This window comes from Platalea leucorodia (assembly GCF_965183815.1).
Source record: "Platalea leucorodia genome assembly, chromosome: 3".
In the NCBI taxonomy this organism is placed as follows: domain Eukaryota; kingdom Metazoa; phylum Chordata; class Aves; order Pelecaniformes; family Threskiornithidae; genus Platalea; species Platalea leucorodia.
Genome location: NC_138825.1, coordinates 33,892,554 through 34,171,740, shown reverse-complemented (window position 1 = coordinate 34,171,740; position 279,187 = coordinate 33,892,554). Strand labels below are relative to the sequence as shown.

At 41.9% G+C, this 279,187-nt stretch overlaps 2 protein-coding genes across 8 annotated transcripts; one reads left to right on the top strand and one right to left on the bottom strand.

Annotated features, from left to right (window-relative positions):
* Positions 1 to 35,643: 35,643 nt before the first annotated feature.
* On the top strand, positions 35,644 to 156,092 carry DAAM2 (dishevelled associated activator of morphogenesis 2; the record flags this gene model as incomplete). 3 transcript variants are annotated; one of them, XM_082307852.1, is made up of 25 exons in its annotated part: positions 35,644 to 35,841; positions 58,622 to 58,711; positions 78,651 to 78,725; positions 85,779 to 85,873; positions 92,583 to 92,916; positions 101,867 to 101,977; positions 102,984 to 103,087; positions 105,240 to 105,306; positions 106,236 to 106,353; positions 107,895 to 108,033; positions 109,488 to 109,546; positions 109,957 to 110,141; positions 111,090 to 111,407; positions 118,323 to 118,430; positions 121,252 to 121,284; positions 124,840 to 124,946; positions 133,803 to 133,887; positions 135,456 to 135,562; positions 136,283 to 136,371; positions 137,091 to 137,259; positions 139,033 to 139,140; positions 140,613 to 140,673; positions 145,296 to 145,427; positions 153,637 to 153,807; positions 155,798 to 156,092. In XM_082307852.1, the coding sequence occupies 25 exons, from the start codon at positions 35,668 to 35,670 to the stop codon at positions 156,011 to 156,013; spliced, it is 3,255 nt and encodes a 1,084-aa protein (XP_082163978.1). In that variant the 3' UTR covers positions 156,014 to 156,092. The 3 variants fall into 3 exon arrangements, with proteins under 3 accessions (XP_082163978.1, XP_082163976.1, XP_082163977.1); XM_082307850.1 differs by lacking the exon at positions 121,252 to 121,284 and having other exon boundaries at positions 35,668 to 35,841; XM_082307851.1 differs by lacking the exon at positions 121,252 to 121,284 and having other exon boundaries at positions 35,674 to 35,841; positions 145,299 to 145,427.
* Positions 156,093 to 175,116: 19,024 nt separating this feature from the next.
* MOCS1 (molybdenum cofactor synthesis 1) lies at positions 175,117 to 207,078 on the bottom strand. 5 transcript variants are annotated; one of them, XM_082307853.1, is made up of 11 exons: positions 206,953 to 207,078; positions 198,668 to 198,800; positions 197,833 to 198,000; positions 192,793 to 192,957; positions 187,742 to 187,803; positions 186,335 to 186,446; positions 185,910 to 186,022; positions 185,118 to 185,228; positions 184,172 to 184,292; positions 182,657 to 182,704; positions 175,119 to 178,532 (listed from the first exon to the last, which is right to left on the bottom strand). In XM_082307853.1, exons 1-11 carry the CDS (start codon positions 207,073 to 207,075, stop codon positions 177,661 to 177,663), a joined length of 2,028 nt encoding a protein of 675 aa, XP_082163979.1. In that variant the 5' UTR covers positions 207,076 to 207,078; the 3' UTR covers positions 175,119 to 177,660. The 5 variants fall into 5 exon arrangements, with proteins under 5 accessions (XP_082163981.1, XP_082163979.1, XP_082163982.1 ...); XM_082307856.1 differs by lacking the exon at positions 206,953 to 207,078 and adding an exon at positions 202,416 to 202,745; XM_082307857.1 differs by having other exon boundaries at positions 178,405 to 178,532; positions 182,642 to 182,704.
* Between the last annotated feature and the right edge of the window lie 72,109 nt (positions 207,079 to 279,187).

Genomic DNA, 279,187 nt, shown 5'->3' with positions numbered 1-279,187 from the left:
ACATGGAATGGAAGAGCAGCAAGAAAAATGGCTTTTGCAGCTTGGGTGGTATTTTGTACATGAGAAACATCACTCTTTTCTGACTGCCAAGTTATTGCACTCAGGCTCTAAATCTGTGTTTTGTATACAGAGAAGAGGTAAGAATAGCATGTGTGCGAACTTGTGTTTCTGCCTTCATCCTGCCTGATCAACATGTGTACGCCTGAGTATGCGAATAGACATGCAATCACAGGCTTTTGTCCTCGGCTACATGAACACATGCTCATGCTCTTCATCACGGATCCGCAAGCTTCCTAGCATGATGCTGGGCATGCACGTCATTGTACAAACCCACAACCACATCCAACTCTCTCTTCTTCTAAACAGTGGGAACAGACACTTTATTTTGAGCAGAAATCATGTATCTGGGACCTTAAACATACTTTGATGTTTTTGCTGTTTTTAAAAATCCTTACTCAGCTGCTGTGTTGTGAAATGTGGCTGTGTGAGAATCTCCTGACTCTGAAATATGAGGAATTTTTTTTTTTTTTTTTTTTTTTTTTTTTGCTGGTCAGCAGTGGGATTTTGTGACCTCCAGTTGATATCTGTACAGTACATCTTGTATGTGTGCGTTAGTGAGACAGCACAGTGCCTCCAGGAAATGCATTCTTTTGCAGTGGGCCATATGGGTAGCTTTGCATTTTTATGATGAAGATGGGAAGATAAGGTTTGTTGCTTGGTCTTTTTCCTTTCTTAAAACTCTTTTATTGCATTTTGCCCCTGCACGTAGTTGAGGCATCCTAAAAGCATGTCTGAGATAAAGCAGAGCTTAGTCCCTTAAGCGGCATTTGCAACAGACTGATAGATTTTTTTTTTTTTTGAGGTGGCTCCCCTGTTTAGAAAGACTATTTTTTCAGTCTTGGCTATTGTTAAAAAAATTAATAGCAAACATAGCAGCCTAACCTCAACAGGTAGGGAGTTGGAGACTGAAGTAGTTTTCAACCGTATCAAGACGAGGCTAAAGCAGATATAAAAAGAACTCCAAGTAGTCTTCAATCCAAGTGCATGCAGGCACTTGTCCTGTGTTTCTGGCATGCAGAGATCTTAGGATATCAACATGAAAATCATAGGCTTTCTATTGTTTTTAGATAAAGAAATAACTTGGCTAGTTAGTTCTTCCTACTCAAACGGATCCAGGTGCTGGAGGGAGAGAAATGTTCATTTGCTAAGCCATTATGTTTCAATAGGAAATGGGGAGCTTATGTGGCAACTTGGACAGTCTTCCTCAAACTTGGGGAAGTAATTAGTACTGTAATAGTGCAGAAGGCTGTTTCTGGCCTGCGTCTTACAGATATTACCAACTGTTGCTTAAAGATAGGCAAAAGCACTACTCCAGAGCAGATGATATAGAGAAGATCGTGTTATACCAGCTTTGAGAGGAAAAAATCTGAGATCTTTTACCGCTTCTTCTAAAGTCTTCTTGCCTGACAACCAGCCACACACCTTAAGCATGCACCTGTGTAATTTGGGGACCATTTTGTTCTTTGATTATTATGTCAGCCCCACTTCATCCTCCTTTCTTCAAATACATTCTCCATGGAGGAACTGCTGTCCCCAAACTAACAGTCGGGCTCTCAGTCTCCCACTTAAAGTTGACTGTGAATAAGAACTAAGTAAAAACCTTCTTTATTTCTGTATCCTTGTTCTCCCATCCATGTCCCAAATGGTATTTTGCTGTCTTTCTCCTTACAGGAGCAGTGCTTAAATCTGGAAAAACGAGCTTTCTATGGCTGCTTTTTTTTTTCCCCCCCAATTTTGTAAAGGGAATCTTTTCAAACTGTGCATGAAGTGAACACAGAAAACCAGAACTCCTAGTTCTCTAGGACATCCCTGTTTTCCTCATTGAGAGATTTTATTACAGTTGATAATCCAGGATATTTCTCGAGTATTCACAAGTTACTTGTACAGCCAAGTACAATGTTCTTCTCTGTGTTTTCTTTAACCCCTCCCTGGTTCCATTGTACCTTCTTTTCCTTCTGACTGTGGTGGGGCCCCATATTTTGGGACCTTGAATTGGCAGCAACTTCAACAGAAATCAATATTAAATTGGTACAGAAACAGCAAGATTAGAAAGTCCTGTTACAGTAGCAAAATGTAGCAGTTAAAGAACTGTTGTGCCAAGTGGGACCGAATAATCATTTCAGCTGGAGTCTCATCTCTGATGGAAGCCAATGCATACTCCCCTGCATTCCTTGCACAAATAACTTGCCAGTTACAAGGGTAACTGTCCCTGCTCTCAACTTCTGATCAACTTACATCTTGAAGAATAATGACTTTGGCAAGGAAAATAGAAAAGCATTATGCTGAGGAAAGGATGAGCTAAACTTCACGGTGTTACATCCTATTCATCCTCTACAAAAAACAGTTTAAGATTCCCATATTTCATACTTATTGGTAGAGATAGTGTTTCTTGTCGTGTGTCCTGGAGCCATTCAACATAGTTCCAGTCTAGGGAAAATATCTCCCTGTTTCCTTTTTTTTTTTTTCAAGTTAAGAAAGGTGGTGGACAGGACATATTCTTCCTGACTCCTGTGAGAGGTTAGCTTACATCGTGAAGGTTACAAATACAGTTTTTCATAGGCTTTTATGCTAGCTACAGTGTCTATCTCGAGTCTCTAGATATTCTTCTTTTCCACTGTATGCCCATAGTGCATACAGGATTTCTTTGGCTCTGGAAATACTTGTCTGTGGTGGAGATCACAAACAGTTTGTACCAGGTGCAGTGGAGGACCCTACTTGCTCTTTCTGAGAGAAGAAACTACATCATTACTAAGTGAAACTTAATGGGATTCAGAAGACTGGTACCAGAGAACTTAGGTTTGTTCAAAAGCAACGTAGAGGAAGAGACTGTATCTTTCTCAGAATATTGAATTTTGGCCTGGAAAATGAGAATTGCCTGAACAGGTCAAAAGGAAAGCCACTGGGTTGAAGTGGTGTTGATGGGAACAAAATAAAAATTAGTGGGAATTGTACCTGGTAGTTGGGTCTTAATGACTGTAGGCAATTTTGAGTCAAGTTCTTGGCTCATTTACACCTACCATCCCATTGGAGGCCAAGGGCACCTTTGAAATACTAAGAAAATCCTGCTGAAGGCAGACATGTTTGTTCTTCTGAGCAAAGAATTTGGCCGGAGGCATCAAACTTGTAGCTATTTCTTAGTTTTGTGGTAGTGTAGATGTTTTCCAGTTGCCTCAGTCACAAATACTGACTAGACTGGGAGGAAAATTATATTTGAGCAGGATTCCTAAATGTTTTCCCTGCAACATTTGAGAGTCACAGCTATCTAGACCTGATAAACTGCAATTTGGTAACCTACCAGTGAACTGGATCTACCAGTGGATGTTTGCTAAGCTGCAGAAAGAGGTCTTGTGGTGAAGCCTGTATCCTGCAGATTCAAGGTTGTGTTACATTTACACAAAGGCAGGAGACATTTTAGAAGCACTCAAGTACAATGAAATTTCTAGTGGTCTGGTGGGGTTTTTGTTTGTTTGTTTGTTTGGTGATTTTTTTTCTTTTTTCTTTTTTTTTTTTTTTTTCTTTTCAACTCACTGCTTCACCCCAATCCTCTGCCTCTGAAAGAAAAAAAAACCAAACAACTCTGACTTGACTGCTTGGATCTTGTTTCTCCTTTCACATTTAGAAGCTGTAGTGTCCCATGCTGAAGGACGTGCTACTTTCTCTATAACTGCGGAGACCTACCACACCATTATATATGCTACTGGGTGAAATTCTATAACCTGTTTCAGTGATGGACAAATTCTGGGTTTTGGGGAAGGACATGAGAAGGCACTTGCGGGGGCAAACTTTCATTGCTGCTGTTCAGTATAGTGGAGGTCACAGGATGTGATTATTATTGTCCCTTCTGGACCCTCCTATGCTGCATTACCTGGTTAATTTAAAGCAAACTGCTGTTCCAAAATGGGGCTGATCTTGAAAGTAGGAGACTTAGGTTCTGTTTGTAGCTCTACAAATCCTGCTTTGTATAGTTGTAGTTTTCTGATTTCTAATTCTGTTTCTTTATCTGTGAAATAGGGAAAAGAGAACCCCTTTCAGCCATGATCTGAGACTAAATTCACTGATGCTAGTAAAGCATTTACCAATCCGTGGGTAAGGAGGGTCAAGTGGAAAGCTTGATCCAGAATTCAAATGGTTATCAAACATGATTTGATGAAGTGTTTTTGGCTGTTAAGAGACATCTGCCAGCCTTTTGTAGATGGGAGTCAGAAAAAAAAAAAACAACTTATACCACGCAGTGACAGCTCTGTTTCCACTTCTATGAGAGATAGTGGATGAGAAGTTAAGTGAGATTCTGCAGTTTATGCTCTGCAAGAAGTTGGGTTTGATGATCATAATGGTCCATTCTGACCTTTGTTTTACAGGAATATCTTTCCATCGGATGCTGGGGAATGTGGGCTGTGCATTTATCCATAAAGCATGAAGCTTAGAGTTGAGTTAGTGTATGAAACAAATCATGTTCTGAACATTAGTCAGAACAACACTTGCAGGAGGCCTTTACACTACACTTGAGGAGGGAAAATGGGCTTTTGCAAGGGGGTCTAATCCAGAAGGAGGAAGGACAGCCATTTTCCTGTGCCTGGCTTTTCTCTGCCACCTGTGTTACAGTGTTTAGATTCTTGGAATGAGGACCTCATGGCATAAACCCTTGTGTGTGCAGATATTGTAACCAATAAGTAGCAGTGCTAGTCTGGTTTGGTGAACTCGGTGCCTAGTACTTCGTATGAGTTGAATTTGTTCATTCCATTACCCACTTGTTCACTGTGATACGATTCTGAGTGGTCCAGTATTAGCAGTGTTTTGGGAAGGCGTTGCTATGACTATATGATCATAATCAATGGGTTCAAAGGCAAACTCTTCCCTCTGAGGTGAACGATGGCTGTAACTGAGAACTCAGAACAAGCACGGGAGAATATATTTAAGGTCAGAGAATTTCTGACGCTTTCTCTGGGCTTGATGCCTGGCCATAGAAGATGTTGCCAATGTAGATTTGACTATTATTCTTTGTAGCTAAGCTCCAATGAGGAGCAAAAGGAGAAGCTGCCACTGCTCCAAGGAACTTTCAGTATAAACAAGCTGAGGATCTGATACAGGAGAATTTGTGGGAACAGTACTAGTTTAAGAAGCAAAAGCAAGACTGGGGTTGTCTTTTATGCAAGAGATGTTAACACTTTTACTGCTTGGAGGGGGAAAGGGCTAGCATTTCATGAGCCTTGTCCAAGTGGGATTTCAGGCTGGACAAGGCATGATTGTGAGTTCCCCAAACACTTTCTATCTAAGAAGACTGTCCTGGTGCATAACTGTTCCAACACACTGCTTTGGTGGAACAGAGGGTTTAGCTCCAACGTAAACATTTGCTGGCTTCCAGTTTCCTGGGGAAAATGTTTTTCATTCAGTACTGAATTCCAATTTACCCCTAAGTTCGGTAGGAAGGTGGAAGTGAACATTGTGCCAGTTTCATTTCCCAGGGCTGAAGGCAGACATGCCACAAATGAATCCCTACCCTGTCTCCTCAAACATACAGCCCTCTGACTGTAGAAGCCAGGGACAAATAAAGCCTGAGAAGTCTCACTCTGGAATGTGCAACAGCACAATGGCATGTAAACATAAGCATAGCTTCATCCAGGGATAGACTCAAGATATAATGTTGCCTCTACTCTCTCCTCATGCTCTTTGGAAAGACTAGTGTCCTCTCATCAGGCAAAGATGGTGGTCAGGTATGACAGAATACAGGAAAGCAGTGAGGCTTTCTGCTTGTCTTTGAAGCTGTACCTGTTCTTCTGCTGGTGACATTATGTATTTGCTCTGTGCTTGTCTGATAGTTTTAGGATGTCTGCAGCAACGAGCTTTTGAATTGTCTCAGTACCTGTCAGTGGTGGTCAATCCAGAATTTTGGTGGTTAGCATGAAGGCATATGATACCGAAAGGCAATGAACTGCTGTAATACTTCAACCTGCACTCCTGTAGAAGAATCCACCAGAGGAGTCTGTGTGGCATGCCTTATGTAGGGTGGCTAGAAAGTAATTAAATAAGGAATATTTCCATTTGAAAACAGAGAAAAACAAGTAAGGGAGCCAGATGTTTTTTCTGCTAACAGTTGCTGAACAACAGTGAATCCAACTGCAGTTTTCTTAACACCATTTGCCATTGCATTTTCAGAAATGAAAGGGTCTTGGGCTACTATAGTTGTTCCAGCACATATAATCTAACTGAGAGGAAAAAATGTTCTGGTTTACTCAGTGATTGCATGGACCTCTGGTGTACCTATCTTTGCCTGTGTCTCTACTCATGTACCATCATTTAGTGCTGGTTTTGGACAGCTTATTCTATTTGCTTTTCTCCTCTGCAAAATCTCAGTTCATAAAACAAGCTGAAGAATTTTAACAAGGGATGCTTCTCTGACAGCTATGTGATATGCTGCTATCTTGCATGTGAGGAATATGCATGGAGTTCTCCAAAGTTTGTGTAGACACAATCCATGTGCCCTGTGAAGACACAGGGGAATTATGTTATAAGCCTCACTTTCCAGGAAAAGTAGGATTTGAGTCCAGGCTTAACTTCTGCCTTGCTGTCTTTATGTTCCTCTTGTGGCTTTCATCCTCATAATAACTAAAGGATGATCTTAACTGGAAGATTTGGTCTGTCATTATTAAGCAATTCCAGGGTAGAGCTAACGGAGCTGTGGCTTGAGAAGAGAGGGAGGAAAACAGTATCCAGCAAGTATGGCAAAACACATTTTGGTTGTAACACAATGTGTTTATTTTGTAATTGGACCAGAATACCAATAGATGTGTTCTTGGATGTCCTCTGTTTAGACCCAGACAAACATGGCACTAATCAGAAAACACTGATAGGTGTCCTGTGTGCTACAGAAAAATGCTTTTGAGTCACTCTTCTATTTACTTTGCATGAATCTAGGAATCACAAAATCTTTCCCTGCAATCTTACAGAAAGCTGGAGTTGGATAGTCCAGGATTAGTTGTTTAGGGAGCTGGAGAGAAGTGCACGTGGCTTTGGCACATGCATGTAAGATGTATCTTACAATGCTGCTGGCCACAGGGGAATTTCTGTGGGTAAATAAGATTTCTGTCTCAAGGGCTGTCCATATGGCCCCTTTCACCAGCACTAATTCCACTTAGATTAACTGCACAGCATGAATATGGGTCAAAGCCTGGATTGTTGGGAGAATGAGTTCCTGCTTGCAAACTGCTTCCCACAGAAGTACTTGTTGGCAGTTGAGATCATAGTGCTCACACTCCTCACAATAACCCACTTTGAAATGTATTTAAAGAGGGGTCTTGGCAGTCTGCTTGCTGCTTTTTCATACAAAGTGCAGGCCCTGGTTTGTAATCCCACTCAGCACGTCAAGGCATTTGCTGCTGGGCCATCATCTTCTCTGACTTTATGTAGCACAAGGCAAGGCATCTGCGTTTGGACCAGCAATACTAACCACTTTGGGTAGCATTTTTCCCCTCACTCTTTAGCAAGAGAAGAGGAACTACTCTTTGAAGTACTGCATTATTTATTATAGAAAAAGTGCTGGGTTGTTTCTGTGAACACTAAGCCCTGACTGCAAGTGGTGAAAGGAGACAGAGAGATGGAAGGGGAAGAAGGGAAGGAACAGATCTCATGGTGTCCCTGGCTCGCATATGTCCATGGTTCCAGTGAAAATTGCTTCTTGCTTTTCTTTCTCCTTTGCCTACTCTACTGGTGGAAAAGGCCCTGCATTGCAGTCAGTCATTCCTGAATCAGCTAGTTTGGTTGTCTCCCGTTATGTCACTATTCCTTATGGGGGAAATATGAAACTTAGCCATAAATGGCCTGCTTCATAAAGTGGATCAAAGATACCGGGTGAGTAAACTGTTTTGGTGGGGGTTTTTTTGTTGTTTGTTTTTTGTTTAAGTCTGAAATGATCTTTGGATCACTTCCCAGTTTCCTCTGATACATTCTTAAGTTTTTCCCCAATTCACTCATACTATTCACAAAGAGAAGCGCCTTTGACCCAGACCTGGAGGTGCTTTAAGCTCAGGCTACCCTAAGCACTTAGAAGTACAGGTTAGAGGCTAGAACCTGCCCACACTGCAGTGAGTACAGAGGTAAGATTGTTCAGTGCCACTAGCCCTCCTATGTTTGTCACCAGTCTCTTTCCTTCCCCTCTGGATAGACAAATTTTTGACAATTGACTGGAAAATGAGTGTAAGTCATCACCACACAGAAAACTGCATCCCTTTAGATGCTGGTGGTGGACTAGGAGGACACAGTAACATAGGCATAGTTTTGATGTGAAGATCCTTGCAGCTTGGTTAGCGTAGGAGGTTTACATGCCTGTTTCTGGGGCTAATACTACAGTACAGAAATAGGGGAGATAGTGAAACATTCCACTGGAGCTAAGGGCCTTGTGGACAAAGAACACAAGGCAGGTGTTTGCTCCTTGCTTCTGCTACCGACTTGAGTTTGGACAACTCTCCCAATCACATTCTGCTTGCATGTACAGTGCCTCCCTTCTCCACCTTTGTAGATTAAAAACATTGAGTGTTTTTCAAGCAGCTTAAAATCAAGTGGACAGAGCGAAGGTGGATGCAGTTTTGAGTAGATGGTGAATCCCTCACCTTTTTCCTGGCCTTGTGGTCTTGTGACAGTGTGAAGCCTCCTCCCATCCTCTGCCCCCTTCCATTCAGTGACACAAGGCAGGGTGTCCACCGTGGAAGTGCACAGTCTCCAATGTGCTTTGGCATCCTACCTTCTAAGCAGTGCAGACACTGCAGTCAACATACCTGAGGAAGTTTTGTTTACTTATTTTAGTACATGCAGAAATAATGATAGTTGCTTGTGCTGCACGCCGTCACGCTTGCAAAGGAATTCCTGGCAGTTGTGAGAAACTGGGTATAGAGAGTTGTAAAAATCTGAATGGCCTGCATGGCCTAGAAGATAAGCGGTCTTATAAAATAATGTATTTCCTATGCATGGTTGTAAAACACTTTGGGATCGTTAAAGGACAAATATTTTGGGGCTAGTTTTGTTTTGCTTTCTTTTTGAGAGCACACTTTTTTTGAAGCCTTCTGCTGCTGTTTTGAGACCACCATACTAGGAACTTTCTTCGGTATTTTCCCATCTCTTTCTCCTCATGAACGCAGGAAGCACAAAATATTCTTCTGGCATTTGAGCTGCAGTTATTTTGAGTGGCTCCAAACAGAGGGAAATGTGTTTCTGCGGTAGTTGCTGCAGAGAAAGAATTCTGCTGAAATGTCTCTCCCCCACTGCCCTTTGGTGGCTGCAGAAAAGAAGCCAGTGTTTGAGGCCCCAGCTCTGTGCATCTGCTGGATCAGTTTAGGCCAATTTCCCCCCCTCCCCTTCCCCTCTTTCCATTAGCAAACTAGATATAAAACAGAAGCCATTGGATAAATAGGAAAAATGTGTAGCAGAGGAAGCCCTTGTGATTAGGGAGCTGTTAACCAGTTATTTCATGTCCGGCTTTCAGTGTATTTATAAAAATGATGCTATTCAGTGACACGTCGAATTACTATAAATGGCGTTGGCTCAGTTGCTTTCTCGTGGAAGCCAAATTGCACTTTATTTTTAATTTGGGCCCACTGATTATTTTTAAAGTTAGTGTGCTATTTGTTAAAGTGGCTAAAGTGGCAGGCAAAGTGTGGGCAATATACACCAAATTTGCTCACACCCTGTCTTGCCAGTGCATGCCAGAGTCCTATGGAAGCACATTGGGAGAGAGCGGCTTGGTCAGTGTCTGTCCATTCTCTGCTTCGCTGTTCTGGGAAGACGGCTGATTGATGTGATTAGTGGCAGCTGCAGTATTTGGTTCTGTGATGTGGAAGCTTGTCCATTAGGAGCTGGCCCAAGACCCAGTAAACTCCTCCTCCCCTTTTTTTTTTCCATTGATCGCCAGCAGCCATCACATCGTTACACGCATTTATAATGTCCTTGTTGAGACTTCACTGTGTGCACATGGTTTAAATCAACAACTTCCCAAATAGGGAGAGCAAAAGTGCTAGTACTCCCTACCTGCCTCCAACAATGTGCTTGTAAACTTCAGGGACAGGGAGAAAGAAAAATACAGCTCATGGAAAAGCGCCAGGGGGTTCAGAGTCTACAGTTCACGCTATGCTTTGGACAAAGAGGCGAGTCTTGCGTCATGGTCTAAATGTGGTGAGGCTTAGGCTTCCATACATTTCTCCTGGAACAAATTTCACAGAACAGAAAATGTTCTGCGTGGCATTGTGGCACCTGAGGCAGATTCTCAAAGCTGGCCTTGTCACATCGAGGCATCTGGCAAGTCTAGTCCACTTGATGAACGGTGGCTAATAACTGACACCTAGAAGTGAGCAAGGAGACCATTGCAAGCCTGGGGCACAGGTCTTATCTCCCTTGCTTTATTTAGGGGGTAGATCTCAGGTCTCAACACACTTGCTGGAGTTTGTAGATAGTCTTCAGGGCTATCACTCTTAGTAAATGAAATACCTGTGGGACTAAAGCATTGTACAGAACTGTCTTAAAGACAGCTCTAGCCTGGGTTGCAACTTGGAGCTGAGAATCTTTTGCAAGTGCTGAGGAGCCATTTCCATGCCAATTCAATCCCAAACAGCAAGCATTCATTCCAATGGCACAGTCTTCTGGTTTCCAGTTATATTCCCTCAAGGATCAATACCTGTACAGTAGCTCTACTGTGCATAAAATGGCAACACTTGAAATCTAGATTGAACTGACCACTCAACAAAATATTGTCCAGCACAGTGATTTTGCAGTGGGACAAATAGAGTATACAAGCTTGGTATATCTTTCCCTTCTTTGTTTTCTCTGATTCTGAGAGATCCAGTGCGTCATAGAAAATGTTGCTTTCAGAGCATTCAGCCTGTCCTTGGTAGCCATCCAGTTTGTGTGTCTTGAGAGATCCTTCTTCATAATATTTACATTTACTATTATGATGGGAATGGAGAAGACAGCATTTGTTCATACATTGCTGGGGTGAGAAGTAGAGAGTTTCTAATCGTACTACAGGACAGCCTATTTGCTAACAGGCTGTTTTCCAGTCTTGAAATTTTATAACCTACTTAAATAAAAAGAAGTTTCTCTTGGCTGAGATTTAATAGCAGATGCATTTGTGATGTCTCCTCTGATTACTCAAGTATTGCTGTTTAAGTAGGTGAAATATAATTAAGAATAATTGAAATTAATTAATTTTCACCTGTCTTTACTTTTACTGCTACTGTAGTTGACAGCAGAATTTAGTCCTTACAGCCGTCTAACTAGGAAATGGCTTTGCCTTGTCCATGTGTCAATTTCATCATCTGCTGGATGGAGGGATGATTATGTTGCTTTGAAATTCTGTTTACTAAAGGAATAAAAAGCTTTTTGTGATCCAGTACCCCTTCCTTGCTTGTGATTATGTGCTTACTTGCTAATTCCCTTGATTTAGTAACTTCGCGATTGTAATGACCCTTCCAGTGTGTTCACTACTTGCATGGACTGACTCACTAGAAGGCGCCCTCTGGGATTTTGGTTAGGTAACGGAAGTATAAGGAAGAAGAAAGAAGATAAAATAAAAAGTCAGACCATACTTGGTTCAGCATCCTGCGCGCAGCCCAGCATGGTTGTGCTGGAATCCTGCTGATGGAATGTCCTGACATTTTGGTGTTTATTTCCACCACAGCCCTGAAATGTAAACAGGACATCGTTGGAGGCTAATCCAAGGGACAGGAAATGACTGAGAATCCTGGACTCTTGGGCTATTGGTAGGACACAAGGAAGTGAATTTTACAGGAGAATTGGCATATGGTACCAGCAGTGCACTGGACCATGCGTCAGAGGGGGTGTTTTCAGGAAGGGTATTTGATGTATGTTTACAAGGAGGAACAAAACCTAGCACTACTGTCAAAAGAAGTGCATCAATATATGCAGCAACTTGCAGGACATTTGGCATGTTAGGATGCTCTGAGCATCCCATCCTAACAGGATGAAAGATATATAGAGAGTTTGCCTTGAGCTTGAAACGTATACAGAATAAATGGCAGTTTATCACTGTGGTATTTATTTTCCCCTGTGCCTTGTAACGCAAGAGTGAATTCAGCTGAGGAAGATGAAAGTAGCAGAGAGGGGGCCATGCAGCATCTCTTGCTCCAGCCCTAAAGCCCAGAGGGCATGGGTGGGAGGTATCAGTCTGAGCACAGTCAGGGAAGTGTTGGTTTAAGTGGTTTGATGGGCTAGAAAGCCAGCTGTGCTTCTGTTAGGCAGGCCTAAATAAATTAATGGCATGAGGACAGTATTGAACTTCCAGACACAGCTCCCTCTCCCCTGAAATGGAAAGGGGCACGTGCAGCTTGCATAGGGTGGTGCCTGCTGTCCTGTGTTTGAGGAAGAGGGTGATGAGCCACGACAAAGCTATCGCCATGTGCTGCGGGGCACTTGAGACTCCTGTTGCTGGAAAGAGGCTTGCACCCCACTTTTAACCTACTAGAAGACCTTGACTCTTCCAAGGAGCAGCTGCTAATGCCTCCTCTGTAGTACCCCTTGTCGTAGCAAAGACAGAACTGTGTTGTAATGAATATAAAGGGGGTCCTTTATTGAAGTTGCTAAATGCATACAGACCCTGTAATTCACGCTGGCTCTCTAGCTTCCAGACTGGCTGACTGCTGCCTGATGTTGCCACACATGGTCTTCCTAAGTCTTGGTCTGGCGTCTGTAGCAAGAAAAGGACTGGCTAAAGAGAAAATGAATCAAATTTTCTGTGCTGTGAGTGCTGTGCACTGTTTTTTGTAGTAACTCTCCACACACTCTGCTGGATGCATTTTGCAGCAAGGCATAATTTTATGGTAGGCATCTTCTGACTGTTTTTGCAAGCATCTTGCTGGCACGGTTGCCAGTGTTGATACCTTTTGAACAAAGTGCTCTGAATTGTGTCTCTGCTATGCTGCTTGGGCTGGGTTTCCATCCGGATCTGAAATTGGAAATTTATTACTTGGAACTGGTTTTTAAAGGTGAAACTGACACCGGTTTCTTATTACTTACCAAGTCCTGAGGGCAGACTTACATTCCTGACGCTGCTGTAGGTGTTAATGATTTCATCAACTTGAGAAGCACAGAGCCCTGAACTCTGCTCTTGGCAGCTAGTAAAGAAGGGAAACTGACTTTCAAATATTTTGTTTTTAGAGTTGTTGGGTTTTTTTATGGTGTTTACATTAGCAAACTGGAATTTGTGGGACAGACTTACAATTGGAACTAAGAGAATTTGTTGACTACTTAGTTCTTAGAAATCAAATCGATAGTAAAGCCTCAGCAGGCAGCTGAAACTGGTCTTGCCAAGCACCTCTGAAGTTGCAAAAGAACAAGAATCTGTGAGTGGGCCTGCTGTGGGTGCAGGCCTAAAAGTTTCATTTGCTTGGTATGTTTTCCATGCCTCAAAATAATCAGGAAGGATACTATTATGCAGATCCCAAGATTTTTTCTATATTGCTTTCAGTTGCATGCAAATAGCTCAAAAACCTTGCTCTAAATCTGGAGAGATTCCAGGATGTGGTTTTTTGTTTTGTTTTTAGAATAGCTTCTGTCTTGTGTCGTGCAGGAAGATGGCATTGTGAACAAGGACCAGGATTTAAAATCAGAATTAACTGGCATTACTCTGGGCTCTGCCGCTTACTTGCCATATGATCTTAAGCAGACCATCATTCTCTTCATACCTGTATTGTGATATCCTTGTGTCTTGCCAGGTTGCCATGAGACATAACTTCTGTTTTAAACTTGAGTAACTCTTTTGATCCAGGAGCTAGCTGTTTTTTCAAGTGACCATTGTACATGTGACAGACTGCTGCAGAGGTAGTAAATGGAAGGTTACAGAATTTAACATTGATTAATCCCAGGTATTGATGGATGAGACTCAAAAGCTTATCCTGTAATTATTTATAGAGGTGCTTAAAAGGTGACTTGTTGATCACCATTTATAATCCACTATACAGAGAACACTTGGCGATAGTGTTCTTCAATCTAGGAAAAGTAAGTCAGGGCTCAGGCTCTGGGAACTTGAACTTGGCAGATGAAGCACAAATTTCTCAAGTGAGAGACAGTTTACTGAGGGTTGTGGTAGATTTTCTACTGCTGGAAATCTTTAAATCAAATGAGATGCCTATTGAAAGTTATATTCTACTTCAGGCAGGAATTAATTTATGGCAATCCTGTGGCCTGTGCTATGCATGAGGTCAGACTAGCTGATTGGTACAACCCTTTCAGCTTTATAGTTCATGAGATTGTCTATCAGATTTGTGACTGTAAGTCTCACTGAGGCCAGTGGAAGCCAAATAAACCTGAGGCCAGAGTTTTATACTGCCTTCTTTCACATCCTTCATGCTTCCCGCCTGTATTCACTTGTTGCCCAGATAACACGTGGAAATATCCTCCTGCATTGCTTTTATCTTCTTATCAGTGCATGGTGCCATTTAGCTTGCTGTGTTCCAATCTGCAGTACCTTCCACGTGAGCTTTAAAACTGTGGGATGTTTCTTTTTTGTTTTGCTTGTTTTTTTGAAATGGGAATTGAAAAGTGAGAAGGTTTGAGCAGATCTAAAAGGGAACATAGCAGGTTGTGGACACAGCTGGACATTCCTGCTCTGCTGTCCCTTTGGCAATGATTGATATAGGGCATTCATATGTATTTGTATTTATGATTTTTATTTTTTTTTTCCCAAGCATTGTACCATTCAAAATTGCTAAGCAAAAGAAGGAATCCTTGACTGCTGAGTTGCTAACCATGCTTCGCACGCTTCTCCAGCAAGTCAGATGGAGATCCGCTGTCACTTTTCCCCCTGTGTGTTATGGCACAAGGCAACTAGCCCAGTGGGTTGTGTTTATTCTGTCTCCTACTGTGGTGCTATACTACCTGTTCAGGGTGCATGAGGCAGCTCAGGGGTAAAGTAGAACTCTATATTCCTAACCAAACTAGCAGTAAAATGATTGCTGTTGCTGAAGGACTGCAGCTGGTAATAGCCTACAGGTGTTGAAGTTGGAGAGGATAATCACTTGGCTGCTTGAGTGAATATTCTGAGAAGACAGACTAGATCTTGGTAAGCATTCATCTCCTTTACTGACACTGGTGGTTAGACTTTCGAAAGAGCTCAGTATGTCTCATGCAAATTTTTCCATTAAGATTTTCCCATGAAAAGTCTGTTCTCAGAATTGCCAAATTTTGAAGAAAACATAGCGTTTCCCAAATGTTTCCACATTCTTATGAGAGCTGGATATTTCAAAATTTGTGATAAATCACACCAGAAACATGTATTTATTTGTAACTATTTCTTTCATCCTTTCATTTTTATGCTGCTGAATGCTATGCAATCAATGGTGATAGATTTTTTAAAAAATTCTTTTATTTATTCATTTCTTTTGGGTTCAGTACAAGGGGAAAAGATATTGGTGAAAGGGGAAATGTCTTTGTTTTTTCTTTTCCTTTTTAAAAAAAAAAAAATCTCAAAAGGCATCTATAGGATTCCCAACACTAAAACAGCTTCCTGCTTTTCCAAATGATTTTTTTTCTTTTTCAAGATAGCTCTTTCTCCTTTTGACCAGCTCTGTTCAATAAGCTGCACTCTTTTTGGTAATTTGCCTCCTGTTTTGTACTGAAATGGAAGCTGGATAGCTTTGTGAAAATCTGCTCTTGATGGCAAGGGTCAAACTCTCTTTAAAATTTAATTCTAATTATTGAAATGGAAGTGTGTCTTGTATGCGCATGGCAAGTGAAGTTTGCAGATTATATGTATAATCCTCTTCTTGTAAGCAGCAGTGGTGAAGGCCAGGCTGCAGAGCAGACTGGTAAGATCAATGCATTTAGGGAAAGGATTTCTTGCATTTCCTCTAAATAGTAAAATGTTCCTTTTATGGCATGCAATTGAACAGAAAAAGCATCAACTAATTGAGATGTTCTCTTTAATTAATCCCTATTTTGAATGAATGTCCTGAAGGGCCACAGACAACTTGGAGAGGCCAGGCTAGCTGTCTTTTCAGGCATAGTTTCAGGTAAGCCCTTAGAACTGTGTTGTACCAAATCCTCCTTAATCTTCAGGGACTAATTCCATGAGGCTACAACTTGGATATGGTTGGATAAGCTCAGCTACTGTGTGTGGTAGGCCTGGCCCCAAGGGATGTTGGGCAATTTTGCTGGAGGGAATCTTACAGCATCTCCTGGGTGTAGTCTAGCAGGTGAGTGTCCTGAAGAGACCAAGCAGCTGCATGGAAAAGGATTGCCTGAAGAGAGAGAACACTCGGCTTGTAGTCCTTGGGGCTACATTGTTTTTTCTGGCATAGGGGTGCACGCAGCCCTTTTTTAGGATAACCTGAAATGTGAGGGTTGCTCTTGTTTTTTCCCTGTCTTTTATGTCTTTAGAGATAAAAATCAAGCTGTCTTGAGAGGAAGCCTTTCTGATTTTGAAGTGATTATGAAAAAGTCATCACCCGAGGGCTCTATCGGAGGCTTATCTGATAGATAATGTATGCAGCGTGGGAGGCTGGCAAGTCAGGGCCAAGTGTACACTCACTTGGCACATGGTGTTTTGGTGAACAGGAGAGTGTGTTCGATTTCAGGATCCCATGGGGAGCGGCTTTATCTGCAGTACTGGTGCATTGGTGTGGGAGTTAATACCCTTTCCCTCAGACCTGGCAGGGAGGAGGTGTGCTTTGGGAGAGCCACAGGCAAGAGAATAAAGTTAGAAAGTAGTACGGGATGGAGAGTGTGAGGGACTGACGATGAGCTGCTTGCTACTGGAAAGCTGTCCTTTTCAGCATCGTGGTCTCTCTAGCCAGGTTTCTGTGGAGACAGTCCCTCGTACATAAACTGTCAGATGTTTGGGGAGCTACACGCTGCTGAGCAGGAAATCATTCAAATTCCTTATCTTCCACACAACAGGCTCAGGAGAAGCCCTGCCAGAAAGCTTGCACCCAGGCCTCAGGGAACAGGGCTTGACCTCTGGGAAAGGGTTTTTCTGGGGTTTTGCTTACAAAAACTGAATTCAACTACTTTCTAAGCATTTGCCCTGAAAAGCTTCTGAAGGGCAAATGCTAGATGGTAGTGGTTAGCAGTCCTGCTGTGGCTAAAATCCCATCCTGTTCCCACAGAAATCAGTGGTCAAACATACACTGACTTCAGTGCAAGCAGCTGAGGCACACAAAGGGAACAATTCTGCAAAGCCCTAAACTTCTGGAGAATTCAAATCCAAACCCAAGAGTTTTTTTTAGTTTGGATCATCTCCAGTTACAAAGACTTATTCCCAAGCAGTGAAGTAATGAGACGGTAGACTAGCATGTCTAGGGAATGTCTTGGAGCAAGCCAGTGCAAAAGCAATGGTCTTACCTTACCTGGTATGGGAACCAGTAGACGTACAAGTCCATTGTGTTTGTCACTGTCACTGCCTCTGTTAATGCAGGGACGGTGTCTATGCTGTGGATGGTACTAGAACTGGGAAACAGTTGTTTGATAAGCATTACCAGTCAAGAGCTTTTCTTTAAGGCTGCTTCTATTGGTATTAAATTGTTTGGGAAATCACAGCTTTTAATGTTTATGACAAAATTGTGTTGTCATTAACATTTGTTTTTGAGAAAGGATGGAGCAGATGCCTAATGCAGTGGAGTAACAATCTGTGAAGACTCACCTTTTACAAATATGAGGAGTCTTTTTGGCTGACTGACACCCTGTCTGTGAATTTTTGTGGTGTGAGAATCTATAATGAGTTTGATTTATGGGAAAATGTATTGGTGTTTTTACTTCTAACATACCTCTTCAATGCATGGATCATTGTTGTGCAGCTTGTTCTTGTCTGTCATTAGCAGATGTTGGCTCAAGAGAGAATCTCTGCAGTATTCTCTCATCATGCAACCAATCTGTATCTCTACACAGAAGTCAGTCCCCTAAATGCTTATATAGAGCAGGGCCTTTGCTGAGAAGAGGACTTTTGAGAAATTTCACTCTTTGCTTAACAAAGGTGCACTCTTTCCAGTGGTGCCCAGTGCCAGGACAAGAGGCAATGAGCATAAATTGAAGCACAGGGAATTCCATCTGAACACAAGAAATATTTTCACTGCGAGGGTGGCTGAACGCTGGCACAGGTTGCCCAGAGAAGTTGTGACTCCACCCTTGGAAATACTCAAAATCCAAATGAACATGGTCCTGGGCAGCCTGCTCTAGCTGACCCTGCTTGATCAGGGGGGTTGGACTAGGCAGCCTCGAGAGGCCCCTTCCAACTCAACTGCTGTGATCAATATTGCAGCATTTTCTTAAGAGCCAGCTACTTGCCTGGCCCAGCCTTATCTCAAAAGCAGCAGCAGGAGTCATAAGGATTTATTGTCACATCCAGCCTGTGAACCACTTCCTAGTGACTTCCCTTTCCTCAGGTCCACAAGGTGTGTAGTTTGTGTCTTTTGGCTCTTGACCATGTGAAAGTTTTCAGCATGTGGCTTCTGGGGCCAGGAAGTTGGGCCTTCCCTGGAAAAGATTATTGGTAGTACACATTGCTTCTAAATGTCCTCTTTAATCTCCCTTGCAGACCAAAACTATACCTTTTTCTTAAAGGGGATATTTTGACTCATCATTTCGCACTTTCCTTTTCTTTCTCTCTTTTTCTCTCCCTCTACCAGCTGCTCAGAACTCGTTTATCAACTTCTGAATGAAAGGTGTGTCATGGCTCACCCCACCACTACCTGCTCCAAGAACTGTTTGGTCTGCCTCTTAAAAAAAACCTGTCAGATCTTTCTGTTTATCTGGGCACTGTTTGTTTTTAGTTCTATACTGCAGTGTTTGCAAAGAAAGAAAACTCTGTAAGTGCATGGAAGAAGCATCGTTCCTTGAGAAAGACATATAAATTTTCCTCAGTGAGGGTGAAAGCAATGTTTTAATTTTTTGTCGTCCCTTCAACCATTTTTTTTTGTTTCCTTTTCTTCTGTATATTTCATATAGATTAGCCTCTACTGCCTGGTAAAATAATGTGGACTTGTAACTTTTTCTGCCTTTCAGAGATGGACAGAATAAAACGTGTGGTTTGGGATTCAAATGTCCTCTTAATGGAAAAATATGGATTGAAGCATAAAATGGGGTATCGGAGCCTTGTGAGATGGGGCTCTTTGTGTGTAAAGCCATTGTGGGATCTAATACTTGAGGGAACCCTGACCTTTGGGTCATCTCACTTGGGCTTTGAGGGGACCAAGATGCTCCAGCTATTCTGCGGAACTTGTTTCAAAATGCTCAAGTTGCGCCCCATCAACTTTTGGATCTGATGAGCCAAAATGGTTAGTCGCCTTTGCAGCTTTGTACAGATCCCCTCCCACACAGTGCTTGGGAAACTGCATTGGTGATGGAAGGTGTGGCATAGCACGGCCAAGCTAGGAGAGGACTCAGTACAGAGGGATGTACATACACATCATTATTCTTTTCTGCACTGGATAAATTCCATTTGCTTTCAGGAGTGGTGGGATGCAGGTTGTATGGAGAGAGAAAAAGAGGCCTGGACCTTCGAGTGGGACTTGTTTAAGGAAAATTTTAGCACTGTGACCCTGGTGGGGCTGTGCATCCAAAATGCTGGAGGAGAGCCATAAAACAAACCGGCATAAAATAAACTTGCTGTACATGTTTTCGTACTTACGTCCCCAGCTACTTTTGGCATATTTATCAAAACGTTGTGGGCTTTTGGGTCTGTCTGGTGGTGGGAATGAGGACAAGGAAATGAGATAGTGTCGTGGTTTAACCCCAGCCAGCAACTAAGCACCACACAGCCGCTCGCTCACTCCCCCCCGGTGGGATGGGGGAGAGAATCGGAAGAGTAAAAGTGAGAAAACTCATGGGTTGAGATAAAGACAGTTTAATAGGTAAAGCAAAAGCCACACGCACAAGCAAAGCAAAGCAAGGAATTCATTCACTACTTCCCATCGGCAGGCAGGTGTTCAGCCATCTCCAGGAAAGCAGGGCTCCATCACGCGTAACGGTTACTTGGGAAGACAAACGCCATCACACCCAATGTCCCCCCCTTCCTTCTTCTTCCCCCAGCTTATATACTGAGCATGATGTCATATGGTATGGAATAGCCCTTTGGCCAGTCTGGGTCAGCTGTCCTAGCTATGCTCCCTCCCAGCTTCTTATGCACCTGGCAGAGCACAAGAAGCTAAAAAGTCCTTGACTAGTGTAAACTCTACTCAGCAAGAACCAAAACATCAGTGTCTTATCAACATTATTCTCATCCTAAATCCAAACACAGCACTCTACCAGCTACTAAGAAGAAAATTAACTCTATCCCAGCTGAAACCAGGACAGATAGATATATATATGTGGACCATAGTAAAGCTTTGGTTTAGGCTCTCTATCTTTAAATCTCCTTACTGAAGTACTTCCTTGGCTGGAAGAAGATAGGAAGAGGTGTTGCAAAAACCTGTGCTCTCAACAATCTGATAAAGCCGGTGGAAAGGAATTCCTTCTAGCAGATTATTTCTGAGATGGGTTGCAAATCCTTTTACTTTTGCTTTACCTAGAGGGGACAGAGAGCTTGAACTAAAGTGGAGTATTTGCTACAGTGGCAGCCAGTGGAGTTTGAAAGAGGGGGCAGAAGTCTGGACTGAGGCTGTTTCATTATTTTCAGATAGGGAAGGAAGGAAGACGTGTGTGAAAGTTGTCTGTTTTTCTCTTTTAGAACTGCATTGGGGCGGGGGGGGTGGGGTGGTGGTGTTTGGTTTTGTGAGCCTGGAAACATTTACTGTGTAGAAACACCTTGCACTGAAAACCAGGGATACATGACCAAAGTAGTGAAAGAAGCTTAGAATTTTGACTCATATTTCAATAGTTGAGCTTAAAGTATATGCTCTACCAGCCAAACCTGTTATCCATTTTTAACATATTTATTCACAAGTTACTTGTGGGAGCTTAACTGACCAGCAGAACAGGAAGACATTGTTTTACTATTCACCAATTGTCTGACAGTGCCTTGGTTTGTGAATGCACATATTTTATTTGTGGATGGCTGATGCTGAACAGCTTATGTGGTTGTTGAGCAGCTCCTGAATGTCAGTGTACTGGCATTACCTTATTTCCATGGGTTTGTCTCAGAAGCAGTAGGCAGGTGAGAAGCATTTTGTTTGATGGGCTCCAAGGCTACAGCTGGTGAAGAGAATCTGCAAATGGAAGTAAGAAAAGAACATAAAATGTTTCTTTGAAACCAGCTAAGAGACATGCAGAATACTAGCATATCCCAACAAGTTCTTCAATCAGTGGGTGAAAAAGTCTGCATCTAAAGTCACTTTCCCCTGTATGTCTTGTGTTAGTTATCCTCTCCAGAGTGAGTGCTGCTTATCTACCGCTGCTCTGTGATGCATTGGAAGTCTATGGGTGAGGAGGAACAGTGAGCAAACTACATCTAGGTCTTTGCTGGTGGTGGTGATGGGGGTGCAGGATGGAGAGAGCTGAAGGTTATTGCAGTGAAGTCCATGATGCACAGCTCTGCACTCTGGCACTGGTAGGTAAAGGTGCAGAGGCTCTGCTCAGGGCCCAGAGAGAAAGGGAAGCTTTGACTTTCTGCGCAGCTTGAGAGCAGCCTCTGCTTAGTGGTGTCAGAAGCAATGACGCCTCTGCCCTCACTTTCTTTCTAATTTGAGGCAAGCTGATTGAGCTGTTATAAGCAGCATGGAAGAGTATTCCTGGGCAAGAAAGGTTTAAGGGGAAGCGTGGAAGTGTAGCTGAAGCATAAAACTACTACTGAAATACGGCATATGTTGCTTTTCTGTAGTCAGACACTTTCACAGCCTTAGTACTAAGGTTGAAAACTAAACCTTTTTTGAGTACGTCCAGGCTGGCAAGAGGTCTGTGCAACACTGACCAAGTACATGTATGCTTTCTTGTTCCAGTGTGAGGTATTACCTCCAATTTAGATTTAGCTTTCTGCCTCACTGCGTTGCCCGCTTCTTGGAGTGAAGAAAAGAATTTTGCAGCCCAAATGAAAAGGTGTTTTATCTTCAATCTAACCATTAGTTTTAAATCTCAATTATTAAAAGAAGAAAGCTTTTCTATCAACTCTGCTTCTAGCACCAGAGGGCTTTCTTTCTCTTTTTTAGTGATTGATAGAAATTGCAGGACTGAATGAAGTTAAAAAGATGCATTCATACTGGCCCCTACTGAAGTTTTTATATGACTTGGAATACATTCCTCAGGAGTCAGGAAATGATGATTTGGATGTTCTACTTCGACTTTGCTAAAATCAGCTCAAAAGGGCTTTGGAGAAAATGAAATATTTTGAGGACTGAAAAAAAATCTCAGGTGCCCACCTGGCACGATTCCAGTGAAGGACATTCACTAGAAATGAATTGAGTCTGAGTTCTGTTTGGAAGAGTTGATCTCTTGTTCTACGAGGTTACGTGTTTCCATTGGAATTAATAGGAGTCTGTTATACCCATGGAGAGGAAACTATATAGGGAATGTATGTTCTTCGCTCATCTGAGGAATGAAGGGCTCTTGTAAAGTCTCTATAACCTAATTCCAATAGTATGTTCACTCTGAAATTACTGCCTTCATAAGATGAACAGAATTTTGAGTATACCTTCCAATCTCTTTCTGAAGAGAAGGATAAAATGCTTCTCTTCTTTTCTTCTTTTTTTTTTTTATTCTTTTTCTGCTGACTTTGCCTATATAAATATGATTTTTAGGGGATTCCCTGGCAAAGGCCTGAAATAATTCAGTTTGCAGAATATAAGACCCTTAGTATCTGATAAGAAAGAGATTTCCTCTGGAGTGACCTCAGCCTAAATATTGGAAGAACTGAATACAAAGGTGTAAATTTATTTTCTTGACTGAACTATTGGCTGGTTGACCCATTGGCATTACCTCCACACCAAGGTCATTCCACAGCACGAGACTTGCTATAGTACTCCCACAGAGCACAGCATCCTTCCAGCTAGAAAACTGATCTTTCCTCTTGCCCTTTGCTACATTTCCATTGATAAGTGGTTTCCCTCTATTCAGTTATTTAGTAACCCAAGCTCAAATTTTGGTCCTTAGAGACACTCCTTCCTACTTAGAGAAATGCTTTCTTTGGTCCGGAGTGGTCGGTTAGAAGGGGCAGAGAGATCTCATTTCCAAGATATTGTCAGCGTTGGTTTCCCTCTATTAAACGAACGAGACAAAACTGCTTCTCAAGGTGGATCCACTCCCAGTGCTAAAGTTGTTTTGTTTGGGTTTTTTTCCCTTATTTGCGCAATGTTATGTTTCATCCTCTTTTGCACAGAGGTTTCTGGGGTGCTGTGAAAATCACTTCCCTGGAGGGCACTTCTACTATGAGCAGCTGTCTGGGAAACGGGTGACTTGGTGGTCATCATGCTGGGATTTGATGATTGAGAACAGTTTGCCATGTAGTCATACTATTTCAATTTAAATGGAGAGAAATTCTTACTGTAGGAGTGTTCCAGTAGATGCTGGAAATGTGTCCTGCAATATTAATATGGATATGAAATGTGCTCTGGGAATTAAGGAGAGTTAGTGCTATTAGTAGGCCCTGTAGGAGATGAATTGTTTCCTTATCATGTATGACCTCTTAAAAATGTAGAAAATTTTTGCCTGTGTTTGAAATCTCAGCATGAAGAGGATATTCTAAGACCTTGTGGACTTGCTTCTGTCTAAGGAACTGGTTTTTTTCTTGGAAAAAAAATAACGTTCCTTAAAACTACTTCCCACACCGACTCCCCTCTCTAGACTTGTGTTGCTTAATTTGCTTAATTCTGGGGTTATCCCAGTGGAGCTTTCTGTGATTAATAGCTGATAACACTGTAAACCCAGCACTAAGAACATTCCCTGGGCAGTAGCCATGCTTCTTACAGGCTGCGTTTGACTGATGTTAGGGTATGGACAGAACAAGCACTCGGGAAGAGGTCATCCTGAAGAGTGTCTCAGTGGTGTGGGCTCAGTGTTTGCGTTATACATCTGCTAGTTTATCTTCTTTTCAGAGATTTGGAGATGGAGTCACTTCTCTCTACAATTTTCTCTGTTTTAAACATTGCCAGGCCCCACTGTAGTGTGGTGGACCCTTTGCTTGTAATATGGGTGACTATGGGAAAAAAAAAAAAAAGTAAAACATGGGGATTCAGTAGTGTTTGTGCCATTTTCATCTCATATTTACTGGTCCGATAGCCAATAGTTAAAAATTAGTAACAGTCTGGCAGCTTGCATGCAAATTGTTGGGTTACATATAATGTATTTCTGCTTGGATTTGCCATCCAGTCCAAATACATAGTTGGTCTTGATGTTTCAGAGCTTCTGACATTTTGCAGTTCCCACTTATTTTGCTGGGAGGTAGGTGCAAAGTGTTGTGTGAAAATTGAGAGTGCTTCCTTGTTCAAATGGGTTTCTGGGCAGGGGGAGGGTCAAATGCTGCTGCTACTTCTTGTTACTGGAAAGATTTTGGTATTGTTTGGCTGTGTCTTCTCTACAGCAAGTAGAAAATGGGGATAACGGCAATTTCAGTCTGTCTTGCAGTCGGAGATATTCTTGCATCCTATGTATTTATCTTATAAATGTCCCCGCCTGACCAGGACAGCAGAGCCATGACCTGAACTTGTTGTAGGACGCAATGTATGACTGCTCACTGTCTTTATTTGTATGTATTCCATCCATAAATTTAAGATATAAGATGCAAAGGGTAAGACAAAACAAACTGCACCAGGTGATGATTTGGAGAAAACCCTGTACAATCTATCAAATAAATCAGTGCTGTACAGAACTAGAGACAACAAGCAGTGATATTGGCACATGTTCTGCAAAGACATACATCACTGGATATAATAATAATGTTTGCAGCCCTAAGGGGATAAAGATGATGTTCCTTCTTAAGAGAGGGTAGACTTCTGTTCTATTTGTATACAATGGGCTGACGTTTTGAGTCACGTCTAAGGACTGTATACCCAGATGAAGTGGCTGTTTAGAATCAGGATTGGGTTTTTGGTTGGTTGTTTGTTTTGGTGTGGGTTTTTTTTTTTTTTTTTTTTTTTTTCCTGTAATGTGCAGCTGTGGTGGGGAGCTGAGGGAATTTTATACTGCAGTCTGGTTTTCTGTGAAGTGTGCTCAAATCTTCGTCAACAAGATGCAAGTAGCTTGGGCTCAGAAGCTGAAAGAACCTGCTGTATTTTCAGGCAAGCTATTGACTTGCTGTAGGTGCTTAGAAGTCCAGACATGACTACCCAAACATCTGCTGTATGCAGTTTCTCTGCAGTTTTCTTTGGGTATCTGAGCATACATTTAAGCAAATGACCTATCCTTGGGGAAGAACAGTGTGTTGGTCAGTTACATTTCTAGGAAATCTTCCCTAGATATGCTTCAGTACTTTTCTTAATCATGAACAGTAAAGGGCCTTGACGTGGACATGACCTCTTGCCATGAGAATCCGGGAGACTAGAATTTGCTATCGGCAGCCCAGAGAAGGCAGTAGAATAGAGTCTTTAGTGATTGGCACAGGCACCACACCCTCGTGTACCATGTGCTGTAGACCACATGGATATGCATCACTTTGTAGAGAAGATCCTCACATTTGGGCATCGTAGGGAGGTTCTCCCTGTCCCTCCTCTTACTGCACTCTTTGCAACAGTCTGCTGTTGGCCAAAAGCACTCATTGACCATGCAAGGAAAGTGGCTGGTTTTAGGTAGTGCTATCTTTTCAGACCCTCATAATTGATCACTTACCTGTGTCACTCAGAGCATCAGCTCTGTGGAATTTGACCTAAATATAGATGAGTCCTTGTTCACCGTAATGTCATGAAACACCTGAGAGCCCCAAAACCTAAAGCAGTAAGTCACGGCTCTGAAACCAGCTTTCAGTGTTGGTGTGAAGTCTCCTCGTGTAAATATTACAGCAGCCAAAAAGTATATTTTATCTGGATGCAACTTAAAAATACACACAGAAAACAACCCAAAATCCTTGAGCAGAACTCCTTCCAAATATTCATTCTTCATGAAGACACGTTAGGTTAAAAGTTCAACAATGTCACCAAGCTGCTGGCTTGGAGTTCAAACCTACTTGCGTAATGTTGAGGTTTCAGGGCACTGAACCCAGAGTATCCCTTGTCAGAATGTTGAACAAAAATAAAAATGCTGGAATAAAATGCTTCATATGACCTTTTCTTAACTTCATTTTCTAGAGTGAATTTATTTTTGGTGCCAATTGACAACTCTGGAATCCGAGTAGCTTAAAAAATAGGTATATAAAATCAATGACACTTTGACCCTGTCTGTGCCTACAGAAACCATCTCTAAGATGGAGAGCACATCAAAATCCCAAGGCCAGTTCGCTTTGCGATGAATCTACTGACTGTTTCTTCCATGTAGTGTACCACTAAAGAAGCCTTTTAACTATCATCCCCATCAGTGGCTTTTCAGTATATGGAAGTGAACTCAGAACCACCATCTTTATTATTTACAGGTTTGCAGTGACATGTAGAAATATATTGTACTTTGGCTGGGGCACTAAGTAGGAAAGTGGCAGATCTGCAGCCTGGAACCTGGCTTTCCCAGGTGGCATTGAGGAACACTAGTTTTGAAGAGATTCAGTGCCATCCACAAAAAACCTGTAAAAGTCCAAACGTTGTCTGTGTTGGGTTTTTCCCCAGTTACACCCATTTGCTATAAAGACCGAGCTGCTTTTTCCAATGACAGAACTTCAGGAAAATTTTACCAGTGCAGGTAATTGATTTGCCTGTCAATAGCGAAGACAGCACTTGTACATCTGTGGCTAGTTTCCAGTGGTTATAACCAAGGCATATTTCCAGTCAAGTTGAGATTTAATGTCCTGTAGTGGCCCTGAACCCAGTGTTAGAATGGAAATCAATTTTTGTATGCTGTGATGACATCGGACCACAGATGAAACATTCTTCTACTAATTGTCTGAATAAGAAAACAGCATTTCACATGGAAATGAGCTGGAGTTTGGGAAGATGTAATTGGACCTTTACCGTTTGTTTGTTTTTCTTGGAGCACGCTGGCAGTTCTTACAGATTATTTCTCTCTTAGCAGAGGCACCCTAATGCCCTCAGCTGCTTATTTTGTCTGGAAAATTCAGGCACCCCGGATGATGATGACAACAATAGCAACATTTTGACTCCCAAATCCCCTGGCAAAATAGTTACATCATGTCTGGAAATAATCGGGCAATGACAGAATGGAAAAATTACAATGACTCAAGCAATACAGGGATGCTCGTAGTAATGGGGTTTTGTGTGTTCATTCTTCTGAAGGTGGCAGTTCTTAGTGCTACTGGGAAACTCTGGATTGACATCCCTTATAACTAAACCCCACTCTTCTCAATAGAAATATTGCAGAGCTTTCAAGTCACTAGACCAAGCTTTAGTACTAATCTGCCCTGCCAGCATTCCTGGTCTTTTGGTGTAGAGGGTTGAGTGGAACAGCTTGTTCTCCAGATCACTCTGTCCTTGGCTCCTTTCTTGAGATGATCAAAGACTTGGCTCTCGCGTGTGGACATCTTATCCTTGGGAGCTGGTCTTATGGATAGAACTGACGGACATTACTGATTAGGGCCGGTTTCAAACCAATGACATTAAAGGCATTTCATACTATAAGACCTATAGAAGACACAGGACTTCATCTTCCTGTAGAGGAAAATAGTCTTCTGCATTGGAACTGAAGGAGCGACGTGCTGATTCTGGCTGTCAAAGTGTATGTCTGCTTGACTGATGTCATCATGATCTATTTCATCTTCAGTCTATGAATTCTTATATTGAATAAGAAGCTTCATCTCACGCTCCGTGTTCCAAGGCACTCTCTCCTGTGAAATTGCATCACAGTGTAGTACCCACCACCAAAAGAAAGTAAAGAAAGTTAAGAGTCTAACCTGGGCTCTGCTGTCTAGATCCATAGCTTGCAGAAAAGGCAGTTCAGACCCACTCTGTTGGGTAGCACAGACACAACTTGGATTGTAGTCTTGTCCTGAATTTGTGGCCCTGAGATTACAGTGTCTTCTTGGCAAGTCTTAAAAATAACATTTTTAGCACCTGAATTCTTTCAAGAGTAAAATCTGGGTTTTGTAGAGAGTGTTTGAAAAGACTTACTGCTGGACGGTCTTATCCTCAGTTATGATTGGGTCCTGGGGTGGCATCTGTGGGGTTTGTGGCATTCTTTCCCTATGTTTGCTTTTATGTAGTGTATTTCCCACAGGCTCTTACAATCACAGCAATTTGAAGAAGAACAATGACATAACAAACCAACCCCTCTACTGAAGTTAATGCTGTGGTAAGGGAAATTGTTGCACGAATTCCATTATTTCATAAAGCATAAATTTATTCACGCTGGATTTGTGGACACTGCTAAATGCTGCCTCTACAGCAGCATCATTACTGGGGTGTGAACTGTCATGTCCTGGCCAGATTCCAGCTGGGTGATTACTTTTTTCTGACCTACTGTTTTTATTACTATTTGTATAGTACCATAAGTCTACTTGGCACTGTACAATAACTGATTTAAGCAGGTAACTAAGACCCTACACTGGACAACCTACAACCTCAGTGCCACAGCTGGGACAATGGAGTACAATATAACAAAAATAAAACATACTGTTGGAGTATAATACAACAAAAATAAAACATACACAAAGTGTGGTGCAGGGTTTACAGCAGTAGGTGTCTCTTCAGAAGTTTTTTTTTTTCTCTTTAATATCTGCTTAAAAAAAGAGAGGAGTTTGGCAGTTTGAGGCATAGGAAGTGGCTACTAGAAGCCATTCAAAATTTAGAGTTGTCATGAAAGATAGTGAGGATATTGCAGTGGAACAGTGGAAAAAAAGTAGAGAATAAAACCACAGCTGATAGAAAAGAAGGAAAGAGAGAACAAAGGCTAGAACTGGCAAGTGTCATTCTTCCCTGCCTGAAGGAGAAGCTTTTGTTTGTTTGTTTGTTTTTAATAGAAGGGAATGGGGTAATCTTTAGTGAGGTATGTGAACAGAACAAATGTGGTTCATGGTGAGGAAGACAGGAAAATTAATCTTGGTAACAGTCCAGACTTTCTGATTGAGAAGGAAGTGAAGGATACTGATGTTATTGAAACTGCAGTGCTGCAACACTAGAAAGCTTGGAAGTAATAACAGGGAGGAGGCAAGGAAAGAAAGACGGGACTCTGGACTACTGCACTCAAACCAGAAAGGTTGCTTATATTTAGGGGGTATGCAATCCTGTTGGATCCACTGCCGTGGTCGTTTGAATTGTTGGCAAGCTTGCCTAGGCATGGAATTGATAAAATAGGATGGGAACTTGGTGGTACGATAAGCACTAAGCAAAATGTATTCCTGCCTTCAAAGATGCTGTTTAGTAGGACATCTCTGCCTCCCCTCTTAGCCAAATATCTTGATGCTTAGACACTGAGGAGATGAAGGACATATGTATTCTGGATAAACACTTAAGTTGTGAATTTTACTTGTTTTGTTTGCAGTTTAAGCTGCAGTGGTCACATCGCCATTCAGAAATGTTAAAGATGTGTAGATCTACTTGCATCTAAATAAGATGTGAGATTATAATTAAGACTCAGCTTTTGGTGTCTAGGAGGACAGATTAGTTTTGACCCTGCAAATTTTTGTGTGGAGTCAGAGTTATAGTAAACTCATAAATTTGTGAAAATAAAATAACTTCTTAGCAGGTAAAAGAATGAATGGATTATTCTGTCAGCTCAGGTATAGAAAATTATTAATCTGTACTTGATTAAAAGGTGGGGGGAAAAAAGGTGTAAAGAAATAACAAATGATTACTAGCCAGATTTATGATATTGACTCTTAACTGCTTTCTTGCTCTCTCCACTTTGTATTTTGAATCTTGATTTGCCTGTTCTTTTAAAATTGTTTTTCTATGAATACAATTTGGTTAGATAAATGGATTGGAAGGACTATGAGGAACCGGCTGGTATCTTTTTTTCTGTTTTCTTTAGTTATTTGGGTTTTTTGTAGGTTTTTTTTTTCTCTCATTCCCAGATGAAGAAAGAGAAAGTGTTGCAAATTAATCTTTCAGAAGGGAAAGGCCTCTTACAGCTCTTTAGCTTTTTTTTTTGTGCTGATAAGCTGTATCAGGTGAGAGGTATTGGATTTGTGGGCATTAACAGACTAACATTAGTGCTCATTAGTCATCCAGCACATCCTGAGCATCCTTAAAGTATTAAAAATAAACAGATTTTTGACAGACACGTTGCATTAAGTAGCTTCATGGATATAGTTACACCTGACAGTCTTCAAATAGCCCTTGTCTTTTCTCTTATCTCAGGACATATTTCCCAGGCAAGTAAATGAATAAAAATTAAAAATTAAATAAAGTATTAATAATATATAATAATATGTATACAACAGGAAACAATCTTTAAGTCTCTGGAATGCTTTGAAACTCTCAATCATCTCAGTTTTGATGGGATGGTGTGTAAAACTGACCGGAGCTGAGTGCCTCAGCTGGCTTGTGAAGTCCTTATACCACCCTGAGATCTGCACCCTTGTTTTGGTGTGTTGTGAGAGGGAAAGTCCCATGAACTGGCTTCAAAATGCAGTGTGTTCTGAGCTGAGCTCTCTCCTCTGATGGAACCATTAAGTATCGGCCATGACTCACCAGGACTGAGTGGCCGTCACTGCACAAGGCCCCACTCGTTTTCCAGGATTTTCTTTCCTGTGACCGGTTGATCCGTTTTGGGTCTGATGCCTTCCTGTACAACATAGTAGGCAGGCTTGCTCTTCAAGAAGGACTACCCTTCTTCCTTAAAGAAAGGTTTTTTAACTTTGTGGATTTTAAATAGTTGGTTATTTTGTTGCTGTTTTGTGCCCTGGAGACCAGGGAACTCCTTAGTATGGTGACAGATCCAAACCAAAGGAGCTGGGTTACTACTGCAGATGCAACAAATGGATTGCTTGCCTGCCTCCTTTCCCCATCCCCCATGCTGCAATTGCCTTATATTGCATCTGACATCTGTCACGTTATATGTGACACACATGGAAAATTCCCATGGTAATTAGAACATGCTGTGAAGCTCATAGTTTCACCATCTGTATACTGGAGAAGCAATGTGGTCCAGGGAGCTGAGCATAGGATCCGTACAGAGCTCTTTAGCTTTGCCCAATGTATGTATTTTGATAATTTTGAGCATGGTGCTTATTTTCTCCATTTCATCATCAGTAAGTGACAATGAAGGTAGCTATTGTAATACCATGAAGTTCTGGTGGTTTATTATTTAGTAATTGAATAGCATAGAGCTTTAACTGGGATTTGGGGTTGGGGGGTGAGTTGGCTTATGTTCCAAACCAGTCCAAAGTCAGGTTTCTTTCTAATTCTGTGATAATAAATCACATTTGTATGTTTTATCCTGCCATAGAGAAAGATACAGATTTATGGGGAAATGCAAGTGATTTACTTTGTTTCCTCTCCTGTTAGCATAAACCAGTGTGGACGGTGATTCTGCATCATATATTTAGTTCCATGCTTCCCACTCAGGTGAGAGCTGTGGTTACATCCACCGACATCGTGTGTCTGTTGATGATCAGTGGAGATTCAGCTCTGGAAGTAAGCGCATCGGTGTTTTCCATTAATGCTTCCTTACATTGCAAACTGGTTTTTCAGGACTGCGTGTGTTTAGTTAACCCACAGAATTCTCTCTCTTCTGTTTTTCCAAAGGCGATAATACGAAAGTAATTTTCTCTATTTTAGTTATAGTTGTGCTCTGGCTGTTCACTGTGGTGAAGGACAGGATAGTGAGGTAAAAATTATGATAATCAGCTGTCTTGCACAGGAGAGCTGCTGGCTTAGCAGTTGTTTCAGGTGTCTTACTGTTTGTACATTGGTTATTTAGGATATTTTTGCATGAAAATTGTAATTTCTGAGATGAAAATGAAGAAAACAGTGAGACTGAATTTAGAACCTGCAACTGAAAGAGGATCCTCGTGTGCGGTTAGCAGGGATCCCATCCCATGCAGCTAAACCTTCTGATAAGACTTGGAAAAATTGCATTAGTTTAATTATGTTTGGTCACTGGGCCAAATGGTTTAGAAATGAACACGTACGCTCTGTCAGAGGAAGAGGACGTTGTTATAATTAGGCCTTGGGCAAAGTTCCAGACTGTGACTCCTGACCTGAGCCGAACCACAGATGAAGCTGGGAAGCAGGAGGGGGATCGCTATGAGGAGCGGGTGTGCGGTTAGCTGTTAAAGTGATGGCAACTTGTTTGTGTTGTGCAAAAGGGTAACACAGTACAACTGAGAAGAGCTGTGGGAGGGAGTTATGTGTAATAGTGGGATTCTCTCCAGAGGGAGATTTCCCATTGATTCTCACTGGAGGAATATATAGAAATAGATAATTGCACTTGTTACATTTTTACAATCACTTTACTTGCAAGAAGTTGAAAGGCAATAGAGCTTTTATTAGAATAAAACCCCCAACTTTTGTTATTTTCATAGATTTTTATGACAGTTTTGTTATCAGTTACTACTCAGAAAAATGTAAGATGTTCTTTTCTTCATTTTCTTTGTTGCCTCCCCCCCTCCCCCACCCTGTCCTTTGGAAGCACGTTTTCCCCAGATTTGGTTCTTGACAAAGAAAAGGCAAAAGAGAGAGAAAGAAAAGGAAAAGATTATTAATTTGGAGGCTATTAGAAAAATGTTTATTTTGTTTAAAACTATGTCCACCAACAAAAATCAAGGAGTTGTAATTAGTACTTAAATAGCATAAACAGCGCAACTTCAGTAAATGCCCCTCAGCATCATGTGGGTGGCAGGCTTAATCTTTAGAAAGACAGTGCTCTCACCTAGAAATATCATTCACTCATTCAGTGATTCAGTTCTAAAATACCTGTGCTGGATTCTCCTCTAGCAGTCCTCAATTGTTCTTATTTCGAAAGCAGCTAGACACCTCACCTATCTACAGTTACAGTGCTGTAGCAATACAAAAGTGCCATTTTACCCCTCTGTGTCAGTATGAATTTCCTGCATGCTCCTTATAGAGGGACCTGGAAAATGCCAGTGTTAAGAGGATGAGTTGTGCAGTGGAAGGATGCTTTGTGAAAGTGAGGCAATACGAGGTTACTGTTCATGTAAGCTCTGCGTGCTTTTGCAGAGTAGTAAAAGCTGAGTAGCTTTGCTGTGTTTCTCAAGTATGGATCCCAAGGAATGGATGCCGATTTTGTAAAAACACCACAGGAACAAGCACTAGCTTGTGCGTTTTTCAGCATTATGGATGAAGAAGGCCTGGAGACTGACTGTTCACCTCTTGGGTGAACCTGCTTAAGACAAAAGCTGAGTGATGAAATGTCAATACAGGACAACCTGCAGTGCCCTGAGCAGGGCAGTACTTACCCTGTAGAAAATGTTGGCCTTCATATCCATTCAGGTAGTACTCATTTCCTGGTAAGGTACCTCTTTTGGAGGAGGGCTTACCAAAATTTTGACCTGAGTTTATAAAAGAAGATGTTGTGGTCCTATCACTTCAATGTTTCAGCCAATTTTTCCAAGGAGGATTCATTGTCTATGTCCCAGAGAATGCTGGTCCTTTGACGGTTGGTGAGGAAGTCTCTAGACAGGGGGCCAGAACTTGCTTACAACTTATATTGATGCAAATGTAGTTATATTGTACGTAAATCAGGTTCATCTCATTGCTTATAGTTCCTTCCAAAACAAAGTTTTGTCAAACTAATGGATTCTAACCTCATCCATGACCAGATTACCATAAAGGACATTGCACTCCTGACGTTGCACTGGGAAGATGGTCTGTGGTGGACAAGTTCAACTTTTTCTGAGGCTCTCTTGTGAAATCTTTTGAGAACTGAATCTCTTGAGCCTCCACCACTGAGAAGAAACAGAAGTTGCTGTGCACATCGTTGTGCTAGATTTGAGGTCATTTTGGTTTTGCTGACTGAACCAGTGTCAGAGATCGGTTGCAGGGTTAAGTTGACCTTTGGCATCTCCTAGTGAGAATCCAATGTTCTTATGAGTCTGCTTTTGAAGCCAGCATCACCCTGCCCTAGTGAGTCCTGCTGAGACATACCACCCCTTGCAGAGTTGGCATGGAGAGCAAAGGGAGGTGGGCATGCCAGAAGACAGCGCGTGGTACCAGCTCACTTTTCTTTCAACTGCAAGAGTGTTGCAGCTGATGCCCCTCCCGTGCATAAGAGAAGGTGCTAGATAAAATAATCCCAGCACAAAGCAGGGCAGGTGATTCCTGCCAAGCACATAGTGCCACAAGGGTGGAGGTTTGGGTGGTTTGGGTTTTTTGTTGTTGTTTGTTGCTTAGTTTTTTCTTAAGAGAGCATGCCGATTTCTACACAAAAAGTCCCTGGAGAGCTTCTGGCTGTGTGCCATATGTTAAGTCCCACTATGCAACTGCTGTCCTAAAGGTGCTTTTCCTAGCACAGCTAATTAGTCTCTATGAGAGCTCAAAGCAGCCTTGTTCTGGCAAGCAAACAGACCAAAGCATTGTGGGGCAGGTTAGGGCAGCAGCTGCTCTGATGACAAAGCTCAGCTGTGTTGCTGCTCATGCAGCATCCAGCATCCTGCGGTTCGGTTCACCTGCCACCTCCCTCCCTGCTCTCCTGCCCTGTGCCCAGGGAGATGGGCTTCACAACAGGCTTTAATTATTTACTCGCAAAGGATACGGCTTATTCTGCAGATTAAGAGAAAAAGTGAAGTCCTTAAAAAATATAACACAAATAAGCCCCTGAGCTGTCAAACAAGAAGTCCCTTAAAAGGGCAAAATATGCGGCTCTCTGTGGACTGCACAGATCCCTCCTTTCAAACTGCTGGCAGGAGGCTTCCTGTTTGGATGGGCCGCTCGCAAACGGTGTTGTGTGGTGAAATCAGTCACTGCCCAGCTCCTCCTTCAGCCCTCCTTTTGCCTCCCTTTACACTCCTGATACCAAAGCCCCTCAAGCCTGGGTCCTGTCAAGATGGGATCTGGCTGCTCAAATGTAAATCTGAAAGCATGCATTAGCTTGTGCAGTTTCTCCCCTGGATACATAAAGCAGCCCAGACTAGTTATGTGTGTTTGAAAATGGGATAGACAAAATGGTGCTACTGTGATAGTCCTGGCCATAAAGGGATAAGCGATTGTTTGGTGGTCTGGCTCCAGAGTGGTGGAAAATGGATTTCTGCTTCATTGTTCATTTTATTTTGACCAAATGGGATACCTTTGAAGGATTTGCATGACCCATTTATTCTGGGTAAATTCTCCAGTATATGCTTTTTGCTTCTGATACTTCAGTTCCTTTACTGTAGTAGTGAGAGAAAGGCCAATACTGGCTTTCGATGGTAGAATTCAACCTTGGCTACTGAGCATTACCGATGAATCTACCTGCTGGGAAATCCCACACTAAGTCTGTAAAACCTTTTCAGAAACTTTGAGAGAAGTGATTCTACACTGCCATATAAGAACATGTTAATACCATATTAAAGCTTAGCTACCTTGTATAGCTTGCAGGTTAATTTTGCTCTTTTGTGTCTCAGATCCTTCCATCCTCTTCCAGCTGTTACACCAGTGATAACCATTGTAACTGCAGAGAGCTGCACAGATCCAACAGTCTTGTTTATCATTTAATGTCTGTTTTGTTTTGTTTTTTTTTTTCCTTCCTGCAGAACATGATCAGAAGATAGCATCATATACCATGATCATGGCCCCCAGGAAGAGGAATCGTCATGCGTTGGGGTTTCTTTGTTGTTTTGGGGGTAGCGACCTCCCTGAAATCAACCTCAAGGACAATAACCCCCTCCAATTCCTTGAGTTTTCTGTCCCGATCCCACCAGCAGAAGAGCTCAATGCCAGATTCGCCGAACTTGTGGTAAGTTTCTGCTGGCAGATTGATATATTTTAGGGGGTGGATGAACTCCTCCCTTCAAAGGAGGAGTAAAGAGCCTTAAGGGACTTACTAGGGATAGGAAAAAAACCAAACCTTCTGTTGAAGCTTTTTTTTTTTTTTCCTTCCTTCATTCTTTTATGACTAATTCCTTTGTGGGAGAAAAGCAGCAAATGACAGGATGGATGACAGTGGCAATGTGTATAAGTACAACAAAATGCTTAAATATGCGTATTTATTCCCACAGCACTATGCAATTCTCCAGGCATAGGATTGGGCATATTAGAAGGAACCTCCTAAGTTCTCTAGAAAACGAATCTGACAGTCAATTTCTTGTTAACAACTTTGGGATAAAATCTGCTGTATAATATAGTACAGTGGAAAATCTTAGGGTTTGCAGGCCTATAAAATAAGGACTACACTGTTCTGTTGATCAGTAACATACTGCTGGTGAGGTATAAGAATCAGGTGACCATGCTAATTATGTTTCATTAGCCAGCTGCCTTTGAACCATGACATGGTGCTGTTGCGGCAACAGACATAAACAGGAAGGGAAGCAGTTATTTCAGATGAACTTTGTCATCTGCTTTTGTGGTAAACGTTGTGTCTTCCAGTAGCAGGCACTTGCTATTCATGCCAGCATCAAATGACTTCGCTGTCTTTGCCTTCTCGTTCAGCCTGCATGCAAAACACAGGCAGAGGTCTTAGGACTGTGATGTTTTGCGATCTGCATCGTAAAGGTGATGCCCATTTGATGCAGTTGATCAGCTATCTCATTACCACTCTGAGATCAGAGGTTATGTAAAGTGAGGTATCTGTAAGTGTATGTTTGTCTGAGTGGCGCTACTGAGATGAGGAATAGAACAGAAAATATTGGATCTCAGAGGAATTTGCAAGTAAACTTTCTACATGACGCTTATAACATCAGCCCAGTAAGTTCTTGTCCATTACCATGGCTTCAAAGTGCTGTAGCAATGAAAATAACCATATAATTTGGGTATGCAAGTGGAGGTTAACATATGGACAACTATAGTATGTCATATGAAACATAGGGACAGCTATAGTTTGTCAGATCAGTGGTCTGACAACCTAGCCAAGGCTCCCATTTCAAGATGGGGTCCAAAGCAGATGCCTAGGGAAGAATATAAATATGGCCATAGGGTAGTCTTTTCCAGGATACTCTCCAATGCTCTAACAATTTTCAGCTGAAGGACTTCCTCAGCCAAAGTTGCTTTCTGTGTACATAGCAAATTGGTATGGATTTCTTTTCTATTAACTGTTTCCACCTGCGCTAGCACCTGCAACAATTTTTTAGCATTTGCAGTATTCTATGGCAGGAGTGTGGGAAGGAGTCAATAGGATTTGCAGTTGTTTCAGGAAGAATAGGGTGTGCAGCAGAAGAGGGTCTCCTTGCTTCTGACTAAGTAGCAGATGAGGAATCTCCTCTTATGGAGATATCTCACAAAATCCTGCTCTATATTTAAGTCAGTTTGCCTTTTATGTGAGACTACTTGAATTCCTCTTGGAAAGTGCAGCTGACTTGACTGTGGAGAATTCTGCTTGGTGACAGGTATCTCTCATGAGTAAGAGTGTAGTCTGTAATCTGCTCTGCTGTCAATTTATTTCTGGATGCTGCGTAAGTATTGGTTTTCACATGCAAAGCTTTAATTGCTGTATCAAAGTTCCCCTCTCTCCAATACCAAGATCCACTGAAGCATTCAATCCAGCCTTCCTGAAGACGTCATCAACAGATGTGCTTTGCTCCTGAACTTGGCTTGCTAAAACTTGAACTTGTTTACCTTCGGGTCATGCTGAAAGACCTGTTTTAGTTGCTGCTGGTCTTTTGCTTACTGACAAGGGTATCAGTTTCTATGAAGAGTTTGAGAGTTTGTGGTGGTATTAAGGATGCCTTTAGCTTTTTGTTTTATGCTTGGCAAATACCGGTGTTCCATGTGCTTCTGGCAAAACAGCTCACAGTTGCCTTACGGAAGTCTATTAAACAGTATAATTTATAATGTTTTTGGTGCAAAGTTTAATGACAAGTACACATGATGATCTGTAAAAATTTTGGGCCCCAGAAGTTTGTGAGTTGTTGGTCTATGCTATAACTTATTAAACGTGCTGACAGCCTGTAACTGGCATATACGTTTCAAACAAGTGAAGCTATTGAAATGAAAATAGATCATATTTATGTTTGTATATTTAATGATAGTACCCTAGCCATCATTACATGAGAAGTGAGCTGGGAGAGAAAAGTGCTATTTTTCAGAAGGTTAATGATGTCACATATTTTTATAAAGCACTCAGATAGGATGGTGATGCATGTCCATAGGAGTTCCTGGGCAGGGAGGTAGCATGAGAGCAGTAAGGGCTTTATGAGCAAGAGAACGTGGGCTCGAAATGGGGCTGACAGAATGCAGAATTTGCCTAGAAGGGCTAGTTTGTCCACAGGTCTGGATTAATGCATATTGTGTGAGACACTAAAATAAAACAGGCTACATCTGTATTGACAGCTTGGATGAGATTTTAATTGGATTAGAAAGATTCAGTCTGTAAATGCACCAGTGTAAATCAGCGACCTGGAAGTGCCTGAGAGGGCTCTGTGCTGTGTACTAGTCTCCCTGCTGCTTATCCGTTAGGGTCTAGTCTGGGTGCACTTGTACTATATAAAAAACAGATTTGAGTGTAAAGCCTTTTGACCCAAATACCCAAGTGAAATGATGATACCAACATCATCTGAGATCTGTAGTGAGAACAGCATTTGTGTTAGCCCCCTGAAGCAGGCCCAGGGGGTATAGCCTCATCTTGCCATCTGCTCTACAAAGGGTATAATGAAACATTGGTGTGCTTGAATGAATTTTTAAAAGCCTTATTTTTCCCCTTGTTGCAGTTAAAATCTGGGGCATTTTCCCACATAAGGGTTAATGACAAAAAGAGCTAAGCCTAGCTGTGCTGGAAAAGCCTCCTTGTGATGAATTTTCCAGTCCAGTAAATATTCGGTATGTTTTTACCTGCCTTTCTGAGGAAAATGGACATTTTGAGGGCCAGAAGCATGTCTTCTCTTGTTCTTGTGGTCCTTAAATTAACATCATGAAAAGTGAATTTGGAGATGTCCATTTTGCAAGAGGAGGAATTAGGAATGTGTTGGGATTCTTTATTTGTGATGGAGTCACAAGACCCCTCCAGAGCTTGCAAACTTGCACGTGTAGACTCCAGACAGGCAAATATACATGTATGTGCTGCTCAGTTTGGAGGATGCACCCAGACCAACCAACCGGGTAACGGCAGCTGCCTAACTGGACTCTGACCAAGGCAGTGGTTGTCAAATGACAAGTTGATGCTGATTTCAGCTGAAATGTCTACTCTCGATGCCGCTCAACTAGAAAAACAGTTCTAGGATGGATCCCAGGCTTTTGTGTTACTTCAAGCTGGATGCTGTGTTTAGGCCTTGTCTCCTTGATTAGAAAATTAAAACAGAATGGGTTACTCCTGATATGGGCCAAATTCAGTCTTGATTTATTTCATTGGGAACATGTGCAGAGAGTAGGTCTGAATGAAGACTATGACTCAGAGTGATTTGGTCTGATTTTGTTTGAGCTAAGACAAGAGAAGATGTACTAGCTCTCAGGCTACCTGCTGGCAGTGATTGCCTTGGGACTAATGCAGTGGTAACAGTAGAGGTTAAGTCCTTATCAGAAGTCTAGATGCACAAGACACAAAGCAAACAAAAATACTTGTGACCACAAGCTTTGCCCCTCAAAGGGCCACTTTCATGCACCCAACTGAAAGAGAACAGAACAGCTGGCTTTAGCGTCTCCCCTTCAATGAACAGGCAAGGAACAGAAGCTCTAGAGAGTAGGGTGTGCGGAGTGGTCCTGTACCTCATAAATTGTAAAACTGGCCCTACCTGACCATCGAGGCTGTTCTAGCCAGCATCACTTCTGCTTTGTTCCTTCTCTTCTCAGCTGGCACTGTGTATACTACCGTGTAGTAAAGTGCTGCTGCAGTTGGTGGTCTACTGGTGGGCGCCAAGCTGGTTTTGTGCCTGCTGGCAAAAATGGCTGTGCTAAGCACATGTGTTTTTCCTTGTACAGATTTATTGACTGAACAGGAACTGCAGAAGAATCTGGAAGAACTATTGCAAGGCAAGGGGAAATAATTTTTTTTTTTTTCATGAAACAGCTTCTCCGTGTCCTTGTTCATATTTGTTAGCAGCAGTGTGATCTTGTCACAGTGGATTCTGATTCCTTTTGCTCAGTATTAGAGTCCTGGACTCTTCTAATGGATTAAGGGTGGTGTGCTGCTTAACACTAAAGATTTTGCCATCTAGATCTCTCTTACACCAGCAACCTGATCCCAGATGTGAACTCAGACCATGCCAAGAAGGGTTGCTTAAATGCTGGTAATTCAAGCAAAGCGGAAAAATGTAAAGAATGCTAGCACAGAGGAAAGAGCGGTGTAAAGAGCTTGTGCTTTTGTTGTTTCTCTTTTTGTTTCTTTTATTAGTGGCTCTGTTGAGATGGTCATGGCATTTGAGAAGGTGGAGTTTGAGATTTGTCCATTTTAGGACAGAAGGTCCATGGGGAAGAAGTGGAGTTGTCTTCTGAGTTGCCATTTTCATATTATTACAGCCTCCAAGCTTGAATGATAATAACCTTGCCTGAGTTACCTGCACCACATTCAATTCTTACACTGGGAAAGATTTGAGAAATGCTTACTGTTATCCTCTCTTAGTGTTGGCTGCCTTTGAAGCATTCTGGTATTCAGTTCAGGTGCGACATCGACTGGATTCTGCTGTCATGGTTTGTTTCTCTTACGTTGCATATGAACCTGTTTCTTTTTTAGTTTTGGTTTTGGTTTTTTTTTTTCTTCTTTTTCCTCAGAGTCCCTAAATAAGGTGGTTTGTTGACTTTATAGATTCACAAAAGCTTTTTATCCATATTACTATTTACCATTCTCCCAGGCTTTTCCAGAACAAAACTTTAGACCTTATGCCACCAAAAGTACCTATTAAGTTACGTTATTTATAGCTGAGGAGCAGCATAAATACTTATGAACTCTCTGTGTTTGAAAACTTCAGAATTATCCAGCATCTCTTTTGGTCTGCCTTTATGCTTCTTCTCGTCCATTGAAATGACAGCTCCGTATGAGGTCCCATGTTTCTTTAGTTGCCAAAAGAGGTACGTTGCTGCTTGGGTGAGGCAGCATACACTCCTCTCTCTCTCTCTCCCTCTCTCTTTGAAGAGATCTAGTTTTCTGACCCTACTGTGAAACCCCAGCTTTTGTTGTAGAGAAGATGCACAGGGAACTGCTATGTGTTCCTGACGAATGAGGCCACTGGAAATCAAAAACATATTTTCCCTTGTAGTATCGCCTGAGTGCAATGAAATGAAGATGGAACCAAGTGGTGAATCAAGGGGTCTGTCCTTCCCTCAGAATCAAGCACCTTCAGGGTGTTCAGCCCATGCTGGGAAGCATGATTGAAACCTTAACCTTGGTTTCTGTCTGCAGCGCTCTGTAACACCGACCACAAAAACATGGAACTATGTCCCTTCCTGACATAACCCTAAATTCAGCTCTTAGTCTCTCACCTTGTCACCTCTGATCCCATAATATTTAGTAGTGGCTTCCACAGCATCACAGTTGGCTCAGTTTCTGAATTAAAGATGAGCTAGCCCAGGAATCTAGCTGGAAGGAATGGCAGTGACTATGATAGTAAAGAGAAGAGAGAAAATGAGGATCATGTTAATTCCTTCTCCTTCAGTCTCCTTGGAATAAGAGCTGTACAGAGGAACGCCCATGAAGGTGAAAAATATGAAGAGGAGGTGTGGCAGGAGAGTCCAAGCAGCAGAGGCAGCAACTTGGTAACCTCTGAATATTCTGATCATTTCTGTAACTGTGTCTAGAACTTTTAATGCCTTGTGCCACCTGATGAAGGAGGATATCTAGAGCAAGATGTCTGTTGCTTTACTGTATATTTTGCTCTTGCCTTTTTTCTCTGTCCTCTCCCACCACATGGGTCTCACTTGTTTTTTCTGCCCATTTAGCTAATTCCTTCCTAAGTAAATCAGTGTCTTCATCTTGTCCTGAAATAGAACTATGGAATTAGTGTGATATTTGCTGCTGTCACGTATTTTGTGTGCTCTCTTGATTTCTCAACCCTAGTTGCCAGCACTTTAGTGCCAGAATGCTGAAGAACGTGAAAGGAGCTGGCTAGTGTACTGTGAGCACCTGAGCCATCCACATGGCTAGTATCTTTGCTAGTCGTCTCAGGACAGAGACAAAGGAACAGCAGGGTCACCGGGGACACATTTCTAGTAGCATTGAATGAAGTGATCAACAACAGAAGGTTTGGGAAAACTGTTCTTTGCTTGCTCTGTGACATCTCTCTACATCTGTTCCTTCTCTACCTTCACAGAGAATAAAATTCAGTGATTATAGTCTCTCTTCGCAGAGGCGAAGAAGTTGAGGAGAAAAGAAAGAAAAAGGAATTTTATGTTGAAAGAGATTAAGGTACAGCATGGAAGTATCTGAGAATTCATTTATTTATTATGGAAGTATCTGAGAATTCATTTATTTATTTCATCAGAGGAAGCAAAAGAATTTCTGAGCAAGGCATCAATTTGGCATACACTGGATAACGCACCTTCATCAAGAGCCACAGGGAGATGAGATCCAAACCTAAATAACTGTAGTAGTGGTTCCTACTGCAGCTGACTTGGAAGTAGCAAGTTTCCTTCACGCTTAGTTCTCCCTTGCAGGCCATTTAATGTAATGGATACAACATAAACCTCAGATGAAAACTAGGCTTCACCACATTGAATAAGTACTCCCATATATCACCAGTCCCACTCAAGCTTGCCAAGTCCTAGCTGTGGCAGTGTTCGTGAGGCCCCTCTTTGGCTCTGCAACCTGCAAGAGTATTTATGGGGTAAAAAGTACAAGAAATGCCTCCATTGTGGGCTTTCATGTGAATACAGACTGCCTTAAACATTAGTCTATGTATGTAGGCACAAGCAGGCATCAGCTGTGACTCTCTGTGTTTGTTGACGAGCCTGGAGAACAAAGTTCTCTATTTCTCCCCCAGATCCCTTGTAATACTTCTGGGGACAGATATGCAGTTGCCCTTTCTGTCTCTTGGCTCCCAGTGTGGAGCACCACCTTCCCAGAAAAGTATCCTCCATGTCTGAAGCTTATTTAGTCCTTAGTTTCTCACTGAAATTTTGTGGCTTAGAAAGACATGCATTTTAGGTCCTCACTTCAAACCCCAAACACGTGTCATGTATATTGGTAACAGTATTTAATCACATTTAAATTCAGGCATGTTACCAAGATTTGAGTATTTCAGTTTCAAATTATCAGTCTTTTGAGTCATTCTATCCTCTTGCTGGATTCTTTTGAATACAGGGATTTAATTTCTGTGTCACTTGCCCTGCATGTAAATCATAGTTTCAGAGTACACCTCTGACAGGCCTGTGGCTTTGAGTTGTTGGTGAGTGCAAATTTCTCCACAACCATAATTTAAAAGTGCCTCTATGCTGTTTTGTCCATAAGAGGAAGTTCTGTTATTCCCTGTGCCCATCCCCTCTGTCCTTTTCTGTAATGAATGATTGTACCTAATCAGTCAGGAAGGTTGTATAGTGCCAAATGCAATCAAGATCTGGAGAGGTCCTTCATTTTTATTTGCATATGCTGAGCTCTAACTCCAGCAAACTAGGAGGCTTTGCTGGCCTTGGCTCAGTGGAGACTCCCCACCCCAGTTATTGCTTCCTTTCTTGCACTTAATGAGAATGCACCAGTGGAGGCTGTAAGAAAATACTGATGATGAGACTAAGTTGGATTTTTCATGACCAGAGGCTCATATCCAGGAAGAAGGCTTAGCATCACCATCTGAGTTGAAGACACTGTCTCTGAAGGCAGAAAAATCCAAAGCTCTGAGGCAGCAGATTGCTTTCCTCACTGATGGGGGCCAGGCCACAAAAACTTTCCTTTCTCTTGGGTTAGTTTATAGTTGTCAGATTAACATTTTTCATGCACTCAGATGCACTTGCCTTCTATTATAATAATGGCAAAAGTACTGGGTGGTTTAAGGTTTCTGAAGCAATTAGGGGACTGAGGCTTGGGAGGCAAAAGCTCTTCAAGGTATCATAGTCTATCTAATTATGCACAGATGTTCCTTTATGTCCAGCATAGTTCTTCAGTCCAAGATTGTACATACCCAGGATACCTTTTTTCTTTTTAATTGTCCATATCCAGGATACCTTTTTTTCTTTTTCTTCCTGCTCTTCAAAGACAGATTTTTCATAATGTCGGGTCTGCTTTACACCTATCCCATGTGCAATACATGTGTACAAGTCCCTGATTTTAATGCGCGTATCACTACAAGCAGCTTTCTATAGTTACTCAAGTTCCAGTACATAAGAGGTATTACATTTTAGGCTTCGTGGCAGCGACAGCTCTCCTTTTCACTAGCCTACATATGGAGTCCTGTGGTAGGGACAGGCTTGTGGCACTGAGTGCAGCACCAGCACTTTCTCCCTCTAGGCTCCCTTCCAGTAGGTGCAGCTGGTTGGCAGCTCCCAGCTCCCTGACCAGCTGTGTAAAAAGCAGCAGTCACTATGCTGCAAATGTCTGAGACCCAGATGCTGTGAGGAGAGCATGAGATGGGAGCCAGGTCTCACACTCCGTGCCTGAGAATCAACAGGGTTGTGTAAACAAATGTAAAGCCAGACATGGGCTTATGTGCCAGATTTTGGCATGAAGTGAAGAAGCTGGGGGTGTTACCAAAGTACCTGTGTAGTTATAAGGCTTTTGTGCAGGGACACACTGTTTTGTAGATCTTGTTGCTTTACTATAAAACTTATGGACAGATAGTTATCTGATGAAAAGCAGCTCAGTTCCACTAAAGACAGTAGTGGAGTTATATCATTCTACATTGCCTGAAATTTGGCCTGTGTGGTATTTTTCGTGTCTGTGGTGATTGTTGGCCTCTGAATATCCCAAGCGGAGCATACTGGCCGCCTTTCTGAAAGGCGAGGAAGGTTGTGGTCGTGGTTGGAATACCTAAAGACAATGTTTGAGTGTGTTGTGTATGGTTTACTTACCGTAGATGTGAAACACCTGAGAAAGATCTACTTACTGGACTACATGTTTTTAACAGGGTAATCCTGATTGTTCCCTGACTGAGGACATGCATGTAGTCCATCTAGGGCATAAGAGGAGAAGTACTGGATTTTGGAAGCACAGCAGACATATATTTTGGGATGCAAAAAGAGGGGAAAGAACAGATCCTGCCACTGGAAAATGGATGTGCTAAGATGTCAGTCTTGTGTCTTCCCTCTACTGAATGCTTGGAAGCTGGCATGATATCCTATCCACTAAGTCACGGATAGGGTGGATGTGCTTACTGTTCAGAAAACTTGAGTCCATGTGTTTCTAATACCTTATCAGATGATTTGGTAACACTATCTTGTTTTGGCATAGCTGCAACTGTTAGGCAGCATTACGTAAAAAGAAAAAAATAACGTAAAGCTCTACCATGGCCTTTTTCCTTAGTAAGACATCATTAATATTTGAATGGGTTTTGTGTTGCATTATGGCTGTAATGAAGAGACAGGAACTTTCTGGATTGAGTCTGAAGGCTGCTGAAGTGATAAAACACTGAGATGATATGGAGTGGCTTTTCCAACTCCACTTGGATGGATGCAGAGTAGACAATTTCCTACCTTCCTTCTAGAATTGAACCAGCATTCTCATATAGCTCCTGCCACTTTGATGCCTGCTGTCTTAGAGTAACAGGCTCTGCCCTCTCTGTTAGAAAAAGAGCCAGCAGCAGCAGTACAGGGATGTCCTATTGTTCCACTGCTTTGAAATGGCTTTTCTGAGTATGATTCCTGCCCTTCTGCAGTTTCTGTCCTTTCTTTACTTCTCTTTATTAGTGTCTCACATTGTTCAGAGCTGTATTAGATGACTTACAAATCTATTAAGACCTTATTCCTCACCTTCTAGAGAGGATATTTGAATCTAGATTTGGTCTGCTGAGGAGAGGTGGGAGACTGCTATGAATCAGGTCAGAAAGGTCATTTGGGATGAGAAAATGCCACCTGGTGATGCATCTGGGAGAAATGGCAGAGGAAAGTACTACATCATTCAAAGAGCATGATGGCCAGATTGTAACTGGACAGGAGATTACGATAAGGAGAGACAAAGTTTTCCAAAGCGTTGAAGAAAAAGACACAACAAATGAAGTAGCTGTGGTGCTGAAGGGAGAGCAAAGACAGGGTGCAAAGGTGGAGGTGACATGGGGCGAATGCTAGGCCAAGATGATCTTTTGGCTATGCTTTTGGAGAGCGAGCTTGCACATCGATGAAGGGAGGTTGAATGACAGATGTCTGTTTCTTCTGTATCTCATAGAAGAAGGGCCAGATCTGAGACGTTGTAGGAGGTATGATTTGTCATTTAGCCTGATTTGAGCAAGAAAGGGGGAGCCAGGTCCCTGTGGTGATGAAGACCTTATCAAATTTACAACAAAATAGCAATCAATGTAAAAGTAACCACATGAAGCTGGGGAAGCAGTGAAATTTTCCAGTGAGGTGGAAAGGTAGTGAAAGAGGACGGGATGCAAGTGTCTTGCAGGACAGGAGTTATCCCTACTGAGGCAAAGGGTAGCTGGGGTTTAGGAGGAACTGTTAACAAAATAAGATAATTGAATGGAGAAGTAGATAACCATGAAGGATCATCTGTTTAATGTGTTGACTCAAATTGACTGTATTTGCTCATCTAGTAGCAATTTATATCAGATATAATCATTGCTCAGATAGTGTATCATATAGCCTGAAGGCGAGTGGGGGAAAAGGGTTTATAATTATGTAATGCCTCTGTGTCCTTCTATAGGTGGATTGTGTCTTCAAACAGTGCTCAGGGTTGTTTGTCATTCAGGGAAACTGTTAAGGTAATCTGGGATGGCTCTTCCAGTGTTGGAGGGAAATGGCCTTGTCATGTGCCTGGTCTGCAAGACTGCAAGGTGGGGAGCACAAGGTGCCACGGGTGAGGCTGGGTGGATGGAGTAGCACCTTTTTAGGGTACAGGGTTCTCAGGTCAGTAGTTCCCTGGCACCTTCCTCTGCACTGGGTCAAGGGGAGCTTTTGGTGTCACTAAATACAGGAGACGAGTGGCCCGTCTGCTCATCCCTTCAGCACTGGGTGGGAGCAGCATATGGAAGGCAAGCATCAGAAGGTGCTTTTTCTGTCACTCACTGCACCGGGCTGCCTGCACAGCTGCTCTGTCTCTGGCATGTTTTGTCCAGAGGAAGTGCAGGCAGATGCCTTCCACCTGGCACTGGAACACCACTGACCCAGAGCTTTTAATGCTAGGTACCTCGTTTTCTCTAAATTAAAAAGTCTGTAAGCTTGCTGGGAGGAAAACATTTGAAGAGCATTGCATCTTTTTCCTGGGTACTTCTACAAGCTTATACAACTCATTTTGTGCACTTGTGAGTTCGTTTCCCTGGTGTGAAACAGGGAATAGTGATGCTTCTTCAACCAGTTTTAGTAAAGAATTGTAGTGAGATTGAAAAGATGCTGAAAAGATGCAGCATGTGTAGGTCATAGGTAGTACAGGAGTTTTCCAGTGGCAAAATGCATTGTATTTGAAGATTTTGGGAGCAAATCTCTACTACTGCCTCCTGTCATAGATATTGCCCTGCTCTTATCTACTTGTTCTTTTTTTAGGGAGAATCTGATACAAGACTCCACAGCCTTCCTGGGCAGACTCTCCTTTCTTTCACATGTGGACCCAGTGCTGCATGCAAAAGGGCCCTAGTCAACATCTATATATTCTATGCACTTCTATATTAAAAACACTTAGGGGCATCTTTTAATTTTGCCATTTCCCATCATTTGTTGACCACATAAAGGGAAAGGGTGCCCAGACTAATAACACAAACACCTTCTGAAAAGAATTTAGCAGGGTACACAACAATGTTATGCAATGGTTTACTAGGTGGAGGTTTGACGAATGACTTCTCCAAAGGAAATTACAAGGGGAAAGCAGATTGCAGTTTCCCAGTTTGGAAGGTGTCCAGGGAGATCCCGAAGTCATGGAAAATCCATTGGGATTGCTTTAGTGGCTGTGTTTCAGCATTACATCTTGTACAGAGAGCAACAGCTGGATGAGTTTGTCAGTTGGTGTAAAGTTGTTGGCTTCTACATTAATGATGCGAGAGAACTTTGAGATTACAAATGCTTAACCAGATAATAAATGCAATTATGATTCGTTGTTAGGAGATGAGTTCGTTCTGCAAGGCAAATGCTTATCCTTTTCTTATTCATTTTGGTGTATGTTGTGAAAGTTTCTGATAATTTCTTTCTTAGAAATGTTTAGAGAAAAACATCTTGGCTGGTGTTTTCTTAAGCCCAGTGATGTCAGTGCAGTAGTTGCTGTTCTGATTATCAGAATACTTCAACAATGAGACAGGACAGGGTGTGAGTGAATAACCAAATATACTGTCATGCCTTCAATTCGGTGTTTGATTATGGAAATACTCAGTTTATGTAAGTGAGGAGCGTTGTGGAATTGCCCTCCACCTCACCCCAGAGGAGATAACGGAAGCCTCATATGTGGGTGTTCTTCTAGCTGGTCTGGACTGATCAGTAGTAGATACAGCTCATCTCCATTTACTGAAGTAGAAGTTAACAGCAAGAAGGGGAGTGATAGACTGCTCAGACTATTCTATGTCTGAAGTCTGTGCTGTAGACTGTAGAACAAGCCTGTGTTACAGGCTGTCTAGCCAAGAGGTTTAGTCTCTGTTACAATTTTAAGGCAGGTAATTCGATTAATACTTCGCACTGCTGTATATCCAAAGTCCATTCAGTTTAATGGAGTTAGGGACATTCTGATCTCTACTTTGCACTGCTAAATCTGGAGTAATTATTCAGAGAGCAAGAGAAGAACTAAAGCCAGCTTCTGGTTTCGCTTCTATCTGTGTAAATCTGAACTCATGCCAGAAATGATGTTGATTTATAGGAGTTCCTTTGAGTTTACCCTGGATATAAGTTTGAGCATGTGTGTCTGAGCTGCACAACCAAAGCTTGATAAGAAGTTAATTTTGCTCATTAAATTCTTAACTGACCTCTGAGTTCCTTTTACGTAATATTTTATCAGAGATTTAAAGGTCAGCTAAGCTCTGACTTACCCTTGTTTTCTCCCATAGGGGCAAATAGGATGCACACAAGAGGATAAAGCTGGGAGGGAGGAGTAGGTGGCACCAACGCCCCTGGAAATTCAGCCTGCCTTTGGCACTGGGCCGCAGCAGCAATTCCCAGCCCACTTTTCGAGGGCTGAGCCAGCAAGACTCTGTTTGGGCAGGAAGCGATCAGAGAGGTGTGTGCCTGTGTGCTTTGGCACAGACCAAGCTGTGAATTGCTCCAGCCTAGGAACCTCCTCTGAACTCATTAGTATTAAAACAGAACAGAGGAGACTTTGTAGGGAGGGAGAGGGTGGGGAAGCCGGAAAGGTAGCAGTTTAGACGGCAGTTTCCTAATAACCTTTCCCACACCTACCTTCCCATACAGGGTCTCATCTAAAGGACCTTGGCATGAAAAACAAACCCTGGCACGGGGAGGGGGAAGGGAGGGGGAAATGAGGGGAGGAGAAGGAAAGGAAATGAGGGGCGGGGAATGGGCACTGTGCTGAAACGGCAGATTTTATTGTTATTTAGTGTTATACATGGTGATACTAGAAGCTCTATTTGAGAGAGGGATTTGATATTACTGTGTATAATCAGAATGTGGAGGTAAATGTGGTACTTGCCCTAGGGGACTTGCAACTTGTCACAGTGAAAAGATGTATCAAGCAGAGGTTTAACGGCTTCAGTTCTGTTTGGTGTTTTCATTTAATTGACTGGATAGTGGAATACACAGCATACCTATTAACTTTCCAAATATCACTAGGCTGTAAACACTGTGGATATGTTAAAAGACAAGCTTAAAAGAAGATGGAACAATTGTGTGAAAAAAGGATGGGATTCAATGGGGACAGTTAAAACATGCTCCTTTTAGGAACAAGTCTGGTAATTCAGGATGGGAAGCAGCCAGGTAGGTACACTTATTCAGAGAACAAACTAGGGATTATGGTGGATCATGAGTGAACATAAGTCATGCAGGTTTTGAGGGTTTTTTTTATTAAAAAAAAAAAAAAGAAGTCATTGTCTTCATGGAATATATAACCAGGAATGCAGTCTGGAAGATGCATGAAGTAATCTTTGCACTCAGCATTGGTAAGGTCTCAGCTGGAACATTGTCCCCACTTTTGAACAGTGCGCTTCAAGAAAGATGCACTTTGACTGGAGAGAGCCCGGAAGTCAATTAGAAGAGGAGTGAGAGGTCCAGGGGACATGACCTCTAAGAAAGACTGAAAGGGCTGGGCTTGTTTAGCCTCAAGAAAGGTGACTGAGGAGGGACATTACAACAGCCTTTAATAGGCTTGAAAACTGTTATCAAGAGGAAGGAAAAAATTGCTCACCATGTCTGTGGCTGACAGGGCCGGAAGTAATAGGCTTAAATTGCAGCAGCAGGGATTTAGATTAGACATGAGCCTGACTATTCAGTTTTCATCCCCATCCCTCTTATTGGGCTCATTCCAATTCACTGACATGGACATGCAGCCCATCGTAACAGAAAAAGCAGTGATGATAGTCAACTGTTTGCATTATTGTCCTCGTATGCCCACCCATATCCATGGAGCGTCCCTCTTGCTCTACCCATATTGTAGCCCTGCATATAGGAGGACGCATATCTAAGTCATGATCTATCTCTCTCTAAACATCTGTGTGTATTGTTGCATAAACAGGTACTGGTTTTCCTCATTCTTTCTCTTTCTATTTGGCCCAGCAGATTGTTGTCTCATGCATGTGGTTTGCCTGTGAAGGGCAGAAAAATGAACAGCAGATGCTTCTGGCAGCCTGTGATAGGGGTCTGCCACAATAAGCCTTGCTGGTTATATGTATTTGCATGCTGTCATGTCACAGAGAACTTTGGGCAGTAGGAGAGAGCCAGGATTTATCTCTTCTCCAGGAAGCAAAGAAGCAATTAACCAATGATTAAGGAGGAAAAAAGGAAACAGTACAGTGGGGGGGGTGTTTAGGGGTGGGGGGAGGTGTTAATTGGCTTTCTGTGAGATAAATTTCTCTGCCAAAAAGCAGTGCCCTTGATGGATGAAATTCATACTCCAGTGCTGAGCCTTAAGAATGAGTAACTTCTGTGTTGGCAGGGTAGAAGAGAAACACATCTTCCAGTACTTAAACATCAGGTGCTTTCTGTCTTGTACTGTTGTGACTGAGAATCAAGAGATTTGGGCCCCAATATTGAAGGGGTTTTAAAGCCATAACTTTTTGAAAAAAGCAAGAAGGAAAAAAACTATAATGGGAATCACAGCCTTTTGTTTCTCTGCTTTTCTGCTTTACAGTCAGGTCTGTGGCAGTAGCTGAAATGTAAACATTACTTCCTACGCCAGCAGGCTGTGTGCGCAACTTGTATGTGCACAGTGGTTTCGTCACGCACAAATACAACGATAAAGCATTGTAGGTATGGGTAGATGTTATGTGATATGTATATAGTTCTTGTGTATGTAAGGTGCGAGTGGCATATATATCTGTACATACTCATACTATGTACATACAAATGCATGGAGACCCAATGATGTTTTGCAGTGATCCACCTAATTCTTATCAATTGGGAAACTGACCAAAATGTTACTCCCCAGCCCAATATGGTGTGTTGTTTCAGTGTGTTTTACAAAGGCTTCTTTTAATTCCAAGAGTTAGGATGAGATTGAAGAGCTTGAGGGGAGGGGAGGGTTTGTTTTGGGGGTTGTTTTGCTTTTTCTTTGTGCGTTATCAGTGGACTGGAGACATATGTCAGGTGCCCAAGTGGGAACTGTTAACCAATGTGCTGCATCTGGATATATGCTAGCTGTGCCTGTTGAAAGAGCATCTGCCATCAAGTTCTGCTGTGGGTACAGCCATGCAGTTGTGCCAGGCACAGCCCTGAGAAGGTGGGGATGGGAACTGGTGGTTGTCTAGAGAAGGAGTCTCTGTTTCACTCGTCTTGATGCCTGCCTCAATCACACCCCAGTGTTTGCAGTTGCATATTAGGTAAAGCCTGTGGAATGTTTCTCTTTTTTAGGGAGCTTTGATGAGCAGTACTTTTTTTGCATTGCTCATTGCTCCGGTTTGTACATGAGTGTAGGCAGTTTGTGCAGTCGAATGAACCTCATTCACTCACAGTTCAGACAGACAGTCTTTCAGAATGCCTTATTGACCTCCTCAGTATTGGAAATGCACACTCTTCCAGCAGGCTGCCTCTTACATGTCGGCCTGGTGAGCTGGATTGAACAAAGCAATGGAAGGAAAACTGTAGGGGAACAATCCTATACTGTCCCCTGGAGGTGGACACAGTGATTAAATAGGGAAGGTTTACCTCTTCTACATGAAGGATTCACAAACTCTTTGCAAAGAGACTGAGATCTGAAGAAGACTGGGGTTTTTGTTTTGTTGGGTTTTTTTGTTTGGTTGGTTGGTTGGGTTTTTTTAGTTCACTCACTGCAGTTATCTCTGAAGCAGCTTTTTGGACAGCTGCCTCTGGACCTGTGATGAGAGTGTCTCCACTCCTCCCCGGCCTCCCTCCCTGGTGGGCAGAGGCACAGCTCGAATGTGAGTCACCAACCAACCTGTTTGTTATTTGCCAACAAAACCTGGCATAGGCAGCATGAACTGAAAAATAAAGGTTCCTGGGACTGTTGTTAATGTAAAAGTGTAGCTTTCAGGAAATATAAGTCACGTGTTAGCAATGTGGTCCTACTCAGTTCACTTGTTAAAGCTATAATAGTTATGCTGGATTGGATTAGTAGGTAGTAATTCCTGCTTTCTCAGTTTTGTTCCCTGTTGGATGACTCACAAAGAACCATTAAGGATAAGGCTGGTGTGACTGAGCAAAAGGAAAATGTTGGAGCTGCACAAAACAATATTTGCAAGTACCACTGCTATCCCCATCTTGACAGGGACATTTGACTCACCTGCATCACAGAATCAGCCAGGTTTTTTGAGTCAGGGAGTTGGGAAGTGTTTGACCATCTACGGAGTTTGTTATGTGGCTTTGTACTTACAGGGCTTTTGCACAGCCCTCTGAAGCTTGTGGTGCTGGTCACAGGTCAGATAACTGCTGGTCTCATCTATTCTGGAAGCTCTTAAGTTTCCATTTTGAGTTTAACAAGGGAGAGTAAAGTTTAACCTTTCTGGGGAGCTTTGCCAGTTTGTGCCATCTGAAGATCTGGTTCCCCTGGTGCCTGTTGATGCCGAGACCTGGCTGTCCTTTTGCTTGAGTACCTATCTGCTGCTAAAGAACCAAACAGTGCGATAGAGCTGTAATCAGGCAGTCAAAATAGGCATCTCTGAACAGCAGAAGTGGTGAAGCCTATTTGCCAATGTATTACATCTTAGTGTTAGATTGTGTGGTGTAAAATGAAGATTGATTTCATGCCAAAGCTATTCCCTGTGGGGATGGTAAAAGGATTTCATTCCTTAATAATTCTTTAATAATTGCCTGAATATGTTTGTAGACAGAAATAAACATTTAAAAAATGAGAATATGCTTTTAGATTTCATTAACTTCTCTCAGTCATAAAAAAAAGCCATTAAATGTGAAACACAGGCCTGGGATGGATGCTCATAGAAAGGATGTGCTTTCAAGAGCACTCTAAGTAAGAGAGACTGTGACCTACAGACAAAAATTAAAAGTGTAACTCAACTATCTGTAGCTGAAATTATAAGAAATTGATGAAACAAGAAAGGTATCCAACTAAACATAAGAAAATAAGCAAAATCTCTTCTCCCTTGTGGCAAAATATGTATTATGCCCATATTGATCAAGTTATTGCCTGCAGTAAACAAAACATATCATTCCAGAATTCTGTGTTTCATCATGCTGGAAATGCTATGCATGATTCATTAAACTTTTATGAAGACAAAACAAAACCAAAAAACAAACAAGCAAAAAGAAAAAAAACTCAAAACCAACCCCACCAGCCTCTGAAGGTTGGTTTGTTGCTTGTTTTGGGTTGTTGCTTTCTGTCTTTCAAAATGAAGCAGCTGTTTGACCTTAAGTCACTGGGAAGCTCCCTGATGACCAGAAAGTCTGTCAGCCAGTGGAACTGGGACAAGTAGAATGAGAAACTGGAACTGAGGAAGTCTCCCATGAGTGTCCAAATATCCCTGGAGAACGAAGTTTGGGGTTCTTGGTCTCCAGCATTCTGACTTGAAGCCAGGAGGTGCTGGAGCCCTGAAGCCCTGATACTCTGTGTACTTATAGTCTTGAGGTTTCCATCCTACCCCTGCTGTGGCTTCAGCATTGATATGTTGAAAATGGGAAGTCTCATTCTGTCTTTGAGTATCTTACTAAGTTTGCCTTTCAAAGTATTTCAGGTTTTCTGCATTTAAATTCCAAAATTCCAAAAATGGACTGTGTAAGTCTTCTTGCAGGGCCAGGCGAAGTAGACTGGTGAAGGAGCAACTATCCTGTGACTCTGTTCCACCTTTCACAGATGACTGAATGGTGGAGATGCAATACACATTTCAGTACAGAGATGTTGGTAGGCGTTAAAGGTTCTCCTTTAAAGAGGCAGGCATGTTGGTAGGTATTACAGGTTCTCCTTTAGTGGTTCTCTTTCCAAATGAACCACTCTTCTACATTCCCAAAATATTACTTTTTCTCTGTATTAATTTCATTTCATGTCACTAAGAAAAGTGCTGCCCAGTCTACGTGAGAAATGCTTTTCTGTTCAACTCTTCCGGGGCTTTGAGTGATATCATTATTGAGCTGATGGCTACCAGCATCAAATCCAGCTTTCACACTTTGATGAATGTTCCCAAAAACAAGGGTCATAATGTGGTTTTAAATCCCACAAAATACTGGTTTTATGTTTCCTACCCATTCCTCCTTCTTGTTCCCTTCTTTCTCTCTGTCTCTTATTTCCTTGGGTTGTAGCCATTTTGAATGGAGGCCATCTTCCCTTTTGGCCTGAGAACTGGACTGGAAATATTTGAACCTCAAATCCAACTCCAGTACATTTTAAATGTTTTATCATTGAAATTCAATCTGTGTAAGTTAAAAAAAAATGCCCACATGAAAGTGAAATTAACTGAATGTATCCTCTCAGTAAATAAAAAAAAAAATAGGAAATAGATAAAGGAGAGAAATGTGAGGAATATTAACTGGAGGTACTGTACATCTCCCTCAGGCCAGCCTGGCAAATGTCTTTTTAATCTGTGTTTCATGAGAATACTTGCAACTTGAAGTATTTTTAAGAACCAGGAGGCTGAGCTCCATCCATTGTGCAGGGTCATGCTGGCATGAATTGCTGGAACCGAGCCGCCCATCCAAAACATAGAAGAGGAGTTCCTACATTTCTGTTGGGAAATTGGCACAGGTGATGGAGGAGGGTGTTTTCCCCGCTTTGTTCTGACTGACCCTTTTTGCTTGCCCTTTACATTTGCTCCCTGGGCATTCGGTCATGTCGGCTTCCTTAGCCTGGCTCCAACCCCAGTCTTGATGACTGCATTCAGAGTTTGTAGTTCTTCCCCTTTCCTGCCAACCTTTGCAATTCCTTTCTCCTTCAATAGCTGCTTGCTGTCACTGAGCTAACTCTAGGGTCTGAAGTTCTACATACTGACAGATCTGCCTCTGTCGTTGGGTCGGAATGACCTGTTCATGGACCAAATTACCCCTCTGAAATTTATTCTTTCTGTGGTTCCTCCTGCTTCCCTCCAAGGCAGTGTGTTTCCTATGTGCTGTCTGTTAGGACTGTCTGAGTCAGAATAGGAGAATGGTCTGCCTGATCCAAGATCATCTTTCTTAGCTAGATCCAGGGGTTTCCTGTGCAGTCGTGGTGGCCTTCTGATCTTCTATAGAAAGGGGATGGGGATGGAAGAGGTAAGATGATTTGGAGGGTTCCAGAAGTCTCTTGTATTTTACAGGGATTTCTTGGTTCTTCATAGGTTGGGATTTGATTAATGCTCCAGGCAGAGGGGGCCATGTATCCTTCCTCTCCTTTCTTCCTCTCAGTGAAGGAGCACATTGCTGAAGACTAACTTCAGGAAAGGGTGTTGAAGAGCTTGACTGCTGCTTTCTCCACATTCTGGAGAAAGTGTCTCTTTCCCTGCTGAATATTCATGCTTGCTACCTGCCCATCTGACCTGGGGGCATTTTGCCTGCTAAGGAAGACAAACACTAGCTGTTTCAAAAGGAAGGGTAATCCATCCTCCGTGTGCTGTTTTCCAGTCAGGTGTGTTTGGGTCTGCCTCTGGTGATCACGTTTTTGCCTGGAACCCTGAGCAGTTTCCTTGTTACTATGTTATCTGAGCTAATGTGATGACTGCTAATGATCTTCTGGCTTAATCTACCCTCCTGAGTCACAACAAAGTGGGGTGTGGATGCACTTTGTTCCCACTGGATATTCCATCCTTTCAAACTACCTTTCTAGGCTTCTGTCCTGAAAAAAATATCATGCTATCAGGATGCAAAATTACATGGCTGGCAGTTGCATATTCCTATTGCCCCATTGAAGGCAGTGCTCTTTATGTCCCTGATACTGTCAGTGTCCAGGGCAGTGTCTAGAAGCTGCTAAGTGTCAGCATCCAGCCCTCTGGGTGGTTTTAGTCAATAGGAGCGTTCTTTTGATGAAATGGTTGTCTTGAACTATATTGGTTGAGATCATCGTTCAGTTTTGTGCACAGCTTCTGGGAAGAGCTTTTGCTGCTTGTCTGATCTGCCACCAGACTCCAGAAAGAGCAGTATGGGTTAGAAAACCAAGTTAGTTGCTCTTTATTTAAAAAAAAAAAAAAAAAAAAAAAAAAAGGCTAAGATCATTAAGCAGTTCAATAAAACAATCGTAATTTTTCTAAGAATTTAGCTGAGCCCAGCCAGCTCATTTCAGATGTGTATTCTGGCCTCTTTGGTGGTTCTTCCAAACCTGGCATTTCTGATTCCCTGTCTGCCCCTCCTTCCCCTCCCACATGCTTGACCTCCAACAGCATTCCTTCGCTTGTCTTAAGACCTTACATGTCGTTTCACTCTCCCTCTCCCCCCAAGAATGTGATCCTGGCCTGAGCTTTCTAATTGTGTGTAGCAAGGATAAAACTCCTTGCCTCGCTTGGCTGCCCCCTTGTTTGGAAACTCACCCTAAACATTTCCACATGGTTTGCACTCTTTTTGCACAGCTAAAATTTTTTGAGGTTGTTTTGTTTTTTTTTTGCCTTTAAACTTTTTCTTGTTTAAAAAAACCCTCCAGCTTCTTCTACCTTGGGCTGCTGGCACTGACCTCGCCTTGTTACTGTTTGCATTTCTTTTGTACCTTTTTGCAGCTGAAATCTCTATGGGCTTTTAAATCTGTCAGCAGCCGCTACCAGGCTCAGTGTGCAATTTAGCTCACTGTTTTCACAAGTTTCCCAGCCCTGAACGCTTTCCAAATGAGCCATTGTTGGGCTGAGTTAAAGAGGTATTGTCTCTGCTTGGGCTAGGTTAGTGTGGGTGCCAGAATCTGCATGAGCAGCGTTCTTAGAGCTGCAATGTCATCTTGATATTGGACCCCTGGACACTTCCTTCTCCAAACAGTTTCAAATATATAGGAAAAAGAAAACCCTGCCAAAACTGATTCATTGAAATGTTATTGGAAGCTTGTCTTTTTATTGCTGAAACTCTCATTTAGACATCTTTGTCTGTCCCTGCTCATGCAGGCTGCTTGCTATGAAGACCATTCTTGTTTAATTCCCATTAGCACCTGAAACTGGCAGCTGTGTTTGGAGCCCTGTTCTGTTCAGTGCTGAATAAACACAGAGCAAGTAGCAGTCTCTGCTTTGATGATTTTAGAGACACATTGTATGGGAAGAGAGCCTATTGTTATCCGCCTTTTACAGAAGAGAAACTAAAGCTGGGGAATTTGGTGGTGTATCCAGAGGGAGCTTGTGACAGAGTTGGGAGTCAGTTCCAGATCACAGCATTATCCTTCATTTTACAAATGTAAGGTTGGCTAAGCTCTAAAAGGGTGTGTTCCACTGAGCTCACTTTTCTTAACAGAGACTGAATGTGCTGGGCGGTTCAACCTGATGTGCTGCTGTGTGGAGATATGTCCTTTATGTCTGAAACCCTGGTTGTCTTTTGCTGGGGACTGCATGGTTCAGAGGACAAACATCTGGACAAACACTTCAACCTGTAGGTTGCTGTTGACATTGCTGCCACTAGACAACTGTCTCGTGACCTTTGTTTAAAAGATACAGTGATTTCACTGTTCTCCTTCTATGGAAGACCAAGCTGGTACTGCAGGCCAGGAAAAAGGTATATTGAATTTTTAGCCCTTCCCTAAGAGTTGTAAGGAGTGTCTGTGTCACTAAGCCAGTGCCATGAGTTTTTCACTCCATGCCTTTAGTGTGATCTTTCCCATCCTTGACTAATCATTAGTAATGGAAGTTTGACATACATAGGAGTTGTTCAGGCTGCCTCTCTTCACAGATCCCGCTCTGACAGGGAGAACTCGCAGTAGCAAGGTAAAAATTATGAAACCAATAATCTTTGGAGTCTTTGGGAGCCACTAGGTCCTCTGCCTTTTGATTGAAGGCTCGTCAACATACCTGGTCCAGATTCCTCTCAACCTAATAGAAGTTACCAATGCAGCTGTTGACTGTTTTTTTTCTGTTTTGTTCCCCCCCCCTAATCTCCAGGATGAATTGGATCTCACAGACAAGAACAGAGAGGCTATGTTTGCACTCCCTCCAGAGAAGAAATGGCAGATTTACTGCAGCAAAAAGAAGGTACTACTGTTGTCCTGATTGAAGTAGCTCACCGATAAATTCTGTGTGCATGTACATAATTACTGATATACATATAGATTTGAACTATGTGTTTATCTACTGTTTACTCAAGAACATGATTAAGTGATGTAAGGATTTTTATCAGCATGAATATGGCACAGCTTTCTTCTAATTAGTGTATGCATGTGTGATTTCTGAAGAAAATGTTAACAAGTTAAAATCATGTGTTGTCCCATTTTGAATCTTTTACATGTTTGGTTTGGGTTTGTTTTTTTTTTTCTTTGAGATGGAAGAAAAGCTATCATGGAAATGTTTTAAGGAATTTTTAAAAACTTTTGTAGGTTGCTTAGAATAGAAACTGTATTACTGAAATTTTTCAGTATGTCTTCAAATATCTGTAAAGTACATAATAGTAGTGATGTCTTAAAACTTGGTAGTTCAAAGTCTTCCAGAACTTTTAGGAAATGCTCCATAATGCACTGGAAAGTGAAGAAGACCTGCTCCTATCAATTTCTATGTAACGCTTCTTTCACGGTCTTCAAATTTCTGACAAACCGGTGAGGGGGGCAGTAAATCAGAGGCTGATGTATCACGCTGGGTATTTTGTCACTGGCAGAATGATGCCCAAGTGAATTGACAAGTTGTATCACTGTTGTGAAACTTGTAAAAGAGGAATTCCTGCAGGAGTGGCGTGGTGGAAAAGTTTTGCTGCTCTAGGAAGGAAACAGACAGTCAGAAACAAAGACAGCCCCAATAGCATGTATGCATTAACAATAAATTTTAGGGAAGAAAGGTGTGGTGAGTTTGTTGGTTAGTTTTATTTCCCAAATGTGCAAGTCATGCTCTGAGAGCATCAGTCTTTACATGTAAGTTCGCATAACAGAAGCTGAAAGAGGAGGTTTAGATTTCAATACTGAAGATGGCAGATTGAAACCCTGATGATGGTCCTTCTGAGGTCGTGTTTGCTCTCTTCCTTTCCTCAGGGGGGGGAAAAAAGAAATTAGCTTTCTTTACAATGCAATTAAAGAAAACTTCAGTCAAACCAATCAGATGGGTGCTTTGCATGTGTGTTGCTTTTGGTTGAAATGCATCACACAGGGAAGTTAATAACAACAAATTAGTTACAGTGCCTCTGAGCTAGCAATAGTTCAGGAAGTGCGTAAGAGCAGTCTAGGCTCAGTTGTCTTTGGTGCTCTCTCCATTCTTCTTCCTGCTGGTACACACAGCTTGCAAGTGGAGGGAAGGTGCAGGCTGCTGTGATTAATGTCTGCTTTACATTTTTGCTGGCTGACTCAGCTGGCTTTTTCAGCCCTGGTGGGAGAGGATCTATTTGTAGCCGTCTTAGAGAACCACACATTCCACCTCCCGGACCAGTCAGCCTTGGCAGGAAGATTCAGGCTTTAATGTATTTAATACGTTGGTTGGATTCACTACATTACACTTTTTTTTTTTTTTTTTTTTTTTTTTAAATGCAGTGGATTTGATATAAGAATCTTGAAGACCTCCAGAGTTAAAGGAGCTGCATACTGGAAAATCTTTATAATGCATTTAAAGTGCAACCTCACTTAGCTGAACTCTAGCTATCCAAAATGATGTGCTAACTGAAACAGAATGCTGTTGCCAGATGTCTATTCATTACATCGTAGATACTTTCAATTACTTGAAACCTTAACTGTCCAATGTTATTCATTGTTTCCCTCACAGACAGTCAGATGATCAGTGATGACATCTCTCTCTCTCTCTCTAGCCTCCTACCTAATCCACCTATCATCATTGTTTTACAGTGACAGAGAAGCTTGTTGCAGGCTTCCCTTTAGAGGAAAGCTGTCTTTTCCCTGAAGAATTTGTAATCTAATTTTAGCCACAAAGGGCCCAGTTCCTCACTTGGCAGAACTCTGTCAGCCATCCAGGACAAGCCCCTCAAGAGCTCTGTCTTGCTGATGTTGGGGTCTTCGTAACGTGGCGAGTGAAAACACTATGAACTGGAAGGGTCAAGAAGTGCAGGTTGAGGCAACTGTTTGCAATCATTAATCTCAGGTGCCTTTTCTAGTCTAAAAGTAACAGAAGGTCAGAGCTTCCTGATTTGCTCCAAAGGTGGTGAGATTAGTGGACTGTCTTAAGTAAACAAATGTCACTTGCAAAAATGAAGATCAGTCATTGTCCATTTATCTTGGCAGTTCAGCTTCGGATATAATCTCCTACAGTACTTATTCTCAATGTGGTGGCAGAAAGTCACTATGGTATCAAAAAACTCGTTCCACCTGTTTCTGATACCAAGCCTTACTGCAGAAATGGGGGAAGACATTATGTCTGTGCATTTAAAGTTATATGCCAGGGGCACAGCTTGCCAGTCAATGTTCCATGGTACTGAAAGGAGATTCAGTTCTGCATTGAAATTTCATGATTGTGGGTGATATCTACAGAGGAGCGTTCGCACAGTATTATACAGCCATGCTTGCTTTGGTCACTTTTGGCCATTCTAGGTTCATATCCAAAACCATTAGTACTAAAAACTGTTGTGAATAGGTGATTTAGATCGCTTAAAGAACCACTGTCAAAGGTACTAGCAAAAGTGGTTTTAATATGATGTTGTAAAAGTGCACTTTAACAAAGTTCGATGGCAAGGTTTGCTCTATTACTGAATGGCGCAACCATTTGAACAATGATTCAAAACTACCAAGTCACAAATCAAAGTTACCATACTACAAGGTTATGCACAATACTGGTCGCTTACCAAAGATCTGCTGTTGGTAAAAGGTCTCTCTGCCAGATGGCAGCATGTGATCCTTCAGTTCAAGTATTGACCCCAACCCCAGTAAAAATTGGGAGGCTACAGTACACATACTTTGCAGCTCAGAAATCACCAATGTCCTACAGTACCCAGTTTTTGCTGCAGCATGAACTGGAATTTCTGAAGTGATAGCAGGTTTGGACAAATGGCACATTATTTCAAGAACCCACTCCCCATAAAAACAAATCACCAATGATTTGATCTAAAGGAGTAGCTTCAGCTAGCAGCTATAGTGAATGCTTCACTCTCATTTGTGGAGTAGCTATTTGCAAGGAATAAAAGCTGCTCTGTTGGAAAACATTAATATGTTCTCAGTCTCACCTGTCCTTTACCTTGCCATTAATCAGCACAGAGCGGACAACGAGAGATGCAGTTGTCTTAATTTGCACCAGAAGAATCATTAATCAGTCACCACTGATGACACCCTGGCCGTCTACCCAAAAAAACAATACTACATGTTTTAGATTGCCTCTTTCTCTGTAGTATGAACTTCCCTGATACCGTATTGAGTTATAAGTAAAGCCATAAGTAAAGCCATATGTAGACAGAATGCAAATGATGACATCCTCCCCCAGTTCAGGTACTTTATTCTGGTTTTGTTTAGGATAATCTTCATGTCTCACCATCAGCTGAAATTTAGATTTACATAAAACATATAATCCGCTTCTGTAATTCCTTCCTGTAAAATTATCTCTAGATTTCCTAATAGTTATATGTTTTGCAGGAGTTAGATCAAGCACTAGACCATGCTTTCAGATGTATTTATTTGTAAATGGTAAAATTTCTGATATCAAGGTTTAGAAAACTGCTGTTATTCAGTGCTGTTTTACCAGGAGCGGGTACTAAAGTACATAATCTCATTAAATACTGATCAGATAATGATGTGGAAAGAAAAAGTTGTCAGCTCAATTATTTCACCTGTAAATGAGCTTATATTGGAATCCCAAAAAGGGCAGAAAATTGCACTGCTTCGGCACACGTTGCTTTGGATGCAGTCTGCGTTTCTAAGAATGAGGCCTCATTGTGCAGGCAATAGCTTATTGCCTTCTGTACAATCCTACAAGCTCTTAGACTTATTACTATTGGAAAGCAAGTCAAGTTGTTTTCTTTTTATGGCCTTTCCTGCCTCCAGAGACTAATTTGTAAGCCTTCAGTTGAGCAGATTTTAGTAGGAAGCACACACATTTTGCAGAGTTAAAGAAGTTAGGGTTTTTTTACTTCTGTGTTTCTTCGAGGGAAAAATTGGTAGCAAATCTCTCCAAAGTACAGTCGAACTGGACTAGCTGTATCATACAGCTTCTCTCCAAACAAACAAACAAAGAAACCCAACAAAAATCTCAATCCTAATAACTATGTTGAACTCTCCTAGATATTTTGGGGTTTATACTCTTCTGATTTTAGTTGTACCCTAGAATAGCTGCTTTGAGTTGATTGTGCTTTACCTACTCAAGTGAGATTAGTCAAACGTAAGTAGAGAAGCAATAATCAGCACACTGCAGCTTTCCGGAAAGAGGCATTTATGGCATCTGAAAAAAGGGTGCATGCTTATAATCCTTAAATTGATTATACTTTTTCTATTATGGGAAACCGATCTAAAGAAAGGCTTCTCCACAATAGCAAAATAGGCTTTAAAAATTCTGAGGAAAATTTATCAGAGCCATACGTTGTAACAGCCAATATGCAGAAAAGAGAATTTCCTTATGATTCCATCTCCTGCAATTATTTTTTTTTAATATCTGTCAATTATATTTTTCATCTACCTGATGAATAAAGAAACTAGTAAACTGAATATGAGAATAGGAGTCAGGAAACTTCTTCATTCTAAAAGTCTTTGATCTAAATTGTTGTATAATTTCAAAGAACTTGTCATTATTATGTTTATATATAAATGCATTTTTCTCTACCTGAAAGAAAGAGTAGTAAAGTTAGGAGACTTTGTGGCAATGTTCTGGCCATGCCATACTCTCACACCTTTTCCCTGCACTGCATACACGTCTTGGCTGCATACAACATCCCCTTCCCCCCCCCCCTTCCCCCCCCCTTCCCCCCCCCCTTCCCCCCCCCCTTCCCCCCCCCTCCCCCCCCCTCCCCCCCCTTTCCCCCCCCCTCCCCCCCCCTCCCCCCCCCTTTCCCCCCCCCCTTTCCCCCCCCCCTTTCCCCCCCCCCCTTTCCCCCCCCCCCCTTTCCCCCCCCCTTTCCCCCCCCCTTTCCCCCCCCCTTTCCCCCCCCCCTTTCCCCCCCCCTTTCCCCCCCCCTTTCCCCCCCCCTTTCCCCCCCCCCTTTCCCCCCCCCTTTCCCCCCCCCTTCCCCCCCCCCTTCCCCCCCCTTCCCCCCCCCCTTCCCCCCCCCCTTCCCCCCCCCTTCCCCCCCCCCCTTTCCCCCCCCCCTTTCCCCCCGATACAGTCTTAAAAATCTGAATACATTTGCAGTTTAAAACACTGTTCATTCTTTTTCCTTGCCGCACCTGTCTGTCTTCTAAGGTATTCTTGTAGGAATGGATTTTGTAGTGAAGTCTCCAGACTTGGGAGAGCTCACCGCAAGAAGCAGGAAGGGTAGAGTGGAAGGCAGTTTTGTGCCTTACACAGTCACTAAGGAGTCCAAGTCCCTTGGACTGAGGTCACAGATCAGTGCTGAAGTCAGTGAAGCTGCAGTCCAGGTGCAGAGTGCCCCAGATGCCCTTCTAGAGAAGGTTTACACCTCTCCCACAAAGCAGCAGTAAATACTGCTGCATCACCTTAGGTTCAGTTCTCTTTTCCTAACGTGAGGGCTGCATCCAGCCCTACATTAGGCTTCAGCATGCCCTGGGGATTCCTAGCCATAGTCAGACTTTAACTTTTAGTAGTTTTACTGCAGTCTTTTTATGCCATTCACAGCTCAATTTTACAAACTCCCACTTTGGTCCCATGCTGGCTGTCTAACATTAATGAAGATAATGTCTACATGTCAGGTTTTGTTCTTTTTTCTTTCTTTGAGAGTTTCTCTTTGAGCTTTGCCCTTGAGGTTTGCATTGTCAGCAGAATGTCGCTATAAAAAGTATAGTTTGATATTGTGCAGCTGGATATAGAGTAAGATACTTCTGTCCTCCACCCCCATGCCCTTGCCTGCCTTCAGACTCCTGCAGAGCTCTAAGCAAAATTTCCAATCCAAAACCAGGCTGTATTACTGCTATAAACCCTGCTTGAAATCCAGCTACAGTTCCAGCTTCCAGAGAATGCAATTCACCCTATACCTTCGATTCATCATCCTGTTAAAACTTTGAATATAAAAATTAATTCATATGTATAATATAAATTCATATATATATATGTGCGTATATATAAAAATACGTGAAATTTGCTGGAGGAATCTAAGCTGCTTTTGCAGCTTTTGATATAATTACCTTAGCCTACCAGGGATGAAGCAGAAGATGGATGCAAATATAAAACCTGGAGTCCTCCTTGCCTTTGGGGAAAGCTTTCTGAAGTGAGTGAAAGTTCCTGCACTTACTGTTTGTTCTTGGGTTGCTCTGTTCTGTGTTTTTGCACTGTAAAGTGTAGTTTCAGCTTGGTTAAGATGGAGAGGCAGTTATTTCTCAACTAAAGTGAACTGGTAAGGCTTTTCTTCCAAAACCCTGAGGTCTTTTCTGTGCATTTAAGGCTTCATATGGAGGCTTTAAGAGCAGGAAGCTGCATATCTGTTGTATTTAGATAGGAGTTCTGCAATCCTGGCTGTAGGAAAGTGTTCATTTCTTCAGGTCCCTACTTTAAAGTAGGAGATATTCGGAGGAAGATAGATATTCCCTAAAGAAGAGAGAAAATGAATCTTCATCTGGTCTCATTTAGTGATACAATATACCAGATGAAGATCACACCATTGTGTTGTCTGAGTGTGGGTTTTTGGTTTTGTATTGTCTGATCCGAGCTATGAAATCCCTTTGGGGTTCATCCTTTCTGCATGAAGAGTGCCAAGCACGTGGTTGTCTCATAATAAATGAAGTGGGTGGTTTGAAGTTGTATTGTTTTCAATTCTATCTTCTTGCAGTATTTTTTCCTCTTTGAAATACTCTTAGAGTCTGTTATTGATTTGGGATATTAAACTGTTTTGGTTATGGATTTATAGCTGTAAGGAGCATTTAATATGTCCCTTATAAGTTCCTTTCTTTAGAGTTGTTATTCCACGCGCTGTATCTGGGAGCAGCAGACATGAACACACAAGATGATTTGCTGCAGTATTGGAGAAGCCATTTGTAAGGAATCCCAGTTTGACGAGGCTTGGATGTGACTTCATGAGAGTTTTTCTCCCAGCTTTGCATGAAGTGTTTAGGAGTGTGGGTGGGTGCTTCTATTCTCTCTTCCCCTGGGAAGTCTGAAAAACGCACAGTAACCCTCAAGCACATGTGATAGCCTAAAAGCAAAAACAGTGGGTAGACAGTAGAAGGCTGAAGAAGCTGTGTGGGACTTAGCGCAAGTGTGTTGCTGACTAAATGACGAGGATGTCTGATGACCACAGGGCAAAGCCCACCCTGTTCATCGGAGCTGGAGAATTAGACTTTACCTGAAGTCTTTGGTGCATCAGAAAATTGTTTCTCTTCCTACCAGTTCATTAGAAGTTTGTGGCAGGAGTTCAGCTCTTCATTCAACATTTTAATTTAACTCAGTATTCAAACCTTGACAATGACCTGAACGACTTGGTCTAACTTTGAAATTAGCTCTGCTTTGAGCAGGTCCCTTCTGCCCGACGCCCCTTCCATCCTAAATTGTTCTGTGATTCTTTAAACTGACGATAAATCAAACTAGGAAAGCAGCTGTATGGCCCTATAAAGAAAGAGGGCAACGGTAAGGCTCTGTGCAGCCTACTGCCTTCTGTGTTATTGCTATGAGACCAACTCCTTGAAATAGGCTGTAGCAGAAGATGTTATTTGGTTCCCTCCCAGTACCTGGGATCTATGGTTGCTTTTGGTCTGAGTGACTGCATGACTTCCTTAGCTCAGGAGACCACTGGTGAAACAGTCTGAAATGTGGATTTTCTCAAATGAATTCTCTGAAAATAGACTTGCTTTCAGTTAGCCTATGGCTCAGTGGAAATCTCATAACACTGGTAAGTCACAGTGGGAGGATGTTGCCCTTTGTAAACCGCGGCATTCCTTCAGCTGGATGTTTGGAAAATGCCAGCAATTGTGGAGTTAACTTGCTTTTTTCCCACCACCATCTGTTCCTTTTTCTGTTAACAGAATGACTTCATGCTCAGATGTTTGGGATGATTTGTTAGCTTGATGCTGACGTTGGGTCATTCCGGTATCTTTAGGTATATAAGACAGGCACAGGGCTTCAAAAGTTACTGTTCTAAATGCAAGTAGGCTTTAGAGCAGTAAATTCAGAAACTCTGGCCTATGACAAACACAGGACATAATGGGAAACAACAAAACGCAGCAAGAGTGTCACTAATGCAGCAAATGCACACATTTCCTGATTAGTGGTGTGCTTGGGTCTTTTCACTGTGAAAGAGCTGTTTGATTAATGGCACCTGTTAATGTGTATTGCAGGCTGAAGTAGTAACTCCCAAATTTGGGCAACGTGGTTAATACAGTATAAAATTAAAGCCTAAAATGATATACATTTCCTTCTACATCATTTAATGCACAGAATGTGTTCTCGCTGGAAGAATAAAACTTGAGATTCATATAAGACACCATCTCATTCTTTTACAGTTCCATATAATGAATTTAAGCTTTTTTCTTATCTCACATAAGTATAAATTTGTTGATGTTGACCTCATTATACCTTGTGTAGGTCAGCATACCTGAGAAGAAATATTGGCCATTTTGCAAGGTTTATCATTAAGTTCCTGTAATTGTGTCTTGATGTTTTTTTCCTTGATATTTTCCTTTCTATAGCAAGTGGCTACTTTGAGAAACGATATAGTAGGCTTAATGATGTGAGAGACTCCTCTTAAAAATATGTTTTATTTTCTTGGAGTCACTCTTGTAGTAGTTTAAAGGATGAATTTGGTGTCAAGGAGGCAAAAATGCTTGCACAGTTCAGCTGATATACCATTATTACAGCTTGGAATTGTGATACCTAAAAGACCACATTGTAGCAGACATAGGAGGAGATAAAAAGCTTCTCCAAATCGTTCGTTTTACTTGGTTTCTGTTTTCCATGCTGCAATGCTAAAAGTTACAGACTCATTTATTTATCCTGGTATAAGAGGTTATTTTGGGTCAGAGCCCTAAAATTATATATTTATTTATGTATAATTGAAAAGTCTTCTCTTCCCCACCCCCCCATGGGAACAGCAAGGAATATTTTTAGTTTCTTCGTCCCTCTCCCTCTCTATCTCCAACAAGAGATGTTGGCTGTTGCTTAGAAAATGACCTCCCAGCTCTTTTGTTCAGACTGCTGAAGACATAAACTCCATGAACTTGCCATGGTATTTGCTATAGATATTCTGAGTATGTAGAATCTGGGTGTCCATCTTGCAGTTCTGCATTTTTCAGGTGTGCTACTAGTGCCCCAGTTGGAGTTAGCACTCAACACTTCTCAAAAATCAGGCCCAAAATAGTCCTGAGTTTATACAGTGATAGTTGGAAAATTGTCATCATCATGCCTAATGCTGTGTTTTGCATTTGGCTTGCATTCTGTGGGAGTTTGGGAGAGCTCAGTGGGAGCAGATTTGACCCTACTGTGGAAAAAAAAAGGGGGGGGGGGAGGAAGAGAGGGAAAAAAAAGAAAACATTTATCCAGCTGTCATCCTACTAAGATGATATAATTTGCTGTACTTAAGAACAAAAATAAAGCAATCCAATTCTGCTGTATGGGAAATACGTGTAAATGCTGATTGTGTGATTTAGTTGCTGCCACTGGATTATGTTCTGTCCTTGTCTGTCCTCTTGCAAAAGTTCCGCGTCTCCACAATCCAAGTATGAGTCAGTCCTGCTGATGGTATGCAATAATAATAATAATATATACTGTGTACAATGCAGTTCTCACCGTTCAGATTAGTCTCAGGTAGATAAGCAAGAGCAAGGAATATGTAAATAACTAGCATATTTCTCTAGCGTGTGAGAAGCAGATTTGGCACAGACCAGGGCTCGCTCTTCTCTGCATTCCGAATTTCACTGAATGCTCACCAACCTTTCAAAAGCCAATGAATACGGAGCAGGAAGAGTTGCTTATTCCTTATCTTTCCAGTGAAAAGTTTAGAAACAGGCACAGTAAAGAATTGTTGCCAGGATCTAGTGGCAGCCATGAGGAGAAAGGAAGAAATTTCCATCTACTCTTCTGGAGAATTGTTTTGTTTTCATTCAGTCAGATGTGACAGTTTCAGCTAGGCACCTGAATTGAGGTGAAAATCACATTGTCTTCCATGATATTCAGCCATCTCTTGAAAAGCACCTGTCAACCAAACATTTTGCAGATGTAATAGGCAAGAGAAATGAAGGCTGGGAGAAAGGAAACGGTTTTACCTGAGTTTATGGAAAGGGGAGACATAGATAAAGCAACCAAATGATACACTCAAATATTGGGTTATCAACTTAAAAGCCATAGGTCTCTGAGTCTGAATTTATCCCTTTGTTCACTCATCCAACAGCTCCTAACTTTACTGGTTTTTCAATAGTGACTGGGGTTAAAGGAGGGAGACAAACAGCAAGTACGTGGCCGCTCTCACCATCTAACTGTCATCCCTCTTAGTAAACAGGCAGAAGTGAACTGGAGCAAGCAGCAGTGTCGCTGGAAAAACAGACAGTGGACAAGTTGTCCACATTCTCCACAGCATTGGGACAGTGAAGAGAAACCTTTTAGAGTTTGGCATTAACAAATTCTGTGCATGCTCCTAGAGGGACTTGTCCTAGGTAGCTGTGCTGGCCCTAGGTAGGTGTATCCTACGTAGTTGTGTCTTTGAGCACAGTTAGTGACATTTCATTCCCATCATCAAGCAACATGCAGGGTGATTGCCATGAATGGTAGGTGACTTCATTTTATTTAGAAAAGATTGTAAGTGGTTTCTTGCTGGAGATAAACAGAGTAGGACAAAAAGATAAACTTTCAGTGCAAGCATGTGGCAGACAGGAGGCTCAGTTACGCAGGCTGGGCTCTTTTGTGGCTTTTCGCATTGCCTAAAGAATGCCAGGAGGAGGAGGAAAGGAAGTGAGGAAGGAGATGGTCCAAATGACATAAATACTAGCTGGGTAGGGATACAGTTGAAAACAGTGTTGTTGGAAAGGGAACAAGGTAAGCTGGATGGGTGAGAAAAAAGTCCCTTTCTGTATCCACAGCATGTTGACTGTAGGCTGATCAGGGTTAATGCCAGAATGGAAATGTACAAACAATACTTTTGCATAACTCAGAGTAAAAAGGAGTAGGACAATGCAGAGCTTGGATGTTAATGAAACAATAGAGTATGTCCCGCTGCTGCTGCTTAGGATTTCTTGGGATAGTGACTGATTGTTGGCTTCACCTGCCAGAGGAATCGCTCCAGAACCTTGACCCTGACCTCGAGCTTGCCACAGGTTTGTGGGGACAGAACTGTGGTTCGGGAGTACAGTCTAGGTCCACAGCCACGCACCTGGAGAACAGGTTGTGTCCATGAGAAACACTTTGTCTTCTCCTGAAGACCCCCTGAGTAGAATGATCATGAACTGATCTCCTGACTAGTAGGATCCTCCATAGTGGACATTTCCCTTCACCTCCAAAAGAAGTATACAGAATGGGCTGAGGGAAGGTAGACTCCTGAGAACTTCTTTATTGGAAGTGCAGGGAATTCGTGAATTGCCTTATTTGGCAGCTTATTATTTAGGTTATACACTTATCAACTGCAAAATCTTAGTTGATTGGTTTGGGGCTTGTGAAAAGTAGAGCATATAAGAGGTTTTAAACATGAGTATGGACTTCAGCTAATAGGACAGAATGATCTTTAGGCAGCAACAGAGTCAGGAGAACATATCCAACAAGAGCTCAACTTCCATGACAAAGGTAAAATGTTCAGCGGAGAAACAATGCCTAATACCAGGAGACTTCAGTTTGGCAAGTAATCTTTGTCCTGAGGGCTGAAGGTGCTGGATAATTCAGTGTGGCCTCAACTGTGCATTTAAGTAGTTCTATAAACATAGGGACAAGTTGTCCTCTTGGTCACTGCACTATACCCATAAATCAATGCCTGGTGATGGTAGGATCCCCATCCTACAGCAGGGCTAAATATGTTCGAAGAGGGACAAGCACACTTGTACAATGTCTAAATGATAAGAGGAGGCTGATGCAGTCAGTGCTGGCAGCAAGCTTACATCTGTCTGTGTTGAGGAGAATGATAAAAAGCCAACAGAAGAGGAAAGAGAAGAGGAGAAAGATTCTTAAAACTAAAAGTGTCCTATGAACCCTGCTATAATTTAAAGTTCCTTAAAATGGGGTTTTCTCCATCAGTGATCTATAGTAAGTCTTGTGCCAGACATAGTTATTGTAAAACTTAATCTTGGTTTAAACACTACAATTATACAGTTCATTGAAATCATCAGTTGAGACTTCTGACTTTTCAGAAAAAAATTAATTCTTACCTTCAGCTCATAACACTGCACCAACAACCTTTCCGCCTGCCAGGTATGGCATTCCAGTCCATTTTCAGTGTGACACTGTGTATCTGTGTCTGTATGCAATGGATCTGGCATGTTTTCTGGAAGATGAGAAATAAAAGCATGGCCTTCATCTCCATTAGACTGATACCAATTAAGAGTAATTTATTTGAAGTGGTTTCATGTGTTAGATGAGGTTGGAAATGACACATCGTGTGTATACAATGTACAACTTCTAGAGTTGCTATATCTATGGGTGCTTGCAAAGCAAAAAAGGTGATGGATGGAATAAGCAGTTCAAAACAAAGCATATATTTAATTTTATTGGAAAGTTTTTAAGTCTGTGGTAGGGTCCATTTTAATTTCTAAAGGCTGGTGAATTTCAGCAGCATTGAAGCTTATCTCAGTGTTATAAAAAGATTTCTAAGAAGGAATCCTCATCCTTCATAAATGTATCCCTTTTTCACTTTTATGCTTTTAGGCTTCATTATATTTTGTGGCAGTGAGTTCCACAGTTTGGCAGTATAAGGCATTTTGTGATAGAAATAATACTATGAAGCCTTTGATTCTTCCTTTGAAAGGCTGGTTAGTAACCAGCATCAGAAGTTGTTATTAGGTTCATCAAGTTACTGGCAGCTGGACAGATATCAGTCTAAATGAAGCAAAAAAAATTAAAAAAAAAAACAAACAAACAACAAACAACAAAAAAAAAAAAAAAAAGAAAAAAAAAGAAAAAAAAAAAACAACTATGGTCTGTTAGGTAAAATATTCCTGTGTCATAATCCAGAGAACTGGAAGCATGTATGGCTATACCTGACCTTTATGAGAGGCAATTAGAACTCCTCAGTTGCATGCTCCAGCTGGTAATTAATGAATATTCCCTTTTAATAAGTTATACATTAGACTGCTTTTGTGGCAGAAGGATTATTATCTGCACATCAATAGCTTAATTCCAGGGAGACAAGTAATGTTTGTTTTTCTCACTCTGGATAAATTGTGCTTAAAAGGCTTGGATGTAGCTCCCTCCCCCAAACCCTGAGAATATTTGTGTAAATGCTAGTCACGGAGTCTGAGAAATGGAGCGGTGACCACATCTGTCTAGTGAATGGCTCAGTCCTATGGTCTGTCCTGTTTCAAAATTAGCATCTCTTGGGACATGGTTGGCTTTTTGGAGGCATGAACTGTCTGAAAAGTTTAGATCCATTTTAGCTCCACTGCTGAATTAGTATTTCATACCACAGCAGATCAAACACATTTTCTGTCTTTTAATGAAAGTGCTTTTTATTTATGCAACTTTGGCTGCTGTGAACGGAGACATAGCCAATAGGATGGACAGTCTGTTAATGAACACGTAAATGTGTCTTTGAAAGCTGAACTTGTCCTTAAAGTGAAGAAAAGTCAGTAGTCAGTCATGGAAAAAAGGGAGAACAGTGATGAGAGTGCAGTACAACTTTGGTGTGGATTGATTCTTGGCTGTGCTACAGATTCCCTGTGTAACTGGGAACTGTGAGATTGTCTGCATCCCATTTTCCCTGTTTCTGCTGATCTCACTGAGAGACTGAAAAACCTAATATGTGAATTTCTTTAAGCAACTTTGACAGTGTAGAGTGCAAGGTGTTACAAGATTGTATTGTATTCAGCATTCATTGTAGATGTAGCGATAAGTTGAGCCTTTTTTAAAAGCATCTGAAGGGAGAAGAGTAGCACTTGTGGGAAATGAAGCACAAGTGATAACTATCTTCCACTTTCCAAGCAAACAAAAAAACTACCTTGTTTATAGTGGCCAGAATATTCATGTGGAGAGCAAGGGTCATGCACCTCACTTTGAAACAGAACATGGACATAAGTCTGAATCCTGCACATCTCAGATGAACATTTTACCAGCTAAGCTGTTGTTCTGAAGAGTGTGGGAGGGCTTCATCCAGAAGCAGAGAATCTTTATCCAGCAAAGCTTTCATCTCAATTGATGTAAGTCATGTTAAAAGTTAAAGTTTCAGTGAACTGGCATTAAAAAAAAATTCACTGAAAAAAACCCCCTTATTTGTAATCAGGATCCCAATTCCCATTGCCTTTTAATGGGAAATATAACATAAATAGCTACAGGGACTTACTTAGTATGACAAATAACAGATTTCACTTTTTCTTAAAAGGTGTTAGTTGTAATTACTTCAACTCCATGATTTATATTTTCTGAACTGTATGTGATGATGCTGACCCTTCACATCACGTAAAATAACCTGTCTTTCAGCTCTGTGAGGTACTAGACTGGTGCATGCAGGCTGTTGCGAGGAGGAACCACGCTCACCTTAATGTGGCTTTTGCAAGCAAATGCAATTCTTTGTGACCCAAGTATAAACTTGAGCATGCAGTGTCTGGACACGATATGGTGAACAAGCTGGAACAGGAATTTATATTACAGTATTCTCATCTCGTATTCTTCATCTGTGTTTGCACGATGTTTTTATTGATATAGAGAGGAGCTCAATGAATGGTATCATGGTTCCTTGCCCAAGAAAGATTTTAAATCCACATTTTGAAATCCACATGGCTTCTTCCCATGCTGTTCTGAATAGTGCAAAGCAGTAAGGTCACTGTCTGCAGTTCTGAAGAGATGGGTTTGAGAAGGAAGTCACGTTGCCAATGAATAGATGTCATCCCAATAGTATCCGTGCTTGTCGTATGACATCCATAACATATGGTGTATTTCTTGATGCATCTGTTCAAGGACGAAGTGTTATTTTCATTTACATGTTAGAAGGCTTCATGAGGCACTGGCGATTTATCACAGCAGGGTGTGTGCAGGTAGTGGCAAAGTCCATGTAATGGTTGGACACTCAGGGATACCAAGCACCTGCTGGTCCCAGGGAGTTAGGATTTGTCTACATTGCATAAAAACAACCTAATATAAATGATGGTGGAAATAAGAGAGTGCTGGATTCAGTGTCAGATCAGTGTCTGTTCCTAACTCTGCCACTGATTTCCTGGATGAGTTTTAATTTTCATGTCACTGTATGTGTCTTCCTGTCTCCATCTGCAGGAGAGAAGTCTTGTAAAGTTGCTCATTTTGTGGTGGTATTTATTAATGCTTTGACATGCTCAGATTTTCAGGACATGCTCTAGAGAACTGCTCAACGTTGTTTGGGGTCCATTTGGTGTGCAGAGTAAAATACCAGTGTGTCATTACTGGAAACTGAAACCCAGTGCCCTCCACAAAAGAGCTTCAGTGCAGGCAGTTACTGTTCAGGCTTTCCCTGTGCCGTTTCTTTCAAGAGTGAAACCATCTTGAAAGAAGCACCCACCATATAAACAGTGTCTTTCATGATCCACTCAGCCATGAATATCTGGCATTTCCACATGATTCTGTAACACTAGTGTTTTGTACCTCTTTGTAGAAAGTCTCTCAACAAAGGCAGTGGTCTATAATTCTTGATTATGTCTGTTATGATGACAGTCTTTGTATCGCAAATGCTTGCCCCACTGACATGGTAGCCACTAAAGGTCTCTGCTCTCTAGAGAACAGCTTGCCCAAGGGACTAGGTCTCCCAGGATTCACAAAAATGCTTTGGGGATCAGCTGAGCTATGCACACAATAGTTTGTTTTATTTTGTTTAATTTTGATTGGTTCAAATGGTCCAAATATTTGCAGAACTCCATTAAGTCCTGTTTGGGATGAAATCATAAGTTCCACTTTCCACCAAGGCATGGAGCCTGTCCAAATTAGTGTCAAAGCCTATATAATACCTTGGCTATATTGCAGGCTTGTATAGTATCAAGATCCTGTTTTCACAACAGTTACATAGTTGTTACTCCAGTGAAGAATGATATGGCCCCTTATAAAGTCCACAAGCTGACGTCTGGTTTTTAATGTAATATTTACACTATTCAAGGAGCTAAAAGAAGGCTTTGCTTTAATAGATTCCTTCAGCTAATGTTTTCCCTTATACAGATGGGTTATTGTTTCCAGCTTTTGATACCTATGTGGCTTTGTATATTAGGGCCTCATTTTTTGGTTTGGCTGGGTTTTTTTTCCTTCTCTGTGTCTCCTGGAGCAAAGGAAGGGTTTTGCCATTATCATCAAGTTGCCTTGCAGTTTTCTCTGAGGTCTTATTTGAGAGTCAAAACCCTGAAGACATTAAAAACAAAACAAACAAAAAACCCCAGCACCCTGTTGTTGCCCCCCACACTTATACACACACCCCACACCCTGAACTGCTTTCCGTTTTCGTCTTATCTTCCCCTCTCTGAGAGGAAACATGGTACAGCAATTTCTTACCATGGGCAGAACTCACATAATTTGGGCAATGAAATGTTTTTCTTCCAATGGCTCTGATGCTACACGTGTAAACTTGTCTCTCTTGAAAATGTTGCCCAGGTGATTGCTATAAATAACACTGTGCCACCTAATGATTTCATGGGGCTGGATAAAATTCTGTATGTTCATCCCAAGTATAAGTAGCTTTCTGGGGCTTCATAATGGAAATAGAGTGCCAGGTTTTAAGTACATAATCACATTAATTCTAGTGAAGTAGAACACACGTTGACAGCCATACAATTCTGGTCTGAACAGGGAGTGTGGAGGACGACTGAAATTAGATGGACTTTTCTGCTTAATATGCTTCTGGGCCGAAACAACTTCAGAAAGTGGGGATTGCATAGTGGAGTACCTGCTAAAACTTTTTTAACCTCAGCAAGATACAGCTTCAGTCTGGGCTTTAGTTCAGGAAAAAAGCTTACATTTGCTGTGTTCCACTGAGACCCATTTTCTCTCAATTCTAGTTAAAAACAAAACCAAAACATAAGACTTACAGACTCGGAGTTCAGACCAATTTGTAGTGGACAGAGAATAGTCAAATGCAGGATACACGAAGAACCTTATTTCATTTGCCAAGCTAACCAAATATACAGATGTACTTTAGGGGATCAGAGTCGTCTTATCCTTGGTTCTGATTGTGAAATTTCTAATGGTTTGGGTTCAGGTCAGAAATTCTGATTTTTTTAGTGTATCTATCTATCCTGATGCTCTTCAGCCTGCCTGTCTAAACTAGACATCTAGAAAGGCGGGTTGTGGCATTCCAGCATTTACACTTTTTTTTTTGTCCCCTAGAGAATTTTAAGGATAAAAAGTATTGTAGCTTATTTTGGGATATGAAGGATGGATCCAGGCAGTCCTTAATTTATGTGTGTTTGTATCTTTACTTGGAGTTCAGAACGGAGGCAGAAGTATAGGGCACGTACGTATTCCGTGTTCTGACAATGTTCTTGTCACGTGCACTCTGCAAACAATTATAGCTGTCGCTTGCACTTTCATAATTCTATGCAGAGAAAAATTTCAGAAGGGCATATGAGCACACCTTGCCCTTCAGACTGGTGACTCAACCTGGTTCCCTGCAGAATGACCCTACTTCACTACCTCTGGATTAGCTCCCCATCTCTATTGTTCTCTTTGGGGATGATAAGATTATCTTATAAAAATAATGCTATATTTATCTATTGTATGCCTTAATTGATTTGTCCATCAGCAAGGTCATATTTTGACTTTGGCACGGGAGGTTAAGGTCTGCCAAGTGTGAAACTGTTGTCAGGGTTATGATTGCCACTACGTATTCTGCACAGAAAAGGAGCAGCAAAAGGCAGTCTACCAATAAATAACACGTGGTGTGGCAATTCGAACTGGCTATTGGTAGGGAGTTGCATATCTCTGTAGTGTGCCATTTGGCATGGGTTTGGGTCCATCAGATTGCTGCTGATTGTGGCCAGGAAAGGGAAGTAAGGAAAAGCAGCAGAACTTCCCCACTTAATTTGAGAAAGGTCACCTTGTTCTTAAGTGCACCATTTATTATCATGAGGTGGTGGGAGCATAGCAACTGTGTATGTAATTGGTATCTCTTGCCACTTTGCTAGCCTCCCATACTTTTCATACAGTGGTAGTCTACTATATGATGCTCTGTCTAAATCTTCTGCTCTTAATTGTTCAGTTGGATGCAAGGGCTGAATAAAGAGTTGTGATCTGTCTAGGATGTTTCTGTACTGCAGTCCTTTGCTAGATGGGAACAAAGCTGTTTTGTTATTGTGAATGAAGATACTCCTTTAATTTACATGGTAAAAGACCAGTGGAATGAAGAGAGGGGAAGGAAAGATCCAAGTCTCAGTTGTGATTTTGTTTTTAATTCCAAATACGAAGAGTTTGATTTGTGCAGAATTGTTGCCATGTGTTGGTATGTAGGCTGGCAGGAACTTGTCAGGTAGCAAGGTATTTTCTGAATGTGGCTCAGCAGGGAGCATGTAGAGCTATTTCTCATCTCTAAACCAAACAGTTCTGGAATAGCTGAGGTACTCTGATAGACCTACACATTTAATATTGTTCTGTGTGTCTTCCAGAGTAACTTTTCTAGTGTGACTAAGCGTTCATACACAGACAACATTGGTGAGATCCACACAGTCTTCATACATCTTTGGACATCCTTAGCATGAGTCAAGTGGTTCAATCTCTTATCATATGCTAGAAGTCTTAATATGAGTTATTTGCAGTTTATAATGGGAGATTAGGACCCTAGAAACCAATCCTCATTTTGCCAGTGACTGTTACACCTATCTAGAAATAAATAGACACATTAGAATGAAATCTCATTTCCATTGAGCAGCCAAGGAACAAGAAAAAATTGGTTCCTGAGTAGGAGTAGGTCTTCTTTTAGAAGTTGAGCTTGATTGAGCTTAGTCTAGTGAAGATGATTTCAGGTGGATTGTTTGGGAAGTAGGTATAGAAGGATTAATACTGCTCCTACTGTAATTGAGGGGATGCCGTTCTGTTCCTTCGGATGTTCTGAGGTTGTGCTTAACTTTTTAGAATAGAATAGAATATTTCAGTTGGAAGGGACCTATAATGCTCATCTAGTCCAACTGCCTGACGACTTCAGGGCTGACCAAAAGCTAAAGTATGTTATTAAGGGCATTCTCTAAATGGCTTTTAAACACTGACAGGCTTGGGGCATTGACCACCTCTCTAGGAAGCCTGTGCCAGTGTCTGACCACCCTCTTGGTAAAGAAATGCTTCCAAATGTCAAGTCTAAACTTCTTTTTCGTTTATCTCATCAAAATGAGAGTGTCTTTTGGCTTCTTTGCAGGTTCCTTGACTTGATTGGGTTTTTTTGCCATAGCAGATGTTAAACCCCTTTGTTGGTGAATCCCACCATCACTCTAGCAGTAGAGGCAAAATAATTTATAAGATCTGTCAATATAAAGCTACAAAATGTAAACCTGTTATCTGTAAATGGGCTATCCTTCTACTTGCAAACATAGTGTGTTTAAGGGACTGAGGTTTGCTGCTTAGATGCCAAAGACAACTGTGTCTCCATCAAACTTCATTATTCTGTGTTTGATAACCTTAGCTGAAGGGGATTCTTTTTATCTGACACACCATGGTGACAGTGCTAACATTACACTTTCAGAAGTGTTTGTAATAAATGCCACACATCTGTGTGCATTATACAAGAATATGAGGGGAGATACCACAATAAAGAACAGCGCAGTGAATAATCTCAGGTGGTTCTACAGTGGCATTTCATCCTGTAAAAGCTTCTTTTGTAACCTTGTTTAACTTTCTGTTTCAGGAACAAGAAGATCCTAATAAGCTTGCTACCAGCTGGCCAGATTACTACATTGACCGCATCAATTCCATGGCAGCAGTAAGTTACCTCTCCTGCAAAGCAGGGAAGATTTCCTACCTTAGAGATGTGTTTCTTTAGGAAGAAGTCCCCAAAGGAGAAGAATGTTAGCCAAAGTGTATGACTGATTTAAAACAGGACTTCTGAAAGAAGACGAGTATATTTATTAAGAAAGAGCCCTGATCTATCAGAAGAATAGATTAAAAAGCACCATAAGCTTTTCCTGGTTTTATTTCTACAATACCGAGCACTGAAAGCAATCAAATTAGATCCTGGAATGAAAATTCAGAGCTGGAGTAATGAGATTGATGATTTAAAATTATTTACACGCCAGCTGTGAAGCCTATCGCAAAGTACGGCCCTGATCCTTAGATCTCTGCTCATTGGCACTGGTCCTGAAAAGAAGGGACAAAAATGGCTGTGTGCCTTTTTTGAATTCCTGTACAATTCAGCTGGCTTTAAACTGTAGTAGACCATAATGATCTTGAAGAGATTGTCATGTTCTTGAGTGTTGTTAGAACACAAAGGTAGTTCAGCTATGACCCCTATTTTGAAAATTTTGAGGAAAGTTAATGTAAAGCTAGCTTTCAGCACATGCACACACTCGTACTTGTGTCTTGGCAGGGCTAGCCAGTCTGAAACAGTGACAACTGAAAGCATCTTTTTGCAAAACTATACTTTTAACTGCAGTTAGCATTTTTGGAGACCTGTGTGTCATTTGGGCCACATAGAGGTGAAATAATTTGATTCTTCAAGAGGAGTCTTAAGTGGAGCCTGTAAGTGAAGATTATATGAAATCATGGACCAGAGGGAACCAAGGCCCCTATTTATCCCTTCAGAATAGAAGAACAAGAGAATATTTGATGAATCAGAAAAGCAACTATTTGAAAACTAGGTAAAATTTTGGTTTGTTGTGTGGTTTCAAATTGATTTCTAACTAATCTACAAAATAACACTAGGGTTATTATTTTAGTAGAAGAATTAAAGAAAAGGTAGTTGTTTATGTAAGATAATATCCGCTTATATAAGAGCAGATAAATAGAGGAACGTAAGGCTGTAACACCTTAGACATCAGATACAAGCCAACAAAATATTTGAGGAAAACTTTCTTTAACCGTCCTTGTTCAATAGCTGCATAATGTCTCTTCCCCTGAAGCATCCAGCAGAGCTGGTCACCAGCAGAAGCAGAACACCTGCATGTAGTGTCCACTGATCTCCTTTGATATGGTAGATCTTATATTTTGAAATTTGATCCTTTTACTGATTTTATAGTCAAATTTTGCCTCCAGTTATTCATGTGTAATGTCTACTCAGCTTTTTTCGGCAGTTGTGCAGAAGCGATGATAGAATTCTGTTCCTAGCATCTTAGGTAGCACACCTTATTTGTTTACTTATGCTTTTACGCTTGATTTCTAAAGGCTTCTCTGCACCTTTTGTATTGTGCTTATGAGCTAGAAAACAATTTCATAAAAATAATGCCTTAATGGATGCTAAATGTGTCAATACTGGTGCATTTCTCATGGTGACAAAATTTTACTTGCTCAGGAAAAAAAAAATCAAGATTTACAAGTTATTATAACTCACTGTAAGAGGATAAAAGAAAAGCTGCTTTCTACTGTGAGTCATGAATAGCCAAAATGATCACCTTCCCTCATGCCAGATTTTCTTGCAGCAGAGTAATGGAGTAGAAAGAATATGGACTTGTTTTGAGAAAAGAGATTGAGCTTTTGTGACTGGCATGGCACTGTGCTTTGATTTCCTGACTGAACAAATTTGCTCTACAAGGGCCATTAAGGAAAAAAAATAAGTATGAAACCTTGCAATGTCATTGAGCCAAATACTTCTGGTAGGATTTGATCCAAGGCCTCTTGAATCTACTGAAAGTTTTTCCATTGATTTCAGTGACTTTTGGATTAGTCTTTAAATGATCTTGATGTAAACCTGGAGTGAATATGTACACGCCACTATTGTAAGTCTGGAGCAGTTCCATGGAATGAGACTATATTTTGGCCTATGTTTCTAATTTTAAACATGTTTTAAGAGCACCAATAAACACCAGCCCCAGTAGTGTTGTTTGCATGCCTCAGCACTGAATGATTGATAACCTTTTATTTGGCTTCAAGCCTCATGATTTGCTCTTATGCTTGAAATGTTCAGAAGACACACTGGGGTTAAAACCCCTGCTTCTGATTTACCACTTAGTTGCTTCACTTCTAGGCAGGTGAAACTTAGTTGACTTGATTTCACAGGAATTGTATCAGCGGAAAACTGGAGTAATATAGCTGCAAACCAGCTCCAACACACTTTAAAAGACATGTTCTATTCATTATTATTTAGACCTCTGAGATTCTTAACTTCCAAATGGTTATTTTGGGTCCCTTATAATTTCAGTCCTAAATTTAGTGGTGGGTTTTTTTAATTTTTTTTTTCAAACTGCATCCAAGTGGAGTTGGCTCAGAAGTGGTGAAAGAAAAACATGTTTCGTGTTGCTTCCTGACACTGTCTAGTCTATTTCAGTTTACGTCTCTTGGGCACTATCAGGTATTGCAATATTTTAATTAGAAATACTGCGAGAAGTATTAGAGTTGAAACAGCAGCAATAATCACAGAAGTGTTAGTTTAAAATGCCTTAAGTCCTGTTTTTTTAATAAAATTTAATCTTTGCATCTCCTGTGAATTAACTGTATAAGAATCTTTTTACATGTGGCTTTCACATCTTTTTCTGTATCTTTTTGTTTAATTATGAAGTTCTTTTTTATATATTAGCTTGGCAAAAAAGTGCTCCCTAAATACTGGTAAAATGAAAATGGCATCTTTATCCTGCTGATATCATTAAGTATCTTTCTGTGGATTTCAGCAGGCCAAGGCCACTATGCTCGAGGATCATTTTCTCAGAAGACCCGCTGCAGTGTCACCCATCGTATCTGCCCCTCATAGATTATGCTTGAGAGCAATGTGGTGATTCCTGACATGTTTGACATTCCCTACTTGTAACCTTAGACCACTATGTTAGGAAGCACTTTAGGTCACAGATTCCTGATCCAGTTCAAAAAGCCGTGCATTTCAGGCACAGTTCTGTTCCCACAATTGTTTCTGTCGCTGTGACTTTTTAGATTTTCATAGTTTTTAAACCAAGTTCTCACAAGAGCATATGACGGTAAAACTGGATGTCTTTACTAGTCTGTAATGTGCAATTCCTGTGGAGGGACCTTCCCATCGTTCAGGTAGCCTGACTGAAAGGAAGGGGCCAAGTAGATCATTGGTAGAGAGTCTTCTAGACCAATCCTTAAGAGAAAGGGACGGCTGCTAATGATGCCTAATTTAGAAAGAGGAGCCTCCAAATTTGCCCAGTCCTCTGATGTTTACATGCGCTAAGTAATACTGGTGATTGTGGACAGGTTGCATGCCCACAATTAGAGACCATTTCCATTATCAAGGTCATTGTCATCTTCTGCTGATTCATCAACACGCAAAACTTCTTTTCTTAAAAATGCAGCAGCTGCCGCGTTAATATCACATGTAAAGAAACCTCCCTGGGCTCCTCCTGCCCTCCTCACCCCATGATACTGTCTGCTTGGCAGCACAAATAAACACAGCCCTCACTTTACTGGGGAGGAAAACATCTGACAGCACTGAGTTGCTTTTAAAGAGCTTGGCTGTGTATGCGTTTCCACAGAGAGGCTTTCAGGTGAACAGTAGTTGCAGATCCAGCTTTTCTGGAGAGGTGGCTCAGTCGAGAGTATGAGACAGGGGTCAAGATTCATACATACGGCTGTAACCAGGCCCTTTTCCTTGACTCAGAAAGCATTTGTTCAGGGCAGAGCAGCTTCACCGGACGTTAAAAATGTGTATCTTTCAGCAGAATTTAGCAGGTGGATGATAACTCTCTCCTCCATCTGGGTTGGGTGACATCTATGTTACTTTAAACTTATTTGCCTAAAAGTTCAGGTTTTTTAAATTACATCTATTCATTGTTTGTGATTCATAGTTTATTCTCTTATTTCAGCCTTAATGTAGTTAGAGATGTAGTGCACCTTGAATTTCAACTGCCTTGTTTTCTTTGAAAAAATGTTTTAAAGTAGTATTGTTCAGGTATGTCATAGGAGGCATGCAATACAATATTTTTTTATCAAATTTTGACTTTAATTTTACTTCTATTTGTTTATGAACTGGAAGTGATTTCAATAATAACACTTTGTTAGTTATGATTTTAGGCAAGATCTAAAGAAAGAGCTTGACCTATAATGAGAAATCAGAACATCCAGGTTGCTTTCTCACTACTTATTCTATTTGCTTCTTTCTTTTTTCATTTCATTTGTGTGAGACTGTTAAGTAAAACTAGGTCCATCATACAGTGTCTTGCTGATGCTAGTTCATGCCCTTTTTTTTCTTTTTTTCTTTTTTTCTCTCTCTTTCTCACACATACTGTCATTACGGTCCTGTATTTTCCTTCCCGGCAGTTTAGGGGAATGATTAGCCATTAGGACAAGTTGTGGGAATTAATCTGGGCTTTTAATAAAACTAAAATATTTCCTTTTGAATGGAGCCAAATTTTCAAAAGTAATTTCTTGGGCTAGCTGAAGTTTTACCCATAAAATTCCATGTGAATGGTTGTTTTCACAAATCCATGAATTTTTTCGAATTGGTAAATCAAGTAACTAGATGTTATACTTTCGTGGGTGATGCACTTAATCTGGAAAACTTTAAATATGCAAAATGTGCTTATAAGAAAGAGCCTTATGTATACCACTTTTTAGGGACCAGGTAAGGACCTGGCACTATTTTGCTTCCTCTTCCTAGTATGTTTGGTTAGCTGATAGTAACTAGCTGCATCCTCAGCACAGCAGTCGTTAGTCCTCAAGTGCAGTTTGTAGTTCAGGAAAGCAATTCATCAGTCAGCCACATTAATGAAATCCAGCCTCAAATAATGACAGTTCCCTCCCCTCTGTCTCCCAGGGACAGTTATGTTTTCTATAACTCTTGCCGAGAAAGCTATTTCATAATGCAAACGCGTGACCAGTCGGTCTGTAGAGAGGGCATGAGGATCTGAGTTCCTAGCCATGCACAGGAGTGAGAAATGAAGGGCTCTTGGCTGCCTGCAGCTTTAGAAAAGGGGTTTTCTATAATCACCCTGTGTTGTAAAGGCAGGATTATTTGTATTTGTTTCATTTGGAAATGGGCCTTTTTCACTCTGAACGAAATACTGTTGAGCACCTTCCTACCATCCATTTGTTTTCCCCCCACAATGGCTCAGAGGAGAAATTAAGCCGTTAGAGGAATGGGAGCCTTTCAAAGGGCCATTTATGGGCCAAAGGAAAGATGACCAGATGGGCTGTCACCCAAGAAAGTACAAATCAAGCCCCAAATCACACCCCAGGACTCTGCCATTGAGATTCCATAATGCCTGTTCAGGATTTCTGTTTATTTTTCGAAGAGGGGGATCGTATATGGCTTGGCTTAAGCATTTCAATTTATGTTTCTGGCTGTCGGGGGATGCTGGCAAAAGATAAAACATCATCAGCTCATTTTCCATCAGTAGCGCTCTGTCATTCCATTAGGGCAGGAAATAGCTTGCTCTGTTACTGAGTGAATTTGACTTTAGCGTGGATCAGAGAGAGGACCCCTAGAGTTAAACACATCTCCCTATGCCAGCTGTTCAGCATAAGACAGCAACGGCATGTAGCCAAATGACCACCCTCAGGATCCGAAATGTGTTGGCACCACATGGTTTGTGAAAGCAAGCAACATGGGAGCACTTCCAAGGGAAGTGAGGTGTTGGGGAGCGGGGGGGAGGTTTAAAGGAAGTTCCAGTGAGAGGAAGGTTTTCTTTGGTGCTTGCTAAATAGTAAAATAAAGACTTAAATATTTTGCTGTAGTGAGCCACAATTGTAGCTACTCAGATTTCACCACAGAGAGGTATAATATCAGATCTCTGATAGATGATACTAGTTTAATTGGGTTATTCATTTGAGAAGGGGTTCAGAGCTGCTTTCCAGATACCACTGAGTGATATTCCCCAGAAGTCCTGCCAATAAGAGAGGCATTTATCCTCTCTATTTTACAATTAGAGCAACTAAGAAGCATAGCTATAGGCTAAGAATTTCCAGCATTGAGTCTTGACTTTTTAAAAAGTCACGCATTGAAGTTGTGAGCCTGAATGGTGTATGTGATGGGCACTGCAGAGTCTTGCTTCACGTCACTAGGTTACAGTGGTGCTGAGTGCTGGAGCCCTGATTTCCTGATATACCACTTTTTTTAACAGCATTGTCTGACATTGAGAACCTTATTTTTTGTGTGTATTCCACTCATCATCTCTCACCGTAATTTACAGTGACCCACAGCACCTTCACTTCCAGTTGATTGCAAGCTCTAGTTATCTCAAGCTGTGTACCAGGGGAAAATCTAGTCTCCGTGTGCTTCAGTGTACTTGTTAAAAAATAGGGACAGGGATTTTATGATGCTCCAGGTTTTTGCAGTAAATGTTCCTATTTAGCAAGGGCAAAGTGGATAGGGAAAATCAGTATCTTAAAACAGGTGACATTCTTGGCGTGGGGAAGAAAAGTCAAATTTGTATGTACACAAACTGTAATTCAGGGTACTTGCAGGCTGTTTAGCTGCTCGAAGAAAAAGCTTTCATGCTTTGAAATCTGACACACAAGTCTGGGGTTTTTTTTTCTTCTCTTTTTTCCCCCAAATCCCTCCAGCCATGTCACTCTAATAAAAGATATTACCTCTCCCTACAAACTTTAGCCTCACATATCCATAGATCACCACAGCAGATCACTGTTCCAAATTAGGTACAGTTTTCTGAGGGCATACTGGCAAGTGTGATTTTTGGGGGGTAATCTGAGAACCCTAGTTTAGCCGGTGTGGCAAAGCGGTATGCTGCTGCCAGTCCACATGAGCAGCCTCATCTGGATTCAGTTTTGTAGCTGAGGCGCTGCTTTCCTGGTGAGAGGTCGGCAGGCACCTCTGCATGGGTTGATGGGATAGTTGTTTTTCATAATTCCAGGCCTGTCTCTTAGCTTCCAGGCAGCCCAAGCTTTCCTGATTGTCATCTTCTTTTCTGAACAGATGCAGACTCTGTATGCTTTCGATGAAGAAGAAACAGAAATGAAAAATAAAATAGTTGAAGACTTGAAGACAGCTCTGCGGACTCAGCCCATGAGGTAATGTTGTTCGTCTTTCATCACAATTCACTGCCTCCCTTTGGTCAGATGAGACACGGGAAAGAGTCGCAAGAACAGAAACCTCATTGTCTCACCTCACACACGCCTCTGATATTTCAGACAATCCACAGAGAGCCCTACAGTCCCTGGTCTGAACCTGACTAGTTGGGAGGGCACACTAATGCTGAAGCATGCGGCTTCAGGAAAATAAAAGACAAAGTCTGCTGTGAAAACCCTGTGGCAGATATGTGCAAACACAGGTAATGACTATGAAGATCAGATTCTAAACTTCATAGGCCCCTGAACGTCCCGTGTAATTTGATTCATGTTGGGCAAAATCTAGCCTCTACTCTGAACTTTGAATTCAGGCTTCCCCTTATCTTTAGTAATGTGAACTGTTTGGTACAAAGCAGCTAATCCATCTGACATCACCTGTTTTGGCATTCTTCCTGTTCTATGTCTAACTGTGGTGAAGAGAAATGTTAAGAGACTTTATTGTGTACTGTGTCTTTGAAGGTAAGGTCATCTTTGTTTCTCTGGGAACAAAGCTCTGAACAATAGCAAAATAAGTAGCACAGAAACCTTTTCTATTTAACACTTCGAAGAGCATTGTGCAGAAGCAATAGCTATAGTTGATATGATCTCAGGAATCACTCGATCAGAAAGTTTCTGAACGTCTTTGTGTTGGGCCCAAAATAGGCCAAATGTGTTTGCATCCACACTATGCTGAAATCATAGTTTCAGAGAGCTTCAGTAATGCCTAATCAAACAGGCTTTTTTTGGGAGGGGGGGACGGGGACACACACAACCTAACCAAACAAATTAAATAAATAAATAAAAACAACCCAATAAATTACCTCAAAGAATTTGCATTGCAGTTACGTTGACTTGAAGTGAAGATATTTCTGGGAATTCTTGCAGAGCTAAGTGCTGATTGTGCTTCTCCCCTTCATGATGTTTAAAAAGTTGACTGCATGCAGCTTCTCACCTCATGGCAACTATGAGGTAGAGTGCATCAGCTTAAATCTCAGTGTTTCACCTCCTGTTGTGACGGACTGTAACAGAGCACAAAGCCAGATTCTGATGCACCTCTGAGGCTTAAAGATTCATCAGGCTTTGGTAACTTTAGCATGTGGGTAGGGTGAGCGCTTTTAACATGGAAGCGGAGAAACAGTGGCCTACATTGAGACCTAGCCCAAGGGGATAACTGACTGTTTGATCCTGTCTATCACTGTCCTAAACCAGAGAACACAGTAAAATGCAGCTGGACTTCATGTTAAAATGGAAGCTAAGACAACTGCCAAACTCCCAACTCTCACAAGGATTTTAAACCGAAGTCCTGTGCTGTTGAGAATTGATGTAGCAACTCTATTATGTTAATGTGGAGCTGGTTTGATGCTTCCTCTGTGAAAGTGATAGCTTTCATCAAGCATAGCCACAGCAGCAAGGCCTCTGCTATGTCCAGCTGAAACACCTTGATGGCCACTGTTGGTTGTTCTGCTCTGTCACTTTGAATAGAACAGCCCGGCCTCTTTGTTGAGAGCAAGGCAACAGAGAGGAAGAAAGAGAAATGTCTTTTGCGAAAGCCTTGCAAGGTTTTCCTTCTCAGACCTATATTGCTTCTGCTGGATCCCCTTGACAGCAGCATGTTGCTTCATCTGTTTATAATAACCCTAACAAGCTTCAGTACAAGCATCTATGAGCTGCCCTATAAAGTGTTCTCTTCTAAATCGCTGGCGATGGTTATGGGGCTTTTTGATTTTTTTTAATAGTTAAGCCAAGCCAAATTTTGAGTTAAGTCCTATGTCTCAACTAATTTCCAGCGACTCAATTCGTTAGCTGCCAAATGGGCTGCGTGCCAATGCCTGATCAACAAGCCAATTTCTTCTTGATGGAAAGGTTGCAGTAGAGAGGCCCTCGGCTCCATCAAATCCCTCTCATAAGTAGTACGATACCCAGGCCTTCAAAATACTAGTCTTTCTAGTTGAATCAAATCCCATTTTCCTTGCCACTTCTGTTCATCAGGCCTCTGAAGAAAATAGAGACCTAAATTCACACAGGATGAACTGTCTGGAATCCATTTGTGATGGTAGGGTACACAGGGGTTCTGACAGCTTTACCAGTAAGTAAGCTTCTGCTTACCTATTCCTCTGCTTGAATTCTCTGATCTAGAGGTATAAAAAGAAGAAAAATGCATGTGTTTGGCTCTGTGTTTTATTTTACTGTAGAACTGTGTCTCTTCTAGTAGAAAATGCAGAGTAATGGTACTAGTCTGTGCTTCTATTCCAACCACCAGTTCTAACAGCAACAAAAACTGAAACAAACTCAAGTTTCTCTCCTCTTTGGAGAAAAGGTGATAGAAGCATCCCTGGGCAGCTAGTTGGCCCCCTTTGAGCAAGTGCATTTTGTTCTGGTATTTAGGAGTTGCCCTGAAATAATAAAGCCAGGTTATGTCCCAGCACGCAGGAACAACCCCAGCCTTAGTGAACAAAAAGCCCACATCTGTATCTTGTAAGGAAGTACATTTTCTTTTAGGTTTGTAAGAACTTATGACTATAAACAAGTGTGATGACAAACTGTTGGACAGAAGCAGTGAGAGAAGAGCTTTTCTTTTGGTATTTTAGTGCCCAAAAATGGAGGTTCAGAAGTGCAGGAAAAGTAACAAACTTAGAAGGGACTGGAAAAAAAATCACTTTTTGGAACCCCAGAAAAACACCTCCTTTAGTCTGAATCATCACTAACTGCCTTTGCTGTCTGCTTTTCTCCTTTTGTTTAACTCAGATTTACCTCATGTTATTTTTGTTTGATTTAGCCATGTTGCATTCAAGTGCATACTGGAGATGATCATTTATGCATCCAGCAAGCAAAACCCATTATGCTGAATTTTTCAGCAGTTCAGTAGTTGTCAGGATTATGTGTGCCCCCTGATTCAAAAAGTGATGCTGCAGGGAAGTGTAGCCTTGGCTGTTAACAGGGTGGGAACATCCTGCTCTCTGCACACCCACAGCGAATGATCTTTCTGTCTTTCCTGAGCTGGATCAAGTCTCACAGGGAGGCTCTCCCCCCCTACACTTGGAATCCATCAGTGGGCCATTACCTCTTAGGCTGCACTGCATCTGTATTTGGATGAAAGGTTTGTTATTAGAGCTAGCTAACTCAATTCTGATCAGCACTCTCTAAAACTTGAAAGGCTAAGAGGCGCCCTGCCTTTTAAAGTGTGCTGAACTGGTCAAGTGAGAGTCTGAGGTGAGGTTAGGCTTTAATTTGCTTGTTTAGCACCTATTAAAACACACCCTGCTTTATTTACACTTGAGTTTTTGAATGTGTTAGCCAGAACGCATTGGCAAATACGCTTAACTTGACACCTTTCAGTCTAGAACAAGACCTTATTTTGCAGCATACAGGACGTGTAGGATGGCAGTTAGTTACATACGTGTATATTGTGAGGAAGAAGGTACTTTATTTGTATGAGTTGGGTTTGCCTTTGCACATAGACACACACACACCTCCCTGCTTACAAACATACAGATGCACAAACACCAAGCAGTGCGAGGATTATGGCTTTCAGCCTGTCAGCTGAACTCCTATTTCTTTTTCTTTCCTGTACAGACATTTACATACATACCTTCCCACATACATGCTCACACTGAGCAAATTCTCATACTGAGAATGTCTGTTGGCTCAGAAACTGCTATCGCCATTTCTTTATCTTCCTCTTGCATGATTTCTGGCTTTTCCGGAGAATAGTGAACTAAGTGTTTTGGAAAAGGAAGGTGAAAATAATCATTTGATTCCTGCTTCTGATGTCAGCTGAAATGGGAAGGTACTTGGTTTTGCTGCCTATTGAGTAGTGCAGCTTACTGTTTGCTCTCTGGACAAGTAAGAGTACAGGAAAATCCCGACATTGTGTTTAAATTATGTCATTAATCAAGGTCTGTGACACACACCACTTTCCTGCGCATGCCTCCTTTTTGGAATGACCTCATCCAAACAGTCCTAGAAAAATTGCTCTGCCAGTGAATTTAGTAAGGGATTGTACTTAATTGGGACAATGTGACTTTTGTGCATTTACCATTTTTTTCACATGGTCATCAGAGCAGGCTAAAATACATGAAGGTTGTATTGCCTTGTATGTCTTGTCATAAGTCCAGGTGTTCCATCTGAAAGTATGTTTAAGGGACTCCTGCTTCTTCAGGATGTTTTCTTTTGTCAGTAGAGCTCTGTATCTTCAGAAAGGTATCCATCTTAAGTCTTCTCTCAGCCCTGGAACTGAAAAGAACAGCAAAACGTCAGGGTTTTTTTGCCTTTTTTTTTTTTCTCCCATAAAAGATGGAGGGAATAGCTAAGGTATGGAATGGATTCATAGAACTGAACTTCAGAGGTGAGGAGGAGAAGGAGAATTTAAGCTAGTCCCTCCATACTAGAGGCAAAAAGCAACTCTGCTCTTTAGGCCCAGGGTTAGAGAAATGCTCAGAAGTCATTGGCATCACATTGTTTGGTAAGAAGTTGAGTTTGTGCTTATTTTGGTTCCAAATACATCCTTAGCAGCAATTCTTTTAGCCATGAATGCACTTATTTCAGTCTTCTTTGGCATGCTAGCAGATAAATGCATTACAAAAACTGAACTAAGTTTTAATCTTTCTATAATCAGTTTAAATAACAAACTGCTTTGAGTGACTTACCAAATTCCTGGTGCACAATGTTGATCCCACTCTCTGGCCTGGAGGCAGAGGGGCTTTTGCTCCTATGATTTGTTAGGGTAGACAAGATGATGCATCCAAAGAATGTGCAATCATACTTGTGTGAAACTTGGCAGATTGTCTTAGCAGCATTCAACTAAACCTTGTTTTCATTTTTGGTGCACACGTGTTCCTGTGTGTGCTTGCCCTTACTCTGATATTCGCTTTGAAATTCAATTTTGAACAAAGCCCAAACCTCAGACCGAAACTTTGTTGAAAGCACCAGGCTTTGCCATGTTTCTGGTCAAACTGCTGGCCCAAATAAGCTGAAAGTTGGCAAATCTATCAGTATAGTGAGCATAACTTTCAGGTAGGCCCTGAAAATTCCTGTGTGGTGTGGGGTGTAACTACCAGAAGACCATACACACGTCAAGTCCATATTATCCAGGAGATATATAAGCATGGCTCAGGTTTGTCTTGCTAGTGCAGAGACATGAACAGACACCAGTGACCACACAGAGACCAGTGAAATCAGTCTTTCAGTACAGTGCTTCCATTACTGATGCATATTAGGAACAGCATCTCACTTAAAGACAGAAAAGAGAAAGAGAGCACATTAGGAATTATCCAGCAGGGAGGAAGAGGGGCTGGGTAAAAGCAAAATGATGCAGACTTTTGGTATTCTTAATTTGTTACACAGGTGGCAATTGCTAACAACCTTTTCGTTTGTTTGAGGTGTCTTTCTACATTATGCTGTTTAGAGCGTGGTCGTGGACATATTATTGTTGGTGTACATTTTGACAGACTGAAAATTCAAATGTAATTCACATGATTTTGCATTCAGACGTTCTAAAAAAGTGCACCTACCTGAATGACCTGTTAGAGGAGGGAGGAGGTAAACAGCTATCTAGAGAAATTATTTCCAGCCCTTTTCATATCTTTGAATCCCCATTTTTAAGCTGGGAAACTCTAAATAAAACATTGCTAGAATCATTGGTTTGAACTGACATATAATTCCATTCATTCCTATTGATTTGTCTAGGAGGCTGTCTGCATGGTCTAATTTGATCCATCTGGATTTTTTAACCCTAATTTTCAACAAAACCTTAAAATTTTCCAAGGACTTTCTCCTGTATTGTTTTCACTCTCACTTTCCATAATCTTAACCTGAAGAAAGGCAAATTTTATGGTAAAATACAGTAGAAACAGAACTCTAGTGATATCAATAGTCAAAATAAACCTGTCTTCAGTGTGTCATTTGGTAACTGATTAATTCTGTATTTCCTCTATTTATGACGGTTTTACTGTACAGTTAGCTACTGCAGGTTGACAGTAGACCCGTTCCATCTTTAATATACCTCCTCAAACTAAAAACAATCAAACAAAAAAAATGCAGCCGAGGCCATTATAGGAGCTTTGCCTTTTACTGAAGAACATGTACCTTTTAAACTTTAACTTTATATGTTCCTATATGTATATCGCAGGATCAGCATGGGGTCAGTACTGCTGACAAACACAGTGGTAATGAGTTTGCCTCTGTCAGCGTACCCACTCCTGGAGGTGGAAGCCTATAAGTAGTATTGGCTGAAAGTTTGACCTAAGTCTAAAAATGGTTTGAAGACAATCTGAACTCATAATTGAAAGTGTGGTGATGAGTCTGTATGAAAATGTATCTTGTGTGTATTAGCATGTATTTAAAACATAGCAATTTGAAAGAATCTATTGGGGTGGACCACAGCAGGTGTTTGGTGGTAACCCCACCAAAGAACACAGCCACCGAACAGTAGGGTCATAAGGTGATAGAATGTAATTACCCTGAAACTATGTGAGACACCATTATTAACTAATCTGTTTTCTCTCTTTTTTTTTGTTTGTTTGTTTTTCTTAAATACCAGGGAATTATTCTGTGAACTTTAGGCTAAAAACCACCCAGCTTTTACAGATGCAGGGTAGAATAACATGGTATCTTTTGAATAAATTGCCTTTGGTCTGCTCTCCTTATTTTTCCTACCTGTGGTTTTTTTTTTCAGGTTTGTGACCAGGTTTATTGAGCTGGATGGCCTGAGCTGTTTGCTGAACTTCCTGAAGAGCATGGACTATGAGACCTCAGAGAGCCGTATACACACATCCGTTATAGGGTGTATCAAGGCACTGATGAACAACTCCCAAGGACGGGCTCATGTCCTGGCTCATCCAGAGAGTATCAACATCATCTCCCAGAGCTTACGGACTGAGAACATTAAGACCAAGATTGCTGTGCTGGAGATCCTAGGGGCTGTCTGCTTGGTACCAGATGGTCACAAGAAAGTCTTGCAAGCCATGCTTCACTATCAAGTCTATGCTGCAGAAAGAACAAGATTCCAGGTACAAGGAATACTTTGCCAGAAATACCCAGTATGATGAGTCTCTTCAGGGAGTGATTTTTACAGTTGCATGTATTGTAAACTTTCTGGGTAGTAAAAGGGCAGTATTTCTCATTTTGTTTTAGGAATGGCACTTCCTCGAATAGATTATCAACATATGTATATTTTTGTCAAGACCTGGTCACTTGTCATTAATGCTAACTTAAAATCTCCTATATTTTACCTTAAAATGAGGGTTTGCTGTTAAATGAAAGCTGTTAATCTGTTCATAATCTAACCTGATGTTATTTCTGGGGTGGTAAGCATTTGTTCTGCCCTAGAAGCGAAAGCCACAGAATTCCAGGAGCCTCTGTCCTGATTTAAATTAAGCCTTTAATTTAGTAATAAATGAGTTGTGGATTAAATAATGGACAGTGAAGGCACTTCAGTTGCCACTTAGCTATCAATCAACTTATGAATTGTCATCACTTAGCAATTGTCGGCTCAGATATCTCCCGTTCAGAACACAGAAGGAAAACTCAACCTCAGAGACCTTGAGGTAGGTTAGTAGATCATTGACAGGCTTTTATTGTGGATACTGCTGGCTGCTATTAGAGTCATGGAATCATAGAATCATTAAGGTTGGAAAAGACCTCTGAGATCATCAAGTCCAACCGTTATTATAACGTTCCTCTTCCTAGTGAACTGAGAACCTTTACAAAAAGATATAACAGAATCTGTTGCTGTGTATGAAGCTGTAACTGATAAACTTTGGGGTAACCTCACCCATTTACTGTTCGTTCTTAGGTGAAATGATAAGCATGGTGTTGGGCCAACAGGCCTTGGATCGTGGTTTCTGTCAGCCATTATCTCCTGCCTCCTCCTCAGCTAATGCATCAGTGGATTTTGGGGTACAATGAGCTATGACTGTGACAGTGAGCGGGGAGACAGTCTGTGCTCATGAACAGTAGCTGCCAATGTTCGTTGTTAGGACTGAATGCACTATGGGATTCACTGACTGTGACTCAGACCTGACACTGGGATGCAGGAGATCTTGGCTTGGTCCTGGCAGCCAAGAGGGCAAACCGCATCCTGGGGTGCATCAAACACAGCATAACCAGCCGGTCAAAAGAGGTGATTATCCCGCTGTATTCAGCATTGGTGCGGCCTCACCTTGAACACTGTGTGCAGTTTTGAGCCCTATAATTTAAGAAGGATGTTAAGGTCCTGGAATGCATCCAGAGGAGGGCAACAAACCTGATGAAAGGGCTGGAAGGAATGTCCTATGAAGAGTGGCTAAGGACTTTGGGCTTGTCTAGTTTGGAGAAAAGGAGGTTGAGGGGCAACCTTGTTGCTCTCTACAGCTTCCTGAGGAGGGGAGGTGGAGAGGGAGGTGCTGATCTCTTCTCCTTGGTGCTCAGTGATAGGACACCTGGGAATGGCTTAAAGCTGCGCCAGGGGAGGTTTGGACTGGGCATTAGGAAGCATTTCATTACCGAGAGGGTGCTCAAACACTGGCGCAGACTTCCTAGAGAGGTGGTCAATGCCTCAAGCCTGTCAGTGTTTAAGAGGGATTTGGACAATGCCCTTAATAACATGTTTTAACTTTTGGTCAGCCCTGAATTGGTCAGGCAGTTGAACTAGATGATTGTTGTAGGTACCTCCCAATTGAAATAGTCTATTCTAAATAGAATATTTGGTTCTCTTCACCTATATGTGGCATTGGCAGGTCCACCCCTCTATGTGCACTGCCTCATCCAGCTTGCTCTCTAGTAATTAGCTGAAATGGAGAATCCTTCCTGAATTAATTTAATATTCTTGTATACCTTGGAGACATGTGTGGATAACCTCAGATGCTTGGCAAAAAGCAGTGGTAACTCACAGCCCTGACAACACTTGTGGTCCTGTGTTAACTCATCCTTACTTGACCAAGTGACTCTGCTTAATAAGCCCATATGGAAGATAGATGCTGAGTTTACTCAGTGTCTCCTCTTTGGGTCCTTGCTTGTTCCTCTCTCTCTCTCTCTCTCTCTCTCTCTCTCTGTTTAAAATTCACTGAATAACTGAGATAAGTCATTGCTGGGCAAAGTGTGGTAGCACAGGTCTTGTTGTGAGCTTTTGAGGAATCTGGTGTAATGATTTGCAGATGCTTACCAACTCTCACATTCATGAAAGAGTACTTTGCATAAGTGCTTGCTTTTGTCAAAATGCTTTTCCATTGGGGAAAAAATGAAAGATAAATGGATACTCTCTCTTCTTTCTTTCTTAAACAAACCAAAAAAACCCTACCCAAAACCCAAAATGATTTAGCAGAAGGATGTGTTCTTGTTTGCAATTTCTAACGCTTGTGTCTAGATGCTGGAATGGGATTACTACACACAGCAATAGCTTAAGTTTAATTTTGAGGAGGTAAGGGTTCATCCAAAGACATTCCTCATCCATCTCCAGTCATTTTCTTCTAACAGAGAGAATGGGGATTTTTTTAAATGCTGATGAAACAAATGTGGTCATGGTCTTCCTTATGTTTTAGTGGAAGGTTCTCTGATATGCTAGGACTTGTCAGTTAAGAGAGTGTTATCTCTCTTTGCCTCTTGCCTTCCCACACCTGTGTCTCAGAACAGTCTTGCAGCTCATTATTAAGAGAAGCATCCACTGTAACTTGACGATGGGAGGCCATTTTAAGAAAAGGATGAGCTGACAACACTTATCCTATATCTTTACTGTAAACTTTAAAGATGATGTGTACAGTGAAAGCGAGTAGAAGCCTTTTTTTCTTTATCCTAGTCCTGAGTGTAACCTGAGTGTATCTTTGTAACCCAGGCTTTGCAAATATCTGAAGAGATCCATCAGGTTTCAAACTGAACTCTTTTGGGGATGTGTTTCCTGTAGCTTGAGTAACTAGCAGTATCACTCAGTACGTTGAAGCGTCCAAACAGCTTAGAGCTTGCAGCTTTAGGTTGACTTTGACTGGCCACACCTAATCACTGTTATGTTGAAAATGATACCCCACAACTGGGGATCTGGCAGAACCAAGAAACGAGAATTCTTTCTGTGAAAAGTAATACAAAATGAACTAAACTGTAGGAACAGGAGAAATATACTTTGAACGTACAGAGTAGGAATTTATTCCTTTGGCTCTATGGTTCATTATTGCAGACTGATTCTAATGGGGGGTGGGAGGGAAGGAAGGCTGGGAACTGTAAAAGCACTGCTCAGTTTTTCTCTAGATCTAGCTCTGTAAGACAATGGCCAAATTAGAGATACAATGCTTGAGAGGAGAATAATTTCAGATTCTCAGTTTTGGAAATCAAGCTTGTGAAGTAAAAAGTGTTGAGCTTTCTGGAAACTGTACTGAGCTCACTTTTATTGGAATGTCCAATAAATAGTTTACAGATAATGCTGACCTCTGACAACATCAGTGCAATTGTTGCTCTTCCTGAAGTTGCCTTCCTGACAACAGTGGTTGATAATATTCTTCATCCCTTTCAGCCACCTCACTGTCAAGTTATCCCTCCTCATCTATGAAACCTGGCACTTTGTATACTATGTGTTTGGATTTATTTTCCCCTCTTGCAGATTGCACTAAGTCTAAGTGTCCCCTCTTCCCACATCATCTGTGGTGACCAGCACTATGTACTTTGAGGAATCAAGACATAAATATAAGAAACACTGTTCTGGATCTATTTTTCTCCAACACAAATTGTTTTCTTTTTTTTTTGCCTTCTTGCAGAGGAATATCATGGTGATGAATAAAAATTTGGGGTGCTTGGTTCTGCTTCCACTCCTCTTTGCGAGAAGGAGGAAGAGAGGTTCAGAATTATTTACTGGCAGCCATCTAAAACTTGAGCTTGCGCGTAACTTGCTGCTGACAACTTTGGATTGGAACACTGTTTATTTTCAGTTTGCACATTCTCAAGTGTGGTGGAGTGATGCAGAGATCATCTATTTAACATGGTAACATAAAACGTGGCATGTTTCGTTGAATGTCAGAAGTTATGGCTGGTCAGTGTTCTAAGCACAACTCTTGCTACCCAGCACAGCCAGCCAAAAGTAGCCAGAGGACTCAGCAACTGGTGAATTAGTAGAGAAGAAAAGCTGCGACTTTAGATATGGTTCTTACTAAACTTCCATTGGCTCTGTTCTGCTATAACTCCTACTATTTGAATAGGAAACTTACAGTTTTATACTAGTGTATCTAAAGTCAAAATCCAAATTACAGTGAGATTCCTTAGTGATATAAACACTTGTAGTCCCAATTAATTTAACTAAATTCCACCAGGTCATACCAACTGAAGACCACTAATCAAACTGTGCTGAAATATTTTGGAAAGGATTTCCTTGCTTTTTGATGTTTTCTTTTTTTTTTAATTGAAGTGAATGGAAAATAATAGATAGAACTTTTATGAATATGAAGGAAGGACTATCTCCTTAACAAAATTTCATATTTTGCTCTGAGTGGAAATTCTGATGTAAAATATTGCTTCTTGCTAAATTGCCGGCATTTCATCTACTGACTGCAATTATCAATCTATTCCGTAACTTCAGAGAGGAGTCACTTTAAAGCTATGGGAGATTCTCCAGAACTTTTCTTTGTTGAGACTTCAGTCTTCTATTGAATGCTTTGTAGTACTATAACTTCACCCTATATCTCCGCTGTTCAGTGTGTTCACAGCCCTATCGGGATCATCTTTGTTTTGGCACTTGCAACAAGATTCTATACTTTATGTTTGTGTCTGAATTTATATTGTGGCTGTTCCTATTTTCTCACATTTGCCGCAGCTTCTTGCCTGAGCTGATCCCTTTGCCTTCTTTAATCTTTGACCCTTCTTTCATGCTGCCCTTCTGCCTGGAATAACTCCAACAGGCAGTCTGCATTCCTTGAAAACTGTCCTCTTCAGAGTAGTATTCCATCTTTACTCAAATACCACAATAATATAAAGGCATGCCTTCAATCTCCTTCCTGAGGCAATCTGGAAAAGCTCTGTCTTTTCTTCATCCAATTTTTGCTTGAAACATGCTTCTTTGCCTACAAATTCTACTCTGCTCCTTGAAGAAGAGAGATGAAAGAAAACATTGGGAAGCCAGACAATAAACCCTCATAGCAGAAATGTGGAATTAGGAAGATGAGCCCTTGGTGTCCTTGCTGGGATTCACTGTGTGACCATGAAAACGTTGCTTTATCTTGAATTTCTTAGGTGCTTTTCTTGTGAAGATGGAGGTTTCTAAAATGCTATGAAAACTGAGAAAGAAGAGTCTCTGATTTCAGTGTCATTTATGACTGCGTTATCCTATTTATGACTGGTTTCCTTTGTGAAAGGGGCACAATCTTACTCTTCCCTAAGCTGTTGCATTTCTGATTATTGTTATGCTTGCTGCTTCCCCTCATTTCTCCTGTGGAGTGAATGTGTTGTGTTATGACATTGTAACATGTTGTACTTTTTAACATGCCATATTTTGAATCCAGCTAATGTTGCAAAGTCATAACGCTGTACTGGCCCGGAAAAGTATATCAGGATGTTCCTGTGCCCTTCCAGCCTGGTTTGCTGTCTGAAACACCTACCCAGCTGGGGAACCCTGTGGGGAGAAAGAATTTTCCTTTTAGTCTTGAGAGAACCTAGGTGTTAGATACTGTCTGAAAGGAGCTGATTTCACTCGCCGATGAAAATACTTACTGGCCTGCTTTGGGCTGAACGCTCTTGTTTTCCTCCTTAATGCTGCTAGAAATTTTGAAGCTTGAGGTGAAGGAATAAAGGAAGCTTGATATTGTCAGTTGAAAAGGTGGAGATTAGGAGCATTCCTTCCAGAACCCCCTTGCCTGGTTTGTGTTAAACACCGTCAGTACAGACCATAATCTGTGGGGAGAAATCTGATCAATTTGGAATTGTAGTAGAGGAGCTAACAAGAAACAAATTAAAGTCCTGTATTCCCACTTGATTTGCCTCTTCCCCTCAGGGCTCATCCAAAGCCTTTTGAGGTTTGCTGCAGATTGAATGAAACCCTACTGGATGTCAGTGATGAGGAATAATGGGATTAAGTGAGGAAAGTTTTGCTTAAATAGTAGGAAAAACCTTTACAACCATAAGATCAATGGGGCCACAGAGCTGGCTGCCAAGAGGTGTGGTGAAATCTTTTTCACAGGAAATGTTCAAGTGAAGACTTGAACCGCAGCCATTTGCAAACGGTTGGAGATACTGGAGTTCGGCCACAATGTGTAGGTGTAGACTCTGATCTTTAGGAATTGCATGAACCTATAGTGTTTCCTTCTAGAGCTGAACAATCACATGAAGATGTGCTGCTCTTCAATTAGCTTAGTGCAACCAGAGTTTTTGTTTTTCTTGCCCTGAATTTGGCTTGGCCCCTGCTGCATTCTGCTCCCAGTCCAGCCTTCTGAAATGGGGGATAGAAAACTTTTGTTAACAACCTTCAACCTGTCTGGATGCTGTATCTGATATGTTGTTGCATAGTCTAGCATGTTCATAAAGTCTGTGAGGATATATGGTGGGAATGAGGCCTCTGAAGAAAACCAGCAAAACCATCCTTGGTTTTGATGCTTCTGTAGTAATGGCTACTTAAATTATTCCAAGACGACACATGTGCTTTGGATTTCAGTGTCAAATCTGACAGTTACAGAACTAAATTCTTTCATTTATTTCACTTCTGCTTATTTGTCAAGTTGAATAGTTGGGTTTGTTGGTGAATTTAAAGACCTCTTAAATAGTCTCCTATTGTCATTGGCAGAGATAGGATGCTGGACTGGACTGACCATCCGTCTGACTCAGTAGGGCATTTCATGTATTTTTATGTAAGACTCATTCCCATTTCTAACAAAATGGGGGAAGGGTTGGTATTCGGCCATCATATGACTACTGGGAAATCATGGATGTGATGGAAGTTCAAATGCCAGGAGTAGGGATATTTGCAAGTGCCAGCTGGACAATTTAGAAGATGGAAGAAAAAGGAGTTTATGAAATCAGACTTGCTTGATAGTGAACTCACTATGCTCAGATATAAGCACAACTGTCAGTAGCAGTGTATGATAGATCAAAAGATTTTTACACAAAAACAAACAAAGGGTTTGCATGAAGCCAGGAAGGTATTCTTTCCCGTGGGGAATGCACAGGAGGGTATTCCCCCTGTTTCTGGAGGCACATCTCCATGGTGATGTCCGTTTTCTACAGGAAACAAGACAGACCTATGAAACTGATGACTAGCACAGGAAAGATTTTGCTATGAATGGACACTTTCAGTAGCCAGGGACGGAAGACTGACTAAAGGAAAATGAACTTCCTTACTCAGCATCATAGCTTCAAAATATTATTTACATGGATCAGCTGAGCTGAACACTAAAAAGTTATTTTTGTCTTCATTCTCCCTTTATGGCCAAAACTTCTTGGGAAGAGTAAAAAGAATTCTGTCTTTTCTAGTTCATCAGCAAAACAAACATATGAGTGTGGGGCCTTTATTATTAACACTGGAGTGAGACGCGTACAATTGAACTGGCAGATCTCCAGTAGAATTTTTTACTCTTCCAGTAAGGAAAATCATCCTTGGAGTTAGAAATTGATCAGAGAAGATCCTGAAGAGAAGGTTCATGGTCATCAGCACAAAGCTAAAAGTAGAGTTGCTTTCATGGCTAATCAGTTTCTACATAGAACGTCTTCGGTAAATATTCAAGTAGAATTAATCCTAAACAGACTGTATAAGGCACAGGCTACCAACATTATCTGTCTAGTCTTTTTTCTCCTTTGTCTCCTGATGTTCACAAGATTATGGTGAAATATCTCTAAGTTTGTAGAGATTAGATCAAAAGCATTTCTGTGCTAAATACCCCCTGAATACTAAATATCCCTGCTATTTGCTTAATAGGGAGACATACAGTCTCCGGGGAGACCTTACAGCAGCCTTTCAATATATAAAGGGAGCTTATAAGAAAGATGAAGACTTTTTACCAGGGCCTGTAGTGACAGGACAAGGGGTAATGCTTTTAAACTAAAAGAGGCTAGATTTAGATTGGATAAAAGGAAGAGATTTTTTTTACGATGAGGGTAGTGAGACACTGGAACAGGTTGCCCAGGGAAGTTGTAGGTGCCCCATCAGTGGAAGTGGTCCAGGTCAGGCTGGATGGGGCTCTGAGCAACCTGATCTAGTTGAAAGATATCGCTGCCCATTGCAGGAGGACTGGACTAGATGATCTTTAAAGGTCACTTCCAACCCAAACCATTCTATGATTCTGTAACAAGGGAAATGGAGCTTAACTACAATTTCAGTGGAGCTGTGTAATTCACCGTTGAGCTTTGGAGCTGTATGCATAGGGCAGGAATATTCCTGTTATTTGCAAATCGCTAATAGTTGCTTACCAAGAGGTAGGTAATTGTCTGCTTCATGTGAAATGGTTGTAAGTGAAGGAACAAGGAGAAATCTTCCAAGATCCACGCATAGGTTTTATTCCTCGCAAGACAGCTTCTCTTTAGAATTCTCTCCCGCTGTATATGAAGGTGCAATCTATCCTGCTGAGATCCAAGAAAATAATGAAAATTACTTGAGTGATGTGAGTAGACAGGAGGTATGAATCTGATGCTATGTTTCTGCATGTATAAACTCCCTGTCATATTCACCATACAGAGTTAACTGACTAGGAAGGACATAATTCTGCTGCTTTCTTAGATCATGTTGGCAGAAACTATAAAAGGCATCTGCTTTTTCTCAAATAATAGCTTGTTTAAAAAAAAGTTGTTGGTTGTTTGTTTGTTTTTTTCATTAGGATCAGGTGGGCATTTTATTCCTATCACTATTCTTCATTTGTTTATTATAGCATGCCCAAAATTGCTAACAATCTTATCTGAAAAAAATTATTTCTTTAAGCAAATATATAGCAATCAAAAGAAGTCCGTGTGCCTATCCCATGAACAGTATGCAAAATGGAGCAAGAAATTAGATTATATCCTCTAACCCAGCCTGCTGTTCTGTTTCAGACATTGTTGAACGAGCTGGACCGAAGCATGGGGCGATACCGAGATGAAGTAAATCTCAAAACAGCCATCATGTCCTTTATCAATGCTGTTCTGAACGCTGGCGCTGGTGAGGTGAGTCACTGCCCTGGAAATTCCTTCTAAAATGTTATGCTTGAATTAATTTACCTTGGAAACGGCTAGTAGACTAAGTCACAAATCTTGTGTTATTGAGTGGATATAGTTTGTGGAAAATAATGCCTAGTTGTTAATATCAGTCTTATAATGTCTTCCATATTATTTTATTCCCAGCCTCTTCTGATATAACGTAGACTACTTGCACTGAAATGATTGCTTCCGGGTTTTGGGGGGTTTTTTTGGTTTATTTTTAAAGAACTGCAAAGCATTTACCTCTTGATTTCAGCCTTTTAGAAAACATTTTGGTTTACCTTCAGAAATGTTTTGAAATGTTAAGTTGTTTTGACTCAAAGTCAAACTCAAAACATTTTAATTTAAAAATGTCAAAGGGAGACATTTCAGAAAAGACAGTTTGTTGTTTTTCTTTCATTAACAAGACTTTCTTTTGAGTCTGGAGGATAGTTTAAACTGATTTTGTTTCATTAGAAGTGTTACTTTTGTTACATTGGCTTTTCTTTTTTTAGTTAAACCACAACAGACAACAAGCTCATAAGAGCTCTGTCTGGCAATGTATTTGTCTCTGTATGTGGGAGTTCTGTAACATCGCACCGAATAGGTGTCAAATCTGCCAGAGTATATGGTGATTTTATGACAAATAAACATAAAAACTAGGAGGAAGACTGCAGTACTGTTCATCTGTAAGCAGGAGGCAGACCTCTAATGGACTAGCAGGACAAACACTAATAATTTTTGTTCTTTGTGTGCTGTCCTTCTGACTGGATATGCAGAACACTTTGGAGGTAAACAAGGACTGTATTTTTAAGTGAAACAGAGGCAAAGGCATTAATTTTTTTACTTACTTTACTGGAATTAAACGTCCTGTGAATTTGCTGTCAGGATAGAGGATATTAAAAAGGGAAGAACTGAAGTTTTAGGTAATTTTTTTTTAATGTGATCAAAAGCTTTTGGAACCTAGTAACTTGGTTTTCCCTCACTTTTTAAGGACAATTTGGAGTTCCGATTACACCTACGGTATGAGTTTCTAATGCTGGGAATTCAACCCGTCATTGACAAGCTAAGAGGACATGAGAATGCCACACTGGACAGGTAAGATGTTTTCGGAGAACAGTTATTGATCAACAGAAAGAGTTCTTGGAAACTCTTCTCCATTTGCGTTTCAGATTTAAGCCCAAAGCTGTCTCTGTCTCTCACTAAAACTGACTCCCTTTAAAGACAAAAAGGAAATTTGTCCTTAAAATTAAAACCAGCAGATGAAGTAGGAAACATACATACTAAATTGGCAGTGGCTGTGGCAAGGAGTTCCTGAATTGCTTTTCTTCTAAGCTGAGGATGGCAATCAGAATGAAAAAAAAAAAGAAAAAGTTCTAATTCTTTCTCTCTTGTAGCAAAACTGGAACAAAAGCCTGTCCTGGTAGGAGGGAGGGAAGCCAGTAATTCATTGACTTCATTGAGACTGAGTATGTGTGGTCAAAGCACAGGTTTTGAGTTTCCAAGGTTTTTCTTTAAGCTCAGTCTTTTTTGCGATCTAGCCTGTACCACAGCCTCCCAAACAGTGGCACTGGCACAACTATGAGAGAAGGAGGACCTGTGGTGGGCAAAGGGGTAGAGATGCCAAGTGAGCAAGAGAGAATAATGAGGAGCATCTTCAAACAGCTGTGCTACTGCATAAAATGTAACACTGAATGGCACCTTCAAATTACTGTGTTAAAAGTTATATGGATAATAAATGCTTTCTCCACTGGCAATTCCATATTTTGCCACAGTAATTGAAGCTGCTAATGACCTTAAATTAAACCCTTCACGAAGCCACGTGCTGAAATAAACTTGGAGTAAACAATCTGAACAATTTGACTGAGACGCTTCAAGAAGCTAAAAGACTGATGAACCAATGAGGAGGCTGGTAAAATCCATTTGCTTAACAAAATGAAGCATTGAAGGTGAAAGAGCAGGCAGCTGTGGGAGTCTGCCTTCTCCTGTGACTGCAAGATGCTTTGTGGAGAGGCATTGACCTGCTGCTCTACTGCCATCCCTTATTGTCTGCTACTCCAAGCCCCTTCCTACAAAGCAGGGCTGATTTTTAAGTATCTGATATCTGGGATTTCCTAGATAGAAGTGTCAAGTTTCCCAAAGCACATGGTGAAAAACCTATGGATCAGGCCAATGCCTGCAGCTTTCAAGGCACTGTTTTCTCAAACATCCACTGTCAGGAGCTGCTATAGGGTGACAGAGCTATCCCTGGGAGCAAATGTAATGTGCCTGAGATTCTGTGTAAGCACCAGGTTAGCACCAGCTGCCTATCGTAAAGAGTGGCCTCACATCTTTGAGCAGGTAGAGGCATATATCTGTGTATTAATGTCACAGGGAAAGACTGCATGCAGTTGTATGTGTCTACAGTTTGCTGCAGAGCTGGAACCAGTAACATTTGATCTACAACATTATAACCAAGAAGAGAATCTGTCCTATAGGCAATAGGGCTGCCCTGTTCCTTTGGTCAGTAACCAGGAGTGTTTAGGAGGGGCTTAGGGGCACTTTTGGATCTTACAAATTACAGTGATGAGAATGATAACAGAGGTTTGAGAGGATCCCAGATGCCTGGATTACATAGACTATATGCCAGGTCTATACAGAGGGATGTGCCACAGCCTTTCTCCACATCAGCTGCTGTGATCTGGTCTCCATGCAAGAAAAGTCCAGATGCCATGGTCAAATGTCTCTCACCAGGTCCCCCAGATCCCAGCAGAGGCATGCCACTGTGCTCATCAATAAGCAAATGTAAAGACAACTGTGAGCTCTGCTGTTTAACTAATCCACTGAATGCATCTCTGCTCCACCGTGTAAAAGAAACTACTTGTTAGTGGTCTAATATCTGGTTAACAAGTATGGCATGGACTTTTTAGAAATGTATTATCACTGCAGGCATTGCATTCACCACAAATAGAATATCCCTTTCCTATTTTATGTTTATTTTTAGCAGCCTTAGCTCAACACAGTGACTTAGCACAAGGATTAAAGAGCGTGTATACCTCAGCCAGCCATTCCTTTTGGCCTGTCACTGACCCCCATGGGTTGTCTTGCATACCTATCCCAGCACTTCATGTAAGAAAGGCTTGCCAATTTCCAAGTGTCCTAGCTGGAAATGAGGTGTTGCTGCTTCTGTAGTGACACGCTTAGTTTAAGTCAGAATTATGCCATGAACATTGGCAGGTTTTGTTTGTTTTGTTTTTCTGTTTTCTCTTAGGCACTTAGATTTCTTTGAGATGGTCAGAAATGAAGATGACCTGGAACTTGCCAAGCGGTTTGACCTGGTAAGTTTTTCTCTCTAGAGTACCTGAACTTGCCAAAGCTGAACATCCACTTTGGATGCTTGCTGCAACTTCCCTTTGAGTTCCCTGAAAACAATGATTGACTTGGGTGCCGAGAGTGGCTGGTGCTCTTGTTTTCACTGTTTTTCATTTAGCAAGTAGGGAGTCTGTGATGTGTGAACAATGGAAACAATGATCACAGACAGGGCTTCTGCCAAGTATCTTTGACAAAGACTTCTTTCTTTTGTTCGGCTGAAGGTTCAGGAGTGGAGGAGGTTCTCAACCCTGCTCTCATGTTCTCAGTCCTGATGATCCAGGTGTACTCCAGTCTCAGACGTTCCCTTTACAGGACTATGGGTGAAGCTTGGGCTCTTCTCTGACACTTTTCCCAAGATTACAGGAAACTCTGCTGAAGACTGTCACCTCAGAGCCTGTGGAGAGGATCAGTATTTTACATTGGGTAGATTTTAAAGATTAGCATAAAACAAGGACAGTTTCCACAACCTCTACCAACAGTAAGAGGCTGTAGGGTCCAGAATAGTTATAGTTTCCTCTTCATGACCAGCTCCTGCCACATACTGATACAGAACAACTAGCCCTTTCCTGCTTAGCTTCTAGTTGCACCACCACTTTCTAGTACTCAAATATTTTGCTTGCTCCAGAACAGCTCCTGGTGGCTTTACATGCCTCCCATCTTTCTAGCCCTTTACTTTGGGGCTTTTTCCATACTGGAGTGGGGATGGCAATGCTGGTTTCAGAGACACATGTGCCTGCTCTTCACTGGAACTTGCAGCTGGACATTGCAGAAGACTCTGCAGAGGTCCAGTTGCTGGAAATTTGCCTGTGTTGATCAGATCTTTCACAGTTTGTCAGGCTTTCACTGTGCATGGTTTTTCTCTCACTTGTTCTTTCACTACCTTCTCTCACTTCAGATCCACATTGATACAAAAAGTGCCTCTCAGATGTTTGAGTTGATCAAGAAGAGACTGAAGCACACAGATGCCTATCCCTATTTGTTATCCATTCTCCAGCACTGCTTGCAGATGCCATGTGAGTACATCACAGTTTTCCAGAGCAAGGGGTATTGAAGAACTGGGTGAAGCTTTGGTGTAGGTACACTGTCACAGATACCAGGACACACACTACCCTTGTCTTCCATTCAGAACTTGGCAGTGGCTGAGGAGCTTGGTATCTTAACACTGACTCCATCCAGCAGATTTTTGTTGCAATACTTAAAGCAGCAGCTTGAACTCTCTGCACTTGCAAATAAAAATAAGTATCTAAGGTGTTCCAGTTAGTCACTGACAGAGCTTTTAATGATTTTAAATTAGAAGTTTTAAAAAAGAAAGAGTCTTTGTGCTCTAGATCAGGGAATTCCCAAAAATAGATACCATTTTGAATATTAACAAAATGCAGTGAGGAATTTTTCTGGTGAAACAATACAGTACTGAAAGCTGTTCTGTCACTGGGAAATTCCACAGTAAGTCCTCAGGCTGCTATCTCATGGCAATACATCAGTGGCGAGCGCCTGAATTCAAAGTGAAAAATAACATTGGCAGTTATTTTCAAGAGAAGCGATAGGAATCTTCTTGTTAACTGTAATAAAATAATTCGGTTGTGCTTCCAGAGTGTAGCAGCTGAGCAAAGGCGTAGCAAGATCACTAAAGAGCTGCCTTCCTTGATCCTGTTAGGTATCAGATGCTGGTCTTCATTACTTTCAACCATACTTGAGCAGTTAAACTGAGAAGGGACCATGAAGGAGATGTACCGTGGTGTGCTTTCTCAGAAAGTAATGTGGTATGTTTTCAGACACTCATTAGATTCAAGTACTGCCATGCACAAATTCAAGCAGTTGTTTGTCCCAGTGGTCTCCTTGATATTGCTCTTTAAGACAGTACTTGAGCTTTAGGTATTGACCTGGATTTTTGGTGGCAGAAGGGCTAAATCCTGCTAGTTCAGGACAGGATTGTACTGGAGCAGTTTTAAAGAATCTAAAAGTCTATGTTATGTCATTCAGGGAGCTGAGGTGAACTTTATGTTGCTTTGGCTCTTCTGTTTGATAGCCATAGGAACGGTCCCTTTGGTTCAATTTCTGTTCATTCTCTCCAGGCTTTTTGGTCATGTTTGTATGAATTTTTCATGCCAGTTGAGTTTCACTGACCTGCAGATAACTGAGCATGCAGATAGAACACCTGATTGTTTTTACAGTGCCTGATCATGATGTTACCTAAGTACCAAAAAAAACCCCAACACCAAGCCCCCAAAAATACTGAGTAACAGCTATCACAAAGGAATCACTTCTGTAAGCGTTTAAAGTGCAAGTTAGAGTTAATCTGTCAAAAGTGTTGCACAGCCCAAATGTGCAAATCAGGTGCAGAGTTGCCCATGCCTGTTATATTGCTGTTCCAATATGCCGGATGTTTGTAAATAATCTGCTAGCAACAGTTTGGTGTTAGGCTTTCTGTTCCATAATTTGCTACATACAGGATTGAGATGGAAGGCGTAAAAGACGGAATACCAGTCTGATGGCAGGGATATGCACTTTGGCATGGAAATGGAAGTTCTCATGGGCTGGTCTTTTTTCCATACAGATAAGAGGAATGGAGGAACCTTCCAGCAGTGGCAGCTGTTGGATAGAATACTCCAACAAATTGTTCTTCAGGACGAACGAGGAGATGATCCAGATATAGCTCCATTGGAAAACTTCAATGTCAAAAATATCATTAAAATGTAAGCTGCATTATTATTGTTTATTGCTGTTATGCAGGTATAAGTATATGATAAGTATGCAGGTGCTTAGGAAATAAAATATCATATCTGAGGAGTTTCTTATTTTAACTTACAGCTTCTTGTTTTCTTCTTAGTCTTCTAAATAGTTTCCTTCTCATGACATCTTAACCAGATGGTATTTTCTAGCAAAGTCCTTGCGTTTGGCTTCTAATTTCTGTTAAATATTAAGCTGGTTAGAAGAGAAGAAAAAATACCCATGATATTATAATAAGGCTTCCTCATGTGCCTGTTTTCATTCAGAATGTTGACGAAAGCGTTCATTGATAGTAAAAAAAAAAAAAAAAAAAAAAAAAAGTGGTCATCTCTACTTAGATTTCATTCTTTACTAATAAGCACATAGTTTAGAAAGATTTCAAATAGTGGAAAGCAACCCCCACCTAGCACACAAAACCTTTTACCTCTTCATAAAATGTCTGCATGCTCTCACCCACAGACTTGGCTGAGGGCAGTACCATTATTTTTTCCCGTAGGACGCATCATTTGAGAAGTCTAGCTACATGAGCTGGCTCTCATCTCAACTTCCCTGTTCTCAGTCCTTTTTTAGCCAAACTTTTGGACTCTTCATCCCATCCATCTGACTCTGCAGGTAATTCATGGCCCATTACCCTTCTGAATTATCCACTGAAAAGAGCATTTTATAGAACATAAGCCTCATATGAAACCAAATTCTCCTGTACTAAAAATCTTACAGTCCCTCCTGTTACAGGCATGAGCCAGAATCAAAACTGATTTCTCATAATGGAAAAATACACTGGTGTTGATCTCTGTCTGTCTGTATATCAGACTTCGTTGTAGACCTCATGCCTGATCTTCCCTTTCTACTTTCATAGCTACTCCTCATTCTGCATATCTAATCAATCCCCAGCATGCCCTGCATATTTTCTGTCAGTAATAGGAAATAGCTGTGCCAGTATGAGATATGAGCATTGCCTTGTTACTGATATATTACCCAACAGATAAGCATCCTCCCTTCTTGTAAGAAAGAAGAAATAGGACCACAGAAAGTAGAAAAAAAGATGGCAATCTGGTCTCATATTAAGGGTGGGGTGATTTATTACCCACAGCAGCTATGATTATTTTAGTGATGACTCCTCTCTTTCAAAAAACTTACCACTTTGAGGGCATTACCTGAAGACAGGAATGTATTAGGATTTTTTTTCCCCAGGCATTCCTTTATACCTTTTCAGGACTCTGAGCAACAAGTCATCACATTTATGTTAGCTGTTGGCTACAGTAAGGATCAGGATCTGGAACCAGACTGATCACTGGTATGATCTTGTATAAACATGTAAATTCACCAGGCTGCCTTTTGCTGATCACTACACATAACGGCCACTTGCCTTTCAGTCCGGGTAGCTCAGAACAAGTTTAAATGATCTAATTTCATCTTTCAGGCTGGTGAACGAAAATGAAGTCAAGCAGTGGAGGGACCAGGCAGAGAAGTTCCGGAAAGGTGCGTGTGTCCTCTGTGCTTGGGGAGGCAAAAGAGGAGGCAAGACTGATCCTGATTCAGTCACAGAGCAGCAGGCAGCAGAGCTGGGCACTTTTCCTTTCGTGGACAAAACCTGCTTTGTTCCCTCCAGTACATTTTGTCTCATGGTGATCAGTTTATATGTTTCATAGGATGGGGCTTCCCTCAGTCCTCACATGAAGTGATTTTACAGTCTAAGTGAAACTTGGGCATTGCTATCTTGATCACTGAAGATCACTGTCAAGACAGTCAGACTTTTCTTTTTCCTACTCTCATTATACATCCCCAGTTGAACTGACAGATTGGTCAGCTTTATTTCAGCATAACCTGCACCCCTTTGGGGACTGTTCATGAGCTTTATTTCATCAGCCCCACTTGCCTGTTCCTCCTAGATCATGCTGAGCTGATGAGCAGGCTAGAGAAGAAGGAACGGGAGTGTGAGACAAAGACCCAGGAGAAAGATGAAATGATGAAGACACTGAACAAAATGAAGGACAAGCTGCAGAAGGAATCCTTGGAGCTGCGCCAGACCCGGGACCAGATGAATGACCTGGTGGCTCAACTTAATGAGTTCTCGGTATGAGACTGGGACTATTCCCATCCTTGTTTAAAGCCTGCTAACTAGTGAATGATGAACAAAAGCACATTATGAGTGAAGCACTTTCTATGGTCCGTACAGAGAGAGTCTGTCTAGCCAGCTAGAAAGATGAATACTTAGAAGTTTCTCAGCTTTTAGTTGAGACCAAAATCCCTGAGCTGGTGGTATAGAATGGATAATGCATGGGCTGCTCCATGGCTCCTCAGCCAGTTTCCTTGCAGGAGCTGCTGAGTCACACACGTCCTCCTCCAGACATAATTTTTACTGCTGAGTGGGGTTGCCCTAGTTGTTATTTCAGTGGAATAGAGAAAAATCTCCCAGATACGAAAGTAAATTTAGTGAAGAAACAGGATTCTTGTCATGCTTCAGGAGCATCTGTACTGTCTTGGAGCTCTGCAGAAGTGACCTTTGCAGCTTCTGCCTCCTGCTTGGTGCTCCTTCTGTCCCGGCAGTGTGCCTGAGCCTCAACTCGCCAGGACACGGCCCTGAGAAGTTAGACACTGCAGAAAGCAGATTCATTCCCTCCTCCCCTCTCCCACTTTGCATTAGTGGGGCCTAATGACAGGTATTCAGTATGTCAAACCCTGAGGTTTAAAACCCAGGAGTTCAAAAGCTCATAAGATTGAACTTTTTTCATACATAAGGAGAAAATAATACATTTTGGCTTCTTCTACTCGCTTTCTGTTTTTCTGAGCCATTTATGGTTCATTTTTTCAAGCTCTTCTCCACAACTTCAAGGGCTTGAAACTTTCTCTTAAATGAAAGCTGAGATTCCTCCCTTTATTGCATGGCTTTGAGTGCAGGAGGCTTTAAAGAAAACATCAAATATTTTGAGACTCGTAATAAAATCACATCAGCTGGCAATATGGAGTTATTGTGCCTTTTAAACTGTTTGCTTTCTTTTTCTGTGTGTTTTTTATTTTCCAGCAAGGGGGCAGCATTTCCTTCCCACCCCCACCACCACCCCCTCCAGGTGGCCCATTAGCTTTGTCCTCTTCTCACATGTCTGAGAATTTGCCCCCACTGCCACCTCCTCTGCCTTTCTCCAGCTGTCCCCCTCCTCCTGCTCCACCACCTCCACCAGGAGGACCTCCTCCCCCACCAGGAGCACCACCTTTCTTCAGCATGGGGATGCCACCGCCTTCAACAACCACGTTCAGCAGCAGTGGCACCAGCCTGAAGAAGAAAACTATCCCACAGCCTTCACACCCACTGAAATCCTTCAACTGGGCTAAGCTGAGTGAGGTAAGAAATTGCAGTACTCTCAGCAATTAATTTACTTTCTAAGTATAACTCGGTGGTGATTAATGCCATGAAGTGCAAGGTGACAGAAGCCAGTGACATTGTGGCTTTCCTTGGGCTGAGGTCAGTAGCAGTCACTAATGGTCTTGAGGGAGTCTCCCCAGTTCTCCAGCAGCGCAGTGTATCTCCTGTGATGACCAAGGTGCTGGTTAGATTGAGCTGCAGTAGATCTGGGCATGCTATCAGTTAGGCAAAGCTACAGTGGGACTGAATACGTAAGCCGGAGCTGGACATCTCCAGGGCTGGTGTGTCAGAGCTGCCGGCACTTGCGCATCAGGGAAAAGTATGGCCAGAGCCAATGAGGGCAAAACACGGTGAGAACCAGCTCCAAAACCAGCCTCCTCTCCCCTGGCAGGAGCCATCACCAAGGAGAGAAAGGTGGCCTGATTCTCCTCGCCATTTGTTCATGGCCACGAGGAAAGCTGCCCTTCTCCTTGCATGTTTACAACTCTGTCTCTTGGTGATAAAACTCCAAATTGGCAATTAAAACAGAATACTTGGATTCTTCCTGTTGCACTCATTTTTTGCTGCCTTGATTGCCTCTCCTTCCCCTCCACTTTTCTTTCTTTCTTCTCTCTCTCCCTCCCCCCCCCCCCCCCCCCCCTTCTCTTTAGGTCTTAATTTTTTTTTAACTGATTTAGAAAGAAAAAAAGTGTCTGTGTTGAGTTTGGATGGCTGCCTAGAAACCCAGGTTCTCTTTTAGACTGAAACTCACCCAGGGCCCAACTCCGGCATTTGGAATGAGTGTCCAGGGACCTCTGGAATGCCATAAGAATTCTCTCTCCCCCTCTCTCCTTTTCTTTAAAATAAAGTGAAGTCAAATATTTGCTGCACCGTCTGTGCTTGTCTGTCAAGGCCACGTGGGGGGTGTGGGAGAGAATGTAAGGATGGGGATTTATTTTCCTTTGCAGAACATGGGACTTAGTGCTCTGAAGAAAAGAAATAATAACTAATATATGTATATATATGAATGTATATGAAAAATAGAGAGTCACAGGTGTTTCTGTTTAGTGTACAGTAACTGTAGGCTTATCCTGCCCTCTGGTTAGGAGTGAAGGCAGCTGTGCTAATAAAATTGAAGACCTGGGTGGTGAGGTTGGTAAAAGATGCTATTTTCAGGAAGGCAGAATAGTTGGGAAAAGGGGTATAAAAGAGTGGGGGCTTCATTTTGGGGTGTTTGCCAGTGTTAGTGTTTTGACCTAGTAAGGTCTCTGCAAAACTGTAGAGACAGTGGTGCAGACACAGGTGGCTTGCCTTGTTTTTTGGGGTGCACTTTGTTAATTCCATTGACTGCTGAAGGAGGCAATATGTTTTGCCCATCTTCATCAGTTATCCTGGATTCCCTGCTTCAGTCCCAGGCACTTTCTCTCTGTTGACATGGACGCGAATCCTCTGAATGCAAAGTCACAAGCAGGTCGGATGGCCTCATCTTGCCTTTTGTTACCATTGCGGCACTTCTGTGGTGTTCTCCTGAACTGTCAAAGTAGCCATGCCTGAATGAATGCAGGCGCACAACAAGCACACTGGTTGGGAGCAGCGTACCTCGAGTTTTTGAGCATGGGAAACTGAGGCCTGGAAGTGTGCATAGTATTATTGTGGTTCGTGATAGCGTTTAACTTCCATTTCACACGAATACAAGTTTTCCCCACAAATGCATTTTGAGGAAAACTACATCTGAGACCATGTATATGTTTTTCTTTTTTAAAAGACTGGTCTAGTTAGCAAAGAGCACAGGCATGTCTGCACCATGCAACACAGCAAGGTGCAGTGACACAATGTTGGAAACAGAGCTGTACACAAACTCAGGGCTGTAGCGAGGTCAAATATGTTGTTCGGCTCTTAGGTATCTTTGCGTACTGTTTTAGACCATCCTTCTCAAAGCAGTTGGTACAGGGTCTCGCTCCTAAGCTTTCTTAAGTGTGAAGATGATACTGAGGTAGCCCACATGAGAGTGAACCCCTTTCTGTCCGTGCAGCCTGCCTCAAGGGAGTGAGAGAAAGCCAACAGAGCCCGAGAGGAGTGTGGATGGGGCTGACCAAGAGGGATTTGTCTGCGATACACTTTCTCAGTAGCGAAATCAAGGCCGTTCTACAGGGCAATTCATATGACTTGTTTTTTCCCCATGCTGATATTGTCTTTGGAAGGAAAGGACTGAGCTGTTGGGTGTTAGGAGAATGATCAAATATATTCAGACTCTTAGCAGTTGACAATAACAGATTGTCCACAGTTCCCATGGGCACCACGAAAAAAGGTTTGACTGGAAAGTATTCGTGCTTCTAACAAGGAAACTCCAACAACCCGCTAATTTCCTTTGAGAATTAAATATTTTGTACTGGCTTTGATGTGAGCTGATGATCAGTGGCAAAGCCATTTAGATGCATGGATGGGCTGAGTTCTGGTTAAGCCCTTCCACACCACAGCTCCATTCATACAGCACTGTAGCATCGTCTGTGAATTCCATTCATACAGCACTACAGTAGTGCTAGTGCCAAGGATCTCTGTTTTTTAAGAAAAAGATATTGCAATGTAACCACTGTAATGTCCTGGAAAGATTCCTTTCTTTGTTTCTGGACAGCAAATGGAGTTTGCTCTCCCACTCTGAATTTTACACAACACCCAAGGTCAAACAGGGACCAGACATTTATGGTTAATCCAAATGAAGGACTGGTTTCAAGCACACTGGAAGTATGGATTAATATAATTACCTCTTTAATAAATATAAACATATTGATTTGAAGTTACCAGAGTAAATCAAGTCAACCTTCAACTGCACTGCTTGTTTTCTCATGGCTGGAGAAGCAGCTTCCCATTAAGAGTCAGGCCGGTAATGACTCTAGTCGATGATCTGAAAGGGGCTTTCTTCAGCCAGCCCTAAATGGACCTGGGTGAAATTGTCTCAGAAGAAAGGTGTTTGTTCTACATACCACATAGGATTAAAAAAAAAAAAAACGCCATCAAAACCCAAAAAACCAATCACATAAACAGAAAATGTTCATTTTGACACTAATTTTTTTAAAAAATGTTTCTGTAGTGGTTTTGGTGATTCTGATTTCTGGAACTTTCTTCCTAAAAGCAGCCTGAGGATCATGGCAAACGATGATGCAGGACTGCTGCCAGAGATTCAAAATTAATGGAAAGATTTCTACAAAATCTGTGTGAAGCTACTCATAATAACCTTGGTGATGCCTAGTCCTACAGTGAGAAAAAACATCTCTCTCAATTAACAAACATGCCAGAAATACAATTTTTGCTCAAAGTGGATTTTTCTTACACTGAGAAAAGGATCTGATATCAAGAGAGAAATTTGAAAAATGCACTCTGTTCATATCCCTTTTTCAGATTCATAATGGAATTCTGAATTAAAATTTTAATATGCTTCAGTTTTTGATGGTTAATATTTTACAAATATTAACCTACTAATAAGCAGGATTGCCTGCTCCAGTATTCACAGGACACTCATAGTTTCTATGGTTTCTCTGGACCTGCAGGACAAATGAAAGGCTTTCCCAAAGTACTGTAAGTTTTCACTCATGCTATGAGGTTATTGAGGCATGATGGACTTTGGTGGCTTGCAGAGTATCACTGTTTATCTTTCAGGGGAAATAAAATCATCTGTTAGATGTAGCAGAGGACAGCTTGCTATGATTTGTACCTCCATGAAACACCAATCTTGGTAGGTCTCTCAGCAAATTTGGTTTCATTACAAAGGCGGAATGACATAACTGCAGCAGCTACAGCAAGCAAATTGTTAAACGCAATATACCAAAACCAGCTTGATGGAACAAATGCCTTGTCAATACTTGTTCTGATAATAAGATGTTTCCTTACCTACTAGGTACTACCATTTTGCTAGAGGACACTAGGAAATGTAGTTCATAGGATTTGCTTCTCAAGGGGGGAGAAGACTTTGCAAAGCAGAGGAACCACAGATCTTGGAAGACTTGTAGGGTGAATAAATGAATGAATGAATAAATAAATATGGGGAGAAAAACATATTACAGATGAAGTGACCTCTCTCTTTTTTTTCTTTTTTTCTTTTTTTTTTAAGGAAAGAAAAAAGGAAAGAAGAAATAAAGAATTTACTTTATTTTTAAATTGTTATTTAGGGACCATAAATATTTTTTATGGTGCTGAGGGAATAATTTATCATAGCAACCACATTATGCAAGTCTATTTCTCTTAAAATACTCAGTCTCTCTGGCTGATGACAAGGAACTATCAGCCAGTTAATCCATAACTGAGTAGCAAGAGCTCAGTGTAGGAAATTATCTGGCAGCAACATGAAAGTTTTCAAGGGCAGAGCTTAGGGTGGAAACAGAAGAGACAGCCCCATTGCAAGTGTTTTGTGTAACAAAGGTTGTTTATACCTCTACCTGCCATGTTTTTTTTCTTTGACTGGATTAGCCCGTTTGGTTTTTAAGCACTAAAATTGGGTTGCTTGGGTCAAAGTTCTTTTTGTGCACACCATTGCAATGGGTGCTGCTTTGGAAGTTGTCTTTCTGCTGCAAGGAGCATACAAACCATCCTATACAGGACCAGATTCAAGCTGGGACTTAAAATGAATCTGAATTGAAATGAGAATCATTTTCACTTCCTTGGGTTGTTTTTCTGGGAAAGTATGGACGAGAGCTACTCTCTGCAAGCCCTTTGTGAGCCTCAGAGCTGCCTGTTCTGGCACCTCTGCAATTCATTCAGACTGGTTCTGTAGCACGTTTTCGCTGTTCTTGCCATTTGTGGGGAAACTTCCCTCCCATGAGAGTCTTGCAGCTGGACAGGTAGATGGGCAAGACTCTCATGAGTAGCTGTCTCTTGAGTCACATCCAGCCTTCTGCCAAACACAGCATATAGCTTTTTGGCATCCTCAGGGCTCTATCCCAATGATGATTCTAAGGACTGCTCCTGAAGTCACGTCCACTGGCTCCTGTCAAGAAATATTCTTCCATTTCAGTGTTTGATGGACAATCTGAAACAGTGAGGAACTCGGAGAACTGCTCTGCTGTTCAAATACATCCCTCAGGATTTATAATTCAGGGCTTATAAAGCCAGCCTGGAAATTGAATGAGAATGAACACTCTGCCTGGATGCTTCTGGCTAAGATTGGCAGTAGAGTCCAGAGTTAGGATAAAATGAAAATTAGCTTTGTCTCCTATTCCTTTGGCGGACATGAGCCTCCCAAACTCGTTTGTCATGTTACAGTCACAGGGTCATGATGCTTTTCCTACTGTGGAAAGAAGAGCCACGCTGATTGCAAGGAATGATACAATGATATTGGTGAGCCTGTTCAGGGATGCTGCCATCTAGTATATGCTCTCACTGTAAATAGCACTGCAGACTCGCCTCCTTGCCCTCAGGCACTCACAGGCTGCCTCTGGAGGGAGGGTGTTGGTTTTCCTCCATAGTGTCTGCCCTGCCAGCAATTTCCTCCAGAACATTTCACACTTTTATTTCCCCCTCATTTCATCCTTCCATCAGGTGTTTTTCCTTGCTCCTTGAGCCTTGTGGCTTAGCACATTTCCCTCATTCCTTTGATGACTGTGAATGGGAAGTAGAGCCTGTTCCTAATTAGTTCTGATAATGAAGTGTTAACGCACTTTGCTCTATAGGTACAAGTCAGGTACTTCAGAGCTGGAGCCTGTGTGAGGGTTTCATTGCTATTGCTTGCTGTTCCTGGCTTTCTCTGCATCAGTGTTCTGCTGGCTCTTCATCTCCTGGGGTTTGCTTAGGTCTCTTTACAATCCCTTCTGTCCATTTCCTTTTTCTTTTAATCAACACCTTCCTTATTTTCCCAGTTAATTAAGTACAGTAAATGTACACTTCATTAACTAAAAGAAGTAAAAGACAGTGTTGTCAGGTGTGAAGAGCAAGTTTTCCTTTTCTGAATAGTTAATTGCCCAAAATTTGTCACACACAACATGCATCTTAACAGTCAGTAGGAAGCAGAAGGTAGTTCAATCTCTGTGTCCTCTCTGCCAGCAAGGACATCTGTCCTGAGAAAGCCATCAGGAGACCCCAAGGCCTTCTCCTAGTTTAGGATGACTGCTGATTAGCTAATTCATGTACTACAAGAGCTTATTTGGTCCAAGGTTGGTGACAGCAAAGTTGGAGGAGGAGTCTATGCCTGTCTCCCTCCATGCTAGTCATCTGCCAGACAGCTAGGATTCCCTGGCATTCAGGATAATGTATCACATGGGTTGTGAACATTTCCAGTTTGTGTGGAGATCCAGAGATCTGGGTATAGTTTGTGTCTATTTGAGTCAACAAAGAACTTATTTAGACAGGGGAGATCATGTCATAGGAAACAATTAGACTTCAAAGACTCAGAGCCTTAAAAGTAAAATAAAATAAAATCTTAAACTACTTTCACAGGCAGGCAGAATGAAAACCACACACCCTTTGGGGTTTACAATAGAACCTGGCAAAATTTGCAGAAGGGTAGTTGTGTCTGGGGTTTGTCATGCATCAGTGCCCTTCCTAAGCTTTTTCCTCATGATGGTAACAATTCTTTCAGCATGACCACAATCATGGTGTTAGACAGATGGCCACTCTTGAAAGGAAACGTACTGTGGGATCATGGATGTCACTTGAAATGTGGTCTGCTAGTCTTGGAACGTGCCCTTTCATCAGAGGCTTGCTGTGATGAAAAATACAAAATACTCAGTATGTTTAAAAAACTCCAAAACCACACCACTATTTTGTTATCCTTTGACTCTTGAAACAAAGCGTGCCCTCTAAAATGACAGTAGTAGTACATAGGAATATGGCCAGTGAGCAGAAGAGAATGATCTGTCCAAATGGGATTGGATGTTCTTAGCTAAAAGCTTTGGCTATATCTCATTAAAATATGACCTTTTCTTTCAGGAGAGGATCCATGGCACAATCTGGAATGAGATTGATGATTTGAAGGCATTCAAGGTGCTGGATCTAGAAGATTTTGAAAAGATGTTCTCCGCATATCAGAGACACCAGGTAGGGGTGAACTCTTCCACACCTTGTCTTCCTTGAATTTCTGGAGCAGGAAAGAACACATGACAGTTATCTGGGCCCTTGTCCACCTGCAGTCAGGCTGCATCATTTGCTGCTCTGCCACTGTTCAAAAAATCACAAGACCAAAAGAAGTGGGGAGGGCATATAGGGCAGAATATAACCTTCTGTTATCAACGTACTTCATACTAATGGGCGGGTCTCAGAGACAACAGCTCCCAACAGGTAATGCTCTATTTGATCTCAGCAGCCACTGGCTTCCAAAAGCTCCTGAACTTTACATTCATGCTTGATATCCATCTTTCTATTTCTCCCATTCATCCAGAGAAAAAGTCTGTAGTTGCCTGAATACAAAGCAAGGTGACTGAATTAGCTGTCTTTTGCTTTGTCTGTTTTTTCTTAAACAGCCAAGTGACTCAGCTGGCTAGGTGACAGAAACTGTCTGAATTACAGATTATAATACAAACAGCGTACTTTAAAAGCAGCCATTTATTACAATGCCTTTTTCCCCTCTTCTTTTTCTTGGAAAGTAAGTCACCTTCAATCTGTCTGTCTCCACTGAATGAGATATAGCAAGAGAGGGTTTGTACCCTCCCTGAACTCCCCCAGCTTTCCTTTGCTTTTGGAATATATTTGGAGAAATTCAATCTTCTGTACTCTGCAGAACTGGATCATTGCTCTGGAGTTTTAGGAAAAGACACAGACGTGATTGCCATAAGCAGCCTTTATGATTAAGCCTTACAGTGATGATGATTACTTCATTGTCATTATGATTAACTTATTCAGTACCTTAAAATTAACAAACAAACCCCTTGTCTTTGAACATTTCCATCTGTTCCCTTCTCTCATTTTTCTGTCTAATCTAATAAACATAATTAATAACTCTTCTGATTTACTAGCTCACAGCCACCTAGATAAGCATCCCAACTTGAACTGTGAAGAATGTGATGTTACCCATTGCACGATGAGATTTCATTTCTCATTCTACTCCTGCAAATAGCTGTTGCTCTTTCAGTGGGTCCCTCTCTCTTTCTGTGAATCCCATTCCCTGAAACAAGAACTTAGTTCATAGAAGGGAAGAAAGGCACATGACACTTCAGTGCTGTTACAAGATTGGATTTAGACCCTGTGCCAACAGCTTAGCTATGGTGGTGAGTTCCCAGTTGTTTTGCAAGTAGCCAGACTGTCATCTGTGCACGAGTAGCCATTGCAGCATCAAGGTGCCATTCCAATATTTCGGGTGCAAACATTGCAGCTTCCTCACTAGAACTGACTTTGCAAAGCCTTGCTTCCTTTGGGTCCCAAAATCCAAAGCCAAAGCTGTCCTGTTCTGCCAACTCTCAGTTAGAATCATAATATTTATGGCTGTGTTACCAGCCACTGAAAAGCAGCCTGGCCTATTCAACCATAAACTAACCTGACCCTTACCCCTGCCCACTGGAATAGAGCCATCATCTCAGAGTGACCTCCATGGGTCTCAGAGCAGTTCTCTTCCATCCTCATTAAACACACTTTATGACACTGGCTCCAGACACTAGAGTATCACTTATGTAAGCTACTCATATTTTTGCGTAGTTAGGTGCATTGCTGCTCTTCCAGCTTTCGTTCAGGGTTTTGTTGGTTTTTTTTCCCCTTAGATATTCCATTGTTATTACTTTATGTGATACTTTCCTTTTCATCCATACTCACTCCAGTGTGAACTGGATTCCAATCAACAAGTCCTCATCAACTTTCTTCTTCTATTTTTTTTTAAAGACCAGGCAACCAAAACTGCATTTGAATCAAAATCTTATGAGAACTTTTCCAGTTGATTCACACTTAGTTTTTTCTCCTCTTTTATTTTTGGAAATACTCCACTCTGGCCAAGTATGTGTTTACCCTGGGTTTGTGACTTTTAAACTTCATCCAAATGTCTGTAAAGAAAAATGTCAATGCAAAACCCTGCTCTTGTGCATCTGAAATGTTGAGTGACTACAGATAAAGACATTTCTTTCTTTGCTGTTATTAACACGATCTTCATATTTTTTTCCAGTTTCATTCACATTAAACAGCTTTTCTTTCTTCTTCATTTTTTTAATGACAAAGGGTCTCTTCTCCTCTCTCAAGCCCAGTGTATCGGTTTTGGTGGCTATGAGGGAAAACAGAATTGTCCAGTGTACAGAATGCTGGACCAAAAATTCTTACACTTGTCTTTTGACCTTGCTCCAATCTTACTGTGTAATATTGACCTTTTGATTCAGTATATCTGGTGTTTTCCTGGAGTATGGAATATGTTGTGAAATAGTAGCTGTCTGTCATCCAGTAGTGCTGTAAGGCTTCTTTGGTGGTTACAGAGTGCTTTCAAAATACTTGGCTACAAGTTGTTAGAGGGTATAATGTGCCGTTGAAACAAGTTGTTACTAATAATGGCAAACTGTGCCTGCGCATCAGGAGAGGAGAACTGACTCTCAAGTTTTAACCTTGGCAGTTCTTTCAGTAAGGCTCCAGACTAGATTTGTAAAGGTATTTAAGCATTATCCTAGATAATGTTTCAAGACCTAAGAGATTTATGCTTCGGGGACTGTATTTATTCTTTTCTGAAAAGACCTAGAACTGTTAGTTTCCCAACATCTGCTGATTTAAAATATGCAAAGAAATGCTGAAATACCTTTGGACCATCTGGGCCAGTATTACTTGCTAAGCATTTTATTCTTTTCGAAAGCAGTGTGTGTCTAAATTCAGCTGCCTTGTTAAACTTGATATCTTTCTCTGTGACTAATTTTTGGCATGTTTCCTTCTTCGTTATTTGTGGCTGCTGCCTGCATAGGACCTGCTAACTAACCCCTCCTCCTGTAAGCAGGTGAGTATCGTTGTCTGCCTCCTGATCCACTTGCAGTGTGTGGGAAGGTGAAGTGCAGCACCATGCCGTTGTGGGGTCACGACTCATCTCATACTAGTCTTTCATATGGCCTTGCACCTCTGCTTTCTGGGTGGGGAAGGTGGTACAAAAAATTCCTTTACTTTTATTAGCTCTGCGATAGGAAGATAGGAACCTCACTGTGGTTTCTGCTGGTGTCTGTAGTCCCCTTTTTGATGATCCTGAGGAAAAAGACCAGGGACAAAGTAGAATGTGAATGTAAACTCTTCCTTAACCAAACTAATAGGTCTCTCTAGTGGAGAACAAAAGGGGCTCTAAGAGAGCCTCCACTCCCACTGTTCCCATCTGTGGTGCATCTGCTTTGGACAGTACTGAAGTCTCCAGATGTATTCACTAGCCACAGACTTTCTGATAAAAAAACCCTTTCTTTCTGTAGAACTGGAAGGCACTTTGATTGGGCAGAAGGATTTGTGCCAGCTGAGGAGCAGAAGGGTTAGACTGGAGGAAAGCCTACTTCATTTCAGATTTCAGAAACCCTCAGAAAGTTCAGCAAAAGACTGAAATGATGTTTAGATGAAGTAGAGTTATCAGACTGCCCATGTGTCTTCAAACTGGCTACCTCCCTGTTTATTCATCATAAGCAAAATTCTTGGCAACACTTTTGGGAAGAGCAATGCTCTCAGAAGAGGGTTGTCCAGATGTCATCACAAGTGTCTCTGGTGGCTTCAGAAGAAAGCAGTCCTCACCATGAGTGCCCCGGGAAAGTATTGGAAAGTATTGTATTTGGAAAGTCTGGTCAGGACCTCTGCCACTGGGTGAGGCTGGTACATGGCTCTGGGCCATTTACTGACATTCATCATGGCAGCATGCACCATGAAACAAGTCAATATGGTAGAAATAGTTCCCTAAAGTATTGATAATTACTGGAACCTAGGGTGCTGCCATAGTACCAGACCATGAGTTCTGTAGCTAACCAAAATCTAACTGTATTTGAAACAGGGCAGCACTATGATGAACACATTCCACATGTCTAGTCATCCCAGCACTGAAATTTTAGTTGATTTTTGAATTTGCAATTGAAATCTCAAATCTGAAATACTCTTTGAAGCACATAACATAATGTTATTCCAGATGGAAAGTTGGTAAAGAATGATGGGATAAAACTTAGGGATCTTTTCTGTCAGGTTGACAACATCTCCAACTCCTCTTGCTTTGTGTGCGTGGCCTATCTCACAAAAGCTGGTCACTACTGCCCCCTTGCTCCTCTTTTTCTGTGTCTAAGAAAATGCAGATAGTCCATATGCAATCTGTTTTCCTTCAGCTAAGCTTGCAGTCTGGCTTTGGTAAAACCTGAGGCTTCATCTGCTTTTGCTTACACACAACTCCAAGTATCTATAAATATCTCTTTCCTCAATATGAGTTGAAGAGAATATATTTTTAGATGAGACTAGCCCGCTCCTTATGACCAAGGAGTGGGCTACATCTGAATAGTTCAAGCTATGCATCTGTGTTGAACCTTGAAGGCTGGGGAATTGGAAATGGGATGGAGACTATTATACCAAATTCCTGCTGCATGGCTTTAGGGGAAGCCATCTAAACCCCTACCCCCCACACACAGCCAAACCCTGAAACAATTTGGTTTTTTCCTTGGGATGAGTGCTGGTTAACACTAACCAGGTGCGCTTGTCTGCAAACATTAGCTAGTGAGGGACAGTGAAGCTTTTAAACGAAGAGCACAGACCAGCAAGTACCTTTCTTTCCTTCAACAGCTGCCTATCTCCCCATTCCCCTGTCTTCTTGCCCACAAACTAAGGAAACTCAGGAAAACTTTGGCACCTGTACATGCCAGATTATACTGGGGGTGCCCTGCTTTTTGGTATTGTTAGTTATTCTCTCAGAAATAATAAACTTGCCCAATGCCCAATTTTTCTTTTTCTTGGAAACACTATTTGATGTATCAAGTAACATTGCAATTTTTTTCTGCCAAGCTAGACACTTTGGGTACATCCAGCAGAACTATTGTGTGCGTGTCTTCAGCTGCTGCATTGTACCTGCTTATAAATGCCACTTAGTTTTGGTGGTGGCTCACTGCAGCACATTTGGATGTGGTTGTAGGAATCCTTTGTATATCCAGGAGCAACACAGGCTCATTGTAGCTGATTGTACCAACAACTCAAGTGACAACTAGTAGTATGAATCTATGATTTACATTTAACTCTCAAATATTTGGGTGTCAGAATCTCTTGGAGTGGATTAGTCATGCTGATATAAGTAAGCCCTGAGCTGCAGAACCTTGAGTCCTGGGAGTGAATTCTGGGAAGCACTGCTGTATGCTTGCCACTATCTTACACCTTTCCTGGGTATCTGCTGGTGACCATTCTCAGGGACAGGACACTGGAGCAGATAGACCATTTGATCTGACTCAGCATGCTTGCTGTTATGTCCAAAGAAAGAAGTCACATTGCTAATTTGATGGGTGCATTCAAAGCTAGATTATACTGGTAAGTCTTAAAAATCTCAAGGCATGACAATATGGATATCATGGAAAGGCATTTTTGAAGAGGTTCCAGGAGCAGTTAGCTGGGAAAATAAAAACTGTCCTGTTTCCAGTTCCCTCTTCTCTGTTGGTAACTAGAGAGCTATTACCCAGGATTAACACCTTTTATCATTACCTCTACTTCCCTTTAAGGAATGGTGTTAAAAGATACTTAAAGTAACTACAGAAAGCCAATCTCTGGAAGTGAAACAAATCCCATGGCTCTGGTGTGTAGGCAGGAGACAAGGAGACAGGGACTTCTGAATGGTCAGAGTGGGTTTGCAAATAGTTTCTCTCTGTGTGCTGTGACAAACATTTTGGACGGGGATTTTCCATTTTTTTTCCAGGTGATGAGTTTGGCAATGGGGATATACAGAGAACTTTGAAAAAGGGTGGGTTTGGTACGATTAAAAGTATTAATTAATTTAAAAAAGAGAGGCTAGTTCAGATGTATATGTTGACCATTTAGTAAGATATATTTAGTAAGATAAATGCCATCTTGCCCTACTGTTTGGATCTCTCATATGATATGGATTGGACTGGTCCAGTGGCAGCCTTAAGAGATGATGGAAGGATTTTTCCTGATTGGATTGCAGCCTTTCAAGAATGCTGTGTAACCCCTGCAGGAGGCACCTGCTGAAGGATATGCTGTGACACCAGTGGGCATTACCATAATGTGCCCGATTTCCCTGTCATACCAGTTTTGCACAATAACATAATAATAACATAACTGTTGGTAGAGCGAGTCCAATAGGTCAGATTCAGGTCCAGTATTTGGAATCAAAGATGATCTTATAGGTGGTAATGAATGACTTCTGTTTGTCTAGTAATACAGGATCTACCTACATGTTTTCTGCCCTTCCTGTCTCCCTTTCTCACCATGTGGGTGGATTTTCCCAGTTTGGGATGGGTTTTGTTCATTACACTCATCTAAGTCTATCAGTCTTGGGTGAGAAACATGATACTGATTGTTCCCCCCCCTCCTTTTGAATTGTACGCAGAAAGAGATGGGTTCAACAGAAGACCTTTACCTCTCCACACGAAAGGTGAAAGAGCTCTCTGTGATTGACGGCCGGAGGGCCCAGAATTGTGTCATTCTCCTTTCCAAGTAAGTGTGCTAAGCCTTAGCTCACGGGGTATCCTGTGATCAACATAGAGGCAAGAGGGGATGGAATTAAACAAACGGGCATGTTTCTCTTCTCGCCTAGACCTGCTGTCTAATACCTGCAGAGCTTCAGAGAAACCTCTCTTGCAGTATCATAAAAGTACATGTCTCTCTGAAGTGTTAGCTCACTTAATAAACATATGCACACACACATTTTGTGCATTAAACAGATAGACATAGACACCAAGGTGTATCTGAAGACTCATCACCAGAAAACTGTCAGTACCCATAGGCAGATGAAAGCAGCTCATTGGCAGTGCTTGCACTTCACTGTAAGTGATGTGGCCCCCATGTTCTGTGTATGTCATTTGTCTCTCTTCCATATGTTTTATTGTAAATGTTGCTCTGAGCATCTCCCTGCAACACAGCAGAGCTGAGAGTGGAGCTTATCTTTGTCATTTTTGACTCTTGGTGAGAAGAGTGGTAAATGTAAAAAGAGATATTCAAGAATTAGGTCTTCTATTTGTAAATTAGGTTTTGGAAGCCAGGAGTTGCCTTTGCGTGCTCCTGCAATGACTCTAATGCCTTCAAATGCTGTGACATCAGGTCCATTTATACGCTTTTCATATCTTTCTACCAACATGAGTATTGGGCTGGATGTCTGTCACTAAACATCAAATTTGTGCAGACACTGATCCACCTGAGAAAGTTGCCTTTCAGGCCAGAGGAGGGACAGCAGGGCTGGAGACAGATCCTCGGAAAGCTGTGGCAGTACTGAGCAATAAAACTGTTTCACTGATCAGTAGAAAACATGGGTTCATATGGATGTGATTGCTTGTCTGCTCTAGCAAACTAACAGTTAAAAGCAAAGTTGCAGCCAGACCACCAGGACTGGAGCAAGTTCTTTCCATTGCTTAGTGAAACCCATGGAGGCTCTCATTATGCTACTTATGTGGCATTAGCCTGCATGTCAGCAGGACCCCCCCATCCAAACCAGCAATGAGGGAAGGCTTACATTTCTCTCTCTGCAGCAGTTGCCAACTCATGTCTTTGCTGGTGTTGGCAGCTGACTGCAGGCTGGGGCAGAGGGATGGGGAGGCATAGGGGCAACAGGATTTTCATGCTGTTTGACAGACCTTCTCAAGTGTGTCTGGGGTTCAGATTAACTCATGTAAGCACATGAAACATTTCCTGGAAGTGGTAACATAATGTGTGCAGGTGGCTGGGCTGAGGAGGATCCAGGAAGGTGGTCCCTGACTTGGTATGACACTAGACATTTATTTGTAAACTCTTTCTATCCCCAAAACAAAAGCAGTGTGGACAACAGCAGTACATGTTTTTCACCATTCACCTCTTCTGCCGTGCAAGTCTGGCCCATTCTTACCTGAAATGAGTCCTCTCTAAGTGGTGAGAGAGAGAGAGGACACTCTCTGTGGTTTGTCTTCCATTCTGCTGCCTCCAGCAAAGCGGCATTGAAGCATGAACCTTGCACTTCAGGGTACACAGCGTGTGTTCGCTCCAGGTGTGCCATGAAGCCAGTCCACCTCAAGTTGCTAGTCTGGACTCAAACCAGAGTTGAAAAGCTGTGTTTTGTGACTGCCAACTTCTCCACTAGGAAATATCCTGATCTTATTGTTAGCAGGCCTAATATGGATGATAGAGGTTTGGAGACTGAGCTCACTGGCCCTAAGGAGTCTGCCAGTTTGTGTTGTGCCCTGTTAACTTTGCTGTGCTGTGCTATGGGAAACACCAGTCACCAGGGTTATCACTGACTTATATCATTTAATGTTTGTAACAGATAGTGTTACACCCAGGATATCAGAAATATCTTACAGCTTGGCCCAGGATTGCTATTCCTCCCCAAACTTCCCTTTTAAAGGCAACTAGAAAAGCAAGAATCTTTGGGAACTAAAATGGCACCTCTACATTCATGCCTTTTCCTGCTCTTTGTGCTTATATGGTTCTATTATTATAGACAGCAATTGGGAGGTTTGGCTGCAGACAGTAATTGAAAGGGTTTTACGACCCCTTTGCAGCTTTTTTCATTACCCCACTTCTTCCTTCTTTAGGTTAAACTCTGAAGGAGAGGCACTCCCAGACAAATCATCCCTGGCTGCTGCCATGCCCTTGCTGGTCTTGCAGTGCACCTTACACACGTGTGCGTGTGGGTGCGCACACACGTGCAATGAGAGGGGATTTAAAATTGGTGACAAACAAAGAGAGTTTGTGCAACCCTGAGCTGCAGCCCCAGCTTTCAGGTTGCCACAGTATCTGCCAACAGCTGTTTCCAATTGACTCTTACTGTGCATATATCCCTATAGTTTATTCCCCCATTGTTTACACTAAACTGTCGTGTCCTTTAAAGTAAAATAGCTGCATGGGTTGGGTTTTCTTTCCCTCCACTACTCAAATGTTTTTGTTTTACTAACACTGTGTTAGAAGGGGTCATGCAGAGCTCATATTTCATAAGGTCCAACAAGCCAAAACCTAGCTAGAGTGAGAAATAGATGCCTCTTGCTTTCTTTTGCAGAGAGACTGGAGCATGGTAGACTGAAAAGAGATGAAAATTGAATTGCTAGCTGATTGTTGCTGACAGTTAACAGATTCATAAGCCTTCCTCCCCATTCTCATCTCTTATTTTCATTAAAAAAAAAAAAAAAAAAAGCTCTATTTCAACTACTTGATAGCAGCATCTTTCAGTTTTCCTGCAGTGGAATGATGTGATTGCCCTTGTTTAATGGAGTCTGATGGATCCAGAATGAAGCTCTGTCCCATAGGCCAACTGTAAAGGTTTGAATAGGCACGAGATCAGTTTATCTCACAGTATTTCCAGTAGGCCATGATTCAACCAGGACATGGAACCATCTGTCTGTGGTGAGTCCAGGCACCCACCAGCTTCAAATCTGGCTTTCTTAATGGTGTTTCCAACATACAGTTATTTCTGTCACACTGGAAATCTGCTATCCCTCATGAATTTCCTGATGTCTTCAGTTTCCACCAGGCTGGAGATTTACTGTCAGACTTGTGTGGTCTGGAAGAGTCATCCCAGATCCCTGTGTTTCCCTGCTTTGACCTAGCAGCTGGAAATTTCTCTGACCTCTCTCACCAGTATGGCTTCTCCCTGCCTCCATTACTTAAGTAACAGGTAGTATTTTCACTGCTCTAGTGTTTTTGTTGTACCATATCTTTAAATATTCTTTCAGAATATTAAATGGTCCTTGCAGAACATGCCTAAGACATGTCTCTCTTACTGTCTTGCTCTGTGAAATGCTCTGGAGAGGTCCAGTTCTATGAGTCATGTTGTTCAGTAGAAGGCTGAATGTATACTTATGGAACTTTTTTGTGCGAGTTATTTTGCATGAATTCCAGCAAAATCGTTATGTCAGTGTTCTTCTGAGATGTGTTTGTTATTCCTGTGGCCCAGCTAGTCAGCAGTAACCCTCTCAAGAGGCTGGAAAACAGTAGGAGTGCTAGCAAAATGTCATAAAACCAGTAGTAGCAGAAGGCAGAATCTGACTACACAAAAATAGTTTTAAATGTGAATATGGCAGTAGATAGATACTAGCAGGCAGCTTTACCAAATGTTTGTGGATTTCATGATTGTCGATTCAAACAACTATCAATAAGAGAGAGGAAAAGGGATGTGTGCAGCATTTCCAACCAGAATACTAAAGAGACCCACTCCCTCACGTAGCTGTGCCTCCTCAGTGCTTCTAAACCCTTTCAGATCAGACATTAAGAAGACAAGCTATTCAGCCAATGTCAGTCTCCATGTACTGCTTCTGCTGTGCCCCCAGTCCCCGTGTGCCTTTCTGCCATGTGCCAATACAGTGTTCACCCTTATTTCAAGGTAGCTTCCAAGCAGTATGATATTTTAGGGTACAGATCATATCTCGATACAGAAACAGTTAATCAGACTCAACAGTTCAGTTCCTCAGTGTACTGTCTTGAAAAATGCTAGGCAATAAAGAGTGCCTCCTGGGTTCCTGGAGAAATTTTTTGTTTTTAAGTTAAGGTCCACAATAAATGGCTTTACCTGCTATTCCGAGTATGATAAACCCCAAGGTTAAACGAACACATCAGTTGGTGCCATCCTGTCTTAGATCACAACTAGGAACCAGTAGGCAGGGTTGTGAAAAAAGATGAACTACTGCCTCATCAATGTGTCACTGTAATTTGGGGATACCCAAGTTTAGCCCTGCTTTGCTCTGCTTGGCTCAGAAAGACAGCCATCCCCAGATCCTTCTTGGTAGGAAATTAAAAGTATTTGGATGCAAAGTAACTTGGTCACTCATGAGTATTGCTGAAGGAGGAAAAGAAAAGAAAAGCCTGTTTCTTTATGCACTTGGCAGAATACTTTCACAGTCCTGAAGTCCTCAAAAGGCACTGGTGGATTTTTTCCCATGTTGGTATAATGGTGTAAGATGTACCTGATAAAATGTCCCAACTGTCCCCAAAAGGTTAAGGCACTGTCTTCTTCACTGGCGAGATGAGTTGGCAGCTGAGATAAGAGGATGTGAAAAGAGTGGCTGCATCTTTCTGTCTCCTGGGTGAACGTGCAGTTAGACCAGCCTGACTCCTGAACGCTGCTTCTGAGAGCAGGGAGACATCTCCTTTTGCTGCCTTTATGGCGTAGTGACAATGAGTATTCCCAAAATGTAGCTATTTAACAGCCTGCAGCTTGGCAGTTGTACAGAGCCTTAGGAGAGCTCAGGAGTTAGAGAAGGCTTATATCCCAGTCACAAAGTTTGGGAGTGAATTGACTAGCAGCCCGTGTGAAATGAGTTGTGGAGATGAAGAAGTCCACAGTCAGTAAAAGCTAAGATTTGGGTGAGGTATACAAGCTGGCCTTAGGATGCCGCTAAGTATAACACAGTGCCTCTCACTGTTACAGTTACTTCTGCTGGCATCTTTTGGAAGCACTGTGGTTCAGTTCAGTTTGAGGTAGAAAAAGGCCTTGATACATGATAATCAGTCCCCTTCTCCAAGGTAAAAGGAAGAGTGGGAATGTGATCCCTGTGGTACGGGAGCTTAATGTAGCTGCAACGAAACTCTGGGTTTGTCTGGTAGTAGGCAAGCATGCTTCTTTCTCAAAAGCTAAGCAAGATCCAAGGAACAAGGCCATGAAGTAACTCACTTTTTCCTCTGAGGGGGAGGTGGTTAATGAGCGACGAGTATTCTGCTTTGATCCATGGGAGGGAGGAATGAAGGGGGGAGGTTACTGTGAGTTAAATCAATGGGTATATTTAAGGGGGAAAAATGAGGGAGCACTGCATGTCTGTGAGGGAAGTTGATGTAAAACTGCAACATGTCTCCCAGGCATGTTCAGAGTCAAGCTGCCGGCTTTCTCCAAGAGGACGAAACAATAAACCACTTGATGTCTGCAAGTGAAGCTGGTGTTAAATCAGCCGAGGTGTCCTGGGGAGATTAATGATGAATTACTCTGCAGAGTCAATAGAGATTATTTATGAAGCCAGAGGGGATAGAGGGAGGCAGGCTAAGTACCATATCAGAAGTTATTTGGTACTTGTTGAGCTTTAACATTGCTTGAAGATGACTCAAGCAGTTGGACTTCCATATGCTGCCACCAGATGTATGGGTGAGGGAAGGAGAGAGTATTCTCAGTAAAGATCCTTTTCCTTCCTCGTCTGACTAGTGTCAGGCTGCTGTTGAACAAAAATAGTCAATATCTGCGCTATGAATAAATGTGCTGCAGCTGAGGAAGGGGGCACTGTGTTTTCTTCTGGTCACATTTACTTCCTGAGTTCTGATGCCAAGATCCGTGATTTGGTGAAGCATAAGGCAGAGAGAATATAGCTTGAATCCTATGCTGTTCCGAATTGAGTTGTCTTCAGGAGCTGGAGGAAGAGTACCTGAATCTGCAAAGCTTGTAAGAAACACATTGCAGACTTTCCAATAGATATTGAAATGTAATTTCTGTAGTGTAAATTTTTGGGCCATAATTCCACTTTAATTTGCTGCCTGTCCCATATGAGTTTTAGGCTCCGAGGGATGCCTCTATTCAGTTCTAAATGGAAAGATTTTACGCATCTGCTTTAGGTTCCTTTTTAATCAGTTCACCTGTTTCTGTTTAAAAGCAGCACATCTGTTTCATATTACTGCTGGCCATCTTTAAGATCTACTGCATGGCTGGGCATGAGTTTTGAAAATACAAGAAGAATCACTTGATTAACAATTCTTTGGCCAGTTATTCAGCCAGTTTTTAAGTGGGAAGATCCCTGTTTTGTGCTGTTGATGCTTACAGATCTTGAAATGCAGTCTCCCCCACAAGAGGAACAAGCCCACTTTGGAAGAGTAAGATTGTTTTGCTGTAAATCCTTCTGTACTTGTAATTGGATTGGTAATAATCTAGGATGCACACCTGCAGGCACCGTGACCTCCTTACAGGCCTGTAAGTGACTAAGTTAAACTGCTTCTCAGCAGGGGGCTGGCAAGCTTTCTGCGTTGCTCTACTGTGGGCTAAACCATTCAGACCAGATGTTTTTCTGCTGATGGCAGGGCACAGAATCATCCAAGAAATCAAAGCGTTTGTATAACTGTCTGTTCTTGGGGCTCTCAATTATTTGTGAACAGAAGATGTTTTCAAGTGTATTTAGTGCTGATGAATGGCAGCAAACAGAGGAGCTTGGAGTCTGAAGTCCTCGGGCTCCTGGGCAGAACAGCAAGATCAGCAATAATACGCGCTAGACCTTCCGTTGTGTAGACATACCTCAAACCTGCCTATTCGGTCCTGTTTATTGCGTCCCCAAACACACACAGAGGGACTTGCACTGTGTGATGGGATGGTCAGTGTAGTAATTGCTCAAGTTATTTACATGGAAAAAACATGAAACTCATCCTCATTCTTTTTATCTTCAGTGAAAGCAGCAACAAAAAAAACCCCACCATGGTATTAATGGGTTGGTTTATTGCATCCCCTCTCACAGGCTACGTGCCTGTGTCACAAGACACAGCTAATCTGTGGACTCTAGATTCTGGAAAATGTAAAGACGCTCTCTAAAGGAAAAATAATCAACAGAATGTAGCACTTCAAAAACTGCAGGCACCAAATTCTCTGGGCATGTGTGTATGTGTCTGCTAGGAGCCAGGCCCACGCCCACCAATATGCTGCTCAGCCCTTATCTGGTCACAGGGTTTGATCAGTTCAGGGTGCAACATGAAAGTCCACAACCATAGACTTTACAATTCATGATTATTAAAGCCAAAAAAAACCCTTCAGTTTTCTGACTGAGACTGTAGAGCTTTATGTAGAAGCCCATGTACTGAAGTTTGTTGTTTTGGTCCCGAGTTAAACTGATGACCTAAAGTAAAAAGTTTCCAGCCTTTTCATTGTAAAACGTCTAATCCTTCTATCATCCGAGCATGGGCCAATTATGTAGCTTTTCTGGAAATTCAGTAGCCTTATCTTACTTGGCTGGTATCAGATTGCCCTCTTTGTCAAAAGCAGACACAATGACAAGCTAGGAACAGAGTGAGAGCAATTAGTTCGAGGTGTAATATTTAAAAGCTTTTGAATGTCTGCTGATGGGTATTTTAGTTTCCAGCTGTTGGTTATATTGGGCAATATTAAAATGTTTTAAGTTTCTTAGATTTAGTAATATTTCCTGTCCGTAAAAATAAAGCTCTTTCTTTTGCTTTTACATAGTTCCAAAAATATGATTCTATCCAAATGGCAATAGCAATGTGAAATTTCAACATGGAATTTCTTAGCACTGAAGACAAAAACATTCTTCCTCGTGCATCAGCCTGGCTCTTATTTATATTTGCATTTTCTCTTTCTGCTGTTAATTAATTATATTGATTGTAGAAGGTCCATGGAGACTGCAGACTTCACTTCTCAAGTATTTCTTTTCACACTTTCCTGTTTCAGTCCCAAAATTGAGATTTTCTTGTGGATACCTTTTCCTTTATGGTTCATTTGGTCCTCCCCTACTCTCCTGAAATGACTGATGAGGGTGTCATGGGTTGGGGGTGGTGGGGTAGAATTTGTCACTTGCACATTTGCTCATTGACATCTGTGTTGAGAACCACCAAGTTCAGTTCATGTAATCTATCAAACAGCCTCTCAGTAATCACAAATTTTGACTGCTCTGGTCTGCCCTGGATTTCAAGTGGAGAGCTTCAGGGTTTTTTTTATTGATTCTGTGTTTTGTTGTAATTGATGATCCCTACTCATTGCACACAGGTGGACAGGAATAGGTGGGAAGGAGACAGTAATTTTAATACCTCAGCTAATATTAATAAGCTCTTGTTTTCAGAGCTTGTTTCATATTGGATATGAAACATGGATATGTAGATGCTGTCAATTCCTTCTTCAGCTGTGACTGCTGTCAGAGTGAACTTACCTAGCATGATGAATCTTCTTACAAGAAACCCTTTTCTCAGATCTGTAAGGGAAAGATCAGTCTTCCTGCTTGTTACTCTGGGAGATCCTTTAATATGCACAAGCAGAAGTGTAACGTGGGCTCACAGTCACTTACAAGTCACATGGATTTGAGGGTTTTTACTCTAGCAAAAGAACTGGATGAGGGAGGTATCTGATATGGGGGAAGTTGGAAGCACTTTTGATCTATGAGATTCTCATTGTTCTTAATCACCATCTAATTTTTGATGTGTGTTTGATTAGCTGAAGAGGATACAAATATATGATCTAGAAAATCTCTGCCTTTGGAACTGATTCATTCATCTTACTGAATACTCTAGAATAGCAGCTTCATAGTGGAGCTTCCCACGGTTCTTCTGTGCCTTTTTAGTGCAGCTTTTCAGGCTTCCTAATTTCTGAATTGTCGGAGTCACTTAAGCTTTGCACTAATGGTACAATGTTGATCCTGTTGAAAGGCTGAAGCTGACTAATGAAGAAATCAGACAAGCAATCCTGAAGATGGATGAACAAGAAGACCTAGCAAAAGATATGCTTGAGCAGGTGAGAAAGATTACAGTCAGATATATCTTAAGTCCTTCACTGCCTTTTTTCACCTAAAGTAAGTGGCTACACGTACTGGCTCTGCTGGTATGTCTGCATATCTGAACTTCGCCTTATCATGTTAGCGGAGCTGCACATGGAAGCAGGAGAAAAGTATTTTTCCCAGTGTTATCAAATTATACCTCCCTCATGTAACTCTCTTTGTATCAGGTTGATTTCATAACAGTTTTCTCTTCTTGATGCAAAATATGCATGATTACAGTTGGTATGAGGTTTCTTTTCACATCCTCTCTTCTTACCTATGACTTTCCCATAGTTTTCCCCATCTCTTCTTTATACTGCTGATTATATTTTCTCTTCCTCTTTCTCCCTTTTTCTTTTTTTCGTAATCTCCCTTCTCTGCCTGCAGCTTTTCCATTGGGAAATGCCGTGGACCAGGCCATGTAGGTCAATGGTTAGAGCTGGGACTAGAATGGATCTTGCATTCTAACTCTAATGGTTAGAAAGGGAGTCAGGGACTTCTGTCCCCTGCAGTTGGTTCACTGCGTAGCTTGTGGGGACAAAAAAAAAAAAAAAAAAAAAAAAAACATTTAAACTGTCATTGCCCAATTTCCCCCATTTATAGAGGGTAAAAGATGACACTTTCACCAATGATGCATGTGATAAAGTTCCTTAGGAGTGTGCAAAATGTTATAAGTCTGAACTGCCTGACAAAAGTGATTCCTTCTTTGCGTGCAGTCATAGTATTTAATTGTGTACAAAAAGCTTTTCCATTTTGGAAATTTATAGCATACTTGTCATGTTATCTGAATGCTTGCAGCAGTTCTAGAAGTCACTGCTCCACACCTTTGAATATCGCATTTTTGGGGAGTGGGATAAAATATTAAAAAGTGATAAAAAGCAAGGTGCTTGATATGCCTTGTGAGCAGCTTTTGTGGGTGTGCGCTGAGGCTGTGTGCATGGCAAGATTTATAACCATACTAAACTGCAACTACCACCAGATATGTCAAAAATCTGTCAAAGTATGAGCTTTAAGGTCAGCATATGAATAGCAGCCAGTGTCAGACACATACCCAGTCGCTTGGTTATTGTTTATTGTTCCAGCAGAGTGGGGCAGACCCAAGAGAGATAGATGAGGCTTTGTGTGTAGTCTAGAATAGGCACGATGGGTACTTCACACTGAGTGGGACACATCCTGCTATGGTTTGCACCAATCTAAACTCCAAGTAGTGCTGTGGGAATCAAAGTTCTCTCTGTACTTCCCCTTGAGTAAGTTGCAGTAGCACTTGGCCTTTAGGATTTAGAAATGGGAAATTCCCCCTTGGAATGAAAAATTAATCTAATGGGGTCAGTGAGGGATAATGACAAAACAGCAAGCAAAGGTTTAAAAAAGGTCAGTTTTGTAGCCACAGCTGCACTTTTTTGAAGTTACAGTCACATGGCTGAGTCAACGTAATGCTTCCCCATGGTAGCAGAGAAATCTGAGGGCCCTCTCTCTCTCTCTCTGTCCCTCTCTCCTTTTCCCGGGATCTCTCATCTCGGTGTTTGGTTTGTGTCTGTCACTCTAGCTGCTGAAGTTTGTTCCTGAAAAGAGCGATACTGACCTGTTGGAGGAGCATAAACACGAAATTGAGCGCATGGCCCGGGCGGATCGTTTCCTCTTTGAAATGAGCAGGTCTGTTTGATACATTATGGGAAAGTGCACGGAGGGCTTCTTGGAAGCAGCTGTAATTGTTATTGAAAATGGATCATCTGGCACTGAGGGGGAATGTGCAAGAGATTGTGGGCCAGCATTATACCCTGCATTTGCCAGAAGCCCGCAAATGTTACGAATGTTTCAGTTCATTACACAAACTTTTTATTGACGATAAGCACTCTCCATGCTGTCATTTAAGGACCAGTCCCCTGATGACAAGCAGAAATCTGCCTCCTCTGCCTCAACTTGTTCACAGAAAAAGGAATTCAGATCCAACTATCAGATGTAGTGTAGCCAGGGGTCAGGATTTCATATAGATCCCTTTTTCCATTCAGCTATTCCACCTCCTCATCCTCTGACCTTCTTTCTCGTTCCAACTTTGCTACACCCCCAATCAGGATTAACAATTTGTTCTGCTAATTGAGATGCAGCTGGCATCTCCTGTGACTCTCATATTTTGAGAGTAATGGGAATTCTTCCAGGTCCTTTTCAGTTGTGATCAAAACATGCCTTGAGGTCCTTCATTTTCATAAAAAGGTTGATTATGTAGTGTTAGATGTTTGAACTATGTCCATAATCCCATGCATAGGCCTTGTAGGACTCACCATCCGAACATTAGATTATGTAGGCAGCATACTGGCCCTGGGCTTCAAAACACAGTTCGAGTTCAGCGTTGGCTTTCCTCTACCCTTCGTGCAGGATTGACCACTATCAGCAGCGGCTGCAAGCATTATTCTTTAAGAAGAAGTTTCCAGAGAGGCTGGCAGAAGCAAAGCCAAAAGTGGAAGGTATGGTTAAAGCTTTTGCCAAGAGTTGGGTAGAGGGGCAGGGAAGGTCAAGAGAGCCTTATCTTCAAAGGAGGTGATGTTGCATGCGTGCTATGATTGTAGAGCACACAGTAAGTCCAGGGCACGTCATGTGCTAAGAAATAAATTCTGTCTGACACTCTTCTTGCACCCATTGGCTTAATAAAGTCAGTTTCATGATTGTTACACTGTAAATATGACCTGACAGATGTGACAGTGTGCTACCAGGCTGTGCTGAGCTGCCAAAAGCTTTCATGGCCTTGCTCTGTAGGTCCGCCTTCCCTTCTCACCCCCAAATCCTTGCACCTTCCCTGTCCATAGGACAATTAGAATAGATGCCTCAGGATGGTGGTATACTGGGAAGGTGTCACCTACAAGGAGGGGGGTGTATGACTTCTGTGCCGCATCCATAGTTATCGCAGAGAAGAGGTGAGTGTATTCTACTCTGCCCTTTCAGATGAGAATAGCCTTGCTCCTGGGTTCAGAAGAACATCCTACAGGCTAGATGTAGTGCATCTTCCTTCTAGTTGTCCTGGTTCTGGGCATGGGGGTGAGGGAAGGACAGTACACACACAGACTGTGTTGCAGCATTTGCGGGGCAATAGTCAGATGGGCATTTTAGGGTACTTCAAATTATGGGCCCAAGCATGTTAAAAACAGCCACTGTGCAATAACCTGTTCATTTTTTTTCTCTTTTCAAGCCATTCTTCTGGCATCCAAAGAACTCATCCGAAGCAAGCGTTTGAGGCAACTCCTGGAGGTAGTTCTGGCCTTTGGGAATTATATGAACAAGGGCCAAAGGGGAAGTGCATATGGCTTCAAAGTCTCCAGCCTGAACAAAATTGCAGACACCAAATCCAGCATAGACAGGTAGGCTAGAAGGCTGTAAATGAGTTAGTTGCTGTCCTGCTGCATCTCTTACCATAGTAATGAAAGTGGGTTTTGTTTGGTTTTAGCTCTGTAGACCATTTAAATTAATGTCTTATTTGGCATTTAAGTAGTGCTTTTCACTCTAAAAGATCCTGCTGCAGTTAAGACCAGCTATTAACACGGCACTGAAATTCTGCTGTTTCTTTGGATAACGCACATCTGTTGTTGGATTGTGTTTCTGCAACACTATGCAAAGATGACAAAATGTAGTATTTCACAAATAACTGAAATAAACTGGGGGGGGGGATTTCTATGGAATTTGCCCTTTATACCAAAGTTTTATGGCTATGGTTTTGCAAAAAAGAAAACAGAAAAAACTCTGACCACAGTTTTATGTCTCCTGTGAAACATGGCATATGTTTCTGATGCAGGACTGTCATAAACTGGCTCTCTACCTACGCCAGTAATGGAACCACAAGGCACAGCTCAGAGAGACTGAGCCTGGTTGTATCTAGAGCAGTTAAGGAACATAGCTGCGTTTGGGAAGGTGGAGCTTACTATTTATGGACATGGACTGCAGATCTTCATAGTGCTACCACATGTTTTGCCCCACATTCTCGTACTGGTTCTGGAAATTAATCAGCTGTGACTGGGGAGAGAATACCACTTTTGGGCTGCAGCAGCACTAAGGTTTTCCTTGGAGATCTCCAAGGAAACTAGTTCTTACTAACTCACACCTTCCTTGACTTGTGAGACCTGCTGAGACCATAGTTGTGGTGAAATGACTTCAGGCTGAAACAGAATGAATAATGGCAGTAAGAAGCCATAGGAAATTCATCCCTACCTAATAGAGTTTGAACTAACAGAGTTGTGTTTTGACTACCATGATGTCCTTTCCGTATTCCAAGGCTAACACTTGTGTAGCTAGTGTTGAACATTTTTTTGCCTTAATATAGCTTGGCTTGATTTTCCATATATTAAATGTCCTGTACAGATTCTGTTCTCTCACCAGTTCCCAGCTCCCAGGCTCTAGTCTGTGTGAAGCAGTGGCCATCTGCTGTCTTGCCTGTCAGTTAACGACATAACACCCACCTCAAGTAGCTGTTATGGCCGTCTGTTCTCTCTACATACAAAATTCACTGATTCATCATTTACTTTACAAATCTTCTTAAACCTTCTGCATCTCTCATACATCTCATTTCTACCCACTCCTACTTGAGCTGTCGTTGCTTTTGTAGTAGTGAGCCTGACCACTACTCGTAAGTATAGCTGTTTCATTACTGTAGGAGGTTTTTTTGCAGCTTCTTCAATCTTCAAGAACCTTTTCCTCTTCTTAGTTAACTCTTCGCTTTTTTCTACATTGCCTCTGAGAACAACTCACTTCTCCCTTATGAGTTAATGTCACTTTAGTACTATTGTTATTTATTCTCTGACGTATCTGGGGACAAATACTATACTGTGTTACACAATTTTCATTTCTATTACACCATTTACACAGATGGATGGAAGCATGCTGGTGCTTCCAGAATAAATCAAGGCACAATATATTACTTGAGGTTTTAAGAGGGATGGTTCATAAAGGGCTAATTCATTTTAGTCTGTGATACTTTTCTTTCAATAACAGAGCTACTAACTGCTGATACACTGTTTGTTTTGTTCATTCAAGCACATTTCCTACCCAAATATTTTTCACTGTTTTGTCACAATCCTCCCACCATCCTTTTCCTTCTCACCACCATCATCTTTCTCATTTCTCCCTTTTTTTTTTTTTAGGAACATTACACTGTTGCACTACTTAATTATGATCTTTGAAAAGAATTATCCAGATATCCTAGATATTCAGTCTGAGTTGCAGCATCTTCCAGAAGCAGCAAAAGTCAAGTAAGTCCAGTGCTATTGCTTATTCCCAGAGCTGGAGTTCCCAGTGATTTTGGTTAACTTAATGATTGTCAGTTTTTTCATTGCTGTCTTCTAAACTCATGGCCAGCCTTACAGCTGAAATGCCTTTGCTTACATCCTTTATGTTATTCAGATGTACATCAACAGAGAATTTTGGTCCAAAAACATTTGTAGAAAACTAAATTGACAGCTTTACTCAGATATGCCTATATCTCCTTTATTTCTGAATCGGACATTGTAACTAGACTGGTTGTTGTTTGTAATTCACTCACCGTATTCTATGGTTGTTCATCTAAGTCCCATACTATTTTTTCTAGGTACTTGAATGTTTGTTTCTAAGGCAGAGTCAATTAGGCACAGAGGCTATAGTAAGCCCTTTTCAGGAAGATTGTTCAAACTTTTGCACAAAGCAGTCTTGCACAGAAATGTGGAAAGCATCATACTTTCTGCACAAATTTCTATGATTTTTTCTTCCATTTCTCTAGGTGTTTGTGGAAAATGAATACACAAGCCATCCCCCAAAATGCTAGCATTTTTTTCTTTCCAAAGCACTGCTCAAAAATACTTTTCCATATTATTTGCCCAGCCATGATTCTTTGTATAGGGAACTACTCTAGCCAATGAAAGACAAGTGAAAAATAAATGTAGGTTCTCGCTTAAAGGCATTTATTAAGGCTTTAGTGGTGGTTTTGAGATGTAAATTACTACTCACCAAATACTTAGAGGAGAAGCCTGCTGACTCACAAATAGGTACTAACTAGTTACCTGGAAATGAAATGTCATTTTTTTCATACAAGTCCTAGAAAAAAACTCTTGTTTGTATATGATGAGCAGAAATTCAGTACAACACTTGTGTCTAGGGAAGCATGTATTAACCTTAACAGTAGGGTTATATGCTCAGTTAAAATGTAAGCTTGCAAGGACTACCATATGGTAGAAATGCAGATGGAAAAAACAATGTTTGGACTGTGAAGAAGATAAAAATCACATGTAAATGTACTGCTAATGGGATTTAGTAGTTAAGTGGTTCAAGAATCATATGTAGAGATAATCTGAGACACCAGTAATGTGTGTGCTAAAGTTGGGGTCCTTGCTTATGTGTCAGCTGATTATTGCAAGCTGGCCATGTGGCATGTGCTCCTTTGCTGGAGGGTCAGGCTCAGCTCACAGGGCAGATGTTCTGAGGGCAACCCCCCTCTTCTTCCCAGGAAAATCCTGATCTTCAGTGTGACCACAGGCGAGCAGGGTCTGCCTCATCTTACATCTCATACAAAAAGCAACACAGAGCATTAACAGACCCCCTTCCCCTCGTTTCTAATCATCTGGCGTGGCTGGTGCCAGAGGCCGGATACCAGACTTGATGGGCCAATGGTCTGTTCTGCTGCACAGTTCCTGTATTCCTGTGTAACACTGCTCTTTTTGTTTTATCTGCTCTGTGTCTGTCTCCTGTGCAGCCTGGTAGAGCTGGAGAAGGAAGTCAACAACATAAAGACCGGATTGAAAGCTGTTGAAGCTGTAAGTATCTGAAGGTTTCCAAAGCGCCATACTTAAAATATCTCACTCAGAATCAGGGGCACTATATATTTTATGATAAGAGAAAGTGAGCTTTCTTTTTCCGTTCCTTTCCATTCCGCTCCAGAATGCATTAACCAAGAAAAAACAAATAAAAGCTTCTCATGTGGAGCTCCTGCTGATGATCTTAGCAGACTTAAAACTAATGAAAACCTTGTTTGATCTCAGCCTGGAAAGTAAAAGGACAGTTTGACAAATGGCGTGGACTGAAAGAAGAAATAAAATTCTTGCTCGTTCTTACTGAGGGATGGCTGGCTGCTGAGCAAGTGTTTCACATGGCTCTTGGAACAGTAGTAAACAGGTAGTGCACTGTTATATGCAACCCTAACCTATCCTAAGCACTCCTTGGGAAGGCGAAGGAAAAGATAGGCTAGTTAAAGATGAGGGAGCTGAGCTGGCAAGCAAAGCAACAACGGCATTTTTTCCTGCTATTAATGAAAGCCTTTTAAGCTGGACTTAGGTTGCCTGTGTTCAGTTTGTATGTGGTACTGCAGAGCCTTCCATCTCAACAGAGAACAGTACAAATGGTGCATTGACACAGTTGTCTGTGCTGAATTATAAGAGTTAAAGATGAGGGATGGGCCTAAATGCTCCCTGGAGTCACAACGTCGTGTGTCAGCTGTGGTTCCCCGACCTGGAAGCCTCCTTTAGTTAACGTGTTGGGTTTGTTCCTGGGGAAAGACTCTTCCTGAGGCAGGAGAGCACAGAGCAGGACACTGTGTTCGGTGACAGGAGGTAGGAACTCTCGTATTTGCCTCTTGCTTATGCCGTTGACATATGTGTGTGGCTTTGAACAACCCCATGCATTTGCCTCCTCTCTGTGAAACGGCAGCTACAAATACCTACCTCTCACAAGGGCTGATGTGAGGAACAGCAAGTTAGTGTTTGCACAGCAGTTGAAAAAGTAAAGATTAAAAGCTAAAGTCACTCTATTGTCTCTGTCCCTTAATATCTCCCATTGTGCTGGTTTGGGCTGGGATAGAGTTAATTTTCTTCATAGTAGCTAGTATGGGGCTGTGTTTTGGAGTGAGCAAATGGCTGTGTGGTGTTTAGCTGCCTGCCAGGTTAAACCATGACACCCGTCATCTGCACAGATAAACATATTCTGACCCTAAGAACATCATTCTCTCTTTCTGCAAGTATAGGAGCAAAATCCTGTGTTCAGGTTGGTGCCGGCATCTCTTGCCTGTTGGATATATGAAGGCTAGTGTAGTGCTGAGAGACAAGGCAGAGGTCTTCAGAACTCAGGAGGGACCGTGCCATGTTTAGCTGTTCTTTGCCCTTTCAAAGAGGGTTTTATTAGCCACACTTCCCAGTGTCCCTCTGTCTTCAGGATGTTTCTCCTGTCTTTTTCAACTGACGTCAGTTTAATGCTAGCGGAGCATTCCAGATGAGGAGCATTCTGCACTGGGACTGCTGGCAAAGGGACCAGTTGTTGGCTGGTTTCTGTGAAAGGGTTACCTATCTACAAGGAACCAGCACAGGACCCTCCAGTCCTTCTCGTCCACTATGAGACAGACAGTGGTGACTTCATTTTCCTTTCACCTGGCCTGAGTTTGGTTTGGCTCTGGGGGTAGAGGAAGGGATCTTTGCCCTGTCAGCAGCCCCCAGGCTGTCTGGCTGTCTCCAGCAGTTCATCATGTAATTAGCCAGTGATCCTCCCGTGAAAAAACAAACTTCCAAACTTTATTTCTGGATTGTTGGGGTAAGGGAGAACGCAGCAATGAGAAGAGATACAGCTGCATACATGGAGTGCAGTGTTTGGGAATCAAAAGCGCCTGTAAAGGGAAGGCTGACATGGAGTTCATGACATGAAGAGAGGCCCAGATTTGCCTGGGACAGACAATTCCCCCCATTGAAATGAGAGTACCTACTTCTGTTTTGCCTTCTGCGATCAGGTTATTTATCCTTTCTCCTTTACAACCAGTTTTTCTTCTCTTTCCCATACTTGGGTTCCATGGGCAACCTCTCCTTCCCATTCAATCACCATCTTCCTTCCTCAGTCTTCTCTCTGCCATGGTATTTTTCATCTGGGGCTGCCAGCACCTCCCAGTCTGCTTGCTCAGTTCGTGGTTTTCTGGCGTGTAAAAAGCAGCACTATAGCAACAATAGAAGATCACTGTCAGGTGGAAGGGGGAGGAGGGGAAGGTGTGATTCTTGATTCCATTCCAGTGTGTTCTCACCACAGCCTTGGCTCCAGTGACTGAGAAGTTTCTTCAAGGCCCCTTAAGAATAGAAAGCTAAAAATAGTTTCACAGTCAGATGTTCTTAAAGGTACTAGTAACACTTTGCCTTCCTGGACTTGCAGCTTCTTTGTGAAAATACGACATACTCATTTGCAAGACATGCATGAAGCTGTTACCTTTGTGTAGGATGCTCCCAGAAGGACAGCTAAGTAGTTCTTGGTCTTCTCCAAATCAGGAAGTGAATTCTGTCAGCAGAGCCCTTCTCTCATACAGCAAGGAGATCATAACCACCGCCTGAGAAACCACTGCCGTGGGTGAATCATTTCATCTCTCTAGAGAACCAGCAGCCCAGCCCACAAGGGGCAGTGCTAGCTTCTGCTATTGTGATTTTATGACTAGTATAGATGATTTCTGGAAGATACAGATTCTCTGGCATCGCTCTCGGGCTGATTACATAGTTATGCTAGTTACTTGTGTGGGTTTTTTTATTTTGGAAGAATTATTCTGCAGGGAAGGTCTGAATTTAAAATTGAAGGGCAGACCACCTAATCGTAATTTTACTTAGAAAAACATTGCTCTCCAGTAACAGTCCCAAATGCCATAGCTTTCAACAGTGAGTAAAATGACAGAACTGTTATACTCACCTGCTTGGGGAGGGGGGCGTAGAGGGAATAGAGCAACTTTCAGCTAAAATTAGAGTAAAAGTTAGAATGGGAAAGAGTGGCTGGAAAAAATACACATAATTCTTAGAAGCATGTGAAGTGACATTTCCTGCACTTGTTAGGTCCAATTCAAAGTGATTGTAACATAGAGACAATTCATTGCAAAGTGATGTAACTGAGCAGTGCTCCCGGGACCGTCCCTTGTGATGTGTTAGGAAAACCAGTGGAGAAGAGGATGTAATATAAAGCAGGGGAAGTAGCACTTCTTTAATGTGGACTTTTCTCCAGCCACCTGCTCATTGCTTTTCCTGCCCCTTTTCTGCCTTGTGGTCTTTCCTTGTAGTGGTTACATTCTCTTTCCAACTCACATCAGATGAGATGATGTATCACATCTGATTTTAGATTGTTGATGGCCAAAGTCATTCTTTGCATTCAGCAGCGCTGTGGAGCAAATCCCAAGGAGTTTCTCCATGTAGATGCTTATAAACCTACCCATTTGGCTCTGTGAACCAGTACTTTGATGACCAGTAACACAGAGCACCAAACATGCATGTAGCTGGAGTTTCAGCCAGCACAAAAATATTTTTTTCCAAAGGGAACAGAAGGTCAGATTGTAACTTGACCTGCTGTTTCATGCTGCTTTCCCTACAGAGAAAGTAAGGCTTTATCATTCCCACTGATTATTCATCTGAGAATAAAGATGAGGCCCAGATTACGATTTCATTGTCCCCATGAGACTGTCAACAGCACACAAGCCAAGCACAGGCATGGGAGACTGCCAGTCTTACTATAACTTAGTCATTTTGAGGAGCTCTGTAGCTCTTTCTGTGCCACAAGCTTGGTGAATAGAGTAAGGGAAGAGATAGCATGGGTAGTCTTGGCTTAAAACTAAAAAACTTGAGCCAGAAAGAAAGAATCTTACAATTTTTTTTTTTTTCTTTCTGTAGGTAGCGGACAAATAGAGCTTAGTTTCCTGTGGTTTTATGTCTTGTCTCTTTTTTTCCCCCATAAATCTTCGTATCACAATAGCCCCAGTTTATAACTCTGTGACTTCTACGACATCCAAGCAAATGCTTATTGGTTAGCAGGGTGCTAGCAAGTGTTGCACCTGATATCTTTCTGCTTGTTCTTCAGTGGGAGAACCAATTTTGATGTCTTTTTGCTGCCCCCCTAGTGCTTTTCAGAGAACTAAAGAGGAGGTCCAGAGCTAGGAACTATATAAATTATTCACACATGTACACATTTTCCCAAGTATACACCCTTTTGAGTCACCATGGGAAGAGAAGACGGAGGGAAGCTCACTACTAAAAATTTCAAATTCACTTGTTACACAATCCGACTTCTCTATTATTTGTCATTTTGCATAGGAAAAAAAAATGCAGCACTTCATGTACTTGATGCTTAAATTATAAAGTTGCTTTAGAAATTCAACATGTTGATGGCTTTCTTGAGAGTGGTTGTTGCTTGAGGATAAAGGGAACCGTAACTAAGACCAAGACCTTCCTTCATCCCACCTTAACCTTCCCTCTCATGCTGGAAAGGCAAAACCTTTTACTTAGTGAGAAAGTGGTTTCTGAGTTACAGCTCTGGATGAATGTATGAGGGAGCAGAGCATGCTCTGCATCAAGTGAAATAGGTGAGCTTCCCTGCTCCCTTGCTTGTCAGCGAGGAATTTTTGATGCTTGCCTGTCTATATCTCTTACTTCTTCTCTTTCAGGAACTGGATTATCAGAAGAGACGCATGCGGGAATCAGGGGACAGATTCGTTCCTGTCATGAGCGATTTCATCACTGTGGCCAGTTTCAGCTTCTCGGAGTTAGAAGACCTTCTCAATGAGGCTAGAGACAAGGTAAGAATACCTGTTGAAGTGTTTGGAGTTTCACTGGCTCAGTCAAAAGCCTGAATCAAAATGGAAGCAGCAATTTCAGATGCTGGGACTGTAGTAAAAACTATAATAGACACTGGAAGTGGTTTAGGCTGAAGTTTCTTACTTTTACTAATCTGGTCTATAGCCATTTAGAATATATTTTAGGATTAAAAGAAGGTTCAATGCTCTTGCCCACTTCTTGCTAATCTTCCTTAACATTATCCATGTGTGGCATAGAATTGTGATGGCAGTGTTTGTACCAGGATACCACACCATGCAGTGGTGTTGAAGGGACTGCCTTTTGACCAATCTCTCGAAAAGAGGTCCTTCAGTGGTTAGTGGTAGTGAACTTACATCTTTTACCCTCTGCTTCTGACTTCATCCCATTCTGCTCATTCAGCTGGGCACATTTGTGCTTCATTTTTTTCCTTTGAAAATGCACCTCTGGGTAGTCTGGTAACCCTGAATACCTGATCTTTTCCCCTTATGCTTCCCTGTTACTGCTTGTATTTTATTGCAAAGATAGAAATCCCAAACATGCATGGTTTGTCTGACGTTCTTGGATCCTTCTTGCATAGCCAGCACCATGCGCATGTTACTCTTCAGGTGCTGCTGGGATCATTTTGTCCTTTCACTGTCTGCATCTCCATTACCAGATTTGTACAACTAAGGAGGTCCTTGTTCTTCGCTGATGATTGGAGTCTGGCACTAATCCCTCCGTCTCTCAGCTGAATGAGGAAGAATTTATACGGAAAGATCATAAGCATATGAAAATGTTTAGAGAAGAGCAAGTTCTAAAGTAAACGATATGTAATGGCAAACCTGCCCTTGTTGGCTGGCATGTTAAAAGTGCTTGGCTTTATGAAGCAAATGCGTTATTTCTTTTGGATTGAATTGTTTCCACCGCTGGTGTCAGTCCTTGTAGCGTTAAGGTACCTATTGCATTATTAATGAAACCTGTGCCGTTGGATTGATAGGCCTTAGATTTTGAAGGGTACGCAAAATACAGGCTGAGGATATGAACAGTAAGACTCCTCACTCATCCAGTCGCTCTGCAGTAATGTCATTCTGTAATTCAAAAGCATTTCCTTGCTGTGGAGGTGTTGGTAATACTGACTTGCGGCTGCAAACACCAGGAGCTACTGGCTGTCAGCTAGAGCTAGCTGCCCTGGCAAATGCCAGTGCGGCAGTACTTATTGCAGCACTCTGAAGGCAAAGCTGGGCAGTCTAACACTTGTTAATGTTGTAAGGAAATTTTGTGGAAAATAATGTGCCTAATTTTTACTGCTGTCATGTTGCTTGAGAAGATTCAAAGTGCTTCCAGCATAATAATGTTCACACCATACTGGCCTTATAATCACAAAAGCAATATTTTACATTCCGTGCCTCCACTAAATTTACTGTGAAAAGTTCAGTTTTCTATGGTTTGGGGGCTTCTGCTTTATGACTGGGTATATTTTTCAGCTTCATTATAGTTAGCTGCACATTTCTGGAAACGAATTCACTCTGTCCTTGCCTTAGACTGCCTGCTTTTGGTTTGGCGATGTAGACGGTGGTGGTCCTTTCTTTTGGCACATTAGGACAAAAACCCAGTGCAGATTCTTTACAAGGTCAGTCAGGGGTTAAAAACCAGCAAGTGGTACATTTCCAGCACAGCAATGCAACTTTTCTTGGTCAAGCACTTGCAAGAAAAATGCCGTTCTTTTGCTCTAAGAATAACCAGAGGATCTCCCTACAGACGGACCAATATGTCTGGAAGTTGTTGCGTGCTTTTTTAGACACAGCCAACATAAAGCACTCGACATAAAGAGATGTTTTATTTTAATGACTATAACATGCTTAGGAAACGTTTCTCTACCTTCTCCTCACACACCCTTACTATGTTTGAACACATGCCATTCCAACTTCTGCTCAACCTATGGCTTTGGTTCTTCCACTGGCAAAAAGCTGCTTTTGGACTCCTAAAAGGGAACTGTCTGTCCTTACCAATGCTGAGCTATTTCTCATGTTTGTCTCGTATTATTTTTCCTCTCTTCTTCCTCTTTTTCCTCTTTTTTCTTAAAAAAGAAAAAAAAAAAAAAAGGAAAAAGAAAGCTGGAAATTTTCAACAAACCAGATGTGCATTTCAAAGTCTATAACATCTTCCAACCTCAATGGGCTCTCTGTGTTTGTTGAATCACAAGCTTTTTTCTTACCATGGAAACCTGCTATAACTAGCCAATTAAAGGAAGAGAGGGACCAAGACATCTGATTATCCTGTTCTTTTTTGATTTCTCAAAGCAAAGCAAATTGAAAAAAAAGGTAGTGGGAGAGGGAGGACTTTTAAAAATATCCTGATGGGCCCAGGAAGAATTGGTCTGGTTCACAGATTTATTAATAATAATGAAGCCCTAGTTTTAACAGCTGGAGTTGGATATTCTTCTAAATATAGATGTGGCTAATTGATTGCCATGAGTTAATCAGAGCCATGTTTCCTCAGCTGGGATTTAAAACAATACAAATTATCTTTCAAACCTGGGAAGTTTTTTATTTTTTTAGGTGTCTTTAGTATTAGCAAAAGTCATTTCTTTATTCCTTTAAGTTATGGAAACAATCCATTACCAAGGTGTGGTGCTGACCTTCTCTGTAGAGGATATTTTTCACAATCCCATGCAGTACTTTTTTTGGCCCTTTTGCTTAAGGAGGACCATTTACAATTAGTGGCCATGGGAAGAAAGTGATATTTTACATTTAAAGGGCCAGGTTGTCAGATGCAGGCATTTTGCAGAAGAAGCCTTGTAACTGTACTTATCTTCATGCAGTAAACAGATGGCTTGGTTAAGAACTGATTGAAAACTTAGACGACTCTTTAAACAGGCTCCCTAGCACAGCTGGTTCTTGTTCTTTTTGTGTTTTTCTCACTTTCAATACCACTTTATAAGGGAATATATAGATTAGATCAAGGGATAATGTTTTCTGCCATTTCCCATAAACTGGAAGGTGGGGGCAGGAGAAAGTGAAATTCTGCCCTGGAATCCTTCACCAGTTTTTACATGCCTGAACAGATGAAAAATTGACTTTTTTACATCCAAAAGAACAGAATGGGGTTGAATTTTGTTTGTGAAAATTTTTCCCTGTGTTTCCTGTGGGGAAGCAATGAAAATGCCCAGGCAGAGGAACAGTGACCTGCCATGGTATGAATTTTATTTCCTACTTGAAAAAGGTGGCATTTGCCCTATATGAAGCTTTACAACATACTTAAATATTGACAGGTATGAACTCAGATCGCTAGACTGCTTCGTAACTGTTCTACTTTGTGCTTGGTTTATAACAAACCTGTTTTTAAAATGTTTTGGATCTTCCTAGAAGAACAAAGTCTGCTTAGTCAGGTATTGCCATTCCTATGATGAATATCAAGCTTCTCCATAGAGGCACAATGGAGGCCGCTGCCTGTGCAAGGCTGATGAGGCAGGTAGGAAAAGTGTCCATCCGCAGTCTTTCTCATGACAGCTCCTCTCAAGCAGGGTGTTTATCATCATGGAGAAAGGAGCTCAGACTCTGCACAGGCATTTAATAAGCTTAGCGCATATAGTAACTGCTTTGAAGAACAGCAAGGCAGTGAAAGCCAAAATCCATTTAAGAAAATAGTCATTAATGGCAGAATGCTGTGAAGCACACAAGAATACTGTAGTCCAAGTGCCAGTTACAGGCTGTGCACTTCAGTCATTCATTTTGGGGGACCGGTATTTTCTGTCAGCCGCTGGGGCTGATGAATCAGGACGGAGACTGAGGAAGTCAAGATGAGGTGTGTTACAAAGGGCATGAGCAGGCACCACAGCCTCCTGTCAGAAACAGCCATTTGGTAAATAAATTACATAGCTATTGTACAGCAACTTGGAACTGCAGGTGCTTCAGGGCAGGTTGGTATCTAACATATCAGAAATGTTTATAGCACCTGTATCTTGATTTTGGGGCTGCCAGAGTTACTGTTGAACTTCTGGGAAAATCCTTTAAGAGCATTTAGGCTCAAGGAGAGCTGGGCCCAGCCCCGCCTGAAGTCGGCCGGGCTCTTTCCATTAACTGATCTGACTCTGTCCCATAAAGAGAACAAACATTTCTTTGAACTGCCTTGGTGCAGGATTGGAGTCTTCATAACAGCAAACTCAAGATTACTTCTCTGGGGAAGACAGTTCATGTTGCATGGCTACATGGTATAATTCATTTGTGCATTGGCTGCTCCCGCAATAGCAGACAGCACAGACAGCAGGAAATTTTTATCATGGCTGTTTTTCCTCCTCCTCATAGAGCTCCGTTCCTGCCGTTTCCAGAGCTCTTCTGCCACTGTTTAACATTTCTTTGGCAAGCACAGCAGAGAGTGTGTGTGCTGCCGTCCCGCTTTCCCTCTCCTTGCTAAAATGGCTTTTTAAAATAAACAACTGTCTAAACGATTTGCTTTGGCAAGAGGATGAATTCAGTGGAAAGTTTGGCAGAGGAAGCAAAGCTGGCACTGAGCTCGTGGACCTGTTATATCATGGAGCTTGGGGGCCCTTATGGTGTGGAAATGAATTTTTTAATGAAAAAAGGAGATACCATCCTGTATTACAGTGGAAAACCTGCTGAAACACAGTTTTCCATCTTGCTTTTGCCCGTGTCATCTGTCCCCAAATGACTTCAGGAATAAGCAAGTTTCAGCCCTTGTTCCGCGATCTTACAGCACGTCACAAAATTCTGGGAAGCGTTTTGCGTGCATGAGGACTTAGCTACAGATTTCACAATTGTGCGTGAGAGCAGGTACTGTTTGGCAGGAAATCTGCCCATGAAGCAGTCAAGTGATTTGTACAGGGTGACACAGATCCTGTGGCGGAGAGCAGAAGGGAGGGCTGGGGTCCAGAGCACCTCGGTCTGTGCCGTGCTGCCTCTTACGCCCTGAGCGAGGCAGGCAGTGTGGTTTTAGCTGCTGTGGGCAGGTAGGAGCCTCAGCTTCATACCAGGGTTGGGGAAGCTGCCTCCAGCAGCTTGCTACCCTTCGTCCCAGCACCGGTGCTTTGAAAAAGCACACATGATCGCAGAACCAGAGCTATGGGGAAACAGAAGAAGTAATAAAAACAGAGGGGTCTGTTGCAGTTTAAACAGTGAAAAGACAGCATGGGTCTCTTTACAATAGTGTATTGAACTGACATAGTGCCCCACAGATGTGAACAACTGATTTTTTTGCCGTTTCCTGTATCAGATTTGTGGGGCAACACTTTCTGTTCTGTAACGAATGGAGCAAGGAAGGCTCAGAGAGGGAGCATGACTTCCCAAGCCACATCATGGGCAGAGTTGGCAGCAGAGGCTGGATCTCCTGACTTGCCTTCCTCTGCTCAGTCAGCTTTTTTCTGGAGCGGGTGGAGAAAGAAGGAAAATGTTTACTTCAGTGAACTGCAGATTCCTCTTTTGTAGTCATCCTGGTACATCTAGCTCACAGATTTTTGCTTTTCGTCTTTACAGTAAGTGATTGTGACCTGCTAAGCCACGTTACAGGGCACCAGCGATGGGCTGTTCTCAGGATTTGTCCTCCTCGCTGCTGCTTAGAGACCACAACACCTTATACTCATGAGTGTCTCTGGAAGGCTCCCAGACTGCTGGGTCTTTCCAGCACATCAACACTGTTCCTTCTCTGAGTGGCAGTGGGGAGCCAGTGGCAAAAGCCCCTCTGCCAGTGTGACAAGAACTAGCTGGTGCTGGCAGTTGGGTGACAGGCCATGTGCAGAACATTTGCAGACAACACCACCCTCTAATGGAGACTTCCATGTATGTAGGATCCAAGAGCCCCAGGCAAGGACCCCCTCCTTTCCAACCCCCAGCCTCCCTAAAAGACTAGGAAACCCCTACAGGCATTCATGGGCTCAAACCAGCTCAGTTCCTGTGTACCCCCTCACTCATCTTTGCTGTGCACAGGAGGAACACAGAGAACAGAGGTGGTGCATCACTAGGTACAACAGCCATCTCCTGTGGGCTGCTCCTGGAATTCAGGCTTCACGGGAGGTGGACAAGCCTTCCTTCTAGCTGGCAGCTCTAGTCCCTGCTCTTAATTTGTGCCTTATTTTCAATTTTCACAGGAGTTAACCATAAGTTAAGTGGGAGGAGATTCCAGGTAGCACATCTCCTGTGAGCAGTAAACTTTAGGTTCTCTATGTGTTCAAGCAGTGTGGCAATGCCTATGCTGAAGTCTTTCTCTGGCACTCATGCTCCCCTGGTTGATTGGCACGTTGGAGCAGGCAAGCTGAGAAAATATAGTACATGGAGATGCATTATCTCCCTCTGCGGTATTGACAACCTGTATTATCTCTGCTGAAGAGCTGGTGCTGGTCAGTGTGGATTACTGTGAGACTGCTGCACTTTCCTAATATTCAAGCAGACTATGCATACATTATATACAGAGAAAATATATATATACAGAGAGGGGTGGGGAGAGGGAGAAGGTGTGCATACATGTATGTATGTGTCTTCAGAGGTTTCAGAGAAAAGGAGTTAAAACAGAGAAGTAATCTGTTGCTGTTTCCATACTCTGAAGTCCCTCCATGACTTTCTGCTGTAGTGCTTCCTTCAACTCCTGCCATGTTTGGTAGCTCAAAGCAACTTTCATTTCTTCCAACACTTTTTTTTTTTTTTTTTTTTCCAGATACTTTGGGTTTCTTTGTTTGTTTCTGGCTGAGAACACAGCCTTTTTAAGGAAAAAAGAAGCTATTGCTTCAAACTGCTTTGTGGGCCTGGCAGGGAAAGCAGAGGCGGGGAGATGCCGAATCTCTCAGGCTGTGCCAGAAGGAAGCTGCTTTCCTTGGAGATTTCTTCCCCCTGCAGTTGACTGGGAGACATTTTTTGTGCTTTACCTGGTACAGGGCCAGAGGGGTTTATAAGACCTGCTTGCAAACTCATTTTGTCCTTGGAATTGGAACCTGAACTCTTCTTACTGTCTTTTCCATTCTGCAAGAGCACCCACCTAAGTAAAGGGAAGCTGGGCTGTGTTAGCATGAGCTGAATACACGCACAAGAGAGTTTGAAGGCAGTTCATAGCCTGGGAGAGTCCGGGTTTGGTTTGGTAAATGTTGAGGTCTGTAAGGATGCTCTGCTGCTCAGTGGTGGTATGTTAAAGTGCAAGCAGGGAATGCTAGGGGAGCTGTGCATCAGGGCACTAGTGCCGTCAGGAATGTGGTGCTGGTGCTGCCTGTTGTGATACAGAGGTTTGTGAGTGAAGGTCGCTGGGCAATGATACAGCTTTTGGATGTGTACCCTTATATAGGACTTAGCGGACACGTATGTACATGCTATATGTGCATGCATTTGAGTGCATTTTGGTGAGTACAGAGGCATGTTTGTGAGCGTGAGAGAGCAAAGAAGAGAGTACAACTACTGCGGACTGATGTCTGAGAGCCAGGGGTTGCTGTGAATTTACCATATCCCGATCAGGACTGCCCTGTGACTGAAGTCCTGCCAGTTGGCTGCCTCCACATGTGTCCTGCAGCCTCAACATTTGCCTTTTAAAATAAAAGCCAGTTGTGATGTATTCACGCTCTTTTAAGTCTGCCCGGGAGCCCTGGCTGCTTTCCTTGCCCCTCTCTCATGCCATGTCTGTCCATAGTCGCCTCTCTCCCAGGCAACACCCTGACTCAGAGGACTCCAGAGTGATGGATGACATGGCAAAAGACTCCTGAGAGGACAGACTGTGATGTTACTGCAAACTCTAACTCCATCCATTTTAAAAGTGGATTTGAGGGGAAGGTGGAAGGGGAGAGGATGGGCTAAAACTAGTTGTTTTGTAGTTAGGATGGACTAAAACTACTTGTTTCCTCAACTAGCTCACTCTCTTCCATGCCCCTGCTGTCCCACAGCTGCAGCTGAGAAGTGGCCAGACGGTCGTCGTCTGAAATTACTCCATCACCCTCAGGGACTGAATATGTTTGTTTTTTTTTTTTATAAATGGACAGCTAGTGCTCTCCAGCACCTTTGCCCCATGTTGCCCAAAGGATATCCAGGAGAGCAGATTCTTCAGGGACAGAGGCACCTGCCTTAAGGAGAGGCACTTCTGTTGCTGGCGCGTAGTTTCTGCTCTTGCCACATGAATGCTCAGAGGGTATTGAATTACATGTGTGGTTACTCATAATCTTTCCTTGCTGTCTTCACCAAACTGCCTGCCTAATTATTGCTCTTGTGTTTTCTGCCCCCTTGACAGTATGCCAAGGCACTGAAGCATTTTGGAGAGAGCGAGGGCAAGATGCAGCCAGATGAATTTTTTGGCATCTTCGACACTTTCTTACAGTCATTTGCAGAGGCCAAGCAAGATCTGGAGAATATGAGGAAGAAAAAGGAAGAAGAGGAGCGCAGGGCACGCATGGAGGCCATGGTGAGGACCTGGGCACAGGAAGGTGTTTCCTTCCATCGCCTTTTCAGATCTCGAGAGAGAAAGGTTGAGAGCGCGAATTCCAATGCTCATGTCCTGTCACTGTCACTGTTTTATGTCCTTCTCCCTGCCACCTTTCTTTGGCATCATTCTCTTCACAAATGATGACGTTTTTCCTGCTGGCTGTCCTGTCAGCTCTCAAGAGCAAACTGTTTGTCTTGTAAATTACCCTCTTTTGGATTCAGATACCAAATCTAGCCCTGCCTATTCTGCCCCGGAACTTTGCAGGATGGTGCTGCCCCTGCCCAGTGCCAGAGTATCCTGCTTTCGGGCTGCAGGCTCTGTGAAAAAGCTCTGGGAGCCAGTTCTCCCTTGATCCTGCCAGCTGGTCAGCTTCCACTCAGACTCCATCATCATCTGCTGCGTGCCTGTCTCCTGACAGCGTACAGTGACACAGCAAATGCCCTGGCACCTGCTGCAGCCTGCACTGGCAGTATTTCTTTCTGGCCAGCCTTAATGCCTCGATTACTGGGGCCGTGCCTGGCCTTGATGTGGCGAGAGAGCTTTTGTGCATCATTGATTTTGCTGCTGGGAGACGGACGTGTGTGTCCCCAGGGGTTCGTGTGAACCAGCCTCCCCCTCTAACCTCAGCCTTTCCTGAGGCCTGAGAACGGCTCAGCAGTTCCCTGCCTCCTTCCCCCCTGCTGGCGCTTTAACCCCGGCTGCCGCCATGGCTCCAGGCCTCACTGTGGGGAGCTGCTGCTTTAAATGTTTGCTGTGCCAAAAGTACCGGTTTGTGCCTTTCAGAAGAGGAGAGAGATAAAATACCAGAATGCCAGCAGCCTTACTGTTGGACACAGGGATAAAATGCCAGGACTTAGGCTCAAGTTTCCTCTCAGCCAGCCTGCAAACTGCAGGAGCCTGCTGTTAAAGTACTAGGATGCTTTCGTAGGCCTAATACACCATGAGAGAGGTTGCAGTTTGCTTATGGAAAGAGCCTTTCTGCAATGTGGGGATAGCATGCAGAGCAAGCAACTTGCTTCTTGACAGCCTCATCCACCCCTTGCCATTTCCACTAATCTTGGAGCTGAGTAGTGCAGGGGGATAACTGAGCTCCCTGGAGCTACCCTAGGGAGACCGAGGGCATCGCATTGACAGGTGGACCTATCCAATGATTTGTAAAATCAGCAGTTCTGTTTCATTGCTCTTTGCGTTTATAACCAGTTTCTCTTTCCAGAGTCGAGGCAGTGTGCCTTCCTCTTCCCATCACTGCAACATGCTGCCTCCATCCAAACATGAGCTGTTTGGTGGATAGGGTTTCTGTCGATGTTTTGATACCTCACACAATTTTCATTCTCCAGTAAGATTAGCTTGTGGCTTTCTGGGGTTTTTGCTTTCTTCTTTATCTCGTTCTGCAGGACTGCAGCCTTTCTGCCTGTCAATTTAGCTAGCTATGCCCCAAGCGCAAAGCTGTTTGTGACTATAGTAGTGACTGTGGTTTGTATAGACACATCCAAACTAACTTCAAACTCACTAAGTTAGGTACTGTCAGCACAGTAGGTGCTGCCACACTAAGGTCAGTGCCAGCCTGGACCCAGAAGCTGGGTAATTACCTATGCCAGCATGACTTGTAGACTGTCATTTGGCACAGCTACTTTGCTGGCACTATCCTACTGTAAAATTAGTGCAAAACACCAGCAGCATAGACAGATCCCATGTGTCCTCTTTGCTCCAGCACGGTAGTGCTTTGTGAGGCAATCATATGATGCTGCTTATCCCTCATCTCTCTTGCTCTCTGCTCACCTCTGCAGAAGAAGGGAAGCCCAGCATGGTTGCCTGTTGCTCTTGGCACAGGTAATGGCTTTGTGGATAAGGTCCTGATCTCTTTTTTTCCCTAAACTGTACTGATGCATCTTAGCTGGTTCTTGGCAGTGTACCTAGTGACCTGGCATCTTGGTTAGCTAATCCTAAAGCTCTGTGTCTTTCTCCACAGCTAAAAGAGCAGAGGGAAAAAGAGAGGCGACAAAAGAAAGTGAAAGCTGGAAGTATCTCTGAAGAGAGTGGGGAGTTTGATGACCTGGTGTCAGCATTAAGGTCGGGTGAAGTCTTTGACAAAGACTTATCCAAGCTCAAGCGTAACCGCAAGCGTTCGGGGAACCAAGGCTTAGAGACAAGCCGGGAGCGGGTGGTGACAAAGCTAAATTATTAATTACAAGAGGAAGAAAAATAATCAACCAAAAGAAGGTGATGAAAAAGTGCAAAACTAGGAAGATGAATGTGTGCGATGGCGCCTGGCTGACAGCTGCCCCAAAGGATTTCTTTGGTCTGTGGCCAGAGACGTTACCTTTCCATGATCAGCTTTCCTCTCATCCCTCTTCTGTGCTCCTAATCTGAACCATTATAAAAGTGCCTCTGAGGAGCCAGCAGGGCCTGTGACTGGGCCGTGCAGAGCTGACAGATTTGCTTCTGGGAGTTTTTTGTGTCATCAAAGGCCTCATGGTGATGACAGAAAGTACTTGGGCCTTGCAGACTGCCTCACAGCTGGAGAAAGATAATTTTCTGTGTGCCAAAGTAAAAACTAGTCACATTCTCCATCTTGCTGATAATAAGCAAGACTAATTTCAGAGCAGCTCTGTAAACACCTGTCGCTTCTTCAAGATCTAGACTGGCCTTCAGGGGCTTGTCAAGATGTGGTTCTCGAGGTTTCCAGTTCCCTTCCAGAATTGGATTTTTATAAGCCATTGGTTAGCACCTGAAAAATGCTTTTGATCTCATGTTCTGCATAGTATTTTTGTGTGGCCTACACTGTCCAAAGCAAGTGATGCTCAGATGAAAGCATCAGGTTCTGGAACAAATTGAAATTCAAGAATCAGCATCAACATAGAATACTTTGCAAAAGTCTTTTGGATTCTGCTTTTCTAGAAGCAGTTTTCTGGAATTTGTTGATGGTTGAGTCTCAAAGCTATGAAATGTATCTTCTAGGAAAGAAGTTCTGGCTTTTCTTTAGAAAACTAAGCCACTGCCAGGTTTGGATTACAAGTAGATGACTGTGGAGCCTCTTGCCATTGCTGGCGGGTGAGTGGGAAACAGCGCAACATTTCTTACCTGTTTGTGCAAGATTTCTTAGTGCAGCCCAGTAGAAATTGGGAGCTCCCTGGTATCATCCACAGGTCACAAGTAGCAAAAAGCAAATGGGGTCACTGGCTGCAAGAAATGAGATTTCTCTTCCACTTGAAGCTAGCCGTGATTGCTGTTGGCATGAACTGGTCTTTCTGTCTAACAGGTTGACCTTCACTGCACACACCCCACTCCTACCGAGGGGAATCACGTAACTCAGTAAGATATGAATGGTGTTGAAGGAGAGCCTTGGAGCCCACAGCCTTTTCATTTTGAAGGGATCACTTAGGAAGAATGAACAGAGGGTCCCATAATGAAAACCAAGAATTTTTTCCAGGAGGATGCAGAATTGTGTAAACCGAGCGGGCTTTGAAGATGGGTTAATTCATAAGGAAAAAAAAATTGTATTTAAGCTACATTTATGAAGCACACAGCGAAGAAGCAAAGAACCCCAAGAGACCTGAATTCTGAATTCTGTGTGTCTTCATGGCTCTAGGAAAGTGATTGGATTGTGTGGGCTGCCATGGGCTTTTTTTTTATTATTATTAGTATTATTGTCTTCCTTTTTTATTATCTTCCCTGGAGAAGGAAAAGAGGAAAAGAAAGAAATGGTGATGAATTCTTCCTCCTAGACAGGAAGAAAAGAGAGAACATTTGAGAAGAGGGACCCACCATCTACAAACTATGCATCAATAGTCAACAGCACAAAATGTCAAGGAATCCCAGGGAAGTGAAAAAAGCTCTATTTGTCACTTTAATCGTTTGATTTGATTTTTCTCTGAATGTCACTTAACCTCAGGCTCTGCACCAAGTCTGCAGAAGAGAACTTCCTCTGCCATGCACGCTGCCTGATCAGTATTACACACTACCGATATTGGAGAAGCAAACTGTGGTGGTTTTCTGAACACTTTGAGAGTAAAATAATTATGTAAACTATGGAAAGAAGCAAAAAAGTCAGAATTGTTAAACTCTAATGTTTCATTGTTTACTGAATTTTGAGTCTCCCACCCCAGCGTTTCCCTATTTACGACATTCCAGACTGCCGCGCCTCTGTATAATACTCATCGTAAAGAGCTGGTATCTTACAAGAGCTGGGTGCATTCTCCTCCCTTACTATCCCACTCCCCTTCTGGGATTAGCTATTAACAGCAATGCCCATTGCAGCGGACACAAGCACCTTGTAGAACAAAGACTGTATTTCATAAAGGTTTTTGAAAGTTTAAGAAAAACTCTCACTTTTTTAAGCATTTTTATTTTAAATTACAAAATGGATTTTTAGAAATGTCTCTTGTAAATTATATTAACAAGCTCCTTGCTGCTCCTTGAAGTAGACATGCTATATCCCAGCCCTTTTTGTTTGTCTTGTTTTAAAGCATGCCATATAACCTATGCCATGTAAGCCGTATGAGAGGTGGTAATATGTGCCAAATTGGTATAGAGTTGATTTTAGATTTGGATAATCCCTGAATTCCAAAAATGATGCTTTTAGGGATTAGAACATTGTTGGTTTTTTCCCCCTCTTTGTTCTCCCTGGGTTTAGGACTCGCCCAGAAATTCAGGTGTAGTGCCAAGGTCAGCCCTGGTGCAAAATGTTGTGACTCATGGCTTTGTCCAATTTATGGCTGCTTGCTTGCTTTCTCCCCAGGTACTTGTTTGATAAGGCAGACTGTCAGCATGGCAGTGCTGTCAGAGAAGAAACACCTCAGGGCAAAACCCTTGAATATCAATACAGCATTCCCCGCACCCCGGTATTTGTCAAACCAGGTTTGTGCTGTGCTTTTTGAAACTGAAGTCACTTTGCCAGGCCACAAATGTAGCAAAAGCAGAGAGAGTGATAAGCCCTCTGTCCATTTGTGTACACAGTTCAACCCCGATTTAAAGAGATCCTATATGATGGTACGCGGCACTCCGGCCACACTGACAGACTCAAAGAAAGCTGCTGTAGTTTTGCCGCCTCCTTTACTCATACACAAATAATGAGAGATTGTGCAACTCCTGTAAATCAGCTGTGGAATAGTTACTGGAACTGACAGAAAGCTTGGAGTCGTGCCCCTGATTCACTGCAGCTCAACTTTCTCAGCACTCCAGTGCCCCGAACTCTTGTTTTGAATCTGTGATGGTGGCTGAAGGCTTCGTTCCGCATGCTGGACAGTCCCCCCCGGCTCTTGACTCCATGGTGAATGTTCATAAAGAGGGTTTTGGAAAAGCTCAGTTACATACTGAGGCAAGCAGTGATTTCATATAAGTGATGACAAGCGGAGAGGCCCATTAATAGGTCTACTGTATGAGATGAGGCTGGCCACACAGAAGATAAGGAAAAAAGTTGGCTCTGCTCTAGGGCCTGGCGTCAGATTCTTGCTGAAGCCAAGTTTGTCCTTGTTTGTCATCTCTTGGGTACTGTGAGTGCATCTATGCTCTGTTCTCCATCAGCAGTTGTGGTAGAGTTGCTGAGTGCTGAAGGAGAAAGGAAAATCTTATTCCTTGTCCTCTAGTGCTAGCAGAGCCTGAGCAGATATAGCAAGCAGTTGTAAGATGTAACATTGAGGAATAACCTCTTTATTGCACTGAGAGCTGGAGAAGAGCTAGGGTCTGCTGTTGTCCTTGCACCTCTGCCTAGCACCAGCATTTTAAGTGAAATCACTCTGTCTTTGGAAACAAGTGGAGGAGGAGATGTGAGAAAGAAGGGCATAATTGAGGGCTTGTTCTGCTTCCTGCAGAAATGTAGTCATTGCCAACTTTATGATGAAGTTCTTCACACCTAGAAGAGGAGGTACTTTCTAACTCTCCGGACCTTGTCCCTAGAGGTCTAGCGCTCACTCACTCACCTCTGTGTCTCTGCGTTGTTAAGCAGGTTGTATTAGGATGACCCCAGAAAAGACTCCCTCCCTCTCCCACTCCCTTTGGTCTGGGTCACTATTCTCAGTCTGTCATAAGTCTCTGGAAATGCTACAAGGTAAAGTGACTTCAGGGCAGCAAGGCCCTTCCATGCCCTGCAGCACAGCTATCATCTGGGCACCGGTTCCCTATGAGAGCAGAAGTAGGACTAGTATTCAGGGGTGAGAGGCTCCCCAATAGGGAGACGACCTGGGCATCCGTCAGAAGCATTTCTGTTACGTGTTCACAATGTCTGAGGAAGGGAGAGGAATCGTGAGGGGCCCTGGTGGGAGACTGTGGGGCAGGTGTTTCTGTAATGGTCAGCCCCACTGGCTGAATTTTCCTCTTCTTTAGGAAAGCTCACACTCTGAGCTGGGTTGCATGGGAGAAGTTTGAGTCAGGAGTTTCCGTGAGGGGAAAGAAGATCAGTTGTACAGTTGATGATGTACATGATATATGCAGTTTCGTTTCTGGGTTGTTGTTTTGGGGTTTTTTTTGTTTGTTTGTTTGTTTGGGGGTTAAATGATTTTAAAAAAAAAGGTTTTAGGAATCTCTAAGGGGAACCTGTAAATCTGACACCTCTATTTATTTTGCCTTATTTTAGTTTGCTATGTTTGTATGTATACACTGCATTACAGCAAAGACTATTGAGACCGTGCCAGGGCATTACACCGGCTAGACAGCTGACTTGGCTATTGTGCAGCAAGCTGAGCTAGGCAAGGGGATGCGTGTGAGCAGTCTTGCTGTGGGAAGGGAGGGAAGAAAAAACTTTCCTTTTGCTTTTGTCGTAATCACTCTGGTTCTGGGAAAGCATGTGTTTTAGAGTATGCGGTAAACTGATGCAGGTTGGGTATTTTAGAACACTTTCTATAAAACCTGTTTATTTCTCATCATGAATCACGCTGGGAAGATTGAGAAGAGTTAAGCTGCACAGTTGCTCACTCAAACTTCATCCTTCCACGCAAATTCTGGCCATAATGCCAGAGAATTGGATAGATGGGCAAAAGTTGTTCATGCCTTGTAACTTCTCACCAGAGTTAACACGCTGGTGGGAGAAACTGGGACAGTTCTCCTTCCTAAGAGCTAATATTCCTTCCTATCTTCAAGGCCAAGGAAGAAGGATTTCTTCTAATTCCCCTCTCTCCTTCTCCATCCCACCTCCCCAGATTATCCAGGGTAAACAAAATCTTTCCACTGGTTGGTTTTCTACCCATGGAGTCTCTAGCAATCATCAGGTGTTGGGCTATGACTCTTTGGGTTCTCTACTTGACACAGGAGATTTCTGGTTGCCTACCATCCAAATAGGTATCCTCCATTGGCCACCTTAGCTTCTGTTATCAAAGGCTGAAGAGGCCAACCTGAGTAACGCAATTTGGCCAACTGAAAACATAGAATTTATACGTGTGTGTGTATGTATATATATATATATATAAACACTATCTACTATTCTAACTAGTAGTTTTGGTGACCAGAATCCCCTGAAGTTAGCCAGATTTTGCTCACTGTGCCTGCTGAGAAGGATGCCAATAGTCTAGCATGGTGTTTTGGCATCTCATTTCATGACAGAGTCTGGATGCTTAATAGATCGTAGACTCATAGAATGGTTTGGATTGGAAGGGACCTTAAAGATTATCTAGTTCCAACCTCCCTGCCATGGACAGGGACACCTTCCACTAGACCAGGTTGCTCAAAGCCCCATCCAACCTGGCCTTGAACACTTCCAGGGATGGAACAACCTGGGGAACCTGTTCCAGTGCCTCACCACCCTCATAGTGAAGAATTTCTTCCCTATATCTAATCTAAATCTACCCTCTTTCAGTTGAAAGCCATTACCCCTTGTTCTATCACTACATGCCCTTGTAAAAAGTCCCTCTCCAGCTTTCTTGTAGGCGCCCTTCAGATACTGGAAGGCTGCTATAAGGTCTTCCTGGAGCCTTCTCTTCTCCAGGCTGAGCAACCCCAACTCTCTCAGCCTGTCCTCATAGGAGAGGTGCTCCATCCCTCTGATCATCTTTGTGGCCCTCCTCTGGACTCGCTCCAACAGGTCCATGTCCTTCTTATGTTGGGGACCCCAGAGCTGGATTCAGCACTCCAGGTGGGGTCTCATGAGAGCGGAGTAGAGGGGGAGAATCACCTCCCTCAACCTGCTGGCCACGCTTCTTTTGATGCAGCCCAGGATACGGTTGGCCTTCTGGGCTGCAAGCACCCATTGCCAGGTCATGTTGAGTTTCTCATCAACCAGGACCCCCAAGTCCTTCTCCTCAGGGCTGCTCTCAATTCATTCTCTGCCCAGCATGTATTTGTGCTTGGGATTGCGCCGACCCGTGTGCAGGGCCTTGCACTTGGCCTTGTTGAACTTCATGAGGTTCACATGGGCCCACCTCTCAAGCCTGTCAAGGTCCCTCTGGATGGCATTCCTTCCCTCCAGCATGTCAACTGCACCACGCAGCTTGGTGTTATCAGCAAACTTGCTGAGGGTGCACTCAATCCCACTGTCCATGTCACCGACAAAGACGTTAAAACAGCGCCAGTCCTAATACTGACCCCTGAGGGGTCAGTACAAGTCAGACCACTTGTCACTGGTCTCCACTTGGACATCAAGCCATTGACCCCAACTCTTTGAGTGTGACCATCCAGCCAATTCCTTATCCACAGAGTGGTCCATCTGTCAAATCCATGTCTCTCCAATTTAGAGACAAGGATGTCATGCGGGACAGCGTCAAATGCTTTGCACAAGTCCAGGTAGATGACATCAGTTGCTCTTCCCTTATCCACCAATGCTGTAATCCCGTTGTAGAAGGCCACCAAATTTGTCAGGCGTGATTTGCCCTTAGTGAAGCCATGTTGGCCGTCATCAACCAGATCTTCCAAACCAGTCTTCTGTTACTGGTGATAATGTAGAATAGATCCAGTGTGAGCAGTACGAGTTGCTCTGGGTTTACACCAGCATAATTCAAAGCAGCACCTGGATCAAAACTCCCCTTTAGGCAGCTTTGGCTGTTTACAAGATGTTCCACAGAGCTCATGAAGGGCTTGGTCCTTTCAGCTGTACACCACTAGGATGTCTCACCCAAGTGATCTAGAAAAGCCTCTATGACAAGCCATTTCCCTCCTCCTTCACACTTGCCCTTAAACAGGCTCTTTAAAAACCTTTGCCATTTTTAGGAGAATTGTAAGGGGATGTCAGGTACCTGAGCCACTCTGTGCTCAACACCTCCCCTCCAAACCATCCCCATCTTCAGCCATTCTCCTCCCCTGCAAGCCCGCTCAGCTTGAAACTCACAGATCACTTTGGGATGTGTCCCTGCTCACCAAGGGAGAAAGTACAGTGCTGCTTACTGAAGTGGGAGGTTGTGTGCTGCTGTAATGCCTTGGCATATCCTCATTTCTTAGTCAGTTTAAGACTATAAGTGAATTAAATGTACAAATCCTGTAGTGTCCTTTTTATCTGTATCTTTTTATAAGAATATACTGTAATACTAAAAAACAAAAGCAAAAAAATTAAAGATATATTGCCCCCACTGCGTCTCAGTACATTTCTTTGTAGTTGCATTTTCTGTGCATTTTGCTGGAAAGTCCTAAAGGTGAGTTTGAGTCTGGGTGCACTTTTTTGCTAAGCTCTGGGTCTTTCTCTTTGGTTAAGAGCATGCAGCTCTTTAAGTGACACGGTCACTGCAGAGCTGGTGAGAAACTTCACAGGTTGTTCTGGGGGAACAAGCAACACAGTGGAACAAAAGCACGTCCTCCTCACACATTGCAATAGTAAAGAGCTAACCATGGAACCGCCAGGTTACCGTATCCAAGGGTCCTCTTAAAATACATAAAGCACTCTTTCATTGCTCTTTCAGAACAACATAGGGAACACAGGAGTTCACTTAAAAAAAAAAAAAAAAGACAGTCCCGTTATCTAAGAGCTTATAATCCACATGTGGACATAACTAGTCCAAGAGAGGAAGGGAGTGCAGGGCTGCAGCGCTGGCCATAAGCTCCCTTACTTAACTCAGCAACATCCTGACAGCAAGAGCGTGACTCAGAGGAGGAGGGGGCAGGAGAGGATTGCTTCAAAGGAAGGAGCTAAATAAGGCCAGCTGAAAAGAAGCCAGGAAAGCCAACATCAGGAGTGAAACCTTCAGGGATGTGGGAGGGGAGAGAAGTTAGACACAGAACAGCAGGGTGAGCAGGGGGCACACAAGGGCTAGGACTAATTTGTGGGTGAATCAAGGGACATGCTGAGGAATTCCTTGGAGTTCAGGGGCAGAACCTTGTTTTCATCTTAGATGCAATGCGTGCAGCTGTTTCTTTTACACATGGATCTCCCTGTCTCTGTTAATGGAAATAGCCTGCTGACAAAATTCATGCTTAAGCCACAACTCTTCATGTTTATCTTCAGCCCATCAAAGGGTGATGTTTTAACCGTGAGCTCCCGAGAAGCTCATGCCTAGCTTTTGAGTGGGAGCCTTGCTGGCTGTGCAGCACATTCCTGCAGTACATGGGTTCCCAGGGACCCCAAACAAAGCTCCAGCTGTTGGTTCTGGCTCTCAGGTGGGAAGGGCTGTGGCAACGAGCAAAAGCAATCAGGGGATAATTGCTTGACACAGGCTGAGGACCAGCAGGCAGCAGATGGGAGTCTGAGTGCTGTGTGGGAAGGCTCTTAGTTTATATTTGTTAAAAGGGCTCTCAGTTTCTGTTTTGATCTATTTGGTTCAGTTATGGCTAAAAGTTTGGCTATGGGGTTCTTGCTTTACAGATACAAGGGCCAAGGCAAAGGGATGTTTCTGAAATCCATGCAGCACACAAGTGGCAGAGGTAGGATGAAAATGCAGGGACCTCCCTGCTTTCTCTTCTCTAGCAGCTGGGTTTAAGTAGAGGAGGCCAAGCCATTGCTTTTCCTCTTGTTAGAGGTGAAACCCAGCAGCATTTGAATGCTCTCTGCCTTGAACAACCAGAGAGTTATCCTGCCTGAATTCTAACAGGAAGATTGTTCTTTCTTTAATATTTTGACCTGAGTTGGAGCATGCAGTGAGGGGCTGGTGTTCTACCCTGCAAGATGGATCCAGCACAGAAGCCTCCTTCTGTCTTCCTGTTCAATGTCTTGCCTGTGGTCGTGGATCTCCCTGTCCTTGTCATCGCTGCACAGAAGCAAGGTAAGTGCCTCATGGCTTTTTCTGAGCAAAACTAGTGTCGGGGGGCTGTCCTGAATGACTGTGAGGGAGGAGGGAGGTAAGGGGAGCTCTTTGCTCTTGCTGGGAAGGGCTGAGGATCTATATTATTCGTTGTTTTTCCCTTTCTTTAACCTTTGGCTTCTGTTTAAACAAAGATGACTTTTATCTCGGCCATAGTAGACATGGAGCTTTCTGGGAGAAATCTGCTTGGCCCTTTGGGAACAGATTTCTGCTGCTAGGAAACAAAATAATTAAAGACTTTTTTTTTCAACCCCCTCCCCAAAGCCCAAAACCTTCGTTTTCAACATTGTTGTGCTAGATTTTATTTGTTTGTTTCATGTTTCTGTAGCTAATGGGTTTCTTGCTGTTTTCTCTGAGACATAGTTGCTGTTTATCTCTACTTTGGTCAGACTCTCATCAGGAGGTAGGGTCCTTTTTTTCCTTTTTTTTTTTTTTTTCTCCTTTTTTTTTTTTTCCTTCAGTCCCCTCCCTATCCCTCCCTTCCAGTCTCAGCACAGAAGATTGCTTAGGGAAAATGAGGGTGATGCTGCTTGTGGAGCTGTGTAACTGCTAAAATGCTGCTTTTTATCCATTTTTGGAGGTCATCTGGTCTGTACGAGCACCAGCCTGGCAGACTGAATTTTCAGATAAGATAGAGATGTAAAGATGCCTTAAGAAAGCAAAATGCCTTGGTCATATGTGTTTTGGAGAGGGAATCATAGAATCATTAAGGTTGGAAAAGACCCTTATGATCATCAAGTCCAACTATTAATCTATTGCTGCCAAGTCCACCACTAAACCATGTCCTCGAGCACCATGTCTACCCTTCTTTTAAATACCTCCAGGGAAGCAGAGGAGAAATAAACTGAGGTAGGATGTCAGTTTGGGGTACCTGGTTTTAATCTTCTTGTTTGTTTCCTGGCAAGGTATGTTTCTACTGCCTTTTTTTTTAATGTGATGTTGCTGCCCGTCCCTGCAGAGAGGAGGGCTCCCTTGTCTCCATGTTCCTTGCGGAGGTGTTAAAAGATTGGGGGGGAACTGTGATTGTCAGATTTCTTGAGATAATAGGGTCTTGTGCATGAGGGACCTGGGAAATAGGGATACTCATTACTTGTCTGTAAGTAAAGGATCTGCCTTACCAGTGGGTCTGCAGGGGCAAAGCTCGTGTTTTATCATCCTCTAAAATATCAGGAGTATTGTACGAATTGGCTTGGATGCCTCAGGAGAGACTACCTGAGTACTTGCCTGTGGTGAACCCACAGCTCATGCTCTGATTACCGTACCCTGCCAGTGTTTTGAAATTTGTGGCTCCTGGAAAGCCAGTGATCTGTGAAAGTATTAGAAGGCGGTCTGTGGACAGTGACTGAGGAAGGAAAAAAAGATCAAAAGCTTTTGTGCGCTCCATCGCCCACACAAGGAAGCAAACAAAATAGGAGGAAAATGAATGTCCATCTACTTAAAGCTTAAGCTGTTTTTCATTCGATTATGGCATTGTGGCAATACTGTAAAAGAACAAAGATGGATTCCCTCCCCGCCGCCCCGAAGGTTAGGTGGTCACTGGATTCAAGAGATAAGAAATGGTGCTCTAAAGCATCTCTCTGCTACTGCATGTTCCTGTGACTGTGAGCAGGCGCGATGCAGGCCGTGCCTCGCCGGCTGCTGTTTGCGTGCAATGGCCTTTGGGTGTGATAGGAACTGTCATCTTAGCCCCTGCAGGGTCGTGAGGTGTTTCCAGGGGGACAAGTAGGAATGACGCTAGTGCTTGCCCATCCTTGGGCTCCCAGTAAGGTATGATAACAGGGCAGGAATTTCCTCAGGTAACACAGGCTATGTTTGTGTCCCCAGGCAAGTCTGGATGCACTCTTACTTTGTAGAAGGAGCTGGTTAACCCCCAAAGGCAGGTTTTTCCCAGGGTTGTCCACTCCAGGGTTTTCCTTCATTCTGTGCTCCCAAACAGGAAAATGACTCATCAGAGCCATGCCCTGTTCTGCTGTAAACTAGCCCTTGCTTCTGCTCCTGGTTTGCTTCAACACCTGAGCCCTATTCACCTCCCTCTTGTGGCCTCACAAGTCCTTTCTGCTGCTATGACCCTTTCCTTGCCTGCCTTGGGAGGATCTGCTGCCCTTTCTCTGTGGTGGTAACAGCTGCTGGAGCTTGGGCACCTCAGGCTCCAGGTAAAGCCCCTTGCAGAGGATCATCCCTAGTATGAACCCTCTTGCTCTGCCCTCAGCCCGGCTTTGCGTGCAGGCGCTGCTGTAACAGGGCAGGAGTTGGCAGGCAGATCAGATGGCACTTGGTACCTTCCTGTTGTTCTCCTCGTGATCTGCTGGTGGTGTAGCTGTTGTTCATCCAGGGAGCAAATGTTTAACAGGTAGCGTTGCCCTTTTAGAATGGCAGTAACATCTTCCCTTGCTCTGGTCCCTGAAATGAAAGCTTCTCCCTAAGCAGAGAGGAGGCCCTTTCCGCAGCTGGAGAGCTGAAGCTGCCTCTGGAGCCAGTGAGGACGGGCAGCCTTTCACCGCAGAAGCGGCTCCAGCACTGAGGCAATATGACATCGGGACCAGAGTTAGCTGTGGCCTCGGGGATGCTGATCTTGTGCCAACTCCTGGGGTGTCAGTGCTGGGATGCATCAGCAAGCATGTCCTGGACTTGCACCAGGGTCAAAGAAAGAGACTCCAAATCGCAGCTTGTCCCATAGCCGCGATCTTGTCCTTGTCAGGCAGCTGCCAGTTCTCTGTCTGTTCCTGATTAATCCTCTCCCAGGGGCATGCTGACCAGCACATCCCAAAGCGGGATGGAAGGAGGAAGGGGATAAATCAGATATTGAGGCAGTCTTACTCTCTAATTTTTAACCCATGCTGGCACCCTAGTCCAAACAGGAAGGCAGCAGGAGTTTGGACAGGGATCAGTAGACCTGACTTAGTGCTGCACGGAGCAGAACCAGTATAATTATGGGCAAATGGACATAATCACAGAAATAGCTCTGCTCTGATGAGGGGCAGGCTCTTTCCTGAGAGCTGCTTGCAGGAGTGGTAGCCAGCTCTTTTCCCTTCTTACTTCTGCCCATGCTTTCCCTCAGCTCTGCAATGAGCTTTGCCACCCCTGAATGTCTGCACCTCTTGCAGTCATTGGAACAGGATTTGGGGTGTCACCAATGCAGGTGGAGGTTTTCCTTTGGGAGGCAGGGAAGTAAAATCTTCATCTAACAGTTGGGAGAAACCAAGGGGGATAAGCTGTATCTGCTAACAGCAAACTTGTCAATCTGGTGGCAAATGTTACCTTCTCCAGATGCTCACTGCCGAGCACACAGAAAAATGGGAAGGCCGGGTTAGTGTCCCCATCTGCAAACAATAATTTGAGTGACTTACCAAGCATGACATGTTGGTCTGGCCCACATCCCTGTGGTCAGGTCCTCCTGGATCACAGTCCAGGCTTGTAGTGGTGGGACTGTCCTCTTCTTCCTGCCTTGGTTGCAACAAGCTTCATGGGGTGCCAGGGACTGTCTTTTTGCTCATAGCTGGGGGAGAGCAGCAGCTCCTGCCCGTGCTCAGGGCAGGGCATGGTCCTCAGGCCACGGGGGAGCTGGCATGCAGCTGCGCAGGCATCCCCGACCTCGCCAGCGTTTTCACTGTTGCTCAGTCATCCCCATCAGCCGACCCCATTTCTTCCACAGCTGGTTCTGGGTCTGGTTCACACTTCTTTGCCATCCTCCCTTGTCCCAGACCTGCATGAGCCTTCTGGAGCAGAGCAGCAAGGTTTGGGGCTGAACCCCACCATCCCCCCTGTGGCCTTTGCGAAGCCACCTCTGCCATTCCTGGGAGCTTTGCTTCTCAAGTGCCCCAGCAGGCACAGGGGGCTCCACCAGTGCCCAACCAGTCCTTTGGAGAGCTTCAGCCATGTGTGTGTGGAGTCATTTTGTCTGAGGGAAGAGGCTAAATCTAGGCCACTGTAAAATCCCTGAACAGCAGCTCTGGCACCAGCTGCTCTGATGAGCTGATGCCCTTGTTTCCGAGCTGAGCCGCTTGCTGATGTAGAGGCAGCCCTGTGCACGTGTGTCGGGCAGGGGAACAGGTGCCCAGAGTGTGTCTGGGGGGAAATTCTTGCTGGTGCCATGCGAGGTTGGAGGAACATTTGGGTTTTCCCCTTCCCTTCTATAAATGGTTTTTGTGAGAACAGGTTTCTTAACTTAGGTTACAACAGCAAAGGCTAAATGAGCTTCGCTGTAAGGAGGAAGCTGCCAGTGACACATGAACTGGAAGAAAAACTTGGCTAGGTTAGATAGGAGATGAGGCTCAGGAATGCAGCCTGTCCCCACAAACTATATTAAAGGACTTCTGGCCACACTCAAACCTGTGTCAGATGCCTGGTGGGATGTCCACTCTCCTGCAGTGGGGCAAGGGCTTTCCCAGGGCTGCTGGGGAAGGAAATGCAACGACTGCTATTAAACCCTCATCCTGGGTCGTAGGAAGCCGTGGCACTCCGGGTTTTGGGTAGGGTGCTTGGTCTGAGCCTGGCTTCCTGGAGAGCTGCCTCCCTCTTGGCTGAGGACACAGGAGGCATTTTGCCAGGCTCTCCTGCAGCTCGGTGAGGGTGGGGGAGCCTGGGACATGGGGAGCCCTGTTCCCGCTGCTGGTGGGAGCACAGGAGTGCTCGCTCGCTTCCTCCCTGCTCCAGCCAGCTGGGTTTAATTTTAGAAACACAGTGCTATCTTGGGGCATCTTTTTCCACGGAATGCAAGTCTTTAAGTAAATAAATAACAGCTTTGTGGAGGTGGAATGACGGCCTGTAACCGCACTGCAAAACACGCACCGAGCGAGTCGAGTCCCATTTAGCTTGCATGTGGAACTACTTTGTACAGATACAGTGGCTGCACCGCCTCCCTCCCCTCCTTCAGCCCCCTCCGGAGCTGGCCATGTGTATTGATTAAAAAGAAATAAAAACACCTTGAAATACCAGCCTTGGAGAAGTGGAAATTAAAACCCCTGCAGCTGCTGGGGTTCAGCTAGAGTTCTCTGGCGTAGGTTTGCAAAAGCTATGGTTTACCGGTGATGGGCTAAGTGTTACTGGCCGTGACTTTGCTGCATCTGGGACATCCCAGAGGGATGTGCTCTGAGGCATCCTCAGCGAGCTGGGAGGGAAATAGCAGGCTATAAAGATGAATGCAAGAAACTTGTGTTTAAATACCCCTCCCAGTCTGGCTGGCCAAGAGCCTTCTGCACGCAGTTGTGTTGCTTGTGGCTGAATGTCCTGGGTGTGTCTGTCAAAGCGTCTTTGCTGGCTGGAAAATCCCGTTAAAGCCATTTTACCGGAGCAAGAGCCCGTTTTCGCTGCTCAGGTCCAGCAGCTCTGAAATGCCTGCATGGCATCTGTTGCATAAGCTGCTGGTAACCCTGTCCCCCTGAGTCAGCAGGGCGAGCTCTTCTACAGCTCCCAGTCTGAGCAAGATCTTACCACGGTGGCCGCCTCTGATGTAGAAACTTCAAAGATGCACCTAAATCTGCAAGATGGAACAAATGGTGTCAAAATCACCCAGACTGCTGGCTACTTGCTTTGCTCTGCTCCCGCTGCACATTGCTGCTGGGACAAGATGGTGTCTGAGATGACAGGACACTGTGCTTATAAGGAAATCAGGTCAGGAGCATCCATCTTGGGTGCATTAGGAGTTGGCAGTAACACTTCTGGGTGCCTCTTCGAAGCCAAAGAGGTGGCTAGACTGTGCCTAATCGCAGAGTTACGAGTGAGCTCTGGCAATGGTCTTTGTAGCGAGTGGGCTTGAAATCGGTGTCTATGACTTGGAAAAAGCATCATGTAGCATCCTAGTGCCACAGGCAGACAGGATGCTGGAAGAGGTTTTGCTCTGGTCTTTCTCTCGTAAGAAGACAAGCTTATCTTGTCCTTTTTCCTATAGCCCTTGGCAGGAGCATTTCTGGGCAAGACTGGGATAGTTTTGCGTGTTTGTTCAGGGTTGGTTGTAGTATTTGGATTCACTGCATGGCCTGGGGATTGCCAGCTGTCCCTCGGCCTTGCTGGTGGCTTCCCTTCCCTGTGGGCTGTGAGGGCGGGAGGATTTTCTGTGTGGTGTGGTTCCGCCTGCTCCTCCTCTGCAAACTACCTGGCTAAGCCGTCTCCTCTCCTCCTTGGCCTCAGCCTGCTGCTTCCACTGATACCACAGGTCTGGAGGGAATTTTATTTTTTGTAAAACCTAGTGAAGGCCCTCACCTATGGGGCCAGGCAAGCTCTGCCCATGTTCTCTATAAGCCTGGGATCAGATCGGCCCTGGCAGCAGCTTGTCTTTTCCACTGATCCCAAATAAGATTCAGTCTTGGCAGGATGGAGTCTTTCAAGCTGCCAGCTGCAATAGGAGAGATGAGGCTTCAGGGGCAGCAGAAATTATTCCCTTCCCTCAGCTCAGCTCATTTCTTGGATCTGGGCTGAGGATGGCCCCAGGAGTTGATCTGCAGAAGCCAAATGAGCCACACAGAGCTAAAACATTTCCATTCAGCATCAGGCCCAGGGTGGGGAAGCGCAGCTCTCCGAAGAGCAGACTGTGGGTGGCAGCTGAGGAGGCAGCAGGAGGGGAGGGGATGGGATGGGAGGGAGGATGCAGCCCCACGCGCTGCCTCGACACAGCAGCAATCCCAGCCTCGCTGGAACTCTGTGTGTGGGGAGGCTCGAGTGCTGAAATGACCCCGTTAATGAAATGGGAGTTCATTAAGGCCTTGGCAAGTGGCAGTAACGGCAGGTCAGAGCTGCGCAGCTGAAACCCCTCTCTCCCAGGCCCACAGGAGCAGATGCTGCCAGGTCTCTGCCTGGTGCGACGCTGCACAGCTCTGCTGATGTTGATGGAGCTATGCCACCACGTGCACCAGCTGGTAACTGGCCTAGGGCATGACTAATGGAGCGGCTGTGTATCTGATAGCATGTGTTATTTTTCCAAGCATAATATTAATACAACTTTACAGTTGTTCAACCCTTCTGCTGTCTCCTCCTCTTCCTCCCCTGCCTTCTGTCACTCCTGTCACACTGCAGCCAAGCTGCCCTTGTCATTGGAACTAGAAACGTTGCTTTTGCTGGCCTTGTGTCCTTTCAGCTGTGCACCCTGGAAGTACCATGGGTATAGAAGAGGGTGTTTCTGTTGCATTTATTTCAAGACTAAATCCCTGCAGGAACAGCTTAGTAGTACTGAGAGTTTCTGGTTTTGAGCAGGTTCTCCAGAATTTGAGGATAAGCTCTGTGTTCTCTCTGTTGATGAAGCAATTGTCTCTGTAATACTGTTGTTAATTTGGGGTTCTGGAAGCAACCCTGAAGCAATAATGAAGCATGAAGCTTTGTTCCATGGAGCAAGTGCTGCGTGGGTGGCACCTCGGAGAGCCACAGACACCAGGCAGCTTGCCTGATGGCCATGGCCATGCTGTTGCAGTTGGGCTGTGAACGTGAAGCTGAGCAATGCCCAGTTTGTCACACAGCTCTGCTCGGAGCAAGGTTCAGCAGTGTTTCGGGGCATCTGGCCCTTTGGGTCAACTTGCACTCAGCTGCACTTCACCACTGTTATTTCAAGTACCCTTCGCTCCCCAAAGGAGCAAACGGGATAAGTACAAAAATAGAGATGCTAAACTGAAAGCTTTCTAAACATGGCACTGGCAGTGTGGAGGGACAGAGGAAAGTAGAGATGGCTGGATTTGTGTCTCAGCTACCGCTGTATAAGCTTGTTGTGACTAAAATGAGAATCTGCTCGTATGACAGGGTGCACTGAGCTCACCCAGAGCCCTTCAGACCCAGCCTATGAAAAAGGATTTGGCCACTCCACCCTGTGCCTTTCCAGGGAGCGTGCCAGACATGTCAGGGGTTTGCCTGCCGTCATCATGGCTTTGCAGCGCTCCTCAGATCCACTGGCTTTTGAGACCTAAGTTGAGGCTTTAACCTGAAGTCTCAAAAAAGTGAAAGCCTAGTCAGCCCACTGCAACCAGCGACTCCTTCAACTGTTTTTAGGTTCCCTGAAATGCCAAGCTTCTCTTGGAGCAAGGCTCCAGTAAGTGGAGGGAAGTGAACTGTGCTTCCATTTAACTAATTAGCAGTCCTGTGTCCTGGCCAAAGCACACACAATGTTACAGCCATTTTTAAGCTGTTACATGCCTGCATAACTGCTGCTGAGCCAGCCAGAAGGAGCTGCAAACTAGTGAAGGGCCAAGGAAAGGGTGGGATGAAGGGCCAGATTCTGTTCAGTCAAATCCCATGTAAAGCTGTCCTGGTTTCAGCTGGGATAGAGTTAATTTTTGTCTTGGTAGCCGGTATGGGGCTGTGTTTTGGGTTTAGGATGAGAACAATGATGTCGATGATACACTGATGCTTTGGTTCTTGCTAAGTAGTGCTAAGCTGTTGCTAAATAGGTGCTAAGTGGTGCTCACACTGGTGGAGGTCAGGACACCTGCCCGCCGATGGGAAGTAGCGAATGAATTCCTTGTTTTGTTTTGTTTGCGTGCACGGTTTTTGCTTTGCCTATTTAACTGTTCTAATTTATTTTACTTCAATTATTAAACCGTTCTTATCTCAACCCACGAGTTTTCTCCCTTTTACCCTTCTGATTCTCTCCCCCATCCCACTGGTGGGGAGTGAGCGAGCGGCTGCGTGGTGCTTAGTTGCTGGCTGGGGTTAAACCACGACAGTCCTTTTTGGCGCCCAACGTGGCGTCATTCACTCCTTCCCCTCGGCAGGCAGGTGTTCAGCCATCTCCAGGAAAGCAGGGCTTCATCGCGCGTAATGGTTACTTGGGAAGACAAACGCCATCATACCCAATGTCCCCCCCTTCCTTCTTCTTCCCCCAGCTTATATATACTGAGCATGACGTCATATGGTATGGAATAGCCCTTGGGCCAGTCTGGGTCAGCCCCCCTGGCTGTGCCCCCTCCCAGCTTCTTGTGCACCCGGCAGAGCAGGGGAAGCTGAAGTCCTTGACCAGTGTGAGCGCCACTTAGCACCTATTTAGCAACAGCTTAGCACTACTTAGCAAGAACCAAAGCATCAGTTCTCATCCTAAACCTAAAACACAGCCCCATACCGGCTACCAAGATGAAAATTAACTCTATCCCAGCTGAAACCAGGACAAAAGCTGAGGAACATCAGCAACTTAAGAACTACTGCAGGTCACCAGTGGCTTAGAATAGCTAAAAAATCCATTGCCCTTTTTAGTGGTCAGCTGTTGTTCCTTTTAGAGTCTGGTTCTGAGTGGTTCCCATTTGGAAGAAGAGGTCCATTCTGTAGGTATTTCAAGCTGCATCTTCCCTCTATTCCCCACTCTTCCTCCCCCAGCACTTTCTGAGAAGGAGGCGGTGGGCTCGGTGCTTTCACTCTTTTAGTTAAATCTTCAAAAACCCAGGTCCAAATTAGGAAGCAGCTCCTGGAAAAAGGATGCAAAGCTTTGTGCTATCATCCCAGGATCAGCAGCATTTGGAGGCTGTACCTGGAGAGAAAGAGAGAGAGAGACCCTCCCTCTGGCAGTACAGCTGCTGTCTCTGCCCTCCTGCAGAGCACCTGCTGCTCTGCCCCTGCACCGGGGCCCTTGGCTTCCCCTGGGGCTGATCGATTGATTACAGTGAACAGCTCAACCAACTCTACTGCCTCAGGTAGGAACAGGCCTTCTCGATAGCAGAAGAGGTGAGAGCTTTCCTGGAAGCTCAGATGGATCTGAAGGGGAATTTCCCTTAGACTTATTCACGATTCAGGAGGGATGGTCTACTATACAGGCACTTCCCTGGACCTCAGTTTCGGTGCGTGGTCACTCAGACCAAGAGGGAGAGTTCTGGAGGCACCAGTTCCTTATGTTACTCTGCAACACAAAGCAGGACTGTTATACACATCCACTGACTCGGAACAGGCACATGGGAGAAGCTGGGATAATGATGAGAGATGATAATTTATGATGCTAAGCCTACAGGATTACTCAGTTTAAGAACAGACAGATAGAGGTGAGTTTCACTCAACAAAAAAAAGAAATAATAGATTCCTTATAGTAATAAAAAGTTATTGTGACTGATCCCTTGCTAATTGCTGACTAATCATTGCAAGTTATAAAGTCTGTCTTGTTGCTTGTCCTGAGTATTCATAGAAGCTCATGGATTAAAACACAGATGTTCCTGTGAATGAATAAAAAGGGTATTCAAAGTAATGCAAAACATACTTCATTACAGCTAGTATTTATTAAAAATGCAGTGGACAAAAAAGGCAAGCCTCCAAAAAGTAGTCAGTTCATCAACATCTATTACAGCATTGCCCACCCAGCACCACTGAAACGTAGAGTGCTATCAGCTCATTTCTCTCGCAAAATGTTCTGTTGACTCATGCTTGATTCATTATCTATAAATGTGCACAGTTTCAAGACTTGATAATGTAGCACGAGCATAAAGTGGCACCAAAGTCTGTTTGCCCAAAGCTTCCAGCCACTCTCAACCCAAGAAAGTAGTGAAATGTGCGTAAGTAGCAAGATGTGCGTGGCAGTCATGCCTGTGCTCTGTAGTCCCTTGGATAGACTTGAGTCCTTTGTGTGAGCTTTACAGCATGACAACAAACTTCTCAGAAGCCAAAGAATCACATGCTCCAAAGCATCATTTGATTCCTACTGAGTATGTCTAGTTTCCTTTTAGTTTTCAAAACTATCTAGAGACTGAGTGAAGGCAGGGAGGGCAGGGTGTGTTGTGTGTGGTGGGGGGAGTTAAGTGCTTGTGCAAATCAGTTAACTTAGCAGGTTACACAGGTGTTTCTTTTTTCTGGCTATTTGTTTCCACGCTGAGCTAGGGAAACATTTGCTCTGTTGGCACAGCAGCCCCACAGATGAACAAGGTCTCTTGTACTTGCAGGGGCAGCTGGGATTGGTGCTCAGGATGGCAGTGCTAGGTACATTCCTGGGAAGGAGCAGGAGTGCCGCTACTATTAACTTACAGACAGATCAGCAGTATCAAGGGAATCGGGACTGTAACACTGAATGTAGGTGTACAAGTGTTTATGGAGTTTGGGCACCAAGCTTTCCAGACTCCTTCCCCTTTCAGCTGTAGCTGCTATGTGGGACACTGTACATGCCTTGTCTCACTGTGACAATGAATAAAGAATCAAATTAATTCATCTTCAATGGAAAAAGTGCCTTCTGTGGTAACTAGTGTATGAGACTTGTAAAGGATAAGCAAAGCCATTTGTAGTAAAACCTATTGCCTCCTCATCTTAAAGTGAGCAGGATATGCATTACAGTGTGGTGTGTGCTTTACTGATGCTCACAGTAATTTAACCTTATTTCATGACAAGCAGCTTCTTGCAAAGTTTAAGACCCTTTTTTGGTAGCTTCTTTGATATTATTAGAGCTGTCTTCAACTCTCTGTGCGTATGGAGTTGGAGCACCCCGAATCATATGCAACTTCACATTAGCCATAAGCACTAGAAAACAAGTAAACCAAAGTTGAAAATACCCTGTTTAGAGCATTTAAATTAACATTTGAAAAGGATCCATCAGTATTAACAAAACAACGTTGAGTAATTTCTTGTCTAGGATAGTTAATTATCAAAGCTGTTTAATGCTACGTGACAGTGGCCACTGGTACATATATGGGGACACTTAAGTGCTCCAAGGTCAGGAGACTTCACGAAAGCAGATGAGAGAAACATGCAGGAAAACACTCTGGCTGAGGCAACAGCAACTACCTTACTCTTCCAAGTGGCTACTAGTCTTAAAGTTTATCTGTCAGGACTATGTGGGTTACTGGTTACTAGGAGCTGTGCTGTAGGACTAAAAAATTGGGAGTCTTCTAGGGCTTGGTGCGACATCTATTTCTAAAGTCAGGGAGAGCTGACAGCTACCCTTAAGCATGCAGACACAAGGCCTCGATGTATTTTAGTGCTAAGGTCAAAATGCTGGAAGAACATGCTTCTAACGTTGTAAAAGGTATCTTTCAGATCAGCAAAATAATTCTTCCAAACCCAGTAATCCTCTGTTTCTGCATCATGTTTTACAGAGTGCTCCAGGCAGAGAGCTGGGCAGCTGCCACCTTCTTTTTTTTTGTTTGTTTTTTTCTTTTGAAACTGATATGTGGATATTTCCCACTTGCAGGCAAGGGAAGCAGTAGCAGTGCAAAGAGATGGGAGCTGCCCCTCTGACCCTGGCTGTTCCATAGTTATAATCTCCGCTGATGGTAAGGTTCCCCAGCTCTGTTCTTCTCACTGTCACCTTCTAAATTCAACTAAGGGAGTCAGGGAGACAGACGGACAGACACAATTCTGAAATCTTAATCCTTGACTTAAAAATAGTTGCCAAATAATAGCACTTCCACAGCACTTGCTTCATTTCCAGAGCTCACAGTTGCATGGTGTGATGACAGCAGCTGTGAATATTTCACAGCAAGAAGAAGAAAAAAAAAAAAAACCCAACAAAAAACCTCTGTAGTACAACTAGGAATCTTTGCTCAAGCTCATGGTGAGCACACTGAAATGAAGGTATTGGCAGAATGGAGAAGTCCGTCCTCCAAAAAACACACATGGTTATCAACAGGGCTAAGTGGCTCCACTGTTCACCCAGCAGTAAGCTGACAGGGTAAGGCAAAACTGGAGTTGTAGGGCTGTTGCATGGTATACCTTGCTGAGGTCTCCAAGCCTACCAGCTGAGCAAAAGTAGTTCTGTAAGAGGCTGAATATAAGCAGTGGTCACCTGGAGGTGTCTGGATAGGATCTAGACCCTCGAGAAGTCTCCCCTCTGCCCACCTGTCTTACTAAGCAACTTTACCTCTTCGATCACAATGTCATGAGTGACTGCTTTGCACATGTCATACACAGTCAGGGCAGCCAGGCTGGCAGCTGTTAGAGCTTCCATCTCCACACCTGTCCTCCCCCAGGTCTGACAGGAGCTGCGAATCACCACTGCGTATCTGGCCTCATCCAGGCTCAGGGACACCTCGACATGGTTTAGGGGGATGTTGTGACACAACGGGATCAACTGGCTGGTCAGCTTGGCTCCCTGGATTCCTGCAATCTGGGCTACTGCCAGCACATCCCCTTTTTTCACCTGGTTCTGCCTCACCATCCCAAATGCCTTCTCACCCAGGCGGACCACAGCACCAGCAACAGCAATTCTTCTTGAATCTGGCTTCTCTCCAACATCTACCATTGTGGCCCGTCCTTCCTCATCAGTGTGAGTCAAGTTGTCAGAGGCACGAGGTACCTCGGTGCAAGATCCCAAATCCCTGGTACAGAATTCAGATCCTGGACTTGCCTCTTTGGACTGACAGTCCACAGAAACTTGGCCAACAGGAGAAGCCTCAAGGCACTTTGTGTCAAACGTGGAGCTTGGGTCCTTCTGGAAGACACAGCAGCCTCTGAGCTGGATTTGTGGAATTCCTGTCATTATGTGCCACTGTCGCTCTGGGTGGGATCCTGGCAGGAGAAGTTGTCCTGTAAGCTTATTTTTCATTAATCCTTTTCCCATTTGTTTGGGTAAACTTGCTCTCAAAGTCAGCCCGTGGCTAAATGTGCGGCCCCACTGTTTTGAATTTGGGGGATTCTGTAGGGCATCTTGGCATAGTGGGAATGACAGCAATGCAGGCTCTGGAGAGAAAAAAAAAAAAAGTAACATGAGAATACATCTTACTAACTGGAAAGCTAAGCTGAGAACCCTGTCAGAGCACTGCTCGGGACTTTATTGCAAAAAACCTTAATAAGCCTGCAAACATCCACTTTTCTCTCTCATCAGTTCCCTGCATTTGCTGGTTTGTTATTACAAACCCCAAGACTCAAAACACTTATTTCAAGGTCCCTGACAAGAAGAAACAACTTGCCTTCAAAAAATATCAACTCATACTGAGAAACACCAGCCAAGAAGGCTTATAGGAACATCAGTTCTGAAGAAAAGCAAGTCACAGCACCTCAGCATCCATCTGAGATTGTCCCAGCACCAGTCTTCTTTCGAAAGCCTGGCAGGGTTAATAGGAAATTCTTGCACTCAGATTCTCAACTCCGCCTTTCCAAACACCTTCCTCCCAGCACAGGCGGCTGCACTTCATGCTTTCATCTCCTTCTGCAGGGAAGGGTCACGCCAGCACTTGAGGACAGCAGGGACCAGAAGCACTGCAACTGCACTGTCTACAAGCTCAGAGGGTGGCTCTGTGATGGGAACTTCACTTACTACTGCCAGCTCTTACCACATTAATGACAGCTGAAGTTTAAGCACTGGAAAAACCACGCTCCCCTCATTGACAGATAGATTTTAAATCTACTCAGAAGTATGTTTCAAGTTGAGCTGGCAGAGGTCCCAGCTGGCAGAGAGCTAATAAGCCCTCCTGCCCCTTTTCACCATTTAATCCCTTGGTTTTGGCATCTGCACAGGGCTAAATGCCAAGTGTCAAGACAGAAGGAGTCTTTTTCACATAAAAGAAGTGATTTGTTTTGTAAGTAAGTAAAGAGAAAGCAGTATAGAGGTAAGTGGCTAAGCCCTCGTTTAATAGCCTCATTGATAAGTATGTTTCTCTTTTTCTGGAGCTCCTGTTCTCTTTGCTCTGCTTTGAGCAACTTGGAATTGGGTTTTGCTCAATAACCTCCTTTGGTAGCTCTGGTATTCACGGACACCCTTACTCATGAGTTTTCAGACTGCCCACAGGTGAACCGAAGCAGCTTCCTGGCCCCTCTGCACCTTGCTGAGCTACCTTTGCTGCCCAGACCTACAGGTATCACCTTGGCCTGTCCACATGACAACAACAGACGACACAGCATGGACAAGGCAGTGGTCGTGCTCCCCCACCCTCTTTTTTTAAAAAACAAACCAACCAATCTCTTCCTTGTTATAGTCCCAGCCCCTGCTATAACAAGACTGATGCACTTAGCACCTTTTGCATCCAGAGTACCCTCCCAACATTGATCTGAAAGTGCCCATTACTGAAGCTTATATCAACCATAGATTTCATTTTTTTTTTTTTTAAATCACTGCAATAATCCAATTTCAGGCAAAGGCCCTTTTTGATCTACAGGTGATGGCCTATCCACTAAAATTAAGATTCCTGCAAGTTTAGTGGTAATGTGTTTACTCTCAGAGGAATAGGATTAAATGGACATAAATGTTTTGAGTGCAACATTGCTCTGCCTTAGAAGAGCACAGAAAATTGTGGTTATTCCTCCTTTCTTTCCCTCTGTCTTTATACAGCGGGGTCTAACGTGAATATATGAATATTCCTTTTAAAATCCAGGAACGTAAAGTACTCTGTTCTTCTGGATTCCTTGATTAGCTTTAAAGCTGCAGCTAAACCCCTGGCAAGGTCTCTTGTCTTCAGGAGAAGCTAGACTGCAAAGGCAGACAAGTACGTACTTACTTCCACAGGGTAAACTCACATGGGTGGGAGAAAGGAAGAAAAGTAGTGTTTGCTCAAGTAGAGTGGTAAGTAAAAAGACAGCAACAGACAGTAATGCATGCAAAGCATCTTCGCTTTTCCTAACAAACAGCCTACATTTTCTTAAAGTTGTACCTAGTCATCTCTGTCTTCACCCAAATTTCTCATATACCTACAAAAAACAAATAATGGTTTTCTACAGCGCTATGTGTAACACAACTGAAACCATCTGACAAACTGCATGTCTTTATCTTCTGTTACTGCACCTGAAGTTTCACTGTGTTAGCTTCCAACTAGCACAATCTCGGGGGGTAGGGGGGAAGAAGGCAGGAGATCCTTAAACTAAGGAGGAAATTCCCAAAACTGAAGTGAACCCACGAGGAGAACAACCTGCCAAAAGGAATATTTTGATTAAGGGAAATAGGATACAAACCATATAGCCAAGGATCAGACAACAGCAGTGCAGGGAAGAAGCTGGGTTTGGTTTACAGGGACTAGCAAAACCAGTTAGTGATTTCCACAGCATTCATTAAGTTTCATTATATTAATTCCATACACCGCCCCCTGCCACTGACTGCTTGCACGCCAGCATAATTTGAAGTTTTTAAGTAATTCAAAACACAACTAGGAAATCTCCTAATGATTCCCCATGTGTCACAGTGGGATACTCTCCAGTCTGCCAGCACTTAGTCTCAAAGGGACATGGAACAGCTCAGGGAGGACCTGGATGGGCTGCCTCTTTTACTGTATGTCAGACTATATCAAAGCACTTTTCAAAAGGAAATTGGATGGATGTGATCTGTAGACACCCAAACATTGCTATGAATGCTAACTTTGGAGTGTGTGGATTCTTTCAAAGGCATCTTGAAAAATTATCTAGGTCCCAGTGAGCTGTCAAGAGTTTAAAATAGTATTTTTCATCTTAAAAAAAAAAAACAAAACAAAAAAAACCCAGAAAATTTTTCCTCATGCAGCAAGCCACTACACACTTTAAACAAAGGGTCCCTTTTCCCCTTTTCCTGTGGAACACAATGCAGCAGTAGCCAAATACGAAAGAGCAAAAGGGAACTGAGAGATAATCTTGTGCCACTGAACCCACTCACTTTAAGACCCAACATGGAAAATGATGGCCCTTTAAAGGGGGGGCAGCAAGTGAAAAATATTCCCAGTGAAAACCTATTTCCTAATAAAGGCACCAGAAGTACAAGCACTAGGGTCTTGGTTTAAAAAAAGAGCAGCTATTGTATCACCTGTAGCAAAGACCTGCAAATTAACGCACGTTACTTTCCCACTCCCTAAGGGTACCCGTTTTAACATCTGTATTTTAAGCTGCTAACCTGCTCCAGAGCATTAATGGGAGGATGAGAGTTTGGGATTGAAACATAATGTTCATCTCTTCCACCCTTGCTGCATTTTTTTTTTCCCCCTTGTTGATAAGAAACAACAGAACAACTTCCAATTAATCTCACAATGCTAACTAACTCTTGCAAGCATTTCTTAAGTCTAAGGAAGAAAAAAGCTATCTATCTTCCCAAATATTATCTTACAACACAGGGAAACGTAGGCACGGAGGAGATGGTAGATAAAACCACACTGAAGGAGATGTGAAAAATTAGTAGGAGAACCCCAGCAGTGCCACATCACTCACGGACAGAGCTTCAAGCGGAAGGGAGAGTTAGCAAACATCTTCCATAGACACAGCAAGGAGAAGAAAGGCTCTTGCCCATAAGGCTGGTCAGATACCAGATACTACACTTTTCATGGTTATGTTCTGAGACTCGGCAGCAGTAAGAGGACATTTCAAAAGAATGGAACCCCAAGTTTCAGATTCTGAAGTAAAGAAGTAGTGAGGTGGGAAAACTTGCATTTCTGTCAGGTTACTGGCTCTATATATTATAATCAAAGTTGAATTTCTTAATTGAGGAATAAAAGTCCGTCCTGCATCCTTCATGTTTATAAGGAAATTTGGTCAATTTCATAAAACTCACCCCAAACTGCCTTATCAGTTACTACACAATTCTCGTTAAGTACAAAGGAAGCAGATAGGAAATAAGACCGGAAAGCCCGTGAGCCCTTTGGAAAATGTAATGAACTTTCAAAATTAGAGAAAACAAAAACAGTGCTGTCAATCAGAAGATTGGAAAAGGCTTGGTAGGGACATTAAACCTTTCCTCCTTTTCCGCTTCAGCTTAATTTTAACCACAACTGTCTTTCAGAAACCCATTTCTTTGCCTAAACCTAAGCCAGAACTGAACACAAGTTAGACTTAAAAGCCCAATCCACTCTGCTCCCCCACAGACAAAAACCAAACAAAATCATGGTATGTTTATTACGTACTGATTTGTCACCCACCAATCAGGATCATTGGCCGGTTTTTCATCTGGGAAATGTTAAACATGCCTAGAAATAAAATAAGGAACACATAAAAATCCTAGCTTTTTAGATTTTAAGTCATGCATCTGGTTTATATATTTAGTTTTCTGCTCTTCACAGTGCAACCTCCATGCTAGGAAAACCAAAGCTTAGTAAAGACCGAGGGAGCTGGAAGAAGGGGAATCTAGCAGGGTATTATTTAAAACCATAGCTGCCACAGTCTCCAAGCATCCAGCTGCTGTGGGTCTATCACACTGTAGAACCCTTTCCCAGAAAGCTTTCCATAATCTGAATTACAGTCTACCTGCTACAGAATTCAAACACGTTGGGACTATCTTGTTTCTTAACAGTAGCATTTAACTGTACTAGTGCTATGGATAAGCTGTTAACAGTGTTCCAGTTCAAGGAAGTCCAATCACAGAAGGTCCCAAGGACACAAATTGGAAGAAGAAAGACAACGTCAGGTAAACGCTGCTGGTGGCAAAATGCCTTTACTAGAGGGGAAAATGCTCTTCCCTGCCCACCCCACCCCAAGTTAGAAATTCTGAAATGAATGGTCTAAAAGAAAAGGAACCAATCCCTCCACCCCTTCCCTTATGTTTCAAGACACTATTTTATCTAGGTCAGACCAATGTCCTTTGTAAGTTAGTCTGCACTTAGATTTAAAACCTTCCTTTAAATTTGCTTTACACATAACAAAAAAAAGGCCAAACCAACTGTTAGTAATCCGGCAGAATCTGCAAGAAAACAAAAGGGCCAAAGCGTATTTTTAGCGTAAAGGGGCCTACTCCATGATCATGAAGCAAGTTCATGCGCAAGAGGTCAGCGTTCCCAGCTGCAGCCAGATTACGAAAACATGGTTAGGTTCAGATGTGACTGAAATACAGTTTATATCAATAGAAATTCAGAACAGACCAATACAGCCTGAGGATGTGACTGCATCATCACGGACCTTGTGTCATGACCTTATGCAGAGCACTAGATGAGCGGCTACAAATTTCTGTGTACTCAAAAAGACATTTGTCACTACTAGAAACGTGTTAATGCAGTAGTTGGACTGACAGCTCAGTTTAGCTTTAGTACTTATTTTACAGAAAACTAATTTTAAGAAAAAAGGGATCCAGTACAACTCCATCAATTTTTGCCTAGCTTTACACTTTGCTGTTGTTATTGTGAGCAGTGGTATTTGCGTCTCTCTGAAGACAAATTCAGCCTGAAAGACTTTTAGACGGTCTGGATTCTAGCTCATGTGCAAGGTCAGAAGACTCAAAACTGACATCCAAATTTTGGAGTAACTGCAGGACTGGTATGTTACCAGCTTTCTACCAGACCATACTCTTATCGGATGGGAAAATTCTTTCCTTAGTTAATGCAGCTTCATTCAAGAAGCTTTTCCTTCTTTCTTTCTGCTGGCAAGTCAATGCATCCCACAGCAGTACCAGGGCACTGTTTTCCCTGGTCACTGCTGTTATTTCTCAGGTACCACAAACATACCAGCATGCTGTTTCTTTTTTCTGCCCACTGCTGCTCCAATGATTTGAACCAACTCTTCCTCGGAGGCACCCGACCGTAGGTGATCTCTCAAGGACACTTCTGAATTCCCAAAAAGGCACACCTGCAGCCAACCCAAGGAAACAAAAGAGGAGAAATGCATAAGAATAAAATAAATGGCTTTTACAAGTATTTCGTACTAACCTCAGAGTAAACAGTTTTGAAGAGGCCTATCCTACTGAAGAAAGAGAATGTTTATGGAGATGATTGTTTTCTTTATCTCTCCTCATGTACACACACACAGCCAGCCTGGGACATTTATGCAACCTAAGCTCATGGGGCCTTCAGGCTGCCTCGGTCACCTGACATTAGACAGCGGCACAGCTGTTGTCAATATCAGGTGACAATGCCAATTTTTAATTGAAAACTTTAATTTTCCCCCAGAAACTGCCAGTTTCAACGTGGCAGGAAATGGTTATCCCTCCCTCTTCTACAGCCGTTGAGCAAATGTACAGGCTACTCTCGAAGGAGAAGAGCTGCAAGAAGATGTTTGGTGAAACAAGACAGGATCTGTGTCGAACACAAAAGCCAAGGCCTCACAGCTGCTTGGATCCTTTTTTGATGGGAAATCATCTGCTTGTCACATGTTTAAGGTGATTTTGAATCAAAGATTAAAATAAATGTTTATATTTACTGGTCTTGCAACCATGTTTTACAACTGAAGTTAACTATGTTAGCAAAACGGAGAAACCAAAAAAAGGTGATGTAGCATCTCCCTAACAGCCGAACAAGCTTGAACAAGAATACATACAGGATAGATAAACAGGAGTTAGCTGGTAATAATTAAGCATCTTTCCATCCTACTTTACATCCCAGCTACTTTTAAGGGAAGGATTTCTATGCTACTTTCACTGCATGAAAGCAGAGAGAATCATGTTTCACTACCAACCTTTAGGTTCCCATCTGCTGTTATCCTCAGCCGATTGCAGGATCCACAGAAGTGCTCTGACATAGAGGTGATAAAGCTGATTTGTCCCTGGAAATGTGGCACCTTATAACTCTAAAGAAATGCAGAGGAGAAAAAAAAAGAAGAGTCAAATATAGACTCCTCATTTTTAAAGCTCCACTTGCCCAAAGACCAGAAGACATTTTAACACAGATTTTCTTCAGTTCTAAGGTCACACAAGAGAAAAAAGCAAAATCAGCTTTGTCAGGGGTTCCAGTCTATTCTGCCCTGTTCCTGGAAATTCACAAACTTGTTAAATGTTTGCTCTTGTAGTTATCAACGGACAGGTGATGCCCGTAGGCAGGTTCTTACTCAGGCAGCCATGAGCCATAGATTCAGGTTGGCTAGAAATCCCTCATGTGACACCGCACACTCTAAAGCAATATTGTTGTTTCACTGAACAACCGTTTCATCAGGCTTGTTAATGTGCAGTCACAGACAGACACAGACTGACAAAATTTTCAAAAGCTGTAAATACAGGATACAAAACTGCCATTCTTTACCTCTGACTGAAACATCTAGAAAATACATTGTATTTCTAGAGGTAAAGACTATGACCAATGTTTTAATAAGAGTCAAACCACGTGCAGGCAGCTTGACCAAAATCCCAGAATTACTACACTGAGTATTTTTTACTTTGCTTGTCAAATACAAATGCTGAACGTGGGAGAATTTGGGGATTTAGGGCAGGGAAAGAACGGGGGCGCATTTCAGATGTTCTTTGTCTAAGCCCACCTTGGATGTGCTGGAAGCTTCACAGGGCAATTTCTCCAATTCAGGCCATCGCTGTTTAATTGTATCAAGCATTTCTTTGTAGCTCACCATCTTCTTGAAGTTCCATTTATTGCCTAGAATTAACAAAACCAGCATAACTTTAGACTGTGGATTTTATTTTTTTAATTAGCAGAGAACCACCTTTACGTTCTCCACAAATCTCAGTTTCTTCCCTGTAGGTGTCTCAGCCCCAACTAATCCTGCTACTAATCCTTCTCCAGCTTATCCAGGGAAGACAGATAAAACTTAAGGCAATTCCTAATTCTCAAAAAGAGCTCACCAAAACTTCCAGAGACAAGCCCACGGGGAGAATAACCACCAACCAGATTCACCTATGTTCAAGGCACACTCTGTGCCGTGAAGAATCGCAAAGCAGGACCACTTACCATCAAAGGGCATGTATTCTATGAACCGTACATCAAGGGGCAGATCCTTTGTGAAATCCACAAAGCCCAGCAGTTCATCCTCATTGAAGCCTCGCATCACCACACAGTTTACCTGCAGGAAAAGCAGACACTGGCAATTAGTGAGCAGAATATGACTTCATTCCCTCTTACACAAGGTTTCATAGTCCTTGCAGAAGGCAAGGTAGATAGAAAGAACAATTTTTTTTTTTTTTTGAAAGAAAAGATGAGGAGAGAAGTTGGCAGGATTGAAGTGGTATAGATGAGCATTTCTGCCAAACTTGCCTGTAAGTTTTTGCAGCCAATCTAACTGAAGTTGTTAAAGTTGCCTTGCTAAACAGAAAACTAATAGAAGCTAGGTAACAAAGGCATCATCTTGCCCACCTAAGGTATGGCAGTTGTTACTAAAATGACAACTCCACTCCCCAGTCCTACATTGTATGGCTTCTGAAAAATACTGGCAGGGTACCTTCTATAGCACTCTGGCAGATGATGGGCAAATGCCCCAGACCAGGAAGCATTCACAGCACACTCCATAGCCATAGGCTGCAGGATGACTAGCTCTGCCTTCCTCCAAAAAAGAGGTTAAAACTGAGTTTTCTGCACATTCCTCATAAACAATATTTACATTGGAGCCTCAGGTCCTCTCTGCTTTACCTGAAGAACAACAGATGAGTTGCTAAAACACTCCCTGTTAGCAAGGACCTGTATGTCCGAGCATCGTGCATCGTGATTCTCAAGATCTTTCAGGAAAGCCTAAAACCTAGTTTAACTTCAAGTGTTTTTCATAGCTCTATAGCCTAAAACACTTACACATCTTCCAAAGCACTGGCGAAACTGAAGGGAACCACAGCTACAGAACTGCAAACAGCTGAGTTAGAGTGAAGTTTCACATTAGAGCTAAGTCGGTCTACTTGCACCCCCAAAGGAGGACTCCCTTTCCTTCTCTCTCACACTGGCATTCGTCAGAGTCTGCTTTAAGCAGCTGAAGGAGATAAGCCAAAAGAAAATTAATGTCTTTCTGCAGGGTAGTTTTCTGTCTGTTAACTCCCTTGGCCAAGTTCACAGCTGGGTCAGACAAGAGCCAAATCAATAGAAGGGGTAGGAAGAGGCAAGCACAGAGCAGGACCACCCTGTAGCCCGCAGCTAGGCCATCAACAGGCTTTGTGGCAGAGCGAACCGGTACCCTCAGCTGCATGAGGAGATAATGTGAATTTCCCCCATCACCTCTTGATGTGATCTTCAATCTACCACAATTTTTCTTCGGTGTGACCAAAAATTATTCACAGAGGGGGAAAAATAATAAATTCCTCATCAAGTGAGCTGTATCTTTTATCACCATTTATGGTAAAACACAACAGCTCCAGAGTAAATAAACACTGGCTTTACCTTAACAGGACGGTAGCCAAGTTCAGTGGCTTTGTGGATTCCTTCCATTACCTTGTGAAAGCCTAAGATATAAAAAGAATAAAAATTTATTTTTCTTGTTTAAAAACAGAATGCAAAAGGAGGTTATTAAGTACAAGACAAAAAGATGACAAATAAAAACCCATCTGATTCAATAGACAGGGCTGCAAGTAAGAAGAGCTGCAAGTAAAGAGACTTCAATGCTACACACACCCCACCGCGCACCCCCTCCCCAAAGGCTGCCAGTGTTACTGTGGTCAAGTCACTGAGAGAAGATTTTTAACCGGTATATGGGTAGTCAAAAATACTGGTATGCTTTTCTGCATCTTTGGACATCCTTGTATCATTAGCACATGATTCTCCACTTCCCCATACTTCAGCTTTGCCTGGTGTTAGGTTCTTCTTAAAGGGAGTGGCAAGCATTTGTGAACTGCCTCCAGATGCAATGAAGAAAGAATACTAAATTAATGTTCATTTGATAATAATGGCACATGTGTCTTCACTAAACTGGCAGAATCTCACTGTTCTCAGTCAGACAGCAATATCGCTAAGTGAATTTTAAAAGGATCTTTCTAAAGTGTGTATGGAGGGGAGTGGGGTTAGGAACAAACAAAAGCCCCTCAATTCCCTCTTCATCCCTGGCTACGGATGTAATTGGCTTCCCAAAGCTACTGTCTATCCGTTAGTTTGAAAATCACTGGCAGCATTTTACAGGATCATCAGTTTTATGACTACTTTAAACACGTAAAATTGGTGAGCACAACATGGGGGGGATTAGAGCATTTAGGAAAGCAATTCAGTTGGCCTTTGACCCTTGAAAACAAATGAAAGATGTCAGAAACTGCAGCGGCTTCAAGGAATGAAGTGCCCAGCCTCACCCTACCGTTTAGTGTGGCCTACACTTGTCAGCTGTTCCCAGACACAGAGATACAGTTAATTTAGGGTAAGTATCTTCACCCCTACACGTACCTCCTAAATTTGGAAGGAAAAAAAAAAAAAGCAACAGTGCAGTTTTGGAATTCCACAGGCCTTTAGGAAAGCCTCTTAATCATCTCATTCAAACCACACCTTCTGTCAACTTTAAACAAAGTTAAGACCTTTCATCATGCCATCAATTTTACATTTGACATCATATTCCTTCCCTGCCACACTCACCAGCTGGCAGAGAAGGCGAGGTGATAGTAGCAAGAACGAGACGGCAAGCTGCCGAGCTCTGGGTACGCGCTGCTGGTGAGTGGGCGTGCTCGGCTGCAAGCCCTGTTTGTGAATGCCTCTCCTGCCCTGTCAGGTGCTAGACTAAGTTCCCCTCCTGTTCTGCACTCTAAACCCAGGTGTGCGAGAACAAACACTGCATGAGACTGAGCTCCTTCTTCCAAAGCTGTAGTCTTCAACAGCAAATACTTTATGCATGCTAGCAAAAGGGCAATACCTTCCAGAAGTTTGTGCTGACAATCCCTGTGCTGTTCCTAGTCATATGTTTTTCTGTGTAGGTCCATCACCCCCCTTTCCCTATCTCATATTGACTGGACTGCCTAGTAAAGAGATCGTACCTTCATTAATCTGTAGGTGCTTTACCAGGAATAACTCAATAATATTCTGGGCATACTTAATATTGGATGCATTCAAGATTGGGGCTGGGGGGGGGGAGGAGAGACACGAAACTTAAACTTAACTGCTTTCTGGCTGGTAAAGGCATTATGAAGCATGAACACAGGAAAGCAGAGGATGGTAACCGTTTTATAAGCAGGTCCTAATGCTAGTCCTGGCTGCAAAAAGAGAGGTGAAGAGCAAGGAGAAGACAGTAAACTAACTCTTGCAAACAACTGTTTGAAGTTGTAACTTGTCACCCTTCTCCTTTCAGCACCTCCTTGTTTTGCACGTGCCCAGGAAGCCTGCAGCACCAGCAGCAGCTTGCTTTCCCATTAAGCAAGTTCGCAGGCTGAATGTGGCAACAGAGATAATGATACGCTGCTGTAAGCACATCCCAGACCCACGAATGGGATCAAAAGGCTCTGTAACAGCTCAGAAAACCTTATGTGCAACTTCAGGATTGCAGAAAGGTGAACCTGAACTTCACTAAAAAGGCCAGGAAGCAATCACTAGCAAGCAGCAGATCAAAAACTCTGCCTGTTTGAACACTCGATGCTTGGGCTCAGCTCGCCGTAGAGGTATGGAACAGGATTACAGCTTGCAATGCATCTAACTCCATGTCCTTCCCAGTTCTGCCTCTTGTCTCCTGCCACGCTAGCACAAGAGTGTGGTATAGAACAGCTACCAAAAATCTCTACAAACAACAAAAAAAGTAAGCTATTCTGTTTAACAACTATGAGCTTGTTTCCACTAAAAGATTTTGGGGGCAGGGTGATTACTTAAAATAAAAATTTTTTACAGTAAAAAAATAAAAATCTGTAACTGCATTTCATATTTTGATGTTAACTGTTTTCTGTTTTTCCATTATGGAAAGCTGTTAGGAGTTCATTTGTATTGCCATACATATTGAAACATCCCTTCTAGATCAAAGTCCTTGTGTGGTAATGGAACAACAAAAAGAATAAACCCAAAACATTTCAAAATATTAGAGCAGAAATGAATACTAGATGTCACTGTGTCAGGAAATATTGTCAAGGCACAGAAGTTCTTTAGGTTTTTGTTTGATATTTCAAAATGTCAACCCTTCTCTTCCACCCAATGAAAAATTTTAGTATTTTCATCTTTTTAGATTTCTTCTGAAATCATAACTTTAGCCAACATTAAAGCACAGGGAAGCTTAGACACATCCATAACAATCCTATGTGGGACAACACCTCCCAACATTTAATCCTTACAAGAAGAAAGGCTTCAAGCCAGTGTTTAATGATTCAATTACAGTACCATATTATCTCATTTTCCTTGTACTGAACAAAAAAAAGAAGGGACAGGCTGTGAAACAGCTTAGACTGGATACCTGCAAGAAAGTACTTTTCATTTGTTCATTCCTTAGAATGTGGTAGATGGGGAGAAGTAGAAATATTATGGTCCTCTAATGTGCTTTCACACATCAGTGAAATCTGTGATCATCTCACAGCCATTCCCTCTACCCCAACCATTTGGTAATAAAAGCAGGCGTAATGCAGGTCACCTGCACCAGAGATACAAAATTCCAGCCTTTTCTTAAAACCCTAGAATGAGTTTCCAGAGGAGCAGAAAAATTGATTCCAAGTTTCTTGAGCTCCTGGTTAGCTCCATAATCAGATGCCACTTTCCACTTTACTTTCCACAGAAGTTACCAGCCTGTAGGAGTCTAAGACCAGGAATCCCTCTCACCTTAATAGAGCTATATCTTGTCGCCTCTGGAACTGACACAGGAGACAGGGTAGCACAGTAGGGCAGGCACTTTATTCTCTGCTCATTCCATACTTGGAAATCTCCTATTAAATAAAAAACCCTCAAAAACAATAAAAAAGTATTTTTACATAATTTCAGCCCTTAACAAAAGAAAAAACCCAATTCAGCATTACTCTTTTTACCTGATCTCCACTTAAAAAAAAAAAAATTATCTATGATTTGGAGACTTTATTCTCCTCCTTAAAAATATTGAGTCATAGAAACTTCCCTGTTCATTCTCTATGCTATTCAGCTGAGCAACTTCTCTCTTTGTGGTTAAAGACCTTTTTTTCTTTAAAGGGGAAAGGGAGGATGAGAACATTTATACAAATAAAAATTACCCTCATCCCCCAATAACTTTTAGTTTACTTTATAAGCAGCACATTCCTCACAGCTTCCAATCAGATATGAAGAGCTGTGGCCATATAATTCAGGAAGCTGGAGGATCAGGTTTGCCCCTTCAGTAGCAAAGGAAGGGCTTGGTTCCAGGGGGTGTCACAAGCCAGGTAACACTCAAATGCAGAGAGCAGAAGGAAAGAGCACAGTCAACACCTGCTTGTGATTAGATACTCCCAGATACATCTCTGGGAGCCAACTGTGCCATGACACAACCAGATTAATGCAACTGCCTATGCTGGAAGGATAACGCTCCAGTCAGATTTATGACAGGAACAGATTTCTGCACCATGATGTAGAAACATGAAGAAGTGCTCCCAGAGAGACTGTAGACAAGGACACCTTTCTGCACCTGTCAGCAGAACTTCGATTTGATAGCTGAGTGATTTAAACGTTGAAATTACTTCTCATAGCATCCCACATTGCGACAGCCCTTGCCCTACGTTTATCTTACGTTGTTGCACCATCTAGTGGCTACTTGGAGGTTTTGTCTGAATTAGAAGTTCACGGACAGCCAAAGTTACATTACTGGACAGAAACAGAACGATACAAAATCGAATCAGTTTTAGGTTGGAAAGAAGCCCAACCATGAAGCTGAACTTCATGATGAGCTTAAGGATTCATTTAAACAAGAATCTGTAACACTGGGCACATCCAAGCATGTTTGAAACCTCGTTTGGAATTACCAGCTCAACTGGAGGGAAGTTACAAAGCTAGCACCCCTCCTCAAATAACCTCAGCCACGGTTTATGTTTATTCCTATTAAAAAGTAGTGGAGGTAGGAAACATCACTTATCACAGGTGAGACCACTGCTAGCATGCCCCAAATATAACTTCCAGAAACTGCCACTATTTGTGACAAGAAGTTCAGTTCTTGTGGCATCTTAGTTCCTGGCTGCTATAGCGGGAACATTGAACAGGATTAAGGAACAGCAGCACATGAGACCAATACAAGATTTGGAGAGTCCTCTTGATATCTGTGACTAACCAGTAATCAGCCAGTTAGTGGCAGCTGTAGTCACAGTCCCTCTGACTGTGCTGAGCTGAGCATCTTCTACTCCACCAGCTCCAACTAAAGGGGCTCTACCTGCCTAAGGGTTGTAGAAAGAAGGAAAGACTCACCATCAAATAAGCTAGTATAGACTACTTTTCCTACCCTCAGAAGGACAGCAATTCACTCCCCTCCCAAAATAACTGAGTGTGAAAGACATACCAAACAACTCACAACATTACTGCAAGTGTTAACACAGTTGCCTTAGAAGACAAGCCTGTACCTTTCCTCCGGACAATGAACTCAAATTTAGCTGGGACCAAAGTATCCAGGCTAATGTTAATGGCGTTCAGTCCTGCCTCCTTCAATCGGGGCAGCAATCTGGCTAAGTTGATCCCGTTGGTTGTGACAGCAATGGTTTTCAGCCCTTCTAGCTTGTACAGCTGACCTAGGAAAATCAAAAGTGAAAAGGACACTTTAAAAGAAGTAATTCAACTGTTACTTACACAGAAAACCCAAAAGAAGATTTGTGAAACAAACAAAAAAACATCACTGAGGGTGTGAGGAAAACATGGATGCTTCAGTGCTTCAGCCTTCTTCCAGCTGTACTGGTTTGAGACCCATTTTAGCACAAACCCATTTCAAAAGGTATGAAAGACAGTAGCTCACTGCAAGCAAAACTGCTTAAAAAGAACACTGAAAATGCACACTAATTTTGTTCTCCATTTCTTAGAGTAAATAGCTACTTTATTGTTGGAAGAAGGCCTCTGATTGTTTACCTTCTTTCCCTCAATCTAGCTTCGCAAACCGAATTCTGTGTTGTGCAATAATAATAAGCAGCAAGTCACCCCTTCCACACCTGACACTTGAACTAGCTGCCTTTATCTAGCAACATTTCTCCTGCTATGCTTTACCAAAAACCAGTTCTAACCCAGAGGTAGCTACCAGCAGTAGTGACTTTAAACTGCTGAAAGAAATACCACATATACTCCTAACTAAACAGAAAAAGGTCAACATATTAGACCATTACAGAGAATCCAAGGCAACAACACCCAAGGGACAAAACACTTGCACTTGACACCACAGCGGTAGCCCAGCCAACTGAAGAGGGCTTACGCAAGACACTAAAAAATGGCTAACAAAAGAAAACCACGTAAGAAACAGTTAATATCTTGAGACTAAGATTTAGAAAATAGCTGCCTCCTCGTAAGCCAAATGCAGAAATCCTCAGCATACCAGATCTCCGGAGGCAGGCTTTTCAAACCTCCAGTTATCAGTACAATAACAAATAGGAAAAAAACCCTCATAAATCACTTGCAGAAGTAGAGCCAAGGCAAGGTAATTTTCTTTTCTCCCCCTTCCCTTCTCTCATAGCCTCCACCCTAATTAGCTGAGAAATATTTGAAGAACCTTTACTCTTGAGGCAGCTTTAATTACAGCACAAATATTTCATAGTCCCTTCTTCCCTCCCTATTTACCTCTATTTGTTCATGTTGATAAGGGCTTTACTTCTGCTTTATCTCATTTCCCAGCTATTCTCAAAACATTCACCCTAAGCTGGGCCCAAAACTCTGGCACGGGACAAGCCGGGTCACACCAAAGATGCTCAAGCTTACAGCAGCAGCATTTTGCAACATGATTAGGAGCCCTGTAAAGCCATTTGGAACCTGAGGCTGTAACGAAAGAGCAATCTTTTCTAAGAACTAGATTTTTCCGGCATTCACCTCTCAAAATTCCTGACCAGGAATAACCTTTTCCTAGAGGATGAGTTCTATTGGCCCAAGTTTGCCAAAAATTACTTAACACTAGCTACCACTAGCAGCCTAGTCTTTGTGAAAGCATAGGATACACATTGCACCCAGAGGATAGCATAGGAACACCACCACTTTTATTTACAGCCTCAGAACACACAACAACAGAGAAAAAAAAAAGACTAGCTGCCATACAGGCTTCATTACTAGAAATGTAAGATGCACAAAGGTATTGAATAAAACCAAAGCCATGCTGCAGCCTAAAATGGAAAAATTAAAAACAGTAGCACCAGCTGATTAGGTCAGTTAGTGCGGGCAGCAGCTGTTACCAATGCAGCTTCTTCCTCATCAGACTACAGGATGAGGCACTGGAAATACACTAATACGTGGAACCACCTGTAATAACAAATTGGATAGAAGTCAACTGTGAGAGATTAGAGATGGAGACTTAACACGAAGACCAACAAGTTAAAAAGGACTAGTTAGTTAGGACACTCTGCCTTATTTGTGCAAGCTAAGAAGTGGAACACTTGCAGTTGCTTGGTTTCTTGACTTGATGACCTCTAAATTCAAAAGGGATTAAAGAGATTTCATAACTTTGTAACTCACCTTGGACCTGTATTAAGTCTGTTTGCTGACCTTTGGTCACTGCTTTAGCAACAATCAGTACAAGGAAAGGCAACTGATAAAACTATCAAGTAGACAAGGAAACAGAACAGATGCTGTAATTCAATAGCATGAAGATAAAAGCTTACATGTCAGGCTCAAGCCATCAAGTAAACCCTTTTACATTTACTTTTTCCTTTAGGATCAGGAGCATCTTCTTAAATAAACAAGTTTCTTACATATTCTCCTCCATTTGTTTCCTCAATTGCACTTCTGATTGAGTCCAGAAAAGGTATGTGTATCCCCTAAAACATGAATTAATAAGTCTACCCTGCATCACTTCACTCTTGAAATGTGTATTTTGCTGTAAAAAGTCATCCAACTGTCCGTCCCCCACCCCATGGAAAATGATTTTGTCAGTGGAGATGTATACTTCTCAGACTGTTAAACAGCTATCACACAGCTTATATCCGGTGCTAATTTAAACTTTGAGTATCCCAAAGGAGACGGATTCTATATTCCGCTGTCAGCTGCTTCAGAAAAGTCTCAAACATATGTTTTCAGCAGTCCCCAGGACATGGTTTAGCTTTCAGCAAGTGTTACTTGCTGAGTCATAGTTTATGTATGTGCATGCATTAAAAGAAGATTTGAAATAATCTAAAGAACTGTAGCAAGTCTCTGAATAACATGGTCTCCTACAGTAGCTTCAAATCACATTTGTTCATTGAAACAACAAAAAAGTTTGAACTTGAGTATTAGAAAAATATGGTAATAGCAATCCAGTGTTACTATTTTTGAGCTTTATTGGTATTTCACAGACCATTTATGGTTAAGAGAAATGTTTGCTGAAAACAAACCTAACTTAAATCTCAACCCTATTCAGCACCTGAGATATTGTAGCCGGCTTCTACAAACCATCTAGAAATCCAGATTAACTCTATTCCAGCCCAAACCAGTACGTTGTGCTAAGATGGCCTCAATAAAGGTGCCTAACTCCACTGTTGCAGAACACATTTTTGAGCTTGTTTTCCCTTCAGTGAGTTTTCCCATAGTTGTTACACATGATCTATTTAGTTTTGAGACTTTTATCTTAATCCCAAACTTGTGCACCATAGAGTAACACAAAAGTCTGAGAAGACAAAAAGTGTTTATAGGCTTAATTTGCCAATTTTCAATATGCCTTAGAAAAAAACAGCCAGGCTAATACAAATTCATGACAGAATGAACTAATGCAACAGGACAATCATCTTAACGTCCATTACCCTTACCCCAAGATCACTACTCTCTTGTCATCCTTTAAAACGATCACTATGAATCTGTCAAAGTTCAGCTGTGAACAAGAACACAGGCAGCATAATGAAAGCCCAGTGGTTCAAAAAGATCCATCTCCCTCTTTCAGCCACAGAAATAAACCTTTGAGAATTCTATCACTGCAGTAAAGCAAACAGCACAATAAGCTTTCTATCCTTCCAATAGCAATACATCAGAATTGCAGCAACGTGATATTTATTTTGCAGTGGCCTGGCTACTCAATTTACACCCTCAACATCAGAGTAGCTGTGTTGACTATAAAAAGCTATCAGCTACTGCTGATAACTCAAAAAGGTGCATACACTAGGAAAGAAAGTTCTGCACTGATGACATTGATTTCAAGTCATTTTCATGCCAATACTATATGCTGAACTGTAAAGCTTTATTGTATTTTAAAATACAACCTATTTTATAAACCTGTCACCCTTTTGGCTGGCAAAAGCCAGATAGAAATAATTATACCTATTATTACTAGAAATGGGGAATGCCTTCCTGAAAGAAACAGGTTTCTTGAAGGGCACATAGCACTCTCAATCCTAAATAAAAAAAAAATAACCTATCATGCATGGACAAAATCCCCTAGAGAATGGTATTCCAGAGTTCCAGAAAGATGAAGGTAGTGCAGTTTCAGGACTCCTCACAATCAAGGTTGAAGGAGACCCAAGCCAGCTCACTCTAGCCGTACCTTTTCCAGCTACGAACAGGTCAGTTCTACATACTACACTGCTCTGCCGCTTCCTTTGGAAAAGACTATAAAGGTCTTCCAAATCCTGAACAAAACAAAGCAGGAGCAGAGACCAACTGTTTTCTACACCAAAGCTCGGTGTTATCAGTAGGCAGTTACTCTGCTTTCAAGACCTTCATCTTCCATATTAACCCTTGCTTATCTTCAGTACTTACAAGAATATACACGCAAAAACAGACAAGTTCAGTTGCCTACAATACACCAAAGTGCACCCACCTACATAGCCTTAATCTAATACATTGCCACTACACAAAGCTATTGTAATGTCCACAACATAAGAGATTTTGGACAGGGAAAAAAGCACCTGGCTCAAGAAAAAAAACAGGCACAGTCAGTCAACACAATACCAATCGAAGGAGACAGACTTCTAAAAATTACCCAGTAATTTATCTTCCATTGAAATAATAGTCTTCATCAATAACTGTACAAACATAGGCATTTCAACCATTCCTTATTAACCACAGACAAGCAAGTGACATCTGTTATCAAGGAAACAAAACAAAACCACAAAAACACCCTCCCCAAAATCCAAAAGAAAACCTGTTTTGTTTGTAAGCACGTTATCAACTGTTCCTCCCCAGTGAGGACCTGGCCACATCAATTCTTGATTTTTCACCCTAAGGCTGCATTACTGCAAGCTATTCTAGTAGTTGTTGAATATGAAGACAAACACTAAGTTCAGCTGTTATAACATTGTGAGACATAAGTTCCATCCAAGCAGAAGAGCACAACTGGAAGTTTTCTGAAAGGTACTGTCTGGCATTTCACAATGTTGGGAAAAAGCACTGTCATTTAATGTATAATTATTCTTCAGGCTGCTGGACTGTATTAGTAAATAGTTACAAGCATAGTTCTTGGATCAATATATAGCAAGTCGCTTTGAAACACACTGTATTTATTGGGAACTCACCCACAATATCAACCACATCGGGACGGATAAGTGGCTCTCCTCCTGTCAGTCGGATCTTCTCTACGCCTTCCTTCACAAACAGTCTGGCTAGAGTGATTATCTCCTGAGCAGTAAGTAGCTCTGATTTAGGGGTCAGCTGAACACCTTCCTCTGGCATACAATACTGACCTGAAACAAAGAATACAGAAATACAGGGGGAAAAAAATAACCAGCAGCAGTTAATATTGATGGGCAAAATGCACCAAGTGCAACTGTTTTTAATGGACGTCAAATGACTCTGCTTTCCTGAAATACAGAGAAGATCATACACCAAATCTTACAAGCAATCCCCTAACAATTTCCTGTTTTCCTTCAGAAGAAAACCCAAGACTCATTTGATGGGTCTCAAAATTACAATGGATCTGCTTTGAAGGAAAAGCTGATCATATTTCTATCTAACCTGCATTCAGAGACACCAAACTGACCTGGCAAGCACTGGGACACTGCCACAAACTTTGCAGACCTAATTGCGGGAATGCCTAGGTCCAAGCTCTCATGCTTACCACACACTTTGGGTATGGCATACAAACATCCACAAGCACCATCATCCAAACCACACCAAGTCTGATGAAAGACCTGTCACTCCCACCCGTCTCTGGCAGATCCCTAGGCTTGCTCCTGCTTCCCCATCCTGCCAGCAGCTCAGCCCCAAATCAGTCTCTATCTATCCTTTACCATTACTTTGTGAAGAAAAGAAACAGCACAGGGCCAACACAGCAGTAAGTACCCTAACTCAATTCTGGGCCTTTGCACAATATGGCGCATAAGAGCTTTGTGCAAGAAAGGAGACACTTACACCGGAGGTTGCATTTTTCAGTCAAAGAAATTCGCAAGTAGTTGTGCTGACGCCCAAAGCTGTCCGTCAAAAAAGCAGAGAAGGGAACAGCATGTTCCAGTAGAAAGCGTCCTCTTCCTGAGCCTTGCAATTCCTGTAATGAAAACAAGCAAGTGCTAAATATTTGAATAGTTATCCAATCGACTTACTGTATAAATACTAACTTTGAACTCAACTGATAATTATTATTCCATTTTTCCCCACAGGGACAGTTGCACAAGAAAAACCCATGACTTTATGGTCAAAACTCGCCATTTATTAAGTTTCACACCCTACTTAATTCCATGGAACTGTACTACAATTTCTCCGTGCATTTTAAGATACAGCCTCTTTGCCACAGGTGCTTCAGGCTTTTTGTGCAGAATAGGAGGCAGCTTTTTTCAATTGCGTGTCTCTTCACTTTCCGGATTCAATGATCCAGGACCACCCAATCTCACTGCAGCCTTCAGATAACTGAAATCATATAGAAGGGTCCCTCCCTGCACTTCAGCACAAGAGAACTAAAAGCTGATGAAATACTGCATCTCTGCCTGTGCCCCTACCGACTTCCATGTGCAAGACATAACATCTTGTTAATAGCAAAACCAAATTATTGCTGTGCACAATTATGTTTCATGATGTCTGTTTCAAGAACGTTTCCAACAAGGTCTTGTTGCCCAAATCCATACAACAGAATACTTCCAAAAAGCTTGTCTCAGTTAAAAGATGATAAATAATGCAGGGCGCAGTGGGACTGAAAGAGAAATGTATGATCCTGAACACCCCACCTGTTCAAGCCTGCATAAAGAGATTCAGAATTTTAATGTCTTTAGTTAATAAAGTCATGAAGTGAATATTAAAAGTGATCTCTTATTTACAATTTTGGGGGTTTTTAAAGCACAGTGTAACACGTGAGCAACACAGAGCGACACAGTTTTCAGGAAGTACTGAGTATTTGCCCTCCAGAATGAGGGCTGATCACTGAAGGTATCAAATGAAATATCCCAAATTAGTAGCTGCTACTGGAAATTAACACAGTTCAAGTTTATATCAAGCATCCTTAAAACATCATTACCATCAACACCAGAACACTGTTGGTTATAGCAAGGTCTAAACGCAGGGAGTCTCACTGCCTTTAGCCCATGACTTTCAAATTACCATGTTATATCTTGATTTTTCTACACCTGTAAAAGCACAGCTGAAACCCCTCTGCTACTTTTGGAAAATATTTCTATACCTTAAGTGAAACATACAGTAACTGAACCAACTCTTATCACAGTACTGCAGAAAAGCAAAAGTTTACCAACGTACTTTAATCAGCTGGTGGATACTTGGCTCAGGCATTACATAAAAGCACGCACAAACAACAGCATCCAAACCCTGCCAAGTCTGGTGTCTTTTCATCTACTATATCCCAGTTAAATTAACGTTTTACAGGAGGCCAATTTAATAATTCTGACAGAGGCCAGCTGCGTAGCCTCACAAAATGAAACAGAGAGAACAGGATCAAAATAATGAAAGGAACTACCTTCACTGTGTCCTTGTTAGTTAACCACTTACAGGCACTTAATAGCCAGCTAACAAAACTGGAAGAAAGCTAAAGGACTCCTGGACCTTCATCTCCAGTGAAAGAGCACATACAAAAACATTTCTGGATACATGGTGTTCACAAAGTTAAAAAAGTGAGGGGGGAAATAATCAGCTGCAGAATTGTGTCTCAAGTCAAAATCATGCTGGCTAGTCTTGATAGGCTGCAGCAGGCAAAGGATTAAATAAAGTCTGGACATAAATTTAAGATGTAGAATGAGGAACCGGATGAAATGACACGTAAGCTAGTATTCAAACTGCTTAACTGAGCAAAAGTCATGATTTCCATCTAGTGAAAAACAGACCTGTGAAATCTCCAGACATACTAAAATCGGTATGTATGATACGATGCCAAGGGACTGGGCAGAAACACACATAGCCACGGCCATCATCTCCCTGGCTCTGGTCATCACTGGTAGTAACCATGGGAGTTAATCCTGCACAGTATTTCCAAACAGCCCTAGCGAGAAGTCTGGAAGTGGTCAGCTAAAATGCTGAACAACCCAGGTATGCTTCCTCAAAACATTTTATTCTGAAAGCATTTGTACGAAGGATTTGGGGGTGGGTGGAGAGGACACCCTCAGTGACCAGATCAGCCAGGCGGCAAGCGTTATCTGGGGAGAGGCCCAACTGCAGCCACCAGTAGCTGCAGCAATTTTGACTCCAGCTGCGCTAACACCACAGCTGCTGCTAAACTTACAAGCAGGAGCAGTCTTTCTTGGCAGCACAATCTTTCCACCAGCATTTAAACAATCCACTACACTTTTTGATCCAAACAGCGTTGTGGTTAGATGAGAAGTTGTCTAGGAACATTCCTGGCAGCGGGGGGTGTTACAGAAGACACGAAGTGGTTGATTTCTAAGCGCAGAAAGCATCTGTTTACCCCTGATAAAACAGCAGTACTAGTTTCCAAGTAATTGCTTTTCTGCTGGAAGAAAGAAATCGGTCTCAGTTTTTGTTCTGAAACGGCCACAAGAGCAGAGGGATAAGGGGCGCAAGGCCAGCCCTCCCCAGGCCTGCCCCTCCCTTCCTGTGGCACCAAAGGTGTCAGTGACCAGAGCTGCAAAAACCGACCCCTCTGCAGCCACCGGCGCTGCTCTCACTTACACACAGTCTTACATCTCCCTCTTTGCCACAGGCAGAACAGGTCATCTGGTTTTTAATCCTCCCAGGGAAACGCTCCAGACTGGGCACCTGCGGGTTGTTTGCGAGCTCCACACAGCTTTACTCTCCCCAGGAAACCCCAAGCCGGGAGCTCGCTTTGTTAGGAACGCTGGCTCTTGCACTTATTGTGAGAGTTTCTCAGAGTACAAGCAGGGTTAAGTCGAAGAGCCCGGCTAAATATTGAGACTTCATTTCTGCTTCTTCTCCAGTTAGAAAACTCACCCCTGAACAGACTAAGTCTGAAGAAATTTTAAATACTGCCAACTTTGAAAAAAACACAAGTATTTTTTCTTGAAAACTGCACTGCTTTCTGGCCTTGGTGGATTTCTAATGTTCTCCTTCCTATTATTTTGGAAAGGTGTTCACATTTGAGAGGGGAAGGACTCCCATGCTTATTAAAATTATTTTAGCCCTTCTTGTAGGAGCACTCCTCCCCTCTTTCTTTTTCAGTAACTCATTTCTGCACCTTTTTCAGGACCGGGCCTCCTTACCCACTCCACTTGAAGACAGAACAGTACAAACCTCCTGCCTCCCCCTTCCAGAGTGCGCATTACAAAATTACATTAAAAGAAGTGAAAAGTTGTCCTCCCTGACAGAAAGCAGGCAAGAGAGGGAGACTTTAATGATTGTATCTAATGGATGCCAAAACTGTATACTTTCTTTTCAAGGACAATAATATGCTTAAAGTAATTTCCTGTTTTCCAGAAGGAGCCACCACGAGTGGGATGCAGGAGCCAGCGGTTCCGTTCCTGGTCTGCCACCCACCTGTGTGGCTGCTACAGGCAAGGAAACTAAAGTAAAAGGAATAATACTGCCTTTCATTAATTACTCTGAAGCAAACTGGCAAGAAGCAGCACATAAAGAACAGGCACTCAGCAGGCAGTTGGTGTCAATATACTTTAAAGTTCCTGTTGGAAATAACGAACTTTTGCTCTCTTGCTGCAAAGGGTGTTGGGATGGGGAAAAGAAAAAAGTTTACCAGAGCTGCTAGAGCTTCTTTCCATCAACTTCTTGTTGTGTACAGAGATGGGTTTGTCTGGGAGGAGACAGTGACTGGAGATGGAATTTTTAAGCTGTTAGTTCCGTTTCTCTCCAGTCTGATGTCAGCAAGGAGGAATTAGGAGACACCCATGAGGAGTTCAGTAGCATCAGCTTCAGCTCCACTGGGAGTGGATCCTGTATTACCAAAACTGCCACTGCACCTAGCACTGACTCATATTTTTATCAGTTCCACAGGAAAGGCCAAATATCAGAGACGGAAACTCAGCTGCCTTCCTCGTAACTCAGGGTGAGGATGAAGCACACTCTCAGGTAGTCATGTAAGTAGGATTTTCCTAAGGGGAAGAATAGGGTGAGGTTGGACCTACTCACTTGCAGCCTCTGTGAGAGCTATCAGAGCAGGGAGAAAGCAAAAACTGCCTGCTACAGTTCCCAGTCTACAGGAAAAGGGTTATTCAGTTCCCTGCAGTTGGAAAAGATGAGTGTTTGTTGGTATTTTAACATATCAATGCCCAAACAGATAACTTTTTCACTCAAAAGGAATGGCTATAATCCCCAAGTCCCCACTCCCCTCTCTCCATAGTTGACAGGAGACACTTCTGCACATTGGAGGAGTATGCCCTGTCACAAGGTGAGCTTAATCTGATCCGTGAAAAAACAGTTTCAGTCTCCGGGCTGTCAATCCTATGTTCTATACTAGTACTGAAAGAAGGAGAGCTTAGATGACTGCACCTAGCAGCTATATTTTGACAAGCTGTCAGCCCTTCAGACCTGCCAATTCACCTGTGATTTCTAGGAGAACTCTTCTAACAATGCAGCAAAATTGGAAGCTGTCACCAGAGGCATTAAAAACCACCAGGAACACCACAAACTGACAGATACTGGAAAGGCTCAGTTAAACACAAGGGGGAAGAGAACAGAGCTCTCGTCTATTTATCAAGCTGAAGACTGAGTACTATACTTGCTCTAGCCTTCCACCTTCACCTTATCCCCAGTGATATTTGTTCACTATGAAACAGTAATGCTTGCAAACACTTCTTCTGGACAGCCCTCGGGGACCACCACAACCTGTGTATTTATGACACTGTCAGCGCTGCTCCTGCACCCCCTGGCTCTTTCAGCTCCTGCAGTCCTGTTGGGTCTGCGCATCAGTGCTGCCGCCTCACTGTAGTACCTAACGCTGCTGCGCCAGCATCCTGGACACAGCTCAGCAAAAGCTCTTCTATTTCACGCCTCACATTTAATATCTTAGCCCGTAGGGAAGCGGTGACATAGCGTCCTTGTTCAACCTGGAAATTAGACAACCACAGAGGCTGAAACAGGTCTAAGTAGGCCAAGTGCCAGAATGAGGTCTGAGCTGAGAAGTCCAGGACAAATGTTTTTCTTGAGGGCTCAGCAGCTGCTGCCCAACAGCTGACCCCAAACAGCATACTACAGTTCTGGTTACTGGCACAGAGACACTGCTCAGGGACTTTGACCAGCTACCCACAAACTGGAGCGCCAGGACACAGAGTTTCAGACGCGACTGGCCAAGAATAAGGGCCGTATAAGGTCTTTCTAGACAAGCCGGGCTCTCCCCTTTATCCCAGTGATGAAGACTTCATTGAGGCCACAGAAAATTTCAGGTGGTTATGTTTGAATTCCAGGATCCACATAAACAGATGGAGGAAGCTGAAATGAAACTTTGTATCAGGATGCCAAAGAGCTTTACTGGAAATGATACATCTAGAGTAGGATTAAAAAAAAAAAAATGCTGATTTCCTTAATCTTATTGCTCTGAAGCCTCATTATCTTAAGAGGACTCTCATCTTCCTCCTTTGTTTCAAAAAGCTGGGGTTTTTGCACGTAAACTTCCAGCTTACAATAAAAAAAAAAAAAGTAATACAAATTACTTTTTCTATTGTACTGGAAAATACACAGTTTTGTAGCAGAAATATGTAATCTTATATGATTTTTTTTTTTTTTAATTCAAGAATACAATTTGTACGTGTACCATCATGTGTACAAGACGACAGGATGGCATCAGACTTTCCTTTGATAACTGTGAATTAGCCAAGAAATGCTTGTACACCACCAAGTAACTGTGAAAACACTGCTTTTGGAGTGCCTGCTGCTACCTGCCCTTATCTAGTCTTAGAAAAAGGGACTCCACACTGTGCACATCTCCAAGACTGACAACTGTATCTTAAATACTAGGATACAAAGAGGTTGAAACATATGGACTAACCATTCCAATAATAAACTGATCAAGTTCTGTGTTTTATTTGTAAGCAATTTAGGATCAGCTTCCCAGGTATATCTGATTTCACCTTCAAAATTGACATGAATTTTCACAGCCTCAGATTTGCCCAGCCAGATTATCTGGTCAGTATCATTCTACTTCTATAAATACATCAATTTTCACCACATATTTCATATACAGAACATTATAAGGACTTAATTGGCATTCAAAACACAAATAAAAGCTATTAAGTGTTTCTGCTGGAGGGAGCCACTTACCAAGCATTCACAGAAAGTGTTATTACACATAGCAAATGCAGGATACAGAATGGATAGCATGCACACAGACGTTCTCCTACTGTCTCAAAAATCAGCATGTGGGAACAGGCTAAAAAGGCCATAAGTTGAACATAAGTTCACCACACAATACCAATACAGCAGCTGCACCAACCCCACCGTTTGTAACCTAACCCAAAGGCTTACAATGCATGGCCTTGGACATAGTCTTTCAGTTGTCTCCTGAAGCTCCTGAGTTACAGAGGTCTTCCTTCCACAGCTGGAAGGACCATTTAAAAGGGGATGAAATACAGAGAGTCTAGCGCTCTCTTCTTCCCTTTGCACCCCCCACACCCAACTGAAATCTCATGAAACTAAACAGAACTCGTGAACATTTTCAGATCCAACCCAGAAGATAGTCTAGCAGTATTCACAATTGGTTTGAATGTTTGAACATCCTGTCCTCCGAAAGCACATTTTACTGTCCCCTATGGCCGTAATGCTAATTGCTCCTCTCTACAGAGGAATCCTGGGAGAGACCGAGAACAGAAAGGAGCAATGAGTATATTATCACTGTATAGTTGCTAAGTTTGCACTGATTTTGCTTTTGCATTAGCTTGCTTCTCAGGCCTGCAGGGCATCAGCCGTGCCCCAGCACACTTGTCACCGTGCCCCAGCACACTTGTCACCGTGCCCCAGCACACTTGTCACCGTTAGTATGCCACACACACAAATCACCTGTCCCATTCTTCCAACCACTGTGGCTTTCGTCCCCTAAGGGAGCAGGGCTTTCAGAGAGATGGATGTTGTAATCAAGCTCTCTCAAAAGTTTTCCGGAATGTACGTTAGAACTACTCAATTTATAGAAAGTAGTTAAAAGTAATTCTGATCCAAATTTATAAAAAAGCACGTGGTTTAGAAAAAAACAAAAGAAACTCAATAACCTTTCTAGACTCCCGAGCCAGGCAAACATTCGATAAAGGAACACACAAATCCATTTGACTTTCTGTAAATAAGTAAGCGGCAGTGAATGCATTCAATTCTGGTGACACAAAGACTGCCACTAGTAGCTTTAGCTTATATTCTGCTTGTTAAAACCAGCCATGCAATTGCAAGTAAATCAATAAATCACGTCCCAGCTGGGATTACTCTGCATGTCGTACCCTATTTCTCCTAGACAGTTACAGAACCTTTGCCTTTCTGTGCAGCTTTTTCTCCTGCATTCGGACACCAAGAGACCGAATCCATCTGGGGATGGACCCCAGTTAAATGCTAGTTTAACTGTTAAACTAGGAGGAGCTTGATCGGGGCAACACCTGTGTTGGTTTCATGTCAGAGACCAAACCAACCGCTTCGTTGCAAAGCTCGTGTGATCACTCGGAGCACAACCACCGAAAGCTGCCAAACCACTTGATTTTGACCTAGGCAGATCACATGCCGTTGTGTAATCTCCCCTTTGACGGGGAAGGGACACAGAAGTGGTTCAGTCCAAGAAACTGACTGTCCCACTTACTTTCAAAGTACGGGTGACGGTTCAACAAAGTAAGGGCATGGAATTATATATTACTACATGTTTTGTGGGCTCCCCCCTCCTCACGCAATCACGTCCACCACACAAACTACCTATCGGTCTGGGACAGGTTGCAAAATTCTGCATGGCTGTTAGAAAGCACGAGGCAGCTGCGGCGCCGTCCGCCCCGCTCGATTCCAGCTGCGGCGCCCCTACGCCGCAGACGATCGCGAAGCCCGGGTTGTCGCAAGGGCCCCTCCACGAACTACGTTTTCTTCATTTTAAGCGCAAGGCACCGGCGCGGGACTCAAAACCCCAAACACGACCTCCGTCCGCCGCACGCCTCCCAAACCGCCCCCCGCCGCCCCCGGTAGCAGCGCCCTCCCGTTACCGGCCGCCGGCCCCGGCCACCGCCTTCCTCCCCAAACCCTCCGCTCACCCCGCGGCGCCGCACCGGCCTCCCCTCACAGCCCCCCCCCACCCCGCCGGACCCCTCCGCGCCCCGCCTCACCTGAGCCGCGGCGGAGGGAGCCCTCACGGGGGCCCCGGAGCTGCAGGCGCGGCCCGGGGCTGCCCCGAGCACCCCCCGCAGGAGCGCGGGGCCGCCGCGCCGGCCCCAGGCCGCCGCCGCCATGCGGCTCCCCGGCCCCCGACAGGCGGGGGGCTCCGGCGCCGCCGCCAGCCAGCCCGCACCGTCACGCGGGGGAGGGCGGGGGGGAGCAGGCAGCCAATCAGAGCGGCCGCAGGTGCGGCGCTGCACGCCGGGAGTTGTAGTCCGCTCCCCTCAGCCGTGGAGGGCGGGAGGAGGGAGTCGCTGCTACCGGCGGCCCGCAGGTCCCTCGTCCCCGCCGTGCCCTCCCGGGGCAGAAGGCCCGGGCAGCTCCTGCGAGCCCCGCGTCCCTCAGCAGCATGGGCAAAACCCGCACTGACAGCCTTTATTGTCCGCCTTCCCTCGTTCTCGCCTCGGCCCTCCAAAAGCCAGGTGTCGAGCCCGAGGCCTGCAGGCCGGCCCTGCCTGCCGGCTGCCTTTCTGGGAAGTGCAGGCCTTGAAGGACTCGCACATGGGGTACGTGTCCCAGCAGGGACAGGCAGAGGACCAGGACACACGGTTATCCTCAGCTGGGGAACATTTTTGGTGGAAACAACGACTTCAACCTCAGTCCTGCCCAAGTCTCAAGTAGAATCTGTAAAACATTGTCAGAAGATGGGCATAGGAGCTTAATGTTCTAGTATTACGGGGCGTAAGAAAACAATATTTCAGTTTTCCAGCCTATTATACTTTGCCCCACACTCCCAGTGTTTCACAGACAAGGGGCTTTAATGGCGAAACGCCCAGTGGCCCACCGTCCACCTCCACTGGGCAGTGGGTTTGCAGAGCATGGTCGCCCACTGCCGAGCTGAACTTGAGGTACTTGTTCTGAACCTGTTTCACACATGACAAGAGAGCTTGGGTGCCCAACATTCCCCTGGATCCCCTTCCCTGAATCATGTCAGCCGCTCTTCCAAGAGACACATGTTCCCTAAACGACTTTTATTGTTCTTAACCTTAGAACTGTGCAGCTGTTGTATTGCTCTAGCTGTTAAGAGTAAAACTCACACCTTTATACACCGTGCTGCTTCCATGTTAACTCTTCCAGTTTAAATAATTTTATTTTCCAGTACCAAATTTCTGTGTCAGGGATATTTGCATTTGCAACTAATGGTAGCAAAAACATTACCAATCCTCTGCACAGTCTTAATTCTTTAGTGTTTGACCTGCACAGTACTTGTTGATGTGTGAGTAGCCGGGCCTTATAATTACTTCTGTCAGCCATTATTTCAAGGCATAGTTATATGTGCTGGTACAGATTCAAATGTTTAGTCAGGTTATACTTAAATCTTTGTTCTGTAGCAAAACACCTTTTTCTGTCCAATTCAGTCTTAAGCACGTAGACTTCAGACTTTATTCAGTCTTTAGGCTGGATAGAAACTAACAGGAAAACTTAATGCAACATTGCTTTTTTTTTTTTTTTTTTCTTCTTTTCCCAAAGCTGAAGACATTTGAAAAGAAATACAAACTCGAATGACCTGTGATGTGGCCAAATATCTATTCTGAAACCATTATTCTCATCAGTATGATGTCAAGGTAACATTGTACACAGATCAAAACTGTAGAGAAAATAACAAGGCAAAATACTGCTTTTAATTACAGTTTTCAAAGGATGCAGAAGCAAGTTTGATGTTTACATTTACAGTAGCTTTATGAAGCATCACTTCTCCCTGTAGAACTGGAATAACTGTAATTAAAGGATTTCCTGAATTTAATTGAACAGCAAGTGATAATGAAGGCTGAAATACAGAAAGCATTTTAGCTTCATACTAAATGTAATAATTGTTCAATTAAGTGAACCTTTCAATTGCAAAAAAAGTTTAATTAGATGTAAAGTGAATAAAGATCAAAATTTGTTACAACCTCAGAAAGAGACAAAAATTATCATTTGCTAAATGAGCATTAAAAAAAAAATCTCCAGGCTCTCTAATATCTTTCTCCGGTAAATGTTCTTACCTACAGTGAAGGGTCTGGTTCTGTGGTTCTGTAGTTATTTTATTTCATTTAAAGGCTATGTTAAGTTTGACTTACATCTGTAATCCAGTTGAATATGGTGGGGCTGAGCATATCAGAAAAGTTAAGAAATGAAATGTCTTTGCATACTTGAAGCCTTGTATTTTTCCAGTTTTATCAGTTTGTACAATTATAGGCATATCTCATTAAACCAGCATAAAATCATGTTTTACACCTCCAAAGGCAGCCTCTTGCTCTCAGAAGTAGCTGCTGCTGGTTGACAGAAACACTTGCCCAGAATTAAACAAAACCATAAAATAAGTGTAATGGAATAAGAACATCCGCATAAGAGATGATTCCATTTTAACTTTACTGGGATACAGTCATGTCATGTCACGTCACAGGTCATGTCATGTCATAGGTCATGAAGAGTAAGGGGTTTTGCACATCTGAGACAGCAGCTGGAGGTTTGATTTCTTTGCTTTTCTCAGCAGCTGTCTGAAGAACTAGTATTCAGTAAAAAATTAAAGATTTGAGGTTTGTGTATTTAGACCAAGATGCTGCGCAGTGTCATGCCCTTGCATTGTAACTGAAGTTTGCATATGATATTCTACCATGGCAAAATAATACTTACCTACATCTAGCTGCAGAGATCACTCTGACTCTAGTGAAGCTCAAGACAGTTACTCAAGGCAGTTTTAGGATCCACAGAAACTCTTGCCACTGGTCTTTCAGTTGTCTTCCAGACATTATGCAGACATTCACTTGTGTGTGGCACAGAGTAATTCTGTAGTCCAAATTCCAAAGAAAGACATTTCCCGCGCTTCCTGCTGCTGCCTTCCTTTCTGACTTACAGGGAGCCTAGATTAGCCATGTCTTACTTAGCTGTTTGCTTCAAGATTTTGCTGAATTCACACTTAATGCCTTACAGGTCTCATTCAGCACTCTTGCACATTCAGAGATTAACTAGCTCTCCTCAAGAGACTCTGCACGGCACCATTCGTAAGTGTCCGTGTGCTGGCCACGGAGCATTACACCCACATGGGCAATTGAAGGGCAGAGTCCAGTCCATGTACTAGCATCTTCTGTGAGCCTGTCCCAGAACAATATGAAAATACGGAGTGCTGGACTGCTTCCAGCGCTATTCATGCTTCAGATAAGCACTGAACGAAGTTTTAAAGATATGTTAATAATGAAATAATAATAATAATAATAATTAAAATATCTCAGGAGAGAGCACAGCACATGAGCTGGATCCATCTGCCACACTGAATCACGATTGCCTCATTGTCCAAACTAGGCATCCGTTAAGAGTTTCTCAACATCTTTCTGAAACTTTGGGCTACATGCCAGAACAAAAAACAGGGCAAAGTGGAAGACCTGATCCTGTCCTCACAGGGGGCTGGAACACAGCCAGGGCTTGTGTTGGGACTGCAGTTAGGAAAGACTACAGGAGCGCCTAGCCTAGGGCAAGCAAGGAAAAGCCTCCATGTCCAGCTTCCTGCAAAATGAGCATGAAATAACTGTTAGACTTTGCAAAGACACGGAAATCGTTCTGTCTATTTCTTGCAAGAGCAGAACATCATCCCTCTCTGCATTTGTTACTAGTGAGCAGCATAGGCACTCCTTTAAAGAAACTACCACGAGGATAGAGATTCACTGTTAAACTTCAGGGCATATGTGAGGTACGAAGGACTACCTTAGGACATCTTACAGTTGCTCGTGAGCATCATAGCATTTTTCAGTTCAAAGCACACCACTGCATAATTATTCTTATCTACGTGAGAAATCCTAGGGAGCTGATGCAGCAGAGGCTTCTGTTATAGTTTGCTTTCCTCATTAGAAAGAGGCATGAGAGCCTTCCTGGTGTTTCTTCCTGGTAGCTGGCACAAAATAACATCCACAGTTCTCTAGGACATACTGCTCCCATGGAATTAAAAAGCACGTGTCAAAAACCACACAGAATTACAAACAGGGATTTTATAAGTACCCATGCCAAGGCTTCCACAAAAACAACAGCCTCTCACACATGCAGAAGAAATTGGAACAAGACCAGCCATTCTAATCAAATTGATCTGAAAATCGTTGACATGGAACAAGCCAGGCTGGTTTGAAAATAGGTGTCAATGCTGTCTTCTCCTATCCCTCCTTACCTTCTCTGTGCTGGAGAAACCCTATCCTCCCTCATCTTCTTACCCTCCTCCTTTGCTGTATTTTCTTCGATGTCATCCAGGTTTTCTGCTCACAACAATGAGAAAAGAAAAAATGTTCCTTTAATGTTACTAAACTCATAGTGATGAAGTTTTTGGCATTCTCTGTTTGAGCAGTATCTAGCAGTATCTAGAATAATGGGCTGAAGAATAGCAAGGAATCCAACTGATCCTACACATTAAAGCTAAATCTACATTTACTTTTCCATACTTTGGCACACCCACACTACAGCAAGGGAATTAAGAAATGGATAAAAAACAGAGGTTGATATAAGCAGAAAAGGGGAAAAAAGGAAAGAGGAAAAGAAGGGAAGGAAGAGGAGGAAGGGAGGAAAGGAGGAAGGAAGGAAGCAAGGAAGGGAGGAAGGAAAGAAGGGGAAGAGTTTTGCTGTGAGCTTGACCTTATCATTTATGTACGACCGTACCCTTCTCTCTTGGCTTCCTTCCTTTGCATGAAATATCATCATCGCGCCTTCAGCATTACACAATCGAGGAACAGTAGCTCTTTATGCCTTCCTGTTTTTTATCTAGAAGTTCTTTGCAGGACAGCTGCTGCACTTTTGTTTATCTGGAGCAGGATTGCACAGTTCCACCCTTTATGCAGCCTTCCCAGTAAACAGGCTGTTTATGGGCTGACCACCGCAACTTTGCTGGTCTAACTGGGTGCTTATGTTTAATTCCTGAGAACTGTGAGAAGAATGAACATAGTGACACACAACAACCCCATCTAATAAGGTTGACATGGACATAACCAAAGGGAAGTTTAGACAAAATCGTACATTGTCTCGGCTTAACTCTCTGTGGGCTTATTCTGCCCCAGGCAGCTCCAGTTCTAGGTTTGGGGCTAATCTGCTAGCATGCCTACATCTTTGCATATTCGACTGAATTCAAGGACATGGTAAAAGGAGGTACCTGAGTGTTAGAAAACACCAGGAGACTTCTTTTTCCTTTCCCACAGATGACCTGAACTCCCGATGCCCACCCCTCTCCTTCCATGAGTAACTCCCATTCCTCCCTTCCATGTTAAAGAAATCCTGCTTTATTTTGTGGAGTGAAGTTAACTGTATTGGTGGGATGTGATGGTACCTTACGTATCAGCACCATTGACACTCCAGGCGTAAGGCACTGCGTCAGTGTGATGATTCTCAGATTTGAGAATTCAGCTGTATTTTGGACAAAAAAAAATCATGATCTCCCTTTTTCCTCGAAGTCCAGATCCAGTTCTTTAAGAGAAGGGATTACACCTTCCCTGCTCCAAGAGAAATGTATTGGACTTCAAAAAGGAAGAAGAGAAATAAACTCCAAATAGCCTTATACTGGTTTTGTCCTTAAGCATTACAAAAAAAAAAAAAAAAAAAAAAAAAAAAAAAGCCTCTCTTCCAATACAGGTGCTGTCTTGCTCTGTTGAAGTTAGTCCCTGTATTTGGAACAGCAATTAATTTAGTTAAACATCTGGACATATGATCTTATGAAATATGATGAGTATTTCCCATTTAATTTGCTTTGAAGCAAGAAATTTCATCAATAACAGCAAAAAAACCTTCTCCACGTCCCAACAAAACAATAAGCAAGAGCACAAATCTTCAAGACTTTTTTTGTGCTAGAAGAGTTTGATGTGACTTGGAAATTGATTAAGTTCTGTAAAGTCTGTAAACTATACCTGTCTTGTCCCTTTTAAAACTAGGTGGTAGTGTTTATAGGTGGGTTCTTAGTCTACCCAGGATAGGATTTATTTTCTGCTTATTTCTTGGCTTATTTCGCTGAAACAAGCCAACTTCCAGCCTGTTAAGCATCCCCTCAAGGTTAGTGAAACTGTAACAAACAGCACTCTGAGAAAGTTAATTTGTATCCAAAGAGCTTTAGCAAGTTAGAAAGTCACAAGGCAGAAAACAGAACAAAACAAAACAAAATAATAAAACCATCAGGGCGTCTTTGTGGGCTGTTGGCATTTTTGTTTTGTAGATGCTTATATCAAAGACTATATTTATTCAGATACTGTTAAGTTCCAGATTTAGCATTCCACAGATATTTCTTTCTGTGTCATTTCAGATCCCCTAGGCACTACAGTTCTGTTCAGTTCTTGCAAATCACAATAAAGAACTGTGATTAAGCAAACTGAATCTCACTGAGCATTCCCCTGTTTCACATCGTTGTGTATCATCTTGTAAAATAAAGACAGAAAGGAGCTGTTTGCAGATTCACTCTGTTCTCTCATCTCCTCTTCTCAGTGTTTTCCATACTGCCAATTTCTGAGCTGTGTTTCCAAAAAAGGTGAAAATGTGACAATGCCTTGAAAAAACTTTCTTTGAGTTTTCGGACAGAGCATCATTACTTTATTGTGCATTGTTTAGTCACTTAGGTGATGGAAAAGTGGGCCTGAGCGGCTATCTTTAGAGGAGAAGAGAATTCTGCTCTTCTGGTTCCTGCTACTCACCTTCACATCAATGATTACAAATAGCCTGTAAGGTAACAGAAAATCAGGCCCTGAGAGGCAGCTATCTGAACAGTGGCACTCAATCTAACCTCAGAGAAGCCATCAGGCTGGAGGTTTCAAAGGTTATGACAATTATGCCCACTACATTTGAGAGGTCAGAGGCTTTATTTTCTGTAGTAGCTGCTCTTGTAAAGCTTTTCTCTACTACAGTGGTAATTGCTCAGACCTTGTGACTGGCTAACCACTGGGTCTCTGAAATACTCTGTTGTGTGGAATGAGAATGGGTTATTTATTTCATGGGGAAAAGGCTTGTAGGACACTCTATTGGCCTTGTATTTCCTTGTGGATAGTGATGTATTCTTTAGGATCCCAGCCTTGGAAATCTGGTCTCCTGACCCAGTTATTTCAACTTCAAATGCTGTGGGTGTAAAGAAAATTAATTCTAAAATAAAACACAAAAGTGGAACAGGCTGATTCGATGCTGACCTGAATGGGCTTTTGTTTGCTGAAAAGTCTTTCCATCTTAGCCAGTGGAATGCCATTACTTTTTTTTCTTTCTTTTTTTTGGGGGGGGGCTTGGCAATTACAGTCAAGAGGTTTTGTGTTGCTGCTGTTTATAAGTTTGTTTCTTCCTCTGACAGAAGAAAATAATCTTATCTTGATGGTATCTTCCTGTTCCAAAAGGTATCCAACAATGTTTGGCAGTACCGGCCTGTCACTCTGTGTCTTGCTGTTGTGCAAGTCTGTCATCTTCACACACAGCACTCATGTGATATCCGTGAGGAAGGCTGAGCACTTTGGTTAACAAAGCATGGCAGAAAATGGAGAGAAAAAGAAGGATGAAACAAGGACATAGCAGCGAAGTAGGATTGAGATGTCTGATTTTAGTGTTTACCTTAAATTTCTCTTCTGTTCCGTACCCTGGGCTCACACACATCTAGCTGTTGGAGCAGTGAGGCATTAGAATACACCTTGGCTCTGTGACAGTGCTGTGGCAGTTTCTCTTCGACATTACTTCTTCATCATCCCTAGGAGCTAAATAATAATCCAAGGAGTTGTTTCACCATTGACTTCTGCCTTGTACAATAATTTGCAATCATCTTGCATAGGTAAAAGACTGCACGAGTGAACAAAGCTAGAGAGTACTGAGCCCTTTGATCCAATTTTGCTCCAGCTCAAATAAAGAAAGAAGTTTGTCCTTGGATTAGTAGGAAGGATATGGCCCTATTCCTCCTAGTTTATTTATGATTAGGATATTAACTCAGTCTTGAGGAAGTTTACAAAGACTTTATTCTATTTACATGCAGACTGAGAGTCTGGAGAATGAGAATGTGCCGAAGTTAATTCTAAGAACAGATATATTGCAGCAGAGGTAAGACCAAAACAAGAGCCCTCAGCATTTCAGACTTTCTCTGCTTATCTTCCCAAGTGACTCCAACTCATTGTGATTACTAGAGTTTTATAATTGTGTTTCACTGCCTGTTAGCACCTCTGTCTCTTTTTCAGATTGCTGTGATCTCCAACAAGCACAGGGGTACTTGGCAGAAGGAAAAAATAAATGGGGGAGGGGGAAAGCTGTCTGGAAATTTTCCCTAAGAAATTTAGTAGGACAAGACGGGACTTGGAGTATCATCGAGATGAGTCCATTGCTGTTGCAGATGGCCATCTCACAAACTTGCACCTTTACTGTTGCTGAGAGCCAGTTTAGAGCCAAGGAGCTCTGATGGCTATAAACCTTCTTCTAAATTTTCACCTAAAAAAAATTATCGGTAGTTTATGCACAAGTTGGCCTCTGTCATGTATACCTCTTTCCTCAGCTTTCCATTCATGTGTACCCCTTCTCAGAGCAGATGAAGCACACCTCTTTTAGATTTCTCTTATTAAATGTGTTAGGGTGAGCAGGGACATGGAAAACCTTTCTCTGCGCTTGTTCTGCTGTAATTCATTTTGCTCGTGGGGAATTAAATCTGTTCTTACTATTCTTTAGGTGCTGTGAGCCAGATAAGTGTTGCTGCTTTTTGGCAAAGTCATTCCTGGAGGCCCTCAGCTGCAGAACAGTGCTATAAACTCCCAGTGCCATTAGACATGGCACATACGTTGATCATCTTTCTACATGACTCAACATTCTCCTTGCACCTTTCCAGAATTAAGAAAGAAGAAAATCCGTATCTCCCCCTGGGTGGCTGGCTAGAGATACATTCTAAGATACATCCTTCCAGCAGCTTAAGTCTGAACTCTGCCTTATATATTAAAATTAATCCTTTCTCAATACATTGGCTGCTGGAAATCTCTTTCCTAATATGATCCCAAGATGTATTTGTCTTTTTGAAGACCATATCGTGTTGGTGGTAATAGACAAGCTATGACTAACTAATAAACATAGGATCTTCTGTCATTTCATCACTAATGTATGATGTAAATGCATGACCTTCTGTTTTGTGTGATTTAATTTCATCTCATTTCTATTAGTCAGGGCTTCCTGGTAATCCAGTTTTCCCTGTCTGATATTCAATACCTCCCCTGATTTACTAATGGCTGCAAAGTGTATGCAACAAATTTCATCCGAGCACTAGATTTCTGAGCCAACATCATTAGTGAAAATATTTGACAAGAAAAGTCTGAAGTGAGATCCTGAAGAGCTCCACTAGCCATCTCTTTCTAGGCCTTCTCTTTTAGCAGAATGTTCTTTGTCATTTTTAGATAGCGCTTAACCAGCTGAGGTCAAACTAATAGAACAGTTGTTGTCTGAATCACACCACTACTCCTTTCTTAAATAGAAAATATAATATCCTATCCTCAAATGTCATGGAACTATTTAAGACTAGAAGTGATAGCTTTTTAAAGAACCTTGCCACCAGACTTGGGTCAGTTATTTCCCTGTTGACTGTGTGTTTTCCATGTCTATGCACTCATTCATATTAGTAGTCTTGCCCTTACTGCACTTTCAATAAGAATGTGTATATAGAACAGAGACCAAGATATTATTTGCAGTGTGCTCATATATCAGCTATCTCTAGTCCATACCGTCTCAATACATAGCAACAGCATTTCTTTCATTTATTAGTTTTTATTTCTACAACTAAGCAACATTTCACCATTTATTTTTGCAAACACTGCAAGCTCTGACACACATTGATGTTCTCCAGCTAGTTTTGTACTTCCACTTTTGGATCTCCAAAACATAATTTTGTTTTCTGATCAAGGTTTTCCTCCTCACCCTGTTCTCTTTCCCAATAGGACTTTCTTGTGGCAGTGATTCTTATCTTTGAAGCTCATCCTTACAGGTTTTTCCCCTTGACTGGGATGTGAATAACAGATAGGATTTATCAGCCCAGATGCAACTGTGGTCTGGATAAGGGCTGTCCAAACACATAAGAAGCAATTGTGTCATGTGAAGTACTGCAGGAGTAGGTACAAAAACAAGATAATAGCTATCTTAATTCCCTGAATAAATTCCTTCCTCCTTTTTTGGACTAGGAAGAAATTCTGTTCCTTTTCAGTATTTTATATGCCTGTGCTGCAGCAAATTTCTTTTATCTCTCGAAGTTTGTCCTATTAAACTAAATAACTAAGTTCTTTGATTTTAAATTAATCCACTAGTGATCAGTATATGCAGTTATTGGATTATTTCGTAATAACCTCTGTCATACCAAAACCAAGTCTAAACAGCAGCAATTGTTATTTGTTTAGGGATTTGTGAAAAACACAAACAAACTCTTGTTCATTGGATCAAAAAGTGTCTACAACAAACTAGCATTTAAGTCCTGTTACTCTTCCTTGGGGAGTTTACTCTGACTTTCTGGGCAGTGTCTGCCTCTAACCAGGATCCAAAATTACAGAACCTCTTCTGGACTCTCATGGTCAAGTATCTCTTTTGTGGGTTTGGGAGGTTTTTTGTTTGGTTTTTTTTTTTTTTTTTTTTTTAAATTATGTATTTAATGGAGATGCTGGTAAAGCAGTGTGGAAGGAATGAAATGCCAAGTACTTTCTGATAACAGATTGCAAGAAAAAGGAGGAAGGCACGTGACACCTTTCCCCTTACCCTTTTCTTCAATACTGTACTGTTTTTTAGGTTCCTTCTCCTAGGAGTCCACCTCTCTAGCCGTGCTCTAGTCAGAATACTCCTGAGCGGAGCACCATCAGTCCATCTCTGTTGAAGATGCTGTGCTTTGCATGGCAGAATTTGCTTTTGAGCCAAAGGAAAAAAAAAAGATTCTTCAGTCTTACAGCTAAGTCATTCCCTTCTGTGGCAAGAACATGACTGCCATTTGCCACTCTAATGAACATTTAATAATTATAATTATTATGTTCAGTAGGCAATGGCACCTGAGTGCCCAGCAGATGCCAATGCATGAAACTTACACATAACGAAGTTTTATTTCATGTGGAATTATATTAAGACCTGTCCACTGGATGTGAGCTGCATGCATTTACCAGATTTTCCCTGTCCCCCAGTTTTCATTTGGGAAAAGATAGGCATCACTGTATTAGGCTTACTAAATCAAACTCTGGAAGTAAAATTACTATTTCATGAATTCTGTATCTCTGGTGTGAGATGACAGAACATATCAGAATCGTGCAGCAACCTCCAGCTGTACAGCAGAAGTAGCTGTGTATGTTCTGGATAGTGGGGAGGAACGTGTATGGAAAGGGAAGTCTGAATGCCAGAAACACCTAAAATACCTTTTCAGACACCTTCACTAAACATTTAAGTGTTTAAATTCCCCTTGATTTGCTTTCCCCTTTCAGTTTTGCTTGGCTGTAGGTCTTTGTTCATGCATCCAAAATTTTACTCAGACTTATGTGAGAAATATCACTAAGTTCCATTAAACCCAGGGTTCCAAGGACTTTTCTTACTTTTGTGCAAAGTTGTTTTTAACATAGATCTGCTCTCCAATTCATCTCACCATGTTGTCCACAAACAACCCTGCTGGCACAACCAGGAGACTCCTTTCAGAATGAATGATTACAATGCTAACAAGAAAATTTCCTGGTGCTTTCTAAGTGTCCATGCCCTGCTCAGTTGTACTGAGTAATGGGTAGTAAAGGGCAGGAAAGCATTATATGTAGATTCTTTGTTATGCATCAGAAAGGAGGGTAGGGCAGAAAAGCTATGAATGATGAATAACAACTCAGGGAATAATTTCCTATTTCTCTATAATCATGATGGTTTTGCAATAGCTTGTTTGCTTATTAGCAGTTACCCTCACTTGTTTAGTCTGGAAGCGTGAGCCATTAAGAACAGTGAATTCAGTCCCAAGCCTTTGCCCTGAAATTCATCCAAAACCTTTCTGGAGGTCAGGAAGAATTCATGACTTATTTGAATATTTTATCTTCATTTCTGGGAAACTTCAACAGCAGGGCTTGCAGGACCAGAGCTGTCAGGATGCAATGTTGCATTGAGAAAGATGCAATAACTTCATGAAGCTTTGTAAAAGCCTTTGCGTATAGTGCAGTTAAGGGAACTCAGAAATCAGCATCTAAGTTTCCAAGTCAGTGGAAATGATGAAATGCAGAGTAGCATTACCTCTCTGGTTCAAACAGCTCACCTTGCCATACTGCAAAAACAGCCTTTCAGTGTACTCTAATAAATATCTTATAACTCTCTGGTTAATTGCTAATAGGAAACTTGCTTGGGGAGAAAGTTTGCGTCTTTCCTCATGTCTGTGGTAGCATTCTTTGAGGCCTGGAGCATGAGATTTTAAGGTGCTGGTACTCTGACCTCTTTTTTCACTGCTTTTTCTTCCTTCAGCTTCCAAAATAAATCTTCTGAAGCACCAACCAGCAGACACATGTGAAGGAGCTAGCTGCATGCTAAGAAAGCACAGGTCCAACTGTACTAAAGCTGTCATTTCGGCTTTTCTGCAGGACCTTCATACAGAAAGAAAAGTCTGTACAGCTTGTAAGTCTCTCCAATTAATTTTGCACAATGGCATAAGTGAATCTTGCATCCATATTGCAAAGAGACAAGGAAGCTGACATGTCTAAAATACCATCTCTAAGAAAAAGAAAACCCCCAAACTATTCTTGGTTCTCTAAAGCATGTACTGCATCTTCCTCGAAGGCATTTTTTCTTAACTCTGGCCAAAATGAACATTGACAAAGAGAAACATCAGCTTTCTGATGTTTCACCAAACATAATAACTATTAATGGTATAATGATCACTCGGTCACGAAGACCTTTCCGTTACAACTCAAGCATCTTTTCTGACTGCAAGTGTATCCAAGGCCACCAATTCCATAAAAGACCAATTTTGTAAACGTCAAATTCTACTTCTTTTATGCCAAGATTTCTGGGAAACATATCAAGAGCGAAGAAGACATTAACATATCTTGATGTGTTCTTCAGCCTGCTCTGTGGAGTTGACTAAATAACAGGGTATTTGATTTTGTTCAATGGCTGTAAGAAACGTCCCAGAAAAGAAAAGGAAGGCATACTGGTTTAAATTAACATAGAAAAGAAAAGAGACAAAATACCATTTTATATAGAGTAAGAATGTTTCTTTTGACCCCCCCTGTTAAGGGAATAGTTTAATTTCCATGTTTACTGTTTCATTTAAACTTGAAAAATATGGGTGTTTTTTTTTAAAAAAAAAAAAAAAGTATTTGTCATGTTTTTGAGAAGTCGCAGAAAAGAAGAGACCATTTGGGAAGCTTGATATTTCTTACCCCTTTCTAGGAAGTTGAAACCACCAAATTTGATTCAAAGAAACAAATAGTTCTAGTTTCCACAAAACAGCAGAGTTTGGTACACTTATTTGTCAACATTTTTTTTAAAGCGCAGCTGTAATTCCTACTATAAAATAAGTATATCTTTTGTGGTTGGTTTTAGATTCCTTATTCTTTTTTCTGTTTGGGGTAATAACACAATTTTGTGATTTAACAGAGAAATAACTTCAGCATGTGTTCTAGTTCAGAAGGAAGAAATACGAGTTAGGAGGTTGGCTCAGAAGAGCAGTCTTGTACTTAGAAGTGAGCCCTAGACAGCTGAGTTCTTTCCACCAAGTCAGTGCACATAACTAAGCACTAATGTGCCATCCTATAACAGATCAGCGAGATAAGCCAGCACATGCAGAAGACTTGGAACAGGTCTGGGGAACCATAGATCAGACAATAAGTAATGTAGTAAATGCTTAGCCTGCTTCTTAAGTCAGTGCTAGCTGAATTAAAAAGGTGTTTTTTTGAAGTGAAAAAATAAAAACTGTTTGCAGCTAGGTGGTGCCATAGGCTTATGCAATCCCAACCAAATCAGCGATGCTTTGTAAGAGGACTTCCATTCTACACATGATATTGTACGAAAACAGGCTGTGATCTAGTAGTCAGAAACTGCTTCAGAGAGTCTGTTGGGCTGTCTCTAGTATGGCAGGTACAGCAGTCACTTCAGAATTATTTCCTGTCCCATGACACTGCCCAAGTCAAATAGAAATGACAATAAGACCCCTCTGTGGAGCAGCAGAATTGAGGCAGTAACAGGGAACTTCAGTGACAGAGGAAGAGATGTGTTTCCTGACAAATACTGAAACTCTGTATGAGCTCTTAATCAAATTCATGCATACAAGTGCTAAACATGAAATAAGATCTGCCAAAAACATGTGGTAGATTGTCTAGCTTGAACTGGAGTTGAACAATATGAAATCCTAGGAGGCATTACAGACACTGATGATTTGCTCTAATGCTAAGGGCCTTTAGCTAGTTGTGCACATGGAAGTACATGCTTTAGTGATCCCCTCCTGAATACTATATTCAATTTTTGTTCTTTACCCTTAATAATTTTCCAGTTCTTTCAGTTACTTTTCCTTGACTCCCCTAACTCCTCAAAAATAGCAAGTATTTTGTTAAAAATCTCCCACAGAAATCTTATGTAGCTGGGGAAAACAGCAAGCTAAGTACATTTATAAGGTTTGTTTTCCAGACTGTATACTTCCATATTGCTCCTGAGGTTCACAGAACTATTTTAGTTGAATCTTTTCTGTGCTTCCTAACAATTTAGATTTTGAGGTCAACTTCTAATTTTTACATTACTGTGTAGCACAGTATAAATGACACCGAGTACAAATGCATCATCACTACACAAATGCATTTGACAGGGCATTCAAACTGTGTGGCTCACCAGCTTGAACCCAGTAGCAAAATCTAAAGAGAAGCAGCACAATTATTGGAAGGTAGAGTTCAGTTGAACTAGGCGATGTGGTTTTCTTGAATCTCTTTCCATATAACACATGCATCTCTCTAGAAGTCGGTTCATTTTCTCTGTTGCTCTGGAGCTTACTGCAGCTCATGTGGTCACAGTCACTTTGGAAGTTGTGCATTAACAGACTAGGAACAGGAATCCATCTGAATCAAGACTTGTCTGAAATTTAGGTGCCAAAAGGTTCCATGAGCTATTGAGACCATGTGTCTTCAAGTGCTACCTAAAAATTATGTCCCTCTTTTGGGCCTCAAGAAGGACCCTTAGTGTCTAACCTTGAAACCAGTGAGTGGATTAAAATCGGGGACTTCCCCCTGCACTAGAAGTGTCTCACAATTGAATTTCTTAGCTAAGGTGCCTTGCCACTAGTTTATGAATTTCATTCTCCTCTTGTGATGGAGACCTGTGTTCTTTCCTCCTCTTTCTACTTCTTCTACCTCCCTCCCTCCCTCCCTCCTCTTGAGTCACAACACTATGAGGAACCGTATCATCAGAAGAAAAACAATTTATCTTACTACAGGTGATCCACTCCTTAGCGTTGAGTATGCTCTTTATACTTCAATAAGTACAAGTTGTATATCTTGCAGTAAGAGGGCTGTTGTGTTTACTCTGTGTTCTTTACTTACTTGTGCCTTGATTATATAGTTCTTTCTTATAGTGACATTTGCAGTGAAAATGTGTACAGAGGAATTGTATGGAAAATTGTTACCTACTGCTTATCTGTACTGTGTCTTGTTTATTTTTATGCCTTTACCAGTCAAAACTCTGTGAATGTAAAGGAATGACTAATGCCATTAGAAACTCCATTATTATCATCACAGGGAACTTGAGGCAGACAGGCTAGCAATAAGAATGAGGAAGGTTTCCATTAGTGCTTCTCCTAATTGCACTTGCAAGCTAATGTGTGACGATAAGGTACCTTGATGCCTTACTCAGTGAAGGCCAAATCCAGTGGTTTTTACTCAGCCTCTGGAGATGCTGTGCATACAAACCTGACAATGCAGCCCTTCACATATTGCAGTACAATGGGGTATGCATCTGTGGGCTGTGACTGGCTGCCCTGCCTCTCTTTTCGGTAGCAGCTGTGCAAGGATGGCCTCAAACACAGCCAGAACACACACTTCAGCAGTGTGCTAGCATCCTGGCGGGCCCACTTACGCCAGCATCCATCTTTGCGGTGGCATACTGATGAAGTGTCAAACAGAGCACGTATTGAGCCCTTCCTGGAGCCTCTTTGTCACTGTGTAGCCACTGCATCCATCAGAGGATGATGCTCTGGTTTTCAGCAGAACTGTTCTTCCGCTATCGTCATACAGCCAGGTGTTGGCCAGATGACTGCGTCATTCGTTATGCCTGGTCTTTCATAATGCAGTGCTTTGCACAAGCTTTTGCCAGCTGGTTTGAAAGAGTTAATTGCACATATACAGCTGTCAATACAGAGTAAGTCAGTTCAAGCTGCTCAAGAACAAATGGACTATGATGGTTACTATGTTGTTTTTTTTTTTTTCCTTTAAAAAAAGAAAAAAAAAGATCAGGGAAGTCAGCTGCCAATGTGCCCTGTTAAGGACCTTCCTTGCTGCTCTTAGTACAATATTACATTAATTTTAACTCGTTGTTAGTGGAGCTGGCCAAATGCATTGAGTCATTTCAGCATAAGAGTAGGCAATACCCATTTCCCTGCTGCAGTGCAAATGGTTGGGATATCTGTAAATATTAGGAAGCCTTCAGAGCTAACATGCAGATGCCTAACATGGGATACGCTGTTGCTATAGTTAGTAATCCAAATGCTAACTGGAAAGTAGATCCCTTAAATAAAAGAAGAGCAGTCCGTATAAGTGAATGCCAGAGACTTGTTTTCCCCAGCATAAGAGCTTCAAGGCATGACAGATGTAACTCGCATTACTTGATCCAGCATTTGGGAGTACTGCACACTGTGCAGCATAAGCAGAATTCAGACTGAAGAGTTTCTATATATCACATCTTGTCTGCCGCAACACAGAGGCGGCTGTCAAGATGACCAAGGAACTGTTACAAAAAAGTAAACTAACTGAAGGCAAAATCCCACACACTGTATTTCTAGGCTGCAGGAATACATTAAGAATAGGCAGCATCCAGGTATAGCACTTGATGTCATACCTGTCATGTCCTCCTTTGCCTACAAGGACAAATATTTGAAGTCAGGAATAATGGAATCATTGAAAGACTTCAGAGAATAACTGCTAAGCAGGTAGACACCAGTGAATCAATCGTGTGTCAATAGTCCTTCAAAAGACCAACAAAACTCTGCAAAAGACAGGTCCTGCGTGAAGAAGAATGTGCAAACACAAAAACAAACAAAAAAACGACCCCAAAGAAACAGATATGGAAAAAAAAAAAAGAAAAGTTGCTTGCATGATAGGATTCATAAAAAATGATAACTATTTAATTTGTACGGACAGCCATTTTTTCTGCCGCCTCTAACATTTTTCTTGGGCAGCAGCAAACGTTCTTCTGCCTTTCTGGCATAACTTTTGAGAGGCTATGAAATTATTTCTCTTAAATAAATCCTTTGTATTTTCCCTCCTGCTAGAACCCTGGGTTTCCAATGAACTGTGCAAAACCTTCAGGGAATTTTAAACACACATTTTGTAAATGCATTCGGAAGTTCCCTCCACATATATTTCATTAATTCCAACTTTCTCTCTACTACCTCAGTGAAAGACCTTTCTCTACCATCGTGTGAGAGCTGAAGACTTGTCTGTATCTTTCCATCTCATCAACTGAAAAAAATTTCCTAATTTCCTCACCTGCCTGGCTTTTAATTTCTCCATCCTTCTACCCAATTTAAATTCATAAAACACTGAGATCACATTTACATCAAAGACACTCCACAGGATACTTCTGTACTGTGTTCGTGTTCTGTCCATTCATCAAATACTCGCCTACTCCATTTGGAACATACACTGTTGAGTTTCTCTTTCCTTTCAAAACACCAGGAGTTAGAGAACCTGCTTTTTAAAGCTCAAATGTTTGTGTTTTCAACAAGACACTTCACATTATTTGGATGGTTTCACCTGTTTTATCCTGTTTGCGTCAACTGGAAATGAAAACAACATCAATCTCCAATGGATTGAGATGGTGACAAAAATTGAAAGATATAGAAACCTTTCAAAGACAGTAATAAATGAAGTGACACTTTTATCTCCTGTCATTTGAATGACTCTGCTAGAAGTCTAGAATATTTTCTGAGCCCAAGTCCTGATTAAAATTTTGTTTTAAAGAGAAAAACCATAGTCAGGTTTTGAATGCTTCACGATTTTTTTTTTCTTTCCTCCCTCCTCTACAGACTACATGAAAGCCATTTCCAGCATCACATTTTTGTATATGACCTTCCCTTCTGCCCCCGCATGTGCATCATGTTATGTTAAATTACCTGGGATCTGTACACCCTGGAAGTGCAATAAGTCAATGTTTTATTTATAAGTGTGGCAAATGCATATACCGTTATATTATCTCAGCTGGGCTAGTTCATTTCATTTTACCTCATTTCCTATGTAACTCTGAAGTTTTGTTTCCACCCTCCAATTTCGGCAGCTGCCTCTAATTACATTTTCTTTTGCTGTAATTCTCCTATGGGTACATAGGAGTCCATAATAAGCTTATCAGAAGCAGTTGTTTGCGTTCCTATTATCATTCATCTACTGATGCCATTTTACTTTTTAAAAAGGGGGCTGGCCAGCATGGCTTCAGCTTTATACAGCATGGGGAAGTTTGCAAGTTACCCTATACTGCATCTTTCATCTTTATCTTGCAGCAATTTATTATTCAAGTCCAGGAATTTCTGTTACGCTTGTCTACCATATCTCAGTTGTGATTTGTCTTTTTCTGTTCCATATGTAGTACTTTTATAACTCCTGTCACCTGACTGAAACAATCCATAAGCTGTTTAAACCTTCCCCTCCTGTAAATCACAATTATCGTCTCCATTTTAGAGGCGGAGAGCCAAGGCAGATTGGAGAGCACAGGAATGTCCCTATAAACCCAGGAGACAAAAAAAAAAAAACAGACTCATGACCAAATGCTTTGGTCATGGTCCTGTTTTCTTCATAATGGAAACATGGGCCATCAAGAAGGCAGTACACAGAATTTGCTGACATTTAAAAGAAAATGAGGAAAAGAGGCAGCAGAGATGAAAACTGCAACTAAGGGAAAGCCTGCTAATAGCGAGGCTTTTTGGTTTAATAGAAGAATGGCACAAGAAATGACTAGCTGATGTGACAGAATGGGATGGGAGTAATCCAGATTTAGACAGAAAACAAGAAGTGCAAGCCAGAGTGCGATACTTTGAATATATAAAGGCAATCTGTAAGTTAATAATTAGAAGGAAGAGAAAATACTCAGCTTTGATGGTCAGAAATGGGCTATATGATAGTTTCTTACATAAATTTGTAAGTTTGGAATATTTTCTTATTTCTGTGTTAATACACCTGATGTTTTCCATACTGTTTGTCTCCAGATAGATAGCTGATACTTAGAACGATACACAGCAAAGAACACATTTCACTTTTGAGTATTTTAGGAGTTACCATCAGCTGACTTAAAATTCCCCTGCCAAAGCACACTCTCACCTAACGCAACTCTAAATGAGTATCTATCTGTAGAGTCACTGGTTGCGTATTTAACTTCCACTGTTATCCGTCACCACAATATTCAGGCTGGGACTCTATGATGAAATATATCAGCCTGGTGTCCCTAATCCATGTAATTTGAAGTAAAAAATAAATTGAAAGAATGAAGGAGAGAAAATATTTTTAGCTGGGTACCATTTATTCTGTTCTATACTAATCACTCCCTGCCTTTGTTAATTGAGTGACTCATTTTTAACACCGTGTTGTTAAACTCGTGCTGCTTAATGCTCTGTGTGACCAGGATCTAGCTTGTGTTAGTCATTGAATCGCACAGTTTAGAACTGACTGAAATTCAACAACATTCTCTCCCTAAAATAAACACTTATTAATGTATCCAAATATGCAATAAGAGAGGGAACAAGCTTGATTCTGGTGCAAATTCAATGAAGTCAATGGAATGACTCCTGTGCAAAACCAGCATGCAACCAGAACAGGACCCCAGAGTACTAACAATGATTATTTCCTCATCAGATCAAAGTCCCAGTGTACACTGCACTGCTATTTGCTGACCTCTTGGTCCAGATTCCTCTTCAGGTTAAGTCCAGTGATGTCAGTAGGATTTAACACAAGCTGTAACAGTAGGAACGCACACTTACTGAGTAATACACAGCAATTTGCAAAACTGATTTAGAGACCATTGTGCAAATGTGTGTGTTGGTTTGCAAAGGCTTCAGTGGGCACATACATTTGAATCAGGAGAATTCATAGCACCCCTTTTCCAAAAATGAAAGAAAGCATCCTCTAGACTTCTCATTATAGGCACTGATTCAGGAAGACATTTAATGACTGTTAAGGATTTAAGTTTCCTCACTGAAGCCAATGGGCTTGCCATAATACTTAAAACTACAGACATGTTGATTAGGTATTCCCTAATGGGATCTATTTTACCCATAATATGTATTTGCTTTTTGCATTGTACTCTTGAATCTGCTTATATATGATAAGGTAACAAAAGCAACCTATTCAGTAAGACACTTGAATGCATGTTCTTTTTCCCTCCTATGATGAAGTCAAGATCACAGCTAAATGTTTCATGGCACATCATTCAAAAAACAACCCAAACCCACCACTGGCAGTATTCATTTATTCCAAAGTAAAACTGAAGACAATTGCAAAGACAGCCTCTCCTTATTCTTATGTTATTGAAATGGCTGAAATTATTTCAAGAAGAATTTAACTATATCTTGAAACATCTTGCATCTTTGCTCATATCTTAAGATTCATGTGCTTTATCAAATATCATACGTCCTACATCAGGTTGTACTGCTTATTGTTGTTGAAAAGAACCCATGGGATTCTTTTTAGTATATCACATAGAGGGAGTGGAGGCGAATAAACCAAAGAATTTCCAACCTCTAACTCTCATATAAGACCAACTAGCTGGAAACCATCCTTAGATTGTTTAGCTTCTCCTTTAAGCTACTGATGAAGCAGATTCCGCATTTCTAGACTGCCTGGTCTAGCACTTCATTAGTCTGCCTCATAGTATGCAACTCCTTATATTCAGTCTAAATCTCTGCTAAAAATAAAGTCAACTTTTCTCAATTTCTTTTGGTACATATAGAGAATCTTTTATTCATTAGAAAGCTCATATGTCTCTCTACATTTTTTTAAAAGGATGAAAACAAATTAAAATCTTTGAAGATTTCCTCATAGTTGTTATTTTCTCAGCCTGAGATTGTTCTATTTTGCCTCCTTTAGGCTCTTTACCACAACTATCTTATTTAAGATTATCAGTGGTTTTGTGATTGCTTGTAACATTTTATCTGAATATCATGTTTGTTATAAACAACAAGAAAGGACTTGACTCACCTCATCTGCCTGTGTTAGGCAGGATTGCAAACAGAATGGACTGATTTTTGTAAGGAAGTAAGAAGGCAGTAGAAGAATTAGAACAGGGGTGAAAAAAACTTCCTATACTTAAAAGCCGTATTCCAAAATTGTGCTATTGCCACAAGCCACAAGGCACATGTATAGGATAACCTGGTTTTAATTTGGGTGGCTTCCACTTCCCTCACCAAAGTACAGGGAATGCATAAACTGGTGCATGGTTTGACAATGTGATGTCTACCTCCTTTCGCAGTTGTGTGATCTGATGTGTGTTGAAGACCTTGGCTGTGCTATTTACATATTTGACCTGTTAGGAGATCTCAGTTATGTACTTGAGAGATTGTGTGAAGGCCTCCCTATTCTCAGTACAGCAGACAAACCTGCAAAATAATCTACATACAAACAGAAAGTTAGGATTAGACCTTTTATCCCTTATCTCTAAAGTGTACAAGCCCTTACTGTCAGAACAAAGAGACAACTTTGATGGCCAGAGTTAAAAGTGTTCTTGGTGCCAGGGACTAGGAGAGGATGTCACTTGTAGTTAGAAAGATGACATCATTCCACAGCCATGGGGAGAAAGTCTGCCAAAGTTGTTTTCTCTTAGCCTGTCCACTGCATGAAGGAAAAACACATATTTGTTCTGGATTCTGACAAGAATATGCCTGTTCTCCAACACCTATCATAGAATTTTAAAAAAAACATGCATTTGTGTCATTAGGTCCTAGGTTACCCTTGCACACACTAGGACTTTGGCTCTCAGGCTAAGATATAAGCAGAAGATGTTGAAGACAGGATGATATTTTTAGCAGCACAAACAAGCCAGCAGGCTTTGCTTTATCTGAATTATAGTGCTGTATCTATCCCCACATTTTGTCTCTTTCACATATGGTGAATAAAGCAGGATCGGCCTTGAGAAATGCCTGTTTATCCTGCAAGATAACAATACTTTGAATTTCTATACAGACCCACATCTAAGGCTTTCAAAGAGCTTTACAAATGTTAATCCATTAAGTATCAGTGTAAGGCATTCCCATGAGGCAGGTGTTTTTAATTACCTCCATTTTACAGAGCAGAAGCAAGCAAGGCACAAGGAGATCTAACCACCTTATTTCTAAGGTAACACAGCAAATCAGAGCACAATCAGCAAGAGAACTGAAGAGTTTTGACATTCAGGTCTGCTGCCAAGCTCTCTCCCTTTCAGCACTTTTGATAATTGTTATGTCTTAAAAAAGAAGATGGCAAGGAGGAAAGTTTTAGTAAGAGGATGAACTGGTTAGATTTTGGCATGAGGTTACGACATAGAAGAACTGAACAGAATCTTTGCCCCATGGGTCAATAGTCAGATTGCTGCCCTGAATGCCATTGAGCCTGGGGAAAAAAAAAAAAAGAAAAAAATAAAAATAGCGGTATCTACCTGATTTCCCTGAAGGATAATGTAGGAGTAGGCCTCGCTTCTTCATCTGAAGCAAGTAGCACGTATGTTTGGAGCCAGTCCATTCACCTGACATCAAGCCTGCCAGCAAGAAACACTGGCATCCCTTTAGGTTCTGCTGTGGGGACCTTCATAAGCAATCTTTTTTGATGCAGTTGTAGAACAACATTATGATCCCACTCTCTACATGCTATTATCAGGAGTTTCATTATTCCAGAGGAGGCAAAAAGTATCAGAAGGCAACACATAATGCTGTTTATGCTTTTACAAGAATGAAGACAAAACAGTTTTGGTTAAGAAATGGGTCTTGGTTATCCTCTTCTAATAGAGCCATTGTAGGGTTCCTTTTCTCCAGTATTTGTTTTTGTAATCTTAGGGAAAAGTAGATGCTCACATGTATACAAACAACCTTCTATCCTCCCCCAAGGAGTAAGAAATTGCCCTACAGAGCACCTATTGGAACATTCGTGGACACTTTTTTCCCTGAACTCCTCACCCAGCTCTGTGTGATGGATAAAAAAAGACACTGCTGCTTATTTGAAGTTATTGGAAACTGATTATCAGAGTACTCAGGTTGGAGTTACAAGGAGAGGACAATATATCAATAACAAGGATATGCACAAGTCTTCCTCAGATAACCCCTGAACAGGCATGGATAGTTATGGGTGGGAGTACTCCTACCCATGTGAGCAGAATATTCCTGTCTAGTGATCTTACCAGGGCCCTTTTTTTTTTTTTGCTAAGTATCCTTGAGCAGGGACACAAACCCTCTTCTCAGTTTTCATCCTAGCATGGACATTCAGCATTAAAGCGCACCTCTTAATAATGTTATTCTTTGTAATAATTCTGAATAATCTTATCCTTTATTATACCTAACATTATCTTAAATCTGTATCTTCCTCAAGTAGCTTTCCTGTGATTAAATCACTAAACACTTCATAGCTACAATCATTTTTTCTTTTAGGTCTATGTCATGATGTGTCTTTCTCAGTCCTTTTAAACATTCCTACTACCCAGAATACATTCACTTTGAAATTAAGTCAAGCACTCTGGTTTGCACAGCACTGCTGTACCTCTCTGAGGTATTTGCCATCAACCTGGACTCTGTAGTCTGAATAAGATAGATATGTTCTGTCTCTCACATCTCATGCTGTTTTTTAACATGGTGAGAGCAATCCACTGATACTGACATTTAAATGGACTAACATTTATTAAAATTACTTGCTGGAAATACAAATCTATGATCACTTGGAATTCAAGGATGCCTTGTTATTGTGTATTACGCCAGAGAAGAAACACATCTTTGACCTATCTATCTGCTCCAAGAACAAATAGTCATTAAAAGAAGTTGTACTAATTGCTGGTAATAATGCAGCTCTGGCAGAATTAGCCATCACTACTCACCTTTACTCTGCCTACCTTTTTCAGCCTATGCATCTTTGATGTTCCTTGCCACAGACTTGAATTAGTACCAGAACCACCATGTAGATATTTTTATTTGGGCAATGGCAAACACCAAGCAGCACAGCCTTTGTGTGTTCCTGGGCAAACAATGACCAACAGCATTTCATCCGGTAGCTAAAATTCAATGTACACTGGCCATGACTTCCTTTACACAGAAACACATGTTCTGTCACTGCATGATGCATTTGCTAAGGGGCTCCAAACATGTTTACATATTAGACTCTCCATCATCTGATAAGCACGTTGAACACATATTTGGCATAGGTCTTCCCTGCTAGCTTTAGAGGACTTCTGACACACAAATGCAGTTTTGGAAAATTGTGCATATACCCTGATCGTAACTCTAACGTTGGTCAGGGGAACTACAGGCATCTCATTTTTGCTGGTGTTACTGAACTCATTGTAGATCCCTCTGGTAGCTCACAGCTTCCTTGCTAGTTGCCATGCATAATTTTGATGATCAGTTCAGCCCAGGTCTGCTATATATGTCAGGGGGCTGCTGAGAAAAATAGCATGCAATCAAGGAATTGAAGTGTGCCATAATAGAGACACAAGAGGACTGAACTGAAATTCTGTGTACTGCCATCATTCTGCTACCTTCTAACTTTGCACTGTAAAGTTGCAACCCTAATAAAATGCTTTTAGCTTCTTATAGTGCGTAGATCTAATTTACAATCAAGAGAGAAGTGTACTTGTTGCTTTCCCAGCTATGGCATTTATATCAGAGAGCCTGTGCTTTATCTTGTACTACAAAAAACACAGGGCAACAGTTCAAGCATGGCTAGCGGTGGAGAGGCCTTTAAAGGAGGTAATGGACATAAAAGTGACAATCGGTTTCCATTTATTTATTTGTCCTCCCTGCTCATTTCTATCCTATGTTATTTCCTTGTACCAAAATGTCTGTTTCTCCACATGAATTGCCTTTCCTTTCACCTCAGTTTCTTTCAGAATTTTAATTTGGACCTGGGGCTCTCTTTTATACATTTACTCAGTGCTTGGCCCAGCAAAGCTCTGATCTCAGCTGAGCCCTCTGGAAACTTAAATTTTAACTGTTGCCTGCAAGATGCAGAGTTTAGAAAGAAGCCCCTTGTAGCCTAGCTTTAGGCCATACAAACAGTACCCTTAGAGAAGTGCTTAATAGTCTGCAAAACGATCACTGTTAGCCAAGCTATTTGCACTTAGGTGGACAAGAAAAAAGATTTGAATGATATGTATGTGGCTATGGCAGCTACACTCCATCTCCTGTGCTTCTGTACTCAGAGAGACAGTTCTTGTGGGAGTAAGCAGCATTTCCATATTTTAAACACTCAATTTTTAATATGTGCCATTAATCATGCAAGGAAAACTGAGGCAGAAATCCACATTTGGCTTTGTATCTCATTAATCACAAGGCTGGTCCTCCATTTTTACCTTCCCGTTAGGATGGATCTGCTCTATTGCAGCCTGAATGGATGCAGAGGGCAAAGGATCACATTCCTGCATTCCTCCAACCTGCCTGGTACCTGTCACTGTCATTTGATGGTGATGATGAAGGTTGGGCAGCGACACATGCAGAGCTTTTAAGAGACCGAACTTTTGCGACTGAGGCCAAAGACTCGCTGCTGACCCGGGTTGGAACAGGTGCCACCCTTCCCCTCTAGCACCCCTTATCACCTCCTCACTTGTTAGTGCTGTCAGATCATCGCCAAACCGCTGGCCTGGAGATGCAGTTTTCCCTGTGAACCACTAGATGCCCCGAGATCTCTTTGGTTCAACATTTCTTTCAACAACCAAAACTGTTACTAGGGAGAAGAAAGGAACAGCATCCCAGCTAAGCCATGAGAACAATAGCATGTTCGCTGGTGGGGAATATTTTCCAAATTAAAGTAATATCTGCTTTATAAATGTATTCAGTTCAAGCACTGAAAAGGAAAGCAGTATACGTATTAGGGAATTTATCAATATCTCTGTTGAAAGAGGTTGAAAGATGGTTCCTCAGGGCCATGCTGATTTAAGCCGAGAAATTAATATTACAGAGATGGAAATCTCTCAATTGCCCCAAATAATAGACAGTTCTGCAGAAATTTAGCATTTCTGGCAAAGGTATCCTCAGAAGTGCAGAGCACAGTAAGACACAGTTAATACAGTCAAGTTCTGCTATTATTGCACAGTGGTATAAGCTAAAGTAATGCCACTAATCTCAGTGGAGTTATTCTAATTTACATCAGTGTTAAATAAAAGCAGAATAGGACTCCTCGAGTACTAGACTTGTGCTGAATCAGAGCTCAAGCCCTGAAGGCATGAGGCACCTGTAACCAGATACAGCAAAGCTCTTAAGCACACACCAGCCCTTAATTCCTTGCAGGGAGGTCCTTGCTGACTATGACAGGAGTACCCTTCTACTTAAGCACACGTGAACTTTGCTCTGGCTTGACCAAGCCCTTCAGCACACAGCAGCACAGATTGCTAAAGGGCTGTGATTCAGAGAGCAGGCCCTGCCTTGCCAAACTGCCAAATCTAGATGATCAGTAGCTACCATGCAGCATGCCTGTCCTGCTGCTGAGACATAACTGAGTTATATATCTGCTTTTTTTAAGCATGAGTTTGTCCTCAATCTACTCGATGGGCACCTTGGGGTAGATTTTAGTGAGGTAAAGATCAGATATCAGCTATTTCTCAAGACATTTAAAGACTGTAGATAAATATTTGTTACACGCACCTTCATCTCAGGTTAGAGGGTTCTGTCTGAACTAGCGTAAGCTGACAGGGCTTCCTTTGGCTTTCTCATGAACTGAGCACTCTGTTTAATGAGGGAGCGTTCATCTTTCATAATATAGGTGCTTCTACCCAAGCATTTCAGCAGTTTTCACATAGTAAGAAAATATTGGGAGGCCTGTTTTTAAAAAAGCGGGGCTTGCAGTGATCAATTCTGCTGCTCAAAGATACCCAGCAGATTAGTACTAGAGGTGGAAAAATAGCAAAGCTATCTGGACTCCTACCTTTTTGCTTTGAGTGCTACATGACCCTGCTACATTAGTATGCCTGCAAAAGATAACCTTGCTTTATTCTCTGGGTTCTCTGAAGAGCACTGTGAAACAGCTTGGGGGATCCCTACTACAGAAGAAAACACTTCTGATAAAAATAGGTAAAACTGCTCTCAACTGAACAGTTATTCCTCATTTCTACAAAAACAATCATCATATTATAGGAAGCAGCTTCATCTGCTATTACAAAAAAGAATGTTGAGACAGGCTTACCTGTGCCAAGCTTTAAGGCACCACCTCTCCTCCTCTCTGTTTTTTCTGGTATTAGAATGCTCTAGGCTGCAGCTTCAAGGGCTCGTAAGACCTCACTTTTCTAGGGAACTCCAACAATAAATCACTAGGCAAGTGGTTCTCAGAATTAGCTAACACAGAGACAAAACTCAGCCAGGCACATTGTTGTTGTATAATCACTGTAATCAGGCTTACACTTGTGAGTTTATACATTATGCATCCACCCACCTGGATTCTTCTCGAAGTCTGACCTTTCTGAGTGTGAAGGGTGAAAGCAGCTTAGTGACCTGAAGACTGTATTTTTTTCAGCATGACTCAGAATATACTGTCCCTTTGAGAAGTGTTATATTGAAATTGGACTTGACAGAGAGTGATTAGCTAATTTAGAAGTTGCTTTGGATGCACAGATGTTGTCTATTTCCTAAAGAGTTCTTCAGTCCTGAATATGAATGCACTGAAAATCTTGCTAAATTAAGACCTTATACTTGTCACATACAGAGACTGGGTAAATTCTATTTCATAGAATTATAGAATCCTTTAGGTTGCAAAAGATCTTCAAGATCATCAAGTCCAACCGTTAACCCAGCACTGCCAAGTCCACCACTAAGCCATGTCCCTAAGCACCATATCCACACGTCTTTTAAATACCTCCAGGGATGGAGACTCAACCACTTCCCTTGGCAGCCTGTTCAAGTGCCTGACTGCCCTTTCAGCAAAGAAATTTTTCCTAATATCCAACCTAAACCTCCCCTGGTGCAACTTGAGGCCATTTCCTCTCATCCTATCACTTGCTACTTGGCAGAAGAGACCGACCCTCACCTCGCTACAACCTCCTGTCGGGTAGAAGGTCTCCCCTGAGCCTACTTCTCTCCAGAGTAAGCAACACCAGTTCCCTCAGCTGTTCCTCATTGGATGTGTTCTCTAGACCCTTCACCAGCTTTGTTCCTCTTCTTTGGACACACTCATTTCCTCATACTCAGAGATTTAGACAAAACTGTTTGCAACCCTTCTCCTGCTCCCCCCAACTTTTTCCTCCAGCTTTACTCATGTGCTCCTTTTTTTTTTTTTTTTTTTTCCTTTCTAAATTACTCATCTCCCATGGAAGCTTAAGGGAGCTACAAGGCAGTAACAGCTTTGCACTCAAATAGCAGTACCATACACAAATCGCTGCTCTGTAAGTGGAACCATCAGCAAGAACCACAGATAGGGTCTTATGCCCCAAATGCCTGCTACCTTTTAGCTAAAGGATTACCTCTGTTCATAACCACTACAGTAAAGCCTTAGTAGTTCCAACCAAGAAGAGCAAATAAAGACTCACCTTTTTCCAGACCCCCTCACCCACATAGCACTGTAGAAAATCACATCATTGCCATCCTTATGTAAACCACCTCATAAAATCTGTTACTGCTTGTAGAGGACCACATAGAGCATTTAATGGCTCTGATGAGCCCAGACCCTGCTAACTCAGGTGTTCCCTCTTTGGGATTTCATTTGACTATGGATACCTGGTTTTATAAGAGCAAAAGCAGAGTTAGAGGCTACTTTCTGTATCAAAAAGACAGAGATACTAGAAGCAGAAGTGAGGCAAATTTTGCTTGATAGCCTTTACCACTAGAAAGGAAAGGGTTGGGTTTTTTTACTGCGGCTCTTTCCTTGTGAAATGAGCAGTCAATGTTTATAGATTTTTCGCTTGCAGAGAAGGAGATGGAACTTCAGACCTTAGATTCTCATAGGTTTTAATACCAGAATGGACCATAATAGTTACTCTTATGTGGCTTTCTGTGTCCCAAACCCCAGAAGGTTTCGGCTTCTGCTCCAATGTGAAGTAATGCCAGAATCAGAGTAAACGATGTCATCCTGTGATGTGATTTGCTTCTTAAAGGCTTCACTCAGGCTTCAGAAAAAGCCTTTTTCTATTGGCATTTAACTCCTCCTAGAGCGTGCTGTTTTGTGTTCCATGATTGAGGTCTGCTCAGGCAGAAGCTTTTCTCAGCTACAAATAGCTGCATTTTTTACATGTATCTATGTTTCCTTTAGGATGCATTGGTAAGTCCACTATCAATAAATAAGAGAACAGAGTCCAAACTTTAATGTTAGCTGGGAATCAGAGAGTAGGACCCCCCTACCTGGAAGAAGCCTGGAGTAGGCACTGTTCTGATGCACTTATAATGTCCACAGTAACATAGGCTACATTAAAGCATCTTGTCCATCTTTCATGCCTGTTCCTTAGCCAAGCATAGCACAGCCCTGATCCTTTCTGGGTGGCAAAAGCATAGAGGAGAGAACAATGCTACCTCTCCTTCTGGTCATTACAAAAGGGAAGCAATTAATCTTTAAACAAATGTAGGAAAAGCAATCTTGGAGTATTTGGAAGTGGGGGCCCCAAATGGTCTCAGAAAGGAGTGATTTTAAAGTGAGTACAAGAGGGCAGGATGAGGATAAATACATTAAGAAGGAACACTTTAGCAGAACAGCAAGAAATGAGAGCTGTTAGGTTATGGGGTACTTACCAAGGGATGTGATGGAGGCTCTGCTACATAGGCCATTTGAACAAGCAGACTAGACAGAGTGCTATTGAGTATATTCCAAGGAACCATCCTGTCTCTGCAGGGACCCTGACTGTTACCTGGTTAATGGCCTGATTTTCTAAATGTATTATGTCGCTATTTCTAACACTGACTTTAGCAAGACCTCTGGGTTTCGAATTCTTCAAGAAAATAACAGGTATTGATCATCAATGACCTAATTCCCATTTTTGTGGCTGTGAAAGCTTTGTTGGATTTTTTTAGTCATGCAACATGCAGGAGATTCATGACTTTCCCTGGCTGCAGTAGACCATGGCACTCTTTTTGAAGGGCTGGTGTCCCACTGGCTTTTGCTTATATCTGAGGTAAAATAAAGTGCACCAGCAGAAGCACCTGGTACCACCTGCCTCATCTGTATGGCATTTGAGCCACCATCTGCAGCTGCCTGGGGCTAGTAGAGCTGCCATGAGCAGAAGAGGTGGGCGCATTGCAGAGCCAAGCAGCCCCATGGAGCGGAGAGCAGCAGGGCTACTTTAGTTCTGCAAGATTTGCTCTGCCTCTCCTGGGCAGGGGATGGCACATGCTGCAGGCGTTGTGATGCCAGTACTCCAGTTAAATATTTAAATTTCATTACTAGAGCAACAGGGGAAGCTGCAATTATATTTTATAGGGAAAATTGTTTTCCAGCATGCAGGTTAATTTTTAATTTGTCAGATTTTTTCCTACCCTTTTCTCCTCCCTTAGCCATTGTTTCTCTTGAACCTCCATTTTTAATTCCCTTTTAATTTGCCTGAGTGACAGAGCAAAAGGAGGAGAGCTGGGGCACCTGACTAAACCCTTGCTTCTCTGTGGCAGGTAGTCATGGTTTCACATAAATCCTCTGCACCAGACCCTACAGCTTTAAGGACTCCCACCATTCAGATATACCCGCTCTGCTGTGCAACTCCTCTTAGCATATGTGGTCTCAAGCTCCTTGTGAACTAAGCAACATTACTTCCCACCTGCATCGTAACACAAAAGAAGTATATCTGCAATACAGTCGATAAATTAAAAACATTGCAAATAGGCCGATTTCTGAGCTATTTAAAATATGGGCTGCTGATGCCCTGTATGGCTATACACAGAGAGCAGGATTTATGATGGTTTGCTATGCACTTTAAATATCATGAAAACCAGTCAATTTCATTTTGTTACAACCTAAATCTATCTTGGCAGCTCCTGCTACAGCCTAGTTCCCATTGCAACGTGGGGCACTGAAAATGGTACAGCCTGTTTACTAAATGGATTTAATAAGAACTTCTGGTAAGGACAATGGTTCTTAGTTTTTTTTAAAAAGTCAGTAGGTGATACAGAGCTTTAGAATTCAGTTACTGCAAATTAAGGGACTGTCTGAGCTGATCTAAATGGATGTTCTCATCTCTCTGTCTACTTATCCTAACGTGTATGATGCGGCTTCTTATGCTAGTCCTTCACAATGGTATCCGAGCAGTTCTGTGGAGGAATGAGCATGCTATACAATGTGCAGTATGTGCTGCTCCTGCCTGAAACTAAATTAATTTTACCATATCTTTCCTTTCTTGCTTTCTCTACCTTCCCTGAGATAATCCTGTAAAGCAGATCTGCAGACTGCAATATGTGGTAGGCAAGAGGGAAAGGCACTGTTTGGGTGGTACCTAGGAAACATCTAGATAAGGAAAATTTAGTCTGAGCACCAGAAATATCTTCTGTCTGGTGAACTGTGGATTCAGCAGAGTCTCCAGGCACATCTTGAGGCCTAAAACTGCAGACGACTGAATGTCTTAACTCTGTAAAGCCCTGGCAAGATCAGCCCCAATGAAGAGCAGAAACATTGGCTACTCCTTTTCTTTTTGCCTTTTTGAGAACTTCACAAAAGTGAGTTCTGTTCCCAAGTGATGAATACAAGTGAACTTCACCGTAGTGTTTGCAGGAGTGCACTCACAACATTTTTCCTGACAGTGATAATTATGTATCTGTATTTCACAGCTGCAGGAATCCTTCCAGAGAGTCACTGTTAGAGAGGTGTAGGACTGCAGGGTAAAGCTCTAGGGAGCAGCTGATCCTCCAGGAAGCTTTAAATCACTTGTTGAATAGGCATGAGTAGACTTCTGCACTAACCACAGGTGTCAGCCAGGAGAAAGCTTGTGAGTCTACTGCTCTGCAGCAGGGGGGATCCATGCTGCACTGCAACAAGGCATAGCAGGAGTCAGCTTGCCTGGTTTGGAGCCATTTCTGTGGCTTCGTCATATATGGTTTCTAGATGTCTTCTCTTTAATGTCTCAGTCAGTTCCAGAAAAGGAATAGTGCAGCTGTGGGTGTAAGGAATTGCCAGGAAAGCATAGCAATTTTTATAGCCACTCTGTGCTACCTGACTGTACAGATGGCTGAGTCTGGTCTTCATTAACAGACCTTTACAGTCATCTGTTAGGTAAATCTACGGGAGGACCAAAGCTACTTGTTAAGAGGGTCCTCACATACCCATCCAGAGGCATGCCAGCCAGATGATCTCTCTGAATGAAGGAAGATCATTGCCTGATCATTTTGGCAGTCCACTTAACACTGTGTCTTATCTGTGAAATGATTCTGTAGTGAGTAGTGTAAGTGTCTGAATGACGGACAGTTGTAAACAACTTGTCTTTCAGGACAGCATTATCCCATATTCTGAACCGGTAATAAAGCCATAAAGGTTTCTGTGTCTCTTAATTTATGTAAACTATCAAATCAGCATATGGATATCCTCATTATCTGTGTAAATATTCAGTTCTTTCTTCAGTGCTCATAAAATCTTAGGTTTCATGGGTTTTCATGACGTAGCAGGTTTCACAGATTAACTTTAGTTTGTTTTAAGATCTTTTTCAACAAGAAGTTGTTGCCTTTGCTGCATTATGTGTTATTTGTTGATAAAAATGTTTCCCTGTATTCATCAAAAGTCCAGAGCGTCTTCCAGGAACTACTGGTATGAGAGCAAATTCGCAGAATCCTTCTCCATCATAGATTCTCAGTTTAGGCCAGTGGAGCATTGGCATGCTGATCTAACGCCTGTGCAATTATTCTGCGAAATGAGTTCCTGGGAGGCTCTTAATCAAGGCAGGAGAGCTCTAAGAAGAAATCCAGGCTTCAGTCCTGTACTAAATTCTGGTACTTCTTGTGTTCCTGGATTTATAAAAAGGTGAAATACTGAACTTTTTCCACATGACCAAAACTTTATTGCATTTTTAATTCAGAGGTAGTATAGTGTTTCATTTTCAGTTCTCTCTAGGAACAAGATGCTTCAATATTTCTAAATCCAAACACTTTGTTGCAATGACTCAGATGTGTCCTTCATTAAATTGTATTTCCTTTGGGTGCTGTAGTGATGAAGGTATTTTCTAAAGTGGGAAGAGAATGTATGTCTTGAACATCTATTTGTTCTCATGGGCTAGACACATTGCAGTTTTTCAGATGCTGCCTTTTTTGTCCCCAAACCATGTTGATTGAAAATTTCTTCTCAGATCTTCTAGATACCTTTTTTTTCCAAGCAAGTGTCCACTGTAATTCACACTAATTGTCACCCTCGTCATCAGCTTCAGCAGTGAAGCTCATGATTAAGTGGTCATGAATGATTAACTCTCAGCCTTTGCGATGATGGCAGTGGTTCTGGGCTCAAGCATGTTGGCAAGGCAGCAAAAGACAAAGTTATGTCTGAGTGGTCAAACTGAATAGCATGTTGAGACCCAGAGATTTAGGTGGCTTGTCAGGAAGAAAGCAGAAAGAAGCAAAAGAAGATTGCTGTGGTAATGAGTGAACTACTAGTAAGATAGAAAAAATACAAAGAAAAGCACAAAAAATGATTCAAGCATTGAAGAATGAGACACAAGGAGCTACATTTATATAGTCTAGAAAAGAAATGGTACAGCTAAAGAGACATCAGTCTATATATGCCTTCATCAGAGCCATAAATATTTGCACTATCAAATCATTAAGGAGAGGTTAACGGAAAGCATGTTGGCTACTGGAAAATACTACAGAGGAGTGGTCCTATAAGCTTGATCATGGAAAATACAATATCTAATATCCTCAGATGTCTTTATGTGTGGTTTGTTTTTTTTTTTCTATAATTCAGTGAAAATGTGAGATGCTGATAAAACCACTTCATAATGCTGTTGTCCTCTTCTGAGCAACGTGGCTTTATTTCTTAAAGACACAAACCTGGTCTATATTGTCTATGTCAAATGCAAACAGATGATAACAGGAGAGGCAATTTTGTCCTTCAAATCCCTTTCCTGGTGCTTTCCCTTAAGACCAGGGATGTATTGCAGAATCATCTGGCCCATGTAAACTAAGTTTGAAGTTATCTTTTTCCCTCTGGCAATTTGTATTTACCATTAGAGATATCTGTGATTTGAACTTTCCTGTGTTTACGAATTACCTAAAGAGATCAAAGTGCCATTTTTAAGCTGTTAAAAGCATCAAGGAAAATGGAGTTGGTAGAATGGATAGCCCTGACACTTACAGGCTTTAGCAGGTGAAAACCCTCCAACCCCTCCTCCCCACCCCCAATGAAGTGTAAAGACAATTTAAGACGAGAAAACTAAGCACTCAGTGTGTCAAGTGTAAAATCTGAACCTGGAGGTGCACTGCATATAAGTTCTTTTAAGATTCAATGGTCCATACAACAAACTGATAAGTTTTCCTCAGTCCTGTGAGAATGCATAACTTGGAGTCCTGTGGAATCGGTATGTCAGGACACTGGGCCTGGACCTCAGCCATCATCTAACGTAAAATCAACTTCACTTTCCTATTTTAAGATAAGGCTGTTGGAGAAGCTGATCTATACAGACCTGAGGATATTAAAGCTGGAAGGGATTATTGCTAGGTCCATCTGACTTGACTTTTTGTACAGCACAAGCTGTATGGTTCACTAGTTAAATTCTGTATGAATTCTGTAACTCCTGCTTGAGGTATAAAATATTTCAACAGCGCAATATAATTTTAGAAATATCATTGAGTGTGGGGACAGGATTCATCCATGACTCGGAAGTCGGGACTGTCATCAGAAAGGAGGGACAAATGGATTTCCTGCTAAAGCAATGATGTGCAGTGTCGTTGTCAGGCCTGTCCCACCTCTCAGTTCTTACGACTTTTCTCCTTACTCATAGTTTCTCTTTTCTTGCATCCGTTTTCCTGGTTATGACTGATGCACAAATGTGCTCTGTTTTGTTTTCTCTGTTTACACTATTCCTCCACTGGCTACATTCTCTGTGGTTTGGGATAACTCTAGTGCTTAAAGTCTCATGACAAAGATGATGCTTTTGAAGGGCTGATGGTAAAGAAGGACTTCTCAGGCTTCTTTTCTGACTGTTCCTCTTATTTCCAGTCTCCACAATCTTCCTATATTTTGTGTTTGAATAATTTGGTAATGACTTGCAAATTACTAACTAGGCTTTATTACAAAATGGATCAGACTATTAACTCCTCTATGGGTTAAACTTTAGCCAAAACCCAGCATAAAAGCTGCCAATTGCATATCCATGCAATAATTTGTTGTTTTCTGCAATGTGAGAGCTGATGGCTTGTAACTAGAAGCAGGAAATGTGCATCCCTTGCTTTGTCTGTCTTGGCTTTTATGGATATAAACTTTTCAGACTTGGACTGTCTCTATGAGCTCACAGTGAGGCTTCTTCAGAAATAGTTACCTTTTATTTGGTGAGCAGTGACATCTGTCTTTTCCTCTTAGTGCACACTTAAAAGATTACTTCTAAGTCTCCTCCCAGTGTTGGTGCTGCACCTGCATACTCTCAACACAGGCATCATATAGGTGATAAAGGTACTACCGTTGAAAAACTTCTCTGCTTCTACTGAAACATTACTTTCAGTAAGGAAATGCAAATTTTTAGATTTTAAGAACCTCTGATGGAATGACATTTCCCTGGCTTTTAATTTTGTCTGAAGACTCAGCACCAAGGTTTAGCACATCGGATGCCAATTGCAAAAGATTTTACATGATTTGATAGGCAGCAGGATAAATGCCCAAGCTGCCTAGAATAGAGAGATATTCTGTACTAGTTTTAAATTAAAAAGAAAGAAATCACACTTTGGTTAGTGTCAGTTTTCCTCCTTCTCTTCTCCCTTGACAGAGCTTTATCTGGCAATGCTCTTGAGCCTAAAGTTTGCCTTTTCTCTGTTGGATTGCTGCATTATGCTAAGTTTCCAAGTTTTGAAGCACTCATATTCTGTCTTCAATCTGTTAATTTTGCACAATTTGAACCTGGGAAAAAAATAGATCTTCAGCCCTCATGTCAAAGCCTCATATGACATAAATCCATATTCTGTTTTCCCAAACAGAATATAGCATTTATTGCACACTGAACTTTTCTATATTGCTATTGACAGTTTCATCGTGGATTGATACATTGTTAGAATCTATTTTTTTTTTCCTAAAATACTTAATTTAACTCTATTGGCCAAGTATGGTACTTTATACACTTTGGCTTACCTTATCAATTTACTAGAGCTGAATAGAGAAGAGTGATAGATTTCAATAGATGGAAACCAACACAAATGTGTTCAAATATTTCTGTTTGGTGTTTGGAGACAATATCCATTTACAAGAATTAGATGATGTAATCATATAGGATGCTCCTGAAATAGTTTCTTCATCAGTACTAACACATAAGGATATTAACTCCTTAAATTACCTAATAGAGGTATCAGGAGGGGCTAACTAGATAAGTAGTTTCTGTCTACATTTGACTACAGTTAAGTCACACCTGGAACATGGTGTCCTGATTTGACATCTGAAGGTGAACAAAGATATTGATAAATCAGAGAATTCAGTATTTCTGCTTCTTCATCAGATATCCTTGCAAAAAAATGTGTATTGCAGCTCTTCCTCCTCTGGCCCAGAGCTGGAGAGGTATGCCAATGTCTTACCTCATTATAATTATTAGCTTCCAAGTAACTTAAGTTTATTTACATCACAGGTACTTCAGCTGTGGCTCTACAACATGGTAGAAGAGCACTGATTGCAAGGAAGTTTTTTCTTTTAGTCCCTTTAGTTTATTTTATCATGGAATCTCTATCTGCAATTTTGAGAAAGAAGTCCATGCTAATTTCAAGCATGCCTTTGAACAAGGAATTTCTACATTAAAAAAGGACTTCACTACTTTATCTCGAGGAATAAAATCTGGAACTGTTGACAGAAGTTTCTTTCTTTTTCGTGCAAACCAACTGCTGCAGCGGAATGTGACACACTTAGCCAGGACGTTATAAACATATTTGTGTTTTTCTTCTTTGAGGCTTTCTCAGCAAATTATGCAGTCTAAGACATTTGTCTTACATCCACATGTCAAACTTCCTGAATGGTGGGAGAACTAAGTTTGGCCTCCAACCTTTACAGTAGTGGGGTAAAGATGCTGTGTCAAGTCTGGGTGTAGTCTAAGGAAAAGTCAGCTGAGTTGTAGTAAAAAAGAAGCTCAAATAGAGGCTTGTGTGTGAAGAAGATTAAATACAGTAGGTTTTTCAGCTTGCAGAAGAGTTGGTCAAAGAGGAATTTGATAGAGTTCTATACATTCTCAAATAATGTAGCGGAAGTAGTGTGCAAGTGAAAGAATCAGGTGGATGTTTTTAAATCAAGAAACAAAAAGTCGAGTCTTTTTCATACAATGAAACTGAAGTATTTGCTACTTCAGATTGTTGCAGGGCCCCAAAGTGTAAGTGGGTTCAGAAAAAAAATAGATGTATTCATGGAAGACAAGCCCGCTAAGGGCTATGGAGGATGAAGATGTAGGTACAATCTCTGGCTCAGGACATCGGTAAACTAGTGATTGCTAAAATCTTGGATATTATAACAAGGAAGTGTCACTGTAGACTTACCCCAGTCTTATATTATTCCCCAAGTTTGTACTACTAACCAGTGATAGGTGCTGGTTCAGTATGGCTAGTCTGGTATTTTTATTTTCTGAAACAATACAAGAAGTATGATTTTTTACAGGCTCATTCAGTCTAGTTGGGGTAATGCTCTGCTGTGGTTTAATAATGGGAAATACTTTATTCTCTCCTGAATAGTGAGCAGGATTGACAAGGCTGTCTACAAGATAAAACTAGTGAAAGCTTTTTTTTTAAAAAATAAGTTAAAAAAAAAAAAAGCATGAGTGAAATACAGCACCAGAAGCAGCAGCAAGTCCAGCATGTTGCAGGGGAAGCTTCATGATGTGAATAATAAAGACAGTATATCAGATGAGAGAGGTACAGGGAAAGTGCTGTATTGAACAGCCTGACTCCTGATGAAAAACACAGTCTGCTCAGCAGTGGCTTTGAAGGTCTGTTGCCAAAATTCAGAATCAGATAGGACAGGGGAACACATGCATTTTGCGCAAGAAGATGTGGGATTTGAACCCTGTACTGCTTGCCCTTAAAAGACTGATTTCTCTAATGGTTAAGAAAATCTTGCTTATGGTTTAGACACATGGACATGTTGTTCTAGGGTAACATGCAAGAGCACGGCAGTCTAGCCATGGAAGACACTTGTGTTTTTATTTTTAGCCCATGGCAGTTGAGAATTACCTCAGGTTATCTTGCTTCCTATTAGAATTGCCTAATGGTTTAGATGTATGAACAAAGTAACACAGCTAACAGGTTATTGTGCATCAACTAGTCTGCAGTAATTGCCTCTATGCATCCTCTTAGCCTGAAACAGATGCAAAATAATTCAACTTAGCCAAGTGAAATAGAGCTAAAATAACTCTCGATCCAACACCAGAAGATAATATTGTGCAGAAAGCCTGTTCCATATTCCACCCATAACACCCACACATTCCACTCACAGCCTGGAGCTGGGCAATAGGTCTCACAAGAACAGGGACACAGCTATTGGGAGCTCTACCATTCCTGTCAATTTGATGGCCAAGGAATGGGATTCAGTTATCCTGATTATACTCATATAAAATGCTAAGATCTGTAGGACCAGGATGAGGGTTTTGGGATCTGGAGAGAGTGCATTCTGGAAAAGAGGCCTGTCTCTGCAAATAGCTTCTATTGGAAATACTTTGGTGTATATCTGGGTGTGCTCAAGGACTGCAATTGTACCTCTGTGTGTGGGCTGAGCTGAAGCAACAAAGTTCTGCTTTTTTAGCTGACTGGCCAAAACCACCTCCTTTGCCTTTCAGCTATAGGGTACTGCAGAGCAGGATGGTGGACTTTTTCTCTCTCTTTTTAGCTATTAATGACCTAATACAAACTATAAAAAGTGCATCCAGATATCGTGGTGATAAGTGCCTTAAAAGCATCTGTAATGATAAATAATTCAAATGATGATGTTCTTCATGAAGCTTTTAAAGTATATTAACCAGAAACTTATATAAGCAATAAAACCTACATTACACACACACATGCATATGCAAGAAGTAATGAGTAGATGAAGAAACGTACCTGCAAGAACAGAACAAAATTTTTTTAACTTTTTCTTCTTGTTCTGTCACTTGTTCACCACCTTCTACTCCCCTCCCCCCAACCAAAGCAAATAAAAATCAAAGCTCCAACTCAATTTAGAAAATGAATGTTCATAAATGGCAATAGTACATACTAGCAGTGTTTGGTGGGATATACTACCCATGGCAGAGGATGATCTGTTTAGGACCTTTTTAGATAGACTGGACATATGTAAGTGTTGCACAGGAACTTGTGAACAGAGTGCTTATTTAAAAAACAAAACATAACCAAATCTGTTGGGTCCCTTGGATGTAATGTTCATGTGAGGGATCAGAGCTCTTGGACAGGACAGTCAGTTCCCATCCAGACAGTAAAAGCAGTCCTTGTTACAACAGGCTGTGTAATCTGCAGCTGGATCAGGTGAGACATCCCTAACTGCTGTTCTGCTGAAGTCTTGTACCCACCTACGAAGCATTTAAATTACAGACTGCTTGATTAAAAGCAGATCTTCAAATCACATCCTGGCCATTTGTAATGAGTTACTGACTATTACCATGTGCTCATCTCTCTATATGTCCATTTAGACATATGAACATGTCTGTATGTCTCAACATGTATGGAGAGGCTGCACTTTGCATAAATCATTAACTATTCACTGGGCCTGAAAGTAACAACACCTAATCCTACAGACCAATAGCTGAGTGATTTATGAGGGTACAGAGGTTCAGGTGCTGGATCTAGTGATTTTCCTTGTACACCGCATTGGGAAAATACAGTGCTTAGGGCTGAGGGCTTTCCAAAGGACACAAAACATCCTTTGAGACTGCTTTTCCTTTCTGTGTGCTTCTGTTCACTACCTATAAATTGGGCTCATTCCTATAAACCCTTTACATCTATTATCTCTAAACAGCATATGTTTCTGACTGGCAACTAGTAAATGCTGCATATTTACAGCAGCTTGAGAAAATGTCCCGCTTCAGAGTTAAAACAATCAATTCTGAATAAAACGATTATACGTGTTACTCAGGGAAGAAAGACACCCCTACATACACACCCACCCACTCACCCCTTTTTCGATTGCTGGAAGTCCTCAGGGAATGAGTTTAATGAGTTTTGAATTTGTGTGAGGGAGTCTGTGACACACCTTCAGCCCATGATGAGCCAAAAGTGAGACCATCTCGTGCCAGAGCCTGGGGAATAGCAGCAGCTGCCTTTAGAATTATGCTCTGTCTCCACTGCAGATTACAAATAGGAATGAACAAAAACCACTCCAGGCATCCTTCACTATCACCTTGCAGGTTTCTGGACATACCATATTGCTTGAAAGATGGCTGATGTGATTCTTACTTATGCTTTTTAATTTTTTGACTGCCGGGAAACTGCAGAGAGCCCTCAAAGCTTTTGATAGCTATTCAACACAAAGGCTGGGTTACAACCTCTGGCTCAGGAAGTCTTTAAACTGTGATGCTGGGATGGAAAGATGTAACAGGGCGATGATTACCACAGGAATGCTCTGCTTTTGCACATGTGGCTTGACACTCTGGGTGACAGGACAGTGGACTTGAGGAACATGTGGCAATCCTTATGTTCTAAAGAGGTTTAAATTGCACTTCCACTCACTTGAAATCTCCATCAGACATCCAGAGCAGTGAAACAGACGACTCCTTTAAACTTGAAATAAGTAGCAGAGTTACTTGCTGCATTGTCTCAGTTTCCAGGAACTAACTGATAAAAATGGGCAACAGCAAAACATACTGTAAACAGCTACTGCATATTCTGCCTTGGAGAACTGACACGGTTCCAGGATCTCCCAGTAGCATTGACAAAGCATTCGGTATTGAGCATCTGCATTTAAGTTACCTTTTCCTCTGTCTTTGCCTTTAGGCTCACAGAATAAAAAACAAACTAAACACAACACATTAGGAAGCAAGTGTAAGATTGCTTTGGACAAACTCAGTAAGCTTCAGCGGAAGACTTCAGCAAGCTGTAATTTAAGGAGCCAAATCTATGTTTTTACCTTTTTGTAAGATTCATCTTTTTGCAGCAATGTGGTCAGAGACACATCTGTTCCAAAAGCATCAGAACAAGGATCTGACTTATGCTTTTCACACAGATGTATGACAGAGAAGAAACCAGCTCAGAGATCTGAGAGAAAGTGGCACATGCAGTGGGTTGTGACTATTTCACTAACACTGCATGCATTGTAGGATCAGTCATGCCATTCACTTCCCATTGGATCCTCCCTGTAACTTTCTCAAGATTCATTCTTTTTCTGGAAGAAAAAAAGAAAGATATTTAATAATTATTTGGTTCCCCTCCTACAGTTTATTTCTACCTTTTTGTTAAGAAATTAATTAGCTCCCAGGATCACTCTCCAGTATTCCAAGTGCATTTTCTCTTTCAGCTGAGAAAAAATTGTGAGGTCAATTAACATAAGAGCATTAACATGACAATTTGAACCCTTCTACAAGCCACACTCTAAACTCTTAGTGTCTCAGTTTATCTATTGGTAAATGGGATGACCCTACTGACCATCATTTGTGGAACATTTTGTAATCAGTGTGCGCGCAAAGTTAAAGAGAGAAGTGCAATGCATTACATGTGTCAAGCACTGTTTTAGTGAAAATTTGTGGAAGCCATGTTTCAGGACATGTGAAGGTCTCCTGTAAGGTCAAACCAACATCAAACCAACTCAAACCAACAAGACCAAGGACAGTGATTTGGAAATGAGTTGTCTTTAGACAAATATGTCAGTGGGTATCTGTTATTGCAGATGGTGCAGTCCTCCACCTATAAAGTAGGAATAATAATAGACTCAAACCAAGATTAAATTAACATTGCCTGTGTTCGAAGCATTTAGGTACTACAGAAAACCGCCTGATGAAGTACTATAATACTGCTTTCTGGTCATGTAATGGGGGTGGGGGGAATGAGTTAAAAAGCAGATACAGACTAGATAGCTGCTTGTTAGTCATGAAATTCATCTCATTTAATTTAAATCTTCTAAAAGTTCTGTGTCTAGGCTAGTCATCCAGGGCAGGACTCAGCTAACCAGCTGTTAACTCCTACACTGTGCTATAAAAGGAGCATGGGCTGACTAGCTCAGAAGTGAACACCTACACTGTAGACTTCTAAAGGTAGATGAGGTGAATCTCAATGCTAGTCTTCCTATGCAATCAGTGCAAAGAGAGAAGGACATTTTCAGGTAGCTTTCTTGGCAACTTCTAACCTGTTCCCACTGCTTTGTTACTGAGAAGAGGTTTACAAAGTTTTCTGGCTTGACTGGGTTTTAATGGAAGAGCAAAAGAAACATCCCCAACACAGAGGTAACTTCAAATGAAAATATGAAAAAAGTCTCCTTTCTGGACCCTGGGGAACTAGAGTTCCCAAAACAACATTCTACAAGAAGTATCCTAATGTGTCTAAAAATGCCTTCTTGGAAATGGTTGAACTCTCCTGATTGAAACTTTAAATAATGAGCTTATAATCATGGAATTCGGGTTAGAAGGGACTTCAAGAGATCTCTAGTCTGACCTCCTGCTCAAAGGAGAGTCAGCCATTAGATCAGGCTGGTTTTCTCAGGATTTTATTCAATGTGGTCTTGAACACCTCCAAGGACAGAGACTGCGTAACCTCTTCTCTGGTTCGCTGTCCTCATGGTGAAAAAGTTTTTACTTATATCCAGTCTGGATCTCTCTTGTTTCAATTTGTACCTATTGTCTCTTATCCTCTCACTGTGCACCGCTGTGAAAAGGTTGGCTCTCTTCTTGATAACCTTCTCATAGGTACTAGGAGGCTGCTGTTTCCTGCCCACAAAATCATTTATTCTCCAGGCTGAACAAGCCCCCTTCCCTCAGTCTCCTCACAGGACAAGCGCTCCTGCTCCTGAACATCTTGGTGGCCCCAGTGAACTTGCTCCAGTTTGTTGATATCTATCTTGTATTGGGGGCCCAAAACTGGATGCAGTAGTCTAGATACAATCTAATGATTGACAAGTAAGGTGGAAAAATCACATTTTCCAACCTCCTGGCTGTTCTGTTAATACAGCCCAGGATACTGTTTGCCTTCTTTGCTGCCAAGGCACACTGCTGGCTCATACCCAGCTCACTCTCTGCCTAGATACCCAGACCCTTTTCTGCAGAGCTGCTGCCTGACCCATCAGTCCCCAGCCTGTACCACTACAGGGGCCTTCCCTTCCTCATTGCAAGACTTTGCATTTGTCCATGTTGAATTTCCCATCTGGCCATTCCTCCAGGCTCTCTAGGTCCCTCTGAATGGCAGTCCTGCCCTCAGGCATATCGACTGTTCCCACCAAGTTGGTGTCACCTGCAAAATTCATGATGGTGTGCTCCCCACCTCCTCCAGGTCCCTGATAAAGCTTAGGACAAATGTTCAGGATAGCAAATCTCAGCCTGGGCTGTCAAAATTCAGAAAAATTGTAAGAAATTGAGAACCAGGTCTTAGCATCAAGCAAATATAATTCTATAAGGTATGGCCAGACATGCCTATTTTTGCTTCATGTCACCTAGGAATTTCATTGCGGGCATGGGAGAATATAGCATATTTCAAAACAATAGAGCTTCATGAAGAAGAAATGGGATTTTTTCCATGCAAGACAAAAACCTGGTATGAATTATGGCAGTTAATAACGTAAAGCAGCATAGGAGATAAAAAGGGTATACAAATATATAGGAAAAAGTGATGACTACCACATCTAGCAGAAAACACAAAAATAATATTATATATAGAATAAATTTTCTGTTACCATACAGGATTCTTTTTCCTGTTAGGGAAATATGTTTGCTCTGGTCAACATTTTGGTGTTTTAATGATCACAAGTAATCAGTCACACAGCCTTCCTCTTGCTGGGTTAGAGCCCCGGTGCACTAAGCAGTGCTTCACTACTCTCTGTGTATTTTACATTTCTACCTGCAAAGTACTAGTGCTGCTTCCTTCCCTAGGCTATCTTCAGAGATTTGTTAGCCAAATTGTGAACAAGCTTGACACCATTTAGTTGGTAAGTTATTGTATGAAATCATAGTCCCATGTGTCTTTCTACTGATACGTCACACAAGCCTTTCAAAGTTACCCATGGGATCTCTCCAGACATACATGATTGGAAGGAAACATTGCTAGTGGGTCAGAAAGGTCCCGGCTTGGTTATGCATCTGTCCACTAAAGTGGTGAAATTCCCATTAGTGTTTGATGGTAAAACCCAGGTGGTATCTAAGAGGCCAAGCACTTCAGTGTAATAAATAGAAAACCAAGTTTTGATGGAAAGGTAACAGATATCATGCATATATAGTCCTAGGCATAACCTGTTAAGATTTCTCCCTCTATCCTTTTTTTGTCCTAGACCCCAGGTTATCACTACTTAGTAAAGGCTGATTGCCGTGACGCTTCTCCATCCATCCTTTTCTCTGTCTAGTCAGAGTGGTAAGGCATCTATGACCTAGTTACCTTTCTCTCAGAGCAACAGATAGATATGCGCCACTATCCGTACTCTGAAACCTAATCCTTGAGTAAGTCATGTCACGTTCTTGGTATCTCTCAGCGGAGTACTGGCTTAGTGGGAATAAAATCATCTCCCTTCTCATTAAAATGAATGCTCTGAGTATTCATTTTAATCTTTCTCTCTCTGAACAAAGTATCAGAGCAGAGCAGGTAATTTTATCATACACAGGCTGCTTGTCACACAGGTGACCTTCAGTCTAAATGACAGAAAACAAGATCAAGGCTTCCTGGCCCAGATGACACCTGGCTTTTGTACTATCAGAGCCTGTAGATTGGACAGGATTGACCAGAGGTTTGTTATGGCTGTTCTGCTGGAGAACCTACCCTCTATCATGAAGACTCAAGGCAGAAAAGCTAGATGGGCCATATCAGTGCTGTGGCTGGGTCCACTGTGCATTGATGACCCCTTCCTCCAAAACGAGACTCTCTGCTGGGAAATGGCAAAGCTCTGAGCATGGATTAGCACACAGCTGCCTTCCTCAGTCCTTCGGCACGGCTTGGGCAAGCGAGATGATCTGTGACAGCATCTGGGACAGGCCAGGCATGTTAGAGAGCATGTCAGGTTACTTTTAACCACGTGAGGTGTCAGGCTTGGGAACTCTCATGTTTTAGATTGACCCTTGCTACTACAGTAGCTATTCGTATTCACAGAAAAATATTTCAAGGGTTGAAAAATCATTGAATTTCTTGCCTTCCACACTTTATTATTATGGAGCAGGCCAAAGGACAGAGAGGAGCAGAAAGGTAGGGCTAGCCAATACTTAGATATTATATCCTGCAATTTAGTTTAAATTGGCAATTTACCAATGTGAATACCCCCAAGTGGGCCTTAATGCTGGAGTGGGTGGTTTAATTAGCACTGTGCTCCCATTTATAATTAGATTTCTGTTAGTTCAGTTTGAAGCATGATTTCATAATACAAAATTATTTTTAAAAAACCTGTGGGGATATTCCTGGTAAATTAATACTGTGGACTTTGATGAACTGAGGCTTTTAATAGACTGTGGTATTTGGAAAGAATCTAAATCAAAGCAATAACATTACCATCCCATAAAAGTCAATGCCACAAGATAATAAATCCACATGCAAGAGGGAAGAAGAGTCACAGGATTATCCGAGGAGAATCTGGACTCTGTGCTTCTCTATTTCAATTTGGAAAGCTTGAAAAATTTAAATCTGGTCAGGAAACTTTTTATATTTTTTCTCTCTTTTTTTTTTTAATAGAGTAATGTTAACATCAAAACAAAATTTTACGTTCCTATTCTCCAAATAGATTTTTAATACCAAATTAAGATATGTCAGTGATTTCAAAACATAAAAAATAAGACTAAAAATGAGAAATGTGCTAAATTCCATACATTCCAGCATGCTGTTTACCTTCAACAAACTGTTTGTTTCAGATGTGGATAAATCCTTCTTGATCTGTCCTATATGATTGGAATATTTCCTTTTTTTATTTTCATCTGATTTTATGATAGTTGCAGGACAAGGGTTGTCTATAGAATAATAAATCATTGCAGAATGACCACAGCAAAACTAACCATGATTTTACTCAAGTGCAAAGGCAAATTCATTTTTGTATGAGGGGCAGTGGTGGAGGGAAGCCCCACTCAGATAAAATGAGGTAAAGAAGAAGTAACAGCTCAGTGAGAAGCTTGCAATGATCAAATATTTATAAAAGGACACCCATACTAAAAATATACTGTGTTTACTTCTCTTTGTTTCTAAAAAACAAGCCTACAAGTGCAAAGCCTTGTGTTTGGAGAGTCCATGATATTAGTGAAAACCAATTTAACTGAATTCTGATCTGTCACTTCTGTGAGTAACCCAATGTGCATGATCTTTTACAGGCAGATAGGAAGATGATGTTCTTGCTCCCAAGGATCATCCAGGCAAAGCCCTTAACCTGACCTCCACTAGCTGGGGGCAAAACTCTCCATAGATTTCAAAAGGAGGTGAAGAAACATACTGAGGAAGACATGGGGAAAAAAAGTGTCATTTGAAACCATCCCTTTGGAAGTGGATAGCACACTAGCCAGAGGTTTAGCACACATCTCTGGCAGGCATAGCCAGGTCTGTTCACATCCAGGGTGGATCACTCTGCTTCAGTATTCCTTTATTATAATTTTACTAGTGCAGATACTGATGGCTAGTGAGTGTTAAAAGCCCCTCTAGTATAGGAAGTGACTTGCACTGCAGTTTGTCCTGCATCTGGCCAGATCCTTTCAGAGGGCTTTGCTCCCCCTGTCAAGTGCCATGTGCCTTTACAGCAGCAGTATGTACAAGCGAATGTTTGATGTTAGGTCTGTGTTCAGTGTGAGGCACTGCACCTAGAGGAGGTACTGCCTTACTTTACTATTAAACAGATGGATCTGAGCCAGGAATGATACAACCAGTTGCTCTGCTTCCAGAGGAAAAGGAAGTGGCTTGCAGCTTGCCTCTGCCCCCGAAGGACAAATTGAAGTCTGTAGGGATCTGCTGGAGAGGAGTGGGGGCTCATCCTATTCTTCTAGGTTGTGTAAAGAACCCGGAGCAGAGGTGAGGCCTAATGGGAAAAGCTAAAGAGGAGCACGTCTAAAGTCTCCTTTACTCCCCTTTTCCCAGAATTGGGACTATTGAAAGCCACGTTTCTTGGAGATTGGATTCCTGCTTCAATGCAAGAATCCTGACAAGCCCAGCCAGTCTCCTGACCTCCAGGCACTCTCCACCTGGTCATCCTTGTTGACCTTACCACCATCGAATGGGAGGGATTACCTGTAGGTTTGTGTCAATCTGAAAGCAAGAGAAACTTGTTTCTTGGTAGGAAAAGCAGACATTAGGATTTTATTTTTGGTTGCTTTCAGTCTTGAGCAGATTTGGCAGTGTGAGTGGTCACATGGCATTTCATCAGGTAAATTATTGTGTATTTCATTTTTTGGAGAAGGACAAAAAGAGAAGGTCAAGGAGAAGATACAGTATAGGGGAGCAAGGTCTATTGTGTATTTTCATTAGCAATTAACACTTTACCTGGCATTTTTTTAAAGCATTTGGAGAGATGCCATGAGGAAAACACACAGATGGCCAAGATAATGGGAGACTGAGCATTTTCTCTCCCTCACTTGTTTTACTAAAATAATCTTAGTTTAAAGATGGAGCAGTGGGAGCCATTGCTTGCTATGGCATGAAGAACTGAGTAGCCCTTGCAGATTAGATGGTAATAAATAGTAATATAAATGCTAACTAGTTATTTAAGAAATAGTAAAACAAATGTTGAATTATTAAAATTAATACTTGCTCTCTGTGTTCTTCATCCACCAGAAAAAAAACCTATCCATTGTTTCTTTCTTTCTTACTGAATGATTAGACTAAATAGGTATTCCCAGTGCCACCATACATATTGGAGCCATTACTGCTGAACTGATGATGTTATAATGAACATAACCATTTCAAAGAACATCACTACTTTCTGCAGCCACGCAGGGGCTAGAATGCAGTCCAAAAGACTTAGATAAACATTAGAGAGCACTTTAAACTTGCAGAAGCCATTCTTAATTATGTTACAACCTCTACCATATTTATGACAGCAGAAGGTATTGGCCCATGTAGGCTTGAAACTGAGTGGCAGATCCTCAGTTGGCATAAATCCTGACTCATACCTGCAAAAATGTCTGTATCATAGCTGTCTTATTACTTCTCTGTCCTTTGTTGACCTGACTGCTGGATCACTAACGTATATTTAAATCTCTAAGTTCAATTTCGTGTATGTCTGGGACAATAAGTCCATGCAGACCAGGTAGATTAAGCTTCCAGCTCAGTGCCTTGGAGCAATCAAATCCCCACTTACATAGGTCTAATTAATAGATAAATAAATTACAAGAACTGAAAGGACATTATGATTATCTCTCCTGATCTTCTGCCTGTAATGGGCCTTGAGAATTTCTGGAGTTAATTGTTTATTTCCCAAATGTTTTAAAAGTTTCACTCCCTTTTTGATCGTCAGTCTTCATGCAGCCCCCTATGGAAATAGGTAGAATTTCTTAAGCTTAAATACTTCATAAGCCTTTTCTAACATTTCTTTCTTAAACTTCTCTCTCAGTTTTCTATAATGTCTTGGGGAACCATGACATTATATTAAAAAAAATGAAGAAAACAAGCATAATTTATATTATATTAATTCAAAAAATGCCAGAGGTGGGGACTCTACAACAGCCCAAATAATATTTAACCTGTATTTAGATAACCTACTGTTTAAAATGCACCTCTTTCCCTGTAATCTCTTTTTCTGATGTAAGAAGATACTTAAAGACTGCTATGAAGTAAACCTTCTTTTTGATGAGCTCTTTGAATCTCTTTTAGAAGGGCATGTTTTAATTTCTGTGACCATTCTCACGATTAATCTTTGAGCTTTCTCCAGTTCTTCCATATCCTACATCCTTACAGACCCCAGAGGTGAACATGGTCTTGCAGGCAGTGCTATAAGGCTGCTTAGCGTAGATAGAGGCAATACAACTGCTCTACTGCGGCTTGACCTGTTTATATGTACAATGATCTAAATAGCCATTTTATTCACTTTTATTTCACTTCCCTAACATTTGTGTTATCTGAAAACCTGAAAATTAATAATTTTATATTTATTTCTGAGCCAACAATTTAAAAAAAATTACTACATTAGAGCATGCCTCATCTCCAACAGTGGGCAGCAAAAAATGTTTAAGGAAACCTTATAAGGAATAGGGCACATATAATATGGTTCTTCTGTCAGTTTACTCTCATCTCCATAATCATAAGACTTTCAGAGTCTGCAACTGCATCAGGCAGATAACTTAGGAAAAAGAATGAGTCCTGACTGGATGGCACTGATTGCTGGTCTTGTATAGAAATGTAATTCACAAGTGTCTTTTGAAGCTTGACAATTAGCCAGTTCTTAATTCCTGTAATATATGCCTTCTTGATTTTATATAGCAGTAATGTGATTTTAAAACTTCCATGTCATACTATACTTTTTGAAATCAAATTGAAATACATCTTATCTACTGTATTTAATTTTTTCAGACTAAGTTCTGATGTTATCTTGACAGGATCTGCTTTTTATAAGCCCACGTTGCTTGGAGTTAATTATACTCCCCTCCTTTAATTGTGTTTTAATCTAGACCTGTATCAGTCTTCTATCAGGCTGTGTTTGTGATCAGTGTCAGTCTGATGATGACTGGGGTCATTTTGTTTAAGTATCCTCTGGAAATCTGTTGGTTTTCCAAGGTTCATTGAAAATCAACACTTATGTCAAAGAGAACTTCTTAGTTTTCAAAATCTGTGCATACTAACTATATAGGTCTGCTGATTTAAAGATATTTAGTAGTAGTAGCTTTCTTTACATCCTCTTGCATTGCTGGCAGAAAGGAAGGTATTGAAAGACCATCAGGTGCTGAGAATACGTTACCTATTTTTTCCAAGCAGAGAACAGAAATATTTACGCATATGTCCCTTGCATGTTTTTATCAAGGGTTTTATTTTTCCTGGGTAGGAGTAATCCAGGACCATGTTCATGTTCTTTTTGTTGTTAAAAGCTCTTTCTTCTCTATCTGCTAAATTTCTCAGGCTACAGATTATTCCCTTGATATCCTTTTCCTCCCCTTATCAGCTTTCTATAATTGCTAATATCTGAGTTTTATTAATTGCTATCAACTTTTCTTTTTTTTTTTTTTCTGTATTCATTTAATCTTTGTAGCCCCTTTCTCTAAGTCAGATTGTTTTAAATTTCTTTTAAGCTGTGGTTAGCAGAAACACCACCATGACAGAGACTAGGGTTCAGGAAAACTGTTGGATTAGATTTTAATGATCATTAGCTGTACAAATGTGGATTCTGCTCAAATTGTACCAAAACTCATCCTTTTCTCCCTGTGATACTTCCCTGTGTTTTAACCATTTAACTACTGGGAGACATGTGGAACAGTAAACCCAGGAAATGATAATATTACTTTGTGGAGATTTTCCATAGACACGGCTTGCTAATTCAAAGCATGTTACAGTGGGTCTTTTCAGCACCCTGGAATAAATTCACTCACTTAGAATTCAATGGATTAATCTTTTATGAAAACTAATTAACATTTTGCCACCTGACTGAACAAGTCAATTCCATTAGGGCACCTTCACCTTTAGTGGCAAGGTAGAAGAAGAAATTATATGGCATTCTGCTGTATGACCATATGAGAAATTAATAAATAATGAAACTGCTAACATTAAGAGCATATGTATAATACGTATATCACCATTGTTATGTTTACTGCTCTGTGGCAATATAATCTTTACTTTAAAATCCCTCAAAAACGCTGGTGAAGTATTCATATTCTGTTTGCGGGAAGGGGCTGCTTGCTTTATTTCACTGATGTTTTTATGTAGGGAATTCATGACTGAAGTTTCTCGTTCAGTTTGTCTTTCTTATACGGACTGTACACCTAGGCATAGGCTGTGTTCCCACACATTGCCATAATGGGCTTGGTTGTTGAACATCTGAATGATAGTTATCAATGAATATCTGTTGTAATATCCTTTGGCGTCTCTCACAAGTGACAAAATTGAGAAGGCTCCAAGTTTCAAGTAATAATACTGTGCTTTGAAATTAAACAGAGCTGTTTCCTATTAGTTACAATATGTTGTATAATGATGGTGAGAATTATGTCAGTTTTTCAGGTGAGAGGAGACAGGTTCAAGCAGTGGCATTCAGAGCCACACTCTAGGTCTGAAGGGGTTCCAGGGGTAGAAAGAACCTCTATTCAAATACTGTGCGGACGGTGTACTTAAATATAGCTACTCCAAATGTCAGAAGTTTATCTGGTCCAAACAATCATATCTTCTGGAAAGAAATCATCCTTTTCTGGAGACAGCAATTCAGAATGTTGACAAAAATGTCATGGACATTTTAAGCATTTTTTGACAGATTCTTTTCATCTGGTTTTTCTACTCATCTTTAGCCTAATGCAGTTTTTCCTGGCAGAGTTTTCCTCCGTATTTTTGCAAATTAAACCTGAAAATATCAAGGCTGTGCTGAAGTTGAGCACAATGAAAGACTGTGAGGGAAGCAGCTAATGCAAAGTAATTATTTGGGGGGCAAAGCTTTGCTAGCTAGGAAAAAGATAAAAGGGAAAAGCGAGAAATCTTATTTCAGCCAAACCCATTTCTCTGTCCTTGATTTGAATCCAGCAGAATGTTGCAGAACTGTAATAGATAATCAATACCTGCACTGTGTTCCCTCAGTGCTTATAAATGGCTCACATTCTATTCCATGTCCTGAAACCTAAATCTGAAATTCAGGCATAGTGAATGATTCAGAGACTTTGGGGACTGATTATTGGTGGGGGGAGAAAGGGGACTCAGCGGTGATATATATGTGTTGTTGTAGAATCGGTATGCCTTTTCCTCAAGGGTTAGCATTTATAAAAGTAAAGTAAAATAATGCAGTATAGTCAGAAATGAAACCAGAAACTCTCCAGGTGTTTGGTCTAGTCCAGACACTTTCCAAATCATTCTAAGTGACTTCCTGTGAACACTTGACTGCTCTTTGTCTTGCTTTCCCATCGGAAAAATAAGCTTTGGAATATGTATGATGCAGTGGCTACTGTGAAGCATGCATGCAGTTTTAGGAAGAGTGATCTTTGGCAGGGTTGAAGATCATGTTTGCTGTCCACTTTCAACTTTTACTGCACAAGGCTTGTTCAAGTGAAGAACAGATTTCATGAGTAAAAGCTACCACTTTTCTCTCTTTGAAACTCCTGTCTGTTACCACCACTGTATTTCTCCGGGAGTGGATGCAAGTCACATCTCCATATTGCATGGTCAATGGCGGAGGACTGGCCTAGGACAGTCTCACTGATATAAGGGGAGAAGAACCAGGTCTTCTGTTTGTAGCAGGAGTTACTTATTTGCATTCATTCATTCTCTTTAAGGCTGATAGGAGTTTTCATTCCCTTAGCAACTGTCAGTGGGCTGGGAGGTAGCAATAAAGCAACAAAGTACCTCATTATTTCTACAACCTATTGAGCTATCCCTTTAGAAAAGACTGTAGTAGGTCAGAGAACTACATTCCCGTTTTTCATAAATTTGGCATTATATGAAACCTGTTCATCTTCAGAAAGAGAAACCAACATTTAAGGATGTCTGTTAACATCAAATTCCAAAGTATTTTGTTTCAGAAATGCTGCAAATTGATATTCCTAAAATAAAATCTGCTTCTCCAAATTCTTGAAACCTAGTGACTCAAAGTGGGCCTATTTCTGGCCAATTTCATAGTGCTCCAACATAAAGTTACAGGGACAGATAACTGCTGTACTTTCAGGGTAATTGGCTCCCCAGGCTGCAGTGGTCACATAGCCGGGGCCACGTGAGGTGACTAGCCGTAGGCTGGTAGCCAGGCTGAGCAACGGAAACACTGGGTTCCTCGCACTTCATTCTGGATGGTGGCTTGCAAGGTGACCAGGAGCCCGTGCCAGACTTGGGCTCTGAACACCGTGGCAGCAAGACTGAAAACACTGTCCAGTAAATTCTTCTCACTGCTGATGAAAACAAGTTTCCTGAGCATAAAAGGTGGGCAGCAATTTTGGGAGGCAGATATGACAGAAGTTTAAAAGCCCTGGGGATCCAAGCTGTATGGCAGTCCTTCAGGGAGCATCTGAGAAGCTGGGTGGATGAGCAGAGAAGAGGCAAAGAACTAGTGAGTTTTGTTAGCGGACTTGTTTAAATTGGCACATTTCTGCAAAACATTTTCCTTTCAATGGACTGACATTTTTCTGACAGAAGTTCATTTTCTTGAAACATTTCTGACCATTACCAGTCAAATCATCGTGAAACCCCAGGAGACTCAAAAGCCCAGCTTGTTACTTTGTAAAAGAGGTTTATGCATCATCTTGCTTGAATTGGCATGACCTTTTTTACTAGAACTTGTTATGCTGCAGATCCTCTGGGTACTTACTATTTGTGCCTCCCTGTGGCTGTTCTGCCACATGCTATTTTTTTACAGGACTTTGTACTAAAGGAATAGCCTGCACATATCTGCTTTGGCAATTTATGAACCATCTTGCACCTCTGACCACACAACTGTGCAAAGAAGTTCATGCTTTCAAGAGACAGAGAGCAGCTCTTCCAATGCCTGGTGCACACAGAATAAAAAGAGGAGATACTGCTGAAAGCTGAGTAAGGGCCAGCAGAGGGAGAAGTATCAAAGCAATCAGGGAGAAAGTGGAATTTTTCTTTCTAAATGAAGAATGACACATTCACATTGCTGTTCACTTAAGACAAAAAAATAAACCAAATCATTAACTCAGCCTTAGGTAAATTGAATGATTTACACCAGAACTCAAACCTGATCTCTGGAAGAAGAGAGTGTTCTTTGCTTGCCCCAAAACACACATCACACTAGTGTCAAAAGGGTAAACATGTTCCTTTTTAAGCTTTCCGTTTTTGTTTTCACTAAAAGAAGATCCATAGAGTGACCTACAGTTTAAGTTCTCTTTTCTTTCTTAGCTATTTCTGAAGTTTCATTTTCATTTTGAAGCCAAACATCAAAGGTTTTTTTGCCCTTTTTTAGGAGATAAAAAGAGAGCGACCAAGAAAAAGAGAGATGTTCATCTCTTCACACAAGACCTCTGAAAATAGTGAATTCTCCTCCTGTCTGATCCAGATCCATCACTCTGAAAACGGCAAGCAGATTTTGGCTGTGTTTTACAGAGCTCCCAAATGTGTGACTTCTGCAGTGTCTTGTAGAAGATGCCATATATCTTTCTTTACTCAGGGAACGGATGCCATGCAATACCATAGTTCCTAGGTGCTCTGCTTGAGTGCAGTGTCTGGTTGGCCTCGTTATTTTGTTTTTTCCTGAATAAACTTCAGTAAAATTGTTCTTATTAAAAACTGAATTGTCTGCTCTGCATCTGGCAGTTAAAAATATTTATGAGATAGAGGAGACCCAGTTTCAAATGTTAACTAGATTTAATGCTGCTTTGATTCAGTAAGAAGAAGGTCTGGAATTGATCTCACATCCTCAGCAGGACATGTTAGATACTAGGTGACCCGTCTCTGGGCATTTTGACAACTCTTCTCAAACCAGAACTGAAGCTTTCTGTTTGGAACTAGAAACTTTGATACAACTTCCCTGTTTTTAAAAAGCAAACAAACAACAACCAATGATGTATGAAAGGTTTCATTTTTGTTTCAGGCATGAACAAGGACACACTCAGAAATCTGAAAGGTTTTCACAAATGAGAATTCTCAGCCACAGCTCTATCACAGCTTAGATGCCACTTGATCTAAAGTACCACTCAGACCAGCTTTACGCAGTGAAAAAATGCCACCAACCATGATGAAATAGCAAGACATAGTCAGCAAGGAAGATGGTAAAAGGTTTGAATTGAAAGAAATAAGGCACTCTGTTGCAATCACATTTCTGTTCCTGGATTAAAGACAGCAGATAGATAAGGAAAAAATAGTTCACCCTGACTGCTTTTGTAACCTACATGAGATGATTTCAGGGATGTTCAGAAAATTGTATAGGTATCACTTGAAACCATCCTCAAGTATAGGATACACTACACTATACACTGTATGCTGGACTAACAAACATTCAATATCACTGAATAAAACCAATTTCAATTAAATCACTTCCTTTCTAGTCAAGAGTAGATTTGGTTCTGCAAGTCTCTTTTGCATTGTTCCTTTTTGCAATTTTTTTTTTTTTTAGATAACAGGGGAAACCCACGTTGAAAAGCTAGTGTTCTGTTTTGGTTTGGAGATGTTTATATACGGCAGTCATTTATGCCTCCTTTACACCCAAACTCCATATTCATCAAGTAGCTGCTAAATTGGCTATAGCCCCTGCATACAGACTACTTGCATACCTTACTCTGGATGTTGCTAGTTCCACTCTAACATCATGAGAGCCAGAGCTACAGTTATTAGGTCCTCTGGCAGGACTTCAGGTGCTTTTCTTGCTTCCCATAGCACGATGGATGAGTAAGTCAGTCTATCAATCAGATGGATTGTAAGGCGATTGCCATGCCTTTAAATAGTCTCTGGGAGTCAGGATCCAAAAAAGTGATCATTTCCAGGTACCTTGGGCCAGACTTCATGAAAGCTGTGGGGAGGATGAAAAGATTTTAAACACTTTGTAAAGAATGCTGACATAAATGAACCTAAGCACATTTAAAGTATCACAGTGTCCTTTGTATAGTGGATGTTGCTCTTTGGAAAAATGAAAAAAGATGCAGATATTTGCAGATGTAGAAGTATTATCTGAAAACAGGATCTTTTTTACTGGCACCTTTAGCTTCCTGAGGTCATACTCCTGTGTGCCATTTCATCATACCTAATTCCAGGGCCAATTCTGTGCTGCCTAGAAAAAGTGAAAAGAAATCCCTCACATCTTAATTAATATGTGAAAGTGCATTGGAAAGTATTATAAATGCCAGTCAGGTCTCAGATATAATAAAAAAGGATCTACAGGTTAAAACATGGGCAGAAAATAGCACGCAAACTAAATTATCTGGAGAATAACCTTTCAAATCCATGCTATTCAAGTGAAGATACATAAGTGAAAAAGAAGCAAGGCTGAAAGAATCCTAGAGGTGGCCACAGAAAACAAATTAAATTACTTTGTAATGAAACACAATGGCATTAAGAATCAATGTGTTTGGAGAAAAAGGGAGAAGAAAAGGGTAAGCTGAATTTGCAGATCAATCCTTGCCTGCTGTTTACCATACAGCACTTGTAAGACAGTTAAGTCCCACCTTGTTTTCAATTCTAAACCTGGGAATATCAAAAAAGATCAGCAGGCTGGAAAAAGAATAAGAAAGAATAAGTGGAGACATTTAATCACTTCAAGTCTGTCAATCCTCTTCTGCTTTATTCACTCTTAAATCTATGCTTTAGTTAAATCTTCCTACCCACAGATATCCAGGCAGCCTGATGTTAAGTGCCTAACACGACACAAAAAAGAGGGTCATTGCTAGGAGGCTGTATCACCCTGGACGGTAAGGGCATTCTTAAACAGTAATTTCTTCATTGTTCGCTGGTTGTTTTACCATTAACGGTGTGTGTAAGCTCTTGGCCACTGGGACTTTGCTCTGGAAGTTGTAAGATTGTAAGCCATTCACACTCCTTAGAAAGGGAGTCTTCTTGCCAGAGAAGGCAATGCTGGGCTCGTCCCCTGCTCTCACAGCTCCCACCCTGCCGGTGGGAACTCCACCTTCCCTGTGGAGCGTAGCCTTCCATTGGGGGAGGAATTATACCGGTACGGCAGCGCTGTGGACCTGTACAAAATAACCCCTTTATTATTAGAGGCTTCTCTGATGTTTAATTGATGAGTATTTGTGAAGCATTCTGAGGCCTCTGGGTGGGGATCCTCGCAGGCAATAATGATGATTGTTCTGTGCTGTCTCTGTCTCCTCATGATGTGCCAAATAATCTTCTGTTGTCTCCTGTGGTCTGTGACCAGTCTGTTCTGAAATAGCCACGTTACCCAAAGTGGGGTGGGGTGGAGGCAGAATGGCATCGTACCAATGGAGCATGGAAGTGCAAGAGAAAGCCTTTGGCACTGTGGTTAAAAAGGTCATGTTAAGAGGCCCTGGGAGACACATGCACAGCACCACGTCAAGATAATTACAGTGGATGGTGCCTACTGGTGTTGCCTTTATTGTTTATAAGGACGCTGTCTGTTTGTGTTCATGTTCTTGTCTCTCAAGTTTGTTCCAGCATACGAGTCCATTTTTAACATTAACATTAAAGAAGCCCAGAAAGGAAAAGTCACACTCCCATACACACACGCGCGCACACACAAAATAAAACCTGACAGAACATGATACATGGAGTGTCAGCTCTTAGTTGTCAGTTTCCTGGCTTTTTGTCAGTTGTAATAAGACTTTCAGATAACTTAAAAATGTGAACTTCTAATCTTTCTTTATGTGTGTGTCTGTTTTTCATGCTTGTATAAATAGGATTTGGACTGAAAAGTAACACATTACTTATGGCAGTGATAAATAAACACAGACAGATCTTTTCCAGAATAAGGATGCAAAATCAGTTGACTTCCTAAAATATCAAGTATGTGTGACTGTTGAAAAGCAAGCAGCGGGTTGCATGTGGACATTTTCCCCTTCCTTGTGTCATTAAGCTGATGGAATTATTCATGCTAAGAAAGGGCCATGCATGTAAAGCACATGTTAATGTGTCATAAGTTAAATGATACTAGAAAATAGAAGAACTGTTTATGTCAGTTTAAATCTGTCCTTGGTCATAGATGTAGAAGGTGGGAGCTAAATAGCTCTGACCAATGTTTAATGAACTCAAAGTGTCATTTTTCCAGTTATTCACAGTCTGTCTGCGTGGGATTAGAGTGCTGCGCAGTCTTGCTGTCAGCTTTGTGACACAGAAGCTGACTTTTATGGGAGTAGTGACAAGAGTGGCTAAGGAACAAGCATAACTTGTATGAGGTAAACTAGTGGCAGAGTGGAGAATGGAATTCAAGCCTCTTAACTTGCCGGATTATTGTCTGATCTGTACCTTGTGTTCACTTTATAGACACAAAATATGTGCAACGGGAATAAAAACACAGTTTGATTGCTGAAGCGGTGGTTTCTGCCAGTGAAGGACATAGAAGTTATAGTCAAGGGTGTTATAGCTCAGTCTGTAATAAGATCGTAAGATCCACCAAGAGATTAAAGCAAGTTCTTCCAAGAACATTGAGTCGAGCAAATGTGCATCTTGAGAAAGAAGGTAACAGCTGTTTTGCATTCTCTTGCTTCTTCAAAGAGGATACTACGTTAACTCTTTCTGGTTAATTGATGGAATGGCCAACACTGAAGTTTTGTGGAGAGAAATCTTCAGAGGCCCATCTGTGTTGATCAAGAATTACCTATTTATCACAGCTGCGTTGGCATTGCTGCAAATGGGCTCAACATGTTCCACGGGAACTCTGCATTCTGGCAAAGGGGTTCAGTGGGCACAATCCATTACTTCTGCCAAAAAGTGACCTCTGATTAAGAACAGATTTAGTCCTGGGATGAGAAAAGTGCTGAGGGATGCTGTAGGAGCAGAGCACCTACTGCTATTCTTCATGTAAATTCTGAAAACCTCACATATTCCAGCTTGTGAAAGGCAGAATGTACAGTTCCTGTGGGGTTCTTGCCTGACCAGGGAGAGCAAATATTTCCTAAAGGACTTAAATGTTGGAGGAACCACAAAGATCCAAGTTCTGTCCCTTAGAGTGGGCATGGTTAATTCTGCATTAAATCTGAATCTTCAGAGCAAGACCTGTGAGTCTGCAGTGCCTGGTGCGAATGCCTCAGCAGAGCTTGCTTGTTTGTTTCTCTGACTCAGTGCATGTGATTTTGTTTGCTTCCAAAGGCTGTCCTAGTGAATTATAAAAGCCTGCTATTAGTGCATCCAGTAGAGTTGCTCCTTCAGGTCAAGCAGTGAGGATTTATGCCTCTCATGCTAGACTTTGAATCTCACTGATGACCTCAGTGTCCCTGTGTAGGTATCATATACACTCTAATGTAAATGTGATGAACAAGAGTAACACTGACTTTTATTTCTTATTCCAAACCATGTAATCTTGGTCAGAGTTTTGTTTCAAAACTAGCTGATGACTCACTGCTGGGGTTGCTATTACATATCAGACTGGCTTAGACAGCTTACATCTAAACTGTGGGATGCAGGAATACTTCCCAGCTTCTGGGCTCAGGGCCTCTGTCTTCACACTTTTCTTTTGGGGAAAAAAAAGTCCTTTGTGTGGACAGGAAGACAGCAAGGATACTCCTGCAAGTATCCCAGTCTGGGTGGTCAGAGGACATCCCGGACAAAGGACTTTTTGATGAAATGTAGTCAGCCTGACATTATAAACGTTGCTTTGAAGGATCTTGTAGGCTTTGCCTTCACATGGCAAACAGCATGGTAATTTTCAAAGTGGTAGCAGTTTTCAGTGACCCCAAACTCAGTCAAGCAGGTCTCAATCAAGAATTCATAATAAATGAAAATAATCTATTAATTTCAAACCCTTTTATTAACTCATGAGATCAGCTGACAATTTGATCTGAAATGCAAGTTGTAATGTAACAGGAAAACCAGTATGGGATTCGCACATTGTAATAACTTTGGGAAGGAGCTTAAACATCCAAAGGCTCAAAAGATTTGGTAATAGTTTAGTCAAGTGGAAGAGATGGTACCTGGAAAGTGATGCAGCCAGTCAATACCCTGATGGAAAGGAAGGTGGGAAGATGAAAAAGAGCTTTCAGTTCCCGTTATTTGCATTTGTCCAGAGTTAGTAATTATTTGAAAGCAAATTGCCTTGAATCAGTGCATTCCACACTGCTGGCTCTGGAGCTTCTTATCTCTGGGTTTGGCATCGCTTGTACAAAGCTCCAAAACATTTAGTCAAAGTATTAAAAAAAACCCAAACCAACATTCCCCTTAATGCAGAGAAGGGAGGAGAACGAATATCTGTCTTCCATTGGACAATATTAACCAGAAAGGCTCTTCACATATGGCAAGACAGAGGTGAGTCTAATTGAACTCCAAAGATTTTGACAGATTTTATAATATTGTTATAAGTCACAATTATGGGACAACACTCATAGACAGTCCAGGTTCCAGATAAAGTATTCTGTTATGTGGTCTTGTCCTGTCCTTGTCTTTGGCCACTAGTACAAACTTAAAATGTTCTGATCCTTAAAGAAGAAACCATAATTTGAAAAATGAAATCCAAACCGTAATTATATCTCCAAATATTTCACTCCAGGAAGAGAGTCCTGGAGTGTTCTAATGGAACATTAGAAGTGTTCCATTGATTTTACTGTGAAAAGTCAAACTGAGTTTAGGTAGGGGTGGGAATATTAGTAAAACATTGATTAAATGCTTCAGTGACCAGCAGTGGATGGAGTTTACACTTTTATCAGTTCTTAGCTGTTTCATTTCAAAAGCAGTATAAAATCAAAATAATTGGTGCACAACATCTTTTAAATTTGTGGGTTGAGTTACAAGCCTCATCAGAGTAATCTGCATAATGTTCTGACCTTGTGTTTCGTCTGCTGGTTTCACGTTTGCTGCTTAGGCTCTTCCTTCTTTCATCACTGTTGAAGTCTTCCCCCCACTACATCTTTCCTTATGTGGATCAATTCCACTGCTCTCAATGGATGGTCAGTCATTTCATTTCATCTTTGAAAGAGATGATTATTACATTTTCTGAGGATAAAAATAATTAGTAGGCTTCCATTTTTATCTAAAATCTCCATCTCATTATTCACACTGTCTTGAAACAATACGTTGTAAGTTATGAATTTAGTGCAAGAGAATTTGGCATTGATGAAAGATACTCAAGTGACATCTTTCTTTCTTTCTCTCTCCAGGAAACAAACATTGTGAGCAATGTCAGGGTAGGCTTTTCTTATAACTTTTGCTGATACGTTTCTGATTTGGATGCAGGACTTACTTACAAGAAGACTTGAAGCTTCTTACTCCTTATATTGATGTTAAGAGGCCACATGTGAAAGAGGAACACCCTTGTGCTTGGTGCTTTCTGATGTGAACACATAGTGAAAGACAATGCTTATCCCAAAAGAGATAATGACAAGTAAAGGGTGGGAAGCACAAGGTCACAGAACAAGCGAATACCCTACTCTGAATCCTTATAACTGGCTCTGGGTCCTTGTGCCCTACTCCGTTTCCTTCATCAGTGTTTTAACCATTTGATGTATAGCATTCCATCTCTGGAACTTGAATGCTTTCAGGTTGATAGCACTGCTCCCTCATCACGCAGACTATTTGCCTCTTTTATTACCTTTGAGTGCTGTTTACTTGAAGACCTTCAAAAATGCTGGTGATGCCATCAGTCTGCAGTGACTGTCATTAGCTGCTTCAGCTGCATGTAGGGAAGAAATCCATGGAACAAAGTAGAGCTGTACCTGCTTCCTCATTTTCTGTGCTCAGAATACTGATAACCTGTATAAATATAGGTTGCTAATTGCAGTCTTGATCTTGCTTTGTTTTCTTGGTAACCAATGAGTTGATAACCTGCATTCTGACAGATTTTTTTGAGATTTTATATTCTGTATAGAAACAGACAGCCATTTGGAGTATCCATGGCTAAAAGTCTGTAAACACAGTCTTCTATAGCAATAAAACTGTCTTCCCTTCCTTCAAGTATACTGAATATACCTTATGCATTATAGGTCAAGGGCAACCTTGTAAAAAATGAGTGTCAGTTGTGGGATTGCAGCACCATTTGATCTTGCAGCCCTACACATTTGGAACTATGACAGAAAATTATCCAAATCGGGGGATATGGGAAAAAGGAGGCTTGCAATTTCTCTAATACAGCTGTCAAAGTAAGAACAGGTAACACAGAATGGCAAGCTATGCCACCAGGTGTTGCCTCCCTGCTTTTGGATTACCAATTCTCAAATAGTATTATTAGCTATATAGCACATTAGATTGATACGGAGTGAAATTTTCTCCATTGCCATAATGTTAGGATTCAGGAATCATTAATAATTGTGACAGAAAGATGAGACAAACCAATCTACTTATTTATAATCCAGTTATTTATATTCTCATCTGACTTTTTCTGTCCTGATCTCCTTGATCAGTCTTTTGCTGTATCATGGAAATGACTCTGTGTGTTCTTTGAGGCAGGGATTACCAGCCAAATCCAACATTGGCATGACTCTACTGGTCCTGATGATGTTGTATGATCTGAGAATCTGATGGAGGGAGTTATTTATAACTGTCTGGAATATTTTGCAGTACTTAAGGTAGATGATTAATTTATTACTGAAAAGGTTGACCATTGTTGTAGAATCAGCAAGGGGATAGGCTTAGTAATATATTGTAAATATTTATGTGGAGGCCAATGAGTTCCTGACAATGGAGTTTCTTCTCGCATTATGCTCACAGCCTCAAACTTTCATTTACCATCCAAAAAAAAGGTATCCTAAGAAGTACCCAGAACCTCCCTGCTTTCCTTTTCCAGAATGGGCCATGTTTTCATCAATGTCCTGAACAAGAGAAAATTAACTCAAATTTTAATTATTTTTAATTTGTGAGGTGAAGTGGAGGCTTCGCTGAAAGTTGAGTCTGCTTTTGATGAAATATTGCACTTCTGCTGATATTATGTCTTATTATTCAGACTCTCTACATTAACTCTCAGAGATGAAGCCTTCTGGAATTCATGTCTTGTTGATCTCTCTATATCTGTCTTATAGAAGTGGAAAAAAAACCACAGGGTAACTAGGAAGTTTATCTAAAATCTCAGAGTGAAGATTGTGTGGAAAGAACTCTACCTTCCTTATTTATACCCTTGTCTTCCAGCATTTTGACTTTGTCACAACTTTTTGTTTAGCACTCTTGGGATACTGTCCAGTTTGTCGTTGGTCTTTTTTTGTTTTGTTTTGTTTTTGTAAGTAAGTTCAGCGCTGCAAAGTAGTTTTTCTGCTTTCAGTGGCTTTCTTTAGAGCTCCAAATATTTTAAGGACTTAGTGCACAGGCTGACCTTTTGCCATTTCATCCATGCCAACTAGTCATTCCTCTCCCAGAAACCTAATGGATACCAGTGCAGTTTATGGGGATTAAAGGTATCTCCTAGTTTCCTACACAATATCACCATTAATTGCTTTCAAATGTTAGCAACTCTGATATTTAAAGAGACACTGAGAAACTGCTTGATTTTTTGTGTTGTACTGCAAACTAATCGGCTAGCTAAGTTGTTTACAGCTGGGTGTACAAGAAGCTGCCTTTCTCGGTTGCCATCCTTTTGGAATCACCTTACCCCTCTAGATTCCTCTGACCAGCTTCTTAGTCTGAGATTTATTCTCCACTTTGTTGACTTCTATTGGAGATGAGGACTGCCAGGAAGAGAATTTAGTGGGATTCTTGATTGTCCTCTTTCCTGTTTTGTCCTAGGAATACTCCTAGTCAAGACTGAATTAGGTGCCTCACTGTGCAATCCTTAAAGATCCTGACATGTTGCCACTGTAAACAAATTTGTTTGTTTGTTGTACAGCTGCTGGATGAATGGTTTGTACTTGAAGGTACAGCCCAGTGGAAGTGTTTCTCCCAGCAGTTGTTGGAGGCTATAGGTTAGCGTCCTAGCACTTGAAACTCCTCAGATTTGAATGTGTGAGAATGAAGTGAATCAGAAGGAAAGGCAAACATGGGAAAGTGAGGTGCTGACTGTGAATTCCAACTTATGATGGAACTGTCTTGGTCAAACAAAGCATAGATGGAGAGGAATATTCATTAAGAGAGAAGAAAGAGCAGGACAGACCATAGACCTGATTTACCTTATATATTTTGAAGTGAAAGAGCAGCAAATCCACTGATGTCAGGAATTTCTTTTAGCATCAAATCATTTTATGGGGCCAAGTGCATGTAGGATGAGAGTAAATATACCAATTCTCTTTCTCGTAAGTAAGTCTCAGCACATTCAGCCTTTTTCAAGAAATTCTTAACACTTTGGAGAACCAGATCTTAAATATAGAGTAATTTGAAACTTCCAAGCAATGCTAACCTGTTTGTGGTATGATTTAGTTAAAGGGATGGTATGTGGCTACCTGACCTGGAGGTTAAAGAGAGTCACGTGTTGTGTTCTCACTCTCCGCAGGAATGAGACCTAGTGTGAGCTTGTTCTCCAAAGGACTTATTTCAGAAACAAGCCAAGTTTGAGAAGCAACAGACAGTCACTAAGGATGCCTGGGAGAGTTTGGGCCTAAGTGCAAATTCACTAGTCTGGCTAGTCTAGGCTTTAGACAAGAGTTAACCTCAGTGCTTTGAGGCTCCTGGTCTGAATCTTTGAAATGTGGGTGGCCTGGAAAGTATTAAAAATAGGTGAAATACTGAAAGATTTATTATTTTCCAATTGAATTTTGGATCTTAGCATCTTTAAGGGCCTGGCCAATTATTAGCTAATTTGCATGCACAAATGCCTATTTTCTAGTACACAAACAGATTTTTTTTTTTTAATGCATAATCACCTTATTAATGAAAGCACAGAGCCCACAAAATGCTTAGAAAGGTTAAAGTTGGTACAGGCAAAGGAGAAACTGATTACTAACTCCAGACATGAGAGGTGCTCTGAGGGAGAGGGATTTCATTGTATAATTTATGGGCAGGAAAATGAAAAGAGAGGCTAAAAAAGCAATGAGAACTGCTTGGCTAAATTCCTGCTGAAAACTTTGAAACTATACTCACCATCTTCTTATGGCAAAACAAAACCAACCTAACCATTTAACAGATGATCCCCTTGCTATAAAAAGCTGCCAGCTTGTATCATTTTTGGCTCATGTATTTGGCTTGGAGATAGGAACAGCTGGAGCAAAGCAAAAGGAAAAACCCCAAAAGTGCTCGCTGCTTCTCTTTGCTCACGGGCACTGAACTTTAATTAACTTCATCATCCTCTTATTAAAATCAAACTCTTCTAATGGGCCTTCCCCTCTTCCCCAGACTTTTTATTCACGCTGTGTTGATACCAAGGAATTTTTCTCTTGGAGGCTGAAATTATCTGGATATCTCTCAAAGCATTCATACCATCCTTCAGATTAAGATTGCCTCTGAGAAAGCCAATACTAGGATCCCACAGAGAACGAAGAAAAGTCTTAAAAAATTGTCTTGAATGGGAATGCTGTTTTTCATCTTTAGGTAATCTTCCTCTGTTAATTACATGGGAACACTATTAACAGTGTTGACAGGCCAAGGAATAGTGTTTTGGGAGTACAGAAGGGCTCCAGAGACAAAAACAAACCAGAAGGTTATCTCCATCGATAGTACTATGTTCTGCAAAGAGAAGCACCATTCCTTCCAGGCTGTGTTAGTGATCTGCTCGCAAAGACCCCAGCCATACCTGCGGGTAATGTGTGCTATCGTTCCATGCTTTATTGCTCTCAAAGTGAGAGCATCCAAAACAGACCCTCAGATATTCATATCACTGCCACAACATCTGAACAAAAACTGCCAGATATTAAAGGACGTTATGAGCAGCATTGACCATTTGCAGAGGGATTTACACTGACAGTGTAAGCTCTCAAATTCCAAATTGGCATACAAGCTACCAATCATCCTGTAGGGTGATGAGCTCAGTGGATATGCCTATTGCTGTGTCACAGGACAACACAAAAAGGAAACAGTCATGTTTGTTTTCTTATTTATTGTTTAGACTTTCTTCTATTCCTTTTTATTGCCTAAATACAAATCCTCTGTTTGTGGTCTTCTAGCTGCAAGTAAACATTGTTTATTCTCCACCCATGCCTCCTTACTTTTCTATTTTAGGCTTTGCTTTATTTAGGAAAAACAGTGTTTCAGTGCTAAAACGAGTCTTGTATCAAGCCATAGGTTCTGTCAAGTCTGTGCACTTTCATGGCTTCTGCTCCTCCCAACCTGAGCATTAGTTGGTCTCTAGCTGGGATTAATATGACATGTCAGGGTCAGGATTAAAAAGGAAACCTTCACCTTTCCTGAGTGATGCTTCATCTATGGATACCTCATGTCTGACTGTGTCCACATGATGCTAATCTGATAAACCATGACCTTTAAGAATGAGCTTTGCACTAATTCTGCACTGGATAAGAATTTAAATGAGAAAAGGCTCTTCTGATTTTAAGCTGTTGATGTAAAAGAAAATAAACCATAAGAAGGATGACTGTAGAAAAAGTAGACTTGGGCAGAAAATGTCTGACATACTCTCATGTGCAAATCTTTTTAGGTATCTTCAAGGGAGTACCCCCTGTGTCTTTCTTCTATTCCAAACATGTCAGCAGAAGTATCAGAGAAATTGTTAGAGAACTGGCATCCACTCCTCTGCCTGTAAAGCCAGGTGCCTTCATTATCTGATCCAAGTTTTTCAACACCATTAACTCTCAGGACATCTGTGAGTATTCAGCACTTTGGAAAAAAAAATCACACTATTTAGGTTTGCATTCGGTCTCCCCACACTGCTGTATTTTGATGCACAGTGTGTTATCCAACTGTTAAGAATCAGTGTGTCAGTTCCAGTCACACCGTGATCCCTGGTGAACATGGGAGGTACTGTGAAGCTCATCTCTTGCTTGATTATAAATACCTCATCCTTAAGACTGATCCCATATGTTTTGGTGCTGTCTGACCCACTTGCTTCCAGAAATGTCTCAACTGGCTGACAACCCTGTTTATTTCCATACTGACTAGTCGCATTCTCAAGCCATTTTCTTTTTTAAGTCAGTGTGCCCTGGTGCTCATTTACTGATTTTTGAATGAGCAAATGTGCTATGTTCCTTTTGTACCAACCAACCTATTATATTCCAATATGGAATTGAAGGGATCGCCCCTCCTTTTTAATAACTTTTTAATAACCTTTTTAATAACTGCATTACTTTCTGTAGTGGTTCTCCGTATAGGATCACATATCATCCAGTACATATCATTGGGAAATCCTTACTTGGTCTGTAGAAGACAAGTCAGTTGTTTCATTAACATGGAAGATAAAAAATGTACACTTTCCATTTTGTCTTTAACCTCTTCCTGTCCTGTCTCTGTTCCTTTTGTGTTGGGGATGTCATAAAGGCTATTCAAACTGTAGAGGAGAGGCTGTCTGGAATGGAGACTGTGTGTTCTTGACTGTAAACAACATGTTTAGAATCATGATAGGCAAAGCACATACAAGCTTATTATTGGCCCTGACTACAAGACTCTCTGGTCGTCACAAAAACAGAATTTGTATTTCAAAGGAAATTCCAATTCTGCAATGATGCTTCCCTGATTTGCATAAATTATGAATTTTAAAGTGAGAAAATTTAAAAAAAAATCCAAAACAAATTAATTCTGAAATGTCAAAAGATCTGTATTAAAACCGTTTGTTTAACTACTAAATCTTAATCATTTATATTTCTGAGGTAACATCTATTTTAAACATATCCACCTTTGTCCAAAAAAAAAAGTCAGAAGAGAACTAAATGAGAAAATCAAAATGAAATACCATATTTTGACATCAAATCACTTCAAAATTCTTCCTATAGAAAGAATTAAATCAAACCCAAAACATTCTAGAACAGACAAGACAGCATTTTACCAGTGCAATACTATTGAACTGTTTCTGATTGGCACTGGTATGCAGTTTCACTTCAGTTACGAGAACAGCACGAAAGGTGATTTAGCTCAGTTTTGTTCCTGTATAGCACAATATATCTTCTACCCTTTAAAAAAAAAAACAAAACACCAACCCAAAAAAAAAAGGTTTGTCTCTTGTTTGAGATGTGGGTCCTGGAGGTAAGGACAGCAGTTTTCTTTTCCAGGCTCTGTCACTAACTTCCTTAACTCCTCAAATAGTACCGGACTTTTGGAAATAACATGGACTGAGTTTGTTAATGTTTGCAAAGCAAATTGAGCCATCAAATAGAAATCAGTTTATAAGCGCTAAGTATTATATTTGATCTGAGTCAAAGTTAGAGCTGAGGTTAGAGCAGAGTGAAAAGAGAATAAGCAATGCCAAGAATACAATTTTCAGAGAAAATGCAGGGTTTATTTTTAGGATAGGTAAGTGGAGGAAATTGAAATAAGCTGCAGGATTAAGTAGTTGCTATAAAGAATTATCTTTGTGTTATGAACACTTTTCATCTCTTCTCCTTTTAGTACAGTAAAAAAAATTTGCAATGTTTTTTAGCCATCTACTGTAATAATCCTTTACCTTCTGAACTAGCTGTTTGGAAAAGGCAGAACATATCACAGGACTGAAGCTTGTGCAGCAGCACCCAGTGAAACTGAGAAAGGTGTTGTTTCAGATGTAGCCTCTATTGACTGTGGTCTGAGACTTACCCAGAGACTGTCCTTTGGCACTTTGCTGCCTTTTATCTAAGTGTCAGTGCCACACATACTGATTGCTGAAAATTGCCATACTCAGTCTGAACACAGCCTGAGCTAGGCTGACCCTAACTTACTCTTTGGCACAACAGGGTGAAGCGAGGTTGTGGTGGTTCTGTTACATTTTACATTTCCCCTACTCCTGAGCTAGTCAAGGAAGGGAAATTGCCATTTGAGGAAACTAATTTCTGGTTTAGGGATCAGCTAGAGTAGTCTGTGGGTGGAAGATCACAGAATTTGCATTTCTGACCCCTTCCCAATTTTGCTAAGTGCCCCAGCTCAGACCATCGTTCATGTTCTCTATCAGAATTTGCCAATATGGGGAATCTTTATCAGCTCTTTTCTGTTCTTCTGTTCTATCTAGTGCCTTTGTGTTGTGTTTGGATTGTAGACCCCAAGAATCTTGTCAGGTATGGATATGAAACTCAGTCTATGTCTATACTGCAAGTGAAGGTGTCATTACAGAGTGGGTAGGAGTTTCCAGTTCATTCTACCCTGACTCTCAAAATCTGTACAACAGCCATACCTCCTGGGACAGCCAGCTTTGAAGCATTTAACCGTCAGTCTATTTAATCATTTCACTTACAGCTGCATCGTTTAGCAACTAAGTGTGTTTTTTTCTTTGACAATAGAGTTTGAGTACCTTTATAGGGCTGACTGCTTCTTAATGAACAAAATAAATGTTCTAGAGCTTTAAAAGTCACGGGGCCAATAATTTACTTTTTTTTTTTAAAGTGTGGAAGTGTGGGTGTATTACTGAAAGCAATTCATTCTTTGGATTTGGCACAAAGTGAGCTGATTTGATTTGTTTCTATTGCCACATGCTACAGGCAAAGAATAAAATTGAAAAAAAAGGAACATATTGTGCCTGGGATGGGAGAATGTATTTAAATAAGAGGCAGACCCCTAATTTGATCAGGGTTGGCATAATTCCAAGCGAGTGTTATCTTAAAAATTGGAAGTTATCATGGTTTACTGCTTGTTATGCTCTTCAAAACAAAACAAAACAAAACAAAAAAAAAGAAAAATAATTTCAGCATCTAAATGCAAATTTCTTTTTTTGTTTGTTTGTGGGTTTGGGTTTTTTGTTTGCACTCAAGGGCTGCCAAAGTACAGTTGCCTAGGAAATGTCAGTCCAATTAAAATTTTAATTCTAAAACTGTCAAGACCTGTTGGGGGAGAGAAGAGTTTCTAGAAGACCCACACAACAACAAGTGGTGACTCTTGCACAATGTTGTAAGACTTAATGAAACTGGACTCTAGTGGATAGTATGGTACTTCCCCCATGCCCAACTGAAACCTGCGAATTCTTTGCAGCTCTAAAGCCTCATGATCTGGAATTGTGAAAGAGGAAAAGGGGCTTGGAAAATGAAAATAACTCTACTTGCTTGGCTGAATTTTTAAAACACTCTTAGACTTGTGTCTAAGACAAGACCACTTGTCAGAGATCTAAAACTAGCAGAACAAATACGGTGACAGGCAGGATTATTATTCTGAAAACCACTGTGAGCAGCAACCTGAAATCTTTGAGGCATGAAGAGGGCTGAAAGCTGCTTTTTCGTATTGTTTTGACTGACACTGTTGAAAGGTCTAGCTTAGCCCATTTAATCATCTATTATTGTTAAAACTATTATTATGACAGTAATTTCTCAAGTGTGGACAAGGCATGCAGGAACAGATGGTGTACATCTCAAAATGCTTACAAGCTAAGTGTGAATATGCTGTTGTGAATCATCTCAATAATAAGCCACAATCTTTTTAGAGCTGTGACTAGCACCTGTTGTTGAGTGTACTGCTGATTTCTGCCTGGGGTACTTGATTTACTGCCACAATAACAGTAAGAAGATTAACATTAGAGTAAAACCAAGTTTTCCAGAGGCTTAGAAGCTGGAGTCAAACCTTCCCCTATTACTAGTCCAGAACACAAGCAAAATTTTATCGGTAGAATTTGATGAGTTGAGCTAGTGAAGAGAACTTCACAACTTTCAGAGCAAACCCGACAGTTTCTTAGATCCACAGCCAAGCTTCACCAACATGAACGGCAAATTAATAGAACTCATGCCAGAGTTTCAGAACATGTCTGTCACTGGGCCTTTTGGAAGGTGATGATGTGGGTGGGTTGACCAGCCAGGGTCAACCCACCAAGCCGCTCTATCACTCCCCCTCCTCAGCTGGACAGGGGAGAGAAAATATAATGAAAGGCTCATGGGTCGAGATAAGGACAAGGAGAGATCATTTACCAATTACTGTCATGGGCAAAACAGACTGAACTTGGGGAAATTAGTTTAATTTATTATCAATCAAATCAGAGTAAGGTAATGAGAAAATAGAAACTCAGTCTTAAAACACCTTCCCTCCACCCCTCCCTTCTTCCCAGGCTCAACTTCACTCCTGATTTCTCTACCTCCTCCCCTCCAGCGGCGCAGGGGGATGGGGAATGGGGATTGCGGTCAGTTCATCACACGTTGTTTCTGCTGCTCCTTCCTCCTCAGGGGGAGGACTCCTCACACTCTTCCCCTGCTTCAGCATGGGGTCCATCCCACAGGAGACAGTCCTCCATGAACTTCTCCAAAGTGCGTCCTTCCCACGGGCTACAGTTCTTCACAAACTGCCCCAGAATGGGTCCCTTCCACGGGGTGCAGTCCTTCAGGAACAGACTGCTCCAGCATGGGTCCCCTGCGGGGTCACAAGTCCTGCCAGCAAACCTGCTCCAGCAGGGGCTCCTCTGTCCATGGGTCCACAGGTCCTGCCAGGAACCTGCTCAAGCGCAGGCTTCCCACAGGGTCACAGCCTCCTTCGGGCATCCACCTGCTTTGGCATGGGGTCCTCCACGGGTTGCAGGTGGATATCTGCTCCACCATGGACCTCCATGGGCTGCAGGGGGACAGCCTCCCTCACCATGGTCTTCACCACGGGCTTCAGGGGAATCTCTGCTCTGGCACCCGGAGCACCTCCTCCCCCTCCTTCTTCACTGACCTTGGTGTCTGCAGGGTTGTTCCTCTCACGTATTCTCACTCCTCTCTCCAGCTGCAATTGCTGTTGTGCAGTAACTTTTCTCCCTTCTTAAATATGTTATTCCAGAGGTGCTACTACCATTGCTGATGGGCTCAGCCTTGGCCAGCAGCAGGTCCATCTTGCATCTGGCTGGCATTGGCTCTATGGGACACAAGGGAAGCTTATAGCAGCTTCTCACAGAAGGCACCCCTGTAGCCCCCCTGCTACTAAAACCTTGCCACACAAACCCAATACATTCCACCCCTTGCCTTTGTGAACCACATATTTAAGAATTATCATTAAAATCCACATTCGTCACACAGTCTTTCTCCATGAAGTCCCCTTCTGCTTCCCGTTTCTCTTCCCCTTTCTCTACCCCTTCCCTGCCCTTTTTCCATTTCTTTTTTTTTTTTTTTTTAAATCCAAAG

Bases quoted from the DNA above. Each gene is read 5' to 3' on its own strand.
- MOCS1 (XM_082307853.1), bottom strand. From the start codon at position 207,075: ATGGCGGCGGCGGCCTGGGGCCGGCGCGGCGGCCCCGCGCTCCTGCGG. The intron at 198,801-206,952 runs GTGAGGCGGGGC...TTTTCATTACAG, and splicing joins CTCCCTCCGCCGCGGCTCAG to GAATTGCAAGGCTCAGGAAG. The intron at 192,958-197,832 runs GTGAGTTCCCAA...TGATTTTCCTAG, and splicing joins CGATGTGGTTGATATTGTGG to GTCAGCTGTACAAGCTAGAA.